General features: G+C 47.2%; 7 protein-coding genes across 13 annotated transcripts; 4 read left to right on the top strand and 3 right to left on the bottom strand.

Moving 5' to 3' along the window:
- Positions 1-22,257: 22,257 nt before the first annotated feature.
- On the top strand, positions 22,258-86,569 carry SYNPO (synaptopodin). Of its 4 annotated transcripts, XM_069483917.1 has the most exons (4): positions 22,258-22,361; positions 51,469-52,136; positions 78,120-80,503; positions 85,602-86,569. In XM_069483917.1, the coding sequence occupies exons 2-4, from the start codon at positions 51,740-51,742 to the stop codon at positions 86,265-86,267; spliced, it is 3,447 nt and encodes a 1,148-aa protein (XP_069340018.1). In that variant the 5' UTR covers positions 22,258-22,361; positions 51,469-51,739; the 3' UTR covers positions 86,268-86,569. The 4 variants fall into 4 exon arrangements, with proteins under 4 accessions (XP_069340018.1, XP_069340019.1, XP_069340021.1 ...); XM_069483918.1 differs by lacking the exon at positions 85,602-86,569 and having other exon boundaries at positions 78,120-82,482; XM_069483920.1 differs by lacking the exons at positions 22,258-22,361; positions 51,469-52,136 and adding an exon at positions 58,083-58,135.
- A 5,351-nt stretch (positions 86,570-91,920) lies between these two features.
- Positions 91,921-102,168, top strand: MYOZ3 (myozenin 3). The gene is made up of 6 exons (XM_069484367.1): positions 91,921-91,981; positions 97,248-97,402; positions 98,242-98,307; positions 98,402-98,537; positions 99,011-99,173; positions 102,000-102,168. Exons 1-6 carry the CDS (start codon positions 91,921-91,923, stop codon positions 102,166-102,168), a joined length of 750 nt encoding a protein of 249 aa, XP_069340468.1.
- Positions 102,169-106,033: 3,865 nt separating this feature from the next.
- Positions 106,034-116,582, bottom strand: RBM22 (RNA binding motif protein 22). The gene is made up of 11 exons (XM_069484366.1): positions 116,452-116,582; positions 115,961-116,014; positions 114,923-114,952; positions 113,861-113,993; positions 112,354-112,454; positions 112,096-112,268; positions 111,063-111,263; positions 109,868-110,032; positions 108,709-108,797; positions 108,388-108,519; positions 106,034-107,140 (listed from the first exon to the last, which is right to left on the bottom strand). The coding sequence occupies exons 1-11, from the start codon at positions 116,503-116,505 to the stop codon at positions 107,010-107,012; spliced, it is 1,263 nt and encodes a 420-aa protein (XP_069340467.1). The 5' UTR covers positions 116,506-116,582; the 3' UTR covers positions 106,034-107,009.
- A 1,515-nt stretch (positions 116,583-118,097) lies between these two features.
- DCTN4 (dynactin subunit 4) lies at positions 118,098-143,172 on the bottom strand. 3 transcript variants are annotated; one of them, XM_069484363.1, is made up of 14 exons: positions 143,024-143,172; positions 139,886-139,956; positions 139,364-139,542; positions 136,132-136,175; positions 133,554-133,661; positions 132,392-132,412; positions 131,911-131,984; positions 131,699-131,811; positions 131,287-131,396; positions 128,360-128,433; positions 126,157-126,211; positions 124,899-125,006; positions 123,146-123,243; positions 118,098-120,674 (listed from the first exon to the last, which is right to left on the bottom strand). In XM_069484363.1, exons 1-14 carry the CDS (start codon positions 143,156-143,158, stop codon positions 120,461-120,463), a joined length of 1,404 nt encoding a protein of 467 aa, XP_069340464.1. In that variant the 5' UTR covers positions 143,159-143,172; the 3' UTR covers positions 118,098-120,460. The 3 variants fall into 3 exon arrangements, with proteins under 3 accessions (XP_069340464.1, XP_069340463.1, XP_069340466.1); XM_069484362.1 differs by lacking the exon at positions 132,392-132,412; XM_069484365.1 differs by lacking the exons at positions 132,392-132,412; positions 143,024-143,172 and adding an exon at positions 141,366-141,390.
- Positions 143,173-161,336: 18,164 nt separating this feature from the next.
- Positions 161,337-177,191, top strand: SMIM3 (small integral membrane protein 3). 2 transcript variants are annotated; one of them, XM_069484360.1, is made up of 2 exons: positions 161,337-161,530; positions 175,842-177,191. In XM_069484360.1, exon 2 carries the CDS (start codon positions 175,853-175,855, stop codon positions 176,033-176,035), a length of 183 nt encoding a protein of 60 aa, XP_069340461.1. In that variant the 5' UTR covers positions 161,337-161,530; positions 175,842-175,852; the 3' UTR covers positions 176,036-177,191. The 2 variants fall into 2 exon arrangements, with proteins under 2 accessions (XP_069340461.1, XP_069340462.1); XM_069484361.1 differs by lacking the exon at positions 161,337-161,530 and adding an exon at positions 175,290-175,293.
- A 20,897-nt stretch (positions 177,192-198,088) lies between these two features.
- Positions 198,089-199,375, top strand: IRGM (immunity related GTPase M). The gene has a single exon (XM_069484358.1). It carries the CDS (start codon positions 198,089-198,091, stop codon positions 199,373-199,375), a length of 1,287 nt encoding a protein of 428 aa, XP_069340459.1.
- A 16,349-nt stretch (positions 199,376-215,724) lies between these two features.
- On the bottom strand, positions 215,725-223,923 carry ZNF300 (zinc finger protein 300). The gene is given in 6 exon segments (XM_069484357.1): positions 215,725-217,260; positions 218,436-218,573; positions 218,805-218,931; positions 221,837-221,880; positions 222,927-223,053; positions 223,778-223,923. Coding segments are annotated over 4 exon segments (1,815 nt in total). The 5' UTR covers positions 221,852-221,880; positions 222,927-223,053; positions 223,778-223,923; the 3' UTR covers position 215,725.
- Positions 223,924-244,777: the final 20,854 nt, after the last annotated feature.

Below are 244,777 nucleotides of genomic sequence, written 5' to 3'. Positions count from 1 at the left end.
GGCACACCGGAGTGGTTCGGGCTTCTAGAGGTGGGCGGTTCCCGCGGAGACAGCCCGAGTCACCTGCAATAGAGTGGCGTGTTTCATAACAGCAAGACTCGGAACAACGCAGATGTCCCTGCGCAGGGCGGCCGTCACATCACCTCTAGTGTATCCATCCGCTGTAGCATGATGCTGCCGTTGAAAATAATTAGCTCAATCTCCATGTCCTGCCAGGGAAATTTCTATAAGACCGACTATACATCGTGCCTATCGTGGAAAGAGAACACTACAGAGTATGTTTTTTTCCTGGGGATATTATATATAATCTCACAACAAACTGATAACAGTGAGAAGGGGAGGTTTCAAAGGGGACTTCAGCCTTGGCTGAAATACTTTTTTTTTTCAAGACAAGGATAATGTATTCATGTATCCTTTACAAAATGAAAAAAATCTTCAATAAAAACGGAGGCAGCAGAAAGGAGGACTCCCGGCGCTAGATTTACGGGCTGGTGCCATGAAGGCCAGCACTGCTTTACCCAGCCCTCAACCCCCTTCCAGAGCTAAGGTGTGCAGGAGGCCCAGAGTGGTGGTGGTCAATTTCTTGTCTTGCCACATTTATCCTGAGACTTGTCAAGACCCTGGGCTGAGGAGCCTGATCTTCAAGTGACTATAGACTCCTCTGTGGCCCTAGGAGCTTAGCTTCCCCATGCTCACAGACGGGAGGATAGAGTTAGCACCGCCAGTGCTGGGAGAAATTGACACCATGTATCTCCTGATGTGATGCTCTCAGAAGGACCCAGCCTAACACCTGTGAATTTTTTTTTTCTTTTTTTTTTTTTTTTGAGATGGAGTCTCACTCTGTCACCCGGGCTAGAGTGCCATGGCATCAGCCTCGCTCACAGCATCCTCAAACTCCTGGGCTCAGGTGATCCTCCTGCCTCAGCCTCCTGAGTAGCTGGGACTACAGGCATGTGCCACCATGCCCGGCTAATTTTTTCCATATATACTTTTAGCTGTCCATATAATTTCTTTCTATTTTTAGTAGAGATGGGGTCTTGCTCTTGCTCAGGCTGGTCTTGAACTCCTGAGCTCAAACAATCCACCCACCTCGGCCTCCCGGAGTGCTAGGATTACAGGCGTGAGCCACCGCGCCCGGCCACATCTGTGAATTTTTGACAAAAACAATATGAATCTCTCCAGGGGGAAATGGCAGACACATTCTTATCGAGGGACATTTTGCAAAATAACTGGCCTGAACTCTAGCAACGTCAAGGTCATGAAAGATACACAAAGGCTAAGAAATGGCTCAGGATTAAAGGATACTAAAGAGACGAAGTATCCTATGCCATGTGTGACCCCGGTGGGATCCTGGACCAGGCAGCAATTAGCTATCAAAGACAGCATCAGGACAACTGGGAAAGTGTGGATTTGGACTGTGTGGATTAAATAATGGTATTCTATAAGTGTTAAATTTTGTGATTTTGATTATTTTACTGTTATGTAAGAGGATATCATTGTCCTTAAGAAGTACACCCTGAAATATTTAGGGGTAAATGGGAAGAAATGAAGCTGAATTTTGTTTGACTCACGCTCTTTCTCTAGTGGGTCAGATTGGTGCTTCTCTGGTGCAGTCTAGACTGTGTCCACCAGGGGGCACCATCATCCAGCCTTTCGCAGGATAGTTGCGTGCGCCTCCCCTGCAAAGACTGGGCTGCTGGGTAATGGTGGTGGGGTAATGTTATAAATAATAAAATCAATAAATAATATAAATAATAAAAAGTATTTCTCACTCTGTGTCAGGCAGGCACTCTGCTCATCTCTTTTAATCCTCGTAACAATCCTCTGAGGCAGGTATTATCATCATTCCCCTTGTATAGATGAGGAATCTGAGGTTCAGAGAGGTTAAGTAACTCTCCCAGGATCACACAGCTGGGAGCCTTTGGCCCATGAGACTCCACAGCCTGACGTCCTCCAGGCTGTTCTGCCTCTGGGCGCCTGGTGGAGAATTATTTGCTGCTTTGCTCGGCAGCTGATGGGGGGCTCCTCTGCCATAGGTTCTCAAGGAGGCTTTGCTCTGTTATACCTTTTAGGGAGGGAGGGAGAAGCCAGAGCTTGAATTCCCCAACCTTTGCCCCATTCTGGGGTGTTCTCCCTTGGGGAATGAATGAGGCTGTATAGCATAGTCATCAAAATGCACACAGCTGGGCAGATCCGGTTTCAAGTGTGGGCTCATAATGGCTGTGTGACCTTGGGCAAGTTCTTCCCGCCTCTGAGCCTCAGTCTCCGCATTTGTGAAATGGGAATGGTGACAGGCCCATTGCGAAGACTAAGGAGACAGTGTTGGGAAGCCCTCAGCAGGAGCCTGCACAGTGAGCGCTCAGTGAAGTCTGCTCTGGTTCTCGGGGTCGTGCAGCCCCCATGTCTGAGCTGAGCCTGGGGGTGGCACTGCCACCTTTGTTCTGTGGCTGTTGAGGATGGGCTGGGGCATGTGGAAACTTATTATACCTGATTGTTCCCCCCTGGGGCCTTGAAATGGAAGTGGTTGGGTGATCTTAGGCACTGAGAATGACCCTTCAAAACACAGACACAATTACTGACTTCACAGAAAAAAGAGGAGCACAAGAGACTACTATGAGCAGCTGTGTACGAACACACTGGATGACCTACATGGAATGAACAAATTCCTAGGGGTACACAAACTACCAAAACTGATGTAAGAAGACATAGAAAATCTGAATAGCTGTATAACAAGTCAGGAGATTGAATCAGTGATCAAAAAACTCCCAGGAAAGAAAAGCCTAGCACCAGATGGTTTCACTGGTGAATTCTACCAAACATTTAAAGGAGAATTAACACCAATCCTTCAAACTCTTATGAGTAATTTAAACAGTAGGGAACGCCTCCTAACTCATTCTATAAGACCAGCATTACCCTCGTACTGAAGCTAGAAAAAGATTCTACAAAAAAATAGAAACTTGCAAACCAATATCCTTTATGAATATAGATGCAGAAATCCTCAACAAAATATTAGCAAACCAAATTCAGCAGCATGTTGTCAGAATTATATGCCACAATCAAGTGGGTTTTATCCCAGGAATGCAAGGATGAATTAATATATGAGAACCAATCAAAGTAGTGTACCACATTAATAAAATGAAGGGAAAAAAAAACATGATCATCTCAATTGATACATAAAAAGCATTTGACAAAATCCAACACCCTTTCATGATAAAATTGCTTAATAAACTAGAACTAGAAAAGAATGTCCTCAACATGATAAATGCCAGATATGGAAAACTAACAGCTAACATCATTCTCGATCATGAAAGCCTGAAAGCTTTCCCCCTAGCATCAGGAACAAAACAAGGATGTCTGTTTTCAACACTTCTATTCAAAATCAGAAACTTTGATTCAACAGAACACTGGAAGTGCTAGCCAGAGCAATTAGACAAGAAAAAGAAATAAAAGGCATCTAAACTGGAAAGGAAGAAGTGAAACTCTTCTCTGCTTACAGATGACATGATCTTATATCTAGAAAACCCTAAAGAATCCATACACACATAAAAAATATTAGAGCTAATAAACTGAGTGAAGTTGCAGGATACAAAGTCAACACGAAAAAAATCCGTTGTGGCCGGGCGTGAAGGGTGCCTGTAATCCTAGCACTTTGGAAGGCCAAGGTGGGCAGATCACTTGAGGCCAGGAGTTTGAGATCAGCCTGGGCAACATAGCGAGACCTGCTACAAAAATAATTTTTTAAAAAATTAGCTGGATGCAGTGTCATACACCTGTCGTCCCAGCTACTCAGGAGGCTGAGGTGGGAGGACTGCTTGAGCCCAGGGGTTTGAGGTTGCAGTAAGCTGTGATTGTGCCATTGTACTCCAGCCTGAGTGACAGAGTGAGATCCTGTCTCTAAAGGAAAAAAAGTAATTGTATTTCCATAAACTAGTAAAGAGCAATCCAAAAAGGAATTTAAGAAAATAATTCCATTTCCAAAAGCATCAAAAGAATAAAATATGTAGGAATAAATTTAATCAAGGAGGTGAAAGACTTGTATACTGAAAACTACAAAATATTGCTTAAAGAAATTAAAGAAGACCTAAATAAATGGAAAGACATGCCATGTTTGATTAAAAGACAATACTGTTAAGATTACAATACTACCCAAAGGAATATACAGATTCAATGCAATTCTTATCAAAATCCCAACAAGGTTTTTTCCCCAGAAATGAAAAAATCCATCATAATATTCATATGGAATCTGAAGAGACCAAGAGTGGTCAAAACAGTCTTGAAAAAGAGGAACAGAGTTGGAGGACTCACACTTTCTGGTTTCAAAACTTATAATCTCCAGCCTGAGCAAGAGCGAGACCCCATCTCTACTAAAAATAGAAAGAAATTATATGGACAGCTAAAAATATATATAGAAAAAGTTAGCCGGGCATGGTGGCGCATGCCTGTAGTCCCAGCTACTCGGGAGGCTGAGACAGGAGGATCCTTAGAGGTCAGGAGTTTGAGGTTGCTGTGAGCTAGGCTGACGCCACGGCACTCACTCTAGCCTGGGCAACAGAGTGAGACTCTGTCTCAAAAAAAAAAAAAACAAAAAAAAAAAAACAAAACTTATAATCTACAGTAATCAAAACAGTGGGGTACAGGCATAGGTTAGACATATAGATCATGGAATAGAACTGAGAGCCCAGAAACAAACCCTCACATCTATTGTAGATTAATTTAAAAGACAAGGGTGCTAAGACCATTCACTGGGGAAAGAATGGTCTCTTCAACAAATGGTACTGCCAAATCTGGACATCACAGGCAGAAGAATGAAGTTGGACCTTTACCTTACACCATATACAAAGATTAACTCAACAATGGGTCAAAGACCTAAATCTAAGAGCTTAACTATAAAACTATTAGAAGAAAACATAGGTGCAAATCTTCATAACCTTGGATTTGGTAATGGTTTCTTAATATGACACCAAAAACACAGGCAACAAAAGAAAAGAAATAGATAAATTGGTTATTAAAGTTTTTAAAACTTTTCTGCAGCAAAGGGCACTATCAAGAGAGTGAAGAAGAAAATCCACAGGATGGGAGAAAATATTTGCAAATCATATGTCTGATCAGGGTTTAGTATCCAAAATATATAAAGAACAACAACTCAACAACAAAAAGACAAACAACCCAATTCAAAAATGAGCAGAGGACTTGAATAGACCTTTCTCCAAAGAAGACGCACTGGGCCAATGGGCACATGAAATGGTGCTCACCATCATTAGTCATAGGGAAATGCAAATCAAAATAACTTCACACCTACTAGGATGGCTGTAATTTTTTTAAAAAACAAAAATAAGTTTTGGTGAGAATGTGGAGAAACTGAAATCCTCATACATTGCTGGTGGGAATATAAAATGGTGCAGTTGCTATGGCACACAGATAGTTCATCAAAAAGTTTAACATTATTCAGAATAGCCAAAAGCTGAAACAACCCAAGTTTCCATCAACAGATGAATGGATGGACAAAATGTGGTATATGCATATACATACAGTAGAATATTATTCAGCCAGAAAAGGGAATGAAGTCCTGTTATATGGTACAACATGAATTAACATTAAAAACATTATGCTAAGTAAAACAAGCCAGACACAAAAACCCAAATATTGTGTGATTTCACATATATGAAATATCTAGGATAGGCAAACACAGAGATAATAAGTAGATCAGAGGTTACCAGGACTGAGGGGAGAGGGGGAAGGGTTGTTGCTTAATGAGCCTGGTGTTTCTCCTCGGGGGCGATGGAAAATGTTGAAAACAGATGGTGGTGATGGTTGCATAATAGTGTGACTGTCCTTAATGCCACTGAATTGTACACTTAAAAATGGTTAAAATGGCAAATTTTATGTTATATGTATTTCCACAATAAAAATACACATACAGCATTCAAGGAAGCTCTATTTTAAAAAATTGAGATATAATCCACATACATAAAAGAATATTTGAAAGTGTATAATTCAGAGGTTATTAGTATATTCACAAAGTTGTGCAACCATGACCACTGTCTAATTCCAGATCATTTCATCACCTCGAAAAGAAATTCCATATCCAGTAGCAGTCCTTCCCCACTCTTCCCTTCTCTCAGCCCCTGGCAAACTCCAAACTACTTTCTCTTTCTATGGATTGCTTATTTTGGCCACATCACATACATGGAATCCTACAATATGTGGCCTTTTGTGTGTGTGTTTTTTTTTTACTTAGCATAATGTTTTCAAGTTCCATCCGTGTTGTGGCACGTCTCAATAGTTCATTTTTAATGGCTGAATAATATTCCCCCGCATGGCATATTTTGTTTATCCATTCATCAACTTTTGAGTTGTTTCCACTTTTGGCTATCGTGAATAGTGCTGCTATGAACATTCATATACAACAGCGGTCCCCAACCTTTTTAGCACCGGGGGCCAGTTTCGTGGAAGACAGTTTTTCCACAGATCGGGGGTGGGGATGGTTTTAGAATGATTCAAGCGCATCACATTTATTGTGCAGTCAAACCTCGCTGCTAATGATAATCTGTATTTGCAGCCGCTCCCCAGCGCTAGCATCACCTCAGCTCCACCTTAGATCGTCGGGCACTAGGTTCTCATAAGGAGCGCCCAATGCAGATCCCTCGCATGCGCAGTTTACAGTAGGGTTCGCGCTCCTATGAGCATCTAATGCCGCTGCTGATCTGGCAGGAGGCGGAGCTTATGCAGTGATGCAAACAACAGGGAGCCGCTGTAAATACAGATGAAGCTTTGCTTGCTGGTCTGCTGCTCACCTCCTGCTGTGCGGCCCAGTTCCTAACAGGCCCAGGGGTTGGGAACTGCAGATGCACACGTATCTGTTTGAAATTCTTTTAGGCATATACCCAGGAGGGAAGTGCTGGCTCATAAGGTAATTCTAGGTTTAACTTTTGAGGAACCAACCACCAAACTTTTTTCCACAGCAGTTGAATCATTTTGCATTCCCACCAGCAATGTACAAGGGTTCCAATTTCTCCACATCCTCCCCAAAACTTTCCGTGTTTTTGATTATAGCCATCCTGGTGGATGTGAAGTGGTACCTCATGGTAGTTTTGATTTGCATGTCCCTAATGACTAAGGATGTTGATCGTCTCTTCATGTGTCTGTTGGCCATTTATACATCTCTTTGGAAGACTGTTTATTCAAGTCCTTTGCCCATTTTTTGAATTGGATTGTTTTGTCTTTTTGTATTGATAAGAGTTCTTTATGTATTTTGGAGACTAGCGTCTTATCAGATAGATCATTAGGTCTTTGTTTCATTCTGAGTTAATTTTTGTACATGGCATATGGATATCCAGTTGTCCCAGCACCATTTGTTAAAAAGACTATTCTTTCCCCCATTGAACTGTCATGGCACCCTTGTCAGATACCAGTTGACGACAAATATAAGTATATACATACACTCTCAGTTCTATTTTCTTGATCTATTTTTCCTTGAGCAAGTTCCACACAGTCCTGATTACTGTAACTTTGTCATAATTATTTAAATTGGGAAGCATGAGTCCTCTAGATTTGTTCTTCCTTTTCAAGATGGTTTTGGTTATTTTGAGTTCCTTGCGATTTAGATTTTAGATCAGCTTGTCAATTTCTGCAAAAAAAGGTACCTGGGATTTTGATAGGGAATGAGTTGAATCTGTTGATCAATTTAGGGAGTGTTAACATATACCTTAACAATGTCAAGTCTTCCAAGCCATGAACAGGGGACATCTTTCCATTTATTTACACCCTCTTCAATTGTTTTCAGTGAGACTCTGTGGTTTGCATTGTCTCCAGTCTGACTCTGCTGTTTGTATAATGACATAGAAAATGTTTAGAGTATGACAAAGGCGTGTGGGTAGAAATGGCAATTGGAACTGAGTTGGCTTGGGGAGGTGTGACCTGGGTCAGGGATGACATGGCTTCAGGGGCCCCTCTGGAAAAGGAGGTTCTGATCTTGGGGACAGAGTTGGAATTTGCGACTCTCCCCTGCCCTGTAGGATCCCAGATGGGGGAACTGGGCCAGTCGCGTGGCTGAGCCTGGAAGGGGGAGTCCGAAGGTAGGTGAGGGGAGCCCTAGGCTGGGGCTTTCCGCTCCCAGGCCTGGGCCTGCTGCCTGTGATATGGGACGTGTGCTGCCTGGTCCCCTGGCCCCGGGCTGTCCAGCACATTGCCTTTCTCAGTGCCCAGCAGGGAGAGCCCCTGACAAACTGCATGGCCAGAAAATGGTCCCCACGTGTTTTTCCCTCTGCTGCTTCTCCACCCCTTGTTTTTGCTCCCATGATTCCCTCTGCCTGGCCTGTTTTTCCTTTCCCATCCTACCACCTGAATCCTCCCAAACTTCTGGGTACCTTTCCAGAAAGCCTTCTGAGGCCCTCTCCTACCCCTGCTCTCCCTCCTCTGGGCTCCCCCAGCACCAAGCTCAGATGGCTGACGTGGGGGTCTGGGCCCCTTACTAGGTGATGAGCTTTCCAAGGGCCCCCAGCCCGATCAGGCCCCAGGCATGGGGTGGCACCTGGCTGCCTGGCAATGCCTGTGCCCTGTGGTTGGTTGATGGCACACAGGGCAGGATGTGCAGATCATGGTGAGTCCCCCACCCAACATTCTGTCCACAGACACTGGGAACTCTGGGCCTGAACACCTACCTGTGTCAGACTTCTAGCCTCAGAATCCACCAGGCAATTATGAAAATCTCAAATGCTCAGGCCTTTCTGCCCTAGATTCTGACTCAGAAGGGCCCAGGAGTCTGTGTTTTACCAAGTTCCTCGGAGGTCCTGTGGTGTAGCCAGGTTATTCCAGTGAGCTTTCCTCCTGTCCTCTACCACGCCAGGCTGTGTGTTGCTAGGGTGGAATATGGACATGTATCTCTTCCCTGGGTGACCCCCCAAAAACCTATAAGTCCCCTCATTCTCAAATCTCTTCCTTCTCCTCCATTATGGCCTTTATGGAGGCTCATTTCCCTGCCTGTCAAAGTCATATCCCTTAAATCTCCCTTCTTACAGGAAGGCTTCCTGGCTTGCCTCCACACACTCTCTGATCACAGCTATCCATAGATGGTCATTAAAAATATAGAAATATAATAGTAAGGAGTATGATATAGTAATATACAATATGTATGGGTTATATTACAGGAAATTTTATTGTAGCACATGTTTATGTTATCATATAGCATATATTTATATTGTATTACCGCTAGATATATTACAGGCATTTAGGCCTAGTGCATAGATTCAAGGGTTAATCATGATATGGTAGAGCTGAGAAGCCCATCTAATCTGTTACTTCTTGTCTTCCCCATTTCACAGATAGGTGAATTGAGGCCCAGGTGCATAGGTAATGGGGCTCAGGTGACGAGAATCCTTGGCCCCATGCCCTGCTCCCTTGGATGTAAGCCCACTCAGGTTTGTGTAGGCCTCCCCTCTCCCCAGCTCTGCCCCCAGTTCTCTAGCTCATGGTTCCTGCCGGCTCTAGGCAGGGGAGGCCCAGGGCAATCCTCAGCCCCATCCGGCCCCCAGTGTGAGTGAGGGCCAGGGCCCATCTGCACAGCTGGAGCCGGTTACCCAGCTGTTTATGGGTCTCTGCCTCTGGTGTTTATAGTTCCGCCTTTGGGTCTGCTTCACGTCCCCACTAATTAGAACAAGGCCCCAGGAGGCGGCGTGGGGTGGTGGGAGCCCGCTGGACGGGGAGCAGCGGGCTGGGCCTGTGCCCCGGCTTCTGCACTGTCTGGTTCCAATGAGGATTTCAGACTTTTCACAAGGACACAGGAAGGACAGCAAGATGGTGCACAGTTAAGACTGGGTGAGAAACAGACACATGGGTCGAGAGAGAGAGAGAGAGGAAGGGAGGAAAAGGCTAAAAATGCAGTCAGCCGTGACTTAGGCACTTAGGACAAGCAAAAACTAGGGCCAAATATTTCCTTTTAAGAAAATACACTTTTTGCCATCACAAAAGTTATAAATGTCCATTGTGGAAACTTTAGAACATCCAGATGCATAAGAAGAAAATTTAAATGTCTGTATCCCACGGCCCCAGGATAACCACTGCTTGAGGACTTTTGCTTTCTGCCTGATATACAAAGTTGTTTTTGCAAAAAGGAGAATATGCGTACACTCTATTTTACAAGCCTCTTTGTAATCATAATAAATTGTCAACATCTTTACGTGGTATTAAATATTTTTCTACTCCATCAAATTATGTTATTTCCATTTTTATTATAAAACAAGATTATTGTGAAAGAATTGCAATCATTAGCGAACAAAATCAAAAGCCCAAGTGTCCCCCTCATCTCTGTTTCCGGGGCAACTCTAACTCTTTGGTGGGGGTCCCTCAGACCTTCTCCCGTGTACATTGCAAACGCATGCACGTGGTATAGCTGTGTCATCATTTGTTGAAAGGATCCCCTCGCACTGGGCATTGAAGTTAGGTGCACGGCTGCGGCTTGAAGCCCAGAAGCAGCCAGGGTGACTGGGGAAGGCTCCTGGTTCCAAGAGCAGATCAGCTTCTCCCAGAAGATCCCAGCAGGACAACCTCACGCGCAATGGCCTCCACAACGTGCTGGCGGTAAACACAGGACTGAGTTCCAGTGGGCTGTTTCCTTGTAGAGTCACGTTTGCTCTGACTTTTTAAATTAATACAGATAATACACGTTCACTGCAGAGAGATTTTAAACTACCGGTGAGCAAATGTAAGAAAACGAACCCTCCCCGCCCCCATGCTGTGGGGGTAAGCGCTGGCCACGTTTGCTGTTCGTGATGTTCACCGGGTGGCCGGCCTGTGCCTCCCCGCGGCGCCGAGTGGCTAGCGTGCGTCCCTGCGGTTCCCGGTTCATAAATGGCACACCTCTGGCCTCCTGGGTTTGGTGGATCACCCAGTCTCCCGGCTGCAAGGTGGCAGAGTCTCCCCGGTCCGAAGCACCCCTCGCTCCACACCCTCAGTTGCTTTCTCGTGTCTGCCCGGAGGTTTTTTCTCCTCCAACGTGAGATTTTATAATCTGCTTTTTTTCCACTTGGAGATAAATTGTGACCATTTCCTCGTGGTGTCAAATATTCTTCTTCATGGATTCCATTTTGAGAATCGACCACACTTTATTTAATTGTCAAATATGTGGCTTATTTTAGACATCTTAGCATCGTAAACAAAACCATGCTGAACATTTCTGTGGCTTAACCCTTGAGCACGTCCGCGGTTATTTCCACAGGGCTGTTTCCTCTCCTGGCCCTCACTGAGCCATTATCCCGCAGGGCAGGGGTGGGGGTGACTCTGGGCAGGGGATCGGGCACCCAGTTCTCGGCTGGGCCCGACTCAGCTTGAGGGAGACATCCTCGTCTAGGCAGGAGACAGCAGGCCGGCTTGCTCTTTTTTTTTTTTTTTTTTTTTTTTGAGACAGAGTCTCACTCTGTTGCCCAGGCTAGAGTGAGTGCCGTGGCGTCAGCCTAGCTCACAGCAACCTCAAACTCCTGAGCTCAAGCGATCCTCCTGTCTCAGCCTCCCGAGTAGCTGGGACTACAGGCATGCACCACCATGCCCAGCTAATTTTTTCTATATATATTTTTAGCTGTCTATATAATTTCTTTCTATTTTTAGTAGAGATGGGGTCTCGCACTTGCTCAGGCTGGTCTCGAACTCCTGAGCTCAAACGATCCGCCCACCTCGGCCTCCCAGAGTGCTAGGATTACAGGCGTGAGCCACCGCGCCCGGCCCGGCTTGCTCTTAAGTGGTCTTCCAGAAACGGTCTCTCGGCTGAGCTCAGAGAACCACCGACAGCCGGGAGGTGGACATGACCGCTCCGCCCATGAAGCCCACGCACACATGTGAGTGCAGCCCCACCGCGCTGCAGACAGTTGAGTGAGAAGAGGAGCAAGAGAAAAGCAGTCTGAAAAGGGTGGCGTCTCTGTCTGCAACAGAGGGGAGAGGATGCGGTTCCTTCCTCTGCACAGATGGATTCTGAATTTGGGGCAACTCCCAGAGGTCCCAGGGCTCTGCTCCTGGAAGCACTTGTGGGGCCTAACCTAGTCATGCTGGTGCATGGAGTGTTTGGCTGAGTCTGGGAGGACTAGTTCCCACGGGTAGACGGGAGAGGGTTCCAGGCCGGGGAAAGACAGCCCAGCCTGGCGGCGAGAGACTGAGGGCCAAGGCTGCGAAGGACGGGACAGCCCCGGCCTGCAGAGCGGAGGTTAGGGGCAGGGATGGTGTGGGCATGGCTGGGGTGAGGAGCTCAGCACTTCACCCCTTGGGGATGGGACACTACTCTGGTTCCGTAAGGAGAGACACGATGAGGGTCGGGCCTCCCCCGACATTTCCTCCCTCCCTCCCCTGAGCTCTCAAACACCCCGGAGCCCCTTCCCCGTGTTGGGCTGTGGGGATGCTGGGGAGAGGCGGGGAGGAGGATGTGGCCCTGGGCGCTGGAGACGGGGCCTTTGGAAGCTCTGGGGCAGGAAGGAGGCTGAGCAGGGTTGCCAGGGAGAGCGGGCGCTCTCTGCCCACCCGGCCACTGCCCTGTGCCGGCCACCCCTGTGGGAGGCGGTGTGGAGGCCCCGCAGGGTGTGTGGCTACACATCCCAGCTCTCCCGGTCCTCCAGGTCCTCCACCGTGTGGCCATGGCCTGGTTGCCCACCCTGTCTGAGTCATAGTTTCGTTATATGTCAATGGGAACAATGATAAAAGAAGGCGGATAAAATTAGTTAAGGTCCGTAATGCCCGGGGTGCAGCACCCCAAAAGTGCTCAGAACACATCAGCTGTTCCTGTCTACAGCCCAGTCCGCAGTGGCCCGGGCGGCAGGGCCTTCGTGGAGCCGAGGTCTGCCCCTGCAGCTCTCTCTGTGAGGCCCCTTCGAAGTGTGGGGGAGCCACAGAGACCCCGGCCTGGAGCTGGGGACACCAAAGCCAACTGTAGCCTCCCCCTTCACAGAGGCCAGCCCCAGCCTCTTGGAGGCAGCCCCCGTGCTCCAAGCTGAGCCCCCTCCTCTCTCCCAGGAAATCGAGTTGTGAGCGCCCCGGCAGGTGGGACTAGCCTCCAGGTACCAAGTGCACACTATGGGCCAGGCCCACGGTGTGCGCCACGCATCCTGTCGTTGAGTCCTCGCAGGCCTGCGTGAGGGGCTCTAGCGCTGCCTTTGATCCGGAGGCTGCAGCCAGGCTCAGAGAGGTCTATGAGTTGCCCAGACTTAGACTGTGGGTGGCAGGGCCGGGACCCCAGCCCTGTCTGTCTGGCCACAGGCCCTGGCTCGTGACTGCTGTGCTGTGCTGTCCTGGCCCCCGCCCGGGGTCCCCTTGCATTCCTCCCTCCCGGAGCCTGCCCCACCTGGCCCGCCCTGGCCCTGCCATGGAGGTGAGCCCTGCGGCGCTCTCACAAGGCACCATTCATCCAGGCAGGCTGCTGATTAAAACCATGTGTGGTGTGGCCGGCCAAGGTGGCGGCAGCTCCGGAAGCCAGGCCTGGCCCGGGACCTGTGGGCCCTGAGAGGGCTGGGGGAGGGGGTCGGCTGACCCTCGGGCCTGCCAGGTTGGGGGTGCTCTGGGGCAGGACTGACCTCCCCCTACCATGTGCACACATCACAGGGACTCTGAGCTGAGACCCTGACTCCTGGGCCCGGGCTGGGGATATGGAAGGCAGAGAGGGCCCCTCCAGGTGAGGGTGGGGAGCCAGGCTTGGAATGCCTGAGGCCCTTGCAGGGCCCTTTCCAAGGCTGCCTGGGAAGGGCAGGCCCTGTCGGCAGGGTTTGGTTACTACGGAAAGTGTGTGTGCACGCGCCCACTCGCACGCAGGCATGCACATGTGTGCTGAATCTGTGCAGGGTGCCCCTGAGCCCCTGCACTCAGGATCACTTAAGGGTTTCCAAAGGACAGTGTGGTGCAGTGGTTAAGGCCAGGGCCTCCGAAGGCTCACAGACCTGGATCTGAGTTCCGCTTCTGCTGCTGCTGGGCTGTGTGACCAGAGGCAAGCTGCCCGGCCTCTCTGAGCCCCCTCCTCATTCACCAAATAATGGCAGAGGCCTGGTCAGAGTGGCTGAGCAAAGGTGGAGCCACCTTGGCTGGGGTGGGCTTTTATTTTATTTAATTTATTTATTTTAAAATTTTTATTTATTTATTTATTCGTAGAGACAGAGTCTTACTATGTTACCCAGGCTGATCTCGGACTCCTGGGCTCAAGAGATCCCTCCTGCTTTGGCCTCCCAAAGTGCTGGGAGTACAGGCATGAGCCACTGTGCCCGGCTGAGGATGGGCTTTTAGATGCTCATGATTGGCCTTGCTGGCCCCTAGCCCCAGAGCCCCTAAGTCCTTTAGGCCCGGACTCCCGACCTCTGAGTTGCGGCCTGTCCGTGAGCTGGGAGGGTGCTAAGCGTGGGGCGTCTGGGTTTTCTCTGAGGCTTGAAAGTGCCAGTTAGTGGGGGTGAGCAGGGGAGTGTTGGACCCCAGCCCGGCATGAGGTGCTGCTGGATTAGCTACCCCCACCCAGGCCAAGAACAGAGTGGGGCATTGTTCACAGGGCCGCCTCCCCTGGCACTGAGGCCCCACAGGAAAGGGTGGGCGGGTGGACCAGGCCATGGCCGGCACTGACCGCAGGCTTGGCTGAGCCGGGACCCTTCGGGGGCCTGGTCTCTCAGAAGGCATCCTGGTTTCCCAAGGAATGCGTGTTCTTCTGGGCAGCTCAGGCCTGCTCTAGCCTGAGGCTGGGGAGAGAGACGGTTTGAGGACATTCCGTCCCGACTGGGCAGCTTTCATGGGATGGTCTCAGTACCCTCTCCAAGAGTGGGACTAGCCCCCAAATAGGAGCTCCCTGGAGATAGGGGTTCCCCAGACCCTACCCTGCATACCAAGGCCGGGTGTTCCACACCAAACCTGGAAGCGCCCTGCCCCAAGGCGATGCCGGGTCCAGGAGGAAGGGGGTGCCGAGTCACCCAGAGTCCGTGAGCAGAAGCTCGGTGCTTCTCTTCGAGGTGGGCTGCTGGGGTGATGGGAGTGAGCAGATGGCTGTCGTGAGGAGGTGACTCAGAGCTGGTGTGGAACAACCTCTACCGGGGCTATGTGACTGGGGTGGCCACCTGCCCTCTCTGAGCCTCTCCGTCCTCTCCTAAAGCAGGGAAGAGAATTCCACTGCAGGGGACTCTGTGAGGGCTGAGGAGATGAGTTAGTGATGCAGAGCCTCAGATGAAGCATGTGCTCTGGAGGCAACCTGGGTTCAAAGCCCAGCTTTTCCCCCTGCCAGTTTTTTGACCTTGGGCAAGTCACATTCTTATAGAAGAAAAGAATTAAAAAAAAATCTTCCATATGGTATTGTTGGGGAAACAAATCAGCTGATGTATAGTGTTGGGCTTGCCATCACTTTTTTTTCTTTAATTTTGATTTTTAGAGATGGGGTCTTGCTATGTTGGCCAGGCTGGTCTTGAACTCCTGAGCTCAAGCAATCCTCCTGCCTCAGCCTCCCAAGTAGCTGGGACTACAGGCTTGTCATCACTTTTGGTACATGTTGTGATGGTCACTTTTATGTGCCGATTTGGCTAGGCTACAGACCCCAGATATTCAGTTAGATACTAATCTAGGTGTTGTCGCCAGGGTACCGTGTAGATGTGATTAAAGTCTATAATCAGTTGATTTTTAATAAGGGAGATTATCCTAGATAATCTGGGTAGGCCTGATTTCATCGGTTTGAGGCCTTAAAAGCAGAGACAAAGTCTTCCCGAAAAAGAGGGTATTGTACCTGTGGACACCAGCTTCAGCTTGCGTTGTGCCCGAGAGCTCCAGCCTGCCCTTCCTGAGGGCTGCCCTGCGGTATTAGTCAAGGTTCTTCAGAGAAACAGAGCCAAGAGGGTGTGTGTGTGTGTGTGTGTGTGTGTGTGTGTATTTATACAGAGACAAAAGGAGTTGTTAAAAGGAAGTGGCTTGTGAGATTCCGAAGGCTGACCAGCCCCGAGATCTGCAGTCTGCAAGCTGGGGACCCAGGAGCTGATGGGGTAGTTCTACTCTGAGTCTGAAGGCCTGAGAAGCAGGAGAGCTGATGTTTCAGTTCAAGTCCAAAGGCAAGAAGAAGCTGATGCCCCAGTGTCGGGGCAGTCAGGCAGAAAGATTTCTTCCTTTCTCAAGGGAGGGGCAGCCTTTTTCTATTCAGGCCTCCAGGTGATTGGATGAGGCCACGTTGGGGAAGGCAATCCACTTTACTCGGTCCAGTGATTCAAATATTAATCTCATCAAAAAACATCCTTACGGAAACACCCAGAATAATGTTTGACGACTGGGCACCCCACGGCCCAGTCAAGTTGACACATAAAATCGACCATCACGCCTGTGGATTTCAGACTTGCCTAGTGAGCCCCTACAGTCATGTAAGCCAAGCCCTTGCATGAATGTCTCACTGGGTGTCTCTTACCTGTGTGTTTCTCTGGCTGAACCCTGGCTGATATGCAGAGCGAGCTGTAGAAAGAGTAGCAGTCGTAAGATTGTCGTCTTCTCTGAGACGTCCCCAGCAGTGGGTCTGCACATAGTAGGCCCTTGGCCAACACCAAGGAGTCCCATCTTATAAGGGGAGCAGAAGTTTCTCCCATGACTCCAAAGGGTCAGGGCAGTAAGAACAAGTCCCTCCCCAAGCCTTCAGCCTCACGTCCTGCCCGTGCTCCCACACCACGACCAGGCTGGCTTCTCTGGGGGCCAAACATGCAAAGGAAGAACCACTCATATAGCTCCATTGCATGCCAGGCCCTTTACTGAATACTTCACCTAGTAACTCATTTAATTTTACAAAAGCCCTTTGAGGTGGCTACTATAATTCTCCCCATTTCACTGAAGGGGAAACTAAGTCTCAGGGAAGCTCCTTATGTGCCCAAGATGTCACAGATGGGACGTGGAAGAACAGGGGCCCACCCTGAATAAGACTCTCCACGTTGCTGCCTTCTGGGCAGCCCTGGGCCTGCCACTTCAGGGCACGGCAAGAGGTTTTGGAGCAACAGCGACAGGTTCCTTTTCGGTTTTCCCCTTTACAGGCTGGTAGTGTTGGTCTGTGGAGCTTTGATCTCAGTTTGAATTCAGTTTTGCCCCTAGAGTGTCTGATTCATTTTTGCATCCTGAGCATTTGGCATGTAGTAGGTGTTCAATAAATATTAATTGTCACATCTTTTTCTTCTGGGCCTCAGTTTTCTCAGTTATATGGTGGGGATCCTGATATCGGGTTTGAGCTTTTTAGGTGTCCAATAGATTGATTTCCTTCTTTCTCCCTTACTTTTGCCACTTCCCTTGTGTATACACGCTTTTTCCCCAATACCATTCCCACTCCCTGTGGGATGTAAGGAGAGGAAAAGGAAGCATCAGAAAGGAGGGGGAGAGATGTAGGACATAAAGAAGAAAAGGACCAAGACAGGGATGTCCACCTCCTCTACTCAACATTGAACTAGAGGCTGTAGTCAGGGCAATTGGTCAAGGAAAAGAAATAAAAGGCATCCAAACTGAAAAGGAACAAGCAAAACTCTCTCTATTCACAGATGAGATGATTTTTTTTGTAGAAAATCCTCAGGAATCCACTAAAAAACTATTAGAACTAATAAACCAGTATAGTAACATTGCAGGATACAAGATCAATATACAAAAATCAAGTCCAGCATAGTGGTGCATGCCTGTAGTCCCAGCTACTCAGGAGGCTGAGGCAGGAGGATCACTTCAGCCCAAGAGTTTGAGGCTAGCCTGGGCAACATAGCAAGACCCTATCTCTGAAAAAAAAGAAGAATCAATTGTATTGCTATACATTCTTAATGAACAATCCAGAAATTAAGAAAACAATTCCATCCACAGTAGCATTCAAAAGAATAAAATACACATAAATAAATTTACCAAAAGAAGTACAAAACTTACACTCTGAAGACTACAAAATTTGTCGAAAGAAATTAAAATTCTAAGTAACTGGAAAAAGTCATATATTCATGGACTGGAAGACTCCACATCATTAAGATGGCAATCCTCTCCAAGTTGATCCACAGATTCAAAACAATCCCTATCAAAATGCCAGCTGACGTCTTTGTAAAAATTGACAAGCTGATTCTAAATTCACATGGAATTTCAAGGGATTTCCAGCCAAAACAATCCTGAAAAAGAAGATTAAGGTAGGAGGACTCATACTTCCCGATTACTGCAAAGCAACAGTGCCAGTGTGGTGTTTGCACAGGGATATGTGTGTCGATGGTATAGAACTGAGTCCAGAAACAAATCCATCTATGGTCAACTGACTTTCAACAAGGATGCCAAGACTTCAGTGGGGAAAGAATAGTGTTTTCCACAGAAGAGAAGGGCAAGACAGCTTGGGCTCTGGGATCGGGCAGACTCCCTGTGAGACTCGCCATTGTCTCACTGTGGGACTCTGAGCAAGTGACCTTGTGCCTCTGAGCCTGAGTTTTCTCATGTGTCAATGGGAGGGCAATGAGGGGGTGCTCGTCTCGCGGGCATAGACACTCAAGATCCGCCCCAGTGTGTGAAGTGCTTAGCAGAGCTGGCCCCTTGGGCAAGTCCTGCGGGCAGGGGCCACAGTGGGAGTGGGACCGTGCTAGCGAGAGTTAGGGTCTGGTGCTCCCGCCACATCCTTCCCTCCGGGGAGCCCCTTTCTTGGGAACAGGCAGGGCCAGTGGGGCTTGAGTCTGCAGACCCGGCTTGGCGGCTTGGCCGTTCTGTGGGTGGTAATAAATGAACAGGAAAGGAGATTCCATTACGCAGGAATGTCTGGGGAGGGGGTGGGGAAGGAGCCGGCTGCTCTCCCAGCACCAGCCAGGCCTGCAGCTTTGATTGATGTGCCTTGCACCGCGGCAGCAGCGGTCTGGTGGAAGCAGGGGCCCTCGCTCACCCTCCTGGAGCTAGGCCAGCAGCCAGATGTTCTGGCCTTTGGGGAGCTGGAATGGGGGCAGGGGAGGCCGGCAGTGGGCCAGAGGGCAGCTGCCCAGATGTTGAGCCTTCCTGCCTCCTCCTCAGCAGCTGGGCTCAGGTGGCCTTGGTTCCACTGCTGACCTTTGGCCAGGGGCTGTGTATCCCTGGGCTTTGACCTTTCAGAATTGGGGATGGGGGTCGTGACTCGCTCTGGACTGCTGGGAGAGGCACATAGCTGCCCAGGAAAGGCTTTCGGCTCCAAAGAGGAAAACGTCCCACCTGCCCAAGGTTCTTGTATTATTCTGGCCAGGGCCTGAGCCCTCCATGGAGTAGGGAAATCCAGGCGAGGGCCTTGGATCTGTGATTTGGGGAGCGGGTCTGGAGCAGACCCCGGGCTGCTGTTCGGAGAAGGTTCCTCCCGTTAAGATAGACCTAAGGTATGTGGCCCCACGAGCTCTTCTCAGACATCACGATTATAGCAGAGAGTTTTTTTTTTTTTTTTTTTTTTTTGAGACAGAGTCTCGCTCTGTTGCCCGGGCTAGAGTGCCGTGGCGTCAGCCTAGCTCACAGCAACCTCAAACTCCTGGGCTTAAGTGATCCTTCTGCCTCAGCCTCCCAAGTAGCTGGGACTACAGGCATGCGCCACCATGCCTGACTAATTTTTTTTCTATATATATTTTTAGCTGTCCAGATCATTTCTTTCTATTTTTAGTAGAAACGGGGTCTCGCTCTTGCTCAGGCTGGTCTCAAACTCCTGACCTCGAGCAATCCTCCCGCCTCGGCCTCCCAGAGTGCTAGGATTACAGGCGTGAGCCACCGCGCCCGACCTGTAGCAGAGAGTTGCACAGCACCATCTCTGGTCCTTCCAAGGATTTTTTTTTTTTATTAAACACATAATAACTAGAAGAGAAAAGAAAAGAATATATAATGAACAACCAAAAAGAGAGTTAAATATCACCCAAGATTCCCTATGTAAAATAACTGACTGCTAATATGTTGGCGTAAGTTCCCTGTTATTTACATTCTGGGTCTATGTATGTATGTGTGTAGGTAGATTTGCCAAGACAGTGGGCTCATGGTATAGATCTGGCGCTGTAAGTAGCCTTGCTTCACTCAGCAGTGCTGCACATCTGCCCGTGTTAGGAAAGTAGATCTATGTCGCCCTTTTTAGTGCTTTTCCATGTGTGGCTGCCCCACGTCACTGGGCTGTTAGGTGATTTTCAAAATTTCCGTAATATGGACAATGCAACACTGAATCCCTTTGTACCTGCACCTTTGTACACATGTGGATTATTTCTGTGGGATAAATTCCAACACGTAGAACTGCTCAGGCGAAGAGTATGTCATATGAACTAATTTACCTTCACACACAGGCCCTGGTTCCCCCAGCTCTGCTCATGCCTGTCCCCCAGGAGCTGCCCTCCATGTCCGCTGGGCCCTGACCCCACCTTTGGAGGAAGGTGGTTGGTAGTGCCTGCAGAGTCCCTCACCTGTGGCTGTGGTGGCACTCTGGCCAGATGGGGTCTGCCTGCAGGCCCCAAACACATCCTTCCCCGTTGTTCCCTCTCCAGAGGAAACCATGGAGTGGGGAGGTCCTGGACCAGAACGGGGGTACCTTGGCTGAGTCCCTACCTGTGACTGGGGGAGCCAGGGTCACTGTCCTCATCAGTTCATATGGTCTGTGAGTGACAGCAGCTCCTCTGCAATCCTCCCGGTGGCAGGGACTTGTGTGACTGGCAGAGACTACGGTGGGCACGAGGGCAGGCCATTCGTGGCATGGGCACTTGCCCCAGGCACAGGCCTGTGCCATGACAAACCAGCTTGCCACTCACAGCCACGGGGAAGACCTTCCAGGGTGAGAGCAGCTCAGCCCTGGAGTGAGCTACTAAGGAAGACTCAGCCACTCCTCCTCGGGGACAAGGAGGTGTGACAAAGCAACATGAGCTGCAACCTCTCAGAGAAGGGTGGAGGAGGGTAATGGACTTGGGGGTGACCTCATGAGGCTTCCTGGAACTCAAGGATCCTGTCAACTGCACGGAGCTGGCACCTTTTGGGACATTCTCGTGCACACACTCTGATTTAACTTTGCATGCAGACCTGCTTGTCAACTACTGCCAGCAGCATTCTCTACCCTGCACACACACACACACACCACACACACAGGAGGCTACGCTTTCATTGCCTCACATAAGCATGATCACGTGCAGACACACAATAATAATATAATGATAATTGTAATACCCTATTTATTGAGCATTTACTATGTGCCAGGCCCTTCCCAGGCATTGTCTAATCCTCCCATTGTTAGCTCTATTGCATGGACAAGGTGAAGTCACCAGCCTAAGGTCACAGAGGTGCTGAGCAGAGGAGCCCCGCCCTTGGCACACACTCAGACACACCCTCCCCCCACCGCGGCCTCCGGGGCCTGAGGTAGCTCAGTGCTCACCACATAAATCCCCTCGGGCCTCACCCAGCCCTTGGTACACAGTCGAACAGACCTGGCTTGTCCAGATTTAGGCAGCTGGAGACGCAGTAAATCCAGGCTGTAAACCACCTTCCCGGCTTCTCATGTGGACCCAGCGTTTTCCCCAGGCCCGTGCTTCTGAGCTGAATGGGGGCAGCTGTGCCCACCCCTGCACCCCCGGTGCTGAGTCCTGTCCCCTTCCCTCCCTCGCGCTCTCTGCCTCCTGCCCTCTGGCCCTTTGCTCCCTCGAGCCACCCTTGAGGACCTCCCTACCCGCTGTGTGCCTGGTGGGGAGGGGAGCCCGGGTCCCCACCCTCAGGGAACTGACAGCCTCCCCAATGTGGCGGGTGCGTGTATGCGCCAGCACTTCCTATGCATCTCTTACATCCCTGGTAACCCAGCAAGTAGATACTATTATTACCATCTTTCCCTATTTTACAGATAAAAAAACCAAGGCTCGCAGCCAGTCAAGACTCAAACCTGGGTCTGTTTTCTCTAAAATCCCAGCTCTGCCAGTGGGCTGCACGGCCTTGGATGAGGCTTTGGCAGGGAGCTGGGATTTGAGCAGCCCTGAAAAACGATGGGAGGAGAGAGGGGCATTCTGGGAAGTGGGCACTGTTGGAAACAAGGTATGGAGGCTGAAATGTGCCTGGTGAACCCCAGGGTGGGGCAGAGCAGTCGGGGTGGGGGGATTATGGCTAAGGGAGCCATGGGAGCGCTTGGCATCCTCAGATTTTGTCCTTGGAGGAAGGACCAACAGGTAAGCCTGGCCCAGGTACCCAGGTCTGGGGAGCCCTTGGAGGCTCTGCCAGGGTTGGCCCCAGAGGAGCCGCTGGACGCCCTGAGCGGGGCAAAGGTCTCCTTGGCGTCATAAACCAGGCTCCATGGAAGGAGGAGCCAAGAGGCCCCTAGTGGCTGTGCCACCCCCACAGAGGGACGCTGCCAGGGGCCGGCACGGGCACCAGGCTCCGAAGGTCCTCAGGACACGTCGGCATCAAGTTCCTGGGTGTACGGGGCAGCTGCAAGCCAGTGTGCAGGGCTGGCGGAGGTGAGTGCCAGGCAGAGGCTGCCCCTGTCCTTGGCAGACCCGGTGGGGCTGGAAAATGGGGGAAGGAGAAGGGAAACCCCATCCCTGCCAGTCGTGTCTCTCTAGGAAGCTGAGGCCAATGCTGCGATGTGCTCAGTCAAATCCCAAAGTCACAGAGCTTTGAACCAATCACACTGTACCGGAGCCTGTGAATGACTCAGCCGGGACCCTCCTAAGCACACCCGGTGGGCTCCCTTCCCACCTTGATTCCCCGTCTTCCAGCTGCGTGCCCCCTCCTCCTTCAGGCCTCAGCCCAGGTGACTCCTCCTCAGGGAAGCCTGCCCTGATGCCTGCCCCTACCCCCACTACAAACTGGAGATGGGCTCAGACTCCTCCAGAACATCATGCTAAAACTGGGGCTTCCCGTATCATAGTTTGCAATTATATATACTCACTCATTCGTGGGATTATTTGGTTGACATTGTGCCTTCTCTAGCTGCAAGCTCTGAGAGGGCAGGAGATGTGTCTGTCATGTTCACCAGAATAGGCTTGGACCCTGTTGAACAAGCGGATAAATGGAAGGGTGGATGTATATACTATACGTATGCACATGTGGATGGATGGATGGACGGATGGTGGATGGATGGGTGGGTGGGTGAGTGGAAGAATGTATAGATGAACGGATGCTGGGTCAGTAGCGGGAGTGGATGGGTGGATGGGTGGGGGATGGAAGATAGATGGAGGGATGGCTTACTGGATGTGTGGGTGGAGCTTTAAAATATTAGACTTGTAGAATGTTAATAATCATGAAACTCTTGAATGCTAAAGTCATATACTTTTTATTGATCATATTGTTAAAACATAGCTCAGCGTTATAATTAGAAGGGGCAATTCCAAATTTTAAGAGGTGAGCAGGTAGCCTCTGAGAAGTAAAATACATTTGTCCAAGGCCACACAGCAAATTAGGTGACCCCCAAATCCCTGTTTTTTCACCACTCTGGGAAACAACCTCTGGGAAAGGGCTCGAAATCCCTCTATCTAGTCCTATCTCTTCTGAGGTTTCCTTGTGACCTGGAACACGTTGTTGGGATTCCATTTTCTCTTTAAAAGAAAAGGTTGGCTCTTTCCCGGGGCCCAAATCTAGCATTTCCTTTGCATTCCGGGAAGGCCGGGCTCGTTGGGCTTCGTCAGGCCTGGGTGCAGCTGCCCCCTGCACCTTTCTCAAAGCCCAGGGGGGCTGTTGGGGCTGCACCAGGCCGTGGGGGTGAAGTGAGGCCCGGTCCTGGGGGACAGACAAGCCTCCCTGCTCCCTCGAGCCAGCCTGACCCCGAGCTGCGTCTCCACACGTGATTTTCCACTCTCTGGGGTGCCCCGGACTGCAGGCTGCGGAAGGGCCCCTTAGTGAGTTTCTGGCTCCACACACCCTGCCTGGAACTTCCTTATGGCCCTGGACTCCTGCAACCCAGCCCTGACCCCCGAAGCTGTTAGGGGGTGCTCTCTGGGGTGAACTCCCCCAGAGCCGGCCTCGACCTGCCTGTCCTCCACGGTTGGCAAGGGAGGGCTTCCGTGGCAGCCGTGGAAGAAGCAGGTCTTAGGTGTGCTCAGAGCCCAGACTCAGGACGGTGAGCGTCAGAGAGAAGGGGGCTCATTCCGTTCGTGCATGTGAGGGGACAAGAACCACGCCATGTGGCAGAGGTGTCGGTGTGGGGAGTGGGGAGACGGGGACAGAGGAGAGAAGGGGAGGCTGGGGCGGTGCTCCCAGGGGCTCCCAGGGGCCATAAAGTCAGGCTGAGGCCTTTGGACTTTAACCTGTACAGAGTACAGAACCATTTGTTTTAAAAAAAAACCTTTTGCATTTTTTGACATTAAAAAATTCATATAGCACACTCATTGTTAAAAAAAAAAGCAAACAGTACAACTGAATGTTCAATGAAATATAAATTTCCCTTCCCCTCCCGTAGTTCCCTCCCGAGAAGCAACCCCTGTGGACAGGTCTTGTACACCCTTGGATTAACGGCCTAAGCTATGTTGATTCAGTGTGTCCGCCCCTCCCTTCGTAAGTGGCAGCATATTAAACACACCATTCTCTGTTCCAGTGTAGCTTCATAGACCCTTTCTCAGCAGCACCTGTGTGTCCGTCTGTGGGTTTGGCCCCACTTGCTGTCCTGCACACGGACGCTCCACACTTCGTCACCAGTCCTTCCAGATGGACATTGACATCGTTTCTAGGCTTTTGCTTACACAAACAATCCTGCGACAGATATATCCTGGTGCGTCCACCTTTGAGCACACGTGCTGGTACATGTGCTGGGTGGCTTCCCAGCAGCGCACCGCTGGCCAGAGGGCATGTGCGTGCAACTCAGCAGATATCACCGCATTGCCACCTCAGGAGGCTCAGAGGAGGGCAATGACAGGCGGCCTCCCAGGTCTAGTCAATTGCTGATGCATTTGGCAGGGGACGGAAAGAGCAAAATGTTGGATTATGAGCCACGCAGTCTTGAGGTCTGAGATGGGCTAAAGGATCTTCAAATGAGGATTCCTTCTGAGTCCCCGGGAGCCTTTCCAAGCCCCCGGCTCCTGTGCTCTCTCTGGTGCTTTCTGGAGCCTGGAAGAGAAGAGCCCCAGAAGACGGTTCCTTTGCTGTGGGGAGAGAGGTCCCCAGCTCACAGGCCATGCAAGGACCCTCATCCACCTGGGGTGGCTGCAAACAGCCTAGTAGGGGGAGGACAGGCTGCCGACAGCTGCGAGGAGCCGAGTTCAGCCAAAACCCGCGCGGAGGGCTGCCAAGAGTTTCCTCTTTTCATTTTTCCAAGCCTTGTGCTTTGGGCTGGGGCACAGTGTCATCCTCATGTTTCCTATTACTTTACAAGGCTCCCATCAAAGCGCCAGCCGCGCAGGCCCTTTGATGTCTGGGCTGGAGCCTGCCTCCGCCTTGGGGGGAAGCATCTTTGCTGAGGGGCAAGAGGGGAGTGAGGCCTGTGATGCTCCCCACGCCACTCCCCTGTGTGTCCTCCTGGCTCCACTCCGGCTGGGACCCAGGCCCCTGGAGCGGGGCAGAGGGACCACCACAGGGTGGCCAAGCTGAAAGGCCTCTATGACAGAGCCCAGGGATGCAGAGGCCCAGAGAGGGCAAGGGGGCTGCTCCAGGCCACACAGCAAGTTGGTGGAGCACTCCAGCGCTGGTGGCGATCAGATGCTGGGTGGGACGCAGAGGCGCTTCTGCCAGGGGCAAGGCGAGCCTGGCAGGCAGCCTTTGCTTCTCCAGGTCTCTCAGTTTCCCTCCCTCACGTCCTAGAACTCTCTGGGAGCTGATACCCTGCAGCTGAGGGTGGTGCTTATGTGCGGGTGTCCGCAGCCACCCTGCCCTGCCTGGGTTCAAATCCTGGGCTCCGTCCCTTTTAGCTATGTGACCTTGAGCAAGTTACTTAACACATCCGAGCCTCTCCGTGATGGGATGATGGCAATTCCCGCCTCTGAGGGTCCCTGTGAGGGTGGGTGAGAGGATGCATGGAAAGGACTTAGGACAGCGCCTGCCTGCTACGGGACAGTCTCAGAAAGAATGGCTCTTGCTGATGAAGGAGAAGAAGAAGAAGAGGAAGAAGGCAATGCTTTCTAGAGAAGGGGCTCATGTGGAAGAGACTTGCTGGTGTCCTCCCCCGGACCCGGTCCTGGTCCGGGGGGGCTGGGTCCTCACTGCAGCCCAGGGAATTAGCTCCTTCCCTGCTCCCCTCCCAGCCCCCACCTCTCACCCCAGGGCTCTCTCTGAGCCCCAGGGTTGGGCTCAGAGGGGGTGGGGGACAGATGAGGACAAGGTGCCAGGCATGGGGTGGGGGCACCGCTGGTGTCTGGACCGGAAGGTCTGGTCGGTGGGAGGGGTGTCTGGAGGACGTGGCCCTGCAGCCCTGACTGCCAGAGGCAGCCAGAGTGGAAGGGGGGTGGGATTCTTGGCAAGGCTGAAAAGGGCTGGATTTGACTTGGAAACACATTGAGAAGTCCCTGGCGGCTGCCTCCTCAGAAACAGCCTCTCTGAAGTCGAGCCCGGGCCAGGGAGGCTGTTTTGTATAAAGCGGCTCTGGGGACCTCAGTGATGGAGAACCGGCCGAAACCTCTCCCCCAGAATTGCAACACACGCAGAGAGCCTCCGGCACTTCCTACAGGCCTGCCCTGGGGGGCTGGAGAATTCCAGCCGTCCAGCAAGTGCAGGACAGGGGACAGGCCAGGGCAGGAGGGGACCCCGGAGCTCACAGATGGGGAATGGGAGAAGTGCCTTCTCAGATGGCCCCAGCCTTGGTCGCCTGGCCTCCACCTTCCTGCTTTTTGTCATATCTGTGTTTAGCCTGTGATATGACTTATGTAACATTTTAAAAATATTGGTTCACTTTTGAAAACTTGAATACAATTATTTCAGAAGGAACTTTATTTTGCTACTCTAAAGGGAGGACTTCAGTGTCTTGAGTATCACTTGCCGAACATAGTAACCATATAAATAAAAGACAATAAAAACAAAACCATGTTGTTAAACTTTACCTAGAGCCTGAGGCGGGCTCCCTCTCTGATACAAAGGGAGACTAGCAAGCGTGAGAGCTGTGTTAAAGACAGGCTAGCGCTCCACTAAGACTTCCTTCTTGGTTAGACTTGCCAGACCCAATGCAAGACATCCAGTTAAACTTGAATTTCAGGTAAACAATGAATTATTTCTTTAGTATAAGTATGTCCCAAATATTGCATAGGCCCTACCTATACTGGAAAAAGGTTATTTGTTGTTTATCTGAGATTCAACTTTAACTGGGCATCCTGTATTTTTACTTTCTAAATCTGACAACCCTACCTTTGATGAATGAAGACTTTTTAAGAATTTTTAAAGGGACAATTTTTTCTTTGTGAAGAGATCAGCTGTTTCCATGTGGTGTCTCTGTCTTTATGCCGCCAGAAAAAAAAAAAAAAAAAAAAATTCTTGAGAATGACTGTTGAGATTCCAGGTGGATTTAGAGCAACGAGGCACACTAGGGTGGGGGTTTGGAGGTGGGCAAGAGCATTCGGGGTTGGGGGGATTCTGAATGCTCCAGGGGGAGAAGGAGGCCCTGGGGCTGGGCCCTGGAGGTCAGCTAGCGCAAGGCAACAATCCCGGAGTTCTGAGCACCCTTCCCCTCTCTGACCTGTGGCCTGAGGGACAGAGGACACTCCTCGGGTATAAAGGCCTGACCCCGCCCTCAGAGGACAGAGGAGCTTGTGTTGGAGTGACTGCGGTTTGTGAGCAGGAGTGACTCTGTGTGTTTGCCCACATCACACCCTCTCGGGACGGAAAAGGGCTTTTGAAGGCTTCTCCTCTAACTTTTCCTCCCACCTCTGCTCACCCCACGTGGGAATCTAAAACTTGTCTCGAGTGACAGGGTGCTCACTACCTACCAAGGTATCGCTTTCCATGACTGGGCAGCTTTGACTTGTAGAAAGCTCTTCCTTCAACCGAATAGAAATCCACCTCCCCATAGAGTCCCTGTAGATTCACTTCTGCCTTCTGAACAGGGTGCCCCACTCTGGCCCAGGACAACCCTTCAGAGGTTTGTCAGCGTGGCGATAGCCCACCAGAGACCCAACTCTTCGGAGTGTACCCCTTACGGTCTGGTCTCTGGCTTCCTCGTTCACAGAGAAAGGGGCTTGGGACCCTGGCCTTGGTCATACCTGGAGTGGCCCCGACATGTGTGCTGTCTCCAGGCAGGGAGCGAGGAAGAGGCTGGCCATGGGAACGCTGGGAGCGGAGGCCAGGACAGAACCAGGACAGGGCGGGAAGTTCCTAGCCTGCGGATGCTCAGTCTGCAGGGGTTGCAGGAGGAACCCTGGAGCCGTGGGTTCTGTTCCCCGCGCAGTCCCTAATTTGCTCCATGACTTCAGGGACTCGTCTCTCCTTTCTGGGCCTTAGCTCTGTTTTACATGCTGTGAGTGGCTCGGTCTATTTTTACAGGCAAGAACATTCGGGTCTGTTCTGGTTGGTCGGCGCTGGCTGGAGTTCTGTGATAAGAAGGCGTCTGAGGCAGTGTCTGGGTTTGGAGGGGACACGGACAGTGTGTGGCCAGTGGAATGGTGGTCTGGGAGCTGCGCAGGTGCCTGCTGTGGTCTTGAGGGGGCTGCCAGCTCTGGCAGTGTGTGGCTCTGGAATGACAAAGCCCCACGAAATGACGCGGTCCGTGAAGTCAGATTTGGGGTAGGGCATGTCCCTTCTGGGCGGAGGGGGCTGCCCTGCATGGCTGTGCTGACCCTGGCGCTGTCCCTCTCCAGCCTGCCGACGGTCAGGTGTGTGTTAGCTGCCACCCTGCCACCCAGATGGCCGGAGGACAGAGGCGCTCTGTGGGATCCTGCGTGCAGCCAGGACTCACGCTTGAGAGGGTGTGGAGGGCAGCAGGGGAGCTGGGCGATTGCAGGTGGGGCTTCTCTGCCAGAGGGAGGGTCTTTAGGGAGCAGAAACTTGGGTCAGAGCTCGGGCTTGGCTGCTGCATAAGGGGCTTTCTCTCCATCTCTGCCTCGAGGGGCTGGGGGGCTAGAAGAGGGGAAAGCCCAGACTGAGTATCTCAGAGGGGTCCTGTTGAGTATTCAAGCTGGGCAGAGTCCCTGAAAATCACCCAGTCTTTCCCTCGACCTGCAGACAGGCCTTCCTGACCCATGGCCAAGGAAGTGGGTGTTGCTAACCTGCCTGGCCTCCCTTTGCCCCTGGATCTGCTGCTGTCTCACTGTGTGGCCTTTGTCCAGCCCCTTTCCCTCTCTGAGCCTCCATTTCCCCAACCCTAGGAGGGAGGATTTGTGTAGCTGGTCCCGGGTCCCACATTTGCAGACTCCAAGTTCTCCATCATCATCATAGTACGCTCTTAGAGTTCCCAGAACATTTTCTTAGTGACCATTTAGTTTCTCTCCCAACAACCTGGTGAGTGGGCATGGTGAGCAGTATCCCTCCAAATATTTATTCATTCATTTTTTGAGACAGGATCTCACTCTGTCACCCAGGTTGGAGTATAGCGGCGTGATCATAGCTCACTGCAGCCCCAAACTCCTGGGCTCAAGTGATCCTCTCACCTCAACCTCCGGAGTAGCTGGGACTACAGGTGTGCATCACCACACCTGGCTAATTTTTTCATTTTTTGTAGGGACAGGGTCTTGCTGTGTTGCCCAGGCTGGTCTCAAACTCCTGGCCTCACCAGATCCTCCCGCCTTACCCTCCCAAAATGCTGGGATTACAGGTGTGAACCACCATGCCCAGCCCTCCAATTTGTTTCAGATGATAAAATTGAGGCTCAGAGACGGGGAAGGCTCTTTGAAGATCACACAGGGAGGTAGTAGTTGAGCTGGGACTCCTGCCACTGCATTGAGACCTCCATCCACAGCCCCGGGAGTTTGCAAGGGGCTTCAGTGGGACCCCAGATGCTGTGGAGGAGCAGAGTGTGGGGGAGGAAGGGGACAGGTTGGAGCAGGTGCAATTGCTTCATTGCCTGCTTTCTGTAGGGATTTCCATGTAGGAAGTCTTTTGAGGAAAAAATATGTATGTCTAAAAGGTTTGAAAGCCAGGCCGGGCGCGGTGGCTCATGCCTGTAATCCTAGCACTCTGGGAGGCCGAGGCGGGTGGATCGCTCGAGGTCAGGAGTTCGAGACCAGCCTGAGCAAGAGCGAGATCCCATCTCTACTAAAAATAGAAAGAAATTATCTGACCAACTAAAATATATATAGAAAAAATTAGCCGGGCATGGTGGTGCATGCCTGTAGTCCCAGCTACTGGGGAGGCTGAGGCAGAAGGATTGCTTAAGCCCAGGAGTTTGAGGTTGCCGTAAGCTAGGCTGATGCCACGGCCCTCACTCTAGCCTGGGCAACAAAGCAAGACTCTGTCTCAAAAAAAAAAAAAAAAAAAAAAAAAAAAGAATTGAAAGCCATGTACTATTGCAGAACTTCTCAGGTGGAAGCTAAGACGAACCGTCTTGTGAGCTGTACAAGCTCTGGGTTGGATTAAGCAAGAATTTCATGTGTCTAATGGAAATGAAGGGGATTTGCACATTTCAGATCAGAGACATTTAGCACATGATGACACTGGGTTGGGGCAGAAAACTTCAAAACACATAAAAGTACAAATTATGAAAATGTGAGCATCACAAAGTGTTAATGCTGGAAGGATCTTTATTTTATTTTTTGTATTTTAGAGACGGGGTCTTGCTCTTGCTCAGGGCTCAGGCTGGTCTTGAACTCCAGAGCTCAAGCGATCCTCCCGCCTTGGCCTCCCAAAGTGCTAGGATTATAGGCGTGAGCCACCGTGCCCAGCCTTGAAAGGATCTTTAGAAACCATCTGGCCCATCCGGACCTCCCTGCTCTTTACTAAAGGGAAACTGAGGCCCAGAGAGAGGAGGGAATTTGGCCTAGTTCACACAGCATCAGTGACAGAGACAGGACTAGAATTTGGGTCTCCTGGCTTCCCTGACAATTTAGGCACAGGCCACTTTCTGGGGAGGTGACAGGGGAGGGGGACAGGGGAGGGGGAAGGAAAGAAGGGGTGGGGGCCTGGGGACAGGCAGACGAGAGGTATGTGGGGCCCAGCCACTCGCTGATAAGAGACCCACAATACCATTCCAAGGGGATATTTTATCAAGATGTAATTTTTCCCGCTGCAGACACTATTTTCTTTCTCGTGCAGACTGTGCTGGCCTTCGAGATAAGGCGCCTAGACATGTTCACACTAAGGCAGCCAAAACATGAGGCAGGAGGAAAGAAATTCCCTTCTTAGTCTCCCCCGACCCGAGTCCGCTCCCCCCTCATTTCCTCTCATTCTCTCCAAGTTCTCATGCCCCCCCACCCCCAGCTGGCTGGCCCCTTCCTGCCTTCCCGTAAGTCAGCCCAAAGGAGCCAGGAAGGTATGTGGCCAGCGCAGGTCAAAGGAGAGAAGCATGGAGGGGCGTCCCCCTGGGAAAAGAGGCCCCGGCCAAGGCTCTCCCATGACTGTGCAGGGCGGGCAGGTGGGGGTGGGGCCTGGTGCCTTCTCCCCCAACCCCAGTCTCGGAGCAGAGCACGGAGCTTGCTCTGGTTTGGGGGTTTAAGCTGCAGGTGATTAAAGCTCCCCCAACTGCAGATTTTCTACTTCCTGACCCCCATTCCTGATCTCCTAATCCACGGTTTGATGGGGATTCCTAGGGTGGGGGGCTTCCCTGCCTACTTCCATATAAAGACCCCCAGACTGAAGAGATCTGGCCAGGGAGGAGATCTGGGATCCTGACCCAACGAATCCACCAGTCACTCACTGTTGGACTAGTCCCTTCTGCTCTCTAGGCCCTCTCGGCCTCAGTTTCCCCATCTGCCCCTGAAGGGGGCTGGACTCATATATGTTGGCCGTGAAATTCTACCTCTGGCTTTTTCAGAAGACGATAGAACACATCCCAGGCCTCCTGGGTACTTGGAGAGCTGACGGCATGGCCCCCGTGCACCAGTACCCCGCCCCTGCTCTGCTCAGGAAGCCCACCCCGCCCTCCACATCTGGATGGAATTTACCCCCCAAGGCAACTCAATTACCAGCGATCTGATCAGGACGGCTCATGTGTCAGAGGGGGCCCTGGTGGAGGTTGCTCTGCCAGAGATGAGGGTTCCCGGGCCTGCAATCTTCCACCCCTCTCACTGCCCAGGGGACCTTCCTGAGGTCCCTGGGGAGATGGGGTCCAATAAGCCATGTCCTGCTCTTATCCTCCTAGCAAGGGGAGGGGACCCTGAGGGGTTGCCCCCTCCTGCACTGGCTTAGGCCCCCCATTCAAAGCCCCGAATCAGGACATGGAGGCTGGAGTGTGAGGGAAGATGGTGTACGAATTTTACACCCCCTGGTCCACAAAGCGCCCTGCCAATGGTGTCTTCTCGGGGTGGTGCCCTCCTGACTTCTGTCTGCATTCTGAACCCAAGCAGGGAGCCTGGGTGGTAAGGCGGGTAGGCGAGTGAGGGTGTGGGCTAGTGCTGTGTCTTGGTAAGCCCTAGGAAGTCAGGATAATCCTGCTGTCTTCCTGTGGCTTCTGCCAAGCTGGCTGGTGGGCTTTGGGGCTTCCTGTTCCTTTACGTCTACACTTGAGACCTCTTATTCTGCACCTGTTGCTCAGGTACTGCTTTCCTGGACATTGCACCTTCTTGCTGCCTCCCGCCCCTCACCATCAGGGTGCACAGGAGGCTCACTGAGCCCAGGAGTTCTGGGCCGGAGTGTGCTGTGCTGATTGGACTTCCACATTCGATTTGGATCCATATAGTGACTTCCTGGGAGTGGGAGACCACCAGGTTACCTATGGAGGGGTGAACTGGCCGGGATCGGAAACAGAGTGGGTCAGAACCCTCAAGCTCATCAGCCGAAGGATCCCACCTGTGCACAGGCACTGCCCTCCAGGCGACACCGCGGTCATGGGCTCCACGAAGGCCGGGTAGAGCCTTCCAGGCTGCGGAAGCAGTGCACACACCGGCGGACACACTGCCTCCCTGCACCCGAGAGTCTAGGCAGGGCCACTGTGGTGTTCAATCCAGCCAATACTCACTAATGCAAGTTCAGAACAAGGCGCTGTGCTTGTCGCTGCTGCGGGGAGAAGAAAAGCCTGAGGCCGAGTGTCACTCCTCGAGGGGCTCACCCCTGTCACTGGGGATAGAAAACACTGACCCCAGGGCCAGTCTGTGCAGCAGGTTAGAGCACAGGCTGGCGCCAGCGGCCACACCTGGGTACTGGCTGTGCCACCGACAGGCTGGGGGGCGTTAGGCAAACGGTTCCGTCTCCCACCCAGTCTCATGTGGTTGTCAAGAAGGAGCGTGTGACGCATGTGAAACCCTCAGCGCTGTGCCCAGCATAGCGTCAGTGCTCCACGAATGGCAGTTTTATTTTTATTTTGTGAAATAATTGACATCCAGACGATAACTTCGCACCTACCTGGAAAATTTCCTAATGCAGAAGCTAGGCCAGAACTCCCAGGAAGCTCCCCTTCTAAAAAGGCCTCAAGCTGTTACTGATGGAGAGTTCCGCGTCTGTGCACCAAAGCCCGTAGGCCGTCCTCGTCCTCACAGGGAGCTGGCGAGGAAGTGGAAGGGACGGCTGTGACGGTGGTCGGGGGAAGGGCTGCCCCGAGGGGGTGGCCGATGTGGGTGGAGGGTCTGGGGTTGGGAGGAAGAGGGAGATGAAGGGGGTCAGGCTCACAGGGGTATCGAACCTCCTCTAAACCCCTGGACAGCGTGGGGCGCTGCTGTTCTCTGTGGGGGTGCCCAGACAGAAGGGCTTCCTCAGAAGCTGGCTGTGGGTGCAGGTGCAGGTTACATGGGGCCACCCGTGGGCAAGGAGGCCGGTCGGGGCCTGTCGGGACTCAGACAGGATTTAATGCCAGGATCCATCTGCAACATAAAATTCCAGACGGGGAAATCACCACGTCCTGGGTGAAGCCCCTCTCACATGCTTTATGTCACGTGATCTTCACAGTTCAGGGAAACGCTTATCTCTGCTTCACAGGTGAGAAACTGTGTGCTTAGAGAAGGGACCTCACACAGCTCGTCTGTGGCCGGGCGAGGCTGAGAACTCGGGTCTCCTGCTCCAGCATCAATACTCCTTTTTCCTGGAGGGTCTGGGGTGTCTGCCTGGCAGGGCCAGGAGAGTGACTGTTATTAGATGCAGAGACATTCAGGGGAACGGGGTGCCGGGCTGTCTTGGGACCAGGGCTGGGGCCAAGCAATGAGGGAGCCCCCTGAGGGCCACACGCCCCGGCTGGGGACCAGCCCCACCACTTACCACCAGTGTCGCTGGGAAGCATCTGAAGCTCTCTGAGCCTCAGTTGCCCTCAAATGGGGACAACTGTGGCACCCACTGCAAGGCGTGTCGGTGAAGACGGAGGCTCTTTCTGTGCTGCAGCATGGGAGGGCGTGGGCCGTCTCGCAGTGACTGCTGCAGCCCTGGCGCTGGGCACGGCTTGGGCACGGCAGGGCCTAGTCAATATCATTCGAATAAATGGTTTGCGCTGTGCTGACCACCGAACTAAATGGAAGGTTGGCCAGCTGGGGGCCAGGACTGAATTCTAACAGGAGAGGGGAGCTGAGGCTGCCTCTGGAGGATGAGCAGACACCCCGGGGAAGCTGTGCAGACCAGGAGGAAGGGGCCCTGACTGCAGGCAGCTGGGGACAGCTCGGCGCCAGAGCCACGCCAACAAGCACAGGCTCAGAAGATCCAGGTTCAATGTTCTGTTCTGCTGTCCTCTTGCTGTGTGACTCTGGCCCTCTCTGGGCCTCTGTTTGAGTTCCCAGAGGACAGATGGAGGGCATAGGGTGACTGGGAGCTGAGCTGTCAGGGAGGGAGGCTCCTGCACCTGAGGCCTCCGGGCCTGTTGGGATCTGCCGGCCCGAAGGGGATTTCCTGGGGCCGGCCCAGTTCCCAGCCCTGCTGACGTCGCCCCTGGATGGGTGCCCAGAGCAGCACTCCAGGGGAAAGGCAGGCGGGCACTCTCCCAGCCCACATGCCGGGCCTCCCTCTGGCTCTGGGGTCTCCCCACCTCCACCCCCAGGTGAGGAAATGGGGGATCCCTCCTGTTGAGAGAAGACAGGCACTGACTCTTGGCCCAAGATCCCGATTTGCTGTGTGACCTCAGGCAAGTTCCTGCCCCTTTCTGGGCCTTGGTCCCCGGTCTTTGCAAGAGGAGAGCGGAGATTGCCAAGCTCTTTTGGAACTCTAACACTCTAGGATCCGACTGGGGGCTGGGGTCCTGGGAGAGGGAATGGCGTGGGGGGCTGGATTCTAGGGACTGGCTTCCCGCTATAGCGCAGAAGGCGTGGGGCAGCGGGGGCGTGCCGGGGGCGAAAGGGAGCCCCAAGTCCTCCAGGTGGCTCCAAGAGGGGGCAACACAAGCCCGAGGTTTTAGAAACATATTTATTTTTAAGTGTCCTGTGTCACTGGGGGCTTTCTCTTTGGGTTTTGAAATGCTCCAGAAGTCAGCGCCCTGCATGCGTCTGTTTGCCGAGCGGAACATGGGCTGTATTTATTCATCCTTTAGCCCGAGCCCTTAAAAATATAGACGGCTAATGTCTTCAGTATGTATGAAATATCCCATATGCTCGGAAACAAAAGGGGCTCTGTTATTAAAGTTTCATTTCCACACGCCCCCTCCCCTCCCTCCCGCCCGCCCCCCTGACACCCTGCCCTCCTCCCATCCCGCTCAGCCTGCTCGAGACGGAGGAGAGCGAGGCTGCAGGCGGGCAGGCGGCGGGCAGCCGGGCAGCCGCGGATGGGGCCCGGGCACAGCCGGTCCCTGTGTCAGTGGGTGCGGCGTCCGGCTCCAGGTGAGGGGGCGACCTCGGCGAGAGAGACCGGGGTCTTCCAGGGGAGAGGGACCTCGGGGTCCCCGGGATGGCCAGAGGGAGAGTAGGGGTGGAGGTGGCCCTTCTTGTGGGCGCCTGTGGGGCCGGGGCCCTGGCAGGGCCCTGCTGTCTGGGACGGAAATGCCCGCTCTGCCGCTAACTGAAACCACATGTGTCTCCCAGGCAGCGGGGCAGAGACGCCGCCAAGCCTGGGGCTTGGGGCTGGGGGAGGAAAGATGCAGGCTGGCCCCGCCGCGTGCCCCGGGTGGGTGAGGGGCCGCGCAGGAGGGCTTGGGGTCACTCGCATCTGTACAAGTGAGAGTGTGTCGAAGAGTGTGAGTGAACGTCGGAGTTCCACGTGTGTGCCTGTTGCGTGAGTGTGTGTGCATGTGTGTCTGCGCGTGAGCCCGGCTGCAGGTCGCAGTGTCCCTGCTCGCCGTGGTCCCCCTCTTGGCCTCCTGTGGCCGGAGCCCTCGGGAGACTCCTGCCTGTCACCCAGAGCTTGGGGCCTTCTGGCTGCCTCCTGGGAGGGTCCTGTGGGGTGGGGAGACACCCCAGCTGAGTGGGTGGGCGTCCTCACCAAGCTGGGACTCCCTGTGGCCACCATCGTCCTCTGTTCCTCCTGCCCAGCTCCGTCTCTGGCACCTGCACATCCTCTCCCCGCCTCCCAGAGGGACACGCTGGGAAGCAGAGCAGGGAGGTGATAACAGTCCCTTCTCCCACATCTGTTTCCATCTTTTCAGAGTAGTCACCTCCGGGAGCTGGGCACTGTCACTATAGCCCTGGAAGGGGACAGCTTGCCTGTGGCCATCACGGAGATGGTGGTGGGGCTGTCCAGACCCATCCAGGGGGCTCAGAAGATACTGGGACATGGGTTCAGCCTCGGGGAAAGGGCTGAGGCTGCACTCTCGGGTTCTATGGCAAATGAGGCCCCCTCAAGGGCTCAGGTGATCCGAGTCCTGGGTTGTGTCTCCCTAAAGAATGAGCCTTGCTGGGAGCCAGGCCCTGGGTTCTGGTGGCGGCCCTGCCACTTTCTTGCTGTGGATGTTGGACAGGTCTCCTCCCACCTCTGGGCCTCAGTTTCCCCATCCCTACAATGGTAATGTTGGGCCAGGATAAGGCGTCCCAAAGTGTGGTGTGCACACCTCTGGCAGCTCATGGGCGGGTGCCACATGGATAGCTTGGGTGTTAGTTTTACCTACATTAGGGAAAGATGTATAAATAGCATATCCAACCATGAGTAGGTATAAATAAAAGTTTAATCGCCCCAAAGGAATGAAAGCTGGGGACCAGTAGAAGACCCCTGGGTCCTGTCCATTTTGACGATGGGCTTCCACCCTTTTAAGTGCTTATTAGAATGTTGGTTCTGGCTGTCCAGGGCCCGAAGATGTGATCTGCTGTGTAGACCATCTTTTGGCCCCTGCAAACTAGCAGCCTTATAATTCTGTGATTACAGAGTGGGAAGCCCGTGTGCCACCTTGGGCTGTGTGTGTGGGGTGTGTGTGTGCATGTGTGCGTGTGTGCGCATGCACGCACTGTGTGTGCCATGGCGGGGGGGGGGCAGGATGGAATGGGCAGAGCTGGGGAAAAGATCAGTCCAGCCCAGGTGAGGGCAGGATGCCCAAGGTCAAGGGCAGGGAGTTTGGGAAAGAGATTTGTCTCCTGACTGACATTCTCAAGTGCTTTGTCCGGCCTCAGCCTTGCTCTGAATCACCGGAGTAGGGGTGTAGGTGAGAGGCCACCCTGGCCTTGGCCTTTCCTGCCATTCAGCTCTGGCCCGTGGCCACTTGGCTGCATTTTATCTGCCAGCCCGGGACTGGCCCGGGAGGGGTGCACTGAGAGGATGCAGAGGTTTTGGAGGATCCCCTTGGCTGAGCTCCCCACTAACTTCTCCAGGCTGGGCTGGTCAGTGCTGGCATCCTTGAGGACATACCCCTCACTCCCTCCCTTCCTGTGTGTTTGCTGTTGCTGTTACTGTTACCTGGGACGGTACGTGCTCGTATGTGGATATTCCTTGGCGATTTGTCTTATCACCAGCTCTTTAGGGAAGCCTGACCCTGCTCTGTTGCAAGAAGTGCAGCTTCCAGGATTGTTCTTTCTTGTCTCATCGTGCAGCTGGCAAAGGGTACTAAGCTTTGGCTCAAGGCTGTGGACAGTGTCCTTGGGTGGGGATGAACTCACGGCCCTTTCTTGGGGAGGCAGCAGATGCAGAGGAAGGAGCCCCAGGCTGGGTCCATCGAGCCCTGACACTAACCTGCTGTGTGACCCTAGGCGAGCTCCTTGCCCTCTCGGGCCCTCCTCTTCTCTACTCCCAGGAGCTCATCCTTAATGAGGCTGAAGTGATTCTCTAGCTCTGCCCTAAAGCGGAGCAACATCCTACTTCTAGGGGATTCTTGTTCTTATGGAAAGGTGCCTTTTTTATGGGGAAGAATGCTGTGAGTTTTGGGGTTGGGCTCCCTACAGCAGGGTCCACGTGGAGTCATCCATACTCTGTGGGCTACTCCTTGGGTCTAGGTTCCCGGGAGGCCTGGGCCAGCTGTTGCAAACCCTGGGGAAGCAGCTGGCCAGGGGCAGGGGCACAGTCCCTGCCTGCAGAACTTGTCGCAGTCTAACTGGGCTTCAGTGGCCTCATGGGTCCTGCTGAACCACTAGTAGCTACACCCAAGGCCAAGGCCAAGGGCAAACAGAGACCTGCTTCATGATGGCCTGGGCAGCTTTACGGGCATCACTATAGAGAGATCTGTCTGACCTGAGGGTGGGAGGTGGCACATGAACCTAAAGAGCAACTCCTTCCCAAGGAAATGTTCTCATTTAGAAAATGAAACTGTTCACATAACCAAGGTCTGCATCTGTCACCCTTGGTGGGCTTAGCAGTGGGATTGGGATGGAGGCGGAGGATTCTAGTTAAACTTGGCTTACCCACTGACAGTGATGCCCTGGGCTCTCTGCTTCCTTAGATTTCACCTTGATTTCTTCCTTCTGGGTTTGGTAGAGGCAGAGCGTGGAAGTGGTGACAAAGCAGTTTACCTACTGAGTCACATCCAGGTCTGTTGGTGACAATATTAACTGCAGGCAAGGGAAAACCGAAGTGTGCTGTCAGGTTAGGAAAAAGAAAAAGAAGTCAGGTGAACTGGTGCTCTGCTCCTGCACCAGCTGTGGGAACTTGCCAGATCATCGCATCCCTTCAGTTCTACGCACCTGGTCTGTAAAATGGGTTTTCACAGAGCTTCACAAGATGCCGGTACAGAAGCCCTGGCACCTGATAAATTGTAGTTCAAAGGTATCTATCAGGGCTGCGGATAATTCTGCTCACTTAAGGAGAGGGTTTCATTGTCTCCCCTTTACAGAGGGGAGAACAGGACACTGAGTGATGTGCCCCAAGATGAGGGAAGAACACCAACTCCTTCCCAGGCCTGGGTTCCAGTCCCACCCTGGCCCCGCTAGCTCTGCAACTTCAGGTTACTTAACCCCTCCCAGTCTCAGTGTCCTCATCTATAAAATGGGCAGGAATAGTACCTATCTCAGGGCAGCTATGAGATTACATAAGCCAACTCAAAGCTCCTGACACATAGTAGGTGCTCAGTGAACACTGCTCTAGTTGAATGGAAACCAAGAAGGCTTTGCCCCTCAAGCTGCCCCCCTCCAATGTCCCCTCTAGTCCCCAGTGGGGCCACGGCCTTTGTGAGTAGTCAGGCCAGGCGGCCGAAGGCCCTGGAGCCCCACGTGTGGCTCTGCCCCAGGGGCTGGTCTCAAATCTTGCCACAAACACTACCAAAGACACCTCCTGGAATGTTCTGCCTGAGTCTCCCTGGACGGTGGGTGGTCAATACCAGTGCTCTCTCTCAGCACTGACAGCAGGAAGAGCGCGATGGTTTCATACCTGAAGGGTATTTAGAGAAATGAGGACAGTCTGGAGACTGAGCCCAGAGAGGGGGAAGGGGCCTGAGGCAGGGCTGGAGGGGTGGAGGCCAGAGAGTGGGAAAACCTGCGGGGACAGGGAAGGGAAGCCCCCAGTACCTGCCCTGGCAGGGCTTCCCTTCAGCTCCACTGGAAGCAGGAACGGGTTAAAGGGGAACCGGAAAGGAGAGGAAAAAGCAAACAGTCGGGAGAAAGCCTGGAGCGGGCTTGCTGGGGCTGCTTGGTCTGGCCCAGCCACCTCCTGGGCCACTCCCAGTGGCTCTGTGGTGGGCTCCTCACCCCACCACATGCATGCGTGTGTGTGTGTGTGTGTGTGTGTGTGCACACAATGCACATGCAGACACAGAGACACAGACATACACAACTGCACACAGGCACACAGACACACAAACACATGCAGACAGATACACATATTACACACAGATACACACAGAGACATACATACACACAGACACATAACACACACAGCTGCACACAGGCACACAGACACACAAACACATGCAGACAGATACACATATTACACACAGATACACACAGAGACATACATACACACAGACACAAAACACACACAGCTGCACACAGGCACACAGGCACACAAACACATGCAGACAGATACACATATTACACACAGATACACACAGAGACATACATACACACAGACACACAACACACAGCTGCACACAGGCACACAGGCACACAAACACATGCAGACAGATACACATATTACACACAGATACACACAGAGACATATATACACACAGACACACAACACACACAGCTGCACACAGGCACACAGGCACACAAACACATGCAGACAGATACACATATTACACATGGACAGATATACACAGAGACATACATACACACAGATACACACAGATATACAAAGAAACACATAGAGATACACAGACACACACAAAAGATATATACACAGACACACACATGCATACACAGAGACATGGACATACACAGACACACACAGATACAGACACAAACACACAGGCATATAGACACACACACACACGCAGAGAGATATGCATATATACACATGGACAGATATACACAGAGACAAACATACACACAGATATACACATATATACCCAGAGACATACATATACATACACACGCATACACACAGTCACATAGACACACACAGAGGAACACAGTTAGACAGATATACACACAGACACATACAGACACACATATATACAGAGACATACACAGACACACACAGAAGATATATATACACACAGACACAGATATAGACATAGGTACATAACAGACACATAGATGCACACAGATACACACATGTACACAGACACCCACAGACCCATGCGGACATACACATGTGCACACAGATTCACACACAAATGCACACATACACGGACACAGACTACGTGCGCACGTGCACAGATGCGCAGCAGGGAAGCTCCAAGCTGGAGGCAGGCGCTGGGATGGAGGGTCTTTGAAGCTTCTTTGAGCTCAACCTCCTCCCTCCCCTCTGCCCCAGCAACCCGCACTAGCTGGACCGCCTCACTGTGACAATAACATCACCTGCCACGTTTTGAGCACTCGCTGCGGGCCAGGCTGTGCTCTAAGCTCTTCTGTTAACTTGTTTAATCCTCACAACCACCCTGTGAGGTGGGTACTGTGATTAGCCTTGGTTTGCAGAGGGGGAAACGGAGGCCCAGAGAGGAGCGGTAACTTGCCCAAGGTCACACAGCTTGTGCAGTGGCTAGTCCAAAGCAGGCCTCCAGGTGCGGAGCCCATGGGCTGGCCGCTGCTCCGCACCGCCTGCGAGGGCACCTCCACTACTGCCCTGCCAAGCGAAGCAGCAACGTGAGTTTGCCTTTTCTCAGGCCCAGGGAGGGGAGGTGGCCTGCCCACGGCCACAGGGAGGGGAGGAGCAGGGCTGGCATCTGAGTGTATGCTGGGCTGTGGCTGCAGGGAGGAGGAGAGGCAGGGCTGGGGCTGGCCGGGCTGCCAACTCTGCAGGGCTCAGCTGGGCACCCTCCAGCCTCCTCTTTCAGCATCTTCAATCCGCCCCCACTCCGAGCCCTCACCTCGGTCCCTCAGACCTTACCTGTCCAGCATCTCACCCCTCCACTGTTCCTCCACCAGCCATTGCCTCAACAAGTGTATCTTGAACTTTTAAAATAATAGCTCTGGGTAACTGTTGACAAAACATATTTCCCTCCTGTCATTTTATTTCATCCTGAGTGTGTGGTAGGAGGAAGGGTTATTATCTTCTTTTGCTAGGTTGCATTTGGCTCTGCCCCTTACCCAGAGTCCTTGCCAGCTGGGGGCCAAACAAACAAAACCCACCCATTCTTTTTTATTTCCCCCACAAATTTACTTTCAAACTTTATTGATTTTCTCCTTCTTTTGAATTTACCTCCTTTCTTGGTCCTAGTTTTGTCCTGTGCAGGCGCATGGCAGAATCTGTACCCCCTTCCGTAAAGAATGTGTTCTTTTAATGATAAGGAATATTTTTTGAATACTAACTAAGTACCAGGCTCTATTCTCTGCTTACATGAGCAGCCTCATCCAATCACTGTAACCCCGTTAGATAATTTCTTTTAATGTCTTGATGAATTGACTGTTCGAGGCTGAGTCAGGGTTTGAACTCAGGCAGTTCCAGGCCAGAGCCCATATCAGTACCATTTTTCTTACTTTGCCTTTTATTTTTCTTTTTTTCCCTTCTCAGATCTAGATATCCCTTCCTAGATCTAGATATCCCTTCCTGTCGGGATTAATACAATTTTTTTTTTTTTTTTTTTTTTATGAAACCCTGTGAGTTAAAAAATGGAGCAGGGGCCAGGCATGATGGCTCACTCTGGGAGTAATCCTAGCACTCTGGGAGGCCAAGGGGGGAGGATCGCTTGAGCTCAGGAGTTCGAGACCAGCCTGAGCAACAGCAAGACCTCGTCTCTAAAAAAAAAATAGAAAAATTAGCTGGGCATGGTGGCGCACCTGTAGTCCCAGCTACTACTCAGGAGGCTGAGGCAGGAGGATCACTTAAGCCCAGGAGTTTGAGGTTGCAGTGAGCTATAATGATGCCACTGCACTGTAGCCAGGGGGACAGAGCAAGACTCTGTCTAAAAAAAAAAAAAAAAAACAAGGAGCAGGAATGAGGGGTCTGCACTGTCCACATCCAAGTGCGGTTGCTGGACAGCTACATAGTGCTTGCAAAGAGCCAGTGGTTCCCAAACCCACCTGCACATGGGAATCGCCTGGGAAGCTTCAAAACATACTGATCCCCGGTCCTCTTTCCTCAGAGGTTGTGATTTAATTCATCTAGGGTGTGGCTGGGTCTCTGGAGCATGTAAACAATTCTCAGGTGATTCTAATGTGTGGTCAAGTTTGGGAACCATGGCGCTAACCCAAAGGGGCACAAGAGCACGTAGCCCTCCCACCAGCAGGTGTGGCTGGGGTTTACAGACGGAAAAATGGAGGCTCAGAAGTAAAGCAACTGGCTCGAGTTCAGCCAGCCAGGAAACGGGCGTGGTGGGAATTCAGTAGCCATGGTTTTAACCAGTGGTGTGCTGATAAACGTTTAACTGGCTCCTGGGGTTGGGCAGGGAGCCTTGATCTGTAGTGTTCTGCTTGTTTCCGTGGTGTAGCGACTCCCACCATGGCCCATTTCAAGCCCCCAGCTTGATGTCCCTGAGTGCAGAGTTGGGGAAGGGTGTGCACATTGGCTGAATCATTACGGCTGACATTAGCACATGGCTGGACCACTTGGCATGGTGAAGAGGGGGTCCTACTGGGTGGGAAGTAGATATGGTTAGGAATTTTCTGAATTTTTAGTCCCAGAACCCTTTCTCCGGTGAAATATTTGAGAATCTCAATGCATGCAACAGATAAAAAGTAGCATGACTGGGCATGGTGGCTCATGCTGGTAATCCCAGCACTTTGGGAACCTGAGGTGGGAGGACTGCTTGAAGCCAGGAGTTCAAGACCAGCCTGGGCAATATAGCAAGACCCTGTCTGTACAAAAAATAAGAAAAATTAGCCAGGTATGGTGGTGTGCACCTGTGGTCCCAGCTACTTGGGAGGCTGAGGCGAGAGGATCGCTTGAGCCCAGGAGTTTGAGGTTGCGGTGAGCTACGATGACATCACCGCACTCTAGTCCGGGCAACAGAGTGAGACCCTGTCTCAAAAAAAAAAAAAAAAAAAAAAAAAAAAAGCAGTACGTTATCAGCGTAAGTTTATTTTTTAAATATAACCCATGACATCACGCTCTTGTTCAAACTAGGCTAGCCCTCAGGGCAGGATGAGGGGGGGACTTGTGAATGTGGATCAGGGGTGACAGTGAGGAACAGCCTCACACCCAGGGGCTTTGTGCTGTGTGGCCTTGGGCAAGTCCCTCCCCGGCTGGGTCCCCATTTTCTTGATGTGGCCAAGAGGATTCCGGACTGCGTGCAGGGTGTGGCTTTCCAGGCTGGCCCTGGCCCTGCCACCCCACCCCCCGACCCTGGCCGGCCTCGGCCCTGTATTTATAGCTGTGATTTCAGTCTCCCCAGTTCCCCCTAAAGCCGGTTCCCTGGCCCGCGTATTTATAAACGCAGCAGGGCAGAAATAGAAGTGACGTGCAGGGGACTTGGCTGGTGCTGCGAACAGGCTGGATTCAGCGAGTCCGTTTGGAATGGGCCCGGGTCCCCCCGCGTTCTGGGTCCACAGGCAACCCAGAGCTGGAAGAGCACTCGGAGGCCCCAGCCCCAGCCCTATGATTGTGTGGTGGGGGTCGCCAAGCCCCAGGCGTGGGGGGTCGTGGCCAAGCCGTTGCGCTGTGTGAAACAGCCTCTCCTGGACCCTCAGGAAACCTCCAGGGATCATCCCAGACCCCACACACCTGCCAGGTCCCAGCTTGGTCATTTTCCTGCCCTGGGACCCTGGGCAGAGACTCACCCTCCCTGAGCCTTCCTTTGCTCACCTGTTCATTGGGACAGCAGCAGGTGCCGGCCTCGTAATGCTACCGTGAGGAGGAAACGAGATCATAATCAATCCCGTGTACAAGTGCAGGGCCCGGCACATGCTAAATGGTCAATGAATGGCAGCCAGCATTCCTCAGTCACCCCTCCGCATGATAATGATAATGGTAATGACCTATACTGGCTACTTTATTTAATCTTCACAACCACCATGTGACATCGTTATCATCATCCTCGGACTCGTTGTATACCACATGTTTTACGTCGAGGAGATGCTCTATTGATTTAATGAAGTTAGGAGAGAATGTTCTCAAAAAATAATGCTAATATGTGAAATCATGTTTTTTAATATACAGGGTAACAAAAAATAGTCCTCAATGGCAGACACAGCCATCGTGGAATAGGAAGGTTCTAAAATGAAGAACCACTGAGTAATCAGAATATTAGCATAAGAAATCTCTCTCAGGGGTTTGTGGGGCTTATGTTTCTGAGTTTGCCACCTCATGTTGATTTTATGTTTTCTATAATTGCATATGAAAAGTTAACATAATAGTGAACTTGAAATACACAAGCCGTATGTGGCATCTGTCAAGGTTTCTCATATTAATACCACTGTTTTCTCTATCTTAATGACACATGGCACTCCCTGGCCCCCTTGCTGGCCTATTTTTCCATTGTATTTAGCACCATCTGACATACTTTCTTATTTATTCATTATCTGTCCACCCCAGCTAACATGTGAGCTTCACATGGGCAGGGTTCCTTTCTCTTTTGTTCACTGTGTACCGCCAGCACTTAAAATAGTGACGGCGCATAGCGGGCGTCGGGTGAATCCGTGTCGAGTGAACAGATGAATAAATGAATGACTGGTCTCCATTCTGCCAAAAGGGCACCTGAAATTCAGTAAGATGAAGTGACTCATCCAAAGTTACCAGCTATCATGAGGCTGAACTGAGACCACCCAGCATGCCCAGCTGGGAGTTCTTCCCAGCCTCTCACCACTGCCTGGTATCAAGGGATGGCTTCCTGCGGCTCCCAGAGCCCCCCTCAGCTCCATCTCATGCCCACCCAACACCGGGCCCTTCGGCCCCAGGAGGTGCACGGGAGGGAGTGAGGGAGGAGAGAAGGAGGGAGGAAGGAGAAGAGGTCAGGCAGGCCGGGCAGCCAGGGTGGTGATGCTGAGACAGGGAGGAAAGAGGCCAGGACTGGTCAGTGTGTCCCACAGCACTAGAGGGAGGGGTGGGCAGTGTGGGGACCACAGTGCACATCCCCCTGGGACTGACTCCGCCCACTGGAAAACACTGGGACGGGGCAGGTCCAGAGAGGATTCAGGTGTGGCGTCAAACTCGGCTGCCACCACCCCCACCAGCCACTCTGCCCAGGGCCTTTTTCAGCTGGGGACACTGAGACCCTGTTGTAGAAGGAAGTGATTCTTCCAAGAATGCATAGCAAGGCAATGGAAGATGCCAGGCTTCCTCGTGCTCACCAGTTCTGGAGGTCGGAAGGGCTGGGATTCCTCCGCTTTGGAGCCATGGGGAAGGAACCCCTACCTTGGCTCCCCTCCCCTCCTTGGGAGAGAAACACTAAGGCAGGAACATGCTCTTAGGTCAGATTTTTGAGGACAACAGAAGTTCTCTTCCTAGTGGCAGGGAGGACTCAGCTCTGGGCAGGCCATAGGCTCCCCCCACCCCACTCTAGTGCTGACAGTGCTGCCACGTGGGGGTGGGGTGGGCAGGCGCACCCTGAGCCATCTGCACCCCTATCTATGTATAGTTAATCTCTCTGTCTATCTATATATAATAGTTGAATGTGAATGTTCATTTCACATTCAAATTGTTTCCACTTGATAAATATTGAGTGTCTACAATGTGCCAGGCCTCAGAGAGAATCTCCTCCCTCCCTCCCTCCCTCCCTCCCATCCTTCCATCTTCCCATCCTTTTCTTTCCTTCATTCATCCTTTCGTTCTTTTATTCAGCAACACTACCGAGCTAGTACAGCCTCATGGGTGAGTGATATTTGGAGCCAGACTATCAGGATGTGAACCCCGACTCAGCCACTTACTAGCTGTGTGAGCTTGGCAGGTCACATAAGCTCGATTTCCTTATCTGTAGAATGGGGATAATAATAGCACATTCCTTATAGGGTTGTGACGAGGATCAAATGAGTTGATGCATGCTACGTGTCTAAAATAGCACCTGTCATAATAAACACTTCATAAACATCAGCTATTATCATTGTTATTGTTTTATGTGCTTGGCGCTGTGCCAGGTACTGAGGCAATTGCTCCAAAATGCTTCCCCCACAGGGACTCCTGCACACCAGCCCTTGTTTAAGTCCCCTGCCTTCTGCTCTGGCCTTGCTGTCCCCAGCCCTGACCACAGAGCTGGGCCTTGTGGTGGTTTCCCCCAGTCCTGCAGGGCTGCCCCCTACATTGTCTCTCCAGCCAGCAGGAGAGAGTCCAGGCAAAAAGAAAAGCCCATCGCAATCTTTTCTCCCAGCCTTACCTCCCTTAGCCCTTCTATACATGCCCTAACCTCAGCCCATCCAAGCCTGGGGTGCTTCATATGCATCCTCAATGGTCCTGCCTTCTTGCCTTCATTGGGCCTTGATGGATCCTCACCCCAGGAAGCCCTCCTTCATGCCCCTCAGCCAAGAAACATGAGGTCTGCCTTCGAATCCACGTTTGCAACATCGCTTTATTCTGTGAGCAATGGGGAGCCATGGAATGCTCTTGAGCAGCTGAGTGACACATTCAGAGCAACACTTAAAGAAAATGGATCAGACTCTGTATAGGAGGATGGAGACAGGAAGAAACTGTAGGTGGGAAGGCCAGGTAGGAAGACTTCTTCCAGAAAGGTCTTTGGAGGAATGAGGGTCTAGCTTCCTGTACTGTCTCCCCTCTCAGCCTACTTTAGCCTTCCACTGTAGAATCAGATCCTCTGATCTCCCCAGCGTGACTCAATGAGTCAATGGGAGAGCCAAAACAAGGACCCCATGCCCTGCCCCCTGCAATGTACCTGCTTAAGCCCCGATGCTCAGAGCTGCCCCTCACTCCCTCTACATTCTGCTATAGCCACAAGGCAGGCTCTTCTGGCCAGTGAGGACACTACAGATAACAGGGGATCAGAGTGAGGTTGGACTGTGCCTTACACTCACTGCAGCCTGTGCGCACCAAGCACGGGGCCCTGAATGGCAGGCTCCCCAATATCGCAGAGCCCAGCAGGTGAGCAGCACACAGCAGCGCTCTCTCATTCCCTGCTGGGTGAAGGAATGAGCCTATATTTTCTCTATTAATCCCTACAAACAACCCTGGGAAGTAGCTCCTGTTTTAAGCCCTATTTTGCAGACAGTGCAAATGAAGCTCAGAAAGCAGAGACTTGCCCAGGGTCAGGCAGCCACTGGGTGGTGGAGTCAGAATTTGAACCCAGATCTGATTCCAAAGCCAGTGCCCTTCCCCATCCACATAGAAAGCAGTAGAAGGGACAGGAGGGTCCCAAGGCCACATTCCCTGGGTCCACCCATTGCAGAAGCCAACAACAGAAGGAGCCCTGGGAAGACTCAGCCAGCCCTTAGGGCTGCAGAGCGTCTGAGAGTCAGCTGGGCTGTAGCCCGGGGGCCCTGCTGGGACTCATGGGAGGTAAGGGGAGGGAGAAGGGGAGGCTGAGCCCTCAGGCGAGCAGGGCTAACCTGAGGAGCTGGAGCTGGAGTGTATGTGTACCTGGGTCCCAGTCCCAAGCCTGCCTCTGACTTGTTATACTACCCCGAGTCCTTCCCCTGAGAGGACCATGGGTTTGATGGGCTCTATCAGCTCTTCCTGCCAAGGCTTAGGTGTTTAGAGCTGGTGACCACATGAGGAGTATGGATTTGGGGGACTGGAATAGAGCTTTGCAAGATCCTCTCCCATACCTACGGAGGCTGGAGTGGGCCGTCTCCCGCCTACAGAGGAGATCTGCCCACATGTGGGCCGGCCGTCTGAGCTGTGGTTGAGCTGAGCAGTCTCAGGGTCTGTGGGGGTCCCTGGAACCCGAATCTGCAGCTGCTGAGAGCAGCGGGTAAGAGCACAGACCCCAGCAGTCTCACTTCACATCCTGCTTTGCCACTCACCACCTGTGTGACTCTGGATATGGTGGTTACCGCTCTGTGCCTCAGTTTCCCCATCTATAGACTGCACTCATACGACTGCCCCACGAGAGTGCCAGGGAAAGGGCTCAGCCCAGCACCTATCAGGTGCTCAGTAAGTGGCAGCTGCCAGTATTGTTGTGGGTCCCGAGACCCACAGCTCCTGGGCAGGGGTGGGTGCTCCGGGGCTCAGGCCTGCACAGGGCCTGCCCCAGCCCCCCACTGGGTTGGGAGTCCTCCTCCCTCCTTGGAACGGAGCCTCGAATCAGGGTGCTGCTGCCAACCCCTCCCTCCTGGCTTGGCAACGTGAAGACAACGCCGGCCAAAAATATTTGTGTGGGTGGCGGAAAGTTAACTTTTCCGCCTCTCTCTTCTTTCCTGGAAACCGTGGCCACCGTCAAATACAGCAAAACAGAAGCAGGGATAGAGTGGGGCGAGGCCCCTGCGGGGACTCAGAGGAGCCCTGCTCCCTCCCCACGCCCACTCGTCTGCCTCTGGCCATCTGGCTCTGCTGGGGTGGCGGGGGTCGGGGGGGCTGGCTTAGAATCTGGGTCCTGCAATGCCAGAGTTGGATGGACCCTTCAGCATCGTCTGGGTCAGCCCTGCCATTGTGCCTTTGGGGAACTGACTCCAGAGTGCTGAGAGCACCGGCCAAGGTCACACGGCCAGGCCAGTCGGGTCTCTTCAGAATTCCACTGGCTCTTCCCGAGGGTCTAAGAGTCTTTGAAACTCAAATGGCAGAAATGTGTTGGCAGCCGGTGAGTGAGACAGCACCTGGAAGGAGTGAGGGCCTGGAGCCGTCTCTTCCGTGTCTCTGTGGCCACCATCAAGGTCAAGGTGTTAGAGCCAGGTTAGTGTCCCAGCCCAGTCACTCATTAGCTGTGTGACTTAGGTGAGAAGTCACTTCACCTATCTGAGCCTCTGCTTCCTCCCCACTGCGATGGGACAGTAATAAGGTACTGCTGTCATGGGGTTATTTCGAGAACTTGCTGCAATAACCCGAGTGAGGAGCCCAGGATGAAATAAGTACTCAGTACTGTGAGCTCCTCTTCCTCCCCCCGGGGCAGAAGGTGGGCTTTTTTCCCTGATTTCCCTGCCAAGCTGGGGCTGATAGAACAGGTGCCAGGGTATCTTTCTGATCCTGACGCTTGTCACTTGTTTGCCTTTCCCCTGGTTGGCTCTGATTTGCCCCGGGGCCTGGTAATGCGCTTATCTCTCCGCCCGCCTACCGCACTCTCCTGACACAGCCCCAACCAGAAGCCTGGGCCTTGACCAGCCCGCTGGGCTAGAGGGTGCCTGACCCCTGCTTGGGGGCGGAGGCATGACCACAGTGGCTGAGGTCAGTCCAGTCCCTGGGGTCACTCGTGTCCAGAGACTTTCACAATTTTCAGGATTCTTACTGCCCATGGGAAGCCAGTGTGTGTGGGGTGGGGGTGGGGGGGTACTTCTCTCCCCATTTTGCAATAGGATGAACGAGATTAGGAGAGTTCACACTTGCCTGAGTTCGCACAGCTAAGCAGTGGTGAAATCCAGTCTTTAAGTAAGATCTGTTAATTCCAGGCTTTCCTCCCAAGTGTAATTGGCCATGAGCTCTGTCTTAAGCGCTACCCGCCCACCCTGGGGATCTCGTCCACCCCCACCCTATGCTTCCACAAATGATTCCTAAACCTTTGTCCCCAGCTGGCACCCTCCCCTGCTCTCCAGGCCCCCCGTGGAACTGCCCGCTGCTCATCTCCCCCAGAAATCCAAAACCTAACGCATCCTCCTGCTCCACGGAACACCTGCTCCTTCCCGTTTATCCCTGATCTCTATTAACAAAATCACTGTCACCAGAGCTAGGAGCCTGGGCTGCATCGGAGACTCCTCCCTCTCCCTCCACACCCACTCTCCATCTGCCTCCGAGCCCAGCCAATTCTCCCGCCCAAGTCTCTCTCCCATGCGCCCCTCCCCACCAGCCCCTGCAGGAAGCCTCCATCCCCTCTCTCCCTGATCATCGTCAATCTTAACATTTATAAATAATCCTCCTAATATTATTTTTGTTCTTGTTATCATTAACAGCTCTCCCACCAGATTTTAAGGCTTCATGAGCCAGAGTACCATATCATCTCTAGTCCCCACTATGTCCCCAGGACTTTTTATGGTATCTGAAATATAATAATAGGAGTTTAAGAAATGTTTGTGGAATGAAAGAAATAGCCAATATGTATTAAGTTAGGGCTTAGAAACTGTGCTAGGCCCTCTGCATGCATTTTCTCATGTAATCCTCCGTGCAACAGTAAGTGGGAGTTGTTACAATACCCATTTTACAGATGGGGAGGTGGAGGTTCAGAGAGGTCGTACGGCTTGCTGACCGCCACACAAGTGACAGGGCTGGGATTCTAACTCAAAGCCTGGGCACCATCTCTCTAGGTGCCCAGCCTCCTTCTTCCTTCTTCTGCCCCATTCCTGGGATTCCAGGACAGAATTCTTTTTAGGGGGTGCCCAGATAAGTATCTTTAAATAACTTGATGTTTATTTAATGTGCATTGGGGGGAAAACGACTTAGCACAATATACTTGTGGTTTTCCTGCAATTATTGCTTAAGGTAAGTCTAAAGCAATAGAAGTAAGTTATTTAAAGTTGACTAAAGGAAAAATATTAAGTAAATAAAGTTTCAGGTAGCATAAGAATATGGTGAAATTCTGGGATGTTGAGTGACTGAAGCTTGGGAAACGCTGTGGAAGTGTGGGACCTGTACCTCAAACCCCAGCCGGTTCTCAGAGTCACCTGAGAGTGGGCAGGTCTCAGAAATTCAGCCGGGAACACCCAGCGAGCTGTCTCATGTGCCGTTTCCTTTCTCCCTGTGCAGACAGATCGCCCTGAAGGGTCTCGCACACCGGGTTGGGTTAAGAAGGAGGGCTTGGAGGTCCACCACGCCACCCAGCCCCAGGAGGACTCATCTTCCCCCTCAGCCAGACCTCACCCCAACTCTGTGACTCAGCAGAGGAAGGCAAAGCTGCAAAGAGCCAGAGGAGACCCCCCCAAGAGGAGCAGAGACCAGTGTCACACAGGTGCCCCGGCCCAGGCCCTGCCCGGGCCCAGGAGCCAGCTTCTCCGCATCGTTGGGGAGAGGCAGCACCATGCTGGGCCCTCACCTGCCACCTCCACCCCTTGGGCCTAGCGAAGGGAGGCCCGCCCCCTGCGCCTTCCGGATCCCCGACGGGAGCTACAGGTGTCTGGCTCTGGAGGCCGAGGAGAGCAGCGGCGAGGAGGGCCAGCAGGGAGAGGCGGGGCTCATGGACCTGGAAGAGGATGAGGTGGTCAGCAGGAGTGGGGACAACTCTGCCTGCAGAGCCACCCAAGGGTCACCGCAGCTGCCCGGAGCCCTGGACCTCCAGCCACCCAGCTGCTCCAGGGAGGTGCAAGGGGGGCCGCAGCAAGACAGGGCTGGCCAGGACCAGGATGTGGCGAAGGCCCGGCAGGTGACACCGACCAGCCCCAGCCCTGGGCCTGGGCCCAGGGTAGCCCAGAAACCAGGTAAGCTTGTGTTTCTTTTTGCCCGGACTGCCAGAGTCACAGGGAACCCCATGGGTCCTTAACACAGGAGCTCCTGCCACATTTTCCCATGATACATAAAAGCCATCATGGTCCCACGGGCATGCCCAGATCAACAGCTGCAGAGAGACTGGAGCGGCTGTGAGCGCAGCGCGGCTGCAGCTGTACCGTGTCTAACCCCACGCCTTCCTCTGCTAAACAGGGCACGTGAGAAGGCGGTGAGACAGAGCCACCTTAGCTTGCTTGGTTTAAAAAAAAAAGGGTCCATCTCTCATGTGCCCTGTAATCATTAGTGGAAGCAAATGCCCGTGGAGTCTTGGGCGACCGACGGGCAGGACATCCTTAGTAAATGTACTGAGTGACGCCTACTCGGGGGTGCCGGGGACGCAGCACTGAGGGGACAAAACAGACATGGTCACTGACTCGTGGCGCTTATGAGGGAGAGACGAAGCCTTTGATCTAATGTGACCGCTCAATTTTACAGAGTGAGGAAGAGACTGCTCAAGGTCACTGGGCACATTAGTGGCTGAGCTGGGCCCACATTCCTCACCTAGGCCTCGGTTCCCCATCTGTTAGAGATGACAAAGGCAGGACCCATGCCACCTGGGCTGCAGTGAGATCCAATGACAGCGCGTGGGGAGAGCTGGGAAGGGAGAATGATGATCATTTTCCCGCAGGCGGCTGGAGTCCGCGGAGCGGGGCGGGACAGGGAAGGCCACGCTGAATCACCTCCGCCGCCAGGCCCATGGAAACGCTGAAGTGGGTCCAGATGGGGAGGACGTGAGCCGGGCCACGCTTGGCTCAGGCAGGAGCCGCTGCCAGCAGAGCCCGGGGGTGCGGGGCGTGCGGGGGACACAGTCCTGGGAGTGCTTGTGCGTCAGGAAACTGAAGGAACACTTCATTTCTCTGCAGGCGTCGCTGACGCCCAGCTGGCATCTCACCAACCTTCCTGCCCACTCCTCTCTCTGAAATAAGCCTCTTCAGGCTCTGATCACCCCCATGGCCACCATTCCCGCCCCCAGGCTTGGGTCACACAGGGAGCTGGGCGGGAGCAAGGAGGGACCTTCAGTGCCCCTGGGGCAGGAAGAAGGAGGACTCAGAGAGGCTCAGCAGTCTTGAACTTGGCAGTGGGCCCTCACACCAGAGTCAGCCCAAATCTGGGTCTCTTAGAGCCTGAAGCCCCCAGGCCCTTCCCCTCTCACAGACTGAGGCTGGGAGTCAGGAGACACGGACGCTGGTTCTAGACCCCAATGCTGACCAGCCAACCCCTAGCACCTTCCTTTCCTTTGACGAGCTTCAGTTTCCTCATCTATGAAAAGAAAATTAAAACATGAGTCCTGTCTACCTCAGAGAGCTGTTGTGAAGTTGCAGCGATCTTAGACGTGGCAGTGTTTTGGAAATTTTAGAGGAATATAGATAAATATGTGAGGGATGCTGATAATTAACTTAAATTATCATCAGTTCACCAGTATGACTGATGCTGTTTGTTAAGCACTTACGTGCTAAGACCACGGTGCTAAGAGCTTTACATTTATTTATGTATTTATTTATTGAATTGGGGGATTGTGAAGAGGGGTGTTCAGTTGCTTTGTTGGTTTTTGTTGAGACAGAGTCTCCCTCCATCATCCTGGGTAGAGTGCAGTGGTGTCATTGTAGCTCACTGCAACCTCCAGCTCCTGGTAGCTGGGACTACAGGCTTGCACCACAACACCTGGGTGAGCTTTCTTTTTTTAATTTCTTTTTGGCAGAGACAGGATCTCTCTCTTACTTAGGCTGGTCTCGAACTCCTGAGCTCAAACAATCCTCCCGGCTTGGCCTCCCAGAGTGCTAGGATTACAGGCATGAGCTACTGCTCCCAGCCTACACTTTTCATTTAATTTAATCTCATAGCAATCGCCATGAGGGAATACTGCTATTATCTCCATTACACAGATGGGAAGATTGAGGCTCAGAAAATATAAGTGACTTGTCCAAGATGCATGGCTGGCAAGCTACTAAGTCATGATACAGTCACAGTTTTTGAACATGGGGCTTGTGCTCTTAGCCACCACTCTCTTCTGGAGTTGTAAGGGTAAAGTGTTGTCTGGGGACACCCTGGAGTGAAAGAGAACATGAATGGAGAGGAGAGAAGGGACTACCTTAATGAACCCTGTTGGCAGGTCATTTGATAGAATCTTACTCTTGTTATTGTACTATAACCTTCAAGGCAGGTATTATTCCCCCATTTTACAGACGAGGCAACTGAGGCTCAGAGATTTAAGTCTTCTGCTCAAGGTCACACAGGCAGTGCCAGAGCCGAGACTACGATCGTGTTCTTCTTGCGTTGAACTGTCTGGTTCATTCCTCTCTTTAACATCCAGCCAGTTGGCCATCCAGTTCCTATCTGAATGTTTCTAGGGACAGAGGGCACGGGAGTGACCTCAGAAGGATGGAATGGACAGGGAAGACTTCTTGGAGATGGAGGCAGGAGGGAAGCTGGGTCTTGCAGAAGAGTCAAAATCTGGGTGGTCTTGGGTCAGAGCCGACACTGGCCTTTCTGCTCCCTTGGGAAAGGGAGTGGCCAGAGTCCTTTCTCTTTGCCCGGAGATCCGGAGGGAAGAAGCCTGTGGGCTGCCAGGTTATTAGTGGATTAGAACTTCCTCTTAAAGCTTCCTCCCATTACGCCGGAGGATTATAAGCATCTTCAGACAATTACACCCATCCTTCCGCAATTACGCCTGCCTCTGTAGAGGGCTCCCTGGCAGTTTGAAGTATGGGCCATGGCATTTTCTGCCTTGGGCACCAAAGAGATCTTTATTTGGGGTCAGTGGGTACCAGTGCCATTTCTCTAAGGCCTGAGTACTGGCTGAGCAGGGTAGAACAGGGTCCTTGGCAGGCTGGAGGGGCAGGGGGTACGGAAAGATGAGGTGGGCAGCAGCTCAGCTCCAGTTTCCTGCCACCACCTGCTGCCAACTTGGGGGAATATATGTGGGAAGGAAAGTGTCATGTAGCTCATCAGGCCTCAGCCGGCACTAGCTGACCTACAGCTTGCCAAGAGAGCCCCACACTGTGGCCATCTCCACAAAGCTGGTCATGATTGGCAGGGCTCACTGAGATTATTGTGCAGATGGAGACTCTGAAGCCCAGAGATGGCAAGCAACCTCTCCAAAGTCACACAGTAAGTTGATGGCAAACCTGGGGCTAGAATCCAGGGCTTCTGTATCCCAGTTCACCTGCCAGGGATTACTTCATTTCATCCTCTAAAAACCCTGTGACGTCCACACTTCCCTTATCTCTGTTTTACAGACGAGGAAACTAAGGCATAAGGAGTTTAAGTGGATTGTCAAAGTCTCACTGCCTGCCGGTGGAGATTTGAACCCCGGGAGGTCTGGGCCCATGCTTTTAATCACCCTCTCTGCTGCCTTGTCTCCATGGCGACAGGCAGCAGGCTGTGTTCTTCCACCCACCTGGGGCTGGAAAAAGGTTGTTCAGGCTCTGGCAGTTAGTGGGAGGTTCTGCCAAGCCACATTCCCTCCCCCTCAGATGTGCTGGGGACACCTGGGGCCCACCGCTGATCCAGCCCCTCCTTTGCCGGTGACCATTTGTTATTGGGGGTCAGGGGCGTCTAGAGCATTAAGAGGCCTTTCCAACTCTAGTGGATACGGTTCTGAGCCTCCGGCTGGGGATGGAGTGTGGGTCTGTGTTGTCAGATGAGCCCTGTCCCTGGTCATGCATGTCTTGTTGAGGCAGAGGAACTGTGCCCATGTTAGGAGCTGCCAGTGGTCACTGGGCCAAGGACAAGGCCCCTGCTCCTCAGGCTGTGGGAGAGAGGGCAGACAGAGCAGGAGGCTGGGCAGGAGGCTGCCCACTGCCCCTCCCACTCCCCCACTCCACAGTCACTGTGACAGGAGGATGATGGCAAGGGATATTGCTCACAGGTTCACATATACCTCGCTGTGAACTCACATGTACACGCTTTCGCCCACATGCCTAAACACACATGTAGACACACTGTGTAGACGCCACCTTCTCATGCAAACATTCACATGTATGCACTCACACATCTGCATACTCGTGGATGCCCTCAGACACTCAGACATCCACGCATGGGGTACGCACCGTCACACACCCTCCCGAAGGCCCCCTCACCCTTGCATGCCTGTCACACGTGGGCACGTGTCTCAGATTTGCTTACAGAGCTACAGTTCCAAAAACATACAAGCAGACATGTGCATCCTTTCTCATATAAGCACACACATTCCCTCCCATAGATACAGGCTAAAAGCATGTTCTTTTCTCCATTTTCTTTTGCTACACACCTACACTTTGAAATCTCTCTTGCATTCACACATTCTCCCCTACAGGCACAGCCACTCTTGCACGCCCACTGTCGCACACCTACGTATAGGCTGAACCACTTTCTCTCCCTTCTTTTCCCATCTCTTTCTCTCTCATGCCACCCACACAGTAATCCTAGCCTCTCTCTCTCTCTTTCCCTCTCACCCACACAGTTTCCTGGTTTCCCACAGGCTGGGCTGCAGCCATTTCCCCAGCACATGCGCTCTCCGCTCTCCGGGTAGGCAATACCCTGCCTGGTGCCAACCGCCAGGACCCCCTCTCGAGCCCCTCTCCCAGCACAATAGGACAAGCGCAGCCACAGGGTCAGAGAGACTCTCTGAAGCTCATGAGGCCAGGCGGAGGGATGGGAGCTGGCAGGGGTTTTTTTCCCCTCTGTCACTTGACTTCCTGCACTCAGAGTCTGCCCACTGGGGACAGGGGGCACCCCAAACCCAGGCCACCTGCAGGTCTGTGTTTCACAAAACCTTGAGTGGGGCGGGCTTACACCAGCACATTTCTAACTTCCTGTCGCAGAGCTCTAAACCCAGAACTCTTAATATAGAAGACAGATGAAAGTGGAACCACCCTGATTGGAGGGGTGGGGAACCACGGGAAACTTGGGTGAAAACCCAGCATGTTTCCAAGGGTGGTTCTGCTTCAAAATGATCAGGGCTGTGGAGAGTACTTGGCATCAGTCCTGATGCCTGGCATCCTGTCCTGAGCCCACCAACTGCCCCCTGGGAGGGGGCGCTGGACTGCGGGGATCTGGCCTGTTAACAGCATCCCCGGGAGACTCCCACGCACCCCGACCACGGCCACTGGGCTCTGCCCACTAGATCCGCACGGCATTTGTTCAGCGAAAAGCACGCCACCCTTTGCTGCTGGCCCACTAGTTAAGTCCGGGGATGGCAGCAGGCTGGTGGGGAGGTGCCAACTCTCTGCGGTCACCATTTGCCCGAGTCCTACCAAGAGAGACAGTTATTCTAGTCACTGGGGCTGAGAAATGGGGTGAAGGCGGGCCTGAGGGAGTACCGCATCCTGGTCTGGAAAGAAAGGGGACACAGGGGGTGGGGTGGGAGGTGGTGTCAGCTATGGGGACAGAAGCACAAAGGCAGATTTAAAAGGGGGTAGTGGGAAGAATAGAGAAAAGAGAGGGAGACACAAAGAAACTGGGTGAGAGAGAAAACAGAAAGATTTAGGGACAGACCGACGGACCATACAGAAAATGATAAGGAAACGGAGAGACCGACAACCAGGCAGCAGAAAGTCAGGCCCGGCGAGAGGAAAGACGGAGAGAGGAGGACCCGCCTAGAGTCGGGAGGCCGAGCCGGTGAGGAGGGAGTCGCACCCCCAGGGCGGGGCGGGCGGGGCGGCGCTAGGGCCCCGGGGAGCAGGCGACAGGAGCGCGGCTGGCCCGCCCGCCAGCCCCGCGCTCCAGGCTCCGGGTCCCGGGTCCTGGAGTGGCCGGCCAGGCGGTGGCGGCGGCGGCGGCGGTGGCGGTGGCGGTGGCGGTGGCGGCGAGGAGGGGGCGTCGGGCGCGGAGCCGATGCCTGGCGCGGGGCGCGGGTGACGGGGATCTCGGGGCGGGGCGCCCTGACGGACGCGGCCAGGTGTGCCGAGGCGGCGGCGCCCGGGAGCTGGGGGACCGCGCGCAGCGGCCGGAGGTGAGTGAGGGGCGCTGGCCTGGCAGGGGTGCGGGCGCCGCGCGAGCCTCGCCCCTTCCCACCTGCGCCGTTCGCGGCGCCGCCCAGGAGGAGGTGGCACATCTGGGCTCCTGTCCCAGCTTGCTGGGTGACCTTGGCCAAGTCGCGCCTACACTCTGGGCCTCAGTTTCCCCACCTGTAGGGGAGAGGGAGGGATCTCGAGGCTGTCGAGCAGCTCAGGAGCGGGGGGGAAGCCCGGACACCGGGAATCTACTCTTCGGGCTGCTCGGGGGCTCCGGCGCTTGCGCCCCTTCCCGCAGCGGACCAGGGGACAAGGCAGCCCCGGGCTCACTAGTGGCAACAGTCCTGGGTCTGTGCCCCCCAGCCCGCTCTGGGAAAAGTCGGAACGGCTTGACCCAGGAAAACGGCAGGTTGGGCTCTGCCAGGGGCAGACCAACATGGGCGGCTGTGGGGGCAGCGGGAACGCAGTGTGCTGGGCCGTGCCCCCCTTCCCGCGGGTGGGGCCACGGGGCGCGGGGGGCTGGCTGTGCAGGCGGGACACCAGGATACCAAACTGCCACATCGCGGGACCACCTGGCCCAAGCCCCACCTGGGGCAAATTAAGGCCTTTCCTGAGCACCTTGGGGAGAGGGGCAATGTCCTGAGGGCCTCACATCACGGCCTCACATCACGACGCCCCTGCTGTTGTCCCGCCTGCTGAGGTGAGAAGCGAGGCCCTAGAGGTGGAGTGAGTGGAGGGTGGGGCTCCTTGCTAAGCACTACACTGGGCAATGGGGGGGGGGGGCTCCATCCAGGGCCCTGGCACCACCTCTTTGAAGACTCTGGGGAAAAGGTGTCCTTTCCTCCCCTGGCATCACCCCAAGTTATGAGCTTATTCGGGATGGGGACAGGGACCCTCCTGGCTTCCATGCCCAGGTTGTGTAGAAGGGACAAGAGCTGAGTAGGAAGCAGCATGCACCTCATTGCTCACTCCCCACCCTGTCATGAGTGGCAGGTGGCACTGTAATGAACCGACTTGCTGTGGATCTTGGAGCAAGCCCCTTGCTCTCTCTGGTCCCGGGGAGAGGGTTGGCAAGGTGGCCCCTGAGGAGGCAACTGCACTGGGGACAGCAGGGCTGGTGGTGGCTGTAGGCCTAGCCAGAGGGTGCCCTGCCCCCTGTCGTGTTGGAAAGTGTGTGGGGGGTGAGATTGGATGAGGATCAGGAGGACCAGGGTGCGCTGGGGCAAGGGATTGGAAGTCTTACCAGTGCCAGCCTGCCCTGTCACCAACCCCAGACCTGGCCCTGTCCCATGCTGAGGGTCACAGCCACCAACGTAAACTGATGATGTGGTCCCCCCACTACTTACCATATTACCTCTGACAGTCAGATGAGACCCCTCAGGGGAGTTGAAAATGTCCCTGCCTCTGTCTCCATATGAGATCTTGGGTTGGTTCTGGTCCTCAGTTTCTCCATCAGTACCGGGGGGACGGACTAGCATCACTCTAGCTTGACATTCGGAGAACTTCCCCCAGGCAAATTGTTTGCTGCTGCTGTGCTTGGATTGCAGCCCCCACTTTTCAGGCCTGCCCCCACTTTGCAAGTCATGGGACCGCTCCCTCCCACCCCCCAACTAGCACCTAAACTAAGCTGTGGTTGGACTCAGCATTTACATGGTTAAAACAAGGCCTTTAACTCCTTCCCTCCTTGGTCAGCTGTGGCCCTTATCCACTCCCCTTCCCCTCCAGGGTGGAAAAAAAAACCCCAAACCTGTGGCATCCAGGTGCCTGGTTCCTGGCTGCTCCTGGGCCTCTTCGGTCGGCATTTTACCCAATCTCCAATGTTAGAGTAGGGGAGACTGAGGCCAAGGAGGGGGAGAGATCTATCTGCACAGGGTGATTCTGTGGGCAGCAAGACCCCTCTCCTTGGGAAGGAGCAGCTCCTTGGTAAGGGGGAGGGGGCTGGTGACCGTGGAGCATCTGGAGAGAGGGGAGGAGCACAGGAGACTCCTTCCGTCTCCTCTCTGCCTCTAGTCATGCCCCACGTCTGGGATGACGTGTCTCCCTGAGCCCACTTCACGGCTCTGGGAGGCGGCTGGGCAGGGGTCAGCACACCGCCTCCACCTGCCAGGGCCGCCCTCCCACAAGGCTGAACACACCTCCAGGCCTTGGGCCTGGCCCGGGAGGCACCTTTTCCTTCAGGGCAGCTCCCAGGCTTCCAGACATGAGCTCATCAGAACCGCTGGTGCCAGGAAGGGAGGGACTGAGGGGAAGCAGGCAGGGCTGCCCAGATAGGGGCACGGGGCGAGGGCCTGCAGGCTCTGGCTCCCCCTGTAGTGAGGAGGCAGGGGCGAGATAGACCAGCTGAGGGTCAACTGAGAGGGGTTGCGACAGGCCAGTGCCCTGGGCTGCAGTGTTGGGCCAACCTCTGCCACCTACTCACTTGCTGTGTGACGTTGGGTAAGTCCCTTGCCCTCTGTGAACCTTAGTGTCCCTGGCTAGCAGTGAGGGGGGGAGGTGGGAGCTTAGGCACTGGGGTTATAGTAGTGAACAAGACAGACCCCTCCCTGCCTTTAAGGAGCTTGCATTGTAACTGGGGAGATAGGCAAGAAAAGGGGGAGCAAATAAATCATCGAAATAGTTTCAGAAGGGCAAAGAGCCATGAAAAACATAAGCCATGCTGTTAGGATGGAGAGCAGTTAGGGAAGGCCTCTCTCAGGAGGTGGTTTTGGAGCGGAGACCTGAATGGTATTTAAAGGAGTGCTCAAGGCTTCCTGGAGGAGGCGTATCTGGAACTGGGGCCTAGAAGAACGGGAGGGATTTGGTTGAGGGGGAGGATGTTCTAAACTAGGGGCTAGGCTGGGGTGGGGTGGGCACTGGTTGTAGGTTGCATCCTGTGGGGCATCAAACTGCAGACCCCCAATTGCTCCGCCGGAGAGAGAGGGGTGGCCGGGCCTGCCTGTGGAGAGGCTCTGCTGAGTTAGGCTGGTGTGTGTGTGAGCCCAGAGTCCTTTGTGCACTGTCCCTGGACGTTGGGGCTCAATTGCCACCCAGCGTGGCCAGAGGAGGAGTCAACATGGAAACAGCCTCCAGGCCCTGTAATTCCAGAGGCTTACAAATGCCCTCTCTCCAGAATGAAATCTTTACCAACTGGCTGCTGCCTGAAATTCCACCATCCTAGCTTCAGCTTTTCCACTTGGTGGAAGGGTAGCATAGTCCTGTGAACACCCTGCCCTACCCGACCCTGCCTGGCCTCCCAGGGCTGCTGAGGGTGGAGCAAAATTCCGTCTACTCCTGACTTTCTGCGGGAATGCCTCCCGCCTGGCTAATCCACAGATTCTGAGCTTGGACCCCTGCGTCCCTCCTGGCTAGCTAGCTGGGAGATCCCAAGTATGTTATGTAACCTCTCTGGGCTTTTGTTTCCTCATCTGTAAAGTAGAAGCAATAACAGACCCTATCTTGTACTGCTGTTCCAAAAATTAAGTGAGATGATAAATGCTTAAAAAATGAGCTACTACTTATTAATACTATCATTGTGTTTTGATCTCTGTTAAAATAGCAAGCCCTTGAGGAGATGGGCTCTCATTCAGGACTCGCTCATATATCAGTATAAATTACTTTTGACGTGTGGCCAGGAACAGGTTTTGCTGGTGGGAGAATGGGCACAAGCACAGTGGGAACGGGCCTAGACTGAGCCTCAGGAGCGGACACTTGAACCTCCAGTCTTAGCTGACCGGCTGGTGGTCTGGGCAAATTGTTTGGTTCTCTAGGCCTCAGGCTTCAGTTCTGACTGCTCTGAAATGGGCTACCTGGGGTCAGTAGACACCAAAAACATGGGGCCAGCAGGAGGGCTGACACCGTGGTGTCAAAGGTCAAGGAAGGGGCTGGCTGGATGAGCCCCTCGGACAGGAAAGTGGGCTGACCTGAGACACTCGCATCTGACCCTCCAGGGTAAGATCTCTTGGAGCCTAAGAGCAGTCAACAGATAAAAGCCACGGTTCTTGAAAAATAGTTGTTTACTGTTACTTGCTATGTGCCACGAATGTTCCAAGTTCTTTACATGTCAACAACTCCATGAGGTAAGTACTGTTATTATCACTACTTTATAGATGGGAAACTGAGGCACGGAGAGGTTGGTTAAGGGAGCTCCTAAAGTCACACAGCCGGTAAGTAGCCAGGTTCAAACCCAGGCAGTCTGGCCCCCCAAACTACATGCTTAACTGCTGTACAACACTGTCTCTCCCACATTAGATGGAGTGCCAGAGGCTCAGAGAGGCTAAGCCACTTGTCCAGGAACACACAGTATTTCTCTTTGATCCCCATCATCGCTGCTGTGATGGTCCTGGAAGGAGAAGCCTCACGGGGTCTAAGGTTTAGGGCTCTGAGGTTGGTCCTTGAACCAGCTCAGCCTCTTTCCTTCCCCTCCCCCGTGCCCCTGAGAGTAGGTCAGAGAGGATCAAGTGTGCCCTGCGGGCACTGTGGGCACAGCAGGCTCTGCCAGGGCATGATGAGTGGGCGTTGGAAGTGCCATGGAGCTTGAGTGGATCCCAAGTGCCTGAGCTGTAATAAACGCCCGTGCAGTCTGGCACGCCCCCATCATTGTACAGTTGGGGGAAACTGAGTCCAGAGACCAGCCCAAGGTCCCACAGACAGGAGGACGCCCTCCATCCCTGGGCCTCCTGTTCTGCCTTCAGGGCTGCTTAGTACTTGTGGGCACCAAGGCGAGGTGGGACGTTGGGGACCCTCCTCTTAATCCCAAGGTGGCCCTAGCCTCAGCCAGGACGCGAGTCCCGATATGGGGCCCTTTGAGAGGGCACACAGAGTTGGGGGATGGGGAGGGTACTGATTAAAAAATAGACTGTCACGCGCATGGAGAGCAAGCCTGCCACGGTACCCAGCCCGAGCCAGTTGGCTCCCTCCTGCCCAGCTGCCAGGCCCCACTCAGGTCTCCTGCTGGGGGCTCCGCCCACCCCACCCTGGCTCTGGGCCCCAGGCTGGATGCTCCCAGCCACCCTCTTCTCTCCCTCCTCCACCCCTGCCCAGCCTCCAGGCAGATGGTGCTCTTGCTGAGCTTGGGTGGGCCTGAAGCTCAGCTGGTGGCTTTAAGCTGTGCCAGGGGGGTCTGGCATCAGTACACACTGGCTGTGTGGCCTTTGATGAGGCCCTTTCCCTCTCTGGGCCGCAGACATTCACAGAGGAATGCTGTCAATTAGAGCTCTTCACAGCTTTCAAGCCTTTCCCAGATCTCTTCTCTCATTTAGACCTGGCAAACAGTGCTGGAGACCCCACTCAGGGAGGTGACATGAACTACAAAGGCCACTCAGCTGGTAGCAGAGCAGAGGCCTATACCCAGATAATCTTGCAAATCCCAGTCCTGTACAACTCTGGGTGAGCAAGGTCACATGGATCACGGAGGCGGAAGGCTTTGCAGGAGTACAGCGAGCAGTGTTTTACTCATTTGTTCTTCCACTCAGTCAACATCGCCCAGCCGTGACCTAGGCACCGGGCACGGACACAGCCAAGGTCCCTGCTCTGTGGGGGCAGGGCAGGCTGACGTTAAAACAAAACGGATGGAATTAAAAATCTGACCAGAGCCTGGAGGGTGCTGTGGTGGGGGAGGGTGGCCTCCGAGGGTGGGGAAGAGCCCGGGAGCCCTGTGAACAGGGGGTGAGGAGTATGGTGAGAAGGTGCAACTGAGGGTAAGTGAAGAAGGGGCTCTAGGAGCAAGAGCAGCTCGTGCAAAGGCCCTGAGGTGAGAAGGTGCTTGGCGTGTTGTCTGAGCTCATGAAGGAGGGCCAGCGTGGCTGCAGCCTAGGGAGGAGAGCCACTGCGTGGGGTCCTGGGGCCGTGCGGCTGCTCGTGCAGGGCCTGGAGCCCGCCAAGGGGTTGAAGCAGATCCTAGGAAGGAGGAGCAGTCCTGTACCGGTCTGGGAGGCTGGTCCTGTCTCCTTTCTTTTCCTCTTTCCCTTGGCTGCGAGTGCTATCCGCAGGCCCCTCCGCCTCGTCCAGCCGTCATGGGACGACTGAAGGCAGAGTCCTCTTCCTGGATCTCGTTTGCGGCATCCTGCCTGCAAGGAGGGCTGTGACGGTCCGCAGGCCTCAGATGCAAGCTGGGGAGGACACGTTCTTGGGCAGGAGGTTGCAGTCGCTCAAGCTGAGCACCTCTGTGCAGGTGAATCCTTATTTCCTCTTATTCCTTGTGGGAGTCTGTGCACCCCAGAAGTTCACCTTTTCTTGGCTGAAGGAAGGCCTGTCCCTGGACCAACTCCCACTGCCTGTCCCCTGTGCCACCCCAGGCACCAAAGCTCTCTGGGGCCAAAGCCCTGGGATGGCAGTCAGGAGGCTTGTGTTCGAGCCCAGCTCTGCTATACGCTCTTGGCGCATCCCTTTTCCTCTCTGGGCCTCAGTTTCCCTACCTATACTGTAGGGAAATACTCTAGTTTTTCTGTACTCAGTATGGCCCGTGGATGCAGTGTCAGTATCACTCAAAAGCTTGTTAGAAATACAGAATCTCTGGCCCCACCCCAGACCTCCTGGATCAGAATGTGCATTTTAACAACATCCCTGAGTCACTTCTATGTACTTTAAAGTATGAGCAGCATTGTTCTAGGTCAGTCATTTTTAAACTTAAAAAAAAAAAATCTATAGAATCTTCTTTCTTCTCCAAAATTTTACATAAAAAACACATAAGGGGGGACCCACCCATTCTGTGTTTATTCATCCCACGAACAAGGAGGGGCAGGAGTGGGGAGGGGTAACGGCTTTGTTAGGATGGGTTCAGAAGGGAGGAGGAAAAGATGCAGCGGCCTGGTGGAGGGGGCCGCCTTCTCAGGCCCCTCCTTTACCCCTTGAGAGCTCCTGAGCAGGTGGAGTTCAGCTCTGATCTGCAGGGTCTTTCAGCCTTCCCCTGCTTGTCCCCATCTTGGTGCCCTGCCCTCTTCCCTCTGGAATCCCTGAAAGAGTAGCTGGTGCTATTCTTAGCATGACATGGTGGTGAGAAGAGAACATATTAGTGCATTATTTATGCCTCTGAGTCAACAGGATTACACCCAGGGCTCCCAGAACATGCTCCTCCCAGCGTGGCCTTTGTCACGGCCATGGCAGGCGGTCTGCTTTGTGCAGACAGGCGGGCAACTTCCCAGGACCCAGAACCCATCCCCTGTGGCCCTGACTATCCCAGCTCAGGGCCGCTCGCCCGCAAGCTGGGAAATGGATCATGAAATGCAACGGTCACTTAGGACTAGGAGAGAGCGGCTTGGGCCATGTCATTTCATGTCGTCATCGGTTGAGCCCATATTTATTGAGCACATGTTACATGCAGAAGGTGTGGGTGCATGGATGGATGAAACGGGGTTCCTGCCTTCTAGGAGCGCACACTTTAGCCAGAGAGTTGATGTGCCATATCATAGGCGCCAGGCATTTGCACGTGTGAGAGCCGATCTGTCACCCAGCAGGGTTGGAATTTAGAGACCATTTCAGAGGAGGAAACAGAGGCTCCACATATACAAGGCTTGCTAAGGCTCATCGTAGCCAGTGATCAGACTGAACTCAGATTGGCTAGAACAAAATGACCATTTTCTTTATTTATTTTATGTATTATTTTTTCCCTACCCTTCTTTTGCTGCAAAAGCAACCGTTTTAGATTAAATGGTAGCATGTAGCGTTAAGGCTTTGGGAGCCCCTGCACTGCCCAGTGAGAGGGACCTTGTGGCTGGAAGGAAACTAACTGGCTGACGTCCCATTCTCCGTGAACCCTGAGTTACTGGAGAAGTCGGGTGTATCCAGAGTTTTCACGAACCTGGAATTGAAGGACAGCTACACCGTGGGCTGGAAGTCAAAACCATATGGGATGAGCAGACGAGGCCCCACGAGGCGGCACATCTCACGAAGCCGTGCCAAGGTGTCTGGCTGGGAGCCAAAGCCCCGCATGCAGTGACATCCTGGCCAGGTCCCTTGGCCTTTCTCTGCCTCACTTTTCTAGTCTGTAAAATGGTGTAACGATCCCTGCTCAGCCTCTATTTCTGATGAATGAAGGGTGCTAGGAAAACTATAAAAGTGTTGTGCATATTTAAGGGATGGTTTATAATTACTATGTGTAATTATGTATATAAATATATTTTATTAGACTCTTATTATGTGCCAGAATACATTCCAGCATTTTCCTATGTATTAATTTATAAACTTATTTATAACATCATGGGCTTTAAAGCCCAGTGGGTCCCCAAGCTGGATGCGCATCAGAACCCCTAGGGGGCCTGTTAAAGCGTATATTCTGTGGGCCCCGGGTAGGGGGTGAGCCCCGGAATCTGCATTTTGACCACATGCCCTGAGGGATTCTGAGGCACCTGTGAGTTCCCGATCGGCCAGAAAGGAGAAGAGACTTGCCTGAGGCCTCGCATTGAGCTGGAGACCAGGTTGAGAGTAAAATCCAGGCCTCCAGCTCCGGGTCTGGTCCTTTCCTTCTACCCTAGGGCTGCCCCCCGGCCCCCTGGAAGGGTGAAGCTGGGCACCGCGCGACATGTGAGAATGCCGGGAGTGGCGCTAACGTGTACCGTGCTGTGCTAGGCATTTCACGTGGCTCATCCTGTTTAAGTGCAGTAGGGGTGGATGGGGGACATTCTCCACAGCAACAAGATCCCCTGGGACATTTGAGCATCAGGTGGCAGATTTTAATGTACCCCTGGGAAAGGGAGACTATGACTGAGGGGCAGAGATATCGGAGAAGTGAATCGGAAACCACACCATTGGTGCATTTGCCATCCTCCAGTGGCTGGACCCTCAAGGCAAGGGGCGTCCGGTGACTCCGTTACCCGAAGACAGGGCAGGCTGGCAGGAGGGAGACACGCACGCTCCCACGCACAAGGTGTGTACCTGATGCACATCCACCATGCCAGTCTTCCACGCGAGTCCCGTGTGCCTGCGGGTGTTCAGTGTGCACACATTCGTGTGCATCTCCTGCCCCCTCTCTGGGGGTGCACGCATGCCTGCGCATGCTCTGCTCTGTGCAGTGCGCGTTAGAAGCAACAGCACCTCTGTGTGTGGGCATATGTGCAGAGGAGGATGTGCTGCTGCCTGCTGAAGCCGCGCCAGCACTAAGAGGCTATTGAGAATGTGTGTGTTGCAGGGGTGTGTGTGTGTGTGTGTGCAAATGGTTGCAACGCAGATCCCTGAAACTCCTAAGGTCAGAGGTAGAAAGGCCATTAGAGAACCCACTTTCTTTATTCACGTCCCACCTCCACGTTGTATGCACCACCCTCAAACCCGCCAGGCACCAGCCTGCCTCAGGACCTTAGCACTTGCTGTTCCCTCTGCCTGGCCGCTTTTCCCCTAGACATGCATGCGCCTCACCCCCTCACCTTCCTCACTTCTTTGCTCAGATGTGCTTCTCAGTGAGGATGACTTTGATTGCCATGGTTACCTTTGCAAACCACTCCCCACCTTATGCAATTCGTATAGCTCTGGCCCCAGCTTTACTTTTCCCTATAGCATTTACCATCTGACTGACTTGCGCATATATTGTCTTGCTCCCCCGCCGGAATGCAAGCGGAGATTTTTATCGGTTTCTCTTCGTGGCTGTGAACAGTGCCTGGCCCTTAGTTCGTGCGCAGTAAGTACTGGTTGAATGAGTGAACGCATGCGCCACCTATATTTACTTTTCTTTAAGTTGTCTAATTTTGTTACTGAAATATCCACTTTGGCCTTCCCCTAAGCAGTAATATACCTGAGATCACAGGTTTGGTGTGTTTATTATACCCCTTTTCCAATGAACATTTGAAATTTACATAACTATTAAGATTTTAAATATCAAGGTACCACCAAAATCCTCTCTGCTTCTACTAGAGCTGTTGGCGTGCCACACTCTGAGAGTCAGTGGTCCAGTCCAATCTCTCCTTCGAACAGATGGACAAACTGAGGCCCGAAGAGGGTCAGGGATTCCTTCAATGTCTCACCCAAATGGTGACAGGACAGATCCTGAACCTAAATTTCCTGATTCCCCCCCCACCACCCCGTCTTCTTTTCTTTTGTAGTTTGTGGAAAAGGGGAGGGCAGGACTGGAGGATTCAGCCTCTCCTTTGGCAGGAGACTCCTGCTGGAGGGGGCCAGACATGCCTGGCAAGGGGTGAATGGTGTGGGGGGGGGCATGGCAGGGTCAGCAGCCTCCAGCACCCCAGAGCCATGGTGCCCTCCTCTGGGGGGCCTGGGGTTCACACCCGGTTCTCGCTGCTGCAGCACATTGGCTAGAGGTGACACTGGGACCCCCTGTGCAGAGAGGATGCGGGGGTGGGGGGTGATGGGCTTGGGCTGTGCCTGCTGTGAGCAGAAGGGAGACCAGACTCAGAGACGGCTGGAGAAGACAGAGAGAGAGAGACAGAGGCCCAGCCTGATGGAGTTCTGCAGAGGGGGTTTGTGCAAAAGCCTGCAGTTAAACCCCGCTCAGGTGTGACAGTACTTTGTACTCTATGTCATTTCGGCATCTCATTTGCTCGGCCGATGTTATCATCCCAGTTTTACTGATGAGCAAGTTGAGACTCAGAGAGGTGAAGGGATTGACTAAAGGTAGCCCAGCAAGTTGAATGGGATGCCCTGTTGAGCCCCTCGGATTGGATTTGGCAAAGGAGGGCTGTTTGCCGGGGACAGGAGGGCCGAATGGGTTTGGGAGCAGGAGGTGGCGCTGGAAACCCACAGTCTGCTCCCTGGCCAGATAACCTTAGCCAATCATGAAACCTTTTTGAGCCTCAGTTTCCTCATCTGTAAAATGGGAATAACTGGCACTCCCTACCTCACAGCTTGTGAGGATAAAATAAAATGACACAGGCCGGGCACGGTGGCTCACGCTTGTAATCTTAGCACTCTGGGAGGCCAAGGCGGGTGGATTGTTTGAGCTCAGAAGTTTGAGACCAGCCTGAGCAAGAGCGAGACCCCGTCTCTACTAAAAATAAAAATAAATTATATGGACAGCTAAAAATATATATAGAAAAATTAGCCAGGCATGGTGGCACATGCCTGTAGTCCTAGCTACTCAGGAGGCTGGCGCAGGAGGATCGCTTGAGTCCAGGAGTTTGAGGTTGCTGTGAGCTAGGCTGATGCCATGGCACTCTAGCCTGGGCAACAGAGTGAGACTCTGACTCAAATAAATACATAAATAAATAAAACAACACAATAAAAATGATGATAGTTAAGCCAAGCGTCTTGCACATAAGAAGTGCTCAATAAGCAGCCACTCGAGTAATGAAAAGGAACACAAGTGGTCACAGCCGGGACTGAGGGGTTCCCAGCGCCTTCTCAGGCAGATGTGAGTGAACCTGAAACCCAGAGAGGGTTGTCACCGCCTGGGGGACCCGTGAGGTGCTGGGGGCAGGTCCGTGTGTCCCAGAGCCCCAGGCTGGAGCTGAGGCCTCCTGGCGAGAAATAGCGCTAATAAAGCTCTTCCCGGCTCTGCTGTTTACCCCGTGCGCTGTGACTCCAGCGCTTGGGCCGTCATTATCATTCCTCCTGCGTTTTTTTCTCCAGTGGTTATTTATTTTTCTGTGAGGAAGGAATGTGGGGAATTTACCGCAGGGTGCCGGCCTTCGCTTTCAGTGGCCTCTTCTATAAGAAGGAAGCAGCCGAGACAGATGGCAGGAGAGGCGGAGGGGGCGGAGGGTCCGGGCTGGCTCCGTGGCCCGTGCACTGGGGCAGTTATGTAACCCACCCAGAGGCCCAGGGCAGATACCACAGTGTTCTGGTCTCCGGGCATGAGCCTTGCCATGGACACAGCCCCTGTGGAACAGGGCCTGGCTCACTGCATCCACCCCCGGCCCCTGGGCAAGCCCCGTGGGTGTGTTCCTCTTTCAAAGTTTCCTTTCTCTCCAGCTGGTCTTGATCTGGGGTATGGGGTGGGTAGGGGAGTGGGGTGGGGATGACTTTGAGCTTTCTAGTCTCTGCTGAGCTGTCCTCATTGCTTAGAATGACTCTTCATCTCTATCTTTCAAGACCTAGGGCATATGTCACTCCCTCCAGGAAGCCTTCCTGGATTGCTCCCCCCTAATTCATCTCTCTCTTTGGGTATGTTCTCCCTTCTCTTCATGAAAGACTCTGCCTCCTTAGTGATTTCAGGTTTCATCTCCCTCTGCCCACAAACTTACTTTCTTCTTTTTTCTCCCCCTTGCCTCCAGAAACAACCCTCTAGATCTCTACTCTACAGTCTAGACGAATCTTGGATCTACACAAATCTAAAATTCATCTCCAGGGGTGAATGGTGGAGCAAAAGGTGAAGGTGGGAGGCTTTGGATTCTGGGAGTGCTCGTCCTTCAGCAGTTTATTTATCGGACACTCAATGAACCCCTTCTGGGTGATGGCATCTGCTGGCGCTTGGGGCATTTAGAGAGGATGGAGACCAGCCCTGGCCCCAGGCTGGCACAGGGTGAAGCGGGAGGACTGCATCTTTGGAGGGCCCAGAGTGTGCCAGGCCCTGGGATGAGTGGAGGGGACCCAGGCCACACCCTGGCCCTGGCAGAGGTTTAGAGGAGTCCACCTCTTCCTTGCCCTGGCTCGCTCCCGTTTTGTCTCCTGGATTATGGGTTTTCTTTGGGAGGGTGGGGTGTGATGGTCCCTTCTGTACTCCCAAGGCTTCCAGGGAACTGGGGGGAGGGTGACGCAGCAGGAGGGGCTTGGCGAATGCAGGCCTGGTATGCCAGGGTTGGACTGGGAGGTAGGAGCCTGGTCTCCGATCTTGGCTTTCTGTGTACCGGCCCCTTCCAGGTTGCTGTATACCTAGGGCTCGGCCTGCCTCTCTGGTTTGCTGTTTCCAAGTTTCTGGAAATCTACGGCTTATAAATTAGCGATTAGGCCAGTAGATCAGGCAAGAGGGGGACGGGGGCCTCTGGCGGGGACCCTGCAGCAGGGCCCTGGACAGCCAGTGGTGAGCAGGGCTTGTGGCCTGCAGGGTACTGGCCAGGCCAGGCCTGGGCTGACGTGGGAGCCCTCACCTTAGTTTCCCCTTCCCTTCCATCTCTGCCCTGCCTGGTCCGACCCACTGCCAGCAGGGAGAGAGAAACCGGGAGTTTGGCCAGGCCCAGCCTTCTTCCCCTGTATTCCTGGACTTTCTCAATCTGCTCTTTCATCCGAGCCCCACTCCTGCTCTGAGGCCTCTGGGCCAGGTTGAGCAGGGGAAGAGCACTGATCTAGGAGTCTGTCTGGATTGATGAGGACTTCCTGGAAGAAGCGGCAGTTGGGCTGGGCATGGGGCAGTGGGTGGGGAAAGTGAGTGGGCTTTGCGGGTGGAGCTTTCCAGAAGGAAGGCGCTGCCCCAGGCTTGGGATCAGTCAGGCTGCCCAACTCTGCTCTGCCCCTCGCTAGCTGTGAGACCTGGGATGAGTTCTGTGTGCCTCGTTTTCCTCATCCATAAAATAGGGATAAAAGAACCTTCTTTGTGGGTCGTCGTGAGAATCGAATGAGAAAAGACAGGTTAAGCCCTAAGCTTGGCAGCATCTGGTGCTCCCAAAATGTTGGCTACTGTCATCCTTATGGACTTCATGATTATTCTGCAAGCACCTGTGGCAGGTGTGGGGGAGGGGAAGGGAGGACGACAGAAGTGACACAGTGGAGCCCCTGCCCTCAAGGCTCTTGCAGTCTGTGGGGGAAAATAGGCCCCAGACCCTGATTGCTGCAAAGCATAACATTGGGAGGGGGCACCGTGGCCCACGTCATGGGCCCTGGATGGGGTGTTGGGCCGGCCTGGGCTTGAATCCCAGCCCTGCCTCTGTCTGACTGTGCAACCTTGAGCAAGTCACCGCACCACTCTGTGCCAGTTTCTCCTCTGACATGGCGATGAGGGTACTGCTGGCTCATGAGCTGCTGTGAAAGTGAATGAGCACGGGCCTGTCAGGTGCCTGGCATGTGGCGAACACACCCCTGAGAGGTAACTTTTACTAAAGCGCGTAATATGCAAAGCGATGAAGTTCTTGAGCGGTGCAGATAAAACACTGGTGGGTCAGGGGTGGCGGCATTCGAGCTAGGTGGGAAGGCTGGGGGTTTGGGGCACGTGGAGAGGATGCTGGACAGAGCAGGGGTCCAGGAGCAGGGATCTGTGCAAACCATGCTCCCCACGGGGAGCTGTGGAACCGCGAGCCGTTGACCTGCCCCCGCCACTGCCCAGGGCACAGAGGGAAGGGTAACGTGCGCTCTTGAGCCGGCCCTGATGCCAGGGGCTTCGAATGCCAGGATGCGGACTCTCCTCTTGTTCCTCCATGTCCTGGGGAGGCGGCGGAGGGTTCTGAGCAGGAGAGAGGCATGAGTGGGGAGCCAGGGGGAGGAAGATGAATCTGGCAGCGTGGGGCGGGTAGATTGGCGGGGGAGAGACTGGGGGTGGAGAGGCCATTTAAAAGGCTGTTGCAAAATCGGTTTTCCTGATAAAGAGCCGGCTGAGTCATCTGTGGAGGAGAACAGTCATATCCAGCTCCTCCGTGTTGCTGTAGATGTGGGATTTTCCTGTCTTCGTCAGCCAGGCGATTGGCTGCCTTTCCGGGCGCTCTGAGAACCGAGGCTGCAGGCCGGGGAGAGCACCTGGGGGAAGCTGGGCTGCAGGGAGGACCCAGCTGCAGTGAGTAAGAGGAGCACCCAGAGGTGCCTTTGCGGCTTGGGGTATGTGATTTAGGGCATGTGGCATCCCCTCTGTGATCTCAGTTTCCCCTCTGGCCATCAAGGGAGAGGCATACGGTGACTTCTGCCAGCCTGTGGGTGGCGAGGCTGGGGCTCGGCCTGGGGCCCCCCCGCCCCGTTTCTGTGTCCTCTCTCCTGCCCGGCGGTCTTTCCCACCTAAGCCCGGATTACTCTGCTCCAGAGAGGAGCCCTGGCAGCCTGCCGGGCCTCAGCCAGGTTGCACTCACCATGACTCTGGCTGGCTGGAGAGCTCCCCAGGGCACGGAGACTGTGTCATTTCCTCCTTTCGGTGGGGAGGATGTGGGGCAGGGGCTGGCAAGGTAGCCAGGCCATTACTCAGGCCTCTTCATCTTCCTGCCCCCAGCTCAGCCAGAGGTTGTGCAGCGGCCACCCATTGGCTCCTTCCTGACCTCGCCAGGGGGGCAGTTTACGCAGCCTGTTTACCCTTCCTGTTGCCAAGACTCCCGGGCAGCCACAATGGGCTGCCTTGAGCCAGTCTCTGTTCCTACCCCTGGTTCCCTGTCCCACCCCACCCACCCACCCCGGCCTGGACACTCCCATTGACGGCAGCCGTGTGAAGAAGCATTTCCTTGAATTCTCCCTGTCCTGACCTTCTCCCGTGGCCTCCCTTCCCCTGCCCTCCCTCCCTCCTGCAGAGCCTCGGTCCACACAGACCCAGTGACGGGCACAACAGGCAGCTGCCTGCAGAGGGTGACGGGTTGGGGAAAGGGCTTGTCCCTGCCTGAGCCAAACTGGAACTGGGGTCTCCTGACTCCCAACCCTGTGATCTTTCCACTCAACTAGTCTTTCATGCCCTATCAGTCATTTCTACCTTAGTAAGAATGAGTTTATCAGCTCTTCTGAGGGGAAGAAGGGAGAGCGCATGAGTTGTTCTAGGCAGCTGAGTTTCCAGGGGAGAGGGCCCTGCAGAGGAGCGTGATCAGGAGATGAGGAAGCAGAGGGCCCTGCCCACCATCATCCAGGAGCACCGGAGCGCCTCTTGGTACCTCCTTCCAGGGACCCGGTGTGGAAGGCAGAGTAGTGAAGGGATGGGACTGAGCAGCCAGACTTGCTGAGTTTTGAATTGCAGCTCTGCCACTTCCAAGTTGTGTGACCCTGGGCAGGTCTCTCTGAGAGCCGGTTTCATCTGCAAAATGGGAAGAATAACAATACTTCTCTCGGGGCTGCTGTGAGGACTGAACGAGGTGAGGAGCACAGGGGGCTCGGCACTGCATTTGGGGCTCAGCGAGGTCTCGGCGGTCACAGCAGCCATCGCGATCCTCGGTGGTGTCACAGCTGGGCCGGGGCTTCTCCCCCATCCTCCACTTCGGGACTTGCCCTGTCGGACCCTGTTGGACCCAGATCTCCTGACCCCAGGCAGCTCCTCTCCTGAAGGCCTGGCTTCAGGGCTCCTGAACCCACGTCCAACTTGGCTCTTTAAAGGGCCAGCACCCCAACCTGGCCCTGCAGGGGCTTAGACTTGGAGGGGGAAGGGGCGGTGGTGCATCGTGACCTGCACAGGTGCAGGTTACAGACAGGCAGATTGAGGGCTCAGTGAGGTCCTTCTGGCCCTTAGCCATCTTCTGCCTCTCTGGCGCCAGGGAGCACAATCTTGGACCGGCTGGCTCGGGCATTGCCAGAGGTGGCAGTTCCCTAGTCTGGGGAATTGTAGATGGAGCTGCAACCCTCCCCCCCCCCCCCCATGCCCTGAGACAAAGGACGGACTCTGGGGTGCCTGTAATTGGCCAAGCCGCCCCTTCTCCCAGCTTTGTTTGTATAGGGTGGCAAAAATCGTCTGGATTGCTGGCTGGGTCTGGTCCAAACCTCCTGCCGAATTCCTTTTCTGTGGAGTCACTGTGGGTTGGGGTGGGGGCTGTGGGAGCTCTCCTCGGAGGGCAGGGCTCACTTGCCTCCTGGCCTTTTCTGCTGTTCCTCTTGTCCCAGAACAGTAGCTTAGGGATGGTTCCGAGCTCAGAGAGGTGTTGGCGGAGGGTCAGCAGCGCAGCCCAGGCTGCAAATGGAGCCCAGCTGGGAGCCAGCAGACCTCGGTCCTTGGCCCACGGCCTCCTCTGTGACCTCGTCCCTCACTGAGCCTCCCAGCCCAGCTTATCTCAGAGGGCCTTTCACACTCTGACAGTTGAGGATTTTCTAAACCCATTGCCTTTTTTAGCCAGCCTGGGGATGGGACTGAAACAGAAAGATAAGGAGTAAGCAGAAAAATGCAGCGATGTTGAGCAGTCTGGGTCATTCAAACACGGGGACCTTCTATGAGCCGCACAGCGTGGGAGCCAGCCAGCCAGGAGCCCGGCACTCTGCACTCACGTAGTGGCAGGTGTGAACCCAGCTCTACTCTGTTCTGGCTCTGTGACCTCGGGCTGCTCACTTTACCTCTCTGAGCCTTAGTTTTCTCATGAATAAAATGTGCATAATAATACACTGGGCTTTGTAGCGTTGTTTGGGGAATTAAGCAGTATTTGTAAAGTGCAGGTATCCAGTAAGTACATCAGTGTTAGCTGCTATTGCTGCAACTGTGTCACAAGAAACACTGGCAGGACGAGGGATGGTTATCCTGACCGTGTCCTGTGGGGACACGATTTGTATCTGCAAATCTCTGCAGGACTGTCAGGCTGGACAGAGACCACTTTTTATCTGTGTAGCCCCGGGGGGCAGAACCACATCAAGAAGTGGATGAAAGTTAGTATGAGGAGCAACTTCATAGCTGAGGAATGTTAATTAGTGGACGACACCTCCTGGGGGAGTGAGTTCATGTCAAATGAGTATGTAAGCAGAGGCTTGCACACTCGGACATGGCTTTGGGGACACAAGATTGGGTGGGGGTTGGGCTCATTGGCAGCTACCCGTGAGATGCTGAGGTTTGGGGCAATACGCTCTGCCTCCCCATAACTCTGGACCCCTGCTGTTTGATCTTCAGGACCCTGATCAACGCGGTGCATCTCCTGTGCTAGAAGATCTGATTCCTTCCAGGGAATAGAGTGGGATGACCAGTTTATCCCAGGGGAGCATGAGCCTTCTGCCTGTCTACCTGGGCTTGGTGGCAATAAGCCACTGGCATTCATGACCTCTTTGTGGCCTCCCAAACCTAATGTCAACTGCCTTACCCTGTATCAGTGGAGGTGGCTATGGCTCTGAGAGGAACAGTAGCTTGCCAGGGTCACACAGCTAGCTGATGGCAGAGATTGGCGTCAGGCCAGGAGGCCTGGTTTCTAAGCAGAGCAGAGGGGATGGACTCCGCAGGAGCTGAGCAAGCCCTCATGGCCCTCCCGTGTGGCTGGCGATCTCCTAGTTAGGCCCCCCGCAGGGGAACAGCCTGGGTGAATCCTTCATCTTTCACAGGGGGCGTGATCCAGGCGGGAGAGGAGTCTCACCAGGTGCAGCAGGTGTCATGGGTGGTAGGGTGGGCTGTGTGCTTGAACTGTTTCTAACAGGTGGGGGAAAGCCAGCCCTGATGGCAGGTGGGAAAAAGGAGGTTGGTGCCAGAAAGCCTGTGGCTGCTCGGCCTGGTCCCCGTGAAGCTGCTCTCTGTAGCTCCTGTGCTCTGTGCGGGCCTCCCTGCCGGCTCCAGTGTGGGGGTCAGCAGGCTCCACCCTGGGCTACTCTCGGGACCTCAGTTTCCCCATCTATAAAATGGGGTGGTGGTGAAATGGGGCCTCTATAAGCGCTCTTCCAGCTCTGGGAGTCCGTGAATTCTGAGCCTCATGACTGGCAAGATGCCTAGAAAGACTGTCCCTGGAGGCCTCCTCAGCATGTCGTGGCCAGTGCTAATGGGCAAGGTGGGAGGAGGGCAGGGTCAGATTCCTCAAGAACTAATTAGCTTCCCACAGAGGGGAGGAGAAGGGGGAGGTGGGGAGGAATGTTCTCAGCCGCTGACTGAGCTCCTGACCCTGGCCACAGGCTGGTCCATCCATCTGTCTGTCCGGTCCATTTGTTCATTTATTATTCAACAAGTATAAATTGAGCACCAGCTGTGTGCCAGCCAGGCGCTGGGGCTAGAAGGAGAAATGGTTGCCTGCAGTGAATTTACAGATTAACAGGGGACTGACCCCGGCCTGATCCCCAACCCCCTGCTGATTTTGTCCCCCCATATGTCCAAAAGGGACGTTTTGGGATGAGCAGACAGCTGAGCATGGGCTGTGGACCCAGGGGGAACTTATTCTGACTCCAGCTTTGCCGCCTCTAGCTGTGTGACCTTCGGTCTGTTACTTAGAAGTCTCTGAACCTCAGTTTCCTCTTCTGTAAAACATGGGCAAATAATGCTTGTCTCAGAGAGTTCTTACGAGGATAAGGTGAAAGAATGCAATGTTCTAGTGTAGGCACTGCTGAAATTAGCCCAATTTATTACTTTTTTGGTGTTAAAATATGTGAATTTTTTAAATGATTGTTTAAATAAAGATGGGAAGAAATTCTGGAAGGATATAGAAGAGCCTAACAACAGGGGTTACCTGACTGTGGGGTGGAGCAGTCAGGAATGGAGCACTGCATACCTTTTTGTGCTTTTATATTTAGACCATGTGAACGTATTACCTGTTCTAAAATGGGAAAGTGTCAGTGGCATCTTTTTATAAAATCAAAGCAAACTACTGTAAGTTTGAAAGTATAAAGGGCCCTAAGAAAGGCACATAGCAAATGCTATGGGGGCTCATTTGTGCATTCAGTCACGTCTACCAAGGGTCCACGGTAGGCCAGGCGCTGTTCTGGGGGCCGAGATTAGAGTGGTAAACAAGTCAAGCAAGGTCACTGCCCTCTTAGAGCTATGCTCTAGGTGAGGAGACAGGTAATAAACAAGGAAACATACAGAAGATCGTTTCAAATTGTGGTGTCTGCTATGAAGAAAATAAAACAGAGACGGGATAGAAGGGAAGGCCCCTCCAGAGAGGTGACATTCCAGCTGAGACCTGAGCAGCTGGAAGGAGCCAACAGGGAATGCCACCTGGAAAAGATTATTCCAAGCACAGGAAACAGCAAGTACAAAGGCCCTGGGGCAGGAACATACTAGGCATGCTCAAAGAACGGAAAGCCAATGTGGCAGAGCCTAGTGAGAGGGGAGAAGGGTCATGGAGGATGAGTTGGGGATGGAGTGGGCCTTGACTTCCACGGTGAGGTGCTCATACTCAGTTTGGTAAAGTGCCATAGCAACAACTTTCAGCGGGAGTCCAGTGAAGGACCAGTTAATCCTGAATGGATAATCAGGGAAGGCTTCACAGAGGTGGTGGCATTTGAGTTGGGCCATGAAGGGGGTCAGCGACCTTTACGAGGAGAGCTGATTCTAGGAAATAGTGAGTAAAGGTCAAATTCCAAAGGAAAGGATCCTATTCCTGTTGCTAACCGGGCCTCTGTACCTCTCTGCAGCGTTGGGCCGGAGCACTAGCCTCGCCGAGAAGGACCTGAAAGAGGCCAAGGCGCGGAGCCAGCAGATCGCAGCCCAGCTGACCACCCCTCCCAGCTCCAATTCCCGGGGTGTCCAGCTCTTCAACAGGCGCCGGCAGAGGGTGAACGAGTTCACCTTGGAGAGCCACGGCCAGAGGGGACCGAAGCCCAGCCAGGAGTCCCTCAGCGTGCTCCCTGCGAGCCCCCCAGGCCATGCCCCAGGGCTCAGCCTGAGTCCCACCTCACCGCCTGAGCCAGGCCCTCCAAGGCACCCCAAGCCCCAGAGCCCCGGCAGAGGGGTCCCTGGCCACAGCATGGAGGGCTACTCAGAGGAGGCCAGCTTGCTGCGGCACCTGGAGCGGGTGGCCAGTGAGGAGGAGGAGGTACCACTGGTGGTGTATCTAAAGGAGAACGCAGCCCTGCTGACGGCCAATGGGCTCCACCTGTCCCAGAACCGCGAGGCCCAGCAGTCCCCGCCGACCCCACCTCCGGCCGAGGTCCACAGCCCAGCCGCAGATGTCAACCAGAACCTTTCCTCGCCCAGCGCCACACTCACCACACCAGCTTCTAACAGCAGCCACAACCTGCCGGCCACCGATGTCAATCAGAACCCACCGGCGACTGTCGTCCCGCAGAGCCTGCCTCTTGCTAGCGCCCAGCAGAATTCCTCAGAGGCCCATCTCCCGCCGAACGGCACAGTGCCAGATGCCAAACCCAGCACCCTGTGTGCCGACGGGCAAGCCCAGGGGCCAGGTGCGGAGGTGAGATCCAGCACCCTCCTAATTGACAAGGTGTCGACTCCACCTACCACCACCAGCACCTTCTCCAGGGAAGCTACTCTCCTTCCCAGCGCCGGGGCCCCGGCCCCAGATTTCATGTCTAGCTCCCTCCTCATCGACGTCCAGCCCCATACCCTAGTGGTGTCAGAACAAGAGATGTCTGGGCGGGCAACCGCCACCACGCCCACCAAGGTGTACAGTGAGGTCCACTTCACCCTGGCCAAGCCCCCCTCGGTGGTCAACAGGACGGCCAGGCCTTTTGGGATCCAGGCGCCAGGGGGCACCAGCCAGATGGAGCGGAGCCCCATGATAGAGAGACGACATTTTGGGGAGAAGGCCTCGGCCCCCCAGCCCTCCAGTGTGGCAGACAGGAGCCCCCGGCCACAGAGACACGTGATGTCGCACAGCCCCATGGTGGAGAGGAGGCTGGTGGGGCAGCTCAGCCCAGCCTCAGAGAGACGCCCTGTGGGGAACTTCGCCCCACCCCCCACCTACGCTGAGACTTTGTCCACAGCTCCTCTGGCTTCCCGGGTCCGGTCCCCACCGTCTTATTCTGCCCTGTACCCCAGCTCTGACCCCAGGCCTTCTCATCTGAAGGGCCAGGCAGTTCCTGCCAGCAAGACGGGCATTCTGGAGGAGTCGATGGCCCGCCGGGGCAGCCGCAAAGCCATGTTCACCTTCGTGGAGAAGCCCAAGGTGACCCCAAATCCAGACCTGCTGGATCTGGTACAGACGGCCGATGAGAAGCGGAGGCAGAGGGACCAGGGGGAGGTGGGCGTGGAGGAAGAGCCCTTCGCGCTGGGGGCTGAGGCCTCCAACTTCCAGCAGGTGCCAGCACCTCGGGACAGGGCCAGCCCTGCAGCAGCTGAGGAGGCCGTCCCAGAGTGGGCCTCCTGCCTCAAGTCGCCCCGAATCCAGGCCAAGCCAAAGCCCAAACCCAACCAGAACCTCTCCGAGGCCTCTGGGAAGGGGGCTGAGCTCTATGCCCGCCGCCAGTCGCGGATGGAGAAATATGTCATCGAGTCTTCAGGCCCCACAGAGCTGGCCCGCTGCCCTTCACCCACCATGTCCCTGCCTTCATCCTGGAAATACTCCACTAACGCCCCTGGGGGCTTCCGAGTGGCCTCCCGAAGCCCAGCTCGGACCCCGCCTGCCTCCCTCTACCATGGGTACCTGCCTGAGAACGGGGTCCTGCGCCCAGAGCCCACCAAGCAGCAGCAGCCATACCAGCTGCGGCCCTCGCTCTTTGTCCTCTCGCCCATCAAGGAGCCTGCCAAGCCCCTGCCCAGGGCCGCCTCGCCCAGAGCTGCCTCGCCCAGAGCCGCCTCGCCCGCCAAGCCGAGCTCCCTGGACCTGGTGCCCAGCCTGCCCAAGGGTCTCCCTCCGTCGCCTGCCCTGCCTCGGCCCTCCCGCTCCTCCCTGGGCCTCTGCACCTCACCTGGCCAGGACGGCCTCCAGCCCACTGCCGTGAGCCCTCCCTACAGCGGCGACATCTCCCCCGTGTCTCCCTCCAGGGCGTGGCCTCCCCGAGCCAAGCAGGCCCCCAGGCCCTCCTTCTCCACCCGGAACGCCGGGATCGAGGCTCAGGTGTGGAAGCCTTCCTTCTGCTTCAAGTAATGGACCCACAGGGGTCCCACTGCCAGTCAAGGCCCCCTCCCTGAGGGCTGGATGGAGAGCAGATGTGGCAGGAAATGGCACAGAGCTGAGTGAGGAGAACAGGGAGTCCGAGGCTCAAGGTCGGATGCTGCCACCAGCTGGCTTTGTGACCTTGGGCGAGTGCCTCTCCTCTGAGTGCGGCTGCCCCTTCTCTACTCCCGGGGGGTTGGACTCCATGTCTGAGCAGGGAGGAAGGCCATGGAGAGAGAACCCCCTTGGCAGGCCCCGAGGAGGATAAGGGCTGCTTCTGGCCTTCCTGAGCTGTAGGGATGCTGAGTCGGATGCCAGCGTCTTGCTGGGAGTGGCCTAACAGGGGATCCCACCAGGGACTTCGGGAGCAGAAAGAGCCTGCCGGTGCCTGTGGAATCATCTGTCCCAGCGGGGCCCCTCGTGAGGCCCAAGCTCCTGGCATCTTTCTTCCTGCTGCTGGATTCTCACCTCCACGGGCCTGTCTCTTCCACCTCTGCCTTCTGGACGCCTCTCCGCTGCACCAGAGAGCTTGCCTTGCCTCCGCCTCTGCTGCCCTCCTGGTCCTTCCGCGGGCTGCGGACTCAGCCCACCACTGCTGTCTGATGCTTCTCTTCCTCCCTCTCCAAGACCCGGCTCCGCTTTAGGGAGACTCCTGGGCCCAGACCTCAGTCCTGGTTCCGCCTGGCTTGCCCTCATTGTCCTGGGCGGGGGACGTCCCAGGGGAACCCCCGAGAGGAGAGCCCCGCAGAAGGCTGTGCAGATGTGGTGTGCTGCTAAGAGGGCGGCCCTAGCTACGTATCCACTGGTGGTTTGGGGTTCAACCTTAGCCAAGATCTCCCTGACTCAAAGAAGCCACCTCAGTGCAGTGGAACAGGCCCCAGGGAGAGAGGCAGGGGAGGAGGGTTCTTGTCCCTTCTCAGCCTCCCCTTTGCTATGTGACCTCGGCCAAGTCACTCTCCTTCTTAGGCCTTGGTTTTCTCATTTATATGATGAGGGTCCTTCTAGCTGTGACAGTCTGTAAGGATTGAGATAGGCTGGTGCTTTGGGAGAAAGGCCTTGTAAGTGACAAGACAGTCCCCTGGGAAGAGAGGGAAAGGAAATGGGCTGTTGCCAAAGGACAGATGGGGTTAGATGTCTGTGAGGGTGACCTGGCGAGGGTGTGGCTGGGATAAGATGCCGCAGGAGACCAGGGGATGAGCCGCTTGGGTTGGGATGCCCGGGATCACCTGAGACAGTGGGAGCATGGCAAGGGCTGAGGCCAGCCACAGCAGCTCGGGGGAAGGGACAGGTGGGACCTTCAGGTTTTGAGGAAAAGTCTGGGGCTCAAGAGATCTGGGTTCTAACAGACTGACTGCATGCATGTCTTTGGGTCTCAGTTTCCCCATGCGTACAGTGAGGGGGTTGAGTCGGGTAGTCTGAGACCCCCACCACCGCTGACACCTTGAATGTGATGCAGCCCCCTACCCGGGCTTTGTAGGGGGGAGAGAATACAGACACAAGAGGCAGGATTCAGATGGAAGCTTCCCAAGGCTGGGGGCCGAGGACCACCCACTTCTCTTTCCCAGCCCTATTTCTGGGCTCCCCAGCGGGGCAAGGGGTGGTGGAGGCGGTGCCCATGCTGGGCTGAGCCTGCAGTTTTCGTGAGCTCTGGGCTCGTCTCCATGGCAACAGGGGGTGCCTTCTCAGTGAGCTCATTCCACACAGATCGAGGGGGTATGCGTGGGGGAGTGGTGAGTGAGCTCAGCCCCTTCATGCCTGGCCCCTCCCAGAACAGAGTGAAGCCTCTGCCCCCTGCTCCCTTCGACCCCCGACCCCCGAGGGCCAGCAATGGAACAGCCCACCCTCCATTCTGCAGCTCCTGCGGCCAGGCTGAGCTCTTTCCCCAACTCTGTTTTCTCTCCTGTTCTCAATACACTCTGCCTCAAACCGTCTTGCTTCTTTCTTTCTTCTGCGCTGCTGGCAGTCAGGGCTCCCTTCCTCCTCCTATTCTAGCTGGGGAAGTGGAGTGGGACCGCTCGGTTGTTGTGTGTGGAAGTGCGGCTGTGTCTGCCGTGGGTACAGACGCGTGCTGGCTTGAAGTGAGGGCTCCCTCTCTCCTCCCCAGGACAGCACTCAGGGCGCCAGGACCCCGTGCAGATCGCCTTCCTTTGTTTTCTCCTTCCCTTAGAGTTTGGCCAAAAATGCTGTAGAGGATTTTGGGAAAAACACACTGCCCCTTCTGGTCCAGGCTTGTTTGGGTTGTTTAAAAACGGAATTGAAATTCCTTTAGCCAGAGCATTCACTCTCTAGTTCCTTCAGGTCCCCTCCCACCCCATTATCTAAATCCGGCCATTTCCCACATTTGTCATCGTCACTGGCTGGCCCCTGAAAGCCCCTGGTGGAGAGGAAAGAACTGCCATTGAGAGTCAGAACTGGTGCACCTGACTCCTGTGTGACCTTGACCAGCCTCTTTCCATCTCTGGGCCCAGTTTCCCCTTCTGTTCAGTGAAAGCATTGCAGAAGGTGGTCTGGGGCTCCATTTGGTCTCCGACAGTCCATGTCTGAGTCTGCTCTGCTCCTGCCTTCACCCCAAACATGTGCCCTGCTTTGGGGCTGGTGCTGGGCGGAGGGGACGCTACTTTCTGAATTTTCACCCACTGCATTTCCATGGAGTTCCGGCATCTATATGGTGCATTGAGCTCTCTGCCAGAAAGCGAACAGTTCTGAGCTCCTGGAGCCTTTTCGCATTGTGTACCCCTCCGCCCCCCGACACATACAGAGTCAGTGCCCAGACATGGCAGTTCGCATGAGGTCAAGTTCTGGCCCCTCTCCAGATGACAAAGAGCTGCTTACAGTGCCCCCAACATTCCAACCTCTGCTTGAGCCATTCTGTTTCACAGTCTTGGCTGAATTCTGTTCCTCTTCCACTTGTTGGCCCCAATATTCCCCCTGTGGCCACCAAAGGCAGAGAAAAACGCTTTAGAGATTTTTAATAGCTATCATGGCCCTCCTTGACCCAGCCTACTCTTCTGGCTGAAGAGCCTAGGTTCCGCTGCCTCAGTGGTTGTTGACTGGCTTGGGTAATGAGCTCTTGGCCCCACCTCCCTGCTCAAGGTGGCACTGTGGTCGGGTATTGGGGCATGCCTGAACCCACCCCATTTTGCCCTGAGACTCTGGTCTCAGCCTCTAGTCCTTCCCATCTGGCCCAGAGGCCAGGACCTCCCTCCTGGCTCCTCTCCCTAAGTCTTGGGGTCTGCCTCCCGCAGCTGGCAGGACGGAAAGCTTCCTGGGTTGTGTCACATACAGAGCAGCTCCCAGTGTCTCTGGCTCATGTATACACAACTCAGACCAGGGGAGTAAAAGAGGTGGGTCCCGCACTGAGCCTTAACTTTTCTGCTTGATGACTGGGAACTTGGATGTCCCCAGGAAATCTCTAAGGGTCACTCCAGCATTACCACCCCATGAAAAATGTTCCGTTCAGGCTGTTGACCAACATTCCTCTTTAGGGGAAAGGGCTCCAATTCTGAGTCTGGGTTTACCTAGCGGCTGCTACATTCTGTTTGGAGAAAACATGTTTCCTTTTGATTGGGAGGGATTCAATTCTCAATTGGATGAGAGGATGACTGGCTTGGCTATGGCTATGGCTCATTGATTGGATGAAAGAACGGAGGTTGTGGATGGTTCTAGATTTTGATTGGGTAGGAGATATGGAATGGACTGGATCTCTCTGGACTCTGATGGATGAGTGCTGATGGATTTGGATTGGGTTGGGAGGCCAAGTGGACTGGTTCTTGCTGGCATGTGATTGGATGAACAGTTGGAAGGTTCAGGAGATACATGCCAGGCTTGGATTCTCAAGCACTCCACTTTCAAGCCAGTTCAAACTGCTTCAACATGTTGTAGGCTTTGGGCAGCAGATAGTCACACACACACAGGTGCACAATGCATGCACACACACACACACACACACATTTCCTGGTGGGTCAGAACACATTGGGTTGTTATTTATGCCTCTGAGCTTCATTTTCATCATTAGTAAAATGGGTGTGATAATACCAGTTACGTCACCAGTCTGTTGTGAGGGGCTAATGAGGTAAAGGATGGGAATGAACCCTGTAGACTGAAAAGCCCCCAGACAGGTAGGAGACAGGTATGGCAGTGCACAGCAGAGCAGTGCTTTGTGGCCTCAAAGCTGTTCACGCCCTTGGCCTCACCAGAGCCGCACGCCCCTCCCCGTGCTGTGAAGTCCAGTGAGGGAGTGTGCTGCCTGGGGGAACCATCCCAGATTCCTGTTGTATTCGCATTTGTCAGGGGACCTTCCTCCCTGCTTGGTCATCCAGGGAAAAATGAGGTAACCATGGCAACAAGGCAGGAGCTTGGGGCTGAGAGGATCTTTCACTAAATCCAACTTTAATAATAGTCAATATTTTTAAATTTTTGAATAGATAATACTTCCATATGGTTCAAAAATCTAAACTTATATAAAAGGTAGTACATTAAAAAGCCTATTCCCACCCCCTGTGGCTGTGTACATACCCTGTTCCTGTTCACTCCATTTCCTGACAGATAAGCACTTTGGTTAGTTTCACGTGTATCCCTCCAGTATTTCTTTACAGTAATTAACATCGATTGAGCACTTTCTTCCAAGGGATGTTCTAATATATGTAATGTTCCTTTCCATGAGTTATCTCATTTAACCCTCACAACAACCCTGTGGGGTGAGTAGTTGTTATAGCCCATTTTACAGAGGAGGCAACTGAAGCGCAGAGGGGTGAAGCAACTTGCCCAAGATCACTCAGTAAGTTACGGAGTCTGTCTTCAAAGCGAAGAGCGAGCGTTCTTAACTCCCGGGCGTCTGCCTCCCGGTCAAACGCAGTGGCAGACACCAGACGGCGTGGGCTCTCTAAAGCGTTCTGGGCTGCGAGTTTGGGACCTGCGTTTCACTGGAGGCACTCACTGACTCGGTCGGTGGCTTCCCGTCTCTGTATTTTGGACAAATCATACTCGGCCCCTTTCAAAACCCCGGCATAGCGGACCCCAGCACTAATGCCTGCCCCCACCCCCTCTGCTCTCTCCCCAGGACCGCCGGGAGAGCCTGCCCACCTCCCCGCCCTGGACGCCGGGCGCGTCCCGGCCCCCCAGCAGCCTAGACGGCTGGGTGAGCCCGGGGCCGTGGGAGCCGGGCCGCGGGAGCAGCATGAGCAGCCCCCCGCCGCTGCCGCCGCCGCCGCCCATGTCCCCATCGTGGAGCGAGCGCTCCGTGTCCCCGCTGCGACCCGAGACCGACGCGCGGCCCCCCAGCCGCCAGCTGCAGGCGCTCCTGGCGCGAAACATCATCAACGCGGCCCGGCGCAAGAGCGCCTCCCCGCGGCCGGCGGGCGCCGAGAGCCTGCGGCCCTTCTCCCCGCCGACGGCGCCGCCGCCGCCGCCGCCGCGCATGCGCTCGCCGCAGCCCGCCCGCCCGGGCCCGGCCTCGGCGCCAGGGGCGGCTTTCGCCCCGATCCCGCGGAGCCCGCTGCCCGCCGGGCCTTCGTCCTGCGCCAGTCCCCGGAGCCCGCTGCCCGTGCCGCTCAGGCCCTTCCTCTACCGCCGCTCGCCCACGGACTCCGACGTATCCCTCGACTCCGAGGACTCCGGGGCTAAGTCGCCCGGCATCCTCGGCTATAACATCTGCCCCCGCGGCTGGAACGGCAGCCTGCGGCTCAAGCGTGGCAGCCTCCCCGCTGAGGCCTCCTGCACCACCTAAAGCCCCACCCCTCATCCCCAACCCATGGAAAGCCGAGCCCGAAGAAGAGTCATCAGGCCTGGGGAACCCAAGGGGTCCGGCCTCTTTGGACAGCCCCAGAGATAAGGGATCAGGGGAGGAGAGCACTGGGTTTGGGGATGGGTGAGCCATGCAAGCTTCGGTGCTAGCCCTTGCTCTACCATTCGGTATGGATGTGTGATCTGGGGCAAGACCCTTCCCCCGTCTGACCCTCAGCTTTCCCATCTGTTTAATGTGGCTTCTGCTGCCAAGGCAATCTCCAAACGTCTAAATTCCACCCTCCCCCCCAAGTGGTAGGGTGCTGTACATATGGGCCCTTAGACTTGTCACATCCAGGGTTCCATACTCCTCCCTCCCCTCCTGGCTCTGCAAGTGAGGTGTGTTCAGAAGATCCTAGGCCTGTGTCCCACGGCCAGGCCCTGGCTTGACCATCCGGCTCCCTGGCACCAAGTCCCAGGCAGGAGCAGCTGTTTTCCATCCCTTCCCAGACAAGCTCTATTTTTACTACGGTGACCTTTAGTGAGGTCTCCCAGGCCAGCTCAAGGTGCCTCGCTGGCCTTTTGGAGAGAAGAGGCAGGAAGATGTTCCCCTGGCCTTTGTCATGCTATTTTCTCCAACCCAGCCTAGGCTAACCACGGACGGCATCTTATCTACAGCCAGGGAAGACAGCTATAAGGCAATGATTTCCCCCAGGTCCAGGACTTGGGCCTCCAGCCCATCTGTCCTTTTGGGCCCATTCATGGCAGGTTCTGGGCTCAAAGCTGAGCTGAGGAGAGAAGAGAGATGCAGCCTGTGGCTCTGGTTGTCATCAGTTTGGGGCTGCCTATCTGAAAGAGGGAAGCAAAGAGTTTCTTGTTATGGGAAGTATATAAGCTGTGGCCAGGATGCCTAGAAGAGGTTCTAGCAGGGGGTGGGATTGGCTCAGAGGACCTCCGAGTCCTGAATTGCATTCCATGGTGTTAGGAAGTAGGGGAAGGTGGTGGAGGAGGATTGGCTGGGCATGAATTCTGGGGCAGATGGGCTTGGGTGGTTGAGTGAGGGATTAGGCCAGGATCTGCCTGTGTCTCTGGCCTCCTAGGAAGTACCCCCTCTTCAGTTTCAGATCCCAGCCCCAGTGTCCATATCATGCCCAGAAGAGTGCACACTGTCCCAACCCATTTCTTTCCCATCGCACTCTGGCCTAGCTAGTGCCTGCTGCCCAGCGACCTTGGGGAGCCCGGCTGCAAGCCCTAGCCTGTCCCTTAAACTTTGGTGGCTCTGATTCCATTCCCCAGGAGGGACACAGGGAGGAATATGGCTGAGTTCTGTAGTTTCCAGAGGTGGCTGGTAGTGCCTTCTAGAGGTTCAGAATATCAGCTTCAGGATACTCTAGAGAGCTGGAATTGGTCGAGGATCAAAGGTATGTAGGTGAAAGGATACCAGGATGTTGCTAAAGGTGAGGGACAGAGTGTGACTTGGGGACTTACCCAACCATCAGGATGATGTTCAATCTGGAACCCCCAAGTGAGGCTGGGGAAAGTTAGGGTCAGGAAGAAAGATAGTCAGGGTTGGGTGGGGTGCTCTGGAATGATAGTGTGATCCCAGAAGGTTCCTAGGGTCTAAGGAATGGGGCCATGGGTCCTGTTGGTGGGAAGATGAGAGGGTGCTCCTGCTCAGTTAATGGTGACTGACCACATTTACTGAAGCCCCCACCTACTGCAGGGTCCCTTGTAACACAGGAGACTGGGCCTAAGGGCCCCCCAGCAGAGAAGAGACCCGATGAGGCCTCTGGCTGCTGCAGTGGCAGAGAGGATCCACTTCTACCTGCATGTCCCCAAGGGCCAGCAGGAGGCAGCCTTGCAAAGTTGCTGCTCCTAAACCAGTCTCGACTGTTCTCTTACTATCACTGCCCTCTCCCCCTCCTCGCCTTTGACCCACTACAGCTTGCCTGTGTCCTGCGTCTAGCCTCCTGTAGAATTCAGCTCTGGCCCTCAATAAATGCTTCCTGCACTCTTCTGCCTCCTGTGTCATTTACAGCCCTGTCTGACACACTTCCCTTCTACCCACGCAGGCCATGGGACTCTGGGTGGATGGGAATATTTGAGGCATGTGGATGGGAGCTTGGGAAGGAGCAGCCATGAGGAGAGAGGGGGAACAATGGAAAAACTTGCAGCCATAGAGGAAGTCCCTGGGTTGAAGTCCTGGTCCTGTCACTGACTAGCTAGGTGAGCCCACTCCTTCTCCAGGCCTCAGCTTCCCCATCTGTAGAATGGGGACAGTTGGGCGCCAGGCAATGTCCCAGGATGGTACTGTCCAGGCCCTGACCCCAGGGCACTGTCCCCAGTGTGGGCAGGGCCAGGCTGGATCAGGGCCCGGTGCTCTGGAGCTGCTCCCTCATGGAGTGTCGAGGCTCCAGGGCAGGAATAGGAGCCGCCATGAGAGGTTGCTTGTGAGTCTGGGCAACCCCAGTGAGGTCAGGACTCTGTCAGAAGTCCTCCTCTCTTGACAGAGCATCCTTTGCCCAGAGAGGGGACTGTGGCCCAGCTTCCAGGTGAGGCTGAGCCTGCCCTGGGAACGGACCTCCCTCTTCCTCTCTAGCAGCTCAGGCCCACCCGAGGGGCAGAAAGCTAAGCTCAGGGCAGTCCTCAGCAGGGTCCAGGCTTCTGTCCTGAGAGAGCATCAGAAATACACCCTGGGCCGGTCTGTACTGACACATAGATACCAGTGTTCCCCGCCCTGGTCCCAGGGCATCCCTGCTAGGTCCACCGTTCCTGGGAGTACTTTGTGTGTCCCTGACCCGGTCTTCATCATCAGCTGGAACCTCTCCTGAGCACAGTGTCCTACTGCCTCCTGGTGATCTCATGCCAGTCCCCGGACACCTCAAAGCAAGTTCACCCAAAACTAAACTCAGTGTCTGCCCCGACGCCTGCTTGCTCCTCTCTGATACCTGCCTTAATCTCCCAAGCCAGAACCAGGGGCACGGGGCTCCTCGCTTTCCTCCCCTCCCACACCAATCCCTCTCCAGGACCTGCGGGCTCTCCAAATACCCCTCCATTCCGTCTCGCCACCATCATGCTGTTGTCACTGCCCTGGCCCGGGAACCCTACCTCTCGCCTGGTGACAGTGAAATTCTCCTGCCTCCAATCTGGCCCCCTCCAACCCATTTTCCACATGGCACTAGAGACTTCTTGGGAAAACGCCAATCTGACCACTCCATTTCACCACTTTAATCCCTTTAGCAGCCCTTTATAGACACAGTTTCTTTTGGAAAAGCCCGCTGGGCTGGCCCCTGCCCACCTGTCTGGGCTCATCTCTCAGCACTGCGGTCCCACCAGCTCTGGCTCTACTTGCTAGCCCCTACCATCCTTACACGTGCCATGTCCTCTGCCCGCCATGTCCGTGTCCCTTCTCTGCCCAGGGAACTCCCACTCATCCTTTAAGGCCCAACTTGAATGTCTCCTCCTCTGGGAAGCCCTCCCTCCCCTGCACACTCCCGGAGCGTTTCCCAAAGCTTGTTTACTGCGCTGAATCTGACCTGGCTGAGCTCCTTGAGGACAGAGCCCCAGCCCTATTTATTTTCAGTCCTTAGGGTGCGGCTCAGGGAATGTGAGAAGGTGGAAGGAGGGAGGGAGGGAGAAAAGGAGGAAGGAAGCAGAAGGAAGAAAAACAGGCAGGAAAGAAGAAAGGAAGGAAGAAAAAGATAAGTCAAGCGAAGATACTGAGATACAACGCATCCATCCGTCCATCCATCCATTCAACGAATGTCTATTGCGTTCCTATCAGGCACCGTGCTAGGCACTAAGGATAAAACAGTTAGCAAGCTGAAGCCAACCTCGGCTGACCCTCGGCATTTCCAGGTGACTTTGTTGTGTGCATGCGTGAGTGCGTGTGTACACTTGAGCGCCTTTCTGTCCGCAAGGGCCGACTGCCGGGCACCTGTCTTCCCCAGGGCCTGGTGCTTTTAGCGTCTGGCCCCAGCTCCTATTGCAGCCTGAAATTAGGCTGTGACCCACGACAGGGCAGGAGTGATTCTCGTCAGCTGAAGCCAGAGCTGGCTGCAGGGCACACCCTGCTTGCTGACCGCCGACTGCTGACCGTCGACACGGGCACCACGCAGCTCGCAGCTTCCCGACAGGGGTGTTCATCTTGAGGGTCTGACATTCCCTCCTGCCCACTGCGGTGCCATCCTCTCAGGTACCAGGATCGTAGGGGAGCGCGGGGAACCGTGGGGAGCAGGCAGAGGGGATGAGCCGATTACCAGAGCACCTTTCCTCAGCAGAGCAAGGGCCCTGCAGAGGGCCTGGGGAGTCGGGGGCCTCGTGGAAGCCTGGATCCTGGATTGGGAGGAGAGGAACTCTAAGCTCTAGGTTACCCCACGTTAAATGGGGAGGGGGTGGCTGGGATCGGAGGTGGGGGTGAGGCAATGGCTCTGCTCAGGACTTCAGGATCTTTTAGGCAGTAGAGGGAAGCAACAAAGAAGCAAATTCCCAGCATCTGTGAATTTCTGTAAGGGGAGTTTTTATCGAGAAACAGATCTGTGGACTGTGGAATCCTAAACGGTCACAGAGCATTCCCAATCACCTCGTGACCCTCACCCCAAATGCATGCAGACACACTCATGTTTGCATCCAGTTTTAGGGGGGTTGTAGATGCCTTGAAGCCCATCCATGGATCCCTTTGATTTAGAGGGGGAAACTGAGGCACAGAGCTGGAGAGCTACATGCTCACAGTTACAGAGGAAGTCGGGGATACGCGTTGGAATCCATGTTGCCCAGCTCAGTGCCCACCGGGCCAGGGCCCCTTGTGGGTGTCGGGGGCACAGACGGAGGCAGGTCATTTTCTAAAGGAAGGAGCTTGGGAAACCCGCAGCAAAGGGGAGGGGCTCCAGGTGGGTAGTCAGCCAGGCCTCAAGGGCTCTGCCTGTTCTCCTGGGGGCAAGTTAGGGAACCTGGATTTGGGGCCTGCAGGGGTTCTCTGGGGCTCTGGACCGCATTTTATTTGTAACTCTCTTCCAAGATTCCTGGAAAGTGCTATGAGATACCAGCGGAGGAGGAGGGAGAGAAGGGGTGAGGGAGAAGAGAGCACCATGGATGGCAGCCCAGGGATGGGGAGACAGGGAGGACGGGTGGTGGTTCTCTCCACTTTGCTGGGCCAGCCTGTGCCCTCGAGCCTCAGGGCCAAGCACCAGGGATGGGAGGGGAGCCCCCATCTTGCAGACCCCAGGGGAGCCACAGACTCACCCAAGCTCCCTTGCCCCAAACTCTCTCAGCCCCTGACTAGTGCTCTCCTGGGTCAGCAGATGACAGTGGAGGCTGAGACCCCTGCCTCCCCCACTCCAGATGTCCCAGGCACCTGCTCACCTCTGATCAGGGTGCCAGGCCTGGGGAAAGCCCTAGAAACCAGCCCAGAAGATAGTGTGCTTCCCTAGCAATGCAGAAATCGATTTGTGTGACCTTGAGCACCTTCCTTTCACTCCCCAGGCCCCAGCCTCCTCTGTACAGAGACCCCAGAGGCCCATCCAGTTCAGATATCCCTTGCTTGTGACGCTGGGGTGGGCCAAGACCAGTCAGGGCTGGGGCGGTGGACCAGGGACATGGAGGAGGTCAGGGGAGGTGGAAACAGCCTGGCTCATCGGTGGGAATCTCTTTTCCACAGGATGATCCCCAAGGAGCAGAAGGAGCCAGTGATGGCTGCCATGGGGGACCTTGCTGGACCAGGTAAGGTGGGCCCAGCCCAGTGCTGTCCTCAGACTCCATCCTTTCTCGGTCCCAGACTGGCGTCCACTCTGGCCTGCTGGCTCCAGGCCTGGGCAGACACATGTGAGTTCCAAGCCAGCGTGAGGGAGAGCCTGTGGAATCTACCGCCTGGGCTCGGAAGCTTCCCAAGGCATTGGGAGGGACCTTGCCCTTGTGTCCACAGACCCCAGAGCTGCAGTTGAGTGCCCCAGCCTGGGCCATGTCCCTGTCCCTGTCCTCAGCCAAGGCTTTACCTCAGCCCCAAATTGAGCTCTGAGGGCTCTGGTCCCAGGTTCCGCCCTGCCTGTGGCCCAAGCTCCCCACACACTCGTCCTCGATTATTGGGACTCTGAGCCTCCCCAAGGCCTTGGGACAGCCCAGGCGGCCCAGCCCCAGGGAGGGGGTCAGGGTGAAAGAGCAGGCTGCCCAAGTGGACTCAAACCATTTTACTTAAAAGCCAACCCATCTAATGAACAAGTCATCCAAAACTCATGGTTATCAACTTTATTAAGTCTCTTGGTGTAATTTTAGAGTCTGTTCATTTGGTCTACTTTAGAGCATTTCAAATATTTTAAACATTAATTCAATTAAGTCAGGGCTCTCAAACTTTCGTGTGAGTCATAGTGACTTGGTGTTGATTAAAAATACAGATTCCTGGCATCTACCCCAGGGATCCTGACTCAGTGCACCTGGGATAGGGCCTGTCCCTTCGCCGTTTAGACAAGTACTGAGGGGACGCGCGTGCGGGTGGACAGTGAGCAGCTCGGATAAACCCTGGGCCCAGAGCCCTTCTGCAGTGAGACTCCTTTAGAGTCCTAAGGAGTTGACCATGTTGTATAACTTTATATGTGAGTCCTCCTTTTAACTTATTTTGTGTGTTCTTGCCTCTTTTTGCTGTTGTCAAGTTTCTTTCTCCCCCCATGATTTTGTGTGCTTAAATATGAAAATTTTGTGAGTATTGATGTTCCAACTGGAAGAGTCAGGCGATGTGTTCTCTTTTCTCTAGTCTAAGTAATTAATTCATTACAGACCCTCAAATATTGACGCACAACAGCTCTGTACGTTAGATGTCAGCACCCCCGTTTGGAAATGAGAAGGCTGCGGCTCAGGGGGGTGGGGGGTCACATCTGGCAGGTACAGAGCTGCGACGTCACTCCAGGTCTCTTTGCCTCCAGAGCTGTTTCTTCACTATATGGTTATACGATAATATAATACAATATTCATACATAAATTTTTAACAATATTCATTTGCCATTGACTTGGTGTAAACAAAAAAAATAAAAGTCAGACAAAACAGACATGAATGACTTTGAAAGTGGAAGTTGCTCCTGATGGAACCATCTGGAGAGAACCACTGTTAACATATTTGTGTAAATTCCTCTTCTGTTCTCATCTATATATTTATATAAACGCATGTACATGTGGGCTAAATACTATCTGCTGTGCTCTTCAGCTTGTTTTTTTTTTTTTTCATTTAGCTGCATATCATCCTAATACGACTTATCTCACCACCTCCCTCCCTGCTGCTCCCCGCATGTCATATATATTTAATGACCCCAAATGGTGGCCATGATGCTTGTCTTAGGTGGGATGCTTAGGGAGGGGCAATCGCTGAGCAGGGCTGTGGGCTCCGCGCAGTCCAGGTTCAGGCTGACCCTGTGGGGGGCTCTCGAGCACGAATTGCTCCACGGAATTCAACCCACCTGCGGCAGCTTTCCTTCCACTGGGCGGTTCTCAGCAGAAGGCGGCCGTGGGAACCATTAGCTGCTAATAAAAGGCCACTGGGCAGCATCCACCACAAGACTGATTTCCAGTTTTCACTATTTGAAACCCCACTGCAATACACATCCTTGTACATACACCTTTAGACATATTTATTCAACTTTTTCCCCAAGAATAAATTCCTCAAAATAGAATTACTTAGTCAAATACGTTTTATCTTTTTCTTTTTTTTGAACATTGCACTCAACTTACCTGCATAGTATCTGAGACTATGATCCTGGGGCCCTTTATTATGTATTTAGGTATAAATATCCTTTCATATTTTGAAGTAGGTGGTACTCTTTCTTGTTAAAAACACGAACAACAGAACAATGTAAACAATTTCCAGCCCTCCTCCTTCCCATGTCCCATAAATAGTCACTGCTAATATTTGGCAGGTCTCCTCGGAGAGTTTTCAATGCATGCACAAACGTATACCAATTTTTTAATATATAAATGGGATCTTAGAATACATATTCTTCTGAAACTTACTTTTCTCCCCAATTAACCTAAAGTGGATTTCTTTGTGATCTTGGCATGTACCTCTTTATATATTTGTTGAAAGAATGAAAAAAAACCCAGCCTCCTATTTTGAACAGCTGTTCAGGATTCCATGAATGGAGTGATTCACGGCACCTGAACGACCTTCAATGCTGCCTGGTAGCTACGTCCATCTCCCTAGTCCGTTCGCCCTCCCGTACTACTCTCTTAGATGGCTTTGGCCAGCCCCACCTCTCCCCTCAAACCTCCAATACTCCTCGCACGTCCTCGTTCTCAGCTAATGACCTTGCTGTTTATTTCCCTGAGAAAAATGGAATAACTAGAAGAGAACTTCTGTAAGACCCTCCACCACGTCTGTCTGCTTCCCTGCACCTGTGCCTGTGTTTGCGGTTTTCCTTCTTGATACGGTGGATGAACGCTCCTCACGTCTGTCTGGTGCCAACCCCTTCTGGCTGGGCACGGTCCACTCTGCCTCCTGTCGCTCATGCTCAAGGACACTCCTTCAGCAATTCTCCTTGCCAAATGTTCCCATCAGCTAACACACATGCTGTTATTTCTCCCTCTTTCCAAACAAACAAACAACCCCCTCTTAAGTCCATAGCTGCCTCCAGCTACAGTCCTTGAAAGCAGGGGTCCCCAACCTATGGTGAGTTGTAGAATTATTTCATCATATATTACAATGTAATAATAATAGAAATAAAATGCACAGTACATGGAATGTGTTTGAACAGTCCTGAAACCATCCCCCAGACCCTGGTCCGTGGAAAAATCGTCTTCCATGAAAATGGTCCCTGGTGCCAAAAAGGTTGGGGACCGCTGCTTTAAAGCACAACTCCTGCAAGCAGTTATCTATATTTTTCTTCCCACTTTCTCTTTCTCTCTTTTTCACATTTTATTATGTCAATTTCCAAATATACACAAAGTAGAGAGTACAAATCCCCACAGCCCCTTCCTTGTTCCTAAATTCCAAGGCTAATACCAAAGAGCAGGTCATTTCATCCCCCAAAATCTTTAGAATGCATCAAAAATAAATAATAAAAAGGATATTTCATTACATGCCACGAAGATATTAGCACACTGAACAAAATTAGCAGTAATGATTTAACAGCATTTAATAAGCAGTCCCATATTCAACTTTCTCCAACTTTCTAGTTTCAGGATCCAAACAAGGGCCACAGTTTTTATTTGGTTGCTATGGCTCTTAAATCTCCTTTCATCTAAAACAATCCCTCCTCCCCCTTTTTTCCATGTCATTCACTTGTTTGAAACACCAGGCCAGTTGTCCTTAGAATGTCTTGCATCCTGGATCAAGCTCATTGCTTCCTCGCCCTGTGGCTAAACTTGTTCCTCTGTCCATTTTCTGTTGAACCCTCTCCAATCAGGCTTTCACACCCCAACGCTCCCTGGAAACCGCCTTACTGAAGATTACCAATGAGCCCATGTTACTAAATAGAATAGGCGACTTTCAGCGCTCATCTTACTGGACATATCAACAGCGTTTGACTCCCTTGGTCTCTCCATCATCCCTGAAATGCTTTCATCATTCATTCCCAGGACAGCGTCCTCTTCAGTGTCCTTCTGCCTCACTGGCTGCTCCTTCCTAGGCTCCAGGCCTGGATCATCTAAATGTCGGAGGCTGCAGGGCTCAGGCTGTGGCTGTCTTCTCCTCTCATTTCTTCAAGTCTCATCCAGCCTCCCAGCTTAAATGCCATTATGCAGCTGGAACAGGAAACTCGGCGTATTTTATTTTAGCGATGGGCAATGCAGGCTGTGCTGCCCACACAGCACTCTCTCCTGCCACGGTCCTCACCATTCTGCCCCTCCTGTCCTCCAAAAGGCTTCGCTTGGTGGTCGAATGTAAAAGCGTGCGTTCTACTGGGGAGGAAGCACAAAGGATAGGGATGGGTTCCAAGCTACTAAGGACAGTCATCAACTCTGGAGATCCTCTCAACGGCTGTAAGGACTAGTCCTAACTATGAGATAAGAATTCAATGTAATGTTTTTCATTGAAAAACCACAACAGCAGCAAATTCCATTTATAAGCTCCTGATGCCCAAATTTTTATCTCCAGGGCAGTTTTCTCTCCTGACCTCCAGATGCGCACATCCAGCCCCCCTCAGCCTCCCCACCTGGGTGTGTCCAAGGCGTCTCAAACTTAACATGCCCAATCTGGGAGACAAGGAGGAGAGTTTGAATAAGGACTGGACATTGGATAAAACAAAAATGTGTTCACTTGGAGAGGTGAAGATCTTTAAGTACTATTAATAAAAACAAGCTACAAAGCATGTATGCTACGATTTCATTTTGGTTAAAAACTCATATGTGAATATATAGTCATTGAAAAAGATATGGAAGGACACACACTAAGGCGTTAACAGTGGCGATCTCTGGGTTAGAAATAATTGTTTTTTTCTCTTTTCTTTCCATCTGTATTTTCTGACTTTCCTCAATGCACATATGTGCTGTTTTTTATGATAGTAAAGACTATTTTAAAACTAATAGAACAGATCTAAAACTGAACTCCGGGTCTTTCCCCAAACTTTCTCCTCCCTCGGGCTCCGTCTCAGTGAGTGGCTGCTCCGTCCTTCCAGAGGCTCAGGCCAGACCCTTGCCCTCTCTCCCTCTCTCTCTCTCTCTCTCTCTCGTACCCCATTCTCATGGATTAGCTTTAAAGATATCTAGAATCTGATCATTTCTCACTACTTCCACCACTAAGGCCAAAGAGCTGCACAGGGAATTCATGGAATAAATGCAAATTGCCAAAGAAACAGGGTGCGATTTCACTGAGTATCAAACACATGCAAGTTCAACTCTGAGGTGTCATTTTTGCTCATTGGAGGGGCAAAGATTCCAAAACATGGTGACCCCCAGCGTCGGCGAGTGTGGGGAGAAAGTGCACAAGGCATGCTTACACACAGCGTGGGATGCTGTGATGAGGTGCCTCGGGGTTTGGGTGCTGAGAGCCCGCTCTGGCCTCCCCCGGCAGTGCCCTCGCTGGACCTGGGCAAGAAGCTGAGCGTACCCCAGGACCTGATGATAGAGGAGCTGTCACTGCGCAACAACCGAGGGTCCCTCCTCTTCCAGAAGAGGCAGCGCCGTGTGCAGAAGTTCACGTTTGAGTTGGCGGAAAGTCAGCGGGCGGTGAGTAAGCCTCCATTGTGCTCTTGGGGAAACTGAGGCCCAGAGAGAGCCATTGGTTAGCCTAAAGCTGAACGGCGAGCCAGGCTGAAGACTGTGATGTTCCCGGCAGATTGAGCCCCTGCTTTGCTGTATGAAGGGACTCTGGCACCCATAAACCAAGCTGAAGACTAGTCATGTACTCCGGGCTAAATCCGCAGCAGGCAGGATCTAGTTCAGACTTGAGCTTTTTCTAAGACAGAAAATGAATGCCTTGTTTTCTTCTTCCTACTGGAAGAAGGAAAAGCCATGGAACAATGTGCTGGTAGAGAAAGCTGCAAGAATGGTTTTCCCCAGGCTTCAGAAAGGCAGTGGGCAGCTTCAGGTACTTCCAGTGAAGTCTGGAGTATTCCGTTCATACCCCACTCAATTTCTGGGCTAGACAGGAGGTGACTGAGAGAGTGATGTGGCAGAAGAGTAAAGATGGCAAAACACCCACCTTTGCTATGTGCCCGACACTGCTAGCTAATCACCTTACACCTATGGTCTCGTTAACGCTGGTAGAACCCCACGAGGTAGATATCATCATCATCATGATCATATAGAGAAAGAAACTGAGGCTCAGGGAAGTTAAGTATCTTGGCCAGACTCAGTATTATTATACAAAAGCAATGAGCACATATAGAGTATTTCTCTGTCCCACACATTGGGCGTAAGTAACGCTGTAAACTATTAACTCAGCCTTCCAACATCCCTTGGAGGTGGGCGCTAGGATTTTGTCTTTCCCCTTTTTTGGTGGAGGGAGAGCCCTGCCCCCTGCCCCCTGATCCTCCCTGTGGTTTACTTGCCGCCCCCCTCCCCAGATGCTGGCTGGAAGCGCCAAGGGGAAGGGGACCCGAGCAGCGGCGCCGGAGGCTGGGACGGTGAGCGTGGAGCAGACCCACCGGAGGGGAAGCGCGGGAGAAGGGGCGGCGGCTCAAGGGCGCCCACCCGCGGCCTCTGAGCGCCCGCCCCTGTGCCCAGGTTGCCAATGGCCCTGAGGGCCAGAACTACCGCTCGGAGCTCCACATCTTGCCGGCCTCGTCCGGGGGTCCCGAGGACGCCCACTTTGCAGCTGCCCCCGCGGAGCGCGCCCGCAGCCCCAGCGCGCTGGCGCCAGGTGAGTGGCCTCCCGGGTCTGGGGCCCAGGGCTGGGGAGCTGGGAGCGGGGGTGCGCTCGAACACGGGGCAGGAAGAGCTCTCGGAGAGTGGCTGGTCCCCCTTCCCCAACACACACACACACACACACACACACACACACACACACACCCCCTGCTTCACAGACCCACACACCAGCCCAGAGAAGCGCATCGACGCGCCCAAGGTCACGCAGCAAGTCAGAGTCCGAGCCAAGACTGAACCCGCGCCCCGAACTTGCGGTTCCCTTGCTCCAGGCCTCCTTGTTTCCTGGGGTGGGGAAGGGTCCCCCTCGCTGGAGCGACTTTGGCATCCCCTCCCCCTACTCCTCTTGCCTAACCCCGATGTTCCCTCCCCCAACCACGTCCGCGGGGTGGGGGTAGGAGAGGGGGCTGAGAGGGACACCGCAGAGGCGACCCGGTCCACCCGCCCCTACCCCCGCTGCCCCACCCCCAGGCTACGCTGAGCCGCTGAAAGGCGTCCCGCCGGAGAAGTTCAACCACACCGCCATCCCCAAGGGCTACCGCTGCCCGTGGCAGGAGTTCATCAGCTACCGGGACTACCTGAGCAATGGCCCCAGTCACACCCCCAGCCCCGCGGACTACCGAAATTTCAACAAGTAAGGCAGGGCGGGCGGCTGGGAGAGAGGCCGGGAGGGCGCAGGCAGCCAGCCGCAGCCACAGGGTAGCCCGGGCGCATTCCTGAGCACTGTGTGGGTGCCGGGCTCCGTCCTGAGCGCCTCCTATACATTTATTGAGCTCTTGCTAGACCAGTGCCTCAGCACCTAGTAGGTGCTCAATAAATGTAGGAGGCATGAATGGTGAATGCGCCACACATCTTGTTGGGTCCTCTCCGCAATAGAGTGGGGCAGGCGCTACAGTTTTCCTCTTCTGCAGATGACGAGATGAACACCTGCCCAAAGTCACAGGACAAGGAAGCAGCAGTGGGGCTGGAGTCAAGTCTGGGTTTGTCTGACCCCAGAGCCCAATGTCCTGTAACTGCTGTGTGTCACCTCTTTGATGGACATCTAGGTTTGCGTCCTTCTCTGAGGGGTCTCCAAATCTTACCAGTTCCAAGCCAGCCCGGCCTTTTCTTACTTTCACCAATGGCCTAGAAGATGGCTTTGAGGCTGCCCCAAAGCAAGGAGTGCCAGTGAGACCCTGGACGCCAGAAGGGAGGGCCACAGAGAAGGGGCTTAGGCTGGTTTAGCGCGTGGGGCCTCCACCTGGGCTTAAATGCAGACTCCAGGCCTAGCTGTGTGACCGTGGCCAAGTGACTTAACTTCTCTGAGCCCTCATTGCTCCACCTGTAAAAAGAGGCTTTTATGGTAACTACTTTATAAGATTGCTGTGGAGATGACACGAGAAGCCACAGGCCATTTCTGGGAAGTATAAGCTGTCAATAAACAGTAGCTTTTGTTATTATTTACAGGCTGAAATGATGATTAGAAAAGCTAACAGAGGAGAAGGTGAAAGGGATAAATTTAACATTCTGCACTGGGGGTCCCCAAACTAACCCTGGGAGCGAAGACGGGAGTTTGGCACTGGGGGAAGGCCTGGGGCCGGGGGATACATTTCAGCTGCAGTTGGCTTCCTCCGTCCGATGCTATTTCTGAATGCGCTCCTCTGGCGGGGCTGCGTTAAGTGAGGAAAGGGGGAGTCCACAGAGAGGAGGCCACGGTCCAGCTCTTCTGGCACCTGCTCAGACCACACGTGGAGACTGTGTCTGTCTGACGGAGACAGACGGGTGGGTGCCAGGGCCCAGGCCTTCTGGGGAAGGGCCGAAGGCACAGGCGGTGGGTGATGAGCCTTGCGGAGAGGTGGCTCAAGAGAGACGTAACTGCCCTCGCACGGCTGAATACCGGGGAGGCCCAGCAGGCACCGTGTGAGCCACGAGCCACTGGCAGACGTCCTGGAGGCCCCGCCAGGCAGGACTGCCCTGTCTCCTCCGGGCCTCGGAGCCTGCCCGCCCAGCTAGTTTAACCCTCCGCAGACATTCAGTCCTGGCAGGCAGCTCCAGGCTGGCTGAGTCGGGTTGTATGTCCCGCCCTCGTGCCTTAGACGTGACAGGCTGAGGCACACTCCCACCAGCAGAAGGAGGGCCTTAGGGAGCCCTGAGCTCTTCTGGGGCAGAAAGAGCAACTGAGGCATAGAGAAGAGAAACAGCAGTTTTGGTAGCCAAGCTGCGCTCGGAATGCAGGGCTCTGGGATCCCAGTCAAGGGCCCGACTTTGAGGCCTGCTTGCTTGGCCACCGCCCAGCCTGTTCCCGCGAGGCCTGGCTGTTGCCACCACAGCTGGGGTGGTCCAGGCAGAAATGGTTTCCTGGCCGGAGCCCAGGCCCTGGCGCAAGCTTTGCCTTTCCACCCCAGAGGCAAGCACTCTCTTCTTCCGACTGGTCCCAGGCTGCAGGAAAAACCCGACGCAAGCAATGCTTTCATTTTTCTTACAGTTAAGAAATAGCATGAAAATCACATACATGGATTCTTTTTTTAAAAAAAAATTAGGCCAATACAAATGAAGGTAGGGCCCCTTGGTTTCCCATCCTTCAATTCCGATTGCCTTCCCAAAGGTAGCACTGTTTCAAGTTGGCCTGTGTGTTTTTAGAACATTTTGTACTGGCAGCTGCATGCCTATAGGCTGTGGTCCCCCACCCTGGGGCCACAGCCCAGTACCCGTCCGTGGCCTGTTAGGAAACCAGCAGTGTATCACCCCCTGAGCTCCACACCACCTCCCCTACCCACGACAGCCCACCCCTCTGCCCTCGGTCCATGGAAAAATTGTCTTCCATGAAACCAGTCTCTGGTGCCAAAAAGGTTGGGGACTGCTGCCTGTAAGTGATAGGGCACTGGGGGGTGTGTGTGTGTGTGTGTTTTTTCTTGGAGACAGGATCTTACTCTGTCGCCAGGCTACAGTGCAGTGGTATCATTGTAGCTCACTGCAGCCTCAACCTCCTGGCTTCAGTGATCCTCCTGCCTCAGCCTCCCACGGTAGCAGCAGTAATTTACAGTGTACCCTCTGACCAGCAGCACAGGAATGAAACTTTGCCCCTCCACCTCACCAACTTTGCCCCATTATCAAACTGTTTCACTGTGCCAGTCCTGCGGGGGGATGTCTGTTGTTCTAAGGGGAGGTGAGGAGAGGAAGGAAAAACCCTACGTCCAAATCTGCTCCCTTCTGGAGCTTCCTTGGGGGAGCCCAGAGTTTTGGCTAGGGCAAGCCAATTCTAACTCTGAAAATGTCAACAGGCCACCCCCACTAGGGGCAGACTTGGGAATGGGCAGAGCTGGAGAAACCTGGTAAAGATGGTACAAAACCTGGCTGTAGAGATGGGGAAACTGAGGCCCAGAGAGGGGCAGGGAGGGGCCCACACATGGTGACCTGTATGACAGTGTTCTGCCATCCCTCTCCCGCACAGCCTACCTCTCCTGCTGCTCTCTTTCCCCAGGACCCCGGTGCCGTTTGGAGGACCGTTTGTGGGGGACACCATTCCCAGGGCAGGCACCCCCTTCGTCCCGGAGCTCCTCAGTGGCTTGGAACTCCTCCGCCTCAGACCCAGCTTCAACAGAGTGGCCCAGGGCTGGGTCCGTAACCTCCCGGAGTCTGAGGAGCTGTAGCCCCAGCCTGAATCTTCAGTTCTCCAGTCTCAGGGTTCTGGTAACATCTGGAGCCAACATGTGGACAGTACTTCACAGGTTCTGAAGGGCCTTGGCTCTCCAAACCTTGTTGCAAATGGCCTCAAAGGCCACAAAGTTGAGTAGTCCCCCAGAGTGAGTGTGCTTTGAAATTACTTGGGAAAGTTTTTCATGATACAGATTCTGACCTGCCCCAGACTTGCAGTCCCTATTAGTGACAGTGCCCCAGGTGATTCCAGTGTAACTTGTCCGTGGTTTGTGTCTTTAGGAATCCCCCAGCTTACACTCCCCCAGTGACAGGGTGCTCACTGGCAGCCCATCTTTACATGAATAACTCTGATGGTTAGAAGGATATCCTATTATTAGACCTCTAAGATGCAGTTGGTCTTCATCTATTCATGCTCTAAACATTTACTAAGCACTGATTGTGTGCTAGACACTGTGCCAGGCCCAGGCCCCGAGGAAGCAAAGATAGTAGGGAAGACAGATTTGTAAAGCAGTGAGTCATCTTATTCTCCTGAAAGCTTGCTAATTGACGACTGAGGAGCACAGTGCCATGGGGCAAAGGAAGGGGTCCCTAACTCTAGATGTGGGGTAGGGTTCCAGCAACTTCCCAGAGGATTTGAGCAGGACCTTGGAGGAGGAGTGAGTCCATTAGGAGAAGAGGGTGCGGTGGGGAGAGCATTCCTGGAGAGTGGACCAGTGCGTGCAAAGGCGTGGGATTGAGCACGGGCATGGGGTGTTCTGGAGAAGGGAGAAGGCTGTGTTAGAGGAGTCGGTGAGGGTCAGAGTGAGCGGGCTTTACTAAGGAAATGGGGAAGGTTTTAGTGATGCGTCTTGCTGGTTCCTGTGTGGGGCACAGACTGGAGAAGAGTAATGCCAGAGGCTGGAACATCTGCAAGGGATGAGGCCATGGGGCTGGACAGAGGGGCCACCCCCCGGGCACTTACAGGACAGGTGCAAGGGGGGCCCTTATTAAGACTTCTTTCCACCCTCCATTCTGGGCAGGCCCCTTGGGTCCAGTGATGATGATGGTGATGACGATGGTGGTGGTGGTAACAGCTGCTTTCTATTTAGTGCCTCGGTGGCTGGGCGGGTAGCAGGTTCTCTACATATCTTATTTCTAATTCTCAGTGCGACCTTGAGAGAAAGCTATTTTACAGATGTGGATATCCAGGCTCAAGAGGGAGAAGTGACCTGTCCAGGGGTAGGGTCAAAATGGGACTGCGTCTGACTCCAGTGGCTGTCTCTTCACTGCACTGGGTGGTCAGGCCCACGCCCACTCACTCTGGAACACCCTGATCATGGTGCCCTGCTTGGGGTTTGGAGGTCAGGCGTGCAGGCTGGGGAGCCAGACTGGATGGGATGGGTTGTGACTCTGCCGCTGCCACGTGGGCTGGAGCGAGTCATTGCTCATCTCTGGGCCGCCATTTCTCCATTTGTGAGATGAAGGCAAGTCTAGAGTCTCCTTTATAGGGTTGTTGGGAGCACAAGGCAGGGCGCATTCATACTAAGGGCTCAGTCCATGTTAGGTTTCATGCAGCTGCTGCTCCGGGCTGGAAAAGATGTTCTTGCCGTGGGCGGAGCTTGAGAAGCAGGCTGCTGGGGTGTCACGGGGGCCAGGACAGCTGAAGCCTGCAGGAAAGCCTGTGGCCACTGTAGGCCTCCCTGTGGGCGTGAATCGCCTCTTTCCCCCCTGCCTCCCTCTGTCTCCTCCCTGATTTGCTCTCGGGGAGACCAGGAAGTCCCAGCCGGTCCCGCTTCCCAGGGTGGGTGGGATAGCGGTTGCCTTTTCCTTTTGCTCTGAAGTTTTACTCGCCTTCTGGGTCCCAAGAGACCAGCAGCCTGACTCTTAGAATTGCTGCCATCGATGTGTTCTCCTGAATTTGGTGGCTGCCTTTAAAGCCCCTTTGGGCTTTCCATGAGCCGGAGACCAACATTAAAGTGTCTGAAGAGTGGAAGAGAGGACCCGGCCTGCCTTGGGTTGTCTGCTGTGCTCTGGGAGGAAACTGCGGCTGCCAGGTGCGGACGGGAGCCTGGAGGGGACACTGCTGCACCCAAAGCCGATCCTTCTTTCCTTCTTCTTCTGATGTGACTTTTGCTGCTGTTGTGAAAAAGAAAAAAAAAAAATGCTTATTGTAAAAATAAAAAGTAACAAACAAGAAATAAAATGTGAAAGTACCTGCCCATATAACCCCTCCCGTGCACATACACACACCTCCCCGCCCCCCTGCGTTCTGCCCCATTCCCACATTCCAGAGGGAACCGCTGGTGACAGCTGCTCCTTCTAGAATTCTAGGATTATTTGGATAAATATGTATGTGTGTATAGATGCACAGGTATACATGCAATTCTTTGTCTTAAAGGAATTATACAATATGTATTATTTTGTATCTTGCTGCTTTATTCACCAACAAATTGGCATCCTGAAAAAGCAGGTCATTAACCTTTTGTGTGGTTTAGGGGCCTAACAAGTCCTTCCTATAAAACTCTATACTTCGCCTGTTTTTGTTCTTTCTGTAAATTAAATCATACAGTGATACGGAAATGAAAAGGACTAAGAATAGTCAAAATATTGAGAAACCTGACATCAGACATAGCAACGATGAGCATGAATGGACTGCAGTTTCACGCAACGGCGTGGGTGCATCTCAGAAACACAATGGTAAGCAAAGGAAGGCAGATAAACACAAGTATGTTCGCTGACTCGAGGAAAGACTTCACATAAAAGTCAGAGTAGCAATAACTTGGGAAGTGGGAAGGGTTTGTGAAGTGAAGTGCATATAAAATGCTTCTAGGGTAACTGGAAAAATTACTTAAAAAAAAAAATGAATTGAGCACTTATTCTATACTTCAATTTTTCATGTTGGTTTATGTGTTTTTAAGAAACCTATAACCAAAGCACAAATATTATAATCTCTTCTCCAAAACAGAATGCACAGTCATATATTTATATACATATGCACATGTAGAGATATAAACACTGAATCTAGCAGTTATGAAAATGCTACCTATAAGATTCACATCTCATTCACAAATAGGCTGAAAATCCTTTACATGCTCAAAAGTAGGCAAACAAAATAAACACACAAAAGGGTGCAAAAATACTTGGGAGGACTCTACGTTGCTTCACATTTGGTATTAGTAGGAATAAAAGAAAATTTCCAAGTGCTTCTAATTTTTAAATCTTTTTTTTTAAAAGGCAGATGAAACAAATTCTGCAAAGAAGCTAAAACGGTGTCATATGGGGCGTATCTACCTCAGAAGTACACATTTTAGATAAATGAATTCAGCTTCAGGAAAAATGGATTTATGATAAATTTGCCAGTTTCCTTTTAAAATGACTTGTATAAAGATGACTTTAAAATTCTATTCATTTTTTTTAGAGATGGGGTCTTGCTATGTTGCCTAGGCTGGAGTGCAAAAGCTATTCACAGGTACCATCACATCACACTTCCAGCCCCAGAACACCTTGCCTTAAGCACTCCTCCCGCCTCCGCCTCCCAAGTAGCTGGGACTACCGGTGGGCGCATGGCACTGCACTCACCTGGATCTCTTTTTAACATTCCCATTTATGAACCACTGCATGCCAGGCTCTGTGCTAAGTGCTTTCTGTGCATTATCTTATTTTAACCTCACAATCAACCTTTGAAATATATACTAAGGCAGGCCTGGGCCTTTTTCACCCTCATGGAATGGGTGGATACAGAGGTAAAAGTTAAAATAGTCTAAAGCAAGATTTTAAAAATTCCCATTAGTATATAACTCATTTCTAACTTCCACTGACCTCAAGTTCAGCTTCCAAAGGATTAAGAAAACAGAAATCTAGAAATAAGCCCAAGACATTTGGAAAATTGACCCGTTTTAATTATTTAAAAACAAAAAACACAACACAACATCAAATTTCCTTTGCCATCTACAATGCAGTTATAGCCAAACATTCTAAGACACCCCAAACAGAAGCCGGGAATTACAATGAGACGCCGAAGACACATGAAGGTGAATGCTGAAGATCAGAGTTGCAGCCGCGGGCCAGTCTTCCACTCAAACACACTCCAATACTTTTCATCTCAGTTTGTGAAAGAAAGTGTTTTACAGGAAGTTCTTTAAAATAATTTCATCCCAGGCACCAGGTTTCTTCAATGATACACAGCTCCATGAAATTTGTGTTTCCAGCTGATTGACAGGAATAAAAAGGAATTTTTATTTTTGTCTTTTGTTTTGCTGGCGTGCAGAAGTAAACCCATCAGTCAGATTCCTTTTAATAAATGAGGAAAAGGAGAGGGAAAAAAAAAAGATCTGGGCTGTGCTGGTGCTGGTTTCTACTCGTCTTTCTGAGGGTGTGACTTCCAAAGAGTTAAATCACACTTAGGTCACTACAATGATTAGTACTAGTCATCTTTTGTTTTTTTAGATGATGAAAACGAAAATACCCAATGGACATAAAAATGGTCAAGATGCTTTTTACTGCAGGTCAATTTTTCCCCCCAAAAAAGGTACAAAATGAACAGATAATTGGGATGGCAACTCCATTGGACATTCCAATTCACTCATCCGCTCATCCCCCGTACAGGTAAGGGGAACAGGCATTAGGTTTTATTAGTCATGTTTTAGTAGTAATCAGATGTGTTAATGGCAGCTTATCTGAGGTCCGTCGATCCTTTGAATATGTATAGGAAAGCATGGCTGTCGGTCTCTGCTCACATCTGAACACATTCGGCTACCACGGAAACTACAGGGGAGGAAAAATATATGTATTCCAAGATTTACTGGGATTTTCAAGTGCCCTTTCTTCCATAGAGCCCCCGCGTGGTGATGATGTGCTAGGGGCTGCTGTGTTTTCCGGCATGAGCCCCCATCCTCTGAGGGTCCTGAGAAGGGTAGTGGATTGGTCCTGGAGCCCTCATGAAAGGAGGGGGTGGTCCCATTGGGTGGAACATGTGCGGTCCAAAACCTGCAGAAGAGAGAGAACAAATTTGCTAGGCTTGTAGTTCCCTGACAACCTTTCAAACCTCTGAACCTCTAACGTCAAAACCGCCTACATGTAAATCAAGGTTGACATGGGGCTTAAGCAAATGTCAGTTCACAAGACTTGTTCAGGGACATCCACCTGTGTTATTTCCTTGGTTTTAGAGACCTTTCCCCTAAGTCCAAAATCTCCACGGGACTCAAGGTATCTGCTAGGATGTCATCGGAGCCTCTGCTATGGATCAAACACGCCAAATCATACTACACAGGATTGAGTCAGCACTTGGGAGGTGAGGAAGAAATCAGGCTGATGGCAAGACTCTGTCATCATTAACCCCAATGCTTACTGATATCAGAACGGAGGGTGTTCAGAAGCCAGACCCTTCAGAAACCAGTATGGGCTCTCTGCCTCAGCACTGGCTACCTGTGATGCCCTTACTGTTCACACTGTCCCTGACACTCTCTAGAGCAATGATATACAAAGTCCCAGTCTGCAACCTGTTTATTACTGGCCACTGACAAGATAAAGAGCTTGAGCCAAAAGGTAACTCAATTACACCACCAAGCACATTGTTTAGTTTGTCTGACAGTTTTCTTGTAACAAGACTTTCTTAATGAAGGAAGTAGTTCATTGCTTTACATTTAGGCACAAGCTTTGTGTCCTGTGGCAGACAGGTGATAAATACTTTGTGAAATGACACCTGCTCACAGCCCGCACTCTGAGCAGCACTGCTCTAGGGCTGCAGTCCCCAACTCCCGGGCCGCAGACCAGTGGAGCAGCTGCAAATACAGATTATCATTAGCAGAGAGGTTTGACTGCACGATAAATGTAACATGCTCAAATCATCCCGAAATCACGACCAACACCCCCCAATCTGGGGAAAAACTGCCTTCCATGAAACCAGTGCCTGGTGCCCACAAGGTTGGGGACCGCTGCCGTAGGGCACTGGTAAGGATTTAGTTTAGAATAGGGAACGAATTGGTGATAGACACCGTGATCCAATAACTCCCACTCTGATTACACATTACACTCAGACCTCTAGAAAACTGGCACTTTCCTCTCCTTGGCAGGCCAGGAACAAAATGAAATATCAGAATCCCAACAGATCAGCTTTACTTGTAGACTTCCACAGGGCAAACTCAGAGGATTTAGATGGGATAGACATGATGGTGATGTGTGAGACAGGCCTTTCACAAGCACTTCTCTGGGCTAAAAAGGAAGAGGGACGTTACCTGGGGGTGGGGGCGGGGCAATACCAGGGGGTGGCGGCAGGGCAATGTTCACCACAGCCGGAGGACCACTTGGGGGTAAGTTGAAGTAGTTGGCAGAGGCTTCTTCTTCCGCTGCAGGAGGAGGAGGAAGAGCTGGAGGAGAGAATATAGCCAACACTTAGAGAAAACAATTGTGCAACATCGTTTCTACCACCTTCAAATCCTCAGAGGCCCTGCTGGGAGAATGGAGCAGCTGCGGGAGCCAGATCTGAGTCCTGTTTTCTAAAAGAGGAACATCAAGGCAGACTGAGCTTCTGAAGTCAGCACGAAGTTTGCACTCACCTCCCGGCAATCCTGGAACGGGCTCTAGCTTGATCCCAGAGTCTGTGGTTCCGTCCTTCTCTTTTTCTTTTCCTCTAGCAGCTTGGGATCTGGGAGACACATGCGCACAGGCTGTCAGCACTTTGTCCCACCTCATCTCACACCTCTGCTTCTCCAGATCCCCAGTCAAGTGGAGCTCCTTCACTCCCGCCTCCTCTTCAGCATACTCTCGCCTCATAAATGCCACAGTACGCAGTAGATAAGAGCAAAGATTTTGACACCAGAAAGACCTGGGTTCAAAACTTGCTACAACTGTTATAAGGACTAGAAGAGGCGACACATCCATGCTTAGCACAGCGCTTGGCACACAGGGAGCTCTCCACTGCTGTTGGCCATCTCCTCCCTGGTTCCAAGCAAGAAACATGTTCGCCCTTTGCCCTGCGCATTTTACCTGTGTCTCTCTTATGCAATCATCACTTTCAAGCTTAAAATAGCTATTCTGCGTTTTGTCTTCTCCACTAGGCAGTCAGCCTCTAAGGGAAGAATCTAGGTCTAATTCATTTATAAACCTTCAAATCTACCTTTCATGCTTTGGCATTATATTAATACGTGGCCTATAATAGCTGGTCACAAAAACATGAACCTTCAAAGAAGCAGATTATTACACGAAACCCCTGAATACATTTTATTTATTTATTTTTTTTGTTACAGAGTCTCGTTCTGTTGCCCAGGCTAGAGTGCTGTGGCATCAGCCTAGCTCACAGCAACCTCAAACTCCTGAGCTCAAGCAATCCTCCTGCCTCAGCCTCCCGAGTAGCTGGGACTATAGGCATGTGCCACCATGCCCGGCTAATTTTTCTATTTTTAGTAGAGATAGGGTCTCGCTCTTGCTCAGGCTGGCTGGTCTCGAACTTCTTGACCTCAAGCGATCCTCCCACCTCAGCCTTCCTGAGTGCTAGGATTACAAGCGCAAATCACCATACCCAGCCCTTGAATACATTTTCAAAGTAGGACTTTCCCAACATCCACAGGAATCAAGTATCAAACAGAGAATGATTTTTTAAAGAGCTCTTCAAAGATCCTATTGATTTAAGCCTGTTTACCAAGAGCTAACTAGTCTCCAGACAAGGAGTTTCTTAAATATCTCAATAGAGTTATTTTAAAATGGTCTAATTCTCACCTTCCCCATTTCACATTGAGTCTGCGGCCATTGACAATCAACTTGTTAAAGGACTTCTCAGCAGCCACTTCTGCAGCCTGTCTTGTGGCAAACTGGATGAAAGCACACTGCTGTCTCTGCACAACAGTGATCGTCCGGATCTCTCCAAACTGGTAGAAATGATTTCTGAAGGGATATAGGCAGAGTAAGACGGGAATTAGCAATATAGACATGCCCGGGAGACTGAAAATGGATTAACCCCTTCACTGACTCACCACTAGGCAGGTGGGCCCCATGGCTATCTGCCTAACTACCTACAGGTATTTCCCACCCCGTATCTTGTCCTATGCGGGGTGCTGCTTTTGAGAGAAGGAAAGAAAAATAATGAGCAAATAAAGATTCTCGAACATCTTAGGGTTTTTCCCATGCAGGAAAGGGGGCTCCAATAGGTTTCTTAAGGACGCTAAGCCCTAAACCCTAGATAAGGGGCTGGCAAACTACAGCTCTCAAGGCCCATGAGACAAGAATGTTTAAAAAATGTTTTAAAGGCTGTTAAAAAAGAAGAAGAAGAAGAAAATGTGACAGAGACTGTATGTGGCCAACATGCCTAAAATATTCACTATTTAGCCTTTTATAGAAAAAGTCTGCCGATCCCTGGGGACTGTCGAGCTCACTTAGACAGGGTTTCATGGGGACAGGCTAGCAAGGGCAGGTTGTAAGCTTACAGGAGTTTCTTCTCCACTTTATCTCTTTGGAAGAGGTAAATTCCACTACTATCTGCCCAGATGTCTCATCTAGCCAAGCATAATACAAGCCAAAAATAATACAAATTTGTCAAATACCAGTCTCTTTAAAAAGCCAACAATTTAAACCATTAGAGTTTTATAATCACAAAGTTCTCCCCTCCCTTACATAATTAATCATACTTGGACATGTGCTGTACTTTAAAAATTCTAATTGGTGATTAGGTCACATAGAATCCCATGCAGTTGTTACCATGCGCAAGGAGGGATAATCATTCTTGATGAACACTGGTACTGGGGCAACACAAAGGACAATTTTATAAAAATTCTGGTCAGCATGATACCAACTACAGAGTGGCTAAACAAAAATGTACTTTGTACAGAATTATCATGCTTGCCTATGTTTGTGCAAATAAATTATTCCAGGGCAGGTAAAAAAGCAAAAAGAACTCTTAAAAATTACACCCACAAACCTTAAATCTGTCTCTGTAATGGTATCACCCAATCCACCAACATATAGTGTGGTGATAGTCTTATCCTCTGGCGGGTCCAGACGTGGCATGGTGGAAGCCCGCTTTAGAAGCTTATCAGCTACAGGGTCATTGATTCCATAATATCGGTCTTTAATATTCTGATCAGCAAGGGGGTCATCTGGATCTGTAGGCTTCTCATGTCTATGATTCAAGAAAAAGCAATGCATAAAGGTGACACAAAAGGAAAAAATGCTGGTATCTTCCAAAAGTAGCTACATATTAAGAAAAGTCCCAAATACATACCCTGAAATGCCTTTTGAACTAGAAACCACAGCCGCACCAAAATATAATTAAAAACAGAACTAATATCAAGGGATTTACTGTATCACACTAGGACTTCCCAGCCTCCTAAGAGCCATTAGGCCATTTAGGGTGTCTAACTTTCCTTATAAAGAAACACTTTTGGCATGATCAACCCCAAAACAAAAGAGGACACGTGGTTACCCCTGTCTAGGTCAATGGTTCTTAACATATTTGAGGTCTTGCATTCCACTGAGAATCTGATTAAAGCTATGGACCCAACCCCAGAAAAAGGGGATACATTATTTTTTGGGGGGTGGAATAGGGTTAACCAATCCCAAATTAAGAACTCCTAATCCAGATGCTTGGCAGTCTTAACTGAAACACACTCACAAACTCTTTATAAGTCTGGTCTTACTCTGACTTTAACTATATACTGAGAGTGAAGCCATTTATATACCATGTCGGTGAGGACTTACGTCTCAGGTAGAAACTTTTAGGGTCAGCATCTATACTATATGGCATAGCAATTAGTTTCCCAAGGCTCAGCTATAAGCAAAAACTATGATTTAATCAAGCTCTTCTAAATTTAAGAGTTCTACAGTATGAGATACACCACACTAGTTGTATGAGCTTTAGATTTTAAAGCAGAAATAGTATAAGCTAGCACCTCCCGTGTCTTAGAAGACCAATCATCTGAAAGCAAATGCTGAAAATGAGGCTCAGCTCTTACCTGTACGGACACTCCTCTCCTCTCTTGCACTCTCCTTTCACCCAGAAGGAGCAAATGTGGGGCCGATTCCTTTTGTAGTAGGGTGTGGTCCGGGCCAGTTTGAGCAGCATGTCACTGGTAGATGTGGCTTTCCCCAGCATGCCAACTGGCCGCGTCCCATCAGAGTTAGAAATCTACACAGGGATGACAAATTCAAAAGATAAATAATATACACTGTGTCAATTCATTAGGGTTTTTACCAAAAAAGTGGCAGCATACCTCTCTCTCCATGTTCTGTGTATAGTACTCTTTGTTGACGTCTGACTTTGGCATGTCATCTTTAAAAGACAATCCTGCATCACGAACCTGGATGGGCAGGCCTAGTACCAAGGAAAGGCGGAAAAAACCCTCAGATATATTTAAAGACATATCCATACTGAATATGCACACAGAACGCATCACCCTTCCCTTCTCCACTTTCCTACTTGGTACCAGAGACTTTATTATATTTTTATTCAAACTCTTTAGCGCCATCAGGCTAACCAGGCTATACAGATGCTAGGAAATTATCCCAATTCCTGAGCTGTCATGAAATTTGATGAAATGAACGCTTTGGAAAATCTTTTAGATGAGCAAACTTTGATGGTAGTCAGATTTTAACCTGTAAATTAATAAAGTATCTAGTTTTTATTACAACACAATTTATTTAAAATAAATGTAAAAAGTAGTTTATTTTTGGGCTGGTCCTACAGATCCTCTGGATAGTCATAGTAAGGGTCACTGTATTCCAGGACCAGAACGCCTCCTTAACAAACATATAAATAACATCATATAATATGAAGCAAGGACTCTGACTAGCAGAGTAACTCTGATGTACTTAACATATATAAACTCATACATTTTACTTTTCCCTTTTATTTTATAGTACAGTAGAAACTGTTGTTGGTAAATTGTTTTTCTCAAAGGAAAAAAAAGTCACCTACAGTTTAAAAAAAAAAAAATCACTCCCAAAAGCAGTTACTCTGAAATAGCCATAACACAATACATTAGTCCTAACAATGTAGTTGAGACAAAAGTCTAAAGCACAGGCCGGGCATGGTGGCTCACGCCTGTAATCCTAGCACTCTGGGAGGCTGAGGTGGGAGGATCACTTGAGGTCAGGAGTTCAAGACCAGTCTGAGCAAGAGCAAGACCCCGTCTCTACTGAAAAAATAGAAAGAAATGATTTGGACACCTAAAAATATATATAGAAAAAAATTAGCCAGGCATGGTGGCACATGCCTGTAGTATCAGCTACTCGGGAGGCTGAGGCAGAAGGAATGATTGAGCCCAGGAGTTTGAGGTTGCTGTGAGCTTGATGCCACGGCACTCTAGCCCGGGCAACAGAGGGAGACTCTGTCTCAAAAAAAAAAAAAAAAAGTCTAAAGCACAATTAGCCTATGAGCTTTTGGTTGGGACTGTGGAAAAAAAGCTTTGGATCAAGAAAGAAGACCAAGGCAAATAAACTACCTATCATAGAATCAATGCCTTTTACCTCATCTTGACTAGAGATGGAGGTTTAGGCCAGTTGTGATTAATTCTCAACTTTCCAGTAAGTTCCTATTATTATTCAGAAGGACACTAGACTGGTCTAATTACGGTTCTCTTCCTGAGAAAAACAGACCACAGCAGACATTCCAAAGTGGAATCAGAATAAGAGAGACGGTGAGAAATAGGAGACAAAAAGACTGGGGTGTTGTTTAAGGCACCTGCACACTTCCAGATCTATTGGACAGGATGAGCATACCATACTCTAGGTCTAAGAGGCAGGTCTGACAGACATTCTTCAATTTACTGCAGGTTTGGCATACTTCAGTCTTCTTGAACCGCATGCGGACTCCAGGACACCAGCGAAACACTGTGAATGGCCTGGCACAGATCTGGAACACAAAGCAAGAGCCACCGATTGTTAATGTCCTGATCTGGACAATCAGTCTAGGAGATCTAGCAACAATGGGGGATTCAAGAAAGGATCCCTGAACCCAGGGCTTAGAAGAGCCTTTGGCAATCATCTAGTCTAAACACCACCTGATGTTTCAATCCTATTTTTAGCACCCTTTCCCAGTAGTTAAAAAATTCACATAGTACAGAAGTGAACTATTCAAAAAGTCACAGTTCCCCTCACCCTAGAGATAAGCGCCATTACTAACCTGAACCTTGATCTTTTTGGGGGCGGAGTGACTAATGTCATACAATCCTCTGAGAATCTTTTTTTCCCTGAGATAGAGTCTCTCTCTGTTGCCCTGGGTAGAGTGCACTAGCATCATCATAGCTCACTGTAACCTCAAAGTCTTGGGCTCCAGTGATTGTCCTGCCTCAGCCTCCTGAGTAGCTGGGTCTACAGGCACGCACTATGATGCAGGACTAATTTTTCTATTTTTAGTAGAGACAAGGTCTCTCTCTTGCTCAGGCTGGTCTCAAACTCCTGAGCTCAAGCAGTCCTCCCGCCTTGGCCTCCCAGAGTGCCAGGATTATAGGCGTGAGCCACCGTGCCCAGCCTCTCTGAGAATCTTATGATAGCTATGACCTTCCTCCTCGCTAAAATGCTCATGTGCATAGTCACACAACACTTGGTATACAAATTTATTCAATGCCCTTCCGTGGACACCATAAGAATCCCTACATTAGAAGATTCACTTTCTTATTTCCCACACTAAATAGTTACCAGCCAGTGAATGCATCAATGATATATGAAAGTTGTATAGCACTGATTTTTATCAGAGGACCTCAAAACTTAGCAAGCTGAAGGCCAATTTGGTAGAGAAAAGGAAAATAAATGAAATCATTACTCTTTGACAGACATACTTACTTTGCATTCCTTCCCATATTTTTCTTTGGTCTGAAATAGGAAAAAATAGAAAAGAACTAGAGTTACAGAAAGGAAAAATCAGATGCCTACTCTTTTCCTAAATATAATCCAAGAAATGTACCTGGAGATCTCTGGCATCCTAAAGAGAAAAAAACCAAAAAACAAACAAAAACAACCCAACCTTTTTGGGGAGGGAGGTGGGGATACAATATACTCTAACAACATACTATGAGTTATAATATCTCATGAGTCTGTGGATCTAATACCAAGTGTCTTTCCATGGCCACAACTCTTAGGTTTATTTCTGGCTCCCAGGTTGGCCCCCAAGAACTAAAATTCTTAATAGTTCACACAGTTTTTTAAATCAGGGGGGATACAGCCATGGCCAGCCCATTTTACAAAGTTTAGTCAGCAGATAATCACTACAGACTTGCCTTGTGTTGATACCTTGTATATAGCAAATGTTTTGTTCCCACAAGCTATTCAAACATCTTGAATAATATTAACATATCAATACCTCTGAGACTGATCACAATTATAGAGTCCTAACCCAATTATTATTAACTGCTGCCAATTTTATCCTTATTTATAAGGATGAGGGTACCTAACACTGAAGAGACATGGTCCATTGGCCAAAAGACATGGGCCCAGGAGTCAGGAAACCTACTTTTTAGTCCTGGTTTTTCTCCTACCTTGCTGAGATCCCTGGAGTCATAATATCTGAATTTAAATCCCAGCTCCACCCTTTCCTTACTGTAGGAAAAGACATAAACTCTCTCAGCCTCTGGTCAACAGACCTACTTTCTAGGTAAATGCTTAACAAATATTAGCTTCCATTATGACTCCTACATTACAGAATTGTTGCTGAATTCCTAAGCGAGAGAATAAGCATGACAGTCCTTTGCAAATCGTCCAGCGCTCGGGGTTAGAAAAAGAGCATCATTTCTTCTGCTCGTCTAAGAGAAACAGGCAGCGTCCAAATGCCACAACATTGACAGAACATGAACAATAACTCCCGTTTCACATGCGATCACTTACCATTCGGATATATGGATTTTCTCCAAGACACGTCTGGCACAGAATGGGGAAGTCCTAGTGCAAATGAGAAATGTGACCACCATGCTCCCAAGACCCCGCCACCTCAGTCACACAAGTGGGGGCGGCGGTGGGGGGAGGGGCGGGGAGCGAGGATGGGGCACAAGACAGGGCAGGAACCTCAGGTCTAGCACGGCCCGGTCGCGGGAGGGGGCGCTGTCTGCACTTCCGGCAGGCGGCGGGAGAAAAGAAAACCAGCTCGAATAGGTTGAACGGGGTAAGGATGGAAAGGAGGCTGGTCCCGGCACCCTGGCTAAGCCCCCTCCCTCCATGCCCGCAGGAGATCGCCCTCCGGCCTCCTGCTCCGGCCCAGCTAGGCCACGGCGCGGGCGCCTCCACGAATTCCTTCGGCCGCGCGGTAGCCCGGGTGCTGCCTGCCCGCATGGTGCCCGGCTTCGCCGCCTCCTCCGTCCTCCTCCAGCAGGCACACTCACCGCATCCTCCCAGTTCTGCCTGTTGTAGGTGTTGGAACCCAGAGAGGTCGCCATCTTGGGAGCGTCGGGAGGCAGCGGTAGCTTCCGAGTTGGGAGAGAAGACCGCCACAATCCCGTCAAGCCCCGAGGCTGGCGTCGGGCCTGTCGACGTCTTATTTAGGCGTCTAGCGCCTCTTCCGGGGCGGGGTCTTGCGTCATGACGTCACCTGCTCTTGGAATTTCCTTGTTTAACAATTGGGGTCTTGGTACACTACACTCTGATGCTTCTTTTCAGTTTATGCCCAATTGGAAGGAAGGGCCACAAGTACGGTTGATTTATTTAAGAATTAGGCGGAAGGCCGGGCGCGGTGGCTCACGCCTGTAATCCTAGCACTCTGGGAGGCCGAGGCGGGCGGATCGCTGGAGCTCAGGAGTTCCAGATCAGCCTGAGCAAGAGCGAGACCCCGTCTCTACTAAAAATAGAAAGAAATTATATGGACAGCTAAAAGTATATATGGAAAAAATTAGCCGGGCATGGTGGCGCATGCCTGCAGTCCCAGCTAATCAGGAGCCTGAAGCAGGAGGATCGCTTGAGCCCAGGAGTTTGAGGTTGCTGTGAGCTAGGCAGACGCCACGGCACTCTAGACTCTAGACGGCAACAAAGTGAGACTCTGTATGTATATGTATGTGTAAATAAAGGTTTAGTTGACAAGAGCAGTTTTGACCAAGCGGTAGGACTGACAGCCTAACTGGAATGGGTTCAGGTGAGAATGAAAGGAGGAACTGGAAGATAAGGAGTTTTGCTGTAAAAGTAGAAAAATGGAGTGGCAGCTGAGGATGGGTGTGAGGTGAATTTCTTTTTTAAGGTGAGAGAAATAACATGGCTGCTGGAAAGAGGAAAGGGAAAATTGCTGACGTGATATCTGTAAAGAGTTAAGAGGATGAGATTGAGTGTTAAGAGGTGGGGCTGCTACTCTGGAGGCTGAGGCAGGAGGATCGCTGAAGGCCTGGAGTTCAAGACCAGCCTGGGCAACATAGCCAGACCCCATTAAAAAAAATTAGCTGGGCATGCTGGTGCACCTCTGTAGCCCCAGCTACTTGGGAGGCTGAAGCAGGAGGCTCGCTCTTGAGCCTACGAGTTTGAGGCTACAGTAAGCTATGATTGCATCACTGTACTCCAGCCTGGGTGACACATTGAGACCTTGTTTCTAAATAAATAAGAAAAAAAAAAGGTATGGGTGGCATTAGATAGGAGCATGAATAATTTATCTACAATAACAGGAGGAAAGGAAGAGGATGAGGGTACAGATGAAGTAAATGAGTGGCCATTTGTGGAGGTTAGACCATTTGGTATATTTCAGAGGACATCTTTAGAAGCAGTGACCCAGGATCAAAGCTGGTAGAGGTCTGTAACATTTTATATAATGGTTCTGAGAACACGTATGTAAGGAACTCAAAGCAACATTACTTATATAATGTTATAGTGAAGTAACCTGATAATGGGGTTTCAGCTTAGTTCATTTAAAGAAATGGACAAGGGCTTGCCCCACTGACTCTCTTACACCAATTCTCGTAACTCCACCCCTTTCTTCTGGCTGAGCCATGCTACTTACAACTCATCTTCATGAAACCAAAGAAAAGACACACCTGAGCTTTGTCTGCTTTATTTCACTACATTAAGTTAAGCAATAAGGCAAAAACAGTAACCTGTCATTCATAAAGATCAAGGAGTGCCTCTCATTCCCAAAATGGACCAGAAAGAGTATTTCTTCACAAATATGCATGACATTTAGCTCATTATGCCTGTAAGCACTTTAAACGAAAAGAAAACTTTAGTGGGTGAATCAAATCACAAATCCAAATTAACGTAGTCTTAAGTTTCCAAAATTGTAGTTCCAAGTGCTAACAGCATCTAACTCTCTGTGGTGGTGCACACCAACTAGCATAAACAAGGCAACAAATACAGTACCTAATTCACCAGCTGCAGGCGTTGAACCATTTCTAAGAACACACAGAATACCAGCTTGCACTAAAACCTATCATGAGGAAACATTAAGCCGATGGCTCTGTTACTTTGCAAGTTAATTTGGCTTCTGAAGAAAAAAAAAATTTCTGTGATCAAAAGTGTTTTTGTGTTTCTGTGTCACATGGGAGTAATGAGACCCATTACTTCAACATTATTACTTTTGGGAACAAATACCGGCTACATGTCCTAAATGCATGACATACAACTGTGTGTAGTCTATGTGCTACACATGTGTAAACATATGAAGTTATTCTCTATTTTGATGCCCATTTCCTCCACTGGCAAATACAGAGCAGTGATTTCACAGTAGGCTCTAGTAGGTAGTGTAATACAAATTAGACACTCTGGGGTGGGGGTGGGGGGTCACAAAAACTTAAACTCTTTCTATTGTGTGCAAATTTATAATTAGCCCCTGCCCCGATTACTAAGAGACTAAACCTTATTAATTACCATATTGTTAGAGATGAGTGTTTTTTTCTTTCACTACTGCATATATATTACTCTGTGGGTATATTGTTTTATAAAATTGGCTTGACCTTTACAATACAATTTAGTGTCTTTCAAAAGCTTCCTAAATATTTTCATCTTTCAAGGGAGCTGACAAGGACTATATCCTGTCTGTATTCTAGATTACAGTACATTTTACTTTTTTTTTTTTTAAGTAAGGACTTTTTAAAACAAAACCAGAGTAAACAGGAAATTTCTCTTTTCCTCAAAAGTCTTTTGGCCACTAACAATACTTTTACGAAAACATGGTGCAGCTGGTGGTCTACTTTGTCAAGTCTCATTTTAGAAAACATCACAGAAATTATGGTTAACAACTCAACTCCTGGATATCACGTGAAAACAGCATACCTGCTGTTAGGCCAGCATTCTAGGCTACTTTGCTGAGCTATGTTGTGGTTTACAATCAAAATGGTCTTATTTGTCTCAGCATATGACAGAAGTCTTAAACTCAGTAAGGGGGAAAGTTCTCTTAATATCCAGTTTCGGATTCAAGAGATTGCAACAGTTAATTTCCCCTTCAAATCCATGGAAAGAATGTTAGTTTAGATCATGCTAAGAATCTAGCATTTCAAAATGTTTTCTGCATTCCAGAAGTGAATGCATCCACTCAGGTTTTCTCTGGCTCTTTCCAGGTCCCAAATACTCAGAACAACTTACTGAGTTCAAAGGCAGAGGAGACGAGAAGGGGTAGAAAGTAAGACATATAAAGATTGCCTCCACGGCAGCATAATCCCTGCATATTGTGGCAATATTTAAATGAACGGAATTTGCTATCTCCTTGACATGACATGTAATTGCTTGCTTCTCAAATCCTTCTTAAAAGAAAAAGTTCCATATTCTACTGGGAAAGAATTTAAGAGCAACTAATAAATGTCCTGTATTCACTTAGAAGAGGGCAAATGAGAGTACCTTAAGAATTTCACAGGTTTTTCCAATCACAAAACTAAAGACAATGTGACAACTGTACTTTTCTGACAAATGGCAGTCTATGGCAAAATGGGAGCCATGAAGGGTATGTTTTAAGTTGCAAGATTATACTTAATAGAATGCAGACAGCAGTCGGTACACTGAGACCAACGCTGGATCATTAATAGCAGGTACACCTTTGGGTTTTCATTTTTTAAGTTTCATCTGTGAGACTGTGATCCTTTGTGAGATCAGATTAAGAGATAGTATAGTCAGAGTTTCTCAGGTGGTAAACCTAATGCCATTCCAAGGAACAGTCATCCCCTTTACTGGGATGGAACTATACTGTTGTTATTCAACGTGCAGTAGGAAGACACAGACTTACTGGTGTCAACAGAGGTGAGAGCAAGAGGAACAGCAGTTACCCTGTGTTCCTAATGCCTGGTCTATCCTCCCACTTTCCTAGGAATAGGATTCAGTAGTGCGTGGGTACATTGTTATCAACAAGGCGTAATGAAGCAGTGGCTTCCACATTTTAACGCAATTTTATGGTAACACTGTCCTTTGGGATCTGCCTGCCAGTGGAACCGTTTAAGGTAGAAGTGGGCCCAGGCTGAGTTCCACATGCTGGGTGAGCCAGATGACTTCTGTGCCCTGGTCACTTTCTTCAATGGGGCGGATGGGGGCTGCCAGGTTTTTAAAATCATGCTTCATCTTGAAGCACACGGTCACTTCACCCTCTTCATGTTGTGGGGTAACTTTGATGAAAATACCCACTTTGTTGGCCTTTCTGAAGGCTATAATGCTATGGGAAAGAAAAAAGAAAAGCACAGTATTAGGTAGGTCAATAGTCAGCCAGACCACTAAGACTAACAGTTAAAAATCTTTCACCTTATTCTTCCCTTCAGCAGGCAGAGAACTGTAAACGCTCTGGTTCTTAACCTACCAGATGTTTTTCTATGAGCTCAAACTTTTCTGCTTTATTAACCAACGCAAATGGGACACACTATTTTGTAACTTGGTTTTTTTCACTGTTCACCACACCTTTTCGTACTGGTGTGTACAGATTATCCACATTCTACGTGCTGGCTGCACAGTATTCAAATCATGGATTTACCGTCACTGGTACATACTCAGGTTGTTGCCAGTTTTTCTCTGTTACAAACAATGGTGCTGCAAACACCCCTTTGCGTTTACCTTTGTGCACATGTAATATTTCTATAGGATATAACATGATACCGTGGGAAGTTTTAAGAACTCAAAGCTCAGAGGGAATTTCTGGAACACTATAAATCAGTGTGTTTTTGTAAATAACTTATGTAAATTAGGAATTTTTAGCACAGAAAAATCTCTGCAGTTGTGGTCTCCATTTGTTTTCTCTCACATGCCTTGAAATTTGTGCTTTAGTAACTTAGCTTCAAAAAGTAAAAGGGCAATGAAATAAACAGAATTTGATCTACTATCCAAATGATACTCACTCTAAGAAAAGTTACTGGAATTACACATTAACATTTCATACTGTATTAATTTTCAGAAATCTGAAAGTTCTATAACATATAACAATGTGAACTATAGTTAAATCAGTTTTTTTTTTCTAGTAATCTATCATGGAATTAGACTGGAATTTGATATCTCAGATGATCTTTCCAGATGTTTACCTTGGCTTAAACAAATTTCTGTACCTAATTAATGTAATTTTAAGGGCCCACATAAAGCAAGGATTTCACAGAACACATTTTGTATTGTACTAACTCAATACATTTTGTATTATAGTAACTAACCAAACCCTTGATTTATATAAGAGTCATGTTAAAAAAAAATTCAAACAGTTAAAAACAGTAAAAAGATCCCTGTTGCTCCAATCCTGGGCAAAAAAAAAAAAAAAAAAAAGTAAAAAGAGAAAAGTAAGTCTTTTTATCCTTAATTTCCCAGGCAGCCACTGATATCTAGTAAGCTTTTTAAAAACAAATTCAGATTTCTGGTCCTCAGCTAGACCTGCTAAAAATATCCTCTGGGGGTGGGGTCTGGAATGCTATAGATAAAAAAACAAGACAAAACACAACACAACACCTGACCTGGTGCTTTGTGAAGTCAACCAAAGTTTTGTAATCACTGCACTAATCTCACCTTTGCTTTCACTTTATTTTTCTAAACCATCCCATGTTATCTTTTCTCTCTAATATCTCGCTAAAGGAGGTACTTGATCATTGTTTAAAAACCTTAAATGTTTCCTGTGCTGGTTTATCAAACTATTGTTTTCCAGTTCCAAGCCTACCTTTCTATATTGTGCTTTGTGACACAGGATTCTGATAAACCGTTTCTGCTTTGTAGGCTGGCTCCCTGCCAGGTTCTGTCACTATCTAAAGGGAGACTAGAAGCCTAAGGGAAGAAGGGTCTTGCTCTCTTAAGCTTCCTGTTTGCCCGTGGTTTCTAAGGGCATTACTCCAGCAATGGTTCTTTACCCAGGAAATGGCAGTATCCAGTTGTTTTCCAACTCTTGTATAACCAGCTTCATCACACCACCCTCCTCTGCCATCATGAGATGCCAACACCAGGGAAGCAATGTCTCCTCCCCCACCTCACTGGAGGTCTGAGTATCAGCAACATGGGGCTCCTTCGTCAAGCTTCTAATTTTCTTTTCTTTTTTTTTTTCTGAGACAGGTATTGCTCTGTTTCCCTGGGTAGAGTGCAGTGGCATCATCATGGCTCACTGCAACCTTAAACTCCTAGGCTCAGGCAATCCTTCTGCCTCAGCCTCCCAAGTAGCTGGGACTACAGGCATGAGCCACCATGCCTAGCTGGTTTTTTAAATCTTTTTTAGAGACAGGGTCTCACTATGTTGCCCAGGCTGGTCTTACTCCTGAGTTCAAGCAATCCTCTTGCCGTGGTCTCCCAAAGTGCTAGGGTTACAGGCGTGAGCCACTGCACTTCACACAATTTTTAATCATGTACTTGAAAACTTTTTATCAACATGGGAAAATACATTTAAATGAAAAACAAAGGCTAAAAACTGTATTTACAGAATGATCCCAATGATGGAAGAAATATCTAGAAGGACAAATGACAAAATGTTAATGGTGCTTATCTCTGGTGGTGGGATAATTTTATTTTCTTCTTCATGGTTTCATATATATTTCCCAAATTTTCTAAAGTAATTATTTTTAGAAACAGAAAGAAAAAGTTATTTCTAAAAATCCAGATAAGAAAATTGGGATATATAAATGGGCATTCTGTATTAGCTAACTGTGGTGCGGGGGTCGCAAAAAGATCACTCACTCAGGATCGTCCTGAAAGTCTTGGGGTTCTGCCAACTCATCGTACTCTGCGGCTGCGTCCTTGCCAGCTAAAACGAGCTCCTTGGGAGGCACCACCACCTGGAGAGCAACAGAGAGGGGCCTGCCTTAGAAGGAATCAGTGTGTTGCAGGACATTCATTCAGTGGAATACAGCAAAGCATTACATTGATCTAGACATATGGAAGCAAGCAGCAAGTTTCAGGAAACACACAGCATTATATTACTTATATAGTATTTAATAATGCTGCTTAGAAATAGAGACATTTCTAGTAAAGGTGTAAGAACAAAGAAATTTAAGGAAATGATAAAGTTAGGTGAGTGCTTACTTTATTGGGGCTTCAATTACATCTTTAATGTTTTATTACTTAAGGGGATGGCGAGTACATGGGTGTTTGCTATATTATTCTTTATATTTTTTGGCATATCTGAAACAGTTCATCATTTTTTAAGAAAAGAAAAACACAAAGGAGAAACACTGGTTCCAATATAACGTTTTGTGACATGGTGCCAGCTGATTCCTGGTACCTGATACATAAACACACAAGATACTGAGTACGTTTATGGTCATGGAAAACAGTTAAGCCTTCTTCAGACCTATCTGTATGTGGTAATTAGGCCTCAACTTTGCTATGTCAGAGGTTAACAGATAACAATGTCTAAACCAAACTTCTAATTATGGATACAAATGTGGCAGGGAGGTGTCAAGAGAGATAAAGACAAGCTGGGTATACACATCAGGCACTTAAATTTTTGTTTCTGTCCTAACTAGTACTGCTTAGTAGCATTACTTAAAAAAGGAACAAAGACCAGGTAAGTGTCATTTCTCTTTGGAAGTAATGCTAGTTAGAGAAATCATTAAAAAACAGAAGGAAAAAAGAAAAAAGGGATAGAGAAGTTCTCTAATATTGTTTGAATAATATCTAATTAAAGATATAGGCATCTTTTCTACCAATTTTGATTATGAGTATCATGCTGAATTATGAAACAGTAATAAATGTTCTATAGAAAAAAGTTCTCGTTCTAAAATTTCAAGAACTAGAATCATGAAATAGCAAAAAGAGGAGGCCACATTTCATTTGTTCAACTAACACTTACTAGGAGTCAAAATCATCCATTTTGATATTTAGTTAGTGCCATGTATACTCCATATCAGCAGAGGGAATCTAGAGGAGGCATTTAAAAGGAGATATTTCATGAGTCTTGAAGAATGACTACACAGACTGAGAGACTGAAAAGTATGTATGTTAGGGGAGTGGGGAGAGGAAGAGGGCATTCTAGGTAAAATGAATAGCATATGCAATTCTCCAGCATGAAAATTTATAACCCATTGATCTGGCTGGATCACAACCATTAATATGTATGAACTCATTAGGGAGCCCTTATGCTATGCCAAGGAATGTGCACTTTATCTCAAAGTCAGAGGGATGCTCAATGATTGGCATGCCATCCTGAGTTAGATTTTAGAAAGATCACCCTGGCGTCAATAGTGAAGATGGGCTGAAATGGAGGTAGTCGTGTATCAACAACAGAAAGGTAAGTTAAGAAGCTATTGTCACAGTCCAGGTAAGAAATGATGAGACCTTCAAATAGGGCAGCAGCAGTGTACAAAAAACTTATGTGGAATCAAAAGAACTTGGGGACTAGATGTGGAAACGAGAGGCAGTGTGGAGTCCCTTAAGCCAGGTCAAATGAGGCCACGCCACAGACAGTCAGGATGATGCAAAATGCTCCTACCTTGGCAGTGCTGTTGATATTGTCAGGGTCTCCCTCCTCACACTCCAGCAGAGTCACATGGGTGAGGTTCTCCACTGGATTCGTAAGAGTCAGGAGGACCTGGCTCTCCTGGGGATTAGGAAATGCATCTCTCAGACATGTGCCACTACTGCCAGCTAGGTCCACTTTCTTAGTTGCTATACCAAACACATCACAAAATCATCATGCCATTACTCCTGAGCAATGACACATACCCCTGTGTCACTGCATTCTCTAAGTGCTCACTGATCCCTATTCTATTATTTGTACATTAGAACTGTGGTCCCCAAACCCCAGACCATGGACTGGTACAGGTATGCAGAGCTCCCCTTTCCCCTGCCCCAATTCATGGAAAAACTATCTTCTGTGAAACTGGTCCCTGGAGCCAAAAATGTTGGGGACGGCTGTGTTAGACCATATACTCTCTGGACTTGCTCTTTCACTGAGGAAATGGGACAGATCCCACTGAAATAGCCAGTTCCTAGATCCAGAAATTCTGAGGAATGTATGTTACCTGATTATTTGAAGTTACAATTCTTGTCCTACTCAGGTTGGCACTTAAGGACTAAAAAGGAGGTCCTCAAAAATAAAATAAGGGACCCACAACCTAGCCAGATGGATTAACATAGAAAAAAGGGCACACCTAGATAATAAAAACCTTTTAAGACTTCTCAAACCATGATAATCTGCCCTTGTTTGGTACCCTCGAGATTAGCAAAAAAAATCTTTCAAAGGCACAGGGACCACATAAATGCTTTCATGAGCAGTATGAAAGGAAAGAGCTAAAGAGGCTGCTGCAGAATATTCTACAATTCACTAGGGTGTGTGTGTGGGAGGAACGGGCATAGATGAAGACTCCCAGGAAGAGAGAGGCTGTGGTAAGGAAGAAACCTAGCTGATTCCTAGTACCTGACACATAAACACACAAGATGGTGGAGAATCTCTAGGCTTGAGAAGAATGAAAGATGTCTGTGGGGTCCAACATATTCTTTCTTTCCCCCATTTATGATTCCTTTACATAATGTGCACCCTGATCCTTGTATATACATTTCAAAGATGCTGTCAAGAATGCCGGTGTAAAGAACTTAAAGTCTCAATCCCTTTATTATCTTGAACTGTTGGCTTTTCGATCCCTTGCTCACTGCATCCCAGGCCAAATACACACACAGCCGCCCACATACACATATGCACACATTGGCAATCAATTCTTTCTCTTCCTGTTAATAAGCAAGGTACTAACCTTCATGTAGCGTAGGTTGGGAATTGACATGATTCTCACTTCTGGAATATAATTGCTATGCATGAATAAAAAAATGTATTAATGTTCACTGGATCCCTTAAAATTATTGCTTTTTCTTTTAGCTAGTACAGGAAATAAAGGATTTCTTCATGTTAATTAGAACATGTCAGAGAAAAAGAATTTTAAAGAACCATATCATCACTACAGTAAGAATTTAAGACATGAAACCAAATTAGTAATGAGTTCTTTCTGAAATCTTATGTATACTTGTAGTTTAAGCCTATATATGCATGTATCATGGCAGACATCTTCCTTACACATTTATTAGATATATTTTTTGAGATCTCATTTAATTCATTTTTGCAATTTTAGAAGGCAATTGGTTATAAGATCCAAGACTGATTTAATATTAATAATATATTGTATGGTTTTAAAGATATTATCATATACTTACCACTATATATCACTATGTGCCAGGGAATGTTTTAAGCACTTTACAAATATTAATCCATGTAATTTTCACTGCAACTGCATGAAGTAAGTAGTATCATTATCCGCATTATAAAAATGAAGAAACTGGGCATGGGAGGATTAGCAACTTGCTGGTAAGTGGCAGGGTAAGAATTCAAACCCAGGCAGTCTTGCTCTAGTGTCCTTGCTCTTAACCACTATGTTATGCTGCCTCCCTAAATAAGACAACAGAATATTGTACTTAAGTGTGCTTAGTCTGGACTCAAAAGGGCCCAGGTTCAAATCCCAGTTTAGTCTTTATATAACAAGATACTGCTTTGTAATGTCTGGGGCAAGACATTTACCTCTTTGTGCCTTGGTTTTCTCAATTATAAAATGAGGACAATACTGGTATCTATCTCTTGAGGTTATTGTGAAGAATAAATTAAATAATATGCAAAAAGTGCTTTGAAAAGTGCTCAGAACAAAGCACACAGAAGTGTTAGTTATTGTGCATCTATTAACATAAGACAAAATTTATTGCAGAAAACACTAAAAGTGGGGAAAAAAGTGCATCTTATAATCAAGGCAATAGGTATTTTAACTTAAACTAGATATTTTTCACGCTGAGCAGAATTACCTGAGTAACTCAGTAGAAAGCCAAAGGACGCACTACCAAGAATTTGCATTCAGCAGGTCTGAGGTCGGAACAGGTCTGAGATCTGATGCCAGTGCATCTGTATTAAGACTGCCAGGCAATTCTACCATGATGCCAGAAAAAAATACTTTTTCTCAAAGCAAGCTTAAGAAATTGATGTTAACCACAGCCGGCCATTCAGGGTTTCTGTAATGAGTATAATTCTTAAGAAAGGAGCTCATCCCAGACTTACATGTGCAATTTTTGTAGTTCTCTTCCTTCCTAACCACTTATGTATTAAATAAGAGTAGTTCGGTAAATCAATATTATTTTGTGTTGAGTTACAACATATTTGCAGACATAACAGCTCATTTCATTCTTTTCAACAACCTCGAGAGGGAGACATTGCTCTCATTTCAGAGATGAGGGAAATAAGTTTAGACACATATGGTGACAGAACACATACCTTGCCCTTCTAGATCTTCCTAATTCACCAGACCAAGCACTTCCCAACCTTTTTGTTTCCCAATGACTTCCTTTTAATTGCTACATAACAGTCTATAGTATAAGTTATCTCAATTTAATCACCTATTTTCTTGTTCATGGTTAAGTCAGCTTGACAATGAAACTGTTTCTGGCTTTAATATACATCCTTAGAAATATGTATTTTATTTATTGATGCTTTGTTTCTACAGAATAGATTCCTGAGAGTATTGTTGGGTTAAAAGGTTTATGCAATTTGTCTTGATATTACCAGACCACTCTCCAGAAAGACTAGCAATTCACAATCCTACCAACAGTGTATGCAGATACGTGTTTACCCATATTCTCATGAGCACTAGATGTTATTTATTATTCTCTACTCAATAAGCAACACACTACATTGCCCCAGACCACACTATGTCACTTTGTTCCTGAGATAAATACCCTTGATTCTATGTCTATAGATTTACCTTAAACTTCATGGCATGTAACTAAATTCAAAACCTAAACAGGAACAGACGTCAAGATTATTCTGATGTCATTTTTCTTTTCCTTTTTAGGCCAAGAGTAAACATACTTCGCATTGAAAAAAAACAAAAAATCCAAAACCAAAACCAATCCTAAAATACTCACACAGCAACCAGTTGGATTTTGAATTTGATAGATGTTGGATTAAATTCTGGCTTGCTCAAATTATGTTCACATTTCTAAAAAGAAAACAAATATAAGTATCAGAGGAAAGCAAGAACGTACTTTGCTGATCCACAGAATTGCTAAATTCAGAATGAAAGCATTTACTACAATTTTGTTTGGCTTTATTCTGTTGTAAGACCATATGTTTTGAAATAGAGTGTACGCTACCAATAACTAAAATTTATAAAAGATGTTTGGACTTCTGGATATAAGCAACCACACTATCCAATATACCTTTGTGGTGCTTAAAAACTACTAAAATATGAGCGAACACATACTGAGTACTTACTCTACGTGCTGAACAATGTGCTCACTGGCTTAAGTGGATTTAAACATCGCATTGACTTTATCAGGTAGGTATTGGTACTCTATCTATGAATGTTCCCATTTTACAGATGATTAAAATGGGACACAGAAAGGTTTAGTAAACTGGGCACCTCAATAGAGCCAGTAAGAATGGAAGCTGGGATTTAAATCCAAGTAGTGTAATTTACAGTACTTATTGTGTGGATATACCATAATCTCTGCATATTTTGGTTTGTTATTTGTGGAGGTTCAAGGTAGACTCCCAGAAGTGAGGTCGATGGAACAAGAGGTAACCGCTTATTTATTTTTGGTAGATATTACTATATTAATGGTATATTTCATAAGAGACAATATTTATATAAATTTAATTTACATATTACTATTTCTCATTAATCCTTCAGGAATCAACTTTTGGCTTCGTTGTTCTTATTTTATACTAGTTTCTTAATTTATCAATACCTGCTCTTCCTTCTAGTTTCTTGGAACTTACTTTGCTGGTCTTTTTCCAACTTCTTGAAATGGATCTTAAGATACTGGATCTTTTAAACTTTTTTCTTTTCTAATATACATACTGTATATCTAAGCATGGCCTTAGTTGCATTCTATAAGTTTCCACTATATAGGAATTACTGATTTCTAACTTAATTGCACTGTGATCAAATAATATACTTTAATAGTCTCATCTTCTGAAAAATGTTGAGACTTACTTTATAACCCAGTATACAGCCAACCTTGATTAAGTGTTCTGTTGTGTACTTGAAAAAAATTTATATATTCTGCAGATATTGGGTATAGTGTTCTATATATGCCCATTTGGTTAAGTTTGGTGAAGTTCACTAGTTAAATTGTCCAAATGTTCTATATCCTTACTGATTTTAATCTATTTATTCTCTCAGTTACTGAGAGATGTCAAAATTTCCTAAAAAGACTTGTCTATTTATGTAATTTTCTCAAATGTTGCTTTATATATCTTGAGCATATGAACATAGATTGTTATATCATCTTCGTAAACTGAATCTTTTTTTATGAATGATCCCTTCTTAAAAAATTAGTGTTTGCACAATACATCTTTTCCTATCTACCTTTACTTTCAATCTTTCTAAGTTCTCATGTTTGTGCTTCTTTTATAAGCGTATAGATGGGTTGTTGCATTTTGTTTTATTCTTTAGACTGACAATCTATGTTTTTTAATGGAAGCATTTAGTTCATTGGTATTTAATGTAAATACTGATGTATCTGGCATTTAATCTACTGTCTTACTATATGCTTTCTAATTGAATTACTAGTTTTATGTTCCTTTGCCCCTTCTTTTTCTTTTTAAAAAGGTTTTTCATTATAGAAATTTTCTAACATATACAAAAATACAGAATGGTACTATAAATCCCCAGGTACCCATCATCCAACTTCAGTATTTATTAATAGCAACTTGTTAGCAACAGTGGCCAATCTTTTTTCATCTATACTCTCACCCATTCCTCATCTGATTATTTTGCAACAAATATCAGATATGATGTCATTTCAGCCATAAATATTTTTAAGAGATGAGGGTCTTGCTATGCTGCCTGAGCTGGAGTGCAGTGGCTACTCTAAGTGTGATCATGATGCACTATAGGCTCAAACTCCTAGGCTCAAGTGATTCTCCTGCTTCAGCCTCCAGGGTAGCTGAAACTACACATGCATGTCACTGCACTCAGCTTAACAATTCTATAATAGCATCAAAAATTCTGCCAGTGTTTAAATTTCCCCAAAGATTTCATAATTTTTTTTTTTTCTTTCCTTTCCCTTCTTTGGTCCCTCCCTCTTTGCCCAGGCCCTTTCTGTGTTTTGTTTGAATCAGAAGCTACATAAAATCTACACATTGTGTTTGCCTGATATGCCTCTTAAGTTTCTTCTAATCTAGATTGTTATTTGATAACATTAGCCATGGTGGGTATTTAAATGAATTAAAATTAAAAATTCAGTACCTCAGTCATACTATCACATTTCACGTGTTCAATAGCTACATGTGCCTAGTGGATACCATGTTGGACTGTACAGATACAGTGTATTTCCAACATCATAGAAAGTTCTGTGGATAGTATTCATGTAAAAGGTTTCTTTTCCATTCTGCTTTGTTTTTACAATTTATTTATTGATGAAATTCTGTCATTTGTTCTATAGATTCCCATAGCCTAGGTTTTGCTGATTTTTCTTCTCTCTTGTTTTCTTTTAAATTGATTTATTTTTTATTAGTCCTTCCCCCTTCTACCCTCTACTAGCCTAAAAGCTATATACTCTTTCAATATTCTATTGGGGGTCAGCCCTATGTACTTAACCTTCAGATACTTCAGTTTCCACATCTATAAATAGGTTTAACAATAGTACCTACCTCACAGGGTTGTGAGGAGTGAGTTTACACTGAAAGCATTTAAAATAGTGCCTGGATACCTAGTACATCCTCTGTAAGTGTTTTCTGTATTTACTACATTCCAGAGGTTTTGACATTAGTCAGATACCAATTGTGTTTACTTTATTTCTGCTTTTCTCACGTACAAATGGCAACTACAGAAGGAAATGCTTACCCGGCAACGCAGGGACCGTTTGATCAGAAGATGTTTGTGGCGAGGGTAGAGCTGTGAAGCACAGACTGGTTGGAAGTCAGGCTGTAAGAGACGCTGCTGAAGGGTGGTCACTAGCAGGAGAGGCAGAAACCAGGCTTAGTTCACGGTGACTTTCAAACTCAGACTTATATGTAGTCAGTAATTACACAAAACAATACTGCCTTTAGGAATAGTGTTGTTCAAAAAAAATGACAACACAGAACTTTGACATTTAAAATTTCTTCAAATGATTAAATCTATTACATCTGTTTTATTTTCTACCTATCTTTTTACTAACAACTATTCCATCAAAAATCTCAAATCACAAGGTATTTAAATAATAAAAGCGGAATTAGATGTAACATAAAAACAGTAGAATAATGTATAAAATTACCTTCTGTTAAATTTACTGGTCTTGTATAATAGTCTTCGGGTAGAGGTTCCACTTCATCTACAGCCTGAGCTGGCTCAATCTTTATCTCTTTCTGGTCCTCTCCTTCTTTAAGGCTAAAGCATAAAAAGTAGTAATTTCTCAAGGATCCACCTAATTATCCTCTAAATCTATGATATCAATAATTGAAGTATTCCTCTAATGTCCAAACTTACGAAAGTCCCGCAAGGGTACTGATGGATGTACCAGCTCGTGGTCGCTGAAGCCTGGTTCCAAGACCATACTTGTCCTAAACAAAGTTCAGAAAATTCCTATTAGGATGACTGTATTTACCCATCCTATTTTTTAAAAGAAAGAATTTTGGGTGGGACAGCATGAGAAGCTCAGGGAAATAAGCCAAAAAAAAAAAACAAAACAAAAAAACCCCTAATTTAAAAGCTTTTAAAGACAGTAATTTGTAGCCCCATGTCATTATTCTACTCTTAAAATAATAATAAAAGCACAAAACACAGAGAATGAAACTACATTAATACAGTAAAGCGAACCAAATGTGAGCTTTCACTATTAATCTAAAAATAGCTAAGCTATGGCTCAGGCTACGTGGAATGTCTAAAATACGCGATGAACGTGTTCTGGAGTACCAGTGATCACCTGCTAACTTCGTCAGGTCAGCAAGAATCATAAAAGAGAACTTACCACTACATGAATAGTGTGTTGCTGCAGAGCCCCAAATTAGCAGCAGGTTGCAACAGAGACAAAAAAATGCAGCATAAGACAGAAGCAAACTCATACAGCAGGCAGGTTATATGGGAAAGTTAGAAGCATAATGCATTTAATTCAAATTCCTCTCCTAAGTATAATGTACAATAGTGCATATGCTGATACACACCAGACTATTTAGAAAAAGTCATTTCTTTGGCAAATGTAGGTGCTTTGCAAGCGTTAATGTTTTATTAAATTCTAATATAGATATTCTTATATGGATCTTACCAATCCTTACAGTTGCAATGGCTTAACTAATTTTCATGCGGATGTAGCGTAAGTTACTTAAGCAAGTTCCATTTCCTCAAGTGTAAAATTAGGATACACTACCCCACAGGATTGTTGTGAGGATTAATTAAAATAATACATGTAAGGTGCTTAGCACAATGCTTGACAGACACATCACTGCCATTCAATAAATGTTATTTATTAAATGTCAATCTGCTGGGCCTCAAGCAAGCACACAGAAAACAAATTGTTCCGTGAGAGCAAATAAAACTTGGGGGATAATAACAAAAACTCCAAATCCTAATGTCTTGTTTCTGACTAGCAGTATATGAACTGGTAGAGAATGACTTCTATAAAAAATTTCACTTGCATATATTACTATTTATTTAATCATACAAATGCACTATGTAAAAGTCAAGTGTTTTTCAACTTCAGGAAATACGGAAAGTTGTCAAAAAAATTATGATAACTAGAGCTGGGAACCACTACTGCCAGGATGTTAAAGGTGGGCTACATGGGTAACATAAATAAAATCTACCATTTGTCCATCTTCTTCAGCAATACATAAAAGCTTTAAGTAGATTTCTACAGTGCCTATAAATTAAACAGTAGACTTTTGAGGGGAATAATCAGAAAAGAAAGGGGAGTGATGGAGATAGAAACATAAATGTCCTTAAAACACATAGAACTCAAACAGAACTAAGGATATGGAAAAGCGTAACTACTGGACTTAAATATCTATAATTTGAAGAACTTCTCTCTCTGCTACCCACCATTCAGGAATCTAGAACAATGGTCACTTTCTGAAACGATCACTGTTCTTACGCCCCACAAGTCTTGCAAACTCCTTTTGGTACCAAATCCTCACCGAAAAAGCCAGAGGCATATAGTTTCTACGCCGTGCCAGTTTCTTGCGATCTCGTTCAACCTTCTCTTTCTGAGCAAGCTGCTGATAATATTCAATCAATTTGTTCATCTGTGAAAAATCAAAGACTCAGGATTTGTTTCGCAAAAAAGCTAACAGGAAACATACACAATTAATCAATGACACTGACCAGACACATAATGAATAGAGAAGACAAATTATCAAGGTGGACAAGTTTGCTCTTTTTCTTCAAAGAGAATTTCTCTTCATTACATGATCTGTTTTTAGAATTGAAATGGAACCTTAAAGTTCAACAACAGGAAGAAACAGGCAATGAAAAGGCTTGGAAATTTCTTGCTCTCTTTTCACTCTATTATTTGTTTCCCCTCATAACTGCTCCTATTCTTTCTGCATGGCCACAGGACCATTTATTTCTAAGAACATGGCATTTTATACTGTTTTACTCCCCCACTCCATCACACTTTTTAACTTTTAAAATACATTCTAATCATAAAAGCAATACATAAATTGTAAAAAGTTCAAACAATACACAAATGAAAGAATAAAAAGTAAAACAACTTCTTTACCCTTTATACCTAAGTTGACCTCTCCACTCATCAGCGGTATCTACTATTATTGGTTTAGATATCTTTCTTACACATTTACAGACATATGCATATTACATTTTGGATATATTAAAGCACTTATGCATAGACATGCAGATTTGATACGTATAAAAATAACTACTTGTCTTTATTTTTCATGTGCCAGGAAAAAATCTTATTATTTTTATGTTTCATAGTTCCCAGTATACAAAAACATTATAACTTTTTTCCAATGTAAGTATCATAGACTTTCCATCTAAGACAAATGTATCAAGTACATCATTCCATCCAGTACAAACACACCTACCTCATTCTTTTTAAAAGCTGTATTTATTGCATAATATAGATGTTCTATATGGTATTTAACCATTTACTACAATACTATTTAAATGGTCTTATGTTACCCACTCTTGTCCTCTCAATTCTGCAGCAATTATTTTTTAGAAACACCAATCTAATCCTGTCATTTCATTTCTTTAAATACATTTAAAGGCTCCTCAAACTCCGTAACTTGGTCTATACAGTCCTGCAAGGTTAGACCCAAAATACCTCTCCCTATTTGCCTAAAACTATGCTACACTCTAGTTTTCTGCCTACTACATGCTTTGCTTATTCCACTTACAAGCTCTTTGCATATGCTGTTCCCCTGGCTAGAATTCTTTACTTTCTGTGCCTGTCCTCCTCAGATCTCAGCATAATCCTCAGACGTGGATCTGATTAGTTGAAATCCTAAGAAATGTTCACATGGCACAATTTATTTCTCCTTTACATTACTTATCATAGTTTTCAATCTGGAAATTATTTGATTGATTCCCTCCCATTAGACTTAAGTTCCATGAAGATAGGGACCATGTATCCCTACTGTTCAGTACAGTCTTGGCACATAGTTAAGTGTCTGATAGATGTTTGATGAATGAATACACAGTTGGCCCTCCCTATCTGCGGGTTCTACACCCATGGACTCCACTAACTGTGGATTGAAAATATTAAAAAACAAACCCAATTAAAAAAATACAGTATAACTACTATTTACATAGCATTTACATTGTATTAGGCATTATAACTAATCTTGAGATGATTTAAAGTATATGGGAAGATGTAGATCATATGCAAATACTATGCTGACATTTTATGTAAGGACCTTGAGCATCCTCAGATTTTGGTATCCACGGGAGGTCCAGGAACCAATCCTCTATGGATAACGAGGGATGACTATATATATTTTTGTGCATTAAGTGCACATATTTCTGGAGGTGAGAGTCCAGGAAGTAGATATAGCCAAGAGCTCAAGAAATCAGTACCAAATTATATAAAAATATATGTGAGAAGACTCATTTTCTCCCACTCAGGATATTTTCAGTATTTCTAATTTTTGCTAATCTCATAGGTGAATAATTATAAATTACTGTTTAATTTGCACCTTAACTGATAGTAACACTATATTTCTATAGCAGTTCACCACCTTTCTCAAATTCTAGTTCAAGGGGTAAAAATATCTATTCTAATGCATACCGCAGAGATCGATTCACTGTGAACTGCTAAAGGATGCTCAAGTCATGATCCTATAAGCAACCACTACTGAGTCCAAGGACATCTAAATTAGTAGTGTTTCCAGGGGTTAAAATGTCTACATGTTTATGATATTTCCAAGAGTATTTGAGAATACATGGAATCTTTAACTCATTGGTGGGTATATGAAGAAAAAAACACACACTATTTTGTTTCCTTTTTCTGACACATAACTCGAATACAGAACTAAGACTACACCTGGGTTTCTCCATTAACTTAAAACAAGTGAACAAAGTGACATTGTGATTTAATGTCTTACAGCAAAAAGCACTTTCTATGAGCAATAGATACCAAAATACACATCGTGGCCTTCAAAGCATAGGCCATATCCACTGATTAACACGGAAGATCTCCAGTCTTTTTCACTCTTTTATATCATCCCTTCTCTCTGAGGACCCTTTACTTACCCGTGGCGTGTGAGAATTTTCAGGTTCCTGCCAACCACCACTAGCTACAAAATAAAGGAACAATAAATAAGACTTTCATAACCTGATAATTTTATTTTCATAAAAGCAGGTCATCGGTAGGCCATAAAATGATACTTAACATAAATCACACAATTTCTAAGAAAAATTCTAGAAATTATATAACCAGATGCTCAGAATGAAATTTTACCTTTAAATATAATGATGTTGATAATGATAACCACCACCACTACTACTAACACACAGCCTCTGTGCCAGGCACTTGAATTGTACTACATTTCTTTTTACTCTCATGATAACCCTCTGAGGTAGGGCTCTTATTATTCTCATTTTACAGGTGAGGAAACTGAGGCTCAGAGACATTAAATAACTTGCTCAAAGTCACACAGATAGTAAGTGCTAGAGCCAGGATTCAAACTCAAACAAGCAATCTGACTCCAGAGACCCTGCTCTTATCTGCAACACTGTGCAATTTCTACGTTCCATGACCTTGGTTTAGAGAAGAATTTCTTTTTTTTTTTTGAGACAGAGTCTCACTCTGTTGCCCAGGCTAGAGTGAGTGCCGTGGCGTCAGCCTAGCTCACAGCAACCTCAAACTCCTGAGCTCAAGCGATCCTCCTGTCTCAGCCTCCCGAGTAGCTGGGACTACAGGCATGCGCCACCATGCCCGGCTAATTTTTTCTATATATATTTTTAGCTGTCCATATGATTTCTTTCTATTTTTAGTAGAGGTGGGGTCTCGCTCTTGCTCAGGCTGGTCTCGAACTCCTGAGCTCAAACGATCCGCCCATCTCGGCCTCCCAGAGTGCTAGGATTACAGGCGTGAGCCACCGCGCCCGGCCCGAGAAGAATTTCTTACATAAGAAACACACTGCACAAATCATAAAGGAAAAGATTACTCAGGAAAGCTGAAATTAAAACTATAATGAATCCTTTCAACAAATGGTGCTGCAACAATGGAATATCCACATACCAAAATAAAAAAATAAAAAAAATAAAAGAACTTCGACCCTTACCTCACAACATATACAAGAATTTACCTTGAAATAGACAATGGACTTAAATATAGCTAAAACTATAGCATCTCCATAAAAAAAAAAATAGGAGTAAATCTTAGTGCCATTGGGTTAGGCTAAAGAAATTGCTGAAATAACATCATTTAATATAACATTCATATTTTAAAAGGTTGCCTCATTTAAGACAATCATGAAAAATAAGGAATTAAGTGAAAGAAATGTTTCAGTTTGAGTATTTTTAAAAGTCTGAATATTTTATCTAATTGCTTCTTTAGAACTGGTAATTTATTCTAAATAGCAATTTTGGAGACATAATGATCTCATTATAAGTTTTTCTCTGTGCATTACAGATAAGAACTTATAAATAAACAAATAGTTCTAACTAAAGTGGTTTCAGTGCTTCTTAGACACCAATGACATCATGGAGGAAGTGAAATTATCTGTGCTCTTTAAGAGCTCCTGATATTCAATTATCACTGTCAAGATACCCTAGAGGAGAGAGATTTCTAGAAGCTAGCACAAGTTTTTAAGTTCTGAAACATAAATTCTCCAATTTTAATGACTCATAATCCAAACAGCATAAAATATTCACTTATAAAGTAACAAACTGAGAAATCTATTTGGATTTCTGGACTTTGTTTCTTTTACTCAATAAAAAGAGGTAAAATAGAAACATGTGGAAATATACTTTAACTCACTGAGCCTTATGTTGCTTTGATGTTAACATTTAACTTAAATTCTTTGACAAATTCTACCTTAACTGCTACATTGACCTTAAAACATACATACAAATATTTACTGGCAATCAGATATACTTGTTTAACTTTTTATTTTTGAAAAGAGTACATATTTAATCAACTCAACGTACAAAGTCAGAAAAACCAATCGAGAGCTTAAGTACTCTAAACCAAAGGGCAAAATCAATAGAATCAAGGATTAATTTTTTAAAAACAAAGTTGAATCTAAAGAAACTTCACCAATATCTATTACCAGATTGTGTAAGAATTTATAAAAAGGTTTTAGCTAACGTCCATCTTCATTTTAGTTACTGCAAATGACATACGAGTTTGTTATGGCTTTCCCTTTATAAGGTATAATTTTTATGAAAATCCAAAAATGGGAACTTTTACAAATTCAGAAAATTAAACAATAACATTTCAGAAAGAAAAACACAGTAGGGATTTAGTGATGATACTATTTATATAAAGTATAAAGGCAACTCAAGATTTTGAACTGACCATATAGACAGTGTTTCCACTGATGTTAACCAGCAGTATAGGATTTGTAAAATACAAGGAAATTTCCTGATAAAGGTAAGTGCAATCTCTGCTCTGAAATGCTCACATGATGGAGAGGTAAATAATGCCCTAGGTGGTCTTTAAATCCAAAAACACACAATTTTTCTATTTCGCTGACACACACACACACACACACGTACGTGTGTGTGTGTGTGTGTGTGTGTGTCTTCGAGCACATGTTTGAAAGCTTCAGGATAGACACTAGGACATGGAATTGCTGGGCAGAGGGTAAAAGCAATTTAAAATTTTAATAGATGTTGTCAAATTGCTCTCCAAAATGATAGTGTATGACAAAGCTATTTTCCCATGTTCTAGTCAACACATGATATAACCAGATTTAAAAATTTTTGTCAGATAGATGAAGTTTTAATTTGCATTTCCATGATTACTGGTGAAGTTGAGCATACATTTTTGCATATTTATTGACCATTTTAATTTCTACTATGAGAGCTGCTGTTTGTATCCTTTCCCTGTTTTTCTACTGAGTCTTTTTCTTATTGATCTACAAGGGTTCTTCGTTTTTGGCAATTTATCTTTAGTCTGTTATATATGATCCATCTATTTTTCTTAGTTTGTCACTTTTATCCTTTAATTCTGTCCAAGGTGTTTCAACATCAGGAACATTTGCTTTTTATGAAGTGCGCTAAAATTTTGATTCTAAGAAAGCATAAGATATTTAACAGCTACTTTACCAACTCTAAAAAAACTAAACAGTATTACCCAGTTTCAGATGAAACATGATGGTCCATAAATGTGAGAATATGGGACCACAGAAGATTTAATGACAAAATATTCCAAACTTAGCTCCTACCACCCCAACAGGTTACAGAAATGATAATCTATGACAATTATAGCACTGCCAATTGCACAAAATCTCATGTTGAACTCCACCTCACTCACCGACAGATTTGTCTGCCATGCCCACATCTCTAGACGTCCAGCGACAAAATCCACAGGCCAAGTAATAGGCTTTCTTCATGGTGGTCTTGGCTGGGTCATCTGGAAGCTGTGTGGAGATACTTGTTGCCCGGGTGGAGAGGGTGTGCATGCAGCCGGGACAGTCAAAGCAGTTGGCACATCTGTTACATGACGAAAACAATCATTCGTTCATTTAAAGAATATTTATCAAGCACCTACCATGTGCCAGACATTGTTCTAGGTGTTAGGAATTCAAGAGAGAACACATGTATTAACAAGAAGGAGTGTCTCTCAAGAAAAAAGAAATAAAAAATATTCCTGGAGGCCTCTGATTAACTTGGTTTTAACATCGCAAAAGTATAACGTGTTCATTGTTTTTTAAAAACACGCAATGGCCACCAAAGCTCCTGAAGAATTAGAGCCTGACCCAATCCTATTCCACAGAGAGGTAGAATTTAAAAAATAGCTGAGGAAAACAGGAGAAAAAACCGATCCCAGTCTTACCTATTCTTTTTTAGTTTGGCTTCAGCCGACGGCATATTTTCTAAGCAACTGGGACAATAATGAGAGTCCACCTAGGAGAAAACAAGAAGTCAAAAAAATCAGAGGAAGAAAAATTCAGTTTAGCTTGTGTGTAAGTCTTGTTAAATAGTGAATTTTAAAGTATGTTTTACTGCAGCAGAAGGTGAGAAACCACTGATCTGGCAAAGAACCTGGAGTGTTTTCAGCTTAGGGTTTGTTCTTCAGTCATCTGGGTTTTTTTCTACCAGATTTTCTAAAACACTATTTTTCCTTTCTGTTCTTTCCTATTCCATTTCACCAGGGTTTTATGTGTTAGGTGTGTTAAAAGTAATAATTTAAAGTTTCTAACTGAAGAATTCTATGATAATCTAATGAATAGATTAATAAAATAATCCAATTTATAAAGCTGTGACCAAATATCCTCCTATCTAGTTTAGCTTTATTTGACTGCAATAATTTGACCACACTTTAATTGTTAAGGAAGATTAAAAAGTTTTCTCATTACTGAAGTAATACATGTTCACTGAAGAAAAGCATAAATTAATATTTACATAGTCAGCTATAGCCAACCACTTAGAGATTTTTAAATGTGACAGACTAACAGGATAGTCTTACTGTATTTAACTCAAAAAACTCGAAAAATAAGCTGGCCGGGCGCGGTGGCTCACGCCTGTAATCCTAGCACTCTGGGAGGCCGAGGCGGGTGGATTGCTCAAGGTCAGGAGTTCGAGACCAGCCTGAGCGAGACCCCGTCTCTACTAAAAATAGAAAGACATTATATGGACACCTAAAAAAATCTATATAGAAAAAATTAGCCGGGCATAGTGGCGCATGCCTGTAGTCCCAGCTACTCGGGAGGCTGAGGCAGTAGGATCGCTTGAGCCCAGGAGTTTGAGGTTGCTTGTGAGCTAAGCTGACGCCACGGCACTCACTCTAGCCTGGGCAACAAAGTGAGACTCTGTCTCAACAAAAAAAAAAAAAAAAAACTCGAAAAATTAAATTCATTGTATTTTTTTAAGGTCTGAGTAATTATTTTCTTTAATGTAGGTAGATCCTATTTGGCAATTATAGCACACTGGTCACCTGCAGATGGAAAGATATTCACTTGAACATAAATACTACGGCTTCTTTTTTCATCATCTGCTATAAACAGGACCAATTTGAAAGATTAATAAAGTTGCTCAAATAATCCTCACGAACATAAAATACAGTATTGCTAAATTTGCACTGACTCATCATAAAAGGCAAAATACAATTCATTCCTTTTTGTCCTCTTATCAAATTCTGTTTGTCCCTTAACCTGCAGCTCCAGACCCAGGTTTTCCATTGTAACTTTCTAACCTGTCTCAGCCCTCACTAGCCTCATCCTTCCCCAAACTTTAACAGCCTCCACATCACAGGTACACATCAAGCTGTAAAGCGGCTGTCACAGACTGGATGTCCTAGCTAAAGAGATGCTTACAGAGATCATGGAGACTGAGAGTCCTGTGCCCACCACAGGAGAATATGATCCAGTAAGTTCTGGGGATGGAGCTGGAGCAGGGAAACATCTAAAAGAGAAAGGACCTACCAAGGAGATACACATAAAGAAAGTGCTAATGGAGACTACAAGAAAAATCAGGGCCAAAATTTTAATATATATGATTTTTCTTATATTATTTAATTGCTTTCTTTGATTATTTTTAATGGCATGAAAATTATCTCCAATAATTATTATCATAATGTGTAAAATGGCTTATAGTACAAGATTTGTTTTTTAATACATTTTAATACACCAGGGATATTCAGTAAAATTCTAAGTCAGGCTGTATAGGTCCAAATCCTGTTCCTCCGCCCACCTCCCAAGTTATGACTTAAGGCAAACACTGTGTCTGCTTCTTTTTTTTTTCTTTTTTTTTGAGGCACTGTTTCACTCTGTTGCCAGGGCTAGAGTGCAGTGGTGTCATCACAGCTCACTGTAACCTCCAATGTCTGGGCTGAAGCGATCCTCCTGCCTCAGCCTCCAGAGTAGCTGGGTCTACAGGCCCATGCCACCAGGCTCTGCTAATTTTTAAATTTTTTGTAGAGACAGGGGCCTCACTATGTTGTCCAGGCTGGTCTTGAACTCCTGGCCTCCAGCAATCCTCCTACCTCAGCCTCTCAAAGTGCTAGGATTACAGGTGTGAACCACCATGCCTGGCTTAACAACAAAAAAAAAAATTTAAAGGTATCCACTTCATTGGTTTGGAGAGAAGATTATATAAAGCATATGGCATATAACAAGTACTGAGTAAATGGTAATTATATTACTATCAGATTTTTCTTCACAAGACTGAGTTATTAAACAGCAGGGTTTATCTCTTAACATGTCTTTTAATCCTCAAAGCTTATTGAATGAACAAGATGGGCCCACTGTTGCAGAAATTTCACGGTTTTGTTATTTGGTGACTTTCTATTGGCCAGAGTCTTCTACTTTCTGAGCAATCCTATTCCGACGCCCACTTGTGCCAGTGAAGGACAACACCGTACTCTCACGTGCCATGAATACAATACTCGGAGCTTCTTACGTGACGGACTTTATTTTAAGAGCTTTTCACTCAACTCACCCACCCCAACCTCTTCCCTGCTGCAGGCCTTGGCCCGGGCCAGGGAACAGGGCAAGGCAGTCTGACGAGCGCCCAGTTTCTGGCCAAAGTAGTGACAGAACTTCCAGGTTAGCAGGGTCATGAATGAGAATGTCTGCACCTTCCCCCAATCCCCGCAATCAGTCCTGGAAAGACGGCTTTTCGCCCCTCAAGTGGCCTGAACTAAGCACCCCCACACCCTTCTTCCCAGTCCACCCAATTACCAAGCCCTACAGGAGACAGCCAGGATCTCCAAAGTCAAGTTTAGCCAATCGGAGGCCGCTCTAGAACCAGAAGATCCGCTCAGCCCCACCCGAGGCCGCCTCTTCTTTACAAGTGACAGATTATAAGCAAATTAAATAGCAGGCAGACCTGAGCGACAGAAGACATAGCCAATCAGTCAGGTAGGAAAATAGATCCAACCCGCCTCCAACCGGTGGAACTTCCGGGCCGGTCGCGGTGACTAGGATGAACGCCGCGCCCCCCCACCCCCCACTCCGTGGGACGACTCTGTTACCTCGTGAGACACACATTCCAGAGACCGCAACTCGCTACAATAGCGGCAGAAGTAGAGCTGCGAGAGCGGAGCCCGAACCTTCTTTTCTCCCTGGACTAGATAGAGAACCCTCTCCGACTGCAGCAAGGACGCCATCTTGGAGAGGGAGGAGCCAACGACCCTCCCGCCGCATCACGTGACCCGAGAGCCAGCGCCTTCCTCTCCTCCTTCCTGACGTCTTTTTACGTAGACTTGATGTCAGGTTTCCGACCTGGTGGGGCTTTGCACCGGCCGAAAAGCAAAGCGCGCGTGCGCAGCTTGTATCCTAGGGTTCTGTCCAAGTCCTCCACTTGCTCCGAACCTTTTTTTGTGAGCGTGTGCTGCCAGGAGCTAGCTCAGACTCGCAGATCAAATGCGAGTGCTTTCTTTTCTTCGTTTCTTCCAGAAAGGAAGGCTGCTCTTTTGTTTTATTTACAACGGCCTCCCCCTGTCCCACCTTCCACGCAAACATGGAGGAGGCAGGTGGAAAGTCTCAAAAGAACAGAGTTCCACGGGAACTGGACAGCTCAGAATCACACCAGCACTTTTAAGTTTTGTCAGTGACCTATAGGAAACTTTCGCATACACTATCTCATTTGGGACTTCTTAGGCAGTGAGCTCCTCCACGCAGGAGCCCTATCTCATTCGTTTCCAGGTTTCGAGTACGTAGTTTGTATTAGAACTAAGTCTGTGTTGTAGGCGTTCAGTTCAGTGGGTATCAATGAATGAAGGAATGAAATCACTGAATGAACAATGTTGGTAGGTGTCGTCTACATTTTTCTGTTGCCTAAACTAAGGCTTAGATGTGTAAAATGACCACCTAGAACTGCCTAGCAGAGACTGGAGCCATGTTGCCAGTCACCAGGCCTGTGTGTTTTTCATTGTACTGATCTATTATTATGCGGTTGACATTACAGTTAGTGCTTAAGAAGAAAGGAAATGGAATACTACTAGCAAACATTTATGGAGCACTTATTAAATGCAGGATGCTGTGTCAAAACTTTACATACATTGTCTCGTTTAATTATCCCCAAAACTCCAAAAGGCAGGTACTGTTCATTATTTCTATTTTATAGAGCCAGAAACTGAGGCTCAGGGAAGTGCAGTGACTTGTCTAAGTATCACAGAGGTAGAATCCTGTTTTGACTCCAGAGCTTTCATACATTACCTCTATGTATACTGCTTCCAGCATATTTTCCAATATGTTAATAATACCTCACATTTATGTAGAGCTTTTCAATTTATAACAGAGCTTTCGTGTACATATATATTAATTAGTTCACAACTTATGTCACACTTTAACAATTTAAGCCGAAAAGTTATAAATTGTATTTGCTCTGAACTTTTGTTCACCAAGCAACAACCTGGTACTAATTTAGTTTCCAAAAGTGGCTTTTGCTCTTAGAAAAAATATATTATTTCTTCATGTTAATGAATTCTTTGCCTTGTAGTTTATTGACTAGTCTCTGCTAGTTTGAGTCCCTTTTCCTGAACAAATCTCCCCTGGTAAAATGAAATCCCAGAGCCTGCAGGTGCAGAGAGGCCACAGACTTGAGCTAAGTCCACGTGAAACAGACACTCCAAATTTGGAGGACTGGTTTTTGAACAATTCAATAGACAATTATCTGGTCCCTGTTATGTGCCAGGTGCTGGGGAGGGAACCAGGGATAAATGAGACACTTTCTGCTCACTTGGCTCAGAGTCTAGGCCCTGGGGCAGCATTTCTCAAGTGTGGTCCTGGATCACCTATACATAATTACCTGAGGGATTTATAAATGTAGATTCTGGGCCCTTTCCAAGACCCAAATTGGAATTTCTGGGGTGGGGCCCAGGAATCGAAATTTTTAGTAAGACTCCCAGGTGAATCTCATGCTCACTAAATTGGAGAAGTACTGCTTTTTGATAATCACTTATAAAATTTTCTGTCTTTGGCCTTGGGACTGGGCATAGTGGACCTTGTCTCTGCTGTCTTCTGACCGTTCATAGCACCACCTAGCAGGATATTAGATGTTCTGTGCCCATGATTCTGTGGAATATGGAAAGTCTACCATCGGAGAAAATTGAAACACCCTGCCTGTCTCTTGCCAGTCTTCTCTCCCCACCTTCAAGGGGCCTGAATTCTATTCTCCACAGTTCCGGTTCCACAGAGCCCTGTCTGCCAGACTCTGAAAATTAGACTTGACTTTGGAGATCTGTGCTCTAGTGCCAACTCCAGTCCGTAGGCCCTTCCCCAATCTTTTTATTATTAACTGTGTAATTATTATAATACATGAATACATTCTTGGGAAACCTCTGGGAATCCACTTGGCAAACCTGGAAGTGTGACAGAGTTAACATTCTATGAGGTAAACTTTGACCAATATAGGGTGGGAGCCTGTGAATAAATATCCCCCTCTTCGTTTTCTCAGAAATTTTCCGTGGTTCCTTAGAAGGTTCTAGCAGGATGGAGCCCTAGTTGCACACAATGATGACCGACTTGATAATGTAACCTTGCGTTGCTCTTTCATTCTTCCCAGCCTTGAGCTCACTCCGGTTCACTGGGATCACTTCTCAGTGTTGGCTCCCTGCCTGCAAGCTCTCATTTTCAGCTCTGCTTTCTATGGGAGCTCAGGCTAAGACAGAGACCCAAAAGTTGAACTGCCAGATCAAAGGGTAACTACATTTAATAAATATTGGCAATGAGCCCTTGTAAAAAGCTGACACTCTCACCATAAGTGTATGAGATGTTATTTCCCCACTGTTTTGCCCATATGGAATATTATCAAATCTGAGTAAATAGTTTTGGCATGTTTACCTATGTGATCTTGAAAAAACCATTTACACTTCTGAGTCTTGTTTCATAACACATAGAATGGGAAGAATAATCCCTATCTTGGTGAAAATAAAAAATCATCAAGGCTGTGAAAGCACTTTGTAAGCTATGAAGTACTAGGCACATGTAAAAAATTAGCCCTAAATATCCCAAGTATGAAAAACCCAAGGTGGTTTTCATTTCTCTAAAGCAGTTTTCATTTCTTTAAAGACAGGGATCATGCCTACAATCCCAGCAATTTGGGAGGCCGAGGCAGGAGGATGACTTGAAGTTAGGAGTTCAAGACAAGCCTGGGTAACACAGTGAGACACCTTTTCTACAAAAAATAAAAATAATTAGTGGGTCTGATGGTGCATACCTGTTGTGTAGCCTCTTGGGAGGCTGCGGCAGGAGGATCACTTGAGCCCAGGAGTTTGAAATTGCAGTGAGCTGTGATCATAGCACTGCACTTCAGCCTGGGTGACAGAGTGAGACCCTGTCCCTTAAAAAAAACAAAAAAAAAAGGACTCCTTCGGTAAATTCACAGTAACAACTTAAAAAACTGGGAGTTAGTCAGATTTTGGTCACATGTGGTCTTGTGGAGGGGCCTGAATTTGGTCTCTGACGTAAAAGGTTCCTCTGGTCTGCCACAGCTCAGGAATCCTGGAGTACTGCTCTGACCAACGCTGGCCGCCTGCCGGGGCTGCTTCCCGCTTTTGGTTTCCTGCTTGCAAACTGCATTAATCATAGGTTGTCTTGCATTGACTCTATCTGCAGACTCATCTAAAAGTCATAGTAAGTGAACAGAGGGGGAGGAAAAACAAGCTGCTGTTTCATCAACACCCCTCCTGGCCCCTCTCAGGGCCCCGCCCAGGAAATGTGCTGTTGGCCTGGCTAGAGCTTGTTTCCCAAGTGTAAACCAGGCAAGGGCTGTGGGCCTGCCTTCATTCTGGAACCTTTCCCATGGACTGGACTTTGAATTGTGTTTTTACAAAGTGTCTTATCTTTTCCCATATACCCGGTGGTCCTATTGTAACTATACCCTTACCTACACCTAGCTGCCCTGGCCAAAAGCCCAGGAATTTCCTGAGGCTCCTTCCTTTGATTCTACCTCCAGCACAGCTCTGACAATGCCTCTTTTCATGCTCTCAGCCACTGCCTTACTTCAGAGCATTGCAATTTTTCTTGGACTTCCTGCAGCTTCCTGACTGCTACCCAATTTGTTCTCTACATTGAGCCAGAGTGGTCTTTCTAAAGACTGTATTTTGTTCTTCACCCTTTGTTGTTGTTGTTGTTGTTTAGCTTCCTTCAGTGGCTTTTCATCACCTGCAGGACAGACCTCCAAATTCTGGGGGTAGTGTGTATGGCCTCCAGCATCTGCAACCTGCCTGCTTCTTCAGCCTCATCTTCCAGACACCTCCCACTGCAAAAAATTTTGATGACTTTTACATCTGGGAATATTTATTACATGCACAAATTGCTAAATTTGCTAACATTACCTGATAGGTATTATTTGCAACCTGACATAACTGACATACATACAACCACCCTGTAAGGCAGGTACTGTAATTATCAACCCAGTTTTACAGGTGAGGAAACTGGCTTAGAGAGGTTTGCCCAAGGTCACACCAATAAGAAGTTGTAGGATTTGAACCCAAGTCATCTAACTCCACACCCTACTCTTTAACAGATTATGCTATAGCAAATGAGTTGGCAAACTTTTTCTGAAAAGGGCCAGATAATAAATATTTTGGGCTTTGCAGGCCAAAGCATATCTACATAACAAGAGAGAAAGCTTTTGTCCCATTCCTCTGGATTGCCAATTGCATGGTGATGGGCACACTTTGTGCCCCGTTGGAGAAAGGATCTGAGGAAGAAGGGATAGTGGGGAGGGGGTGGAGAAAACTGGGAGAGGAGAGAGGTCAGTTTACCTCTCTTCCCTGGTAACACCCAGCTCCCGGCACCCTTCTTTCCTCCCAGCGAGTGTGGCTGCCTCAACTAGGGCCAAGTGAGATTCCATAGCTCGGTGACCGGCGGTTGCCAGCAGCAGAATCCCCGGTGTGTAGGTGGTGACCAGCATGGGCCTTGGCAGTGGCCAGATGCAGGCATTGGCGTGGGTGACAGATACTAAGAGCAGTGGGAGAAACCGGCGCAAGAGGACACCGGCTTGGTTTCTAAGGCTCACGGTGCCAGCCTGCTTCAGTGCTGCTTGCAGGCTGCACAAAAACAGAGAGGCTGGATTTGGCCTGTGGGTCGGACTTTGCTCATGCCTGCTATACAGCCTCCTGGTGTCGTGGGCTGGATTACTTTCAATCATTATGTACTAGAAAAATTCTAGTTCAATCCCAGGATTTTTCAGATAGATAAAACAAGACCCAGAGAGTCAAAGGGACATCCCCACAGGTTTCCTCACTCCTGGTACAGCTTTCTGTTTTCTAATTCCATAAATGCAGTTCCCTGCTTCACACCACATCAATTAATTCATATCTGCGACGGGAAACAGCCCATGGCCACGTCCTCTCCAATTCACTCATCGTCTTCCACGTTTGTCCCGACTTACCCCTGAGAGCTCAGACGGACACAAGGGGCGACAGCTCTCAGTGAAATGAGGGTGAAATCACGGAACAGCAGAGCCAAAAGGGACCTTACACATTAACTAGTCCACACCACTCGTTTTAAGATAGAAGGAAGACAGAGGTGAAAGCTAGGGTTTGAACCTAAGTCTTGGTTCCAAGTTTCTTACTTTTACTATACTTGACTGGCCCTTGTTAAAGAAAAAAATTAAGGATGCTTATTAAAATGGTAAAGAAGACTTTATGTGGGACCATCATGATAGGTATAGGGACCACTGCAATGGGGTCTTACAGTGGCGGAGAGAGATAGGGCTCAACTGTGAACACAGCATGAGCAAGTGGGCATTTGTAGCCCAGGGCAGGGTGGAAATCAGTGGAAGGAAAATTACTAAGAGGAACATTAAACATCAGGGTAAGGGGGATTTTGGCTAAACCGACCTGACAGGATTCTTGCTGAGGACAGGCTGGGGTGATCAGACATCACCTGGGGGATGGTGGAAGATGAAGAACCTGATCGTGGGGCCGGGGTCGTTTTGCTACACTGACTTAGCAGGGTTCTTTGCTAAAACTGGATTTTACAAGGAATTGCATAGGTGAAGATTCAGAAGCCTGACTAAAGTTTGGCCAAACAAAGAATCTTTGTCACCCTTCATCTCTGTGTAAAGCATCACCCAACCCCAAGGCTTCCTTCTCAGAGACCACCAGTGTGTTGCTTACTGAATTGAGTAAAATGGAATCAAAGTCTGAATTCCTCCTGAGTGCCTGGCACAGATCAAGCACTCAGTGGGTATTTGTTGAATGGATGAATACTATTTTCAACTATTTGGAACTTGCTGGCATATGGAAGCCAGCAACTAAAAATATATATTTTTTTCTTTTTCATCTTTAAGCAGTTCCTTCTTTTAGAAGGTAGAGCAAGAAATGAGGGAAGCGAGAAAGATTGCAATTTCCAATTGGGTGGTCAGGGTGGATCTCCTGAGAAGGTGAGATTTGTGCAAAGGTTTGAAGCAGGTGGGAAGAGAGCCAAGGGCATATCTGGGGGAAGACCATCCAAGCAGGGGCCGAACAAAGTCTGTCAGGCCTAACTAGGAATAGCAAGGAGGCCCGTAGGGCTGCCAGGGAGTGAGTGGAGGGGAGGGGCTTAGGGGATGAGGTCCCAGAGGTATTGGGGGGGCACCTCAAGTAGCATCTTGAAGGGCATTGTAAGGATGTTGGATTTTGCTCTGGGGGTTTGTGGAACCATTGTAGGATTTCAAGCAGAACATTGACGCAATCTAACCTACATTTTACAAGGGTCACTCTGGACACTGTTTCGGAAACGGACTGTTTAGACAAAGATAGAATCAGGAATCAGTTAAGAGATTGCTACAGTGATCTAGGCAAGAGGTGACAGTGCCATGGACCAGGGATTCTGGCTGTATTTTGAAGATAGAGCCTATGGGATTTCCCGATATCCAACTCTGGGGTGTCATGTACATAGACTCCCACGGAAAGGGTGCAGCTTGGAGTCATGCAATAGGGGGGACCTTGTAGGGCCAGGGGACCCCTTCCATAACGTGGCCAAACTATTTCCTCAGAAATTACCAAGACTATCTGTTTCTTATCCCTGAGGTTAAAATAAAACATCCAAGAAAGGACCACTTTTATGTTTAAAAGGAAGAGATGAAGCTAACTTGTGCAGTGTCTCATTTACTTTGCTCCAACACACAGAGCATGATGACTGCCACACAGGAAAGCATATTTCACAAGAGGCCCAGAGAAAGGGCCAGTTGCTAAACACATTAATCAGATTTTCAGTGCTCCAGCTGGGGCTGAGGAGGAGACGCTGGCCTAGGAGAGCCCAGCCGGTCTGGAATGCCTCCAAGGGCTCTCCGCACAAGCTCCGCCCCTTGCTGTGAAGGTAAAGTGAACTAATAAAAGTGAAGCGGGTACAGCGTGGCACGTCAGTGCTCTGTAAGCATTTTTTATTAGGCCACAGAGTATAGTCCAATCCCCTCATTAACAAGGGAGAAAACAGGTTCAGAGAACTGAAGTGCTTTGTCTCAAGTCACACTGGATCTCCAGCTTACTTGTGAGCACCGAGATGACTTTTTAAAAAAAATTATTTTGGACAATTGGGATTTCCATTATTTCCCATATTTCCATCTGCTCCTCTTGGGTGCTGTTTCCAACTCATTTCTGGGAAGTTTATTTATTCACTCATTCATTCATTTAACAGAGGCAGGGTCTCATTCTACCGCCAGGTTGGAGTGCAGTGGTGCGATCGTAGCCCACTGCGGTGTAGAACTCCTGGGCTAAAGTGATCCGCCCACCCGCCTCGGCCTTGCAAGCAGCTAGGACAACAGGAGTACGCCACCTCACCTGTCTAATTTTTTAAAATATTTTTTGTAGAGACAGGTCTTGCCATGTTGCCCATGCCGGTCTCAAACTCCTGGCCTCAAGCAGTCCTCCTGCCACGGCCTCCCAAAGTGCTAGGATTACAGGTGTGAGCCACCACGCCCAGCTGGCAGTTCTTTCAGACTAAGAGCTGTCTCATTTGAGGATCTTCCTGCCCTCACAGGGAAGTTCAATGGGATGTTTTGTTACTGTTGAGTAACAGTGGAAGCCAGCCGCCCAGTTGGCCTTCAATAGACGCTGCCTCCTGCTATTCCTACCCTGTGTACCAGGGTTGGCCTATGTGACCGATGACATACAGCGGAAGTGATGGTATGACACTTCTGAAATTAGATTGAGAAAGTCTGTGGCTTCTGTGTTGGGTACTGTCTTGCTCACACGTGCACACACACACTTTCTCTTGGCTCACTTGTTTAGGAGAAGCAAACTGCCATTTTGTGAGCAGCCCGAAGGCAGGAAACTGAAGCCTCTGGCCAACAGCCAGTGAGGACGAAGGCCTGCCAACACCCAGTGAGTGAGCTTAGAAGTGGATTCTCCGGCTCCAAACCTAGATGACAACCTGACCCCGACCTCATGAGAGACCCTGAGCTAGAACCATCCAGCGGAGCTGCTGCTGGACTCCTGACCCTCAGCAACTGTGAGATAATAAACATTTGTTTTAAGCTGTAGCGATAGATAACTAATGCAGTCACTTTCCTGACCACCGCTGTCACAGTTGTCCTTTGCTGCACTGCATACTTCTCTTTCCATCTCTGTCCCCCGCACCGTCCTTGTCACGCCTTGTGCCCTCCTCACATATCCTTATAACTGTCCTCTCTGAGGCCAAACTCAGAAGTCATCAAACCTGCTGAATCAGTCATGGTACCAAACGAAACAGATGGCGGGTTAAAATTGGTCATTTGAGAAAAGTTTACTATAGGACCTATTTGCAAAACTGTGGGTTGCATGGAGGGTCATCAAAAGGAATACTGCAGCACCCCAGGGCTAGCAAACGTGGGGTGCTGTTTATGGCCTGAGGCCTGAAGAGGCAAAGGAAGGGACAGTTCCTGGAACCTGGAGACAGAGAGAGCTGTGCAAAGAAGGCCCTGAACAGGAGCCGGGACCTCTGGATCCAGGACACAGCCAGCCCTGGCATGGGGGTGGGGGGTAGCATGCAAAATACCTCAGTGCCTACTGCTGCTGCCTTCTTAAATGAACCCTAAAGGAGGCCGGACACCAAGGAAATCTATCTTAGTCTGGGTTCCCTCTGAAGCAGACTATGGGACAAGGGTTTAAGTGCAAGTCATTTATTTGAGAGGTTCAGGTTACACCAGTAGGGAAGTGAGGAAGTGATACAGAGACGAGAAGGTGGCCAATACAATTGTCTTACTAACCAGCTATCATAGTGGGTGACAAGAGCTTAGTCCCACAGAGAAACCCTGGGAAGCAACATAAACACACTCCTCAGAATTATTCCACCAGAGGGTGGAGGCAGTGGGGTATTCATACCCCTAAAGTCTTGGGTTGAGGGCTACTCCTGGGGAGGAGTGCTCATGTCTGCATACTTTTGGACTGTCAGGCTGGCAGACTGGCCTCATGTGGTTCCGGAAAAAACCCTCAGACACAAAGATGCAGATTCTGGCAATCGGAAGTCTGGGAAGCCCTGACGTGGGTAAGGCCCCAGGGATTTGGGACTGGCAGTGTCGCTATCAGGCCCATTGATGTGGTCCATACAGATGCACCTCCTGTCCGCAGAGCAGGATGGAGAAGCATGTGGAGGGAGAATCTGCAAGCACAAATAAAACTGAAGTGTGTACTTAAAGTAAATAAGTAAAATTGACCAGCATTCTCTTACATTTAGTAGCACTGTACAGGTTTCAAAACAGTAATTTTTCCTTTAGATTCTCACAATTACTGTCCTCTACCATCTGTCATAATTATGTATCTAGCTGTCTGATTGTGCACTGCACACTCCAATTGTGCTGGCGCATCTGAGGGTGCATCAGCTAGGGCAGGAATTACTCCATTCCACAGAGTAGAAAACAGAGGCAGAGAGGACCTAACGCAGAAGAGTCAGGCGCAGAACGTTTAGAATCAGCCCTGCCACTTACTGGCTGGGTAATCCAAGACAAGTTAACGTATCCTCTTTGGGCCTCTGTTTTCTCAAGTGTAAAATGGGGGTTAATAATATTTTCACTATAAAATTGTTGTAAGGACTAAGCAGTATAATGCATGTAAAATCCTTGCTATAAAATACATGCTATACCCCCCATAATATGCTGAAATAAAAAAAAAAATACACGCTAAAAAAGTATTTTTTTAATCTTGTTTTGGGAAAAAAAGGCAAATGCTTTTTATTATATATTTTTTCTTGAGACCACAGTTTACTTCAAAAGTCAGACTGACTGAACTGAGATATCTGTCAGTAATAGACATTCTGTTCTCTCCTAGCTACATAGCTGTGCAATAATTGAACTCATTGGAATTAAGCCATGATAATTGAGTCAAATAATTATAACCATGCTAATGAGTTCACGTGACCATCACTCCACTTCAAAGCTGTAAAACGAAACCCTTCCATTTCCTTTTCTTTCTTCCTGTCTGCTCAGCAACTTGTTTTTATCTCAAATTCCACGTTTGGAAAATTCCATCATCTTACCTTCCTTCCTAATCATTAATTCGATGAGGTATTTCAGCTGCAATAAAAAAGTTTTAATTAAAATAAAAATTCCTGCATCTCATTTTCAGGCTAAAAGCTTATTTCTTTTGAGACTTAGCAAGCAAGTGGAGCTTCCCCAAAGAGTAAGAGGGCATTTTGCCCAAGGATCTGTAGAGCGAAAAGAACTTTGGGAATTTTCCTAAGGGGAAAGGGGAAGGGAGGGAGACCAGTAATCTCAGGAGTCCCGATGCCCACTGCCTGACTTGTGGGAAGAACTGAGCTGTTTAGGGGCCTGTGAGGGGGCTGGGGGTGGCTAATGCCTGAGGCAGGACACAGACATCAGTGGAACAAGTCGGATCACCCCACACAGACATGCTTTTAACTTAAAACTGTAGTAACCTTAAGATCCTTGAACTTTAAAAGAATTCTGGAGGTACAAGTGACTTCAGAGAGTATCTAATTCAACTCCCTTCATTTCACTCCTGGAGCCCAAAGATTTAGAAAGGGGAATGGACTCACTCAAGGTCAAATGGCAAACTAGTGACAGAGCCAGGACAAGAAGCCATGGTTTAGTACTGCTTAGTGCCAGCTTAGTGACTTTACCTTGTGTCAATGGCACCCATTTCCCTCTGTCCCCTCAGCCCTCCACAGTCCCAATGGGACCCCTCTGCAACATCTGTCTGCTTGCATACCTCCAGTGTTAGGGAGCCCATGATGTCCCAAGAAGCCCATTCTGTCCATTTTCAGGCAGCTTTCTTAAAACCTTCTTTCTTAGGGTGAACTGAGATCTACGTCTCCTCAACTGACATTCTCTAGTTCTAGGTCTGCTCCCTCTGTCTCAGGACATACCTCAGAGGTTTGCTCAAAGTCCCCACACCCCACAAGTCCCCTTATTTCTAGACCAACTATCCTGTTTTCTTACCATTCTTTTTTGTTCCTGTTTTAGAAGCACTTTATATTCTAGACACACCGTCACCTAGTTAAGCTTTCCTTTTGACTATATGGTGGCCAGAAGGGGATACAGGATACAGGTGTAACGGTTAATTTTATTGCCAACTTAGCTAGGCCACAGTACCCAGATATTTGGTCAAACACATCTGGATGTTGCTGTGAAGGTATTTTTGAGATGAGATTAACATTTAAATTGGTAGGCTTTGAGTAAAGAAGATTACCCTCCGTGATGTGGGTGGGCCTCATCCAATCTGTTGAAGACCTTAAGAAAAAGACTGACCTCCTCCAAGGAAGAGGGAATTCTGCCAGGAGGCTGCTTTCAGACTCAAGCTGCGATGTCACCTCTTCCTGAGTCTCCAGCTTGCTGGGCTACCCTGCAGATTCTGGGCTTGCCAGCCTTCAAAACCATGTGAGCTAATTCTTTAAAATTAATCTCTCTCTCTACTCTCTTTCCCTCTCTCTCTCTCTCTCTACCCTCTTTCTCTCACACATACATACACATCCAATTGTTATTGGTTCTGTTTTTCTGGAGAACTCTGACTTAATACAATAGATTTCTAAGCATACAACTTTGCCTTAGCCACAACCTCAGAACTGGAAAGAGAAATCTTGGTTGACCTCTCATCATCCTGTCATTCATTTATTCATTCAAATAGTGGAGCACTTATTGTGCACCTAGGTGCTAATAATAGAAAGGAAAATACTTCAACCAGGGTTTTGAACTTAGGGAGGACCTTGAAACATCAGACCCTGCTCAAAATTGTTAGTGCTGAGTGGCATAGAATTTAGGCTCAGTAGTCCGACAGTCCTGGGTTCGTATTCTGGCTCTAACAATTGCCAGCTGGTGACTTTGGCAAGTCACTCAACTTCCACAGCCTCAGTTTCCCCATCTGTAATGCTCTTTCACATTCATGATTTCACTTGATCCTAGTTGTAGCTAGCTAGCTATTAACCAGAGCGACAGTACTATTACTGAGTAAACATAAAGGAAGTTATCATTATAAGGAACGTCACTATTTCAGAAATGAGGAACTTTTGCTTTGGTTTTGTTTTATTTTTGAATAATCAAGTGCATGACAAAGTCACAAAGCACAGAAAGTTATTCTCGTTAAATACGTAAAATCTCCTATTTACTACAATTATCTCCAATTACTCAGAAGTTAAAAATAACTTTTACTATCTCTTGTCAAGAACGAAGTGAATATTCCAATACTAGTTTGTAATTTTAACATAGAGAAAAAGAAAACCAAATTCTACTTTTGCATTAACATAACAATTGAAGGAAAGGATTCAGAATCCCTTTTAAAAAGTCTTACAAGTAAGCCCATTAAAGCAGAGTCAATTTAGTCAAAATTTTAACTTATTTCATTGTTTCTTTCCAGACTCATTATTTGTAGGTATTATAAACCAAGGAAAACAAAGTTTTCTTTTCCTTGAGCTTCTACAACTTGCCCATTCAAATATAAATTTTTACTAATCTTTACATTCTGGCACATTTATTTTACTTCCTGACAAAATTACTTACTTTTTCCCTTGATAAGCCAAACCACACTCATAATCGTACGCGCACATTCATGGTTTTTTTTGTTTTTTTGTTTTTTTTTTGAGACAGAGTCTCGCTCTGTTGCCCTGGCTAGAGTGCCGTGGTGTCCTCCTAGCTCACAGCAACCTCAAACTCCTGGGCTCAAGCAATCCTACTGCCTCAGCCTCCTGAGTAGCTGGGACTACAGGCATGCACCACCATGCCCGGCTAATTTTTTCTAAATAGTTTTAGTTGGCTAGATAATTTCTTTCTCTTTTTAGCAGAGACGGGGTCTCGTTCTTGCTCAGGCTGGTCTCGAACTCCTGAACTCAAACGATCCCCCTGCCTCGGCTTCCCAAGTGCTAGGATTATAGGCGTGAGTCACTGCACCCAGCCAGCATATTCATGTTTCTTTACTACTTCAGCTTTTAGTATAGTCTCAATGGCCCATATAAATTATAACTTTTAACAAATGTAACTACCTTTAATTCCTCACAGAGATAACTGCAGGCAAGTAACTGAGAACATTGTGAAATATACAAACATTTAGCAGACTAGCAAAGATCAGAAGCAATCACCATCAAACCTCCTATGGCCACACATCCCTTTTACAGTTCTTACAGTGGTAAAATAGAACATATATATTCTTAATACTATAACCCAAAGGTTTATGTGCTGTCAAACATATAAAAATAAGAGGCAAAGATGTGTGCACATACTAGGCTTGGTGACCAATGCTTTTGTATTCTATCTTCCTTAGAAATTTATCCAGGCAGCTAAAAATTATTCACCAATTTACTTGGTTTAATATCAGTCTAAGTTCTTAAAGTTAAAGACCTTGGAAATTGTGTTTAAACTGACATATTACAGAGTAACATAATCATCGATGATATAAATAATTTAGGAAATTTAGATTAACTATAATCTCCATAATAAAATATTGTCTATCACTCTATCTCATCAATGTGTGTTATGTTCTTCATGGTTTCACAAACTGATATTATATTGCTTATTTATTTATTTGTTTACTTCTCTATTGTGAATATTTCCCCGCTAGAAGTAAGCACCATAAATAAAGATAATTTGTCTTACTTCATGCCTAGAACAGGTGTCAGATTTCAGTCTGAAATGCTGGCTCTTGGCGCGCCCATGGCCAAAGAATGACCAGACACGCCAAAGTTAGGCAAGCACGAAAATGAGGTTTACTGAGGAAAGAAAGATAGGATTATAGTACAAGAGCAAGATACAGGTTTACAGAGCATGGTACATATGTCATAGATGACAACCAGGCCCATTGTCACAGCAGGGCAAGCAAAAGGAAGGGCAAAGAGAGAGGTTGGCTATGGTCTACATCTTATTTTATAATGCCTGGATAGGACCTCTCTCATGGTTCAGAGGTCACCATGGAACACTTTGATTGGACAGTTGGAAGTCACATGACCTGAGCCTAAGCTACGCATGTGGGTTCTAGGTCACTTTCCAGTCTTTATGGTACCCATGCTGCTTGGCCGATGGGCTAGAGAGTCCTCTGCATTCTTTTGCAGCTGGCATGCAAAGTTCTGATTGGTAGATTCATAGGGTATCTCCTCCTCCCCCAGGTATGGAGAATTAGAGTGGGGCAGGACCAAGATGGGGGCAATAGCACCCATTTTTGTCCCTAGGAGACCCAGAATCCCTCGCTATCTACCTAACATAGGTAGGAGATATTCAAAGAATAGTTTTGAATGAAAGAATACAGTAAGTCCTCACTTAGTGTCCTTGATAGGTTCTTGGAAACTGACTTTAAGCGAGATGATGTATAACGAAACCAATTTTACCACAAGCTATTGATATAAATAAGAGTTAAGTTCCCATAGCGTATTTCTGGCACAAAAACATCACCAAACTTAGAGAGACCAAAATGCTTCTTTTTTTTTTTTTTTTGAGACAAAGTCTCACTCTGTTGCCCAGGGTAGAGTGCCGTGGCATCAGCCTAGCTCACAGCAACCTCAAATTCCTGGGCTCAAGCGATCCTACTGCCTCAGCCTCCCAAGTAGCTGGGACTACAGGCATGCACCACCATGCCCGGCTAATTTTTTCTATATATATTTTTAGTTGTCCAGCTAATTTCTTTCTATTTTTTTAGTAGAGATGGGGTCTTGCTCTTGCTCAGGTTGGTGTCGAACTCCTGAGCTCAAACAATTCCACCCGGCTCGGCCTCCCAGAGTGCTAGGATTACAGGCGTGAGCCACTGCGCCCGGCTCTCAAAACACTTCTAATATTAAACATTGAAATAAATGTGAGCTATAGATACACTTAAGAAACATTAATAAAAACAAGTAAGATAATGATTTACTCAATTATTCCACTTCAGGGTCCTAGGTGGCCAGAGCCTATTCCTGCATCTCAGAGTGCAAGACGGCACCAACCTTGGACAGACAGGACACCATTCTACTGAAGGGCACAGTCACACACCCACTCACACTCACTCAGACTGGGACAATTTAGACACCCCAATGCACCTAGCGTGCACATTTTTGGGATGTGGGAGGAAACTGGAGGGAGAAACCCTACGAAGACATGGGGAGAATACAAGCTCCACACAGACAGTGCCCTGGCTGGGAGCTGATTTTTTTTTCTCTTCAATGTTATAATGAAAGGACTTTATTTGAGGACCTGCTGTACTTGAATAAAATCTTTACTCATAATAAATGCATCAGACACGAGGAGTAGTTCTCATTATAAGCATGGAAACTGAGCATTAATGGTTCTGAGACTCAGAATTTTGGTTTCCTGATTTCCAGTCCAATATACCACATTGTTCCCCATGACTAAATAAATATACTTGTACAAGTAAAGAATGGGAAGAGAAAGTCTTGTGTAGATATGATCCATAGACAGGGTTTCTGCTATGAATCGCATCTGAGTTGCGGGGGGTCCCTTTAGGTAGGGGACCAGTGTCATTAGTCTAAAAATTCTAAACAAATTTCCTCCACTATAGGGAATCTCCAAGTATTACTAACACTTTGAGCTCCTGATTGTTTTCTCTTTGGAGTACTTGTAATTGGGGACCAAGGAAGTGAAATGTGAGTTGCTGCCTGGTTTTTATTGTAATAAAAGTTTGTTGTTGGCCGGGCGCGGTGGCTCACGCCTGTAATCCTAGCACTCTGGGAGGCCGAGGCGGGTGGATCGCTCGAGGTCAGGAGTTCGAGACTAGCCTGAGCAAGAGTGAGACCCCGTCTCTACTAAAAAAATAGAAAGAAATTATATGGACAACTAAAATATATATATACAAAAAAAAAATTAGCCGGGCATGGTGGTGCATGCCTGTAGTCCCAGCTACTCGGGAGGCTGAGGCAGGAGGATCACTTGAGCCCAGGAGTTTGAGGTTGCTGTGAGCTAGGCTGAAGCCATGGCACTCACTCTAGCCCGGGCAACAGAGTGAGACTCTGTCTCAAAAAAAAAAAAAAAAAAAAAAAAAAAAAGTTTGTTGTTCAAATTGGCTATTTTTATTTTTCCTCCTACAGCCCAACACAGTATCCATTACTCTTCCCTTCCAATCCCTTCTGAGCAAAATCAGTGCAGCTGAGGCTTCAGACTTAACATGGTACGCTTCCCATAGGGTATTCAAATTTTCTTTTTTGGCTTGCTTTTTGAGTCTAGGCAAATTGATATTAAAGAAATACTAATACATTGCTAAATGGGAAAGGCAGACTAAGCCTTTTTCTTTGTATTAAAACATGTTGTTGGGTGACCACCCTTACTGGCGCCAGTCCTAAGCCTCAGAGGGAAGCCAATGTTCACAGCAGGGCATAGGGACTTCCAGTTGTCCACCCAAAGGAGCTCCCATACCCTTCCACTAACCAGGGAACACTTTGTACTAAGATTGCCCTCCTTTAACCTTTTTTCCCTATTAAATAAGAATTTTGTATTAAACTATTTAGAATTGGGTTGTGCTTGTTTTTAGGATGTTACACTTTCTCTTTGCATTAACATATTGCACCCAACGTGTTGTTGGGTGACAACCCTTAGAACTTTCGTCAAATCATTTCTCATGTCAATCGTCTTCCCTCTAAAAAAACTGGCATCTGGTAATGATGATTTAGCAGTCATTTCTGCTGATCTCATCCCTGAATCAGAGGAAACAGCAGCGGATAAGTTCAGGGCCTATACTATGCCAAATTTAGGCCTGGGTAAGGCACTACGGTTCTTTCCATACCCATTGGGTAAAGGAAGAAACTGAAACACTACTGGGCTCCAAGACTGCCCAAGATCCCACTGATTGATAGTCCAGGCCCGCCTTCCTTTTTTCATAGAGTACGACTGAGCAAAACTCTACAGCTGAATTAAAAAGTGTGGGTGCCAAGATGCGACCCACCGGGAGTCCCCCTTCACTCCATGGATGGGGTGAGGGTGGGGAGGTGGGGGGGCAGGAGATTGCAGAATTGGCATCGCCCTATGTGGAAGCTGAGCCACCAACAGAGGGGGATGGGAAGGCGCTCAAAGGCCAATTTCTTTCTTTTTTTTTTTTTTTTTTTGAGACAGAGTCTCTCTCTCTCTGTTGCCTGGGCTAGAGTGAGTGCCGTGGCGTCAGCCTAGCTCACAGCAACCTCAAACTCCTGGGCTCAAGCGATCCTCCTGTCTCAGCCTCCCGAGTAGCTGGGACTACAGGCATGCACCACCATGCCCGGCTAATTTTTTCTATATATATTTTTAGCTGTCCATATAATTTCTTTCTATTTTTAGTAGAGATGGGGTCTCGCTCTTGCTCAGGCTGGTCTCGAACTCCTGAGCTCAAACGATCCGCCCACCTCGGCCTCCCAGAGTGCTAGGATTACAGGCGTGAGCCACCGCGCCCGGCCCCAAAGGCCAATTTCTAATGGGCCATTGATCACCTTGGACTGGACTACTTCATTGTTATCACAAAACAAACAGGATACTCAAAGGCATGTTATGGCAGACAACCAACCAACTTCACACTGGTCCTCTAAGTCAATCCTGGCAACAAGGCTGGGAGACAGGTGTTATTATCCTCACTTCACAGAGAGCCAAAGCCTCTGAAGGATCCTCACTCAGTACATTGCAAGGCAGGGACTCTGAGTCCTGGCTCCGCCATCCAAAACCACTTGCTAGACTTTCCCATGTCTAGACTGCAGCTGGAAAGGATCTTGGAGGACACATTTTAGGCCGACCCTCTCACTTTACGATACAAAGAGTGGAGACCCCCGAGAAGCGCGAAGCGACTTGTTTAAGGCCACGGGGCGAGCGTGTGGCAAGGGGACGAGGGGAACCCGAGACACGGCGGGCTCTTCCCTCTCCTGCTGGTTCCTTCCTCCCCAGGGGCCGCTGGGGGAGGAGCCGAAGCGGGCCGGGGCTTTCCGGGGGCGGTCCCCAGCAGCCGCGCATTCCAGAGCCACCGACCGCTGAGCGCCGGGAGCGGAGCCGCGCGTCCCGGCCGCTCCTGCGCGCTCCCGCCTGGCGGGCTCCGAGGAGCCGGGGGGCTCAGATTCCAGGCCTGGGGGCGCTTCCGCCTGCCCGATCCAGCGCGATCCTGGGGACCTCGAGGAGCGCCGAGCCGTCCCTGCCCCAGGAACTTTCCGCAGACCCGCCGCGAGGTTCAAAGGCAGCTCTGCGGATCGGGGTGAGTGGGGCCATCGGGTGTCGTTTGTGGGGCGCTTTGGAGTCGCGACCTAGCTCTCGTGCGGCCCCTACCCCGGCGCCCTCCCCACCCTCCCCTGTATGCCCTCTCCTCCCTCATTCTCCCCTTCATCACTTTTGCATTTCTTCGCCTCACGCCCCCTTCCCTTTTGTCCCGCGGTCAGCCCCTAAGTTCCAGCCACCCTCTCTGCACACAACGCTGGGCCTCTGGGGAGGTGGGAGCTTGGATCGGTGAGCCCGGCCCCCCTCGGACACCGGCTTCTCTCGGGGTTCCCTGCCCCTGCCTTCTCGGGAAGCGGCCCCTCCTGGAGCAGACTGCCGCCTCTTGGGTCTCCGGGCCCCGCGGCGGTCAGGGCTCGGCCCGCGGCTGAGTACCCACTTGGGCGCTGCGCTGGGTTTGGGTCCTTGCACCACCCAGGACGGCGGATTATCTGCCCGCTCTTCTCGGAGCCCCACGTAGAAGGCGCCAGAAGTTTGGAGTTGCAGCGCTGGTTCTGTCCCTAGCTGCTTCTCCATCCTGTCTCCCAGCCTTGTTTCCCCATCTGCGAAATGGGGCAAACATCTTTTGTCTACAGAAAACAAAAGAGAAAGGTGTGAAAAATATCCTGTAGAGAAGCCTTCCTTCCATCCTCCTCCTCCTCCTCCTCCTCCTCCTCCTCCTCTTCCTCCTCCTCCTCCTGCCCGCCCCCCCCCCCCCCCCCCCCGCGCCTTTGCTTAGGATTTAGGTGTTCCAATTGCTGGTTCTTTTGTCCCCTACTTTTGCCCCGCCAGTTTCTTGAGGGTAGGGACTTCCTGTCTATCCTCATTTCTGAGGCATCCTCAGCACTTGGCAAAGGGCCTTGCAAAAAGTAGGTGCTCCATACATGTGTACTGAGTGAATGAAAAGTGTAAGCCGTAAAAATGTGTACAAGCCTCAGGGGTTGTTCTGATTGAGGGCCAGGCTGGGTTCACCTGGCTCCACTTGTTTCTTCCAGACTAGCATTGACCTTGCTGCGCCTGCTGGCTGGTGGTTCTCCCCCTTGTCTGTAGATAGTGACTACTGAACTCCTCAAAGTCCAGGCAGCAGGGGTGAAAGCCGCTCAATCATTCCAGTATCAGAGATTCCTCGAACATCTGCTATGATCTGCTGTACCACTGTAGTGGGCAAAGGATTGTGAAGGATTGTGGATGCCTGAATGGGGTGGGGATGGGAGGGGGAGGAACAGTCCTCTGGAAGTCAGGAGAGCCTCTGAGTTACCGTGGCTGAGGCATTTCCCCTCTCTGGACCTGGCCTTCCCCATCTGTGAAATGAAGACGTGGAAGTGGAGCAGAAATGTGTTTGTGGTCGAGCATGGCGTCCTCTTTGGGTTATGCAGGCCACACAGCAGCCCTCTGGACACACACGGACAGCCCAGCTGAGCTTTCGGGCATCACATACTTCTGCAGTGACAGCTGAAAAAGCCAAGAAGTGTTTCCTCATTTTAGCAGGGACCTCCTTTTTCCAGCTGTCCTGGGGTTGTGAGTCATGCTTGGGGGTTACAAGTCATGCTCCATGAAGTCTCCCACATGCTGAACTCTCAGGACCTCAGAACTGTGGCTCCCCTGCACAAAAGGTCTGGGGACTCCCTCTTACTGTCACAGCCAGAGAGCCACAGAGCTGTGGTGAGGTGCTAGAGAGCGTGAGAGCTTGTGCTTGGCCTAGATACTGGGCCCTTTGCGGTGACAGATCAAGGGGTAAAGGGCAGTCACAACCTCAGATGCTTTCCCAGCTGTATGCTGATGCTGTATGCTGATCCTTTTTTTTTTTTTTTTAAACGTGGTTCTGTTTCTTCTCTGTGGATTAAAACATATGAACGAAGGAAATGCCTCCAAGGAAAGAGAATCTTTATATTGGTTGGTCTTACCCTGCCAGTGTTGGCAGTGACATCACAAATAGGCACATGTATTCACACTCACGGTTTATAGGAATAAATATTGGTGTTGCCACCCCCATAGCCCCCACTCTGACCAGCCAGGTAAGCTGAATGACGTAATAATAATAATCATACTTGACCTTTACTGAGTGCTTAGTATAAGCCAGGCATTATTCTAAGAATTTTATGTGTATTAACTCATTTAGTCTTTACCACAATCCTGTTAGGGAGGGACCATCATTATGTCCATTTTATTGATGAGGACACTGAGGTTCAGAGGGAGTCAGTAACTCATCCATGATCACATAGGAAGTAAGTGTCAGAGCTGCAGTTTGAACCCAGGCAGTCTGGTTCCCGGGACTATCCTCTGAACTTCACTGGAACTGGAGGGAACCAGGGTTCAAATCTTGCCTCTGTCACTTCCATGCAAGGTGACTTGGGAGAAGTTAAGTGAGAATTTGATAGCCACTGTACTAGCAGATCACTGGAAACCCTCCCAACTCACTAGGGAAACAGCAGGTGAACCTCAAGAGAGAATGGAGACATCTAGCAGGAAAGGCTTGGAGTTAGATAGCCAAGAAGGGAAACAGGTCAGAATTATCACTGCCTGGTGCGTTAAGCAACAGCAAGCCAGATTCAAGGACTAAAGTGTACCTTAAATTGCTTAGTTGTGTATAGATAGAGCTTATTTTATGGATTTGGACTCTGACTGGCTGATTGGGTGTGTGACTTGCTGGTGACCTATTACATAGGATCAGAGAACATGAAATAGTGGAGGGAGAAGAAGAGACAGAGAAAACTAAACTGGGCTTCCCAAATCAGTTTGTTTGTTTGTTTGTTTGTTTGTTTTGAGATAGAGTCTCACTCTGTTGCCCGGGCTAGAGTGCCGTGGTGTCAGCCTAGCTCACAGCAACCTCAAACTCCTGGGCTCAAGCGATCCTCCTGCCTCAGCCTGCCGAGTAGCTGGGACTATAGGCATGCGCCATCATGCCCGGCTAATTTTTTCTATATATTTTTTAGTTGTCCAGCCAATTTCTTTCTATTTTTTAGTAGAGACAGGGTCTCCCTCTTGCTCAGGCTGGTCTCGAACTCCTGAGTTCAAACGATCCGCCTGCCTCGGCCTCCCAGAGTGCTAGGATTACAGGCCTGAGCCGCCTTGCCCGGCCCCCAAATCAGTTTTAATTAACAATGACATGGATCTGGCACACGTGCCACTACTCCCAATCCCCTGCCCCAGGCCAACGTTGATAACCAGTACTTTCCACCTTAACTGGTGCTCTGGACAGCCTCGACCCATTGCTTCTGGAGCTATCATCTTGCTCTCCCAGACATCCCGCCTCATTCCTCTGGGGTGTGGTCCATGAAGTTACAAATGGTAAAACAGAAGACCTTTCTGTTTGAGTACCCTCGATGGTACCTTAGGGAACACCATGGGGCTTTTAAAAGATTAATTTTCTCTTCTCTTTATTTCTCTTTTTTCTTCAAGGGTTTTCAACTGAAGACCATTGTGGAGCTGGGGACAGGGCTGTAGGGGAGGCAGTATGCCAGGATAGCAGTCAGTCTTTGAGAACTGGCCAGACCCTTAGAGGTCACCTTGTCCATCCTTCCCAATTGACGGACAGGAAAACTGAGGCCCAATTGGGAAGAATGACTTACTGGGGACCACACAATGTATTTGTTTTCTAACGCCACTGCAGCAAATAATCACAAATTTATTGGCTTAACAAGAACCCTACAGATGGGGAGTTCAGTATGGGTCTCAAGAGAATAAAACCAAGGTGTCATCAGGCTGCATTTCTTTCTGGAGGCTCTAAGGGGAGATCAGTTTCCTGCTTATCTGGGTTGTTGGCAGAATTTAGTTCCTGTGGTTGTAGGACCAAGGTCACCATTTTCTTGCTGGCTGTAAATTGAGAGCCACTCCTTGCTTCTGGAAGCCACTGTGTTCCTTGGCTCATAGCTCCCTTCCATCTTCAAAGCCAGCACCAGCAAATCAAGTCCTTCTCATGTCACATCTCTTCTGCCTTCATCTTCACTGTTAAAGGCTCATGTGATTAGGTTGGGCCCACCTGCATATCCAGAATAATCTCCTCGTCTCAGAGTCCTTACCTTTAGTCTCATCTGCACAGTCCCTTCTGCCTGTGTTCCCTTGGCTTCGCCCTCTGAATCATTCCTCCTTTTTCATATTCAAGATTCTGGGCCCAGTATGGTGGCTCACACCTGTAATCCCAACTTTGGGAGGCTGAGGTGGGAGGATTGCTTGAGGCCAGGAGTTTGTCATCAGCCTGGGCAACATAGTGAGACCCTGTCTCTACAAAAATAAAAAATTAGCTGGGTGTGGTAGCATATGCCTGTAGTCCCAGCTGCTCGGGAGGCTGAGGCAGGAGGATCACTTGAGTCCAGGAGTTTGAAGTTGCTGTGAGCTATGATCGTACCACTGCACTCTAGCCTGAGAGACAGAGCAAGACTCTGTCTCAAAAAAAAAAAAAAAAAAAAACGTTCTGGGGATCAGGATGTGGAGATCTTTGGTGGTGGTGGGCGGGCATTATTCTGCCTTCCATACGTATGAGGCCCACTTGGGGAGAGTGACTTGTTCAGGACCACACAGTGAGTCAGGGAATTAGCACCAGTGCTCTTGCAGCTGTACCACGGAGCCCCCCTGGCAGCCCCTGTCACGGAGCGTCTCCTTTGTCAGCCCAGCACGCATAGTCACTGGCAGATGGCAATGATGGATGGTAGCGGCTTAAACAGGATGCTGTGGATTTGGCCGGGTTTTCTTCTTTGCTGATTCTCTGTTGGTTTCCAAGACTTTGTGATTGGCTGGGTCAGATAGTACGTGCAGTCTCGAACAGCTCTGGCTGTGTTCTGATCTCTCCAAAATATCTTGGTGTTTTTCCATTTTTCTAGCCAGAGAGGAGCTGATAGAAACTCAGGCAGGGAATAAGTGTTTAGCCTGTTAGGAATTCTGAAGAGACAGAGACTAGTTGGGGTGAAATGAGAACAGAGCATTCCTTAGGGACCTTGGGTCATCAAAGAAAGGCCTCTAATTGGATTCATTTCACATTTTTGATAGTTGTGTGTCCTGTCCATTTTGTCCCCTAGCTCCTTCTTTGGAACAAAGGTCCCTGGTGGAATGACTCCATGCTGGGTTGGTAAATGCTTGAGGTTAACTATTACACAAGGGGAGGAAGAGGATTATTTCTAAGAGTAAATGTGAGGCTGGGATGTCCTTCTCATGTTGAACTTGGTATAGGAAACCTGCCTCCACTTTTATCAGCCTCTCTGTCCTTTTCTAAGAACAGAGAAAGAAAGGTTCACACCTTAGGCAACAACTACCCCCTACCACTCCCACCTCAATGCCCAGCTCCTGAGCACAGGGAGTCAAAACTCCAGTTTGAGCTTTCCAGCCCAAGCACGTCAACAAGAGGGAATCTGAGGCGACTTTATTCTGAAAGGCCAGTCCTCCTTCGCCTGGTGTGCACAGGGTAGGCTGGGAAAGAAACAGGCCCCCCTAATCCTTCCTGAATGTACAGAGAACCCAGAAAATGACAGAACTAAAGGCTGTCATTTTATTTTGGGGATGGGGTTCTGACTTTTAGGGTAGCGGGACTTCGGCATGGGTGAGGATTCTTTCTCGACCTCCTCCGCCAGCCATCTTCCCCGAGTTGAGCTCACATAGGAAGTACCCAGTCTTCATGTGTTCATTTCTTCATTGATCTTTGTTTACTGGCACTTACAACGTGCCAGGCCCGTGATAAACAAGAGCAGACGTCTGTTCTCCCTGTGCTTGCATTTGAGGGGGCAAAGGAACAGTCTTTAGCCTGTTAGGGAAAAAGCCAATAAAAACAAATAAGCAACAAATAAGTTAATTTTAGATTGTAAAAAGCATATGAAGAAAATAAAAGCCCTTGGGACAGAGGTCATTAGGTGCCCCAGGCTGCCGGTTTCCTGTGGGGCCTTTCTAGGAAAGTGAGTTGCTCTCTCTGTGTGGCCTTAATGTTCTATTCTTCCCTGCCACTCTCAGCAGCTCTTTCCTACCTAGCAAGGGGTCCTATAAGGTGGACGATGCTGGCAAACCCTGAGTCCTGTGTCCTGGGAACCATCAGCCTTCCTGTTCACTTTCTGCAAGGTACTTAAAGAGTCACGCATCTTCAGACGCCCCCAGCAACAGTGACTCAGAGATGGTTCTAGCTGCCTCCTCTCTGGCCTCCGCGTCTACTGGAAAGGAAGCAGCAGCAGCACTGGCTGCTCAGAGCCCTGGGCAGTGAGGGACTGAGGCCACACCTGCAGGAAAGCACCTGCCTCTATCTGCCTTTTCTCCCACTTTGGAATAATTAAGCTTGCCTGCCAGCAGGAAGCCATTTCTTTTATTGCCTTCTTCCTCTGTGAAGTCCTTGGCAGTGAAACCGGTTGGATAACCATTGGAAAGCTCTCAAAAGTTAACTGTTAACCGCAGCTCAAATGTGGAGGGTGTGCATTTCTGGAGGAAGATCAAAGCTGGTGACAGACTATTATCAAAGGCTGTTTGCTTATGAAAGTAACCCTGTGGTTTCCTGTATCAGGGGTCACAGCACCAGAATGGCAGGACCTCTGAACTCTTTTAATTTAGGAACTATGCTGTGAACACAGCCGGTATTGTGTACCAGGCATCATCTTAAGTGCTTGGTGTACATTAGCTCATTTAACCTCCACAGCATCCCAATGGAGTAGTTACTGTTATTAGTTATTATTTCCATTTACAAATGAAGAAACTGAAGCTCGAAGAGGTTAAGCCTCTTGCTAAAGCCACCAGGACTATATACGCTCCCAGCACACTGTGTAGCTCATCACTTCTGGGCTTTGTTGATGACATCTATTCTGCTCAGCCTTCCTTTTCCCTCTTTCCATCCTTTTGAACTCCTACTTATGCTTCAAAGCCCTTATCAAAGGCCCCTTTCTTTGTAGGATTATATTTTACTTAGGCAAAAACAAAGTGATGAGGATTAATGTTTTTTTGAGGATCTGTTATGTTCCAGGATTCTTTACATAGTGGCTCACTTTATCCTCACGACAAGATGCTGCAATGTGGTGCAGCATCCCTATTTTACAGATGAGAAGACTGAAGATAGAGATTTGTAAGTAACTTGTCCAAAGTGTCATCCCTAATAACGGTGGAAGGTAGGATTCAAATCAAAATCCTCAACTCCAAAGTCCGTGCTCTTTCCACTTCTTTCCTGTTCTCCAACAGCAAGTGGTTTGTACCTTTAGTGTAGCACTTCTCTGCCTCGCTCTGTCATTAGTGGTTATGATTGATGTATTTTTCTTCCAGAAGAGAATGAGTTTCTTAAGGGCAAACACTATATTTTATTAACTCTGTCTCAACACCCACTTCCCTATCCCCGGTGTAGATCACAGTGCCGTTAATGTTACCAAGTTTCCTGCTTGGACTGGAAGAATAGGTCAGTTTAATCAATCACCCTGCTGGTTGATTTTAAAAAAATCATTAATATAGATTAAGCATCTATCATCTTTGTTGATGAAGTAAAGACCTGGTCCAAGTCTGGATGTTAACAAACTCTAGCTGAAGGAGGGGAACATAATTGCTTAGGTCAGAGAGTCCCGGAAGCCAGAAATTATTAGCATAATAAGAATTAACATTTGTAGAGTGCTTGCTCTGAGTCAGAGCACTGTTAGTTCTGTGTGTGATTCTTATGTAATTCTCCCAACTCCAAGAGGTGGATACTATTTTCCCATTTTTTTTTTTCAGTTGAGTAAAATAAAAGTATAAGGCAGTTTAAGTAACTTATTCAAGGTCGCTCAGATAGAGCTGCATTTAAATCCAAGCAGACTGGCTTCAGAGTCTGGGACTTTAACACTTTAACATTACCCTGTGGTGTGAATGTAAAGGAAAGAATCTCCCCACAGTCTCTGTTGTTTCCAAATATTCCCTCTACTTGGAAGAATGTCCATGGCCATTCCATGGCCGTATTGGAATACAAGAGCTTGGAGATTTATTGATTGAAAAAATGTTTATCAATACCTAAACTGCTGGGTAGAGGAGGAGGGCGTTCTCTGCAGGAGAGGCAGAAGTGAGCTGTGTTGGGCAAGTCAATGCTGGGACAGAGTTGGAACCTAGGCAAAGTTGTCCCTGCCATTCTTCTCCCAGTCCGTCACTCTGTGTGCATGGGATTCCCCCCTTTAGTGGAAGATACCACTACAAGTAGGATTCTAGTGCCTCTTCCTCTCTTCTCTGATGGTCTTACCCCCAGTGAGGAATAAATAACTTACAAGGTTTACCCATTGTCTTTGTCACTGGATTTATTTGCATTTGGGTCTGATTTATTTGCATTTGGGTCTGAAGCCAGAGGTGTGAAATGCAAAGGTGAAACTGCTTATGTCAGTGATTCTGTTCTGATAGGACATTTCTTTTGTTTTGTGTGTGTGTGTGTGTATGTGTGTGTGATTCTGGAAAACCACCAATCTTACCTTTTGTGAAGTTGTTTAGGCTCTGGGCCTCAATAAGCTTTTACATAGCAAAGAGGCATAGTCAAGAAAACTGCCTGGCCCTCATTGTTTATTCTACCACCCTGATGCCACCACTTTCTCCAACCAGCCACTGCTTTCTTCCTCTGGCTCCAGCTTTAATTCCCTCACCCTCCTGAGAGTCTGTGGGAAGAACTGCTCAGTCTCCATTCTCCACTAGGGGAAAAGCTGCCCTAAAAGCCAGGCTCACCTCCCTGGATTTTTGCCTTCTCCCACATCTTAGCCTTTTAGTTCTTCATTATTTTGTTAGCTCTTAGTGCCTTCAAGTAGATTTTTGGGGGGGCCCATTTTTCTAGTTGTCTTCATTAAAAGGACCGGTGCAAATTGCCTCATTGGCAATTACCAGAATTGGAAGTCCTGGTCTATGTAGAACATATCTCTTCTTACTTCTCTAAATCTGGAATGGCCTTTGGCCAAAAACAGTAAGAGTCTGACCTGGATTTAGATGAGAGCTGTTGGTCTAGTATGTATACTCCATGCTCATACACCTAGGTCTGTGTGGACTCTTTGGAGGTAGCTGTAGTGTAGTTGTAAGTACAGGATCAGAAGACCTGAGTTTGAATCCCATTCACTTAGCTTTATGATCAATAGCTGGTTAACCCCTCTCAGCTTTAGTTTCCATAGTTGTAAAATAATATATCCCACATAGGATTATTGTGAAGGTTTAATAAGTTAGTAAGTAGGACAAGGCCAGCATAGTACTTAGTATTTGTTTTTTGTTAAGCAAATACGAATAATACAAATTTGCTAAATAAAATTTATTTTTGTTTTTACTAATTTAAACAAATACTATTTGTTAAACAAATGCTGCCTTGTGTGATCCTGTGTTTGAGGAAATAAGGGGAGGGGTACTTCACTTCTCTGTGCTTCTTGGAAGGAAGAGCCATGTGAGTAAATAATAGTAACTCCTAAAAGAGTATCTTGCATATAGCAAGTATTTGACAGATGAATAAGTGAATGAAAATCCTGGGCAGAGTTACTTGTCCTGATAGGACTCAATCAAAACTAAAAACAATATTGCCCTGTCAAGAGGGAAAAGTTGCTTGCTGGTAAGTCTGATGACTAGATAGCACAGGTTTACTGCCTTGAATCCAATTATTCCAAAACTACCAACTTGTTGGAAATTTTACTTTATGAAATATATATAATTCTTCTTGCAATTAGAAAATTTGTTACATGGTGTGATTGGCTGGAACAACGATTCTTTCTTTTGCAAAAGGACTTTTAGATGCTTAAGAAAAATGGTCCCAAATGTAAAACTTGGTGTGTCCTCATTAGGCAGCAGGGCATCCCCTTTCCAGCCTAAATTGGATTAAGGGGAGTACTTGATAGATGGGATGAATTTCCCACCTTTGGAAAAAGTACAATTTTTTTCCTCTTTTGGAGAAACTATAGTTTTTTTTACCCTTACGCTCAGTCTTGTTAGTGGATACAAAATAGTCATTTTGAGATTATTGACTTTTCCATTAAATTGGATAAATTGCTTAAGCCCTGTGGACTGAGGAGCAGCAGCGATGTGCCTGGTTCGCAGGGCCGGTGTTGTACGGTCTGTGATCTGACGGGGCGGCGTATTTGGTAGTAGCGGCTTCTCTGCTGGTGAGCTCAGGGTGATGTTAATGCCGTTTCTTAGACAAATTTATTTTTTTTTTTTATTTTTTTTATTTTTTTTTTTTTTTGAGACAGAGTCTCGCTTTGTTGCCCGGGCTAGAGTGAGTGCCGTGGCATCAGCCTAGCTCACAGCAACCTCAAACTCCTGGGCTTAAGCGATCCTACCGCCTCAGCCTCCCGAGTAGCTGGGACTACAGGCATGTGCCACCATGCCCGGCTAATTTTTTTTTTTTCTATATATATTTTAGTTGGCCAGATAATTTCCTTCTATTTTTAGTAGAGACGAGGTCTCGCTCTTGCTCAGGCTGGTCTCGAACTCCTGACCTTGAGCGATCCACCCGCCTCGGCCTCCCAGAGTGCTAGGATTACAGGCGTGAGCCACCGCGCCCGGCCGACAAATTTATTTTGAACATGCGTCAAAGGCTATTATTCATTGATAAGGCAGACAACAAAGTATGCTAGTATACTAGCATAATGACAGGAGTTTAGGCCTGCCTGCTGTTTCACTTCCTGTGGTCATAAAAACATCATATTCTTATCAGGGAGAAGGTTCAATTTGTGACATGAATGGTTTGGGCCATATTCCGACAGGAACCATTAATCAGAAATAACAAGCACTATATTTGCAAAGCAAATGATAAGCAAATTGATCTATAACTATCAATTAGATCTACCAAGAAACAAGGTTTATGCACTCATGAGATACACCCGGATGCCAAACGGAGGTCAAATAGAAGTCAGCTAGGAGAGGCTTAACATCCTGCTCTTTTTCAAGCAAATTTTTCTAGTATGCAATTAAAGATGCTGAACATATGGTTTTGGGGACAAATTTTTTCTTTCCTAGTGAGTGGGGAGAGGTGGAAGTGACCGGAACTCCTGCTACATGGGGAGGAACAGCCCATTGAAGGATCCACCTGTGAGGATGGAGAAGAGTGAAACGGGGAGGCAGAGCTTCCTGTGCCTGATGCCTGTCCACATCTACGGCCAGGAAGCCTTAGAATCCTGGAGCAGGAGCTCTGGAAGGGCCCTTGGAGAAAGCTGCAACCTGCGGCTTTCAAACCGTGCTCTGGGGAGCCCAAGAAGTCAAGGGGACACCGAGCAGTGATGTTACATCACCAATAAACAGACTGCACCGAATAGGGACACCAAAAACCCCCCCAAACTGGGAAAAGTTATTTTCTCATATTTTTTTCAATTAGAAGGAAAAATGTCGTTAATCATGACATATAAATTTCATGTGTTATGGTTTAGTGTTGCTTTTAGCTTGAGCTGCATATGTGAAGGGGGGTAGGCACCCTAATCTCTAGTGCTTAGGGTGTCCAGAGTGGGTAGAACTGCTTCTGTTGGAGCAGCTTTACTTGTATCAGTTTTTGTGATGTGGGTTGTAAATGCAGTTTCATTTGTGAAAGAGTAATATTGGTACAGTCTAGGATACATGTTACCGAAAAAGTTTCATTTATTCATCTACTTGTCCTGTTTTGTTTTCTTTTAGTTAGGGGCAGTGACATGATCAGATTTATGTATTTGAATGATTATGCCGGAGGGGGCTAGGATTGAAGGTGGGGGAAGACCCCTGGACCCCAGTTTCTCCATCTATGAAACGGGACTGATTTTAGCTTTCGTGTTTCATAATTCTTGATGGTGAGTGAGTCCTGAGTTCCTGTAAATGACAGGTTTTGCTTATGAAAATCAGCCAGGGAGATGATGCATTTCTGGCATTTGGAGTCACAGAGACTATTTGAAATTGAGTTTACAGGAAGGGGATTTTGTGGGGTTCCTTTGGTCTAAGGCAGACTGGCTGTTGATGCAATCAAGAGACCACAAAAAGCGATTTCTCCCCCTGTCCCTCTTTAACAGTTTGTGTCTCTTGTGACTCATGCTACTGTGTCTTAGACCTTGGAGAAAGTGACTCCATTTCCAAGGCTGAGGTGGAGCCAGCCTGTGCCTCTCCCTCCTCTGCAGGCCCCAGCCTGATAGTCCTGGGGAACTTTGCCAGAGGCTTCTCCACCTTGGAACTTACCCAGATTCGCCCAGCCTGGCTACGGAGCACCTATGAGTCAATTCTCAAATCTTGGTGTAGGAAGGGTCTGAGAGACCTTAGACGTTGTTGAGTCCAGGGGTGTACTGAACCTGGCTGCACAATCAAATCACCTGGGCAATGGGGAAAAAAGGCCCCCTCCCACCCCCTTTTGTGTCTAATTCAGTAAGTCTGGATTGGGACCCAGAAATCAGTGTTTTTATACTGTCTTAAGGTCACTTACCATGGTAAATGGCATTTGGTAACCACTGATCTAGTCTCATACCTTAATTTTATTTGATTTAAAAATTATATATGTATGCATTTACTCTTTTTAATACAGAGAATTATAAAGAAAAAAACCCCTAAAATCCTATTTCCCCTCATCCCAGTTGGTGTAAAAAATTAGAATTAATACACGGTCATGTTTAGAAAATTGAAATGGTATAAAAACATGAAAAATGAAAAGCGCAAACCTCTCCCGTCTCTAGTCTAACTCCCCAAAAGGTAAATACTATTAACACTTTCTTGAGATTACACTCAGAAAATAATTTTCATGTCTTATATCCTTGCCTGTCTACCTTCTTAATTCTACAAAATCTGAACCAAAGGAATTATCCTATACCTATACACACTATTCTGCACCTTGTTTATTTTTTTCACTTAAAATATTTTGTAGAATCTGCAGATCAAATTCTTTTTAATAACTAGTAAATAAGTTGATTTTTTAAAATCTCAGATACTTATCATTTATTTCCCCTGTCAAACTGAAATATTGTTTGTTAGACCAACATCTCCCCATTGCCCCCACCTCCTGGCCTCTGGTAACTACCATTCTACTGTCTGCTTCTACGTATTAGATTTTTTGTAGGCTCCCTGTACAAGCGAGAACATGAGGTCTTTGTCTTTCTGTGCCTGGCTTTATTCACTTAGCGTAACATCCTCCAGTTTCATCCATGTTGTTGCAAATGACATAATTTCTCTCTTTTTAAAGGCTCAGTAGTATTCCGTTGTATAAATACCACATTTTCTTTATCCATTCATGGTTGATGGACCCTTAGGTTGATTCCATAACTTGGCTATTGTGAATAATGTTGAAATAAACATGGAAGTACAGAAGTCTCTTTGACATAGTGATATCAAATCGTCTGGTTATTCGCTCAGAAGTGGGATTCCTGGGATTATCATGGTAACTCTGTTTCTAGGTTTTTGAGGAATCTCCAGATTGTTTTCCATAATAGCTGTGTTAGTTAAATAAATTAATATTTGTAATGCATTGGGAATAATGCTTAACGTGTGGTAAGCACTACATATTTGTTAAATGAATGGATGAACAAATGGGTGAATGAATGAATGCATGATAATAGCTGCATGGTGATCCATTATATGGATATACCCTACTTTATTTTACTATTTGTATACACCAGTGGTCCCCAACTTTTTTGGGTTCAGATGCTCAAATGAGGTCATCAAGGCTTCATCTGTCTTTCCATCTCTACGACAGATTCTCCAACTACGGGCAAGAGAGCCCAAGGCCCATCCTCTCCAGACTCACATCCTTTCAGTTTAGCAATCCCAGCAGAAAAGATCATCTTTCCCAAGAGCTTGTGCCTAAAAGCCCCCGGGAAGACTTTGGGTGACCTCCCTGAGTTGTGGTTATGGATATTTGTAATGGCCAAGCCTAGGTCACACGTCCATCCCTGTGATCGGGTGAGTGTCTCAACTAAGCCACATAGAATAAGGGAGTCCTTCCCAGAAAAGAGGGAATTCCATTCCCAGGAGAATGGGAGAAGAGGTACAAGACTAAAAACAGTGAATGTCTCATTTTACAGATGAGGGGACAGACTAGTAATGTGGTAGTTTAATAGTTAACCATGGAAGCTCAGGAGTCCCACCCACTTGGGTTCATTTCCTTGGTCAGATTAATGGCTTTAGGGCCTGAATCTGTAAAATGGGCATAACTGAAGATAAAGGCCAAGAAATAAAACATGGACAGTAATATAGTCTCTACATCATAGGGTTAGTGGTCCAAGGGAGGACTGAATGGGTTAATAGGCATAAAAGTGGCTGGCACAGGCTTGGTAATAGGAAGCCCTTGGTAAATGAAGCCATTTACTGTAATGTCATTAATAATCAAGGAGCCTTAAAGATGACTTATCTGGTAAGTCACTCAAGCTTCTGACTCTGGGGGTTTCCTTCTAACTTGGGAGGCAGAGAGACTGTACGCAACAGTGATTTCCCTTTCCTTCCTGTTGCAGAGTCAGGCAGCATGGATGCCGTCAGCCAAGTCCCCATGGAAGTCGGGCTTCCCAAGCACATCCTGGACATCTGGGTCATTGTCCTCATCATCCTGGCCACCATTGTCATCATGACCTCCTTATTGCTGTGCCCAGCCACTGCGGTCATCATCTACCGTATGCGGACTCATCCGGTCCTCAGTGGGAATGTCTGAGAACCTTCCAGCAGGGCCAGGTGAGGGATGAGGACAGGAGTCCCTCCCCCAGCCTCATCCCTGTTCTCAGAAAAGCAGAGCAGTAGGAGGGACTTTGGAGCTTAGACCTCAGTTCTGGTTTTGATTCTGCCACCGACCAGCTGTGTGAATTTGGTCGAGGGTCCTCACTCTGTGAGTTCCAGGTTCCTTATCTTTCAAATGGGCATTGTATTCCCTGGCCTTCCTACCTCATAGGATTGTAAGAACCAAAGGACTTAATGGAGCCGGAAGCCGTTTGTGAGCAGTGGAGTCACCACAGCCACACAAGTGTGATGCTGGGTGCTGAGAAGCTTTGAAAAACCAAAGGACCTAGTTGCTGGTGATGGCCTCAAAGGTGGCGAGGGAGACCCTGACATCACAGCAGCCTTTGCCTGTGCCCCTCAGGTCGAACCACACACAGGGCACCCTGTCCTCATTCCAAGGGGCCAGCGGTACATTGGCTCAAAGTTATTCTTTTTATGGTGCCCCTCCCTTGTGTTTTCTCAGTTGGGAGGGAAGTGAGTATGGCAGGGGGAGGGAGATGGGTAGGACTTCCCAGAACCTTCTCTGTGCCAGAATCTCTGACCCTATGTAATCCAGAGGAGGGCTCTGCCACCTCTGGGCAATGACAAGGGAGTTGGGGTGATGGGCTTCTTTCTGCCCTGGAGTCTCACGTCTCTGTTAGCTTTGACACTCAAGCAATGTTGGAAAATGTAGCGTGGCTGAGTTCCTTGCCCGGCTTTCAGGACCTCCAGCCCCCATCCCTCGTGTGCCCCACACTAGAGGAGGCTGTCCCGCTCTGCCCAGCTCCCGCTACAGTCCGCTCCGCGTATGCTCCTTCACTCCCTCCCACCAGCACTGCAGCCATCCAAAGTACTTATGTTTTAAGAGACGTTCCCAGGACTTTTGGAACCAAGTCAAAACAGTGATGGTTATTTTAGATGCTATGATTTATATTTATATAGAGATATTTCTGGACCATGCAAGCTCTTTGATATCAAAATCAAGAGCATCTTGGGATTTATTAAATTATGTACCAAGATAGCACAGATATCAGGATATTATTGTGTGAAAATGAAGCTTTTTACCTAAATCTGATTTCATTGATGTACACAACCGATTTCCAATAAAGTGCTAGAATGAGCATGTCTGAGATCTTTCTTTCAAGAGCACCTGTTAAACTCAGAACTCAGGTAAAAGGATTCCACTGAATTTATGGGCCTTGGACACAGTTGGAATGTAGGAACAGAAAGAGGAAGAGAAGAATCAAATTAATTTCCAGGGTTCCAGCTTCAGCAAGTGGTGAAGTTGTGCAGTTTACACAGACAGATAATGCAAGGGGAAGAATAAATTTTCGACGTAAGATAATGAATTTAGCGTTGGACATGTTGAGTCTGAGGTGCTTTGACATTCAGGGGGACACTTTCAGGATGCAGTTGGGAAGCTGGGTCTATTCTTGGGAAGGATTTTAAGGCTGTGGTTATGGTTTGGGGGGTCATCAGGTGTGGTCGGTCTGCCATACAAGAGGGCAGGATCAGAGTGCACAGACTGACAGGAGTGAGCTGCTAAACGCAGAACTCGGAGGACACTAAACAGCAGAAAGGGAATAGAGGGCGGAAAGCAAAGCAAGGAGATTGAAAAGATCCCATGCTGGGAGGTGTTTCAATAGGGGTGCCGTCATATTTTGTGGGTGAAGGAAGGAGTGGGAGGTTAGGAAGCTGGGACAGTGAGAACAGGCAGCCCTTTCCAGAGGCAGCACTGTGGCGTAGAGGTAAGAGTTAGAGGAGGGTGTCAGGAGGAAGCGGTGGAGAACATTTGTCCTAGTCCGTTTGAGCTGGAAGAGAGATGACAGGATATGAGGCATTCACAGTGCTGATGCGAACCCCGCAGCTGGTGCAGAGTCTGATACCTGGATCGCAGCTGAGGTTGGACGGTCCTGCACCCCACAGCCAAGATTGTGGCTTTCTTACTCCCTAGCCTACCAATTTTTGCAGAAGTAGCAATTCCCTAAGGTGGCTGGTTTTGCAGTGTTGATCTGGAAGGAATTCTAGTATCCCCTGCCTTCTTTGCTCCTGCAATCCTTTTAATGGTTTTAAGTGCATGATTCCCTATATTAAAGCCTATTTAACTTACAGAGTACACCTTGATTGATCCAGATGGAAAAAAAATCTATTACTTCCTATCAATTATTGACCTAACAATTCTACACCTAAGTCCACCATGTGATTCAGCATCCTTGGGGGAAGAACTCTGTTAACGAGAGGCAGATGGTCTTGGAGAAATAAGATGCCAAGGAACTGGTGGTCTCAAGGAGATCTCAGAGAGATTGGTGGTGATGGCATGAAAACTTTGCCCAACAGTTTCTGAAATAATACCATAAAGATAGCGAGATCGTTAGGTGAACATCATCCAAAGATGTGAGACACCGTATACTGGTTTTTGAAAAGAGAATGAAAATACAAATTTCAAATACAAATTTCTTGGCCATTTTGAAAAATAAAGGGCTGGTAATGAATAACAGTTTAAAAAAGTTGTATCTATTGAAACTACTGCTCACATTGTACTATTTAATTGTGTGGAATGATTTAAATAAAATAAAAAGTAAAGAGAATGTATGTGGCCCTGTGGGTAAGAATAGTACCTGACCATATTTTTCATATGTTCCCGATACATGTCAGTTCACGTTTCCACATTTAACACTTACTCTCCTTACTGAAGTTAGCAGAAATGCCATTTTGGAAGAAAAGGATGTTTGGTAAATCAGAACATTATTTCTTGTAATAACTAAAGAGCATTAATAACCCTTCTTCCAAACTCCCCCCTTCCCAACCCCAACTCCAGAAATAACCAACTAATTTGAGAATTACTATAAGAAAAAATGAGAAACAATTACAATATTCATATGGTCATAGAGAAATGATTTGGTAAGTGTGGCACAAACAATGGAATGAAACACAGCAATTGAGCCCTATCTATTATAATGGTAAGCAACAAAAAGTAAATTACAAAATTTTACCTTCTCAGTGGCACCTCCAGAATTTTTATATAATGGACCAAGGTTGGTAATCTAGTTGGAAAATGCAATATGAACTACTATTATTTTTCATAGCCATTTATATAAGACTTGGAATAGGTCAACTGCTCATACAAAGAAATGTGGAGGTGCTTATAAACAGAGATACTATTTAGAATGTATATGCATCCTAACAAGATGGGAAGAAGACTAGAGAGGATTACGATAACTTTATTGGAGGTGGTTAGATTATGGTGACCATTTCTTGTGTTTGATTCTTCATGAGTTACAATTGTCATGAATGCATGTATTGTCAATAAAATCATGAATACATGTATGGTCATTTTGCCACTAATAAAATTATTTCTGTGTCATTTTGTTCCATTTCTTGTTACAGGGATAATTTCTGCTGTTATATTTCTGTTTTTCTTCCTCTCCTGGTTCTCAGGCTTTAGTTTGCACTAGAATCACCTGGAGAGGTTTTATAAATACAAAATTCTGGTCCCTATTCACAAAGATTCTGATTCAGTGAGTTTACGATACAGCCAAGAATTCTGCATTACTAAGGCAGCGTCCTATCCTTTGAGAAGCATTGCATTGAAATATCTGGGAACTTTGTTTCTCTCTGACAGCTGTCTAGAACTTACACCTTCCTTTAATTGCCAGCTGGAGGAAAACCTGGAGAATTTTGCGATCGACAAAGCAGCTGAAGCCCATGAGAAGCAGTAGACTGCGACCTGGTGGGTGTGGGAGCTCTGCTCTGTGTGTGCCTAGACTTTACGGAGCCCTTCTGAGTCTGGTTTCCCGGTCTGTGCAATGTGCCGTGTATCGTAATGGAGTGAGAAAATCATTCCATGCTCTTAGGGTGAATGAATGTGAAGAAGTTTTAGGCAGTCCACCAGATGGCGGTACAACGCTTTTTCAGATGCAGTGGTTTTTTCCGGAAGTTTTGAGTGTTAATCCTATCGCATGTCCAGCCGATCTACATTTTATCTTTACCGTTCTGGTTTCAGAGACTACAATGGAGGTGGCATGGGGGTACCCCCTCGGTGACAGTCAGGTCGCCAGCTGTTGCCTGTTCAGTATTTCTCCTGGGCGGCCCTGGACTACCTGCAGCAGGTTCACCCAGCAGCATTTGTTTACAAATGCAGCTTCCAGGGCCCTGCCTGAGACATTCTGCCTGAGAATCCCTGGGAGAGGGTCTTGAGTATCTGCTTTTTATTTTTCTTTGTAAACTACTTTTTATTTATTTATTTATATTTTCTTAAAATTATTATTTTTTTATTTCAGAGTTTTTTTTTTTTTTGAGACAGAGTCTCACTCTGTTGCCCAGGCTAGAGTGAGTGCCGTGGCGTTAGCCTAGCTCACAGCAACCTCAAACTCCTGAGCTCAAGCGATCCTCCTGTCTCAGCCTCCCGAGTAGCTGGGACTACAGGCATGCACCACCATGCCCGGCTAATTTTTTCTATATATATTTTTAGCTGTCCATATAATTTCTTTCTATTTTTAGTAGAGATGGGGTCTCGCTCTTGCTCAGGCTGGTCTCGAACTCCTGAGCTCAAACGATCCGCCCGCCTCGGCCTCCCAGAGTGCTAGGATTACAGGCGTGAGCCACCGCGCCTGGCCTATTTCAGAGTATTACAGGGGTACAAACGCTTTGGTTACATTAATTGCCTTTGCACTGCCTGACAAGCATGCCCAGCCCCCAGAAGGCACACACCACATCCGTCAGGTGCGGACTTAGACCCATCCCCCCTCCCACCTGCCCGACACCCTGTGAATGTTACTTCCCATATGTGCACATTAGTGTTGATCAATGAGTACCAATTTAATGGTGAGTACACGTGGTGCTTGTTTTTCCATTCTTGCAATACTTCATTTAGAAGAATGGGCTCCAGCTCCATCCAGGATAATACAATAGGTAGTTCATTGTTTTTTTTATGGCTGAATTGTATCCATGGTATACATATACCACATTTTGTTAATCCACTCATGTATTGATGGGCACTTGGTTTGTTTCCATATCTTTGCAATTGTGAATTGTGCTGCTATAAACATTCGATTGCAAATGTCTTTTTTATAGAATGTCTTTTTTCCCTTTGGGTAGATGCCCAGTAGTGGGGTTGCTGGATCAAATGGTAGGTCTACTTTAAGTTCTTTGAGGTATCTCCATTCTACTTCCATAGAGGTTGTACTAGTTTGCGGTCCCACCAGCAGTGTATGAGTGTTGCTATCTCTCTGCATCTATGCCAACATTTGTTGTTTTGGGACTTTTTGATAAAAGCTGTTCACTGGACTTAAGTGGTATGAGTATCTGCTTTTAAAAAACAGCCCCTGGGTGGTCAGCGAGATTAAAGTTTGAGAACCACACGTCAGTGAGGAGTTTGCTTCTTGCCAAAGCCCACTGTTAATACCTGTCCTGTTAGAGTTCTTCCCTTAGGGAGTGTGAAATCAGGATCCAGCGATGCTACCCTGCCCTCTCGTGGCCACACTGGAGAGATCAACTTCCTTTTCCTTGTGGCAGTCTGAACGTTTTGAAGGTAGCTATCTTGAGACGTTCCTCACTCCCCTCCCTGTCTTCTTTGGGGATGGAAAGAATCCACTCTTTGCTGTTAGCCTGCCTCCTGCCCTGCCCAGGAAACCATATAACCAGAGATGGAGAGCAAGGGCCTGTAGAATCTTGGCTTCACGATTCTTCACTTTTTTTGTGGGCAAGTAACAAACTCTTTGAGCCTCAATTTCCTCATAGGGGTGAAAATAGGTATATCTACCTCATAGGATTGTTATGAGTATGAAATGAAGGTCACAAAAGTAAGGTGAAATGTAAAAATGTAGCCAATACTCAATAAATATGACCTATTAATAATAACGAGCCTCAGTTTCTGTATCTGTAAAATGGTGATAATAGCTACTTCTGTGTGGGGAAGATTAGGTGAGGTAATATAAATAAAGGAGTTGATTAATGTCTGACTTACAAGAGGCTCTCAGTAATGGTAACTATCAGATGGCCAATAATAAGGCCAGGCGCCGTGGCTCACGCCTGTAATCCCAGCACTCTGGGAGGCAGAGGCGGGTGGATCGCTCAAGGTCAGGAGTTCGAGACCAGCCTGAGCAAGAGTGAGACACCGTGTCTACTAAAAATAGAAAGAAATTATCTGGCCTACTAAAAATATATATAGAAAAAATTAGCCGGGCATGGTGGCACATGCCTGTAGTCCCAGCTACTCGGGAGGCTGAGGCAGTAGGATCACTTAAGCCCAGGAGTTTGAGGTTGCTGTGAGCTAGGCTGACACCATGGCACTCTAGCCCGGGCAACAGAGCCAGACTCTGTCTCAGAAAAAAAAAAAAAAAGATAGCCAATAATGGAAAATCACCAAAGGCCCATGCCCCGGGTGTGGGGTTTTAAAAATCACTAAGGTAGTGAGATTAGCAGAAAGTTTCCTTACTGGCATTCTGTAGGTTTGGCCTTAGAACAAGTATAAAACTTTTGTACCTCTTCTATATTAAGCTCATTTCAGAAAATATTCCATAACTCATAATTATTTCATATTTCATAATTTACAATTATTTAATAAAACACAAAGTTTTTGATTTTTAAGTTTTATTTCCTCATGGAAATTGCTTTCTAAACTTTTTTTTCCCCCTTTTTTTTTAAGAGGCGGAGTCTTGTTTTGCTGCCAGGCTGGCCTCAAACTCCTGGGCTCAAGCGATCCTCCTGCCTCAGCCTCCTGAGTAGCTGGGACTACAGGCGGGCACTACTGTGCCTGACTGCTTTTCTAAACTTTTAAGATTGCAAAAAAACATTTAAAATCTTCCAGTAAGATAAAGCTCAAGTTAGGCCCTTATGTAATTCTTGCTAAAGAGAGAGAACGGAACTGAAATTGTGAAATGGTTGTTTCTGGGCCTTTTGGCTGAGATCAAGTGAGCTTGTGACATGAAATGATGGTGATAATAATATTCCCTTTGAAATTCTTAATGCCAAAAGTTGAACAAGCAACTTTGAAATTGTCCCAATCACACAAAGTATTTAATTGAAGTGTGTGAGAGGCTCCTTAATTCGAGTAAAGATCTCCATGGTAGGAAAAAAGTGTTAGCAGGTCTATAATAACATTATAGAACAAAAAGATGGAGGAAGAGTGAATTTGCTCTCTTTTCTTTTTTTTTTTTTTTTTTTTTTTTGAGACAGAGTCTCACTTTGTTGCCCAGGCTAGAGTGAGTGCCGTGGCGTCAGCTTAGCTCACAGCAACCTCAAACTCCTGGGCTTAAGCGATCCTACTGCCTCAGCCTCCCGAGTAGCTGGGACTACAGGCATGCGCCACTATGCCCGGCTAATTTTTTCTATATAGATTTTTAGGTGTCCATATAATGTCTTTCTATTTTTTTTTAGTAGAGACGGGGTCTCGCTCAGGCTGGTCTCGAACTCCTGACCTTGAGCAATCCACCCGCCTCGGCCTCCCAGAGTGCTAGGATTACAGGCGTGAGCCACCGCGCCCGGCCTTGCTCTCTTTTCTTAAGCAGGGGCATCCGTCTTCTCCTGCCTTCGAACATCAGACTTCCCGGTTCTCAGACCTTCGGACTTAGATGGACTTACCCACTGGATTTCCTGGTTCCCCGGCTCACAGATGGCAGATCATGGGACTTCTTGGCCTCCATAATCATGTAAGCTCATTCCCAAATCCCTGTCTCTGTCTGCCTTTCTCTCTCTATGTGGAGATTTATTACGGAACTAATGGGATATATCACTGGTCCTGCTTCTCTGGAGAATCCTAAAGCATGAAGTTAAAAAAGATTAAAATAAAAAGAAAAAAGTGAAAATGCTTCAAATGTACTTTAAAACTTCCACTTCAAACTTACTCAAGAAAACATGATTTTTTTGCTCATGGAAGAAAGTCTCATTCTGGAAACACGTTGAGGTATTTGAGAGATCTTTTCATTGCTTCTCAGAGTTCTTAGCACTTGCAAAATCCAATTATTTTGTTTATACAATCCTATGGAAATATTGAGTAACTAATAGAATTATGTGACAAAGCCTTTTTTTTTCCCTATCGATAAGAAACCAGCCAGGAGAAAAGGCAAGGGAAATGATTCTCCTCACACAAATTCTTAGGTGCCCCATTGAAAACATTCCAGAAGGAGGGTGGGGTCATGGATGTTTGGAAACAGAAGCCTCAGAGACAGATCCCGAAGTTTTGTGGAAAAGCACCTCAGAAACTCACAGGAACGCAGCCTTTAACAAGGCTACCTGGCCAAAGCCATTTTGGTCGTCTCTTACTTTTGGAAACATCTTTTTCCTGTCTTCTCTCTCTTCAGTTTGAGCTAAAACCTGACACTGACAAAGCTAATCGTTTGCTTGATCCAATCAGTCACGCTCAGGTGGGGGACAGCGATACAAAGAACTTAAAAAAAGTTCTCTACCAAAATTCTTTTGAGAAAAATGTGATCAAAGAAACTCCCAAATATGCTTCTGTGCAATTGGACCAGTGAGCTGGGCCTGGCGGTGGAAAGAGGGTTGTAGGAATGAAGAACCACCTTATTTTTCTTTTCCTTCCTTCCTTTCTTTCTTTCTCTCTCTGTCTTTCTTTCTTTCTTTTTGAGACAGAGTCTGGCTCTGTCGCCCTGGCTAGAGTGCCGTGGCGTCAGCCTAGCTCACAGCAACCTCAAACTCCTGGGCTCAAGGGATCCTCCTGCCTCAGCCTCCCAAGTAGCTGCATTGCCTCATTTTCTGATTTTTGTCCCCACCTCCAGGAGCCAACTCATGTGATGACTGGTACTGGTTTAATTTGAAAGCGTCAGGCCCATTTATGAGGTTTGACTGCCCAGGGGCTCACAACCTCTCACTCAAATTCATTAAAAACAAATCATTGTGATGGCTCCTGCTCTAATGTTTATAGAGCCTTTCTTTTAACCAACTACCTTTTAATTTTCATTGTAGAAAAGACTTTATTTTCCCCCTCTATGATACAGAATTGACGTACATATTTCAGAAGTTAGTATATAGAAGAATTTCACACTTTTCTTTAAGCACGGACTGGGAAGTGCTTGTGGAAGATTATAAGTGTGAATTGGAGACATTTCTAGGAATTCATTTAATTAATTGTAAAATGTTTAGGCTATATTCTACCCTTGTACTTAGGCTTGTAAGCACAGTCCATCTAGATAACTTTCAATTCTTAAGAGATCATCCTCTTTCTAAAGCTTTTAACAGTTTATGCCACGGAGGTCATGCCCAAGTCTCATCACTGTAGTCAGCAGAGACAGGCAGCTTGAAAATGCACCCTATCTGGATGTGTCCCTTTGGGGTCCATCCAGGGGTCACCTTGCCTGGCCTCCTTGGAACAGCCTCATGTGGCAACTGGACTCCATGCTTTTTGTACACTAAGCCAGAACTGTGGCCAAGTCTGGGTCAGATCCTTCTCAGTTTTATATTCCTGATAATCTGTTCCCATCATTGTCAATGATGCACAATTCTGGTACTTGAGTTATGGTTTGACCATCTGATGACAATATATGTTGGATGGCAGGTAACAGGGAATATAGCCTGTGACTTATTTTGTTTGGGTGTGTGTTAGTTTGTGTCTGGAATTTGGTATTAATATTTCCTAGCACTTGAGACTGTCATTTGTATTCTATCCTCTTCACCATAGATAGGATATTCCGTGTTTATTTTTGTGTATGTATGTAACAATATGGGTCCCTTTGACTCAGTACCAAAGCCCTCTCCCTCCTCTGCAACTTCTAGAGGACGTTGATGTGCGTGAGCTTGTGCGCACATGCATGAGTTTATTTATTGTTACTGACAATATTCAATACCGTCAATAACTGCCAAAATGCAATTACTATTCCAAGGATTGTTTATAACATATAATGTCTCCTAGAAGAATTTCTTAATTTAATGAAATCTTTGCAAAAGGAAGCAATACACAAGGAAGTAAAACCATATCATGCAAAGGTCAGCTTTCTTTAAATGGTATGCTGAAATCACCAAAGGATTAAAAACTTCCAAGTTAATATACCTTCAAGAGTCTTTAAAAATCCTAAAGAAGAGAAAGCAAATAAGTTTATGTCATTAAATATAAGGTTATTAAGGTATTAAGGTATAAAATAAAGGCTTCTGATTATTATTGAAACCAAGATTTAAAAATTACCCAATTCTTTCTGGCAAAGATAAAATAAAAGTGGCCAGATTTATCCTTCCACCTGAAAAACAACACACAAAAAACCAGAACAGAATAAAGGAAATAATGGTTTCTCACACACTGAATATCAGAAAATAGCACAGTGATCCCTGAGAAACAGGAAATAAATAATGCCGGCCCTACAACTGCCCCAATGGTGGCCTCGGGAGAGTTTCTGGGCCATAGTGCAGGAAATACAAATGTCCTCATAATTTATTGTCTCCAGGTTTTATTTATTTATTTTTTTTTATTTTTATTTTTTTTGAGACAGAGTCTCACTCTGTTGCCCGGACTAGAGTGAGTGCCGTGGCGTCAGTCTAGCTCACAGCAACCCCAGATTCCTGGGCTCAGGCGATCCTACTGCCTCAGCCTCCCTAGTAGCTGGGACTACAGGCATGCGCCACCATGCCCGGCTAATTTTTTTGTATATATATATTTTAGTTGTCCATATAATTTCTTTCTATTTTTAGTAGAGACGGGGTCTCACTCTTGCTCAGGCTGGTCTTGAACTCCTGACCTCGAGCGATCCACCCGCCTCGGCCTCCCAGAGTGCTAGGATTACAGGCGTGAGCCACCGCACCCGGCCAATCTCCAGGTTTTAAATCATGCAGAGTGTATTGGTTGGTGGGGACATGGTGCCATGTTTTAAAAAATAGCACCACACCCTCCTATCTCACCAAAGAAACTGAGAGGATCCTCATGGAAATTTTTTATCAATGATAAAGTTTTGTTAACATTAGGATTTCAAAATTTAAATGGGCACAATGGCGCTTGGACAACCTATTGTAATACTTGAGACATGGACAATGAATAGAGTCTAACTAAGCTGATTTTGAGTATCATCTAGAAAATTTTAGATATCAGAGTAAAAAAATTAAACATAAAAATTAGACCTTAATAATATGTTGCAAAAAAATACCCTTCGAGGTTAATATCCAGATCCTCATCTCCATTTCCCCACCACAGAGTTTTATCCTAGGATAGAACAGGCAGAATATGCAGAACCAAGTGGGTGTAACCATCACAGTGTAGACAGTGTACAAGTGGTTTCTTCACTGGCTGGTTGAGAGGAGGTTCTGACTGAATTCTCCTCCCAGAGGATCTACGTAAGCACGTTTACACAAAGACTGCAGGATGATTGTTACGGCCAATTAGCAGGAGTGCAGAACGGACCCAGGTCACACTCAGCCAAGCAGGACTCTGAGAAACTGACAGTCTTGTCATGTTGGTCCTGGACCAAATTCAACTGAAACGTATTCCATATAATATTCCATACATCTCATGCAATAGTGATTTTACTTTACACAGCATCTCTATTATGTTAAACCGGGTGGTAAGTCCAACCCATGGATTTCCAAATCTGAATGTATACAGGTTAAAATTCCACACAGATGCTGCCATTATTGACTTGGAATCTATAGAGGGTAGGAATGAGGCATCTGTATTTTAACTAGTTTATCCATATGCGTTTTATACTACAGTCTTGGTATTGGCAAAACAGTTTTCTTTCAATCTAATGATATTTCTATAGTATAACTATAGATGTCAGTACATTTGAATGTATCAATAAGAGATAAGAAGTGGAGAGGTGGTAGTTTTATGTTTCCCTGTACCTCTCAGACCCACTTTGTACAATATACCAATATAATTAAAGATTGGCACTGCCTAGTGACAACAAGTCCAGATCTAGTGGACCAGGATAGAAGTGAATAATAAAATTAGAACTGGCATAGCATTTGAAGAAAACAGGAATTTTTATTGCGGAGAAATGAAATTTTAATGGGGACAGAATATTTTTTCCCTTATAATTTGAATCCTCTTAATTGGAAGGTAGACTGAACTTCTGTTATGTTACTAACGATCAGACAGACTCTGGTGACTGAATGCATCATGAATACAGATCTAAGCTCAAGCTAACCAAAGCTTCTTCACAATCAGACCTCCAGGGCAGTGGACATTCTCAGAGAGAAAGGCGTTTCCCATCAGTGGAAGGATACCAGTAAAAGCTTGGCTGAGGAACACTGTGTGTGTGTGTGTGTGTGTGTGTGTGTGTGTATGTTTGTGAAATGAAGTCTCATCTAACTCTGTAAGTTGATGATTATATAAAAATATAGTTAGTCTATCTTGGGTTTAATTTACTTCCCTTTACTCATATTTGTTTGGAGTCAATTAGAAATGTCTAATGTGAAAAATACAAAATGAAATCTGGCAGTGCCAAAATATGATAGATGATAAGTAGAATATAATTAGGAATATTCCAAAGAGGCATGAGTCATGAAGTTCACTGGAATTCTCTCCTAATACGTAAAAGGACGCCCCTCCCGCCGGCAATAACATTACCTACTCTATACTTCTGGGCTGCACAAACACACTGGGCAAATGGGCTGTCTTGGATCTGAAGACAGCTCTAAAGCAGAATAGCAGAGAGAAACATTGGGAGGACACCTCACTCAAGTTCATAGGGTGGGCTGGTCAGTGTACACACACTCTCTTTCTCTCCCTCCCTCCCTTGCAGGGGTGGGAAACCTGTGTCCTTGGGGCCACATCTGGCCTTCTGGATCCTTGAGTGAGTCCTTTTGACTGAATCCAAATTTTACAGAACAAATCATTTTAGTAAAGGGATTTGTTCTGTGAAGTTTGGATTCCGGTGAGGGGCCACACTTGGGGATCTGGAGGGCCACGTGTGTCCTTGAGGCTGCAGACAGAGGCAGATCTGGGTAGCTGTGTTGTGTAGGATCTACGGATAACTAAGAGTGCATCTTCACCGAGTGTCCTCCACGCCGTGTGCCAGCAAACTCCTGGTGTCAATAGCGGGGAGGTAGTTCTGTGAGTCTGTGTTCAGGCCATCTCCGTTGGTTAAATATTTTGAATGTCACCCATGGATACCCAGGTAAAGTCAGCAACATGCAGAGCTGAGGAGTTCATAAGAGGCAGTGACCGAGAAGAGCAAGGATGGAAGAGAACCAGCCTCTAATAGATGGGAAGCAACTCTTGTCCCTGGTCACTCCTGCCTCTGTTTCCCTTCTGCTAGAGACCTAGGTGCACAGCACACATGCCCTTTTACTCCTGACTACTACCCACCCTCTACCCGAGCTGTGTAAGGAGCACTTTATCCTGCGTCCTTGGATGAACATCAACCAGAACAATAGAATAATAGTGAGACCATAAATAACTAAATTCTTCAAGATTTTTCTAGTGCCCACACATACCTTATCCCTAGTTCATCTTCATAAACCCTGAATAAAATGAAGAATCATTTTAAGATAATGAATCCCAGACACAAATTGAGAGAATGCTCCAGACACCGGCTGAGAAGGACCCAAGGACCTCAGCCCCCTCTGGGACACTTTCTCTAGTATCAGATGCCTGTTCACCCCTCTGTTTGTAGCCTTCCCCACCCAGGGACAAGCCGTCAGAAAAACACCCCGGATCTCTTCCCTCCCTCGCAGATTTCTCATGAAAGGTGTTTCTTCTTGCTGCCTTCTACTTGTCTGGCTATACTTGGCACTTGGCTCTGACCACTCTCCTCCCATCTGTTCTCCAAGAATGTCAAATCTGATGGATGTACATGTTAACTGTTTTGGCAACAGTTGCCTGTTCCCAAAACAAAGAGGGAAGAAGTTCTGGCAAAACCCTTTGAATCTTCTTACCTTGCTGTGGCTGAGTGCGGATGGGCAGTGATGGCAAGAGACACAGGGACCCTCGTCAGGAATGAAACCTGCCCTCTGATCCCAGGCCACCAGGGGTTTTCTTAGCGTGGTTCCCACATCCTTGAGGGCTACCACTGCTGATTAATCTCCAAAGAGCCTGAGACCCAAAGCGGAGACAATGAGCTCCAAATCTCTCATTAGGTGGAAGACCGGGATTCACACCTGATTTTTTTTTTTTCACACCAGTCACAGTATATGGAACAGAAATGCCTGATTTGCCTATTAGAATGTGGGAGGGTGTTGGAATTTAAGTTAGCGATTCTACCTTTTTCTTGAAAGCTTCATATATTAACAAGAAAAGTGAAATCAGATTATGTTTTCTTCTCTTCCAACAAAGCAGGAGTTTCTAGGAACAGGAAAGTGAAAGGCTTTTGACCACGATTCAGGTCAGTGAGAGAGGAGATGGCAAGACACTAGTGGTGCCGGGACTAGGGCTCTCGATGACTGAGAGGAATGCACAAGTCTTCAGCGAGCAGAGCTGGTGATTAGGGTGACGGACCAGGATTCTGGGTCGGTGTAAATGCAGTGAGACCCTCCTCCTCCTCCTCCCCACCCAGCCCCTGGGGCCTCCTCCCTCTACAGCCAGTGCTGGGCAGGCCGAGGTCTCTTCACTGCTCATGCCCCTATTCACTGAGGGGATCTGGCCCTTGGGGACCAGGGACGCAGTGAGATGGGACTGAGGAATCTTCTCTGGGACCACTGAAAGCAACTTGATTCCTCCTCATCTGCCCCCTGCGTCACTGCTCCAGTAAGGACGCATAGTACTCCCCGGTAATTGACCAAAATATTACACAGGAATAATTAACATTCCCTGGCCATGCTCAGGAAACATCCTCTCTCCTGGTCACACTCAAGTAATCAGAAGTCCAGACATTCTGACAAACCCCAGACCCTTGTCAAACCTAAATCTCCCTCACCCCAGTCAGTCCCACCTCAGATTGAGAAACCAGCAGTAGGGACAAGCAAATTGTCAGCTTCTGGTCTTTTCCTTCTCTCACCTCTTCTGCTTTGAGTCTCTGCTGTTTGGGAGCCTCGGAGGGTAGAGGGGTGGGGAGCGGAGGGGCAGCGGTGCAGAGCAGGCAAGTCTCACGCAGGCGGCGCGTACAGCTGCAGTCGGTCTCGATGGTGTCTGGGGCGGTGAATGCTACTTCCTACCCCCTAGTGTGAGGGCCAGGAGGGGCTCACTCGGGTCCCCTGTGGGGTCTTTGGGAAAGGCAAGGCCCCAACGCACAGCCCCCCTCTTGCCTCTTCGGTCTCTGCAACAGGTGGGTAGTCCTAGTGCCTTTCCCCGGAGGTCATCTAGCCCCCTGAGACCTGGGCCCCGCACACTGGGCTCTTCCTTCTAGCCCTTGACCTTGGTCTTTGGGGAAAGCACATCCACACGCTCCCTACAGCGATCCTGTTGTCCTGTCTCCTCAATGTGACAGTTGTTCTGTTCTGACTGGGGCAAGGACTCAAGGGTGGCAAAGCCAATTTCACAATCTCGTAGCTGCGTAAGTGGTTTTGCAATTGCAAATCCCTGGAAAACAGATACACTGTATCATCTTGTTATGATCTCACAGCTCCCTTGCCCTGGGGTGTCTTTCCGCTTACTTTAAACATCCTGGAGAGCTTTTCTTAGTGACCCCATTTAAAACAGAGGACATGGGCATCATTGAGAGATTAAGTGGCTATTCAGGGTCACGTAGCAAGTAGTGTGTAGTGTTGGCACTCAAACCTTGACCTTCTCGCGTTTGCCAGTTGTCTTAGTCCATTTGCATTGCTGTAATAAGAAACTTTACACTGGGAAGACTCTCAGAAACAACAGAAATTTATTGCTCATAGTTTCAGAAGCTGGGAAGTCCCAGATCAAGGAGTCAGTAGATTTCTTGTCTGGTGAGGGCTCACTCTGCTTCGTAGATGGCACCTTCTGTGTGTCCTCACATGGCAAAAGGGACAAACACAGGCTCCCTCAAGCCTCTTTTATAACATCACTAATACCGTTCAATCACCCCCTAAACGCTCCACCTCTTAATACTACTGCACTGGTGATTAAGTTTCAACATATGAATTTTGGGGACACAAACATTCAAACATGGCACCAGTCACACGTGGCCCTATGCACAAGATCTGAGAATACAGAGCAAGCAACACGGGTGTGGTGCCTCGGATTTCTAAGTCTGTATCTAGCGCAGAACACGGATGTCAGCAGGGCTTCTAAAGTCTCGTGTTAGGTGGTCAGGGGCGTGCACGATGGCAGAGGTGCGAGGGAGCAGGTCACAGGGTGCTGCCTCAGTGGGGCCCTGTCGATGGAGGGAGAACGGCAAGGCAGAGGAGCACCCTGCTGAAGGGTACATGCCACAGCCCCGGGCGGAACTGGGGGCGGGGCTGAGGTGGAGGTGAACATTAGACCCGGGCAGGAGCAAGGCAACCCGGGGAGATGACTTTTCAACGTGGCTGCACTTGTCTGTGGCTCCAGACTTCACCTGGGGTTGCATGTCCACAGTCGCACAGGACTCAGCACCGATGCATGAGGCCACGGGCTCTGGGGGTGAGGAGGCAGGCAGGGCCCCTTGTGGGACTCTGTGGCACCCAGTTGGCCTCTGCAGGGGCAGCAGGAACCCCAAGGATGCCCTCCCTGCCCATGTGGCAAAGGCCAGTGTTGCTCCGCCTCCTGTACCATTTGGATCTCATGCTTCTAGGCATGAGAAAGTGAAACGCTGTCTACTTCTGGAAATAAGCCATTTCCAGGAACAGAAATGGGAAGCTGCCTCATCAAACCCCTCCCGCTGGGCTGTGAGTGGGGTGGGAGGAGGAGGACTTTGGTACAAAAACAGGGGAGCAGTGAGAGCTGACTGACCCACCAGCCAGGGCCAGGAAGGTAGCTCTTAACTCTCAGCCTGTCACTTTCCAGCTCCTCATCTCCGGGTAGTTCTCTTTCTACAACTTCCATCTGTCACTTCATCTTTTTGGAGCAAACGGGGCCTGGTATCAAGTTTTGGATAAGCCTAGAGGGAACTGCCTCTGTCTGGAAGGGCTGTGAACACTTCCATAGGGAAGGGGCAAAGTACCAGGAGTTCCCCTGACTTCTGATCATAGACACTCTGCTTCCAGCTGCTGGTAAGTGAGAGGGCCCGTCAGAGGGCAGCTTGGCTAAAAACTGGGCTCCTGTGAAGACAGTAGGAGGTGAAGCCCTGACACGCAGGAAAGCAAAGCTTTGGGTCTGGCTTGTTTCATTTCAGTGATGAATTCAGAGCAGGTCTCCCTTCTGCCATTCATCAAGTTCTGAGTACAACACTCTCAAATACTTTTGCTGCTCCAAACCCTGCCAAGCCACAAGTGTGGGAGGCAGTGCACCCCTCATCCAGATCCCCTGGTATTAGGAGTTTCCTGATAGGGATTGATTTGGACAGACAAGACAGGACATGCCACTCATATTCTTTAGAGACTAAGTTGGAATCTCTTGCCATTCAATGTGTAGCCAGCATCCTGAGATCAGGATTGGCTGCAGGCAATGTCTGGGATGGTCTGGAATTGTCCATCAATCAGTTGGCCAGGCTAGATCACCCAAGGAATAGGGACCTGGAGGCTGGGAGTTTAGAAATTAGGTGTCTAACTGACGTTTTAATTCCTCTAAATTAAAATGTTGATCTGCAATCCAGAGCCCTGTTCTTACCACAGGGCACTAATCTTTCCTTTGTAGATGACTTTAATGAGTGTGCGTGCTTGTGTCTGTGCGTGTGTGTGTGTGTGTTGGGCTAAGGGAAGGGGCGTGGCAGTTCCCACCATCTTCAGAAAATGCCCTGTCCAGCACGTACACTGTTGACCTGTGGCAATGTGTTGTGCTTTTCCAGAATAAATCATACTGATTTTTCCCTCAGCCTTTTCTGATAATGATCAGACAGGAAAAAAGCTAGGGATTTGGTCCACATTGGTTTCTGGGCTCATGGAATTCTCTGATGTCCCAGACTCTATATCAGTGCTAAAGCCAGGTTCTACTTCACTATAAGTACCTTTGTCTGGGGATCAAGATAATTGGGTGTGGAATGAAGTATATAACTTTGCATGGGGCATCCACTAATCTATGTTCTTCCTTCTGTGTCCCTTGGCTCATGAAATTAATTTAGTGGGTTATGACCAGCATTAAAAAAACTAACAGATGAAAGAAAGAACTTTCATAGAATGGAATGGAATTGAATAGAATAAGATATCACAGTATAGAGTGGTTTAAGGCAACTCATTTTGTAATACTTTTGATGCATCTGTGTGCATGTGTAATTGGTTCCTATATGAAATGTATCTCTTACTGGAAGTCCCATTCAGTAAATTTAGGAAGAAGCTCCTTCCAGGGTCTGGTTCTCCTTTTTTGGTATGGTTGCCACTCTCTAGTTGAACCTGGTCTCTGGGCTCCCTTTAGAAGGGCCTCTTCTTCTTCTACAAGGACTCCTCAGCCTGTGTCTGGAGAAGGGTATCCAATGATACAATCTGGGCAGGATACTCAAAGAGCAGAGCTTGGGGGCAATTGCAACCAAGGGTGACTTTGATAACGTCTCCTAAATTTCCAGGTCAGTGCTTCTGGAGGCTCATGCACACAAACACACAGGCACACTGACGCCTCCTGGAAGATAATCCAACCCCATGCAGAGTAAACCATGCCCCCCTGTCCTGGCAGTGACACATGGGCCTGGGTAGCCACAGCCACAGAAGAATCCTGGGGCTGGGGCTCAGGCAGGTCCAGGGTGCAGCTGGTGAACCTCCACTGTGGGCACAGGACAAATGGATCATATGAGCAAGAACTGGGGCAAGACAACGGGAGCTGGGCTGCAGGGTCTACGGCTCTCTTCCGTGTGGCTCAGCACTGGTGGACAGGTGGGCAGGCAGGTTTGGAGATGCTGGCTTGGTTCACAGTCATGGTCACAGAAAAAGTCTGGAAAAGTATGAGGGTTTTGTGCTGACATCCCACACTTACCGTGGACTGTAACACCCTGCAGAATGTGCTTTAGAATGGGGTGCATATGAGTAGGCTCCAGGCTCAGCAGGTAGACAGAGTTTAGAAAGGGAAGTCAATTTACCTGTCAACTAGTAAGTTAAGAAATACACAAAATGCATTGTATTTCATTAATCAAATGAAAATACGTTAAACAACTTCTAGGTGCTAGGGGTACACTAGTAAAGAGTCTAGTGGAAATATTTTATGGTAAGTGCCAAGGTTTGCATATGCATAATATGATGCCAAGCATTTAATACCAGATAAAGCAGTGCTCTCTGGGAGTATGTGGGTTAAAAAATGGCCCAGCCAAGGGCCCCGGCCCCATCTTCCACCTGCGTGTGCTCCTGCTGTACTCCCCTGTGTAGCTACCAGGTAGAATGTAGTGGGGAAGGGGAGCGCTTCATTCCTCACCCTAACCAACCCACCAGCTGTCCATGCAGAGACACGAGGGGAGACTCTGAGAGCCAGACCTCCCTACTGCGTTCTCCTGCCAGGCTGCGGGGGGATCCCAGTCCAACCTGGCAACTATCCCACTCCCTTCCTCCGGCTTCCGTAGGTTACCTCTTCCCCTTTGTGAGTTAGCTAAAAGCAACTGTAATCTGAGTAGCATTTGATGAGAAAAAACTAGTTATTCCCGTAAACCAAAATAATTATTGTTACAACTGAGTTACTTTATTTAGCAGATACCTTATTTAGCAACAGATGAAGTCAATGATCAGTTGCTGCCCTCACTATTCGGAGGGTCACAGATTCTTCCCAAGACAAGTGAGGCACCAAGAAATTGAAGACGTACATACAGCCCAAAGAACGGGGGCTCTCTGGCCCCGCTGATAGGTCCCTTCCTCACGTCTCATAGGTGGGCAGCTGCGACCAGTTCTCTATTTCCTGGGCCCCCTTATAGGGCAAGTACTGGGTGTTGTCCTGGGCACTCAGGAGGCAAAACTGTGAGTGTGCATGAGCGTGTGAGCATGTGCCATGTGGGAGCGTGTGTGGGCATAGTGCACACCCAGCACGAGGGAACGTTTGTGGGAGAGCGAACGTGTGTCAGCCTAAGTGAGTGTGTATCTGTGTGCACAGTGTGTGTGGGAGCATGCATGCACCAAATGTGAGTTGTGTGAACGTGTGTCACCATGAATGGGTGTGGGTGGATGAGTGTGTGTGGGGCTAGGTGAACATGTTTCAGCCTGAATGAACATGTATGATTGTGTGTAGCAAGGAGGCATGAGTGTGTATACATGGTGGTGTTTACATGTGTCAGCTTGAATACGTTAGGGTGTGTGCACATGTGTCAGTGTGAATGGGTGTGTGTGGGCATGAGTGAACATAGTTGGGCATGGGTGAGTGTGCACGCCAAGTGTGAGTGGGTGTGCACAGTGTGCAAGTATGTGTTCACGCTGAGTGTGTGAAACAGGCCTGCCAGGCCATTTTAGGAGCAGAGAATCACCTTTCAATCGGTCCAAACACCCGGCCCCGTGGGGAACCTGCAGGAGCCAGGTCTAGAGGATAAATTGTTTAATCACTGCCCTGAAGAAGAGCAGAACATTTGAGAAGACTCCCTCCCCCCTCACTTCAGCCGGGCCCAATATGACAATACTAACGGAAGCTGAGGGAAAGTCAAAAGAAGGCAGCTTACGTCATATGTTTTGCAGCATCTCAATATCGCTTTTCAAGTGAGCCCTCCTGCTTGCTGAGGTTAAATGTGAAACAGGAACAGACGATGACTTCAAACAGGCAATCAGAATCGGATGTTTTATGCCCTCTGGTGCCACCTACAGGAGAGAAATATATAGGTGACTTTTAAAAAAACTTTTTACATATACATATGTATTTTTTATTTCAGAATATTACGGAGGTACAAATGTTTTGGTTGCATAACTTGCCTTTGTACTGTTCGAGTCAAAGTTATAAGTGTGCCCATCCCCCAGATAGTGCGCATTGTACCCGTTTAGGTATGAATTTATTCATCCCCTCCTCCCCCACAACCTGCTTGATTTCCGATGAATGTTATTCCCATATGTGCACGTAAGTGTTGATTGATTAGTTCCAGTCAATGGTGAGTGCATGTGGTGTTTGTTTGTATATTCTTGTGATACTTCACTTAGAAGAATGGTCTTCAGTTCCATCCAGGTTAAAACAAGAGGCATTAGTTCACCATCTTTTTATGGCTGAGTAGTACTCCATGGTATACATATACCACATTTTATTAATTCACTCATGTATTGATGGGAACTTGGGTTGTTTACACATCTTTGCAACTGTGAATTGTGCTGCTATAAACATTTGAGTGCAGATGTCTTTTTAATGGAATGTCTTTTTTTCCTTTGGGTAGATATCCAGTAGTGGGATTGCTGGATCAAATGGTAGTTCTCCTTTTAGTTCTTTGAGGTATCTCCCTACTCCTGTCCATAGAGGTGGTACTAGTTTGCGGTCCCATCAACAGTGTATGAGTGTTCCTATCTCTCCCATCCACACCAGCATTTGTTGTTTTGGGACTTTTTGATAAAAGCCATTGTCACTGGAGTTAAGTGGTATCTCATTGTGGTTTTGATTTGCATTTCCCTTATGATTAGAGATGTTAAACCTTTTTTTCATATGTTTGTTGGCCATTAGTCTATCTTCTTTTGAAAAGTTTCTGTTCATGTTTTTTGCCCACTTTTTAATGGGGTTGTTTGATTTTTCCTTGCTGATTTGCTTGAGTTCTTTATAGATTCTAGTTATCAGCTCCTTACTGTATGTATAGCATGCAACAAGTCTGTGGGTTGTCTATTTGTTCTCATGATTCTTTCCTTGGATGTGTAGAAGCTTTTTAATTTGATCAGGTCTATAGGTGATTTTACTTGCCTGGTCTTTTCCAGGCCATAAAATATGTACTGAAAATTTTGAAGGAACAGACCTATGTCAGCGGAGAGTAATGGAATAAAAGACAAAACACCTTTGTGGGGGCATCTGGGAGACTGGGTTTGTTCTGCTACTCAAGTCCTCTTGTGACCACATTCCTGCTGATTACTGGGGGCACGACAAGCCTCAGAGCGTTCTTCAGGGGCCTCACCTTTTCCACTCCTGGAAGGAAGGCACACATTGCTTGAATAAGCGCATTTTGCTTGATTTGATCTTAATACAGCTGTCTTTCCTGTGGTCATCGTTGACAGAGAAAACCCTGAGCCGGAGATGCCGAGTCAGATGATCCTCAGGCACCCTGTCCCTCCTAACTCACCTGCTCTTCTGCCTCTGCAGGTTCCTCCACCGCTCACTGATGTGACAGAGTTCCCTCTGTCCCCTCACACTCCATTATCTGCATCCTTAACCTCTGTCTCGCCACAGGGTAAGCATTGGGGTATTTTATCCAAGGCGGAGGCCATGAACATCAAGAAAGCCGTAGCGGATGGGAACTTGCCAGAGGTGGTCTCTGCCCTCAGGGAGACACTGAAGATAGTGTCGAGGACACCAGTCAACATTGCTGTGACAGGGGACTCTGGCAATGGCATGTCCAGCTTCATCAATGCTCTTCGGAACATAGGACATGAGGGGGAGGCCTCAGCTCCTGTTGGGGTGCTAAAAACCACCCAAACATGTGCCTGCTATTTATCTCCCCACTTTCCAAATGTGGTGCTGTGGGACCTGCCTGGCACAGGGTGTGCCACCGAGAGCCTGGAGAACTATCTGATGGAAATGCAGTTCAGCCGATATGACTTCTTCATCATCATCGCATCTGAACAGTTCAACATGAATCATGTGATGCTTGCCAAAAGCATTGAGGACATGAGAAAAAAGTTCTACGTTGTCTGGACCAAGCTGGACATGGACCTCAACACAAGTGCCCTCCCAGAAGGGCAGCTCCAGCAGATTATCAGAGAAAATATTCTGGAAAATCTCCAGAAGAAGCAAGTGTGTGAACCCCCTATGTTCCTGGTCTCCAGTCTTGAACCTTTATCGTATGACTTCCCAAAGCTTAGAGACACATTGGGAATGGATCTCATAAAAAATAGATGTCACGACCTTCTTCAAAACCTGTCCCACACCTGTGAGATGGCCATTAATGACAAAGCGACCTTCCTGCAGAAGAAAATAACCACACAGTCTCTCCAGGATGCCTGTGGCATCTTGGATGCAGATGATTTGGCTGTATGTCTGAAAGCCTACCGATTGCTCTTTGGTGTGGATGATGAATCTCTCTGGCAGGTGACACAGAGAATGGGGAGGACATTCACAAACTACACGAACATCATGAAGTCCCGTGATGTGCAAGGTCTCAACAAAAGGGATTTGAGACTGACTTGGATGACATGTACAGTCTTGAGGGCATTCCTTAGTCTTCTTAGGTACATTCCATGGTTAGGTGACCGCATCATCCACTACTTCAGACGAATGAAACAAATGTACTTACTTGAGATAGTTGCCAAGGACACCAAGACGATCCTAAGAAAAGTCCTGGAAGACTCCATCATCCCACAATGAAAGCCAACTTGGGAAAAGTCCAGCAGGCTCTTTTGTCAGGTGGCACGAAGGACCTCTGTGGGTTCTTTTTTCAAGAGGATACCCCTTTCTCTACTCTCAATCAGAGATTTAAGTTAATATTTTCTTCTATTTCTTAGTGTTATAAATTCCTTGAGATGCATGATGAAAATTGCTTATCTTACTAGCACAAATCAGTGTACCATTCATCTGAGGAACAATTGTGTTGTTGTTGCTGAAGTCATTAAATCAGTTTCCCAGAACCACAATATAGAAATTATGCTTTCAGTTGCAAAGTGGCGTGCATGTCCAGATCAGTATCTTACCCCCCTGCTTCATTAAAGTTAACGTCATTCTTCTTCACCGAACCTTTCGTCCTCCCTTTTGCACTTCTTTTTTCCCTTCATTTCACTGGACCCAACGAGACACTCCCAGTGCAGGGGGGTGTGTCACATTTTTAGAGGAGCAGACAGAGAGTGTGGTTGAAACTGTTCTTTGAAACTTACTCGGTGTTGGGGCCAAGTTTCCCAGGCCAAGCTGCCTGCTTCAAAGGCCCTTTCCCTTCACGGCACTCTCTACCAGGTACTTAAAAATGATCAGTATTTTGAAAGCCGATACAGGCTTGTATCATCCCTGTCTCGGCAGGAAGCTCATGGCACCCTCACACTGGGTCATCTGAGAAGACTTTAATAATGAGGCTATTTTCAAGAGTAAGGGCAGGGCGCAGAGAGACCACCAAGACCAAGTGATGACTCCAGGGCAAGGAACAGGCAAGTGGTGAGGCAGGTTGCTTGAATCTGAAGCTGGTATGTGCTACAGAGGCCCACCTGATAGGAGCTGTGGCCACAGTAGAGGTTTGCAACCTAACACCAGTGGACTAACAGGGGGAGAGGAGAATAAAACCCCGCCCTCACTTGCCTCCCTCACAGGCTGCGAGCGATGTCCACGGGCAAAATCCGAACAGATCCGGAGGGCCAGATACCCACTGGTATAGTCCACACGGGTCAGAGTGGAGAAGGAAAGATGGTGAACTGGTGGGGAATGAAAGAGAATCATCTCAGGAGTATACTAAAAATAATTGCAAAGCAAGTGCATTCCAATGCCATGGGCAGAGAAAATGGCAAATCACTGATCTGAACAGCAAACCCAGACATTCATGACATCCGTGCAAAGCAGTGCACATGCCTCAGTTTATTTTTAGCATGTCCTCTCCATTACACTTTTACAAACATATCTCTGAATTAGGTATGTGTATACCATTGTTACTCCAGCTTCAGTATAGGCAGGGCTCAATTATCACCTTGTATGTACTTTTGTCCCCAAAACTGTTCCTTTTCTTACTCTGTCCTTAGTTCAGATCATTCATTGATCAAGGACCTAAGACAAAGAGCTTGATTCCCCCTCTTTTTTAGCCTCATCACACCTCACCACATCCAAGCTCTATTCACTCAACATGCTAATTTTAATCACAAATATATCTCTCCCCTGCTCACCAATTCCCATCTGGATTGTAATAGTGACTTTCTTCCTCCCATCCCTCTCATCCACTCTCCATGCCACCTCCCACTTTGACATGTATATCTATGTCAAAACATCATGCTATGCATCTTTTTTTTTTTTTGAGACAGAGTCTCACTTTGTTGCCCAGGCTAGAGTGAGTGCCGTGGCGTCAGCCTAGCTCACAGCAACCTCAAACTCCTGGGCTCAAGCGATCCTCCTGCCTCAGCCTCCCGAGTAGCTAGGACTACAGGCATGCGCCACTATGCCCGGCTAATTTTTCTATATATATATTTTTAGTTGTCCATATAATTTTTTTCTATTTTTAGTAGAGACGGGGTCTCGCTCTTGCTCAGGCTGGTCTCGAACTCCTGACCTTGAGCGATCCACCCGCCTCGGCCTCCCAGAGTGCTAGGATTACAGGCGTGAGCCACCGCGCCCGGCCTATGCATCTTAAATATATGCATTTTTGTTTGTCAGTTATACCTCAATAAAGCTAAAAAAAAAAAAAAAATCTCAAAGAAAACAATACCACATGGTGACCAGCCAATTGTATTCAGTGAACATTTGTTAGCCACTGGGTATGTATCGGGCAGACAAGTAGATGTTTACATACTAAGCACAGTAGGACCAAAGCAGGATGTGAAGTGGAGGACCCCACAGACAGATATCTTTTCATCTCCCAGCTCAGTATTTCAGACGAATTCTGAATCTCTCTGTTTTCCCAGTATACTTCAAGTCTGTGTCTTTTCATCAATGTGACCTTCATAATACATCTGAGAAGAGTTTTAACATCACCAACCCTGAGCCTAGGAGGTGAGAGCATAGACTAGAGAAAAGATCTACCTGTAGCGAAGACCACTAGTAACAGGACCACCGGGGAGTGAGCTGATTTTTTTCAACGTCCCCTATGCCATTAGACTCTTTTTTTTTTTTTTTTTATAATTTTATTTTATTTTTTTTTTGAGACAGAGTCTCACTCTGTTGCCCGGGCTAGAGTGAGTGCCGTGGCTTCAGCCTAGCTCACAGCAACCTCAAACTCCTGGGCTCAAGCGATCCTCCTGCCTCAGCCTCCTGAGTAGCTGGGACTACAGGCATGCGCCACCATGCCCGCCTAATTTTTTGTATATATATATTTTAGTTGTCCATATAATTTCTTTCTATTTTTAGTAGAGACGGGGTCTCACTCTTGCTCAGGCTGGTCTCGAACTCCTGACCTCGAGTGATCCACCCGCCTCGGCCTCCCAGAGTGCTAGGATTACAGGCGTGAGCCACCGCGCCCAGCCCCATTAGACTCTTTAATTGTAAACAGATTTAGAGACATGGGGGGACAGGCTCTGTGATCGTTTAAGATTCCTTTCCCCAGCCTGAGCGAGAGCGAGACCCCGTCTCTACTAAAAATAGAAAGAAATTATATGGACAGTTAAAAATATATATAGAAAAAATTAGTCGGGCATGGTGGCGCATGCCTGTAGTCCCAGCTACTCGGGAGGCTGAGGCAGAAGGATCGCTTGAGCCCAGGAATTTGAGGTTGCTGTGAGCTAGGCTGACGCCACGGCACTCACTCTAGCCTGGGCAACACAGTGAGACTCTGTCTCAAAGGAAAAAGAAAAAGAAAACTATGACTTCTGTGAATAATGTCATCAGAACAAATGATTTATCCTAATGAATCAAAAGTAGTAGGAATAGGTAAGAACAAGACATCTTTAAGAACTAAAATATTTTAAAATGTATGAGAAATATATATAATTCCCATAAAATAAGATATAATAGAAGATAATAATGAGAATCTGAGCCTAAGAATTTATAGTAATTTCAGAAGCAACCCAAAAGCTGGTTGAATGGCAGTTCTGGTTAAAAGTCATTACACCCCACAGGGGTCAAATTGTCAAAGCAGATACACAGAAATTATACACCTTACTTAATATAGAATTTCACTAATAATTAGTGAAGGATATAAGCAAAAAGCAAGCACAAAAACAGTAACATCCATCTCTGAAAGGGTTCAAACCATCAGATTTACTTTAAAAAATCGACTTTTGCACTAGAATGTATTTTGTGCCCGAGTAAGAAATGAGTATTATTGTGTGTGTCATTTATATACTGTACAAGTTAGCCCTGGGAGGCCACCGAACGAAGTTCAGAGATTCTCAGTTTTTACATTCCATCAGTCATTCAGGTAGGAAACCTACAAGACTAACTCCAATTCTCCAAGTTGTGCCCCATAATCTATAAATTCCAGACTTGTTTAAAATAAGCAATGCAAAAAGCCTACTAAAAACATTCTTAGATGAGAACTTTTTGGGTTATCTTTCTACTTGTAATTTCCATGAGAGCGTTTATAGTCCGGAGAGAGTAATAGAGCTGTTGTGAGCTCTTTCCCTTTTGCAGGGACGTGGATGAACTGCAGTGCTGGAAGTAGTAAGGATGGAATTGACATGTATCAAGTCATCATGCATTCCCCAGACACCATACTGAGCATTGTAAAGCTTGGTTTGTAGGAGGTCACCTAGTTGAAGACAATGACACATTTATGAACTTGCATGAAATGGACCTTGGACTCCAGTGAGAGTGTTTCCGACCCTCACCTCTCTTATCTCTCCCTGGGCTCAAAATTCTTCACAGTCTAAGATTTCTTTGTATGTTTCCCAGCTCTCCATCTCTGATCCACATGTCTGTGGAGGGCCAACTGGACATATCAGGGAGCAAGGTTAAGGCAGCAGTAGAGTGTGAAAGATGAAATGAATATATTTAGGAAGAGTAGATTGGAAATAAAATTGTAGCATGAACCAGTTTGCATCTCATTAAGTTCAAGCCTCTTTGAACACATGCAGTACACCAGAACTTCAGTGAGGCAGGAAATTGTGAACAATGTAGGCAAATTAGAGGCAAGATTCAGGAGTATACAAGTGTTCCAATGGCCCTTGATATTTAAATTTCCAAATTTGGATTTTATATACAATCTTCTCAAAAGAACAAAGCAGAAAAGTTAACAATGTATATACACAAAATTTTTCTATATTATAAAGCTGGTACCCAATATCAATCAAGAAAAGATGGAGCACTCAATAATTATGTAATCAAAGTTTATATCTTTGGCAATTTTATTTTCAGATTGATACAATTGAAAGCAAAATGAGTTGCTCCTGGCAAATGCAAGATTGCAACTAACTTTTGCAACTAATTTTTGATAATTTTTAGTTTTGAGAAGAACCTTTCTAGTGAGGGAACTGTTACTGGAGGTGTTAAGAGTATTTTATAGATTATAATATCATTGTGGCATTTTTCTGATAAGTTATTTTGAAATATAAATTTTAATACATGTAAAACTGATGTCTTAGTAATTTTTCTAAAAAAAATCAGCTCTTCATACAAATAAGTTTCCCATGAGTCTGATTTTTAAGTGTAAAATTTATGCAATGACAATTTAATGTTTCCTATAACATTTTCTATAACTTGTAGAGTTCATATAAGAAACTGAGGCCGGGCGCGGTGGCTCACACCTGTAATCCTAGCACTCTGGGAGGCCGAGGTGGGCGGATCGTTTGAGCTCAGGAGTTCGAGACCAGCCTGAGCAAGAGCGAGACCCCATCTCTACTAAAAATAGAAAGAAATTATATGGACAGCTAAAAATATATATATATAGGAAAAATTAGCCAGGCATGGTGGCGCATGCCTGTAGTCCCAACTACTCGGGAGGCTGAGACAGGAGGATCCTTTGAGCTCAGGAGTTTGAGGTTGCTGTGAGCTAGGCAGATGCCACGGCACTCACTCTAGCCTGGGCAACAGAGTGAGACTCTGTCTCAAAAAAAAACAAAAAAAAAAACAAAAACGAAACTGAAAGTGCCTTCAAGTTATAATGCAAAACACTTGTTTATGTTCCTCATCACTGTATCTTCAGTTATAAGGAAAAATTAACTTTTAAATTGTTTTATTACTAGTTGATTTATCAAAAGCCTTATATAAAAATAGTCTGTTAAATTGGATGATCTTTGAATTTAATTTTTTTTCTAAACCTGTGGGTATTTGCATGGCAATAATGCAGCAGTTTTCAAAACTGGAGGTTCTGAACTCTTTAACGAATTCTCAAAACTCCCTGATAAGCTTTATTGCAATGCCCAAGTGTATGTTGTTATTTTGTAATAATTTACTGACGAAGTTTACTGCCTGAGCACCCACAGTACCTGTCCTGGAGCTCATGCCAAAGAGTTAATAATTATGCAGACACCATAGGAACAAGGTCCAAGATGGATAGGCCAGCCAGCCTTCCAGGTCCCTGTGCTGCTCCTTAGGCTGTGGCCACTGTTGCCACCACTGTTATTAATACTTCTGCTGATGCCTTGAGGTCTCTCACCACAGTGGCCCTGCACACACACAGACAGAGCTACCAAGGCCAAGTGCTGGGGCCTGTGCTACTTGCCTTGCTCACTGGCCTTTTTATGTTAGCTTAGTTCTTCCTCCCTATGTCTCCTGTGAACTAATTGTGAGATCTAGGAAACTGATTTTTTTAAAGGATGTACTTAAAATATTATATACTTTAATTTCATCCTTTCATGAACAATCTAACATCTGTAAGGATTTTTAAGCTTGCTCAGTGGGTGGTAACAGCCACCCATAACTTAGTGGCTTCAATCAGCAACAACCATCTGTTGTTGCCCACGCGTCTGTGGGTTAGTTGGGCTCACCTGGGTAGTTCTCTGCATGGTATGAACTACAACTACAGTTACCTGAAGGCTCAACTGATTTGGAATGTCCAAGATGACTCACTGGAGGTTCAACTGACTTAGAATGTCCAGGACGGTGGCAGTTGGTCCTTGCTGTGGGCTAGGATCTTCTGTAAGGCTGTCATTTGGAGCACTTTGGTCCTCCTCCATGGGGCCTCTCCAAGTGGCTCCCTTAGGCTTCCTTAAAAGTGTCACAGTTTCAGGACAATCAAACCTCTTCTATGGTGGCTGGATCCTAGGAGTGCAAAATTGGAAGCTGTCAGGAGATTTTAAGGCTTAGGACAGGAACAGCACAAAATTACTTCTGCAGCACTCTACTGTTTAAATGAGTCCTGGGGCCAGCTCAGATTCAAGAGGAGGGGACTATAGGGGAGCAGCAGAAGGAGTTGTTCCTTGGTGGTCGTCAATGTAAGAGATTACCTCAGCCTCCTGTTCTTTCTCTTTCCAAATGTGCATGTTCATCATGGGTATACTGCCTTTATTCCTTCATTGAATGTTGGGTGTGGGGGCAACTAAATTGTGATTTTTAGTTCACAGGTCTCTGAATTAAGAAAAGGTACATCTGAAACTTATGTAGAAACTATCATGAGATGCTGGACTTTGAGCCTTAGGCCAAGACGATGGAAATTTTGGTTGTATCCCTTAAAGAAGAGGCGAGGATATTTTGCATTCTAAAGGAAAAGGGGGTAAATGTTTGTGAATATCCAGAAAAGTGGACTATGCAGATTGAGTTATTTTTCAAAACTATTTACTATTCTTTCCTATCAGAACCCTCAAATATGGGTGTATTAGTTAACTATCGCTGCATAACAAATTACCACAAATTAGTGACATAAAAAACACATGTCTATTATCTTACAGATTTTGTGGATAAGAAGTCCCAAGTACAATTTAGCTGAGTCCTTTGCTGTCTCTCCCAACCTGTAATGAAGTTGTCGGCCAGGGTTGGCGTCTCATCTGAATGTTCAACTGAAAAAGGATCTGCTTCCAAGCTTACTCAAGGTATTGGCAGAATTCATTCTCTCGAGGATTTTTCATTGTTGACTGTCAGCTGGAGCCACCCTCAGTTCCCTGTCCTGTGGCTCTCTCTCTTCACAGTGCAGCTTTCCACTTCGCACAGTGCCTCATCCAACTCAGCAAGGAAGAGGACACACTAGTGAGGCAGAGGATGTAGTCTTATGTCATGTAGTCACAGAATGACACCCCATTGCCTTTGCCATAGTCAGAAGCAGGTCACAGTTCCTGCCCACATTCAAGGGGATTGCACAAGGGATGCACAACAAGAGGAGGGGACAACTGGCGACGACCTTAGAGTCTGTCTGCCACACCAGGATCCTTGCTGAGGGACAATTAGACTCTTTGCAACATACATTTCAGAACTGACCATATGACTTATTTCCACTGGTGAAGTCTTGTGGAAAATGATATGTGCTGCTTTTAAGGAGATTTAAGAATTGTCACCTTATGTGTAATCTTCTCTTTTTTCCTCTTCTCAAGCAATTTCCCAGATATTCATTAGCCCTTTATGAGACTCAGAAAGCTCATAGTTGCAGAGACTGCGCCTGAGCACCAAGTTTTTGCTCTAGATGGACAAGTACATCCTCCTATAAAAACAGCCTGGGTCTAGACAATGACTCTTGCTTCTCTACATGATTGGCACCTCTCCTCTTCTTTCACGTCAGTAATTAATGTCCCAATTTACTTCTGGCAGAAAATTCATCTCTCTCCTGAGTCCACAATCAAGAAGTGAGAGAGAGAGTGTATTAAATTCCAAGGGTATGATTCTCTAGAGATAAGGATTATTCTCATTCTAAGCTGATTCTAACCAGAATTTAGCCCAAGTCCTAAATCCAAATTTTACATATAAATTTTTACTTTAAAACCTAATTGGAAACCATGGTTTTTATTACTGGTTCACAGGCTTTGATGATCCCAACTCCTGAAGTTCTTATTTTATAGCTCCACATTGGGCCCGGAAATTTACTTTTTACTCCAGGACTCCGGGTGATTTTGCTCATGGAGTAGCACAGTTGGCATATGCATCGCACTTCATGATTTTTGTTTAATATTGCTATTTATTTTTTGATGTATGAAATTTACATAGCTAGGTAGTTGTGGAAAACATATTTTGATTTCATATTTAAAATTAAATTTTTATAATTTAATTGTACTTTTTAACTTGCCTTGATAAGCTGCATGTAACTGAAGATTATCAAGCAGGAAAATCTAATGCATCCTTTTAGAAAACAAATCAATGTCTTAATTTAAAGGACTTTAAGAGGATATATTGTATGTCAATATAACTAAGTTGAACAGACTTGTCACTTTCAAAATTTGCATGAAGCCACAAGTCTGGATTGCTTATTTTACATGAAATGATATTATTGATAAATGGGATTGCGATTATTTGGCCCAATATCGTAACTGTGAAAAAGTATCCTGAAATTTATTACATAGAAAAAAGAAAAAAAAATAACCCCAAGCAAGGACAATGATAAAGGACAAGACACCAGAATAGATTGCAGTAGAAGTTGAGAAGAAGTAGATACGGGAAAACAAGCACTATAGGTATCTGAATAATCCAAGTTGGTAGAATAAATCTCAACAGAGGAAGAATTCCTGGAAACTGCAAAAAGAATGGAAACATTAGACAATGATATCAGGAGCTATTGTTATTATAAAGGGAGCCACTGACACAAATTCCAACTCCCATTCTCCTTTACCTAGTCATAAAACCCACTCATCTGGTGGCAGCATTTTACAAAGTTCTCTCCAACCCAACACCTCGTTGGAGGTGATGTGGAGAGCAACCTATGGATCAGAGTTGAGAAGTGATGCTTTCAGATGTACCCAGCCACTCAGTGGGGAGTGGTAGAAATGGAGTTCACAGCCAGTTCTACCTGTCTATTCCATGTTCTTTTTCCTTGTTGCATGTATCTAAGTTAGGCCTTGTTGCCAATCATGCAAGATTGATGCAATCATCCAACACTAGGAAGGCATTCAAAGAAAACACTATTTTTCTATTTTTCATTTCTTTTTTGCAAGTGAGTAAGATCTCATTGACACTCTAGATACAGATACATACTCTATCAAGGAAAGAGAGTTCAACAAAGACAGGACATAGGGAAAAGAAAATGTATTAATGGCACCATTTGTGCCATATACAATGTAAAAAATAGATGACCTTATTTAGGCTATCATTTAGGTAAGCAGTAATACTATCAACATTAATTTATAAATGAAGAAAGCAGAACCCTGAGAGATGAAATGACCCATCCCGAGTGCACAACTAGTGGCTTGCAGAGCTAGGATTTGAACCCAGGTGTGCTGATGGAAACCCTTATTCCCCACAGCACTCTCTCCTCTCCTAACATTTCTATAGGCTGTAAGGACAGGTCAAGTCCCCACAAGTTACCCTTACTGGATTCCCAGACTCACAGACAGCCTTCTCCCTGCTCACCCTGCCCCTCACTTATCTCCCTAATTCTCCTCTCATCTTTCTACAGCACCTGCCTGAGTCGTGAAAAATCTCCTGTGACCTGCAAGAGTGCAATGGAGAACTCAGGCTCCCTCGATGAGGCAGAAGGGTCAAGCTGCATCTAAACATTCAGTACAGAGATAAGGACCGACTAGGACTTTACACAAGTTTAGCAACATCCACATGCTAAGTGCTGAACTGGACTAGCTGAAGACAAGGAACTGTTACTCATTTGGCCTCTTATGGCCTCAGTTTCCTTCTGGTCTCTGTGAAATGGAGAAGAAAATAATGCTGTTATTTTCCACCTGTGACGGGCTCGAATCTGACTCTGCTCTTTGACATTTGTGACCATTGGGCAAGTGCCTCCTCTCGGAGCCTCTGGCCTTCCCACAGTGCTCTGAGCCACAAGTGAGGGGATAGCAATTAAAACAATATGTTCACAGCCCATCTGTGAAACATTCAAAGTGCTAAGCAGAGGTAAGTGCTTACTCTTCAACACTTCCAATTGTATTGACTTGGACTGTTGATCCAGCCTGCCGTGATATTTTACACAGCACAGTTGGGTGGTTAAAGCGATCCTGGAGCAAGATTCCCTGCGTTGGATCCTGGCCATGCTGCTTGCTAGCAGTGTGACCTTGGCAAATAACTTCAATCCTATGCTCCCTCGATTCCTCACTGCAGTACAGGGACAATTATAGTATTTACCTCAGAGGAGTATTCTGAAGATTAAATGAGTAAATACATACAAAAGGCATAAAAGTGTGCTTGGCAAAAATAATTGGTTCTATTAGAATTTATAAGAGTGGTTATGCTAGGAGCACAACATGAGAGCTGAGCCCAGGTAGTGACCGGGAGGGAGGACTGGGGAAGTAGCCAGGTCCTGTGAAAAATCTGCTTTTTGACATGGGTGCTAATGTCACAGTGTTTTCAGTGTGCGATAACATATTGTGCTGTATGCTGAAGATATTTGCAATTTTGCCTGTGTATTATACTTCTTATAAAGGAATTTTTAAAAATAATTCCTGGGAGGTCCTCAGACCTCTAAGGCTGTGGACATGGTAGAGTCCAAACCTATACAGCCAAGTATGAAGAGAAAATACAGCACATATTTGGATTACAATAGGAATAAAGAGAAACTTGAACTAAGATGTGTACATGTATACTTGATATCCTGAAAAGTTGTAGGTAGAAAATGGAGACCTAGAGGAGAGATCTAGTGGCCACATAGGGTGGTGAGATCTGCTAGGCTAGATGGTGGGGGACAGGTCTTGGGTTCACCTTTCTCTCCTTGTCCCCTCCCCTGCACTCAAAACCCCTTTGAGACTGTTCCATGGCTCTGTGATGCAGGTCTGGAACTCTAGACTTGGAGAGGGTGTTTTCTGTGCTCGGCTAACTGAAGTAGCAGTGCACTTTAGATGACAGAGAACTTTGGATGGTTGCCTCTGCTCAGTGAGCCCTGGGGCATTGGTTCCATTTTTTCCTATGGAGCTGGAGTCATCATTCTGTCTTGTTACTACATTCAGATGTATACCTATTTCCCATTGTTTGAAAAAAAAAAAAAAAAAAAAAAGCCAGGGACATCAATCAGGTAAGGGAACCCTAAGCTCAGCCTTTTTCTACTCCCTCTCTTCCAAATCAGTTATTGGAATGGAGAGATATCAGAAATGGGAACTCTAGGGAGAGATTAGGGCATCTTTGTCTAGGAGAGCAAGTTAGGTGGGCAAAGGGTAGAGCGGGGACTAGGGCTTCTGTTAAAAGTTCACAGCTCGGCTGGGCGCGGTGGCTCACGCCTGTAATCCTAGCACTCTGGGAGGCCGAGGTGGGTGGATCGTTTGAGCTCAGGAGTTCGAGACCAGCCTGAGCAAGAGCGAGAGCTTGTCTCTACTAAAAACTAAAAAGAAATTAGCTGGACAACTAAAAATATATAGAAAAAACTTAGCCGGGCATGGTGGCGCATGCCTGTAGTCCCAGCTACTGGGGAGGCTGAGGCAGTAGGATTGCTTGAGCCCAGGAGTCTGAGGTTGCTGTGAGCTAGGCTGACACCACGGCACTGTAGCCACGGTGACAGAGTGGGACTCTGCCTCAAAAAAAAAAAAAAAAAAAAAAAAAAGTTCACAGCTCATCTCCCTAGGTGTGGTGAAGAGTTGCAGGGTAAAATCTCAAACACTGTGATTCTTGGGGCAGGGATTGGTTCATAGAGTTCAGGACACCTGAGGGGAACAGGCCTTCAGTGCTTGCTTAGCAGCTGCCTTCCCATTATAGATGACTGCGGGCCAAGCCTCTCCTTTGTGCTGGGCTGAGCTGGAGAGCAATGTCTCTGCTCATGGAACAGAATCCTATGGCGTGGAACATACTTGTGCTTAAAGACGTGAGATTCTGTAAAAATCAAATCACAGCAGATAACAGACTTAAACCTGAGGTGTGAAACTATTAGAATTCTAGAAGAAAATGTGGGGAAAACTCTTACAGACATTGGCCTAGGCAAAGAATTTATGAAGAAGCCCCCAAAGGCAATCACAGCAACAACAAAAATAAATACATGGGACCTGATTAAATTAAAAAGCTTCTGCACAGCCAAAGAAACTGTCACGAGAGCAAACAGAGAAGCTACAGAATGGGAAAAAATTTTCGCATGCTACACATCCGATAAAGGGCTGATAACTAGAATCTATTTAGAACTCAGGAAAATCAGCAAGAAAAAAAATCAAACAACCCTATCAAAAAGTGGGCAAAGGCCATGAATAGACATTTTTCAAAAGAAGGCAGAAGAATGGCCAAGAAACATATGAAAAAAGTCTCAACATCTCTAATCATCACGGAAATGCAAATCAAAACCACAATGAGGTATCACTTAACTCCAGTGAGAATGGCCTTCATCAAAAAGTCCCAAAACAATAAATGTTGGTATAGATGCGCACCATCTAGGGGATGGGCACGCTTGAAGCTCTGATTCGGGGATGGGGGGAGCAAGGGCAATATACGTAACCTAAACTTTTGTACTCCCATAATATGCTGAAATAAAAAAAATTAAAAAAAAACAAAATGTGAGATTCTGTGCCCCTTCAGATAGAGGACTACTATCTGAAGTAGCAATTGACAACCACAGGCATTAAACCATTCTTTGAGTTTGACAAAGGTGAATCAGTAGGAAATACGTCAACTTTAAAAATGAATAACATGGCAGAAATACAGAACTCAAATCAACATAGAATGTCACAGTATTCATTAATAATGTATGTCTCCTGCTTGGTTAGAATGGGGAGAGTGAGAAATGGGTCCCACCTCTTTTTCTTCTTGTCTTTTAGTATCAACTCGGTGGCAAGAAGAGAAACAAAGTGAGAGTTTTAAAAGCTAAGCTTTTGCTATTCAACACAGGGCTCTCCCAGGAACAATTGTATATCTCTTTTCATGAGGCCTAAGGTCTACAATTGCTGAGAACCTCAGTTCCTAAAGCCAGTCCTCAAAAACCATCTCTTGGAGGTGAGACACATAGAAAGTAAGTCAAAGCCTGGGACACTTCAATCCCCATGGGAATTAAACATTGATGGAACTGGGCAATGGGTCTTGCCCATGAGTTGGTGGTGTCAGACTTAGTAGAAGTATTATAGGTTGTTCTGGAGGCAACATATTGAGGCCTGACTTTGTACAACTTGTTAACTTCCCTAAGTTTCAGACTTTTCCTTTGAGAGAGCATCTGGTTTATCAACATCACAGGATTGTTGTGATAATCCCCCGGGATAAAGTGCATGGAGGCACTTTGTTAATCACAAAGCCTTATACATACATTAGCCTTACTATTTTGTTATCGATCTTTTTGACATTAAATCCTAATTTCTGGAGGCTCTCAGGCCAAATTTTAAAATAATATTTTCCCAGTTGAACATTCCACTGAGCCTCCTGTGGAATTAGTGCAAGAAAAGGAAGTCCACCTGAGGAGGAACTCAAGTCCCAGGCAGAGTTCAAAGATGCATTTCCCTATGACTACAAGTCTTCCTACATGAAGTCTTCCTACAGCCCAAATGAAAGGGCTGTGGACCACATCTTGATGCCTTCAAGTAGACTCTTAAGTTGCTGAATGCTCAAACAATAGGCAGGTCACAGACAGAATCATAAACCCATGAAAAATGTGTGAGGTACCAGAATGAGCAATTGTGCTTAAAGCAACCCAATTCCACGCTCCTCAGGGAGTCTGGAGCCAGGACACCAGGTCCAACAGGCCATCCTCACACCTGTCCCAGGAGTTGACTCTGGGTGGGGGAGGTGAGAATGTTTCTTCTGGTCATTCATAAAGTCCTCTGGCTTTCTTCTTGCCTAGCCTGTACTTATTGCTATACATTTCCCTCTGTTATAGGTTTAGGCAGAATTGATTTTGTGAATGGTATGCAGTTAGGTGTAAGTTTTTATTTTTTTTTACCCATATGGATAACTGCGCCAGAAACATTATTGAAAAGACCATTTTTCTCCCACTGTTCGAGTGCCACCTTTGTCATAAGTGTCTACAGGTAATTGTCAGTTTCTGGACTCTCTTACACCATTGATCTATTTGACTACCCAAGTGCAACAGTACATTGTTTTAACTTCCAGTGTTTTATAGGAAGTCTTACTCTGGTAAATTTTCTAAACTTGTTCTTCAAAAGGGTCTCAGCTATTCTTGTCTTGGAGTATTTCCATATATAATTTTAGAACCAAGTTGTAAATTTAAAAAAAAAGCTTATTGAGGTCTTGATAGGAAGTGTGTTGAATATTTAGAAAACTGATCTAACATTCTCAAGGAATGTTGAAGGATATGACTAATTATATGTGTTAGATACACCATTAGGGGCAACTATATGATGTTCTGATAAAGAATTATGTAGAACGGAGCATCAGAAGAAGCCTGATATAGAATTATATAAAATAAGACATCAGAGTAAGCTCAACAGAACTGAGGAAAACTGAGTATCTGCCATTTACTAACAGGGGGATGATCTATAACAACTGTAGCTTTAATTCCACATAAATAGTGCTAAAAATCCACTAGAGCTTTGTAGCCACATGTTGGCCATCTGGTACATGGTATTTTTATACACAACCCTATATTTATGAACGGGCTTGCTCCTCTGTGTTTCAATTTCTTTTTCCACTCCGAACAATATAGAAATCACTTTAGGGGGGATTGACATATTTAATATTGAGTTTCTACATCCTTCACAGGTGGGCCCTCTCCCCTACAGAGGCTCTCACCCAGAGGAGCCCTGCCTTTTCACAACATACAGTTCAGCCATGCAAGAAGGGGATCAGGTAGTTAAGAAATATAAAGGAATCAAGCAGGAATTACGTGCAGATACTGTGTTCACCCCACAGATGCCCTCATCCTTGCCAAGTATGCTCTCCTGCAGGGCACCTCCAGGAGTGCTCATCTAAAGCTGATCATGGAGGAGTAGGTGGAGCCACAGAAAATAGAGTAGGAGACATATTAGAGACCTCAAGTTCTCAAGTCCATGCAGGTATGACTTCTCACCCCCAAGAGTTTTCCTCTGAAACTGTTCTCAGTTCCCAGGGAAAACAGTTGGGGATGCAGGACAGGGGTCAGAAAGGAGTGAAGAGACATTAGGCAGGGTCTTCATGTGCAATCACCACAGTTTATATAAGTGTATGCAAACAAATATATTGAAAGTACTAAAAAAAGTCATTTTAACATAGCAAAAATAAGACCACCTGGGTCAGAGACAGTAAAATGGGCCAGAGAGGTGGGTAATCAAAAGCAGAGTGTCCAGAGGGCAAAGCAAGTTCAGATGTGGTTTTGACACATTAGTCTTAGCATCCATTTACGACAGGATAGAGGAAAGATTAAAAAAAAGAATTAATGTTATCTTAACATAGAACACGTGCTCTACATTTTACTTTTATTTCTGATAAGAAAAAATATTCAGATGACTTAAGTAGGCTTGCCTGAAGTCACATAATCTGTGAATTGTTGAGCCAGGATTAAAACTCAAGACTATCTGTCTTCACTACCAAAGTCTTTCTACCACAAGTTCCCAGTCGGGAAAAATAAAGGCAGACCTGGTCAAAATGCATGAATGTCAAGTTCTGGGGTTCTTCCAAAGGTGGAGGTCAACTAATATGCTTGAGATGGGAAAATGTATATACATCAAATTTATTGAATCTGATCAACCTCTCTTTCCATCTTTGTACAAAAATTTTATATGTATGTAGCTTTAGGAGTCATGCTCAAGCCTCTTCTTAAATTACAATTTCTAGGAATTGATGTTTTATTCTGTTTTTTACTCCAGCTTTCTCGTATGTCTTTTATAGAATGTTACTTTATGTCCATAATTATGCCAAGTTAATATTGGTAACTTCACATCTGATTATTATGTGGTATAATAAGCAATATATAACTTGACAATATTCTGTATACATAACTTGTTCTACTGATCATTCAATTCATAACTTTAAAAGCTTTACATGCCATGTTAAAATGTCTTTCATTTATATAACTATTTTCCATCATCTTTTCTGAAAAAGTTAGGCAGTACCACACCAGAAACATAAACTCCCTTGCTAAATTTGATCTATAGAGTAGTTGTCCCCAAGTTTATCAAATTAATTAGGTTTCTAGTAATTATTAAGGCTTGAGCTAATACTGAAGAATTTTCTATGGTCAGCTCATTACAATTTTACCACGGTATGAATTCTCTGGTGTACAGTGAGTTGTGACTTCTGGATGAAAGCTTTCCCACATACAGCACACTGATAGGGTCTTTCCCCAGTATGAATTCTCTGATGCAAAACAAGGTCTGACTTCTGGGAAAAGGCCTTTCCACATTCAAGACATATGTAAGGTTTCTCTCCTGTATGAATTCGCTGATGTCCTGGGAGGTGAGATTTCTGAGAGAAAGCTTTCCCACATTCAGTACATATATAAGGTTTTTCTCCTGTGTGAATTCTCTGATGTCCAATGAGATGTGATTTCTGACAGAAGGCTTTTCCACATTCATTGCATTTATAGGGTTTCTCTCCAGTGTGTGTTCTCCGATGTATGATGAGCTGTGACTTCCGGGAGAACGTCTTCCCACATTCAGTACATTCATAGGGCTTTTCCCCAGTATGAATTAACTGATGTGTAATGAGTTCTGTCTTCCTGCTGAAGGCTTCCTCACACTGAGCACATTTGTAGGGTTTCTCACCAGTGTGAATTCTTTTATGTATGATGAGGTGGGACTTCTCACAGAAGGCTTTCCCACATTCAGTACACTCATATGGCTTCTCTCCAGTATGAGCTCTATGATGTATAATAAGTTGTGACTTCTGAGAGAAGGCCTTCCCACACTCCCTACATTCATAGGGTTTTTCCCCAGTATGTATTCTCTGATGTATAATGAGGGGTGACTTCTGAGAGAAGGCTTTCCCACATTCTCTACATTCATATGGTTTTTCCCCAGTGTGAACTCTCTGATGTATAATGAGGGATGATTTCTGAGAGAAGGCTTTTCCACATTCAGAACAATCATAAGGTTTCTCCCCGGTATGAGTTCTCTGATGTACAACGAGATGAAACTTCTCACTGAAGGCTTTTCCACATGCACCACAATCATATGGTTTCTTTCCAGTATGAATTCTTTGATGTACAATGAGCTGTGACTTCTTAGCAAAGGCTTTTCCACATGTAATACACACACAGGTTTTCTCCCTAGTTGCAACATTCTGATATTGAATAAGGGATTGTTTATTGCTAAAAATGTTTCCACACTGATAATCATCACAGGGCATTAATCCATTGTGAATTTTCTCAAGATTAGAATTGGATTCACTGTGGCTAGATGATTTTCCACATCCAAAACTCTGATCAAGGTTTTTTCTTGAATTGCTCTTATTATAACTAGGCAGGTCAATATTTGGTTTTAAGGTCTTTTTTAAAGCATCATATTTATGGAGTCTTTGTCTTGATGTATCTGGCTCTGTTTTTCCCAATGCATTATACTTATGGCCTGATGCCTCAGTTACTGTTTTGCTGCTAACAAATGTGACTTGCCTGAAAAGTTTGTCTTGATTTTCCTTACATTTCTGAAGCTGGCCATCACCTTGACAGACTTTTAAAATTGAGTAAAATGAACCATCCTTTGTGACTCCTTTTAGTATTTTATTATGGAAGGAAACAGCACCCAAAATATATGACTGGGAGTTGTGAAGGTTACTCTTCCCACCTAAAAGAAGAAAAGATAAAAATCAAAGAGTCATCATAAGAGTCAATTAACAAAGGGAAGAGAAGTGGAACAAATGGATGATCCAACATAGTTGATAAACTCAGAAAACTGGGATAGAAACAGGCCGTCTCGGAAGACAGTACAACATACAGTGTTATTAGGTGAATAGGCAGACAAAGATGTGAAACAGAAATCTTCATGTAAGGATTAAACCTGAAGGAGATAGAAAAGTGTCTGAGTTCTTATCACTCTAATCTTGAATTACTCCTAGAATCTTCCAGTTCTCCTACTTTCTGAATAGAAACCTTTTTTACCTTATGAATTCACTTATCTTATAAAACATTTGCTATATATATTTAACTACTATCCTGCCCCCACTCCAAAGAAACAAGGTCTCTTCTGTACTCAAAATACTTTAACTCTTCTCACTCTATTTTCCTAATTATCAACTAACATAAATAACAGAAAAATCCAAAATCCTGCTATGGATTCAGTATCAGAATCACACCAAGAATACATGCTTAAATTCTATTACTCCCAATAAACTACCTTCTATATGTAGTTCTATAAGTAAAACCAGCAAAGATCTCCCAGAAGAGCCATATCTTCCTGACTCTAAGGTTTAGTTTATATACTCTCTCTCTCTCATACTGTTTGCTTGACTTCACCTTCTGCCTTCAACCTCACCAGCACTTATGTCATTCAGAGCAGCTACAGCTGCATGCTCTGAAAAATGTCTTCTCAATTTCTGCCACATTTCTTTAGACTCTAATTTTCTGTGAACTTTTAAAACAGTAACTGTATTTGACATTTAATTATGTACAGACATGTATCCAGGCATCTTACCTCCTAAAATAAGACCTATGTTCTTGGAAGGACTTTGCCTTCTATTGCCTTTAAAACCCTTCCATAAAAATAACTAAAGATATATATATATATATATATATATATATGAAAGAGAAAGAGAGAGAGAGGATCAACAAGAAACAGCAGTCCTCTGAAAAAGCTCACAATTATTTTCAATTATTTGTTGAATGCCTACCAAATGCCTGCAACAATTATTTGTTGAATACCTACTAAAATTCTCAGCACAGGAGCAGATAATAATAGATTTCAATAAGGATAAAAACAGAAGCCTCAGGCACCAATCAACTAAAAAAACAAAACAGGCAAACTGATATTTCACTTCCCTTGTCCCCCATCTGCCTGATTTTCATCTGGATACATCCAATTTGATATGTCTCTCTTTATGATCCATGGATCTTCTCCTTGTTCCAACTTGGAGATGACATCTGGTTTGGAAACTGGATACCCTATTAAATGGAATCACAGAGAAATTGGGATTGATTGCACTGAAGGAATAAGTTAAGGTGCAGTTTCAGGTGGTCTACAATGAAGTTGTCCGTTTAGCCCTTGGCAGAGTAATGACCACCACTTGGGAAGGTACAAAAGTCATTACATGTCAGGAACCACCTACTCACAGCAACTGATAAGGAAAGGCACTTGACTGGACACCTCTGAGTAATGTGGGAAATGAGCCTTACCCATTGAGACCAGGTGGCTGTAGTTTTCCAGCATCACATCCCTGTACAGGGTCCTTTGAGCAGGGTCCAGTTGCTGCCACTCCTCCTGGGTGAAATCCACAGCCACATCCTTGAATGATACTAATCCCTGTAACAGTACATTCCCGTTCAATCTGAAGCGATCATTCTCATCATTTCTACTATGATATGCAAAACTACACCCACATCTAGTTTTGTATCATAGTTTTTGGGAAAAACAATGTAAAATCCTATCTTTGGTAAGAAGAGCCAAACAGATAAGAAGAGGTAAACCATAAAATGTCCTACCTAAGACATATGGTAATTTTATAAATTATAAAGGCAGCCCCCAAAGAACTGGAAGGAAGAAGAATTATTGATGAATAATATTGAAACAGTTGGATAGTCAACAGGAAAGGAATAATGCTGAAGCCACATGTTATGGGTCAAATTATATGTCCTGAAAATTTATATGAAGTCCAAACCTCCTGTGCCTCAGAACATGACACAACTTGGAAATAGGGTCATTGCAGATACACTAGTTATGTGAGGTTGTTAGGGTAGACCCTAATCCAATATTTTTATCATCTATAAATAATTTTTACAGCTTGAGTAGCTGGGGGAATAGAAGTGCCATTAAGAGATGGAAGAAATGGAAGTGGAGTAGGTGATAGAGGGATAAAGGAAGGATATGTGTGAAAATTATGACTTCACTTCTGGATGGTATAGAAAAACCATAAAGCCCTCTTACCGAAGGAATAAGCATTTAATCAGTTAACTAACCATGGCAGTTGGATTTATTGGGCTAATAAAAAATATCTATTTTTATTCTCTAAAGCAGTGCTGTCTTAACAGAAACATAAAGCTAACCAGATAGGTAATTTTAAGTTTTCTAGGAGCCACATTCAAAAAATTATTTTCAATAATATATATATGTCAATATATTACTCAAAATATCATTTCAAAATGTAATCAATCCTTAAAAACCATTAGTGAGTTGTTTAGAACTATATCTTCAAAGTCCAGTATGTGCTTAACACTTACAACATATCTCAATCCAGACCATGCAATTTCAAGTGGCGTGGCTACTATATTGGACAGCATCGTTCTAAAGCTACTGACATGCAAAAAGAAAAAAAACGACAAAAAAACTATCTTTTTGCAATAGAACTCAGTTGTTAAGCTCTACTGTAAAATATACGTAAGACTCCTTATGTAAAAGCTGATTGCACAATAATAATGATAAAGTAATTATAGTTCTAAGCATGGCTTTTATTTACTTAATTCTCACCACAACCCTATGAGGATTAGAATCTCCATTTTACAGATGAGGACACAATCCCAGGCAACCAGGCCACAAGGAAATATTGTGCATCTCATGAAATAATAAAGGAGAATCCTATGTACTGACATGGGAAGATATGCAAACTATATACAAAAATATTTATACTGGACAGTAAGTTAAAAATCAGGCTGTGGAAGCAAATGTTTACTATAACATTATTTTTCTAAAAGAATAGTACAAGAAAATAAGGGACATTCTCACACATTTGTATTTTCACATAAAACACTTAATTGCAATTCTGCTTACATCCAAAAAGGTTTGGAAGGTTAGAAACAAACAGTTAACATTGATTATTCCAGGAGGAGGTAAGTTTAAGTCAAAAGATCTCTTTTTAAAAATCTTTTTATCTTTTCATATCGTTTTAAATGTTTATATCATGTATATAATGGATGTTGGCAGGGAGAAAAAATACAACAGGCTTTTAAAAATAGTAGGACAAAGGGCCGGGCGCGGTGGCTCACGCCTGTAATCCTAGCACTCTGGGAGGCCGAGGCGGGTGAATCGCTCAAGGTCAGGAGTTTGAGACCAGCCTGAGCAAGAGCGAGACCCCGTCTCCACTAAAAATAGAAAGAAATTATCTGGCCAACTAAAATATATATAGAAAAAATTAGCCGGGCATGGTGGCGCGTGCCTGTAGTCCCAGCTACTCGGGAGGCTGAGGCAGTAGGATCGCTTGAGCCCAGGAGTTTGAGGTTGCTGTGAGCTAGGCTGACGCCATGGCACTCACTCTAGCCCGGGCAACAAAGTGAGACTCTGTCTCAAAAAAAAAAAAAATATATAGTAGGACAAAAGAGGAACACCCTTGAATTGGATAGTAATCCTAAAAATGCTGAAACCACAGCAAAAGATATGGAGTATCAGGGACCTTTGCCCTCCAAAATTTTGCCAGGTAAATACAATTTAAGAACTGCTTTTTAAGAGAAATATATATTTTAGAAGACAATTCAAAATGTGCCTATCCTGCATGATCTAGACTTTATCTCTGCATAAAGATGGACTATAGGAAGCATCTGTAATCATCTTGCTCCTCTAAAGAAGGGGTCAACAAAGTTTTTTGGTAAAGTATATATTTTTGGCATAGCAGACCATATGATCTCTGTCATAACTATGTCAACTCTGCCATGGTAGCTCAAAAATATGTAAACAAATGGCATGGCTGTGCTCCAATAAAATGTTCTTTATAAAAACACTAGATTTGGTCCATGGGTAATAGTTTGTCAACCCCTGCCCTAAAGAATAAAGTTCAAGGAGTTTGGTTATAACATTATATGATACCTTCCCTCTAAAAAAGATAATTTTAAGACACAGCTACAAGAAATCTTCTGTGGCATTTAGCAAAGGAGTGTTGGTGAGGACACCACGCACCCCATCTCCTAGAAAACCCCCCTTCAAAAAAATCTTTTTAGTTTTATATGGCAAGAAACATTTTCTTACTACGAGAAATTTATCTTTCTATTTAGGGGAATGCAAATCATGTAACTGATGATGTCTGTAAGAAAGATCAGAAAACTTGGTACATTAATTTATAAAAATGGTTTCAAGCCAGGTTTTCTAATATTACCTAGCAACTCTTTCTAGGTCTTGATCTTTATTCTTGCTACTTTCTCCCTAATCCAAATTTTAGCTATCTTTACTTTCTATCTGATTGTCCTGAAAACTAAGGGGGAAATTTTTTAAAAAAGCAACTCACCTGTGACTTCATCATATTCTGCTCTCTTCCAAAAGGGCAGATGCCTGAAAAAGCAAAACTGGTGATCAGAATGAAGTTCTCATAGCCTCAGCCAAGACTGTAGCTTCCACATGCACCAGTCTAGAAACAAGCACCACCCGAAGTCAGGTGGATAAAAGACTACCCCGTGGGAGAACGCTGTTTGGGCCTCACAGAAGTACCAGCAAGCACCATATGAAAGAGGCATCAACCTTTATTCCTCTTCTGCCTGTATGATCATACTGAACTTGGACTGTTTTTTTAATTGGATAGATAAGAAGATATGTTTCCAACTGATTTACTAACAACTTTTTGTTCCCCCTAGGAACCAGAAATTCTATTTGTAGAACATTATCATAAGGCAATAATCATGAACTGCTATATAAAAAGAATTTAACTGCAGATGTAGCTCCCTGGCAGTAAGAATGGGAATGACCAAAAGGAAAACTGAGGAATGCCTTTCTTTATTTCCCAGAAAGAACTAGCAGCTGAATTCCAATCATCTCCTAAAAGCCCTCTTAGATTTCCCCCCAACTCAGCAAACTCTCCAGCCAAAACAATATTCATGGACTAAAGTGTTCATTTTAAGGTGTTTTCTTTTTTTTTCTTTTTTTTTTTATTTTTTGAGACAGAGTCTCACTCTGTTGCCCAGGCTAGAGTGAGTGCCATGGCGTCAGCCTAGCTCACAGCAACCTCAAACTCCTGAGCTCAAGCGATCCTCCTGTCTCAGCCTCCCGAGTAGCTGGGACTACAGGCATGCGCCACCATGCCCGGCTAATTTTTTCTATATATATTTTTAGCTGTCCATATAATTTCTTTCTATTTTTAGTAGAGGTGGGGTCTCGCTCTTGCTCAGGCTGGTCTCGAACTCCTGAGCTCAAACGATCCGCCCACCTCAGCCTCCCAGAGTGCTAGGATTACAGGCGTGAGCCACCGCGCCCGGCCCTTAAGGTGTTTTCTATTTAAATTGTTATTGCTGATTTCCAACAGTCCTACTGTCTACAGACTGAAATGGTGATAGGTTGGAACCACTGATAAAAGAGAATATACCACCATGCAGGAAGGTACGTACCGGGTAAATTTTTCTCAGTCCCAGGATGAGTCTCGTAGACAGGGCTGAACTGGTTCAGAGGAAGTGGGGGCTCCCATTACAGGGAGACTATTTTATATGGGGTACTCCTGGCTTTATCAAAACAGATCTGGAAGGAAACAATTAAGAGAAACAGTCCTATTCATCTTTGGACCAAGCAGATGCTCTATAAATGTTTCTTGAATAAAGTATAAAATGATTTCAATAAATTTAGAAAGAAGAGGACAAAAATCACACTTTTCAAAAGAATCCTATCCCTTTTGATTTGTTTGGTTTTGTTGTAAAATGATCATTTCTGGGGTGGCCACCAGAAAAGGCTAGGAAAAGATGTGAGAAGGGGCTTGAGCTTAAGAACTCAACAATTGCCTACGACCTGTGGAAATTTAATGTATTTAGTAAGTAAAAGCCTTTCCCAGTAAATTGCACCTGACCATCATGACATACTGACCCCATTATTGTCTCCTCCAATTCTCGGAATCCTCGGGCCTAGCAACCACATACCCTGCTGAATTCCCCACGTCCGTCACGTCACTGACCTCGTGGACGGCCCCATCACTTAGTCCACACCTCCTGAACCACCACCAATCACTGATGGCCCAGAGCTCCCTAAATCACTGACCCGAGTTACCCGCATCAATCAGTCCACCTGCACTCCATTCCTGACCCCACAGACACCCCGTCGTCTCAGCACTCGCATAGCTCACTCCAGCCCTGACTTCCCCCCAATAGATCCAACACTAATCCCACATACATCCCCCACCAGGGACTTCATAAAGCTTCTATCGCTGACCTCACAGTCCCCTCCCCTGCCATTACCAATCCCACGGACTCACTCATCACCGCACATATCCTCCTCATCACCCCCAGCTCGATTATCAGGTCCCGAAACGCCCATCACGGCTTAATGGGGACGTCTGTCACATCCTTATTGGGGAACTCCCTCACTTCCTGTTGGCGAGCAAAGCGCCGGGCTCCAGAGGCTACGCTGCTCCGTACCGGGTGGTTCTGCCTACTCCGCTCCTTGGGCGGCTTTGTTCAGGAGGCAATATGGCTGCACCCTGGCGCTGTTTCCGTACGGGAGCCGCCATCTTGAGGGCCAGTTCGGTTCCGTACAGGCAGCGGGATTCGACAGGTTCCGAGCCTCAGACTGGGCTGTGCCACCGTGGTAGTGAAGGGAGGGGAAGATGGTGGAAAGGAGGACGAAGACACAAACCGGTAAGGGGCGCACTTTTGCAGAGAGATTTTACAGGGGGATCGGAGAAGTTGAAGCGATACCATCCTCTACTGGAAGGATGCTTTGGTGAAGGAGGAGGAATTTGGAAGGGTACAATATTTCCGTTGGGGATTCTACTGAAATGGTACAGTCCTCTTCCGGGCGGGTCCAGTGTGGGAGACAGGGGCCAAAGCGCAGGGAGAGTCCACTTGGGGAGGGGCTATGTTAATAACTGTGCTAAGAAAGCCTCCAAGCGCGAAGTTACTATACTGTACAGTAATACATTGTAGGAACCGACTGAAAAAAAAAAAAAAAAAAAAAGGAAGAAATTGAGTGACAACAAAGAGGAGACAGGCATAAAATAAAATAATAGAGACTACGGGGCAAAAACATGCAAAACGTTAAGAACAGAGAATGGGAAACTAAAGGACTAAGAGAGAGAGGCTGGGGACAGAGGAGAGGCGCAATGAAGGAGAGGGGCGAATGAGGGAGATGGGGCGCCTGAAAAGAGGAGGTCGCTGACGGAATAGAAGGGGAAACTGCGGTCGGCTGATCCACCGTCCCGGTTTGCCTGAAACTGTCCCAAGATTCGCAGTGAAAGTCCCGTGTGCCAGGAAATCCCTCCCTGAGACTTCTGAATTCCTAGATTTCCGGGATGAGTGGGGAAAGTTGGAGGGAAAGTACAAAACCCATGCGGTGGCCCAAAAAGTAGGGCTGAAGGCAGCAGTTTGGATAAGGCATAGATTTTTGTGCTTTCCCTAGTCGCTATTGCTGTTTTTTCCCCTGACGCCTGATGTTGGCGACCGTGGTTTGCAGTTTACAATAACGGATTATCCATTGCTGCGTCACTCTGCAGTGTTGGGTTATCAGTATGTGACTTATGTGCATTGCAATCGTAAGCATTAACAAATCACTCTGGCAGTTGTGGTTAACTGTTGGGCTTTGTACCGATTATAGTGCTAGTTTCGTTTTTGACATTGTAAATATTGTGACCATGTTTCCTAAGAGTTCAGATAATAAAAATGGATATGATTATAATACCAACGCCAGCATGATCCAGACATCCAGGAAAGGCACTTATTTTAATGACAGCTGTAAAGACATGCAAGTGAATTTAGAGAGGTAAAAAACTAAAATAGAGCATACTGCACAATATCCAAAAAAGAATTTGGGATTGGGCATAGTGATGAAGGGGATGTGAAAGCAGCTATGGAGACTGAATTTTACAAGTCTGGAATCAGACAGGCAAGTACTTCAAACAAATAAAAAGCTTTTCTTCCTCCCAAAAGACACCAGTGCTGAGTTGAAAATAGTGGCTGCTGAATTAACTTTGGCAGACCACTCAAATTTATTATGACATAGTTCCTTTCATTTCTGTAACAAACTGAATAGAGTAACATTTCCTAATTCAGATGTTACAACTAAAATGTCCTGAACAAGAGGAGAAATTTTGATCACAAGTGTCTTGGCCTCTTACAGTATAGAGCCAATCCTGCTTTCAACAGTGTATCAAGTTTTCTTTTCTTATAATGGTTTTATCTGGCTTTGGTATCAGCATAATACTGGCCTCATATTAATAGAATGAACTAGGAAGTGTTCCTCCCACTTTAATTTTTTGGAAGTTTGAGAAATGTCAGTATTAGTTCTTTCAATGTTTGATAGAATTCACCAGTGAAGCCATCAGTTCCAGAGCTTTTCTCTTTTTAAAATTTTTATTTATAATTGACAAATAATTATATATATCTATGGGGTACAATGTTATGTTATGATACATGTATACATTGTGGAATGATTAAATCAGGCAAAATAATATATTCATAACCTCACAGACTTATCATATCTTTGTGGTGAGAACATTTAAAATCTACTCTTTAGCAATACAATGTATTAGCTGTTGTATAATAATCTAGTGTATCAGCTGTTGTATGATAATCCAACAACAAATCTCAATGTCCTAAAACAATAAGTATTTGTGATTAGCACTATCATTATTATTTATGTGACTATGAGTTAGCTACGAGTCAGCTGACCTCAGCTGGTCTCACTCATGTGTCAGCAGGTTGGTTGGGAGCTCCACTCTAGTCTGGCCTTGAAGGAAAATGTTAGGAGGGTCAGCTATACCATGTGTCTCTCATCCTCCTCGTGGAACCAGTAGGCTATACATATTTTCATGGTGATGCTAAAATTACAAAAATGGAAGCACACAAACCTTATGGAGAAATGGGAGTTTAAGCTCCCCACTAGTCCTCCACTGGTACCTATCTGTCTGGAAGGGGCAGGAGTACCTTGTTATTACTCCCTTTCAGTGGTCTACACTGATGTTATCAGGGGAGGAGCTTCATTACTGTTCAGCAGTGGTGAAAATCCTGACTTTCTACTACCCCAGTATTCTCTGACACCACCCCAGTGGGAAAGGAAGGGGAACCTCATGACTTCAGGATGGCTGTGAAAGTCTGAGCTCTTCCCTTGGTCCTTTGTGACAGGATGCATGAAGAAGGGCTCTTTACCACACAATAGGGATGAAATTCCTGACTCCATACTCAGCCTTCTCCATTACAACTTGGCAAGGGTGGGAGTCTAGGCTCCCCACTCCATCTTTCTGACATGGGTGAGTATTATTAGTCTGCTCACGCTACCACAACAAAATACCACAGACTGTGTGGCTTAAACAACAGAAATTAATTTTCTCTTGATCCTGGAGATTGAAAGTCCAAGATCAAGGTGCCAGCTGTGCTTTTTCCATTGGGGGATCTGTTCCTGGCTTGCAGACCTTCTCCCTGTGTCCCTACGTGGCAGAGAGAGAGAGAGGAGCTCTCTGGTTATTATTCTTATAAGGACGTTAATCCTATCAGATCAGGTCCTTACCCTTAATACCTCACTTGGCCTTAATTACTCCCTAAAGGCACTGTCCTCAAATACAATAACATTAGGGGTTAGGACTTCAATATATGAATGGGGGGGGGTACAGAATTCAATCCATAAAAGTGTAGATGGAGCTAGTTTTTTCCATAGTATTTGGCTGGAGCAGAGCAGTTATTTTCTAAAAATTTTCTACTTTGTTATGTTACCCTGACCTTTGGCTAGAAAGCAGGGTTTGGCGGGGGCAGGGAGACTTTTTAGAGTGTGTCCATTGATGTTTCTGAGTTACCAGCTTCTTTAGTTCCAGGCCTGGGATATATGAGGCAAAAAGAAAACCTAGGAAACTCATCACCTTGAGTCCCAAAGTTTCTAACCAGTCTGCCTTCTTCTCCTCACCTTTCAGAGTCATATTTTGTTTGTTTTATCTATTATCAAAAAGACAAAAAATAGGCCGGGCGCGGTGGCTCACGCCTGTAATCCTAGCACTCTGGGAGGCCGAGGTGGGCGGATCGTTTGAGCTCAGGAGTTCGAGACCAGCCTGAGCAAGAGCGAGACCCCATCTCTACTAAAAATAGAAAGAAATTATATGGACAGCTAAAAATATATATAGAAAAAATTAGCCCGGCATGGTGGCGCATGCCTGTAGTCCCAGCTACTCGGGAGGCTGAGACAGGAGGATCGCTTGAGTTCAGGAGTTTGAGGTTGCTGTGAGCTAGGCTGACGCCACGGCACTCACTCTAGCCTGGGCAACAGAGTGAGACTCTGTCTCAAAAAAAAAAAAAAAAAAAAAAAAAAAGACAAAAAATAATAAATGCTGGCAAGGATGTAGACAAAAAGGAACTCTTTTTTTTTATTTCAAAATATTAAGGGGATAAAATGTTTTTGTTACATGGGTAGCTTTTATAGTGCTTAAGTCAGGGCCATTAGTGTGCCCCTCACCTGAATAGTGTTCATTGTACCTGTTAGGGGGTTTTTTGCCCCTCCCCTCCCCTTACTCCCCCCTTCTTGATTTCCAATGACTTTTACTTCTCTCTGTGCCCATATGTGCCCATTGATTAGTTCCAAATTATTAGAGAGTACATGTGGTGTTTATTTGTTCATTCCTAGGATACTTCACTTAGGATAATGGTCTTCAGGTCCATCCAGTTGCTATACAAGACATTAATTCACTCCTTTTTAGGCTAAGTAGTACTCCATGGTATATATATCATGTTTTCTTAATTCGCTTATGAATTGTTGAACACTTAGGTTGCTTCCACATCTTTGCAACTGTGAATTGTGCTGCAATAAACATTCGAGTGCATGTGTCTTTTTGACAAAATGACTTCTTTAACTTTGGGTAGATTCCAGTAGTGGCATTGCTGGGTCAAATGGTAAGTCTATAATTATTTCTTTGAGGAATCTGCATACTGTTGTCCACAGAGGTGGTTGTGGGTGTCTGGGCTGTGGGCATTTGCTCGAACTAGGTCTAGGTGTAATGGCTGCTCAAGGCTAGGGGGTCCCTGGCAGAGCATTGGACCTCGGGGCTGTTCTGCGGGCCCAGCGGCACTGGTGGAGACTCAGGGTGGGGTTTCGGGGTCCAGGCACAGCGCTGGAATCTTGGGGGCAGCACTGGAGGCCCACAGGCAGCTCTGGTGCCAACAGGGGCGGAGCCTCGGGCTCTGGCGCAGCAAGAAACTCAGAGCCGGAACCGGGGACCACAGAGGCAGAGCCGCTTGGGCAGCCGGCTAGTCTGGCAGCATGGCCACTGCGGATACCGAGCTACGTGCGCAGGAGTGAGTTCCAGTGGCCCAGGGACCCCGCCTAGGTCTCGCTGAGGCAGTGGCTCAAGTCTTCCCAGGTGGTCCCTCTGGCGCCTGTTGCGTCTCCTCTGCTCGGATCGGGCAGGGGGACGCTCGGCTTCAAGTCACAGGGCATGGCATGGGGGAGTGTCTGGTCTGCCGGCTCCCTCCCCGGGCCAGCGGGGACAATGTGAAGGCTGCTGTTGCAAAGCCAGGGTCCCACACAGACCTGGCGCCCTGCATCTGAATGCTCAGGATGGTCTCAGCTGCAGAAATCAGGGGTTGGCAGCCACCCAATCCCTGCTGCGCCTGCTGTCTGGCGCAATGTCTGCACAGACGCTGAGCAGCTCCCCATCAGTCCAGAGGTCTGCGGTGGGGGAGGGAGCCCCCTCACAGCAGGGGCCACAGTGCCTGCAGGAGGAGCGTGGAGCCCGCAATCTCTATCCCCCTGACCTTCCCCATGTGTGTATGCCTCCCCATAGATCCCTTCAATCTTGCCAAATGAGTCGCCCCATCAGCTTCTCCTTCACTCTGAATGTCCCCATCATTTCTCCAGAGTTTTACAATGTTCCGTCCAAGAAGAGTCATCTCCAGTAACCATCCACCTGCAACTTTCAATCCTCTCCTTGAAAGCAGTGCACTCAGTCTGCTTCTGGTCTGCCATCTTCCCACAAGTCCGAGAAAAGGGACTCTTACACACTATGGGTGGGGATGTAAGTTAGCCATTATCAACGCGGGTTTCTCAAAAAACTAAACATCGAACTACCGTATGATCCAGCAATCCCACTACTGGTTATTTATCCAAAGGAAAGAAAATCAGTGTATCAAGGGGATACCTGCATCCCCATGTTTATTGAAGCCCTATTCATCACAGACAAGATTTGGAATCAACCTAAGTGTCCATCAAATGAGTAGATAAAGAAAATGTGTGGCAGAGCATCGTGGCTCATGCCTGTAATCCCAGCACTCTGAGAGGCAGAGGCTGGAGGATGGCTTGAGGTCAGGAGTTCAAGACCAACCTCAGCAAGAGCCAGACCCTGTCTATTTTTAGACCCTGTCTAAAAATAGAAAGAAATTAGCTGGATAACTAAAAATAGAAAAAACTAGCCAGGCGTGGTGGTGCACGCCTGTAGTCCCAACTACTCAGGAGGCTGAGGCAGGAGGATTGCTTGAGCCCAGGAGTTTGAGGTTGCTGTGAGCTAGGCTGAAGCCATGGCACTCTAGCCCAGGCAACAGAACGAGACTCTGTCTCAAGAAGAAGAAGAGGAAGAAGAAGAAGAAGAAGAAGAAGAAGGAGGAGGAGGAGGAGGAGGAGGAGGAGGAGGAGGAGGAGGAGGAGGAGAAGAAAATGTGGTATATATACACAGTGGAATACTATTCAGCCATAAAAATGAAATCTTTTACAGCAACATGGATGGAACTGGAGGTCATTGTGTTAAGTGAAATAAGCCAGGAATAGAAAGACAAATATCTCATGTTCTCACTCGTATGTGGGAGCTAAAAAAGTCAGTTTCATGGAGGTAGAGAGTAGAATGATAGTTAACCAGAGGCTGGGAAGGGTATAGGGAGGGATGAAGACAGGTTAGTTAATGGGTACTAAGATACAATTAGATAGAATAAGTTCCAATGTTCGATAGCACAGTAGGATGACTATAGTTAAAAACAATATATTATATATTTCAAACTAGCTAGAAGAGAATATTTCAAATGTTCTCAATACAAAGAAATCATAAATTTTCAAGGTGATGGGTATTCTAAATACCCGGATTTGATCATTGCACATTGTATGCATGTATCGAAATATCATATGTACCCCATAAATATGTACAAATATTATGCATCAGTTTAAAAACTTTTTAAAAGACCTGAGAAAGTCCTAAACTCTCCAAGCTTAACTATAAATATTTGATACATATCCCCTATAGTTTTAAAAAATATTTTTATAATTTTACATTTTCATTTTTTTTTTTTTTTTGGAGACAGAGTCTCACTCTGTTGCTCAGGCTAGAGTGAGTGCCGTGGCATCAGCCTAGCTCACAGCAACCTCAAACTCCTGAACTCAAGCAATCCTCCTGTCTCAGCCTCCCGAGTAGCTGGGACTACAGGCATGCACCACCATGCCCGGCTAATTTTTTCTATATATAGTTTTAGCTGTCCATATAATTTCTTTCTATTTTTAGTAGAGATGGGGTCTCGCTCTTGCTCAGGCTGGTCTCGAACTCCTGAGCTCAAACGATCCGCCCACCTCGGCCTCCCAGAGTGCTAGGATTACAGGCATGAGCCACCGCGCCCGGCCAACATTTTCATTTTTATGAAGTACATCATAGAGATTAAGGGCATTTACTGTAGAGCAGGAATTGGCAAACATTGCTTTTAGTGAAAGGTCAGATAAAAAAAAATTTGAGTTTTGCAGGCCTTATAGCCTCTGTTCACAACAACTCAGCTCCACTGTTGTAGGGTAACAGCAGCCATAGACTATAGTAAATAAATGAGTGTGTCTGTTGCCATAAAACTTTATTTATATATACTGAAATTATAATTTCATATAATCTTCACGTGTCATGAGATATTATTCTGTATCAATTATGTATTTTGTTTTCTATATGTTATAATGTTTTGAAATGTTGGGCAGGAGGATTTGCTGGTTGGGGAAAGACTGCCGCTCCCAGAGCTAGTTAATTCCTAACATGGTAACTTTCCTGAAAGCACTCCTCAAATATGCAAACCAACCAATCCCAAATCCATCCCCCAACCACCTCCTTTTATCTAACTCTCACACACCAAGCCAATATTCCCCGCCCTAAATCAACCTCGGGCCAGGTACCAGACAACGAAAGACAACCCTATGCCCCAAAGCCCTTCTGAATTATTCAAATGAGCCAATCCTTACATGTTACCCTGCCCACTTGGCCTTTCCCAAGTAAATCACAATAAACGCTGCGCCTTATGCTTTCCCCTCCCTTCTTTCTGCCTCCTGACTGACGGAGAGCTCCCCCCTCTGCCCCTACATGGCACGCCCTGCCCCTGATTTCTATGGCAACGCTGAGAAATTTTTTTTCAATGGCATTGACCTCTCCATGTCAACACTCAGTCGCCTCTATGAATTAAGACCAGAGCACAAATCATATTCTTCTTTTAATTTTTTTCCTGTCAGTTACAAATATAAAAAACATTCTTAGGTCACAGGCAGTGCACAAACAGGCTGCTGGCTGACTTAGCCTGAGAGTGGCCGTTTACTAATCAAATCTGCCTTGCTCTCCCACTAACTAGCTGCGTGTCCTCAGGCAAGTTGATCAATCCCCATGTGTGTCAATTTCCTTATGTGTAAAATGAGATTAATAACAGAACCAAGTTCATAGAATTGTTACTATAGTCGAAGCACCTAGAACAGTGCATGGTACACAGTCACAATGACTTCTGACATCTCATACCTGGAGCCGGGCCAGACTACACAGGTTAAGAGTGAGTGGTCCTCCACAAGATCGGCCCAGTGTGCCTGTGCATCGCTCTCCCTGGGTGGCTTTTTGGCAAGGGGTGGGGAGCTGGGGTGGGGAATGCAGCGCGGTAATTGGATGGAAAGCCGCGCGCCTGGCCTGTGGCCGCGCATGTGCACCGTCGCAGCGCGGGCATCCTGGAAGATGTAGTTTGCAGTCCCGGGGAGCGCGCTCCGGCGAGCCCCGCAGGCGCAGCCCTCTTCTGCGCATGTGTGCACCCCCAGACACACCGGTCCTCACTGCGCTGCCCAGGGGCCGGGGTGAGTCCCGAGGGGCTGCGCCCTTCATCTGGCTGGCCTCGGTGTGCGCTGGGGATGCGGCAAGCCGAGGAAGAGGACACAGGCTCGGACAAGGTGGGGAAAGAACAACGGGGCTCAGTGGGACTTTGGGGCAGGCGGGGACCGGTGTGTGTTAAAAGCTGTAGGGACCCTCGCCCAAACTGGGTCTGTGAGCCCCGGGCGGGCGTGCTCCCGGGGCGGGTTTCGGGGTCTGCGTTCCTGCCAGTCTGGGGACATGACGCAGTACCCTGGCACTGCAGGTGTCGCGCTCCGAAGCGCATCCAGAGGTGTCTGTGCGCACGCGTGGCGAGTGGAACGGTGAGGCGCGACCTCCCGGCTGCGGGGGGTGACTGAGTATTACCTGCTTTTCCGGAGGCGTCTAGCCCTAACAGCAACCTGTAAGTCAGTGTTTTTCAAACAGTGGACTGCAACCCGTTAGTGAGTATGGGTCGTGAAACCTAATGAGTCAAGCTAGTATCTTTATTTACCAGTGCTCTTGCTAAAAATTAGAGTATAATTTACATAGAATGAAATGCACAGAATTTACAGGGAATAAAAGTGTAGTATTTGTTGTATACGCCTGTGTAACTCTTGCCTCCATCAAAATATATGACATTTCAATCCCCCACAAAGTTCTACCCCTTTTCAATCATCACCTCCCTCCACCTAGCCAAGAAACAGTTTCTCAGTTTCTACGCCACAGGTTACTTTTGCCATTCTAGAACATCATATACATGGAATCTCATAGTATGTACTCTTGTGTGAGTGGCATTTTAAACACTTAAGTAAAATACTCTAAACTATCACATGGGTATTCACCTAACAAGGATTGTTTTATGAAACTTACTGCAGCTATATAGATATTTTTTTCAGTGACTATTTATTAAGCATCTGTGAGCCAGGCACAGTTCCTGGTGCTGGGGATAGAATACCAAATCAGACAGAAATCCTACCCTCATGAAATTTTTGTTTTAATAAATATGTACAGTCAATAAGCATATAAGCAATAAGCAATAAGAAATAAATAAATTATGTAATATGGTAGAAGATAATTGTGTTATATATTAAAAAAATTACTATATAGATCAGGGTAAGGTTGAAATTGGGGGGTTAAATGTAAATTAAATAGACAGAGGGAAGTCTCCTTGGTGACATTTGAGCAGAGACTTGAAGGAAATAGTGAAAGAATGTGCTGAACAGAGGGAACAGCCAGCATGGACATACATATACACATAAATTAACACTAGGTAGTTTTGTAAAATAAACTTACCTTAATCAAAAAAATAAAAACTAAAAAGCCCCTGGTATAATACAGGTATTATTTTCAATTTTACTGAAGCTCAGAAAGGTGAAGTGACTTGCTCCAGGTCAAACAGCCAGCAGGTAAATTCAAACCCAAATGCTTATCTCCAAATTTCATATTCCTTACAGTATGTCTCCCAACCTAAAACATAGCATTTACTCTCCTCATCAACTTAAAGCACAGGGACCTGCACCTCATCTCCCCTGGGGAAGGTTTCAGAGACACTGTTGAATGAAGCTCACCTTGTGGACCTTATGTTTTCCAGAGTCTGTTGGTGTCTCTGCCTAGTCCTTGGGTCCTACTGAAAAACCAATCCTGGTACATCCTACCTTCAGACTCCAGCCTGTCTCTGCCTGCGATGGCCCTGGTTAGAGTCTACGGAAGGCATGACTGAAGGGTCAGAGAATAGTATGTACCCAACTACCATTTACATAATGATAAATATTTGACAACATCATATTTGATGACTGCAAGTTACTTTATCTTTGGGTCCTATAATCTATTCGTTTAACCAGTTTTTTAAATTTGTTTCCAACTTTTCTGTATATTAAAAAGTGCTGCAACAGGTATCTTTGTAGCTAAAATCTTAGGGCAAATCTGTAATTTTCCTACAGTGAATTCTGGAGGGCCCAGGGGACATTCTCCCTCAGGAGGGCTTTGTTGATTTACCTAATATGGGGAGATTAGTTAGGCCAATGATTCTGGGATCTTCAAGTCATACCTGGCTCTATCTCTTACTCTGCCCTACCTCATGGCTCTATCTCTTACCCTACCTCTGCCTTCATAGATATCTGCCTTCACTCAAGTGCTGTAGAAAATGTCCAAGTGCCCGGTGAGTTTGCATGTTTTATTATATGCAGGTCCAGTAGTGCGGGACTGTAAAAATAGCCATGCAAGCCGAAATCATACAATCTCCATAATCAATGGGATTTTCCCACTGGTTACAATTGTTCTGTGACCTTAAAAATGTTTTCTTGAAACATTAAACACTTTCTTATTGTTGGTTATACATGTATAGGGAAATGAAAAAGAATAAGACAAATATTTCTTACCCTGTAGTTTAAAACATTAGAAACCTTAAAAATTAAAGTGTTTTCCTTGTTTGAAAAAAGTATCAATCAACAGTAATTTAAACAGTGCCTTCTCCTCATTGTATAACTTTCAATACAGAGAGAGCATCATTTCTATGCCTTGGCAAATTGAATCAGCTTCCAATATTTGATCCTTTGCACTTAGGACAGTCAGGTCTGGACTTGTAGTGGATACTCAGTAAATGTGTGTATAATGACTTGATAAATGAATGGCCTGATGAATAAGTATAAAGTATGTCAAATATAGTTTTATGTTAGTCACAAAATGGAACATAAAACTAGACAAATGAGCATTGTGTTTAATTTAGCACAGTGCTAATGAGGCAGAATGAGATCAACTTTTAGTGTAATGTCACCCAAAATAAAATGGAGCTAAATTTCAGTGCCTGCCTGACTACCATTTACATAATAATAAACATGCTTAGAATAAGTTGCCAGGAATGTTTTTTTTTTCTTCCATTTTATGCCATACTAACCGCTTTAGTTGGAGAAATAATATGTTGTTACAGGGACCAGTATCCTTCAAAGATGTGGCTGTGCATTTCACCCAGGAGGAGTGGCAGTATTTGGACTCTACCCAGAGGGACTTATATAAGGATGTCATGATGGAGAACTACTCCAACCTCATCTCCCTGGGTGAGCATCATTTCCCAGTGTTGATTGAATTGTGCCTGGTGGAGTACTTTTCCTTTCTCATTGACTCCAAATTGCCAGCCCTTTGAAGTACTTTTACAAGTGTATGTCCTTGAGTCTCAGGAGATTAAGATCGGCAATCTTTTGGGAGGTCTGGATTTTTGGGGAGTTTGTTTAAAGACCTCTTTTTTTAGGGCACCTTCATCAGATAGTCTCTGATGAAGTTCACAATTCAAAGGACTGAAGCCCAAGCATTATAGCTAGGCCCAAACCCCATATTATTTCCCGCTGACAGGATTCCGAATCCCCAAGCCAGCTGTGATCTACAAGTTGGAACAAGGAAAAGAACCATGGATAATAAGGAGAGAAATCCCAAGACGGAGACCTCCAGGTGAGTTAGGTAAAGAGTTGTGTGGATGGCAGTGAGTAAAAGTGAGATCACAGTTGGTCAGTTAAGGTTGGCATTTTTGAGAAATATGCTACAGTACTCTATGGGCCTTGGACCTTTGGAAATAACTGTGGATATCTGGCATAAGCTTCTTATCTATCTGAACACCATTTCCACATGTCATCTCTCTGCATCAGTGCTCCCTGCATGGGTTTTAGAGAGCAACATTTTCCCCTTCAGGTGTATTCTGCCCATGATCCTATTAATTTCATTTAGGACTTTGACAGGATTTTTTTTTTTCTCTTTCATTCTTTTGTAATTGTGGCAAAATATATGTAACATAAACTTTACCATTTTAACCATTTATAAGTGGCGTTAAATGTATTCACATTGTTGTGCAATCATTACCACCATCCATCTCCAGAGCTCTTTCATCATTACAAACTGAAACTCTGTACCCATTACACAATAGCTCCCTATTCACCTCACCCCTTGCCACTGGTAACCACTGTTCTGCTTTGTCTTGCTACGAATTTGACTATTGTAGATACCTCTTATTGGAATCATACAATATTTGTTTTTGTTTTTGCCTTATATCACTTAGCATAATGTCTTCAAGTCTCATCAATGTTGTAGGATGTATCATAATTTCATTTTTTAAGGCTTAATAATATTCAACTTTATGTATATACCACATTATATTTATTTGTTCATCCATTGATGGATACTTGAGTTGTTTCCACCCCTTGGCTATTGTGAATAATGCTGCTATAAATATAGGTGTACAAATATCTGTTTGAGTTACTGCGTTCACTTCTTTAGGATATATAACTGGAAGTAAACTTGCTGGATCATATTGGTAGTTCTATGTTTATGTTTTTGAGGAATCACCATACTGTTTTCCACAGCTACTGAACAATTTTATATTCCCACCAGCAATGCACAAGGGTTCCAGTTGCTCTACATCCTTACCAACACTTGCTATTTTCTGGGTTTTCTTTTTTAAGTAATAGCCATTCTAATGGCTATGAAGTAGTATCTCATTGTGGTTTTGATGTGCATTTCCCTAATGATTAGTTGAGCATGTTTTCATGTGCTTATTGGCTGTTTGCTCATCTTCCTTGGAAAAATGTCTATCAACTTCTTTGCCCATTTTTAATTGGGTTATTTGTCTTTTTGTTGCTGAGCTGTAGGAGTTTAGTATATTCTGGATATTAATCCCTTACGAAATACAGGCATACCTTGTTTTATTTAAAGCACTTTGCTTTATAGTGTTCACAGATAATATGTTTTTTACAAATTGAAGGTTTATGGCAATCCTGCATTGAGCAAGTCTGTTGGCACCATTTTTCCAATAGCATGTGCTCTCTTTGTTTCTCTGTGTCACGTTTTGGCAATTCTCACAATATTTCAAATTTTTTTCATTATTATATTTGTTATGGTGATCTATGATTAGTGATCTTTGATATTAGTATCATAACATAATACTATAATATATAAGACAGTGAACGTAATTGATCAATGTTGTATGTGTTTCACTGCTCCACTGACCTCTCTCCCTCTTCCTATAACCTGAGACACATTATTAAAATTAGGCCAATTAATAACCCTAAAATGACTTCTAAATGTTTAAGTAAAAAGAAGAGTTGCCTGTCTTTCACTTTAAATCAAAAGCTAGAAATGATTAAGCTTAGTGGGGAAGGCATATCAAAAGCCAAGATAGGCCAAGGAGTGTTAGTTCTTCCACTATGTTCTTGTTTCAAGATTGTTTTGATGATTTGGGGTCCTTTACACTTCCATTGAATTTGAGGATAGATTTTTCTGTTTCTTAAAAAAATGTCTTTGGGATTGAATTTAGAGTGTTTTTATCTCCATTTTTCTAGTATTGTAGCCTCACCACCACCACCACCCTTGCATTGTCACAGGGTCTTGTTTTTTAACATTGTAGTAGTTTCCCAGGGCTGTCATAAAAGAATACCACAAATTGGGTGGCTGAAAACAACAGAAATATATTGTCCCAGAATTCTGGAGTCCAGAAGTTCAAAAGCAAGGAACTGACAGGGCCGTGCTCTTTAGGAAAGTCCATTTAGTCTTGCTATTTCTTTTAGGTATGGGTATTAGGCCTGAAAGTAAAGATTCAATCTCATAATATGGCAAAAATTTATGAGCCGTAATTCATCAGGAGATGTATTCACCAGTATATGGTTTAATGTGCTTCTTTCTAGCTGAAGTCTGGCAAGTTGATGGCCACATGGAGAGGCACCAGAAGTGCCAAAAAACACTTTCAAGGCATGTTGAATGTGTTGATCAGGGAACTGTGAATAAGGAAAAGGGTCAAAAGTGTAATGCACTTGAAAATACATTTCATCTGAGCACAGACTTTGCTTCTTCAAAACAACGATTCCAAAAATGTGACTCTAATGGTAAGAATTTGAACTATTTAAATTTATTCAGTGGCAAGCGAAGACATGGAAAAAAGAATGGATGTGGTGAATGTGGGAAAGCCTTCTTCCAGAAGTCAGACCTTGTTATACATAACCGAAGTCACACAGGAGAAAAGCCCTTTGTATGTACTGAATGTGGGAAAGCCTTCAGCAAGAGATCAAATCTCATTATACATCTCAGAGTCCATACTCAAGAGAAACCCTATCAGTGCACTGAATGTACAAAAGCTTTCTCCCATAAGTCACACCTCATTGAACATCAGAGAATTCATACTGGGGAGAAACCCTATGAATGTAATGAATGTGGGAAAGCCTTTTTCCAGAAATCACACCTCAACATTCATCAGAGAACTCATACTGGAGAGAAACCCTATGCATGTGATGAATGTGGGAGAGCCTTCCGTGTGAGGTCACACCTCTTTGTACATCGGAGAATACACACAGGAGAGAAGCCTTATGTATGTACTGAGTGTGACAGAGCTTTCACTGAAGTGTCATGCCTTATTAGACACCAGAAAATCCATACTGGTGAGAAACCTTATGAATGTAGTGAGTGTAAAAAAGCCTTTTCTGAGAAGTCTGACCTCATTATACATCACAGAACTCATACAGGGGAAAAACCCTATGAATGCAGTCAATGTGGGAAAGCCTTCAGACATAGCTCAGGCCTCTGTCGACATAAGAGGAGTCATAAATAAAAAAATTCCCTAAAAGAAATTAATGCGGGCATACCTTCAACTAGAATTTGAAGTTATAAAAAGCCTTCAGTAGAAGTCAAACCTTATTGTGTATCAAAAAACCTTACTAAAGATAAGTCTATTAATTTATTTAGAAAAATACATAGCTGTGCTTCTATGGAAATCATATTCCAGATGTGATTCCAAAGTATTTCTAGAAGATATTACAGAAATTATACCTGCTTCTTAGCGGACAAATGTTCACTGTGGACCACAAAGGCTTTTAAAATATTAAAATATTTTGTTCTGTAGTCAGAACAAAATTAGAAAATCATATGTAGATAATCAACACGTTATAAAAGCATTACTGTAAGTGCTATTATTACTGTAAGTCCTGGCTGCACTGCATTATGTTATGCCCCATGTAACTAAGTCATATATGTGTTGGAATTGCATATGTGAATCTATCATAATTGTGGATATAAAATATTATATATAAAATGTCATCTACCAAGATTTTCCACATTAAATAATGCCATTTTTCTTCAATCTTCAGAAAATATGAATTATAAGCAAAATTACAGTGTTCAATAAGAATTCTAAAATATAATATAACAAATTTTTTCCTGTTGCTTGCTGGTATATATAAAAGACTCCTGCTGCTTCTTGATTAGTGATATAGTATATAAAGGTGTTACTTACATAAAATATATAAATATGAGATAGCTGTCATATGAGGCTGAATGAGCAAAACAAAATAGTCATGGCCTCTTATAAGACTCACTATAATTTAAAAAGTAGTTCTAGGTGGGTAAATTACCCTCTTCTTGCATATTATTATGGGCTGAATTTTCCCTGCTCGCCAGATTTATATGTTGAAGTCCTAACCCCTAGTACCTCAGAATGTGACTTTATTTGAACATAGGGCCTCTAAAGAATAACTAAGTTAAAATAAAGCTGTTAGAGTGTGCCCTAATCCAATCTGACTGGTGTCCTTGGAGAATTGAAGACTAGGACACACAAGGAAAGGCCAGGATCAGGTGTACACAGAGGGACCACTGTGTGAAGAAGGAGCAAGAAGGTGGCCATCCACAAGCCAAGGAGAGAGTCCTCAGAAGAAACTGACCCTGCTGTACCTTGATCTAGGACTCCCAGCCTCCAGAACTGTGAGAAAATAAACTTCTGTTGTTTAAGCTACCCAGTCTGTGATATTTTGTTATTGCTGTCCTAGCAAACAGATACACATACTACTGCTCTTTTTCACTAGAGTACTTCATCAGCTTGAGTATACAAATTGCAAGTACTACATAAGCCAACAATATGATAGAGGACTTGCTATCCTACACACCAGTTTTATCTATTTGGCATTTGCTAATTAACCTTGTGACAGATTAGTAAGAGAAATACTTTCATGAGGATTTTACAATTCAGAAATATCATAAGAAACTTTTTGCAAAGAGAATTGTTCACTAAAATAAATACCATTTAATGGGTGGGGGTGGGGATAGGTGTTCTGTAAATTTCCATGTGAATATCCATACCATTAGAAATCAATTTTTCCTTATTTATGAATTAAAAGTGGAACCCCATTCTAAATGGAGTGGATAAGAGGGTACAGATGCTCCTAAAGTGAGTTGTGACAGAATTAGAATTACAGGGAAGAAATGTACAAAAGGTGGTATAAGAGCTCTCACTCTGGAGCTAGACAGATCTAGATACTGGATCTGCTTTCAGCTTCATTTTCTCCATTGTGAATTAGAGATAATAGCACCTAATTTGTGAGATTATTTCAAGAAATTATGCAATATAATGTATGTGTGTTCATAAAATATTAGCTATTTTTGTATTATTTAAGGATATAACTGCAGCTCCCATTCTAGTTATGAAGACAGACAAGGAAACCATTCACTCTAGTTAGGCCTGTACTAGAGAGAGATGGGGAGGACTGTAGGGGGTCACGGGCATCACTGTGTTCCATTCTCACAACCGTGTATATCTTTCTGACTCAGGAGTGGGCCTGGAATCACTGCCTTACTTGCCCCTCTACATCTAGCCTGTAATTGTTTGCTCAGGAGCAATGTCATCTGCTGACACTCCAAACTCCTTGTCATTAGCCCATCTACTGATGGGCTGGTGAGCTCTAATGTGCCAGACTCTTCCAGGTAGCTGTGAGTTTCAGAACACATTCTTTCCCCCCCTGCCTACCACTTAGATAAGAGAATGTACCACGGAATCCTGGGATTTTTATCATGTCCCCTGACCTGGTCTTTGCAATCCCATGCAAAGTCTTATTCCCCAACTTGGATGGCACAATCCGTAAACAGGATGGTGAGAGGACCCTTATCCTACCCCCTGACGCACCACATAGGCGAGAGGATCTGCTACCAAATCCCAGACTCTTGTCCCCTAACCTGGCCCACACAGGCCCATTTGTCTTCTAAAAAGCATTATAACTTTACTGTGGGTGCCAAATTTGTTAAGCACAAGTACAAGGCCAAGGCCTGACAGATTTGACTGGCAAAGTGACAGTGAACCCCTTGCAGATTCAGAATTTATTACTTGCAAAGAGCAAGAGGAAAAGTAGCCAAAGGTGCCAGCTCCCCATGGCCCTTCCACTGTGTGACACCAAAAGTGGCTATATGACTGAAACACAAATGATGGGACACCCTGTTGCTGATGAGCCAAAATTCTAATGAAGCAGTTTTATAGCCTGCAGCTGTACCCCAAGGGCAAGGCAGAAAGCCTCACACTTCATCAGAACCTGGGAGATGACAAGAAAATTGTTTCATGATAGCTACCTTCGTAGATAGGGAAGCAAGAAATAGATTTGTAGTAGCTCCTCACAAGATTACCATGAGTTCATGTTCTGGGATGATCACAATCATTCTGCCAAGACTCTTATCAGTTGCAATTCAAGGTGGCCTGTATGGCCTGTATGGATGTGTGCAAGGCTGTCAGTACTGGCACGGAGCTGTTCTCCTACAGCAAATCTTCATAGCCTTGTTCATTTGTTCCTTTCTTTCTGTGAAGGTCCAGAGAGTAATATTTCTGTTCTCTGAGGGGCATCTCAATCCCTTTCCTGCTTTGAAAGGAAAGAGCATAATGGAAGGAAGAACAGGTGTGGGGGATTCTCTAGGGCAGTGGCTCTCAATGGGGAACGATTTTGTCTTCCAGGGGACATTTGGCAATGTCTGGAGACATTTTTAGTGTGACAACTGGGAGATGCTACTGGCATCTAGTGGACAGAGGGTATAGGTGCTGATGCCCTTGCCTCCTCAACAAAGAATTATCTGGCCCAAAATGTCAGTAGTGCCGAGGTTGGAAACGCTTCGGTTTTCCAGTTAGGCCTGTGATGGTCCTAGGATTATGGCTCAGCTGTGAGTCTGAAAGGGTTGGATGCAGGACTCAGATCAGCCTGGCCAAGAACAGTGGTACACTGCTGCCACCAGCCCGCCTCTCACATGCTCTCAGAGCTCCAGCCTGGGATCCTTCACTCTGTACACACCACCTCTCCCTGCACAGGGCTCTCTGCGCCGAGCAGGCGCAAGGAGCAGACGAATGATGGCTGAGGCTGCCTCTTCACTCAGATAAGTCTGTCAAAGACACTAACTCATGAGTTTCTTGTTTTGTTGATAGGTTCTCCCAAAATTAAAGGAGCAGCTAATTTTTTCTAATAGCAATAATACATGCTCCTTGTTAAAAACTCAGATATACAACTATAAAGACGGAAGTGAAAATCAACTGAATTTCACCACGCATCATAAACACTATTAACATTTAGTGTATGATCCTTTCCCATTTATATAGGTACTTAGAAAAAATGAGATGTAGTTTATATAACTAGGTTTTTACTCATCAGCGTTGCATAGACATCTATTTCATTCTATTTAAATGACTCAGTAATATTCTCCCGTGGGGATGTATCACAATCTATTTAGTCAAGCTTCTGCTTGGAATCTGGTTTGTTTTCAATCTTTCAGTACTGTAAACAATGCTGAGATAAACTTCCAGCTACTAGCTGCTAGATGATTTATATTGACTGATTTGCATACACGATTTTAATTTTAACCACAAGGGGGAAGCAGGCAACAATGGGGAGACAGGCTAAGGTTTGTTGTTGTTGTTTTTTTTCCCCCCTAAAGAAAAGCATTTAGGAAGTCCTTTCACATGCATAAGCTTTTCCCAACCTTGTGGGCGAGCATTAGCATTAGTATTATGTCCGCTGTATGAGTGAGGCAACCGGGCGTGGGGCGAGTAAGCGATGTGTGCAGATTCTCACCAGCCAGCGAGCGCCGCGCTGGAATGCAAAGCCACCCACCGATTCCCCACAAGCCACCCACCGATTCCCCACGGCGGGCGCTCTCCCCTTCACATGCTTCCAAGTAAGCCGACGGCAGGGCCACTTTCTGCCATGTCCACCTCAATTCTAGGCACTGTGCTGGGGACACTACGAGGCATGCACAAATAAAGGAGAATCCCTGCCCCTTTGGGGGTCATTATGCGGTATGAGGACAGACTTACACATAAATTACCGACTGACTCAATGCTCACACCCACCGTAATAGAGAGGAGAGCCCAGGAAGGCAGGAAATTAATTCACTTTGATGGTGAGGCTGGGCAGGGCTTTATGAAAGAGGTACAATAACAAAAAGAGCAAGGGTGTATTTAGTGTTTACTCCATAAGAGGCACTGTGCTAATCTCATAATCTCAATAAAACTTCCTCGTACACCTGGATGGTATCATACTCTTTTTTGCAGAGAAGAAAGCTGATGTTAGGAGAGGTTAGGAAATCGGCTACTTGCCTCAGAACCCTGGAACCCACACGCTCAATGGGCATGCGCCGACCCTAGCCGTGCTGGTAGACCTTCGACAGGCAGAGCCAGGAGAGAGACTTCTAAGAGACGAAACACAGAAACAAAAGCTTGGCGGCAAGAAATCCAGGCATATTTGAGAATGGCAAGGGGATCGGTGTGCCCGGGGTGTGAAAGGGGAGGAATCTGAAGAGAGAAAAGCTAGAGGAAGAAAATGGAGCCAGATTGGAGAAGTCTGGGACTAGCACGCCAAGGAGACCCTCCTGTGTTTTGTATTCAGGAGGGAACTTGCCAAAGAGAATGACATCATGTGTGCTTTATGAGCATTAGTTTGGTGTATTCCATAAGGTAACAAGGAAACTAGTTTGGGGCTTGTTAAAGTAACAAGCAAAGGTAACTAGAGAAGGAATAAGAACCGAAAGACATTACCGAGATAAAATCCGCAAGATCTGGCATCTCATTAGATGTTGAGGAGAGAGAGGAGAGAACTGTGACTAAGGTTTCCGCATTTCTGGGAGAATGTGAGTGTGCCCACCAGGGGAGGGGCTGGGGCAGGGGAGAGGTGAGTCTTCTCAGTCTTCTTGTAAGGTTGAGGAACCCGAGGGACGAGGGACGTCTGGGCGCAGATGTTCAGTGGGAGGTTAGGAATAACAAGCTGGTGATTTAGACATGGTACCTGAGAATCAGAAGAAACGACCCAGGGAGCTGCCCAGGGGATATTCAGACCCTGATGACCGGAAATTCCATAGCCAGGTTTCTGTCCTAGAGAAATAAAATCACAGGTGCACAAGAAAGCGCTTGAAGGGTGTTCACAGAAGCATTATCTGCAGCAGGGAAAGGCTGGGGTAGGGGGGGAGCAG

Source organism: Eulemur rufifrons, chromosome 10 (assembly GCF_041146395.1).
Source record: "Eulemur rufifrons isolate Redbay chromosome 10, OSU_ERuf_1, whole genome shotgun sequence".
Classification (NCBI taxonomy): domain Eukaryota; kingdom Metazoa; phylum Chordata; class Mammalia; order Primates; family Lemuridae; genus Eulemur; species Eulemur rufifrons.
Note: the sequence above shows the minus strand (reverse complement) of the source record. Positions and strands in the feature narration are given on the sequence as shown.

Coding starts and splice junctions, on each gene's coding strand:
- SYNPO (XM_069483917.1), top strand. CDS start 51,740: ATGCTGGGCCCTCACCTGCCACCTCCACCCCTTGGGCCTAGCGAAGGG. Junction 52,137..78,119: donor CAGGGTAGCCCAGAAACCAG/GTAAGCTTGTGT, acceptor ACCTCTCTGCAG/CGTTGGGCCGGAGCACTAGC. Junction 80,504..85,601: donor ACGCCGGGATCGAGGCTCAG/GTGTGGAAGCCT, acceptor CTCTCTCCCCAG/GACCGCCGGGAGAGCCTGCC.
- MYOZ3 (XM_069484367.1), top strand. CDS start 91,921: ATGATCCCCAAGGAGCAGAAGGAGCCAGTGATGGCTGCCATGGGGGAC. Junction 91,982..97,247: donor GGGGGACCTTGCTGGACCAG/GTAAGGTGGGCC, acceptor CTCCCCCGGCAG/TGCCCTCGCTGGACCTGGGC. Junction 98,538..99,010: donor CCCCAGCGCGCTGGCGCCAG/GTGAGTGGCCTC, acceptor CCCCACCCCCAG/GCTACGCTGAGCCGCTGAAA.
- RBM22 (XM_069484366.1), bottom strand. CDS start 116,505: ATGGCGACCTCTCTGGGTTCCAACACCTACAACAGGCAGAACTGGGAG. Junction 113,994..114,922: donor AATATGGGAAGGAATGCAAA/GTAAGTATGTCT, acceptor TTTGTGTTCCAG/ATCTGTGCCAGGCCATTCAC. Junction 112,455..113,860: donor CCTCTTAGACCTAGAGTATG/GTATGCTCATCC, acceptor CCTTGGTACTAG/GCCTGCCCATCCAGGTTCGT.
- DCTN4 (XM_069484363.1), bottom strand. CDS start 143,158: ATGGCGTCCTTGCTGCAGTCGGAGAGGGTTCTCTATCTAGTCCAGGGA. Junction 139,543..139,885: donor GCCAAACTAAAAAAGAATAG/GTAAGACTGGGA, acceptor GTCATGTAACAG/ATGTGCCAACTGCTTTGACT. Junction 131,812..131,910: donor AGTACCCTTGCGGGACTTTC/GTAAGTTTGGAC, acceptor TTTATGCTTTAG/CCTTAAAGAAGGAGAGGACC.
- SMIM3 (XM_069484360.1), top strand. CDS start 175,853: ATGGATGCCGTCAGCCAAGTCCCCATGGAAGTCGGGCTTCCCAAGCAC.
- IRGM (XM_069484358.1), top strand. CDS start 198,089: ATGCCGAGTCAGATGATCCTCAGGCACCCTGTCCCTCCTAACTCACCT.